Genomic DNA, 287,655 nt, shown 5'->3' with positions numbered 1-287,655 from the left:
GTAGTTTTTCTAGCTCCTTGAGATGCATTGATAGCTCATTTATTTGGTGCCTTTCCAGTTTCTTGATGTAGGCACCAATTGCTTTGAACTTTCCTCTTAACACTGCTTTAGCTGCATCCCATACATTTTGATAGGTTCTGCTGTCGTCTTCATTTGTTTCCAGAAATTTTTTTTTATTTCTCTCTTGATTTCTTCTTTGATCCACTGTTCATTCAGGAATGTGTTGTTCAGTCTCCATGTGTTTGTATATGTTCTAGAGATTCCTGAGTTCATGATTTTCATTGCATTGTGGTCCAAAAAGATGCATGGTAAGATTTTGTTTTTTGTTTTTTTTTGGTTTTTTTTTTTGAATTTACTGAGATTTGCTTTATGGCCTAGCTGTGGTCCATCCTAGAGAAGGCCCCATGCACCAGTGAGAAGAATGTATATTCTGCAATTGTAGTATGAAAAGTTGTCTAGATATCTGTTAGGTCCATTTGGTCTATAGTGTCAATTAACTCTTTTGTTTCCTTGCTAATTTTCTGTCTGGTTGATCTGTCCATTGCTGAAAATGGGGTATTGCAATCCCCTATTACTATTGTATTGTTTGATAGTATCCCATGGATTCCCAACAGTGTTTTTTTGTTTTTTAACTTCCTCATCTTGTGTTTGGTCTGACTGTATAATGTCCTGTGCTTTGACTTCTGAGTCAGATATTCTTTCTTATGCTTCACCAATTCTGTTGTTAAGGCTCTCCACTGTATTTTTATTTGTTCTATTGAGTTTTTCATTTCCAAGATATCATTTTTATTTCCTTTTAAGATCTCAATTTTGTGGGAGAAATTTTCTTTCATGTCATGTATGGATTTCATTAGTTCCTGCATTTGCTTCTGATTACTTCTAAGTAATCTTATGATCAAGTTTTTCAATTCAATTTCTGGCATTTCTTCAGTCTCATCTTCTTCACAATCTAGCATTGAAATGTCATGTTCCTCTGGGGCTGTCATGTTGCCTTCATTATTCTTGTTTCTTGGATTGGTGCATTTGTTATTCAGCATTTCTTTTTTTTTATCTTTGACAGGCAGAGTGGACAGTGAGAGAGAGAGAAACAGAGCGAAAGGTCTTCCTTTTGCCATTGGTTCACCCTCCAATGGCCACCGCAGCTGGCGTGTTGCAGCCGGCACATCACGCTGATCCAAAGCCAGGAACCAGGTGCTACTCCTGGTCTCCAATGCGGTGCAGGACCCAAGCATTTGGGCCATCCTCCACTGCACTCCTGGGCCACAGCAGAGAGCTGGCCTGGAAGAGGGGCAACTGGGACAGAATCTGGTGCCCCGACTGGGACTAGAACCCGGTGGCCGGTGCCACTAGGCGGAGGATTAGCCTAGTGAGCTGTGGCACCGGCCATTATTCAGCATTTCTGAGGATACTCATTGGTTTCTTCTTTGATTTTTTCACTCTGGTGGCTTTTATCTTTGGACTATGTTGGATTTCAAAAATAGAATCTTAAAGCTGGATTTCATCCAAGAGACAGTGCAATAGTGGTTACCAAAAGCCAGGGAGACTAGGCAGGAAGGGAGGATGGGCAGAGGTTGTTCACTGCGTACAAAGTTTCAGATGGAAGAGAGGAGAAAGTTCTGGCATCTACTGAACCATGCAGTGACTACAGTTAACAGTAATGCTCATTAAAGATTCTGAATGTCCCCAACTCAAAGAAATGATAAATGTGTGATGTGGCACAGTGCTATCTCACATAAATTGTGTCAATTAAAATATGTGTGTCCATGCTTAGCTTTCTTGAGGAAAATCACATTGCTGATAAACACTGTACTAATTTGCTTTCTACCAAAAGTGTGTTAGATTCTCCTTTTCTCTATAACCCGGCCAGTATTTGTTATTTTCAATTTTTGGATAATAGCCATTCTAATTGGAATGAAAAGATACCTCGTTGTGGTTTTTATTATCATTTCCCTGATGGCCAGTGATCCTGAGCACTTTTTCATGTGTCTGTTGGCCATTTGCATTACTCACTTTGAAAAATGTCTCCTCATAAACTTTTTCTTAACAGGATTGTTTATTGAGTTTCTGGAACTCTGTGTATACTGTGAATATTAATTCTTCAACAGATGTATGAGTTTGCAAATATTTTCTCCCATCCTGCCAATTGTCTCTTCACTTTGTGTATTGTTTCTTTGCTGTGCAGAAACTTCTTACATTGATATATTCTCATTTGTCTTTTTTTTTGTTTTGTTGCCTGTGCTTTTGGTGGTCTTACCTAGCTCAACTTCTTACAGTGTCTGCCCTATGTTTTGCTGTAGTAGTTAGATAGTATCATGTGTTAAGTTTGGATCCTTGATGAGTTCTGAGTGATTTTTGTGTAGGGTATATGGCAGGGGTCTTGTTTCAAAATTTTGCATATGGAAATATGATTTTCCCTTTACCATTTGTTGATTACATTGTCTTTTCTATAGTAAGTGTCTTTTCCATGTTTGTCAAAGATTATTTCATTGTAGATGCATGGATTTCTTTCGACTATTTTTACTCTGCTCAATTGGTCTATATATATATATATATATGTATATATATATATATATATATATATATATATATCTGTTGCTGTGGATTTGTTCTGAGAGGAGGAGCCTGGTGGGGGCAAGAGGCACAGAGTCACCACACAGACCCCAGGAGTCAGGTGAAAGTGGGCCAGAGGTGAGCAGCCCACAGACTCATTTATTTCAGTTGGTAGGGCAGCTTATATAGCCAAGGCAGCCAATCTGGTCAAGAGGTGGTTTATGCCCTAACCAATCACAGCCTGTTGCCATGCAGGCTCCATTGCCAGGTGGGTTCTGAAGCCATTCCTGAGTAACTGACACTCGCTTGCCAGCAGCCATCTTGGCATGGCCTTCTCATTCCACCATATTTCCCCCTTTTCATTTATTTTTGAGCAACAGGAGGCATGATTCTTGGCCATACCATTGTTGACCTCATTTCCATGTGGTTTCTGTACACAGCTGTGCCTGTCTTAGGTTGTCCCCCAAGGGATCTTACCTGTCATTGACTAACCAGCCCTGAAAATGGAAGACCACAGGAGTGTTTGCTATGGTGGGGGTAAAAAAGGGGAACAATGGTAATCAGGAATGGCATGACTGCACACAGGCTGTGGGCCATTTGAGTGGCTGACCAGAGCTAGTAGGGTTAAACAGTAGCACACGTGGCTATGGGTAGTTCCTCAGGGCGGGATGATAGGGCAGCAGCTTAACAATAGGTAGCAGGTGCATCCACTAACAAGGCAGACTCTCAGTCTTGTTTAGCTGGTTCTGCTTGGCTGTCAGTTGCAGGCTTGATGTTTCTGGCTGGTACCCAAATGGGCTGTTCCGCATTCTCTGGAAAGACACAAGCATATCCTCAGCCCTTGGTTAGCAGAGGGTGTGGTCCCTTCCATTCTCCTGTAAGGGGGTCTCTTCACCTAACCATAGAGGCCGGGGTCTGGGATGGAAAGGATCCCCAGTGTTTATAAGCTAGGCTGAACACTTGGGAATCAAAAGTAAGAAAATTGATAGTGAAAAGAACCTCAGTCAAAGCAAGCTGTGATTCTGGGGGCATATAATTGTTTTTCTGTCTTTGTAAGAGATCTTTAATTGTCCTATGAGTTCTTTCAATGATTGCCTGTCCCTGTGGGTTGTATGGGATACCTGTGGCAGACTATATGTTCCAGGACCTCAGGAAGGAATTAAATTCCTGTGATGTAAATGCTGGCCCGTTATCTTTATGGTCCAGGAGACACCAAGGACCAGCATGGGTGACTTAACTACCTTTATCACAAAACTAGCCTTTTCTCCAGATTGGGCTGTTGCAAATACAGCCTTTGAATAAGTATCTACCACCACATGGACAATCTTAAGTTTACCAAAGTAGTTAATGCGGGTGATGTCCACTTGCCAGAGCTTATTAGGAGCAAGGCCTTGTGGGTTCACTGCTGCTTGTTCTAGTACGCCTTACGGGGCGAGGGGTGCACAATTCTTGCAAGAGCTCTAGGTGTTTGCATTGGCTCATTGTTAGCTCCAAGAAAAGTGATCTTATGTGGATTTCTGGCATATGAAATTTTTGGTATAGAATACAGGCTTGTTTTAGGTGTTCAATGGAAGCTGTGTTGCAGGAGATAAGGCAATCAACATTTTTAGCCTTGGAAAATAAAGCCAGGTAAACCAGTATGAGATCTTTCATGTGAGATATACCATGGGTATTTTCTATCCTCAGTTAGCTCTTTAAGTGTTGTGAACATCTGGTCAATTCTTATTGGTTGAGTTAAAGACTGCAAAAGGGATCATCTTTGCTACCTGGACTAAGTATTTGCTGTCCAAAAATATATTTACCGGCCCATCCTGGCTAAGGAGTAGAACCTTGACTATTGCCCTTACTTCTCCCAACTATACTGATCCCCCATAGGGTTCTATATGGATCTTATCTTTTTCTGTTGAGGATTTGATCACTATTCCCAACAGTGACTTGTTTGCATCTGTAAACACACACGGTGCCATGGGCATAGGTTGATTAGCAGGGAAAGCATGTTTTGAATAGTCTATTTTTCATGCTTTGTGGGAGTACTGTCCACTGAAATCTTTTTGTGGGGAGCTGGAAATTGGTCTCCCATACTGTAAAGGTGAAGTAGGCCTTATCTTCCTCCACGATGGGAATGGAAAAGAAGCAATCTTTGATATCAATGGTAACTATGTGGAATTCATTAAAAATGGCCCCTGGATGGGGAATGCCAGCCCGGAATGTTCGCATCTTTTTTATGATTTTGCTGATGGCTCTCAAATCCTGTAGGAGCCTATATTTTCCCTGCCTTTTTTTGGTATCACAAAAATGGGTGTGTCGTGAGGGCTAGTGAAGGGCTCTATGTGTCCCTTTTCCAATTGTTCCTGCACCAATTCTCTAAGGATGCCAAGTTCAGGTGGTAATATTGGCCACTGCTCTACCCAGATGTTTCCTGTTTTTTCCCATTCAATGGGGATTGGGCCTGGCTTTTGTATGAGGTGAGCAGCGGCTCCTAGAATTGGGGTGAATCTCACCTGTAGACTCTCTATTAAAGCTATTGGCTTGTGGAGATTTGTGATCCATAGTAAGGACCACTTGCATGTGTGAGAGCTCATCTCTCCCCCATAATATCATGGAAACCTTAGAAATTAGTGGAAAGATTGGTTCCCATATCTGCACTGTCATCTCACCATGTTACAGGCTTGACGACCTGATCAGCTGATTTTAATCCTCTAACACTTTGGAGTTCATGCCTGGGTGCTGTCTTCCAATGTTGCATTTTACTTGTGTCCCTAGCTTTTAAGATAGTGGCATCCACCCCTGTATCAACTAAACCCACAAAGGCAATGTCATCTAAGTGTAGGGTCAATTTTGGCCTCAGATTGAAGATAGGCATTGACCAGTTAATGGTGGTGGGAGTCCCTCTTACTTGCTAAGCTGAGGGCCACCCCACTGGGAGTTTAAGGCTTGGTCTTGGATCTTTTGCCCAATGAAAGTCTTTTTTGCATCTGCGACACAGCCTTTTGGGCTTGCCCCGTCTATCAGCATTTGGGCAGTTTCTCCATAGGTGCCCTGATTCCTGACATCCCCAACAAACTGGAGGATCATTAGATTTCCTTGTGTTCAGTTTGTTAGGGCCTGTATTAGTGTATCAGCAGATATCTCCTTTGTAGCTACTATCAATTTACAAAGGCCTTCATTATGCCTGGGGTGATTGCAGCTTTTGCCTCTTTGGTAGCACCTTCCCAAGCTAATTGTTTGACCAAATTGTCTTCATCAGGGCCCAGCGGAAATCTTTTCACTACTGCCTCCAAGACTCTGTCGAGGAAATTAGAGAACCATTCACCTGGGCCTTGAACTAGGTTTCTAAAGAGCTGACTATAATTAGGAGGACTTATATATTTTAAGGCTTTAAGTGCCAAATCTCTGACTTGATCAAAATGGGCAACTACTCCGATGCAGGCCTGTTTATGAGGATAAATGTAGGTGCCATGACCTGTAAGCATATCAAAGGTCACTGCAATTCCATAGGCAGCATTGTTCCTTGCCACGGTTTCAGCCTCTTCCTCATAGAAAGCTTTCGATGGTAAGAACTGTGGTGTCAATAAACATGCTCAGAGCAGTGTAACCCAGTCAAAATGAGTTTGAAGGTTTGCTGCCATTGTGTGAGCACATGATCACAATAGAGAGTCGGGACCTGACTCTTGAGAAGCCTTTTTCAGCATTGTAAGTTCATTTATAGGCATTGGAATCCAGGGCCTGAATTCTGCATCCGCTCTTACATTAACGGCAAACATGAGGATGGGATGAGGTCTAGCAACTGCCCTGAGAGTCTGGGGTGCCCAGGGACTGATACAAACATGGGGATCCTCACTGTGTGTGAATGGGATGACCTTGCTGGATTTTCACCTCAAGGTCATCTAAATTTATCCCATGGATATTTGGGGGGTGGCTGACTAGGCATTGTTGTGTTGTCTGCTGTCATGTTATTTTCACTGTCAGAGCTCTCTCTCCCTAAGTCATCAACTGTTGCCTGTGAGGCAGTGGCCTGGAGTGACAGGCTCTTATCACTCACAGATTCATATGTTTGGTAATCTGTGTGGGCTTCTGAGAGGGGGGTATCTTTCCCATGTTTGAGCGCTTAAGAGTGGTGTTCCAAACCAACTCTAGCCAAAGGAAGACATGCACAGCACTGCTGCCATAACAAAACAAATTCATAGCACCTCAGTGGCTGATGGCATTCTGCAGGGGGTTCCCTACCTTAAACAAACAGACAGTGGTGTGTCAGATCATACGTATGTCCTTTGCTTAGTGGGGGACTTCCTTGATCCATTAGTTCAAGGCCATATGCCTACATGGTGTCTCCAGAGTGTCACCTCTCTCAAATGAGGGAAGGTGACTTGCTTCTAAATTCTGGGATGATCAGTCACTTACTGAATTCACCAGGTGAACTGAAAGTAAAAGGAGGAGCTTAGAAGTGGTGTTACACTTCTGGGTGGTGTGTGCCTAACCTGGGGTCACTTAGACTATGGACAAGGACAGGAAAGGGACACAGGAGGAGGTTCTGTGCTCACCCTCACAGAACCAAAGAGCACACAAAACACCGAGGAGCCTAGTTGCAAAAATCAAGGGGGCACCTTGCCAAGTCCGAAATGCTGTCTCTCAGTCACACTGGGTGCCAGATGTTGCTGTGGATTCATTTTGAGAAGAGGAGCATGGTGGGGAAAAGAGGCATGGAATCACCACACAGACCCGAGGAGTTGGGTGAAAGCAGGCCAGAGGTAAGCAGCTCTAGGACTCGTTTATTTCAGTTGGTACAGCAGCTTATATAGGTGAGGCAGCCAATCCGGTCTAGGGGTGGTTATTGCCCTCACCTGTGGGGAGCAACTCGGACTAGACTAAGTTACTGGAATTAAGACTTATTCTATGCATCTGCTCTCCCACAATATGGCGCTGGGAGAGGAGAAAACAGCTTCTACACAGCTGCCTCCAGTTCAGCCAATAAACTGTAGGACTTGCTCCTGATTGGAGGAGAGCAGCATACTCGGCGTGTGGGCAGCCGAGTTAGGATTGGCGGAGGAGGACTATAAAGGAGGAGAGAGACGGCATGCACCAGGAACATCTAAGGGGAACATCTAAGGGGAACACCTAAGGGGAACACCTGTGCAGCCCCCGAGAGAGCCGGCCGGCGGTGTGCCGCTCCCCTGCGGAAGTGGGGAAAGTGGCCGGGGGAACCGCCCTTCCACGGAGGTGGAAGGCACAGTAGCCAACCCGGGAAGAACCAGCAGCAAACCCGGGGAGGGCCGAGCAGACGAAAGAACAGCGCAGGGTCCTGTGTCGTTCCTCCACGAAGAGGGGGAGCGACATAATGGTGCCATGACTCGGATATGAAGCCTAGGCAGGGTTTAGTGTCGTTCCTACATGAAGAGGGGGAGCGACATAATGGTGCCGTGACTCGGATATGAAGCCTAGGCAGGGTTTAGTGTCGTTCCTCCATGAAGAGGGGGAGCGACATAATGGTGCCGTGACTCGGATATGAAGCCTAGGCAGGGTTTAGTGTCGTTCCTCCATGAAGAGGGGAAGCGACACTCACCAATCACAGCCTGCTGCCAGGTGAGTTCCGAAGCCATTCCTGAGTAACGGACGCTTGCTAGTGTCAGTTGGCATGGCCTTCTATTTCCACCACAGGTCTATGTATCTATTTTTGGAAATTTGCATCTCAAAAAAGGAAGAATATAATTTTTTTTCATTTGATGTGTTCATTATTTTTTTAACTTTTATTTAATGAATATAATTTTCCAAAGTATGGCTTATGGATTACAATGGCTTCCCCCCCATATCGTCTCTCCCACCCGCATCCCTCCCCTTTCCCACTCCCTCTCCCCTTCCATTCACATGAGGATTCATTTTCGATTCTCTTTATATACAGAAGATCAGTTTAGTATACATTAAGTAAAGATTTCAACAGTTTGCTCCCACACAAACATAAAGTGAAAAATAATAGATGATTTTTTAAATGATGATGAAATCAGATCAGACCTATTGTCATGTTTAATCCCAGTGAGAGTCAAGTTGGGAATTGATAATTTCTTCTTTTTTTTTTACAGAAGATCAGTTTAGTATACATTAAGTAAGGATTTCAACAGTTTGCACCCCCATAGAAACACACAGCGAAATATACTGTTTGAGTACTCATTATAGCATTAAGTCTCAATGTACAGCACATTAAGGACAGAGATCCTACATGAGGAGTAAGTGCACAGTGACTCCTGTTGTTGACTTAACAAATTGACACTCCTGTTTATGGCATCAGTAATCTCCCTATGCACCAGTCATGAGTTTCCAAGGCTATGGAAGCCTTTTGAGTTCACGGACTCTTATCTTGTTTAGACAAGGTCATATTCAAAGTGGAGGTTCTCTCCTCCCTTCAGAGAAAGGTACCTCCTTCTTTGAAGACCTGTTCTTACCACTGGGATCTCACTCACAGAGATCTTTCATTTAGGGTTTTTTTTTTTTTTCCCAGAGTGTCTTGGCTTTCCATGCCTGAAATACTCTCATGGGCTTTTCAGCCAGATCAGAATGCCTTTAGGGCTGATTCTGAGGCCAGAGTGCTGTTTAGGACATCTGCCATTCTATGAGTCTGCTGAGTATCTCGCTTCCCATGTTGGATCACTCTCCCCTTTATTTATTCTATCGGTTAGTATTAGCAGGCACTAGACTTGTTTATGTGCTCCCTTTGACTCTTAGTCCTTTCATTATGATCAATTGTGAACTGAAATTGATCACTTGGACTAGTGAGATGGCATTGGTACATGCCACCTTGATGGGATTGAATTGGAGTCCCCTGGTATGTTTCTAACTCTACCATTTGGGGCAAGTCAGCTTGAGCATGTCCCAAATTGTACATCTCTTCCCTCTCTTATTCCCACTCTTATGTTTAACAGGGATCACAATTCAGTTAAATTTCAACACTTAAGAATAACTGTGTGATAATTACAGAATTAAACCAGTCATATTAAGTAGAACAGACAAAAAAACTACTAAGAGGGATAATGTATTAAGTTGTTCATTAACAGTCAGGGCTATGCTGATCAAGTCACCATTTCCCATAGTGTCCATTTCACTTCAACAGGTTTCCTTTTTGGTGTTCAGTCAGTTGTCACTGATCAGGGAGAACATATGGTATTTGTCCCTTTGGGACTGGCTTATTTCACTCAGCATGATGTGTTCCAGATTCCTCCATTTTGTTGCAAATGACTGGATTTCGTTGTTTCTTACTGTGGTATAGTATTCTAAAGAGTACATATCCCATAATTTCTTTATCCAGTCTACCATTGATGGGCATTTAGGTTGGTTCCAGGTCTTAGCTATTGTGAATTGAGCTGCAATAAACATTAGGGTGCAGACCTCTTTTTTGTTTGCCAATTTAAATTCCTTTGGGTAAATTCCAAGGAGTGGGATGGCTGGGTCGAACGATAGGGTTATCTTCAGGTTTCTGAGGAATCTCCAGACTGACTTCCATAGTGGCTTCACCAGTTTGCATTCCCACCAACAGTGGGTTAGTGTCCCTTTTTCCCCACATCCTCGCCAGCATCTATTGTTGGTAGATTTCTGAATGTGTGCCATTCTGAGTGGGGTGAAGTGAAACCTCATTGTGGTTTTGATTTGCATTTCCCTGAATGCCAGTGATCTTGAACATTTTTTCATGTGCCTGTTGGCCATTTGGATTTCCTCTTTTGAAAAATGTCTATTTAGTTTCTTGGCCCATCTCTTAAGTGGGTTGTTTGTTTTGTTGTTGTGGAGTTTCTTGGTCTCCTTGCGGATTCTGGTTATTGACCCTTTATCTGTTGCATAGTTTGCAAATATTTTTTCCCATTCTGTCGGTTGTCTCTTCACTCTCCTGACTGTTTCTTTTGCAGTACAGAAACTTCTCAATTTGATGCAATCCCAATAGTTGATTTTGGCTTTGACTGCCTGTGCCTCCCAGGTATTTTCCAGAAACTCTTTGCCTGTGTCAATATCTTGAAGGGTTTCTCCAATGTTCTCTAGTAACTTGATGGTGTCAGGTCGTAGATTTAGGTCTTTAATCCATGTTGAGTGGATTTTTGTGTAAGGTGTAAGGTAGGGGTCTTGCTTCATGCTTCTGCACGTGGAAATCCAGTTTTCCCATCACCATTTATTGAATAGTCTGTCCTTGCTCCAGGAATTGGTTTTAGATCTTTCATCAAATATAAGCTGGCTGTAGATGTTTGGGTTGATTTCTGGTGTTTCAATTCTGTTCCATTGGTCTATCCATCTGTTTCTGTACCAGTACCATGCTGTTTTGATTACAACTGCCCTGTAGTATGTCCTGAAATCTGGTATTGTGATGCCTCCGGCTTCATTTTTGTTGTACAAGATTGCTTTAGCTATTCGAGGTCTCTAGTGCCTCCATATAAATTTCAGCACCATTTTTTCTAGATCTGAGAAGAATGTCTTTGGTATCTTGATTGGGCTTGCATTGAATCTATAAATGGCTTTTGGGAGAATGGACATTTTGATGATGTTGATTCTTCCAATCCATGAGCATGGAAGATTTTTCCATTTCTTGGTATCCTCTTCTATTTCTTTCTTTAAGGTTTTGTAATTTTCATCGTAGAGATCTTTAACGTCCTTGGTTAAGTTTATTCCAAGGTTTTTGATAGTTTTTGTAGCTATTGTGAATGGGATTGGTCTTAGAAGTTCTTCCTCAGCCATGGCATTGTCTGTGTATACAAAGGCTGTTGATTTTTGTGCATTGATTTTATACCCTGCTACTTTGCCAAACTCTTCTATGAGTTCCAGTAGTCTCTTAGTAGAGTTCTTTGGGTCCCCTAAATAAAGAATCATGTCATCTGCAAAGAGGGATAGTTTGAGTTCTTCCTTCCCAATTTGTATCCCTTTAATTTCTTTTTCTTGCCTAATAGCTCTGGCTAGAACCTCCAGAATTATATTGAATAGCAGTGGTGAGAGTGGGCATCCCTGTCTGGTATCAGATCTCAGTGGAAATGCTTCCAACTTTTCCCCATTCAATAGGATGTTGGCTGTGGGTTTTTCATAGATTGCTTTGATTGTATTGAGGAATGTTCCTTCCATACCCAGTTTGCTTATAGTTTTCATCATGAACGGGTGTTGTATTTTATCAAATGCTTTCTCGGCATCTATTGAGATAATCATATGGTTTTTCTTCTGCAGTCTGTTAATGTGGTGTATCACATTGATTGTCTTGCGCACATTAAACCATCCCTGCATACCAGGGATAAACCCCACTTGGTCTGGGTGGATGATCTTTCTGATGTGTTGTTGCATTCTATTGGCGAGAATTTTATTGAGGATTTTTGCATCTATGTTCATCAGGGATATTGGTCTGTAATTCTCTTTCAATGCTGCATCTTTTTCCGGCTTAGGAATTAAGGTGATGCTGGCTTCATAGAAAGAATTTGGGAGCATTCCGTCCTTTTCAATTGTTCAAAATAGTTTGAGAAGAATTGGAGTCAGTTCTTCTTTAAACGTCTGGTAGAATTCAGCAGTGAATCCATCTGGTCCTGGGCTTTTCTTTGTTGGGAGGGCCTTTATTACTGTTTCAATTTCTGTCTCAGTTATGGGTCTGTTTAGGTTTTCGATGTCTTCCTGGTTCAATTTAGGTAGGTTGCATGTGTCCAGGAATCTATCCATTTCTGATAGGTTCCCCTGTTTGCTGGCATACAAGTCCTGGTAGTAATTTCTGATGGTTCTTTTTATTTCTGTGGTGTCTGTTGTTACGTTTCCTTTTTCATCTCTGATTTTATTGATTTGGGTCTTTTCTCTTCTTTTTTTAGTTAGTTGGGCCAATGGGGTGTCAATTTTGTTTATTTTTTCAAAAAACCAGCTCCTCGTTTGGCTGATTTTTTGGAATGTGTTCCTTGATTCAATCCTGTTGATTTCTTCTCTGATTTTAATTATTTCTCTTCTCCTACTAGATTTGGGTCTGCTTTGCTGTAGGTTTTCTAGATCCTCGAGGTGAATTGAAAACTCGTCTATTTGGTGCCTTTCCAATTTCTTGATGTAGGCACCTATTGATATAAACTTTCCTCTTAACACTGCTTTTGCTGCATCCCATAAGTTTTGGTATGTTGTGCTGTTATCCTCATTCACTTCCAGAAAATTTTTGATTTCTCTTTTGATTTCTTCTATGACCCATTGTTCATTCAGGAGCATGTTGTTCAATCTCCATGTGTTTGCGTATGCTCTAGGGATTCCCGAGTTGCTAATTTCCAACTTCATTCCTTTATGGTCTGAGAAGCTGCATGGTATGATTCTAATTCTTTTGAATTTGCTGAGACTTGCTTTATGGCCTAGTATGTGGTCAATCCTAGAGAAGGTTCCATGTATTGCTGAGAAGAATGTAAAATCTTTAGCTGTAGGATTGAAAGTTCTGTAGATATCTGTTAGATCCATTTGGGCTATAGTGTCGTTTAAATGTACTGTATCCTTGTTGATCTTCTGTCCTATTGATCTGTCTATTTCTGAGAGTGGAGTATTGAAGTCCCCCAGTACTACTGTATTGGGGTCTAAGTCTCCCTTTAAGTCCGTTAACAAATCTTTTAGATAAACCGGTGCCCTGTAGTTAGGTGCATATACATTGATAATTGTTATATCTTCTTGTTGTATTGATCCCTTAATCATGATATAGTGCCCCTCTTTGTCTCTTAACAGTTTTTGTGGTAAAGTTTATGTTGTCCGATATTAAGATGGCTACACCTGCTCTTTTTTCATTTCTGTTGGCATGATATATCTTTTTCCAGCCTTTCACTTTCAGTCTGTATGGATCTTTGTTGGAAAGATCTGTTTCTTGTAAGCAGCAAATAGATGGGTTTTGTTCCTTAACCCAATCAGCTTATCGGTGTCTTTTAACTGGACAGTTCAGGCCATTCCTGTTCAATGTGACTAATGAAAAGTGGTAACTTTGCCATGCCATTTGCCAAAGATAAGTTCTAATATATGCTTTGAATTCCCTGTGATCTTTTGCTGTGAGGTTTCCTTCCTTTATCTTCTTTCATATTGATGACCATGTTTCTGTGTTTCTGTGTGTAATACATCTTTAAGCATCTGTTGCAGGGCTTTACGAGTGGTGACAAATTCTTTCAATTTCTGTTTGCTATGAAAAGTCTTTATTTCACCTTCATTCACAAATGAGAGCTTTGCAGGATATAATATTCTGGGCTGGCAGTTTTTCTCTCTTAGTACCTGGGCTATATCTTGCCATTCCCTCCTAGATTGTAGAGTTTCTGATGAGAAGTCAGCTGTGAGTCTGATTGGAGATCCTCTGAGAGTAATCTGACATTTCTCTCTTGCACATTTTAGGATCTTTTCTTTATGTTTCACTGTGGAGAGTTTAATTACAACGTGTCGTGGTGAGGATCTCTTTTGGTCGTGTTTATTAGGGGTTCTATGAGCTTCCTGTACTAGGATTTCTCTGTCCTTCTCCACACCTGGGAAATTTTCTGCTAATATCTCACTAAAAAGGCCTTCTAATCCTTTCTCCCTCTCCATGCCTTCAGGAACTCCTAGAACCCGAATGTTGGGTTTTTTAATGGTATCCTGAAGATTCCTGACAATATGTTTTAGATTTCTAATTTCCTCTTCTTTTCTTTGGTCTGACTGTATCCTTTCCTGTTCTCTGTCTTCTAAGTCCAATATTCTCTCTTCTGCTTCACCCATTCTGTTTGTAAGGCTCTCTATTGTGTTTTTCATTTGATCTATTGAATTCTTCACTTCAGTCACTATCACAGTTTCCTGTTGTACTAGTTGTTTTGTTTCATTTTGATTCCTCCTTAATATTTCATTTTCACGAGAGAGATTTTCTATCTTGTCCATGAAGGATTTGTGTAGTTCCAGAATTTGTTTTTGAGAACTTCTTAATGTTCTTATCAATTTTTTGAGATCTGCTTCTTGCATTTCTTCTATCTCATCATCTTCATAATCTTGAATTGGGGTGTCTTTTTCATTTGGGGGCGTCATGGTGACTTCCTTGTTTTTATTACTTCAGTTTTTGCGTTTGTTATTTGGCATATTGGAGATATTTGGTTTCTTCACCGTGGTGCTTTTTCTTGTTATACTATGACTCTAGATTAAGTGGACTGTCTGTTTTTGATGGAGCCTTAGGGCTTGAGATGGGTGTGGCCTGAGAGCTCTGTTTGGTGTGCCAAAGGTGAAACTCCCAGGTTAGGCGTGGTAAATCTCTCTCTCTCTCTCTCTTTCTTTTTTTGATTCAAAAGGGAAGTAGTTCTGCACAGCTGAACGAAGTTGGAGGTAGTTAGCAGGTAAATGATATACCCACAGGAGCCAGAGATTGGAAGCTCTTTCCCAAGGACCACACAGGGAATCTGTTTGGCCCTCAGAGTGGGCTCAAATTCTCCTTCAGTCTCCCACTGGGTTGCCAAAGTTACAGAATTGTAGCGTCTCTGGAGAGTGCTCACGGGAATTCCGTGAGTTCTCTCCCCCACCGTCTCTTTTTTCACAGTCTCAGTTCAGTAGCACCACAAATTTACTAGGTCCTAATCTCCTGTTAATTCGCCCCGCCCAGAGTCAGGTTTTTCTGCTAGGCTCAGGGCCGGTGCAGCCCTGAGGTCACTCTGCTTATGACGTATGTCCAAGATGGCGCCTGCTCTTTGTCTTGCTCGCCCTTGAGAGGTGAGCGGAGAGAGAGAAACCCGTGTCTGTACCAGTCACCTTTTTTTTTTCTCTCTCTCTCTCTCTTCCAGTTAGCCTTGTGAACTTCCCCCCCCGGGGGTCGTTCCCTCTAGTCTCCTCTCTCCGCTTGCCTACCGGTGTCTTGGGCTATTGAGGTTCGGCTCACCTCATGTTCCAGCGCTGGTGTGTTGAGTCTGCCGCTGGTGTCCCGAACTGTGGGCTCCCACGCTCTCCATGCAGGTCCACTGTGAATCACGCGTTCTGGAAGAGTTTCTTCTGCTGTTTCCTCCCCTACTCTTCCTTGAATCTGCAGTATCTCCAGTTTTATTAAACTATCTCTCCCCGGACTGTCAGTGTGCTCCCTTCCTATTCCACCATCTTGCCTCCTCCCTGGAAGAATATAATTTTAAAAAGGATTTATTTATTTATTGAGAGACAGAGTTATAGAAAGAGAAAGGCAGAGGCACAGACACAGAGAGAGAGCTTCTATCCACTGGTTCACTACCAACACAGCAGCAATGGCTGGAGCTGGGCCAATCTGAAGCCTTTAGCCAGGAACTTCTTCCAGGTCCCTCACATGAAAGCAGGGGCCCAAGCACCTGGGCCATCTTCCACTGCCTTCCCAGAGCATTAGCAGGGACCTGGATTGGAAGTGGAGCAGCCAGGACTCAAACCAATACCCATGTGGGATGCCAGAATCACAGGTAGATGCTTAACCTACAACGCTACAGTGCCAGACCTTGAATACAATATTTTTCTGAGGTATTTTGGTGCACCAATCTGAAGCCAGGAGCCAGGTGCCTCCTCCTGGTCTTTCATGCGAGTGCAGGGGCCCAAGTACGTGGGCCATCCTCCACTGCCCTCCCGGACCACAGCAGAGAGTTGGACTGGAAGAGGAGCAACTGGGACTAGAAACCAGTGCTCATATGAGAAGCCAGCACCGCAGGCAGAGGATTAACCAAGTGACCCACCATGCCAGCTGCTATATTGAGAAACTTAACAAAAAATCTTAATTTGTGATATAAATTCTAAGTGTTAAGAAGTGAGGTGATCTTGGGTCTACATTGGAGAAGTAATTTTCCCTTTTGAAAAAATTTTGTGTATGATGAACAAATTTTATGTATTTTATATATAGAGTTTAATGCATAATACCTCCCCTCCCTCCCTCCTACCTACACTCCTACCCTCCGCCTTCATTTCTTATTTCTCTTTTAATTTTTTACAATGCCATACTTTCAGTTTATTTCATAATCACAAGCTTAACCCACCACTAAATAAAAAAATTCAACATGTTATAAATAGAAACCAAATATCAATTTTGCTCATATATTGTAGATGTGGATTCATTCTGAGAAGAGGAGCATGGTGGGCGCAAGAGGCATGGTCACCACACAGACCCTGGGAGTCGGGTGAAAGTGGGCCAGAGGCGAGCAGCCTGCAGACTCCCTTATTTCAGATGGTACAGCAGCTTATATAGCTGAGGCAGACAATCTGGTCCAGGGGTGGTTTATGCCCTAACCAATCACAGCTTGTTGCCAGGCAGGCTCCTTTGCCATGTGGTTTCCGAAGCCATCCAATCACAGCCTATTTCCAGGCAGGCTCCATTGCCAGTGGCCATCTTGGCAAGGCTTACTCATTCCACCACAATATATAATACATATTTTGCATGCTGTATATTAGTTAAGCAAAATCAAGGAAAATATATATTTGTCTTTTGGGGACTGGCTTATTTCACTAAGCATAGTGGTTTCCAGTTGCATCCATTTCATTGAAAAAACAAGATTTCATTTTTTTAACTTTTATTTAATGAATATAAATTTCCAAAGTACGGCTTATGGATTACAGTGGCTTCCCCCCATAACGTCCCTCCCACCCACAACCCTCCCCTTTCCCACTCCCTCTCCCCTTCCATTCACATCAAGATTCATTTTCAATTCTCTTTATATACAGAAGATCAGTTTAGCATACATTAAGTAAAGATTTCAACAGTTTGCTCCCACACAGAAACATAAAGTGAAAAATAATAGATGATTTTTTTGGCATTGTTGTTAAGACATTTATTTTTTTTTAACTTTTATTTAATGAATATAAATTTCCAAAGTACAGCTTATGGATTACAATGGCTTCCCCCCCATATCGTCTCTCCCACCCACATCCCTCCCCTTTCCCACTCCCTCTCCCCTTCCATTCACATGAGGATTCATTTTCGATTCTCTTTATATACAGAAGATCAGTTTAGCATACTTTAAGTAAAGATTTCAACAGTTTGCTCCCACACAAACATAAAGTGAAAAATAATAGATGATTTTTTAAATGATGATGAAATCAGATCAGACCTATTGTCATGTTTAATCTCAACGAATGTCAAGTTGGGAATTGCTAATTTCTTCTTCTTTTTTTTTTTTTTTACAGAAGATCAGTTTAGTATACATTAAGTAAAGATTTCAACAGTTTGCAGAGTCAGGTTTTTCTGCTAGGCTCAGGGCCAGTGCAGCCCTGAGGTCACTCTGCTTATGACATATGTCCAAGATGGCACCTGCTCTTTGTCTTGCTCGCCCTTGAGAGGTGAGCGGAGAGAGAGAAACCCGTGTCCGTACCAGTAACCTTTTTTTTTTCTCTCTCTCTCTCTTCCAGTTAGCCTGGTGAACTTTTCCCCACCCGGGGGTCGTTCCCTCTAGTCTCCTCTCTCCGCTTGCCTACCGGTGTCTCGGGCTATTGAGGTTCGGCTCACCTCATGTTCCAGCGCTGGTGTGTTGAGTCTGCCGCTGGTGTCCCGAACTGTGGGCTCCCACGCTCTCCATGCAGGTCCGCTGTGAATCACGTGTTCCGGAAGAGTTTCTTCTGCTGTTTCCTCCCCTACTCTTCCTTGAACCTGCAGTATCTCCACTGTTATTAAACTGTCTCTCCCCAGACTATCAGTGTGCTCCCTTCCTATTCCACCATCTTGCCTCCTCCTGTTTTTTTTTTTTTTTTTTTTTTGCCAGAGTGTCTTGGCTTTCCATGCATGAAATACTCTCATGGGCTTTTCAGCCAGATCCGAATGCCTTTAGGGCTGATTCTGAGGCCAGAGTGCTGTTTAGGACATCTGCCATTCTATGAGTCTGCTGAGTATCTCGCTTCCCATGTTGGATCACTCTCCCCTTTATTTATTCTATAGGTTAGTATTAGCAGGTACTAGACTTGTTTATGCACTCCCTTTGACTCTTAGTCCTTTCATTATGATCAATTGTGAACTGAAATTGATCACTTGGACTAGTGAGATGGCATTGGTACATGCCACCTTGATGGGATTGAATTGGAGTCCCCTGGTATGTTTCTAACTCTACCATTTGGGGCAAGTCAGCTTGAGCATGTCCCAAATTGTACATCTCCTCCCTCTCTTATTCCCACTCTTATATTTAACAGGGATCACATTTCAGTTAAATTTTAACACTTAAAAATAACTGTGTGATAATTACAGAATTAAACCAGTCATATTAAGTAGAACAGACAAAAAAAACTACTAAGAGGGATAATGTATTAAGTTGTTCATTAACAGTCAGGGCTATGCTGATCAAGTCACCGTTTCCCATAGTGTCCATTTCACTTCAACAGGTTTCCTTTTTGGTGTTCAGTCAGTTGTCACCGATCAGGGAGAACATATGGTATTTGTCCCTTTGGGACTGGCTTATTTCACTCAGCATGATGTGTTCCAGATTCCTCCATTTTGTTGCAAATGACTGGATTTCGTTGTTTCTTACTGCGGTATAGTATTCTAAAGAGTACATATCCCATAATTTCTTTATCCAGTCTACCATTGATGGGCATTTAGGTTGGTTCCAGGTCTTAGCTATTGTGAATTGTGCTGCAATAAACATTAGGGTGCAGACTGCTTTTTTGTTTGCCAATTTAAATTCCTTTGTGTAAATTCCAGGGAGTGGGATGGTTGGGTCGAACGATAGGGTTATCTTCAGGTTTCTGAGGGATCTCCAGACTGACTTCCATAGTGGCTTCACCAGTTTGCATTCCCACTAACTGTGGGTTAGTGTCCCTTTTTCCCCACATCGTCGCCAGCATCTGTTGTTGGTAGATTTCTGTATGTGAGGCATTCTAGCTGGGGTTTCCTGAGTTGCTAATTTCCAGCTTCATTCCGCTGTGGTCTGAGAAGCTTCTTGGTATGATTCTAATTCTTTTGAATTTGCTGAGACTTGCTTTATGGCCTAGTATGTGATCAATCCTAGAGAAGGTTCCATGCACTGCTGAGAAGAATGTGAAGTCTTTAGATGTAGGATTGAAAGTTCTGTAGATATCTGTTAGATCCATTTGGACAATAGTGTCAATTAAATATGCTCTTTCCTTGTTGATCTTCTGTCCGGATGATCTGTATATTTCTGAAAGTGGAGTATTGAAGTGCCCCAGTACTATTGTATTGGAATCTAAGGCTCCCTTTAAGTCCCTTAACATATCTTTTAAATAGACCGGTGCCCTGTAATTAGGTGATATACATTTATAATAGTTACATCTTCCTGTTGAATTGAACCGTTAATCATTATATAGTGCCCCTCTTTGTCTCTCTTAACAGTTTTTGTATTAAAGTTTATTTGTCTGATATTAAAATGGTTACACCTGCTTTTTTTTTGGTTTCTGTTGGCATGGAATATCTTTTTCCAACCTTTCGCTTTCAGTCTGCTTGCATCTTTGTTAGAGAGATGTGTTTCTTGTAGGCAACAAATAGTTGGGTGTTGTTCCTTAAGCCAATCAGCCAATCTGTGTCTTTTAACTGAAGAGTTAAATCCATTAATGTTTAATGTGACTATTGATACCTAGTGACTTTGTCCTGCCATTTTCCCAGAGATATTTTCTAGTATATGCTTTGAGCTTCCCATGCTCTTTTACTGGTAGGTGTTCTTCCTTTTTCTTCTTTCATACTGATGCCCGTGTTTCTGTGTTTCTGAGTGTAGCACATCTTTAATTATCTTTTGCAGGGCCGGACGAGTGGCCACAAAGTCTTTCAATTTCTGTTTGCTATGAAAGGTCTTTATTTCACCTTCATTCACAAATGAGAGCTTAGCGGGATATAATATTCTGGGCTGGCAATTTTTCTCTCTTAGCACCTGTGCTATGTCTCGCCATTCCCTCCTAGCTTGTAGGGTTTCTGATGAGAAGTCAGCTGTGAGTCTGATTGGAGATCCTCTGGGAGTAATCTGGCGTTTCTCTCTTGCACATTTTAGGATCTTTTCTTTATGTTTCACTGTGGAGAGTTTAATTACAACGTGTTGTGGTGAGGATCTCTTTTGGTCATGTTTACTGGGGGTTCTATGAGCTTACTGTACTAGGATGTCTCTGTCCTTCTCCAAACCTGGAAAGTTCTCTGCTAGTATCTCACTAAAAAGGCCTTCTAATCCTTTCTCTCTCTCCATGCCTTCAGGAACTCCTAGAACTCGAATGTTGGGTTTTTTTAATAGTATCCTGTAGATTCCCAACAATATGTTTTAGATTTCTAATTTCCTTTTCTTTTCTTTGGTTTGAGTGTATGTTTACCTGTGCTCTGTCTTCTAAGTCCGATATTCTCTCTTCTGTTTCACTGACTCTGTTGTTTAGACTTTCTAATGTGTTTGCCATTTTGATCCATTGAGCTCTTCATTTCATTTTGATTTCTCTTCACTATCACACTTTCCTGTTCTGCTAGTTTATGCATTTCATTTTGATTCTTCCTTAAAATTTTATTTTCACGAGAGAGATTTTCTATCCTGTCCAATAGGATTTCTGTAGTTCAAGGATTTGCTTTTGAAAACTTCTAAATGTTCTTATCATAAATTTTTTGAAATCCGTATCTTGCATTTCTTCTATCTCATCATCTTCATAATCTTGGCTTGGGGTGTTTTGTTTATTTGGAGGCATCATAGTGTCATCGTTGATCTTGTTTCTTCGATTTTTGTTTTTGTTGCTTGGCTATGTTAATTCTTCTTCCCTCACTGTGAGTTTTTTTTTTTATACTATGTCTGTGTTAAGTGGACTGTCTGCTGTTGGAGGAGCCTTGGAGGCTTGAGATGGGTGTGGCCTGAGAGCTCTGCTTGGTTCTTCTGGGTTAGGGGTGTGCAAAGGTGACACCCTGAGATTATGCGTGGTAAATCTCTATTTATTTATTTATTTTATTTTTTTATTCAGGAGGTAGGTAATACTGCACGGCTGAGCAGAATTGATGGTATTTAGCTTCCGATCTCTGGCTTCTACCCAAAGAGTCTGTGCAGGCTCTGTTTCTCCTGTGGACTCCCACTGGGTTGCCTAGGCTACTGAATTGTAGTGCCTCAGTTCCTTAGCTCTCCCCTTTTGTTATGTATATCCAGAGTGGGGCCTGCTCTTTGTCTCTTGCTTGCCTTTGTAAGGTTGGCGGACAGAGAAACTCATCTGTACCAGCACCCCCCCACCTTTTTTTTTTTCCTTCTCTCCTGTAGTCAGTCTGGTGAACTTTCCCACCTCAAGCCTGCTTCCCTCTAGATTCTGTCTGCCGTTTCCCCGACAATGTCTCCGGTTACTGAGCTCACCTCCCCTTCCAGCACCAATGTGTGGACTCAGAGCCCTGGGTGTCCCTGCTCTCCCCGCTGGTCATCTGTGTCACATCCACTCCCCTTCCAGCACTGGCGTGCAGACCCTGTGGCTCCCGCGGCTCGGCTTCTGTGCAGTGGGCAACCTTGCTCTCCCCGTAGGTCCTCCAAGTCACAGCCACTAGATCTGGAAGAGTTTCCTCTGCAATGTTTCCCTGATCCTTTTTCTGAGGCTACCGTAACTCCACTTTTATTAAACTAAATTTTCCCAGACTATCCGTGTGTGCCCTCACTATTCCGCCATCTTGGCTCTGCTATTTTCTAAAATCTAGTGTAGGAAATTAAAGCCACTGCCAGGCAACACCGCACAGAGTAACATATCTCTTTTGCCTATGGTCGTGCAAGGCTTTTAAGCATGACTGGTAACTGGTAAGATTTTGCAGTATCCTTGCATAGCTATTTGGGTAAGGACGTAAGTCACCATGTTCAGGAAGCAGAGTAACTCAGCCCAGCTAAATATTCATCAGAAACATGCCTATGACTATAGCCTTCTAGTCTAGGCAATGAAAATTAGAGGTGGGGCTGAGCACTCCCTTGACTTTCATTCTCTGGTCTGATTTAGCAAGAACCAAGAGGAAAAGAAAGATGGACATCAGAAGCAATGTAAAGATGGGTGGCAGGCCTATTACAGGCAGCTCTGTACAGTGATCTGCCTTCAGAGAGACCCAATGGGCCAGTCCACTGCAGTGGCTTCATCAGAAGGTAAATCTGGCTTCAGCAGAAGTTAGCCTATAAAGAGCCCTGGCAGCTCTGCCAGCCAAGGGTCGGATCACTAAAAATGGACCTGCCCTGGAGTCGAAGGACTTCAGGCCAGAGCTACAGATCTTATTGGCTCTAAGCTGAAAAGCCCTTCACTTAGCCCAGCCTCCAAAGTGACAGCCAAGTAGGGTCAGTAACATTGCAGACAGAGCTATAAATTTCCTGTTGGAGATACCACCTACCTTTACCTGGCCAGCTCTCCTCCCAGGCCAGGTAAGTAATAAAAGTCATCAGAGTGCCTTCCCCAAGGAGGTTCATACCTCCCTTAAAATGTACCCTATGTATAAAGATAGATAGGTCTAGGTCCCTTAAATTACAAGGCCTAAAGCCCACCAGGTTATTATCAAGCCCCTTCTATCAGGTTCTCTTTGCCTCTCAACCAGAAAACTTATTTGTAACTTGAACAAAACCTTTCTTGACTCCTCTAATAGCAACTCTGTCCTTTGTTCTGGACCCTGTCTGGCCCACTCCTGAGCCTCATTCCTTTGTAATTTTACTGCTTATTAAAGTCAGTGCTATACAGACATTCTGTACATATCCTGTGGGGGCAGCAGTAGTATCTCTTAAACAGTACTACCATAAGTAATGTACTTCAAAATGTAAATTACCTTGTTTAAAACTATGACCTTAACATCTGTATAATTAGTGTATATGGTATCTACTCTCCATTATCAAGATAATTCATTATTAGGTAAATAAGGCTAGTAGGGAGTACAGTTCTGTGAGCAGTGTTTCCTATTAAATATCAACTACTGTCTCAGTTACTCGTAGAGGCAGCAGTTCCGCCTTGTTCAAAAAAGTATATTTGACAAGTTGGTAAAAATGCAAAAAGTTAAAAGGTTAAAGACATACTGCAAATAACTAGTCATTATTCTGTGTATAAAAGCAGAGCAGAAATTAAATGCTGAGGATTTCTGTAAATTCTTTATTCTCTGTAGTAAATTGCTGTTTATACTCCCAACATGTGTTTGCTAATAATCCTCTCCCACACTGAGTGGCTTTTCTCCTGGTCTGGGATCTGCTTTATTCTCACCCTGTCTCTATACTATAGTGTCTGCTTAAGTGTTTACAGCTGGTAATGGAGCGAACCACGGCCTTTGGCAATCGGTCAGTCAACCAAATGCTACTACAGGAGTGTCCTTGGCTCCCCACCCAGGAGACAGCAGCTTAAGACATCACCCCATGCCAGCGAAGAGTGCCTCATTGCCCTACATTAGCAGGGGGTGGCTCTGAAGACAGATTGTCATCCCTCTGCCCCACCTGGACTTTTGGGACTGATGTGGTGGCTGTGCACCACTCTGGAAAAGAATGCTGCTTTTACGCCAAGCACTCAGCCCTAATAAAAGATAACATGGCTAAAGTCAGGGAGGGGCTGGCAAAATGGAAAAGAATGGGAAGCCTCTCAGGGGTGGTTCGAGTCTTGGTTTAATTCATCTCCATGGCTACCACCCTACTAACAGGACTCATAGGGCCCCTTGTTCTCCTAATTCTAATCTTAACCTTTGGCCCTTACATTATCAACAGACTTGTGCAGTTCATGAAACAGAAATTGGGTACCATTCAGTTAATGGTCCAACGGTCCCAATATAAGCCTTTAAATACTACTGAAACTTATGAAGTGTCAGTCCACAACCCATGATTGGGTCATTAAATATGCACAAAGACAAGGGGGGAATGAAGGGCTGGAGTAACTGTTTCAAAAAAGTGCCTCCATTGAGAGAGGCAGGCCCGACTTCCGCAAAAGCAGTGTCACTCTGGGGAGACCGAAAGTTACAGCAGAACAGCTTGCTAGTGTTCACCATATAAGGAAATTTCCTGGGTCTGACCCAATCAGGAACAGCTGTGTTCGATCAGGAAGTACCAGAGGTGACCACAGCCAATCCACTGTTACCCCACACCCCTCGATGATGTAACCTGGCTTTAAAAGAGGCTCCCAGGCATGGCTCAGGGCCTTCCTCTGCCCTCAGCTGTGCAGCTGAGTAGACGGGGTCCCTGCTGCAGCTTGTACTTCCGAAATAAACCTTGCTCTTGCATTTCAGTGTGTTCAAGTCTCTGGCAGTGTTTGGGGATCCGACAATCTGGACACAACAATCTCTTCCCTCAACACACGCAAACCCACTCAGGAACTTTGGAGGAAATGGAATTAGGAGTTAAATCTACTTTGAGGCAATCACAGTTGAAATCTGTGCATTGAGAGTCCTTCCAAAAGCTCTATGAGGAATGCGTAGCCTGGGGCTGGGCATGTGGTGCAGCCATTCAGATGCTGGTTGAGAACCCGCATCCTACAGGAGAGTCCCTGGGTGTGCATCCAGGCTCTGAGGCCAATCCAGCTCCCTGCAGTTGTACACCCTGGGAGGCAGCAGATGAGGGACCAAGTGCTTGTGTTGCTGCCACACATGGGGGACACAGATGGAGCTCCAGTCTGCTGCCTGGCTCAGAACCTGCTGACACAGGCACTGGGGAAGTGACCAGTGGATGGAAGATTCTCTCTTTGTCTCTGTCCCTCTGTCCTTCAAAAAAACAGGAAAGGAGGTGAATATAAGGAAAAACCTTTTTTTAAAAATGCACAGTTTGAAAACTAGGCCTGGATGCCAAGGCTTTCTGCACCAAAATGCAGCCATCTTTTAATTCAATTTTTCCATGGACATCTTGAGGTGCCCTCCCATTGAGCTCAGGTCCAGTTTCTCTGAAATCTGATCTCACTGCTGAATACACATACACACATGCGTATACACATATACACACATGTACACACATACATACCCACCCACACATGCGATCCACATAAGTGCACACACATACACACGTGAACAAGCACACACAGGCACACACACACACACACACACCACATGCCGTGGCCTCTTGGGGCTGATCCAGTGTTCTTCTCACCCCAGTCACAACGTCAGAAAACAACATGTACCAGGCACACCACACTGTCAAATGTTCTTTCTCCAAGAGGGTGTACAAACAGTATCCTAAATTCCAGCCTGTGATTCTCCCCAACCTGTGTGCCCTTGGGCCATAATCTGCGTGTGTTTGCATAAATTAAAAATAAATGCTCCCTGAGCCAAAAGTGAGGGATTCAGTGGCCCCCAGTGGGGAAAGCACTAACAAGCTCAGGTAGCTCCTGAGAGACTCTGAGGAAGAACAAGCTCCTGGCCCTGGCACCCTTCCAACTCCCAGGATGGCCTCAGAGACCAGCAGCAGCCAGCAGAGGACACAAACACCCTCTAAGGAAAGAAGGAAGACGTCCTTCGGGTGCTGAGACTCCTCTGTGTGTGTGGGGAAACAACAAGAATCAACTAAACACTCACACAGGAAACCCACAGAGAGCAACACATCAGGACATTGTTACAGAAAATATTGGGGTTGTTTTCTCTACACTTATTCAATATTGATTGGACCAACTTTTCTAAGTTTTATTTTTCCATTTTTTACATCCTTGAGATAACACCTTTTCACTTATCCCTTATAGTCAAAGGCTAACTGACCCCATAAATGAAGACTTCAGCGGGTCTGCAGGAATGTAAGAAAGAGCTAAAACAATCAAATGAAAGATGTCAACTTCACTGTACACAGCAAATGCACATAGATGATGTACACATTTATGGGTAGAATGTGGTCTTGATACAGGATAACATTGTTTTTATGATGAGAATATTCAAAATACCCTTTTCTAGCAACATTGAAGTTCAAAATTCGTTGTCATTATGGTAACCCTAGACATCCTACAGGTCTTGAAATAGAGCATCACCCTGCCTGCCTAACTGCAAATCTGTCCCCAGTGACCAAGGCTTTCAGTCTCTGCTCCACCCCTCCTATGGCCTGGTGGCAGAGATAGAGGGAGAGAAATATCATCCCTCACCTGGTTCAATCCTCAAATGACCTCAAAGGCTGGATCCAGGCCAGGCTGAATCCAGGAGCCCAGAACTCCATCTGGGTCTCCCACATGAGTGGCAGGAGTCCAAGTACTTGGGCCATCATCTGCTCCTTCCCATGGCCAGTTAGCAGGAAATTGGATTAGAAGTGGAGTAGCAAGACTCAAACTGGCACTCCAGTGTGGGATGCTGGTGTTACAAGCAGTAGCTTAATCTGCTGTGTCTCAACACTGGCCCCTCATGCAACTTATGCTGACCCATTAAACTTCATGGAAAGCATTGTTCAGTAAGAACAGGTGCTTAACCTCCTTGGAGATACATTTGTAAGGATGTTGTTAATAGGAATTCCAGAAATACTGCAGATTCTTAGACATCTGATATGTCTTGGCATAGTACTCTCAATCATGACTTCAGTCATTGAATTACCACATTTCACAGCATCAACAAACTCTCATGAGGTCTTTCAGTGGGTTAAATGAGACATTCTCCTATATCATAAAGAAATAGTTAAGGAGACAGGCAAAAATTAGATGCTGGTAGAACAGTTTTTCCACAGTGTGAGCCCAGCCAGGCAAGGACACCACATCAGAACCTCCAGTCTGGTAACTTTTGCCTATTAGAAGGGGCATTGAAGGAGGATTTTCTTCCGTGTTGCTAGAAATGACCACACTGAGTATGCCTTACTGATCCCTGGGCTACCAAAATGTATCTTCTTGGATTCGTGTTTAGATTATTTCTTTTGGAATTAAAAATAGCCAGAGATAAGGCCAGTGCTGTGGCACAGTAGGCTAAGCCTCTGCCTGCTGTGCCAGCATCCCATATGGGAGCTGGTTTGAGTCCTGGCTGCTCTACTTCCAATCCAGCTCTCTACTATGGCCTGGGAAAGCAGTGGAAGATGGCCCAAGTGCTTGGGCTCCTACACCTGTGTAGGAGACCTGGAAGAAGCTCCTGGACCCTGGCTTTGGATCAGTGCAGCTCTGGCCATTGTGGTCAGATGGAGGACTCTCTCTCTCTCCCTCCCCCTCTCCCTCTCCCTCTCCCTCCTCTCCTTCTCCCTTTCTCCCTTAAATGATATTCCAATAGATTTGAATAAACCATGTAGACATTATCTACCAGTTTTCAACATCTCTCAGAGGGAACCACCCTAATTGACTAACCAATCTGAATGTGCTTGCAATTCAGAATTCTGCCCAGTTACTAAGCCACCTCCTAAAGCAACTACTGTGAAATCCCATAAACAACTTCTGCATTTGCCTTATTGGACACTGGTGAGGGTTGCTTTGATTTCAGTGTGCCCAATTCACAATTCTTGTTTTACCAAATAAGTGTTGTTTCACCTTTTCATCAACTTTATTTTTTTTGACAATTTATTGTTAATAACATCTGTCTAAAGGTAGGCTTATAATCTCACATCATAATCAGCAAAGAGGAATCTGAGATTCAGGGAGATTAAATTTTTAATAATTACACAATCAAAAAGTTCAACTCACTGAGAAATGTTTGGAATTACATACAAATGGAAACATGTAGTTGAACTTTTAAAGATTTAATTTTTGAAAGGCAGAATGTCAGAGAGGAGACATACACACACACACACACACACACACACACACACATATATATATATATATATATATAGAGAGAGAGAGAGAGAGAGAGAGAGACTGCCTCATTCCCCAAATGGCTGCAATGGCCAGGTCTGGGCCAAGCTGAAGCCTAGGAGCCAGGAATTCTACTCTGATCTCCCACGTGGGTCTGGTGTGTCAGCAGCCCAAGAACTTGGGCCATAGTCTGCTGCTTCCAAGGTGCATTGGCAGGAAACTGGATGGGAAGCAGAGCATCTGGGACAAGAGCCAGAACTCTGATATGGGATGCAGGCATTGCAAGCAGAAGATTAACTGGCTCCACAACACTGCCAACCCTCGTGGTCTGAATTTTTGCTTTGATCTTGAATTCAGCCAGTTATACAGTCTAAGATGCTGTAGATTATTCTCTGCAATTATTGTTCAATAAATGGGTCAAATGGAAACAAACCTAACACCACACAAGCCAGAGTAGGATACAGCACACAGAAGATTGGTCACACACAATAAGGGTGCAACTTATGTTTTCAAATTGGGAAGAAGACAGAATGTGATACATGGAGATAGGAGCAGTGAAATTAACATGAGGTAGTACACACTGATCAATTCATTACCTCCCCTCCTCCATAAACTCAAAGACTAACCTACATGTAGAAATAAAAGAAACTTATCATAAGTGGGTTCAGACATGAAGAGCACGAGGATTTTCAACAATATCCCAGAGGAGGCTTAGAAATACAATGTAGATGAAGGATCTCTGTGATGAGAGTCTAGCAGAAAGAAGGGGCCATCAAAGAAGGATCTAGTTTTTCTGAAGGGAGGAGAGAACTTCCACTTTGCTTGTGGCCCTGTCTAAATACTGAAAGAATTTGTGGACTCAAAAGGCTTCCATAGCCTTGGCAGCTCTTGACAAGAGCCTTGGGTGATCACTGACTTCTTAAATAAAAGTGTTAATTGTTAAATCAACAACAGGAATCACTGTGCACTTACTCCCCATGTAGGACCTCTGTCCTTAATGAGTTGTACTATGAGAATTAACTGTAAAACCAGTTCTCAAACAGTTTTTGTGTGTGTATGTGTGTGCAAATTGTTGAAGTCTTTACTTAGTATAGAATTAGTTTTTTGGGGGCCGGCACTGTGGTGCAGTGGGTTAATGCCCTGGCCTGAAGCGTCGGCATCCCATAAGGGTGTGGGTTCCAGACCTGGCTGTCCACTTCTGATCCAGATCTCTGCTATGGCATGGGAAGGAAGTAGAAGATGGCCCAAGTCGTTGGGCCCCTGCACCCATGTGAGAGACTGGGAAGAAGCTCCTGTCTCCTGGCTTCAGATTGCCACAGCTCTGCCCCTTTTGGCCAATTGGAAAGTGAACCAGTGAATGGAAGACCTCTCTCTCTCCCTCCCTCCCTCCCTCCTTCCGTCTCCTCTCCCCTCTTTGTGTAACTCTGACTTTCAAATGAATGAATAGATCTTTAAAAAAAGGAATTGGTCTTTTGTGTACAAAGTTAATTGAAAATGAATATTTTTTAACTTTTATTTAATAAATATAAATGTCCAAAGTACAAATTTGGATTACAGTGGCTTTTGCCCCCCCATAACTTCCCTCCCACCCACAACCCTCCCAACTCCTGCTCCCTCTCCCATTCCATTCACATCAAGATTCATTTTCAATTATCTTTATATACAGAAGATCAATTTAGTATATATTAAGTAAAGATTTCAACAGTCTGCATCCACATAAGAAACACAAAGTATAAAGTACTGTTTGAGTACTAGTTATAGCATTAATTTACATTGGACAACACATTAAGGATAGAGATTCTACATGGGGAGTAAGTGCATGGTGACTCCTTTTGTTGACTTAACAATTGACACTCTTGTTTATGGCATCAGTAATCACCCTAGGCTCTTGCCATGAGTTGCCAAGGCTATGGAAGCCTTTTGAGTTTGCCGACTCTGATCTTATTTAGACAAGGTCATAGTCAAAGTGGAGGTTCTCTCCTCCCTTCAGAGAAAGGTACCTCCTTCTTTGATGGCCCGTTCTTTCTGCTGTGATCTCACTCACATAGATCTTTCAGTTAGGTTTTTTTGAGAGCCTTAAAACAGAATCAGTGAAGCAGAAGAGAGAATATTGGACTTAGAAGACAGGGAGCAAACTGTTGAAATCTTTACTTAATGTATGCTAAACTGATCTTCTGTATATAAAGAGAATAGAAAATGAATCTTGATGTGAATGGAAGGGGAGAGGGAGTGGATAAGGGGAGGGTTGCGGGTTGGAGGGATGTTATCAGGGGGAAGCCATTGTAATCCATATTCTGTACTTTGGAAATTTATATTCATTAAATAAAAGTTAAAAAAAAGAATACAGAGCACAGGAAAGTATACAGTCAAACCAAAGAAAACAAGAGGAAATTAGAAATCTAAAACATATTGTTGGGAATCTACAGGATACTATTTAAAAAAAAAAACCAACATTTGGGTTCTAGGAGTTCCTGAAGGCATGGAGAGGGAGAAAGGATTGGAAGGCCTTTTTAGTGAGACACTAGCAGAAAACTTCTCAGGTTTGGAGAAGGACACAGACATCCAAGTACAGGAAGCTCATAGAACCCCTAATAGACATGACGAAAAGAGATCCTCACCACGACACATTGTAATCAAACTCACCACAGTGAAACATAAAGAAAAGATTCTAAAATGTGCAAGAGAGAAGCATCACATTATTCTCAGAGGATCTCCAATTAGACTCACAGCAGACTTCTCATCAGAAACCCTACAGGCTAGGAGGGAATGTCGAGATATAGCCCAGGTACTAAGAGAGAAAAACTGCCAGCCCAGAATATTATATCCTGCAAAGCTCTCATTTGTGAATGAAGGTGAAAATGAATCTTAATGGAGGATGGGACTTGTGCAGGGAGAGGGACAAGGGGGAGGGGTGGGAGGGCAGGATTTTAGGAAGAATAACTATATTCTTAAAGTTATACTTATGAAATTTGTATTCCTTAAAAATAAATTTAAAAACATAAATTTTAAAAATTTTTTAAAAAGAAATGTAGTGTAGAGATCACGGCTGAATGTAGACTGTGAAGAGACCAGCAGAGCTCCTGCACTTCTGTTGGGGGATGGCAGCATTGCACCAGATCATTGGACTTTAGGATGGATTCAAGCACAGGGACAGTCAACTGATGCAATAATAGAAGGGAAACAAGCTGCAGGGACTTGTACTGATTTGCTGCTTCTAGTTTATGCTCTATGTCATGACAGCATTTGAATTCCTCTGCGGGGTTTGTCAGTTTCCTTCCAGATACACAACAGATGAATTTTTGTGCAGGAAAATTCTTTTATCTTGAATCACACCACTGAGCTGGAGTTCAAGCTCCCTTGGAAGTCATCACAGGATCACAAATATAGAAGTGATCTCTTAGGGCTGGTGCTATGGTGTTGCTGGTGAAAGCCCCATATGCATCCCATATGGGCACTGGTTCAAGTCCCAGATTCTCCACTTCCAATCCAGCTCTCTGCTATGGCCTAGGAAAGTAGTGGAATATGGCCCAAGTGCTTGGACTCCTGAACCCACATGGGAGACCTAGCATAAGCTCCTGGCTCCTGGCTTTTGATCAGCTCAGCTGCAACCATTGTAGCCATTTGGGGAGTGAACCAGCAGATAGAAGACATCTCTCTCTCTCTCTCTCTCTTCTATTCTCTCTCTATCTCTCTCTCCCTCTCTGCCTCTGCCTCTATCTGTAACTCTTTCAAATAAATAAAATAAATATTTTTTAAAAAGTGATCCCTGAATTTAAAGGAGGTACATGGTCAAAAGGGGAAACATTGCCCCCTATCATAAAGAGTAGAAAAGCACAAACCTGGTCATTTGTAACAAGATGGAAGAATCTGGAAAACATTATGCTGAGTGAATTAAGCCAGTCCCAAAGGGACAAATATCATATGTTCTCCCTGATCGGTGACAACTAACTGAACACCAAAGGGGAAACCTGTTGAAGTGAAATGGACACTATGAGAAACAGTGACTTGAATAGCTCTTGTCCTGACTGTTGATGTACAATGTACTTTACCCATTTTAGTATTTTTTTGTTTTAGTACTATTGGTTAAACTCTGTAATTAACACACAATAATTCTGAGGTGTTTAAATTTTAACTGAAAAGTGATCCCTGTTAAATATAAGAGTGGGAATAAGAGAGGGAGGAGATGTACAATTTGGGACATGCTCAATCGGACTTGCCCCAAATGGTGGAGTTAGAAAGATGCCAGGGGATTCCAATACAATCCCATCAAGGTGGCATGTACCAATGCCATCTCACTAGTCCCAGTCATCAACTTCAGTTCACAATTGATCACACTGATAGGTCTAAGAGTCAAAGGGATCACACAAACAAGACTAGTGTTTGCTAATACTAGCTGATAGAATAAAAAAGGGAGAGAACGATCCAACATGGGAAGCGGGATACACAGCAGACTCAGAATGGCAGATGTCCTAAATAGCACTCTGGCCTCAGAATCAGCCCTTAAGGCATTCGGATATGGCTGAAGAGCCCATGAGAGTATTTTAGGCATGGAAAGACAAGACACTCTGGGAAAAAAAAAGAAGACCTAAATGAAAGATCTCTGCAAGTGAGATCCCAGTGGAAAGAACAGGGCCATCAAAGAAGGAGGTACCTTTCTCTGAAGGGAGGAGAGAACTTCCACTTTGACTATGACCCTGTCGGAATAAGATCGAAGTCGGCGAACTCAACAGGCTTCCATAGCCTTGGCAACTCATGATTAGAGCCTAGGGTGATTACTGACGCCATAAACAAGAGTGTCAAATTGTTAAGCCAACAACAGGAGTCACTGTGTACTTACTTCTCATGTGGGATCTGTCCTTAATGTGTTGTCCAATGAAGTAATGCTATAACTAGTACTGAAAAAGTATTTTTACACTTTGTGTTTCTGTGTGGGTGCAAACTGATGAAATCTTTACTTAATATATACTGAATCGATCTTCTGTATATAAAGATAATTGAAAATGAGTCTTGATGTGAATGGAATAGGAGAGGGAGTGGGAGATGGGAGGGGTGCGAGTGGGAGGGAAATTATGGGGGGAGGAAGCCAATGTAATCCATAAACTGTACTTTGGAAATTTATATTTACTAAATAAAAAATCAAAAAAAAGAGTAGAAAAGTAATAAAATGAATTAAATTTGAGACATTGTTGTCAAAGTAATGGACATTGCAGGAAATAAACAGAAGCATTGAGTTACATTTCTGTCTAATCTGATTAGTGAGGAACAATTTCTGGCTACCTTGATTTGACCCCTGCAATCTCGAGCATATCTATGGACATGGGTCGACTGACACATCTCCGGATTTCCTCCTGAAGAACCTCTTCAAAGCCCTCTTAATATCTTTATTCCTCAGACTGTAGATGAAGGGGTTCAGCATGGGGGTGATCACAGTGTACATCAGTGAGGCTGTTGCGGTTGAATGTGGATTTTGGGTAACAGCAGAACTGAGGTACACACCCAGGAGTGTGCCATAGAATAAGGAGACGACAGTGAGGTGAGAGACACAGGTGGAGAATGCTTTATACTTCCCCTGAGCTGACGAGATGGCACGGATGGAGGAGATGATCTTAGAGTAGGAGTACAGGATCCCAACTAAAGGACCTGCACCCAGCAGCACGGATGCAAAATAGATGAGGATGTCATTGAGAAAGGTGTCAGAGCAGGCAGTGTGGACGACCTGATCCAGCTCACAGAAGAAGTGGGGGATTTCCAGGTGTGCGCAGAATGACAGCCGCAGCACCATTAGGCTGTGCAAAAATGAATTCAGAGCGCTGATGACCCAGGACAGCAGAACCAGCTGCACACAGAGCTGGGGGCTCATGATGACTGTGTAGTGCAGGGGGTGACAGATGGCCACAAACCTGTCATAAGCCATCACTGTCAGGAGAACATCATCTAACCCTGCAAAAAGCAATAAAAAGAACATCTGGGTGATGCAGCCTGTGTAGCTGATGGCTTGGCTCTGCGTCTGGATGTTCACCAGCATCTTGGGGACGGTGGTGGAGGTGAAGCAGACGTCCACCAAGGACAGGTTGGAGAGGAAGAAGTACATGGGCGTGTGGAGGTGGGGGTCTGAGAGGATGGCCAGGACGATGAGCAGGTTCCCAGCCACAGTGACCAGGTATGTGGAGAGGAAGAGCTCAAATATGAGGGGCTGCAGTGCTGGGTCCTCTGAGAATCCCAGGAGAAGGAATTCTGAAAGTTGAGTTTCATTGCCTGGTTCCATGCATTTGATGTGACTGCAAAACACCAGGAAAGAAAAGCATGGCATGAGCATGCATTTGTCACCTGTTGTAAATTCTGCTGTTTATATTCTACAGTCAAAAACTCAAGTTTCCTGTTTTGCATCAGACTCCAATAGGGCACCCTGCATCATCTCTGATTAGACATTCCTGTCCTGCTCTCACATTTTATCCAAGATGTCAGGTGTTTGTAATTTTCATGAGAAATCATTTCAGGTGTTGTGGATGATGAATCAGATGCAGACCTTACTCTACCGTCTAGACAACAGGCAAATCATGCAGAAAAATTCATGTCTCTATCATAAAATGAAGCAGAGAGCACAACAAGCAACCTTCAAAAGATTCCTGGAATATCAATCAAAATATAACTTTAAGTCCGGGACAAAGGAAATTGAGATTCATGCACATTATTTTTTAAATAAAATACATTTCATGAACTTTCTGATATGTGAATTTCAAAATGTATTTTTTTCCAGGATGAATTTATCTTTTGGTTCCTCTTCCCATGGATTCTTGGAATTGTCTTAGTGCTATGTCAGTTGGGGAAAGTGATAAGCAGAAAATAGAAATGTGATAAAAATGAGACAGTGCACAAAGACTGTAGCTCTTTTTTTAATAAAGATCTTTTTTTATTTACTTGGAAGGTAGAGTTACAGTCAGTGAGAGGGAGAGACAGAGAGAGGTCTTCCATTCACTGCTTCACTCCCCAAATGGCCTCAACTGCTGGAGCTGGGTCAATCTGAAGCCAGGAGTCAGGAACTTCTTCTGCTACTCCCACATGGGTGCAGGGGCCTAAGGACTTGGGCCATCTTCTACTGCTTTCTCAGGCCATTAGCAGGAATCTGGATCAGAATTTGAGCACCTGGGACTTGAAATGGCACCCATATGGGATATCGGAGCCACAGGCAGAGGCTTAGCACACCATGTCACAGTGCTGGCCCTCAATCTTGTATTTCTTGAGGCCTCCATTCAAATGCCACCTCTTCCACAGGCCTTCTTTGAACATCTATAGAAAACTGCAGCACTTGGGGGCAGTGCTGTGGCGCTGTGGGCTAAGCATCCGCCTGTGGCCCTGATATCCCATATGGGTGTCAGTTCATGCCCTGGCTGTTCCTCTTCCAATCCCGGTCCCTGCTAATGCATCTGAGAAAGCAGTAGAAGATGGCCCAAGTCTTTGGGCCCCTGCACCCATGTGGGAGATCCAGTAGAAGCTCCTGGCTCCTGGATTCAGATTGGCCCTGCTCCGGCCTTTGTGTCTATTTGGGGTGTGAACCAGTAGATGCAAGCGCTCTCTCTCTCTCTCTCTCTCTATCTGTAACCCTGCCTACCAAATAAATAAATATTTTTTAAAAATGAAGGTGTCTCCACTGATGCTCAAGCTTCAGCACACAGGCACCCTCAGGGCTGCTGTTGTGTCTGCACCTTGCACTGAGTTTCATTGGCTGCAGCAACAACTCTTGAGAAGAGATTGGACCCCTCCTCATATTCACCCGTGACCTTGAGTTCTGGCCTCTGCATTAGGAGCCACCTTTGGAATATACTGAGCCCAGGTGCCCTATTTGTACACCTGCTCCTGCCTCTTGGACACACACACAGAGCAGCATAGTGAGGACCCTGGCTTGTGCTAACACCATGCTCTTCTCACAGCAAGCACACTGTCAGAGAGGAGTGGATCCTTGGGACCCTGTTGGCATCACCTTACATTTTTTATTTTTAAAATGTTTTTGTTGCTATAATGGGAAGAAGTTTTACGTATTCCACATATACAGCTTTAAGAGCACAATGATACTTTCTACCCTCCCTCGCTCCCTCACTCCCATCCTTGCTCCTCCTTCCTTTCTTATTTTTCTTTTAATTTTTATAATGGCATAATTTCAATTTACTTCATAATCACAAGCTTAACCCCCCACTAAATAAAGAATTCCACATGGCCTGGTGCTGCCCCTTAAGAAACATTTAGGAAACAGGTGACAATGCTGATCACCTGTGCAGTAAGCACCAAAGGTAGATAAAAGAGTCTCAAAGGAGAAAAAAAATATCTAAGAAACTCGGGTGAATCTTGAGGGAACAGGAGAAAAAGCCTTCTGGGCCACAGCTGGGTTAGAACTCCATTATGTCTCCCTGACACCTAGCAAAACTAACAATAGACACAAATTAATTTATCCCAAAGGAAAAAGCACTAACATCTTTTTGGTGTCAAGACATTCACAGGTTGAAAACACTCCAATACCAAAAAAGAAAAAAGCAAAGGGAACAGCAACAGTTTTAAAAGAAAATGGACCAAGAAACACCAAATGTAGGCATTTTCAGACAAAACAGAAGAATTACTTGTGTGTGTGTGTGTGTGTGTGTGTGTTTCCTATTTATTTGACCTCTTGGCTTTATACGGTCTGATTACGGATGAGGCAGTGCCCTTTTATTACTTTTCTTCTGTGGCATCTTTTGTTTGTTATTCTTTGCTTTTGAATTTTAATCTCGGTTGTGACGGATCCCATGGGTACACAGGACCAGGCTGGTTCTGGCCACTTTCCAGCATTGGAGAGCCTTCCCTGATATCCCTGCACAAAATCCTGCAGTCGCCATGGCAATTCTACATGTTTACAGTGAAAAAAGACCTCACGGAATAAATCCCTGAGGCACTTACTTACTTCATCATCTGTGGTCCTCAGTGTTAGAACTCAAGACCCGAATCACAGCACTTGCTGTGAGACCTGGGCATTGTCGCAAAGCGAGAAGAATCCATGTGCATTAGAGATGAAAAATCATACAGCCAATGAGGACACGTGAGTCAAATGGAGTGGCAGGGGCATCAATCCAGGAGAAAGGGTGAGTATTCAAAATAACAGTGAAGGGATGGGCGCTGTGGTGCAACGGTTAACACCCTGGCCTGCAGCACCGGCATCCCACATGGGCGCTGGTTCGAGACCCAGCTGCCCCACTTCCGATCCAGCTCTCTGCTATGGCATGGGGAAGCAGTAGGAGGAGGCCCACATGGGAGACCCAGAAGAAGCTCCTGGCTCCTGGCTTCAGATCAGCCGAGCTCTGCTGGTTGTGGCCAATTGGGGAGTGAACCATCAGATGGAAGACCTCTCTCTCTCTCTCTCTCTCTGCCTCTCCTCTCTAACTCCAACTTTCAAATAAATAAGTAAATCTTTAAAAATATAACAGTGTACCAAAATCAAAAGGGTCATTATTAGTGAACTAATATGGTTATAATCTAGTGATTTGTTAGGATTAATCATCAAAATTTCAGAAAACTAGATATAAAAGACTGTATAATATATAATAATAATAATAAAAGAATATAATATATATTAATCAGGCAACTAGCTACAAAAGAAGATCCTATATAATTGAGTTATATATAATATAATATATAACTGAGTTACAGATATCTAAGTTTCTTATTTCCTCTTCTATAAGAATCTGCAGGTCCAATATGAAGGCAACCTTCGTCAAAGGACTTTGAAAAATGCCCTCCACCTGGTAGTCAGAGGCAATCAGGCTTGCAAAATAGGATGATCAATCAAAAGCACAAGAAAGAATAACAGAGATATGAAAGCCACGTGGAAATAGGTAGAAAAGGCAACTTATCAGCTGGAATGCTGCAGGAGAATTTTGAATATGTTAAAAGCAATGAGGGCACCACAGTTGAACTCAGACTTGTCCACACAAAATTTACAGATTTTCATACCACTCCAAAATGTAACTAGACATAGAGAAAAGAACTGACCAAGATACAACAAAGGTGATAAACACTCCAGGTGTCACAGTTGAACGAATGCAACCCAGGAATAAAGAACAGGGGAGAAAGCAAGTGACCATACCAACCACAAATGCATCCAGATGCACCAGTAAGGAAACAATTGCATGTACACTCGTGTATACCTGGTTTTACTTATCAAATCGTATGTTTCCTCTGGATACCTATCATTGAGAGAAGATGGCTACAGAATATGCACCTCACACACTGCTGTTGGAAGGCAGGGTTAGCAAAAAACCCGTTAGTCTGATTTTTTCTTTCTGGTGTGGAAGTATATGCAAATACACCCCATCTTAAAAACAAAGAGACAAGTAGCCTCACTTGGCTGTACACACACACACACACACACACGCACATCACACAATGTATTGTAGCTCTACAGAGATTACCTGATCCCATGCTACCTGTCATTGTTAGGTTTCCATTGTCACCACTTGGTGTCAACCACCTCTCCCTGCCTTACTGAATTCCATGGATGCCCCTCTTCTCAGAACCATCAATAACCACAACAGTTCATGAATCAGTCCAGCAGGCAAATACAAAACCCAGTGATTGCTCAGATCCAGGCTGAGTTGGGCTGGCTCTTGAGTGAGCCCTGGGTGAGCTTTGTCAGCTTTCCTTGTCCCTGAACCTCCCCTGCAGGACCTGCTGAGTTCTTGGGCTCACCTGGACAAGACCTCTCTCTCTCTCTGCGACAGGAATGTCTTTTTGGATGGTTGCTGCTGGAGAAGGTGAGGCTGTGGCCCCAGACAAGACAGCAGGAAGGGGTGAAGCCTCACTCCACATGCCTCAGTTGGGCCTCCAACATTTTATCAAACACATCTTCTCAAGCTTGTGGTAGCATCTTCTGAAGGGCTGTAGCAGAGGAGATGTGTACAGCTCCCTGGGTCTTCTCCCTGCTGTACAGCTCCTTCCCTCTTGTTTCCTCAACCCCCAAGCTCATCAGGTCCCTGTGGAACTTTGCCTTGTGTACAGATTAATTTTTCCTGCTCCCAGGAGCTAAGGTTTAAAAGCAGGTGAATCCAATCTTTATTGCTACTTCTCAATGAAGTCTCTTTGTTTCCAGAGGTCTTTTCTCAACCCTGAGTTAAGGTTTTCCCCAAAGACTAAGATAAATGATCATACCCATGCCCCCAGGGACATCACAGCACTGTTTGCTAATGGAGACTCACCCTTGCTAGCTTGTCTCCTAAAAACAAGAAGGAGAGCCAATTCCCCTGATAGGAAGCCACAAGTGCAATATTCCCTGACAGGAAGCCACAGATGCCACAGTCTGTGGCTTCGTGGTGCTTTTATCAAAAACAACAACAGCAAAATAATGAGGGGCTGGCACTGTGACCTATAGGATAAAGCCACCGTCTGCAGTGCCGGCATCCCATATGTGTGCTGATTCGAATCCCAGTTGCTCCTCTTCCCATTCAGCTCTCGGATATGGCCCGAGAAAGCAGTGAAAGATGGCCAAAGCGCTTGGGCTCCTGCACCCACATGAGAAACCTTGAAGAAGCTCCTGACCCCTGGCTTTGGATTGGCACAGCTCTGGCTGTTGTGGTCATTTGGGGAGTGAACCAGTGGATGGAAAAGCTCGCTCGCTCTCTCTCTCTCTTGCTCTCTCTCTCTCCTTCCCCTCTAGCTCTCATAACTCTACCTTTCAAATAAGTCAGTAAATAAAATCTTTTTAAAATGAACAGCTTAATGCTTGTAACATGAATTAGCATCTGACATCCAGGTCTTTCTCTTCATACACACAATGCTTGGCAATGAGTGGAGATGTATTTAGCTGTCACAAAATGTTTATCCTCAGTGGAGCAATTATAAGGATTCTCTCATGTAATTTCTATAAAGGTCCACTCTGTGTGTTCAGCGCTATGTGGACTCTGATGATGTATTTGCAGTGAAGCAGTTCTGAAGTGCTAAGAGACCTGCCCTGAGTTGCAGACCAAGCAGTGGGTGGGTTCCTATTGGGCTCCATCAAGATATCTCCTGCTCTGAGGTCACAGGCCTGTGCTGTTTTGACCAGGAGTGAGTTTTCTGTGCCAGTACATTGGCAAATATCCAGAGGAATTTGGCCATCATATCTACAGAGGTCCTCCTAGCACCTAGTGGGTGCCAGGACTTGGGGGAACAACCCTTGTTTGAGGAGTTTCTGTAGAACCCCCAAAACTGAGCCAGCGCTGCGGCTCACTAGGCTAATCCTCCGCCTTGCGGCCCCGGCACACCGGGTTCTAGTCCTGGTTGGGGCACCGGATTCTGTCCCGGTTGCCCCTCTTCCAGGCCAGCTCTCTGCTGTGGCCAGGGAGTGCAGTGGAAGATGGCCCAAGTACTTGGGCCCTGCACCCCACGGGAGACCAGGATAAGTACCTGGCTCCTGCCATCGGATCAGCGCGGTGCGCCGGCTGCAGCATGCCGGCCGCGGCGGCCATTGGAGGGTGAACCAATGGCAAAAGGAAGACCTTTCTCTATGTCTCTCTCTCTCACTGTCCACTCTGCCTGTCAAAAAAATTAAAAAATAAAAAATAATAAAAAAAGAACCCCCAAAACTGGCCTGTGGGAGACTGGCATTGTGGTATAGAAGGTTAAGTCTCCCCCTGTCATGCCAGCATCCCATATGGGTTCCTGTTCAAGTCCCAGCTGTGTCACTTCCCATCCAGTACCCTGTTAATATGCCTGAGAAAAGCAATAGAAGATGATCCAAGTGCTTTGGCCCCCGCACCCATGTGGAAGACCAAGAAGAAGTTCCAGGCTTCTGGCTTCAGATCAGCCCAGCTCTGATTGTTGTGGCCACTTGAGGAGTGCACAAGTGGATGGAAGACCGTTTTTGTCTCTCCCTCTCTCTGTAACTCTGCCTCTCAAATAATTGAATATGATCTTTAAAAAATGGGATCTGCTTGCCAAATATGCACAAAGTCAATCACTTCTACCACTTTAGGGCGGTAGAAGAAAGGTAACATTTATTGTCATTGGCAGAGCAAGGAGCTACTAAGCTATTGTTTAGTTCCAGGGCTCCCTGAGTTGTTGGGGTGAAGTTGAGGCCATTTGGTTTGTGTTCAAATTGCCGATTGGCCAGCGGTACGTGTGGCTTCCCATTGGTTGATCAACAAGATGGTGTTCATTAGGGAATTTTTATGGTGGCCAGAAGGCTTTAGTTAGCTTGGGGACTATGACAGAGTGTTAATTCCTTTCTTCTCTGGACATGGAATTTCCAGAAAAAAGAAACTCCCAGGACAATACCAACTGGCAAGTTGTTATTTATTGGAGAAACATGACTTCTTGAGTGTGGTTATGTGAGTCAAGTTTAGCAAGTGGTTGATTTGCCATCCAATGGCTTGGCAAGGGCATGTTAAGATGTGGGCAGGAGGCCAGGAGACTGGGACCTGATGATGTGCAGCATCTGCCCTCAAGGCTTTGAACAGGGGGCTTGGTTTCACCACTCCCAAAGGGTTTATCCAGCACAAATGCCAGCAGTGGAGAGGGGACAAACCTTACTCTATGTCAACTTACCCAACTTCAGTAAAGTCTGCATCTCTTGCGGATCTTGTTCAAATGCAAGCTCTGATTTGATAGAAGGAGGATGGGCTCAGGGAGTCTTCAGGGGTAACCAGCTTCCCGTAGTACAGGATAAGGGGGGTGAGGTTATGGGTGGAATGCTCTTACAAAGAAACCTTTGTTTTGGTTTCTAACCCTTTAGTTTTTACAGCAATGTTTGGTCCACAGCAGCACTGGGAGAAATGTTGACAAACAGTGCTTGCTCCCATGCATGGCTAGCTTCTCCCAGTTCCCACATGCCCACTTGAGTGGTGTGTTTCTACAGTTGAGCCTGTCTTGATGCATTGCTATGATCAAAGGCCACTATGATCGGAGCACGTGCATTCTGTGGGCTTAGATGAATACATAGAGATACATGCACACCGTTGAGGTATCCTAAGAAGACTTCCACCCACTAACAGACCCTGGGCTGCTATGTCCACTCCTCTTGCCCATTAACTCCAGGAAACCACTGTTGTTTTCTGCATCCACAGTTTTGCCTTTTTCAAGAAATTCAAGTAGAGTTCTAGGGGTCTTCACTCCTAGGGGTTCTCATCAAAATGTGTATTACAAAAAACCTATGCATGGATTTCAATTTTTTTCAGTGTAATACACTTATATTTTAGTTCCATTTTTGTCTACACCCTGTTTGAATTACCCACATGCTTTCATATGTACTTCTTTTTCCAGAAATTCACATGTGTGCAACTTGCCCTCATGTCTTTTTTTCAGATGTTTTCATTTTTAATGGTTCTGGGCCTTTTAGTCTTTAATGTATTTTTAAATGGTGCTGTTTTATTGTTTTTATTTATTACTATCTGCTTGAAAATTAGAGAGAGAGAATCAATCTTCCATCTGCTGGTTCACTCGCCAAATGTCTGCAACCTCTGGGGCTAGGCCACACTAAAGTCAGGAGCCTGGAAGTCCATCTGGGTTTCCCACATGGGTGGCAGAGAGCCAAGTCATTGGGTCGTCATCTGCTGAGTTCATCAGCAGGAAGCTGGGTCAGTAATGGAGTAGCTAGGTTTGAACCAGGGCTCCAATATGGGATGCTGTGTGCCAAATGACAGCTTAACCTTTGGGGTCACATTGTCTGATCTGTGGCCTTTCTATCTGCTAGGATATTCTCCTCACCCTTATGTTAACATCAGCCTTCTTAACATTTTTTATGTTTTTATTCTGATTTTTTTGTTTCATATGTATCCATCTGGGTAGGTTATATGGTTTAATGACCCTGCCCTTTTCATCTAACCCGTTGGATATGTCGCCATCATGTCCAGAGGGGTGCATTGCTGCTTTGATATCTGTAGGACTGGTAGTGATGTCTCCTCCCTTGTCTCAGCTGTGCCTCAGATTTCCATGCATAACCTCTCACGGCCCATTCTTGGAGCCAGACTTGGATTTATGTAGTGATTACTCTACTGCAGCAGTTTTTAAAGAAAATCTTTTGTTTATGTAGATTTTAAAGAAAATCTTTTGTTTATGTAGATTTTAAAGAAAAGCTTTTGTTTATGTAGATTTTCTTTATTGACACTCTCATGTTAGTAACTATAGCTGAATATTTATTGAGTTCAAGAAATTATGCAAGAACACAAAATATCCTCTAACATATTTTAGTGTAACAATCACATATTGTATGGGTATAGCATAGTATTTCTTTTTTCCCCAAAGAAACCATTTATTTAATGAGTACAAATTTAGTAAGTACAACTTTAGGAATATAGCAATCCTTCCCATCATACTTGCCTTCCCACCCTCACTTCCACCCCACTTCTTCCTCCCTTTCCCATTCCCAGTCCCACTCTCCATTAAGAAAATAAAAACTGTTCCTCAACATTAAAGACCAGGGCTGTTCAAGTCTCATAGTCTCAATTTCACTTATAACTATTTCGTTTATAGCATAGTATTTCAACCCATACATATAGCTGCACTGATCACATCAGGATAGTTAGCATTTCCACTTCCTTATTGTTTCCTTATGCTTGGAGACCTTGAGATCCTCACTTCCAGTGCTCAAAAAAAGTTGATAATATAATATAATATATTACTGTGACCTACATCTACCCTATTAGAACTTACTCTAACTGTTGAAAGTTAACTTTCAAATGTACTGTATAAAATATTCTGAGAGCACCATTTATTTCCTTTTTTTTGCATCACATACAGTGATGCAAAATCTTCTTTTGTGCACAATTGCTCTACTTTTCCTGTTCACATGCAAATCAGTGTTTTGAATTCTAATGGTGTGGATTACTTTTCTGTCTTTTTAAGCTTCAAATAACTGAATCGTACAATGTGTATCTTTTCTGGATACCTTATTTAACCCAACTGTATGTTTATGAGTTTGTATTATTATTTTTTAAATTTTATTTAAGTTATACAAATTTTATGTATTTCATATATACTGATTTAGGAACATAGTGATACTTCCAATCCTATCCTGCCTCCCATCCATGCTTCAACCCTTCTTCCTCCTCCCTCTCCTATTCCTACTCTTAATTTTTACAAAGATGTACTTTCAATTCACAATAGCTAATATATGGGGTTAACCCAAATGTCCATCACCTGTTGACTGGATAAAGAAATTATGGTATATATACATTATGGAGTACTACTCAGCTGTAAAAAAAATGAAATCCGGTCTTTTTGCAACAAAATGTCCCCAAAAGACAGACATCATATGTTTTCCCTGATCCAAGTCATAGAGTTTGTATTATTTTAAATAAAATAATCCATGTTTCCAAGAAATGCCCCCAACAGATTCAGCATACACCTCCTTTGCAAACATTGAGTCCCATGCTATGGTTTTCAGAAAATAATGGCTTCTCACATATTTCTCTATAGGAAAAATTATTCCTAAGATATCCTTACTGTCCCATGAGACAAATGGGAATTTCCAAAAATTTCTGATTCCATGTTAGGATTCGCTTTTGAAAGTAGGAAAACATCGAAGGGAAAAGCTGTGGATACTGAAGACAACAGAAAGCTTAGTAAGTAAGTTGCTGAAACCGTATTGAGGCATTCATACCACAAAATGGAAGCTCTAGTAAATAAACATAGGAAAAAATTTTGTTTTCACAATCATATCCAAGATTAAGAATTTTGAGCTGTGAGGTTTCATCCTTGCAATCCTTGGCACTTCTTTGGCCCAAGACAATTGACCCTTTTATGGTTTCCAATCAAAAGTACTTTTCAGAGCCCTCTTTATGTATTCATTTCTCAGACTGTAGATGAAGGGGTTCAGCATGGGGGTGACCATGGTGTACATCACAGAGGCCATTGCAGTTGAATGTGGGTTTTGGATAACAGCAGAGCTAAGAAGCACAACTAGTCCTGTGCAATAAAATAAGGAGACAGTGGAGAGGTGAGAGGCACAGGTGGAAAATGCTTTAATGCCTCTCCTGAGCTGTTGACATGACACAGATGGAGGACACAGTTTTAGAGTAGGAGTAAGAATCCCAGTCAGGGGACCCACACCAGGCAGCACAGATAAAAATTATATAAACAGATCATTAAGAAATGCTTCAAAGAAGACACTATGGACCACATGATTCAGTTCACAGAAATAGTGGTGTACTTCCAGATCTGCACAGGACAATTTCAGCACCATTAAGCTGTGTAACAAGGCATACAGGACACTGATGATCCAGCACATGAGAACAAGATGCAGGGCAGGGGGGGGGGTTCATCATGACCATGTATTACAGGCAGCATAGGCCATCACAACTGGAAAGAAGGTGTCCATTCCTACAAAAAGAAAGTAGGAGAATGTTTTAGTGATGCGTCCATCATAGATGATGATTTTGCTCTGTGTCTGGATGTTCACCAGCATCTTGGGGATGGTGGTGGAGGTGAAGCAGATGTCAACCAAGGACAGGTTGGAGAGGAAGAAGTACATGGGTGTGTGGAGGTGGGGATCTGAGAGGATGGCCAGGATGATGAGCAGGTTCCCAGCCACAGTGACCAGGTACATGGAGAGGAAGAGCCCAAATATGAGGGGCTGTAGTGCTGGGTCCTCTGAGAGTCCCAGAAGGAATTCTGAAAGTCCTATATCATTTCTTAGTTCCATTTTCTTGAGCTGACTACTTGGAAAGAGATAAAAACATGACTACATTTCCTAGAAAGTCATGGCTCACATAGTTGAAATGCTACAATTTCTATTTTATAGGCTGAAAATTGATCTCTACAGTGTATGTACGGATCTGGTCCCAAATAGGGGACTCTTGTACTGTCATATCTGAGTAAGCTTTCCTTTCTGCTTAGCATTTCACTGATGTTCATGTACATGTTAGACTCTTTTAATAAGGAATTTTTCTTGCCCTTGAGCAGTAGAAATTGATTTCTGAGCATGTTCTTAGCACTGTGCAGTCAACAATCTCTCATGCTGAAAAGCAAAGTTCCCTACATCCCAATGATGCAGAAAGAATATCAACAAACAAGTGAATGCTATGAATGAAAAGAACTTAGGCATAACACATCATCAGTGAAGGGTGTTATTTCTAGCAGGTGCCTGGGTAAGACCAGAACAGGATGCCATGGATCATAAATGAAGGGACACAGGTGATATTTGGAAATGAAGGACTAGTAGGGGGTCAACCTGTGCACAGGCCCTGGGATAGGTGTTCTTACCTGGTATCAAGGCTCCGAAGAAGCAAGTGAGGCGATGACAATGAGAAGGAGAGAGAATGGTGGGGGATGTGTTCAAAGGATGTTGAGGAAAGAGGTCCCCTCATTGCTGCTTCTGAAGTATCCACATAGAGTCCACTGTCTGCATGATGAGCCTCCTGCACCTTGTTGAGTTTTCACTATGCCGTGTGAGTATGGCTTGTTTCAACTTTCTAACATTTTAAATGTTGAAAACTTTTAATCAGATGCATCAAAATTGCACAGATTTTTTTTTTTACAGGCAGAGTGGACAGTGAGAGAGAGAGAGAGAGACAGAGAGAAAGGTCTTCCTTTGCCGTTGGTTCACTCTCTAATGGCCGCCGCGGCCGGCGCGCTGCGGCCGGCGCACCGCGCTGATCCGATGGCAGGAGCCAGGAGCCAGGTGCTTTTCCTGGTGTCCCATGGGGTGCAGGGCCCAAGCACCTGGGCCATCCTCCACTGCACTCCCGGGCCACAGCAGAGAGCTGGCCTGGAAGAGGGGCAACCGGGAAAGAATCCGGTGCCCTGACCGGGACTAGAACCCGGTGTGCCGGCGCCGATAGGCGGAGGATTAGCCTAGTGAGCCACGGCGCCGGGCGAAATTGCACAGATTTGTGGGGCAACTATGTGATATGTCAGTATCTGTCAATGTGTAATATCCAGTGGTGGTAACCATATTTATGTCCTCAAATTTGGTGCATTTATTCATGGTTAAAACATCCAAAATTAGTCTTCCAGTATTTCACAACATTAAACAAACATTAAATACAGGCACACTACTATGTAATAGAACCTCAGAACTTCTTCATTCTCTCTAACTATAATTTATCATCTATGATTCCAGCTTTCCCCCATCCCTTCACCCTTGTTCCCAGCCTAGACTATGATAAACACCATTATAATTACTAATTTTAAAAGGAATCCAATAATGTGACATGAATAACTTCTTTTTCAAAAAATATTTATTTATTTATTTGCTTGAAAGACATAGTTACAGAGAGGCAGAGGTGCAGAGGGACAGAGAGAGATCTTCCATCCACTGGTTCAGTCCTCAAATAGTCGCAATGACCAGAGCTGCACTGAACTGAAGCCAGTAGCTAGGAGCCCCAACATGAATAAACTCTAAATTTCATCCATTGATTGAGTTCTGGTCACCTTGAAATATTTGAACTTTGGAATGTGAAGCCCTGGTACCCCAACTGTGAACACTGCTCTCATATCACAAAGCAGGTGCACAAACAAGCAGATGAATTTTCAGAAGCCATGACCTTGTGGGCCTCGTTGGTGCCATGGTCTTTTCACCCCTGACCCCAGGGATTGGGCTACAAGTGGATATGACACATTCTGACATTCTGGTTAAATCGGTTTTCCTTGGCATGAAGTGTGAATGTCACTTAGAAGTGCCAGTTTGAAAGCCTCCATGAACAAATAAAAGGAGCCCAATTCAGGTACAATCATTTTCTCCCTTTTATTGATTAATTGATTTTTCTTCATTTATCTGGAAGGGAGAGAGAGAGAGAGAGAAAGATAAATATAGAAAGATAATAGATAGATATATAGAGATAAATCATAGATCGTAGACACACAGATATAGGACAGATAGAGATTTACCCTCCACTGGTTTGTTCAGCAAATGCCCACACCATCAAGTCCTTGCCCAGGCTGAAGCCAGGAGACTCAGAAGTTGAATTAAGTCTCCCATGTGAGTGGCAGCAACCCAAGTACTTGAACCTTCACAGTAGCTGGAGGTAGCAGGGGAGTCGAGAACTGAGCCCTGGTGCTCTCTGATATACAATGCAGGCATCCTAAAAGTCCAGTGTCCTGCAGGGGAATCAGGTGATTGGAGACTTGGGCACCAACAGGGAGATGTGCCTAATGAGCCAAGAAAGGGAATTACAGATTCACTCTTTGCTGTGCAACACTGGGCTGGATGGAACATGGTGGATGCTACCTCAGGGCTGAAATCAGAACTATAGCATCGTTATATTCATCTGCATTTTAATACATGCATATGTATGTGTGCCTTGTGTTATATTTACATGTGTGTTTACGTGATTGGTGCCATATTTGGTATGGCATGGTAGATTATTGAATTGGAATTAAGTGAATACCCATATATTGAACAAGAACCAACCAAAATGCTTTTCCAGGGTCACATGATTTTGAAAACTTTTTAGCAAGCAAGTCCAGTTTGATGCTTTTGGTTTAATCCTAAACAGTATTGTGTTCTATCAAAACACTTGTATATTTAACTTTTGGGCTCTTGTGTAAGTGATAGTCTCACAATCGCCTTCTGTTAATATAGTTAACAGGTAAATAACATGAGATGATTTATAACTAGAATTATTCAATACTTCATAAAATTTCCACGGGCAATTCAAACATAATTGTTAAATTAGGTGAATGAAAGTGGGATAAACATTATTAAATGCCTCTTCAACACTGTAAAATTATTTTTATTGCCTGAAATATTAAGGTTAGAATACTTTCAATAAAATGTTAGCTATTCATCATAGTCTATGTCACTTCTAAAGAAGATATACTACTAAACATGAATTATGAAGCAATGAGTTTAAGTTGATATACTTTGAAATATTTTTGTTTATGGTATAAACTAAATATATTTGGCTTGCTCATAAGAATTGTTATGAGAAAAATATATAATTTCTAGAGATTGTGAAGTGCTATTGGACTACAGAATGCATCTTGCTAAGGATTAAAATACTAAATAACATCACCAACGAGAAACAGGAAATGAAATTATTCTATATGTTAGAAATTGAATGTGTTCTGTAAAGGATTTTACCAAATATGAGGGTGAATATTTTTGAGGGAAAAAGAATGGTTTTCTCCTAAGATATTTTGAATGTTTGTTCCAATATAGGAGAAAAAATAGTAGAACATATGAGAAAAGATTATGGAAAATTGTGGAAGATTTATAGATCATGAACTTAATGGAACTGTGTGTTTTTCAGGTGTTAAGGTGATTTAAATACAGGATATATTATGATAGCGCAAAATTATGTGGGTCAAAGTAGAAAGTAGAAATGAAAAAGATTCTAGGACTTGTGCACTCAAAAAAATGTATTTTTCACACATATTAGAACTTTTCTATGATTCTAAATTAAACTCCTATTGGAGATAGTTGTACATGAACTTGCACATGTAAGAAATAGACATGGTGATCATGCACCCTTAACACAGGTTCCCAAATGATGACATCTTACAAAATGTGAATTATCACACTCAGGTTATTAGCATTGAGAACAACCAAAATACAAAGCAGGTGCATCAACATAAACTCCGTGAGTAGCCCTTTTACAGCCACAACTGCTATTTTCCTGGTCCAATACCTGACCCCTTCAACTACTCATTTCTGCACCATTTATGTTGTGATAGTATTTCAAAATATCCTATAAACAATTCTACCAGAAATGAAGTAGATACTGCTGGGGTCATGTTTTACAGTGACAATGGTGGACACTGGATGTGGAACTTAAGTGGGAACTGTATCTTTAGATGGGGATAAAACCCAATGAGAAATTATATAGCACACTTAAAGAGGCCAACACTGTAGGGTAGCAGGCTAAACCTCTGCCTGCAGTGCAAGCATCCCATATGGGCATGGGTTTGAGTCCTGGCTACTCCTCTTCTTATCCAGGTCTCTGCAGATGGCCTGGGAAAGCAGCAGAAGGTAGCCCAAGTGCTTGGGCCCCACATGGGAGACCCAGAAGAAGCTCCTGGCTTCTGCCTTCAGATTTGCCCAGCTCCGGCTGTTGTGACCACCTGGGGAGTGAACCAACAAATGGAAAACCTCTCTCTCTGTCTCTCCCTTTCAATATTTGTAATTGTACCTCTCAAATAAATAAATCTTTAAGAAAGCACACTTAACTATTTAATTCCACATTATCAGAAAGAGAAGTTAAATTAGTGATGGAGGCAGGAATGATAAGTGTAAAAAAGAAAAACTGTATTTTCATATTTTGCTGTGCTACAGATTATGGAAATGAGCATAGTTACCACACGTAGTCTGTAGACTACATGAGTATTTTTCAGTAAAAAAAAAGTACCTAGCAAGAACTTATTTGGAAGACATTTTACTGTATTGTGATATATAAGGGAATTTCCAAATATTTTTGATCCCGGGTCGGGGATATTTTTGGGAAAGAAGGAAGATCTTGAAGGGAAAAACTACAGTATCCTAGGAAAAGCAAAAAAGATTACTGAATAATTCAGTTGTACAGAGAGGTTGAAGTCAGTGTAATAAGAACTACAGTAAAGAAACAGAAGGAGAAAATTATATTTTCACAATCAGACCCAAGAGTAAGAGTTTCTGATGCTGAGAATTTGGTCCCTGCAGTGCCTGGCAGTTCTTCAGTCCCAGGGCAATTGGCCCATTTAGGATCTTCTTCCCAATGATCTTTTCAGAGCCCTCTTCATGTCTGTGTTCCTTAGGCTGTAGATGAAGGGGTTCAGCATGGGGGTGACTACGGTGTACATCACCGAGGCCATAGCAGTTGAGTGTGGGTTTTGAGAAATGGCAGAACTAAGATACACACCTATCCCTGTGCAATAAAATAAGGAGACGACGGAGAGGTGGGAGGCACAAGTGGAAAAGGCTTTATTCTTCCCCTGAGCTGACGAGATTGCACGGATGGCAGATATAATCTTAGAATAGGAGAAAAGGATCCCAGCCAAGGGACCACCTCCCAGAAGCACAGATGTGAAATAGATCATGAGATCATTGATAAAGATGTCAGAGCAGGCACTGCGGAGCACCTGACTCAGTTCACAAAAAAAGTGAGGGATTTCCAAATATATGCAAAATGATAGTTGCAGCACCATTGAGCTGTGTAACATGGCCTGCAGGACACTGAGGATCCAGGAAGCCAGGACCAGCTGCACACAGAGCTGGGGGTTCATGGTGACCATGTAGTGCAGAGGGTGACAGATGGCCACAAACCTGTCATAGGCCATCACAGCCAGAAGAAAGTCATCCAACCCAACAAACAGGATGAAGAAGAACATCTGGGTGATGCAGCCTGCATAGCTGATGGCTTGGCTCTGCATCTGGATGTTCACCAGCATCTTGGGGACGGTGGTGGAGGTGAAGCAGATGTCCACCAAGGACAGGTTGGAGAGGAAGAAGTACATGGGCGTGTGGAGTTGGGGGTTTGAGAGGATGGCCAGGATGATGAGTAGGTTCCCAACCACGGTGACCAGGTACATGAAGAGGAAGAGCCCAAATATGAGGGGCTGCAGTTCTGGGTCCTCTGAGAGTCCCAGGAGAAGGAATTCTGAAATTTGTGTTTTATTGTCTACATTCATATATGTGATGTTCCTAGAAAACACAGAAACAGAACATGACACAAGGAATAATTATCATCTTCTGAAATGCTATTATTTATATTTACAGCCAAGAATTCAATCTATTTTGTGTCTAACTCCAGTCTCCCATACTGGATCCCTGTGCCAATTCTGATTAGGAGCTCCTGTCCCATACACACCCTTTCTCCTTGAGGACTGCAGATGGAATGTTGACCTTGTTCTGGGAACTGTCTAGAAATGAGCAGATAATGCAAGATAACAAATGTGCCTACAGTAACAGGAGGGGGAAATGATGATGACCTATCAATAGTTTTTCTTAGAATAATGATCAAAATATGTTTCATATGAAGGCAAAAAAATGAAATTCTTGTATAGCTGTTTCATAATAGGCATTTCTCATGAAACTTCTGTTGATCCTTCATATATGTGGATTTCAATGTGTTCACACTGAAATAAAGTTGTATATTGGGAAGCTGGCATTGTGGCATAGCAGGTAAAGCAGCAGCCTGCAGTGCCAGCATCCCATATGGGCACCATTTTGGATCCCAGCTGTTCCACTTCTGACCCAGATCCCTACTAATATCCTGGGAAGGACAGCAGGAGATGGTCCACGCATTTGGGTCCCTGGATCCACGTGGGAAACCCAGATGATGCTCCTTTGTGGCTGTCTGGGGACTGAACCAGTAGATGGTATGATGGAAGATCTTTCACCCTCTCTCTCTCTGTCTGTAACTTTGACTTCCCTAAAGAAATGAATCTTGAAAAGCTTATCATTTGGGAGAGAACGATCCAACATGGGAAGCAGGATACACAGCAGACTCATAGAATGGCAGATGTCCTAAACAGCACTCTGGCCTCAGAATCAGCTCTTAAGGCATTCGGATATGGCTGAAGAGCCCATGAGAGTATTACAGGCATGGAAAGCCAAAACACTCTGGAAAAAAAAGAGGACCTAAATGAAAGATCTCTGCAACTAAGATCCCAGTAGAAAGAACAGGGCCATCAAAGAAGGAGGTACCTTTCTCTGAAGGGAGGAGAGAACTTCCACTTTGATTATGACCTTATCTAAATAAGATCAAAGTTAGCGAACTCAAGAGGCTTCCATAGCCTTGGAAATTCATGACTAGAGCCTAGGGAGATTTCTGACGCCATAAACAAGAGTGTCAAATTGTTAAGTCAACAACAGGAGTCACTGTGTACTTACTCCTCATGTGGGATCTCTGTTCTTAATGTGTTGTCCAATGTGAAGTAATGCTATAACTAATAATCAAACAGTATTTTACACTTTATGTTCTGTGTGGTGCAAACTGATGAAATCTTTACTTAATATATACTAAATCAATCTTCTGTATATAAAGATAATTGAAAATGAATCTTGATGTGAATGGAAGGGGAGAGGGAGCGGGAGATGGGAGGGGTGCGGGTGGGAGGAAAGTTATGGGGGGCAAAAAGCCATTGTAATCCATAAACTGTACTTTGGAAAATTATATTTACTAAATAAAAGTGTTTATAAAAAAAGAAAAGCTTATCATTTGACTCCATCGTACACAGAGTATTTGAATTACCTTAGCGTACTCTCATCAGGGAAAAAATATGAAATGCAGAAAAAGAAACGAGCTACAAAGGTGAAAGCACAGGTTTTCAGGGAAAGCCTGCAGAAGGGGCAGAATTCCCTCTTCCCACACCACACACATTTTTAGAGAGGAATGGATCCCAGGCAAAATGTCGGCCTCAGTGGTGTGATCGTGTTCTGCCTTCTGTCTAAAAGCATGTTAAGAATAAAAACATTAAACACCTACCCAGTGAACAAGAAAATAAAACAGGCTCAATGGAGAAAAAAATCTAATTATATCAGTTGAATCCTGAGCAACACATAGAAAGACATTCACAGATTGGAAACAGTCCAATAGGAAAAACATGAGTGGGGCCAGCACTGTAGGGTAGTAGGCTAAGCTGCCACCTGCAGTGCCAGCGTCCCATATGAACAACTGTTCGAGTCTGGCTGCTCCACTTCCGATCCAGCTCTCTGCTAATGCACTTGAGAAAGCAGTGGAAGATGGCCCAAGTGCCATCATGGGAGACCCAGGAGAAGCTTCAGGCTTTGGATCAGTGCAGCTCTGGCCATTGTAGCCATTTGTAGAGTGAACCAGTGGATGGAAGATCTTTCTCTGTCTCTCCCTCTCTCCATCTGCAATTCTACCTCTCAAATAAATAAATAATTTTTAAAAATATGAGCAAAGAGAGTACTGACAATTCAAAAAAGAAAATAGACCAAACCCTCCAAACACACACACAAAATTGAGTCATTTTTAGACAGAACAGTAGAAAAGTTGTTTGTGCCTGTTCTTTATATATTGGGCCTGTTGGGTTTTGTTTGGTCATGTGGATGACACGGTCCCCTTTATCAAAATCTGCAGAAAATGGAACTTACTGACTCAAGTAGTGCAAAAGCATTTTGAACATTTTAAAAGCAGTGAGGATAACACAACTGGGTAAATAGACTTGACCACACAGATGTATATACACTCAGACAATTCCCCCAGATAAATCTATGCATAGAGAAAATAACTGAATCACAGACAGCAAAGGTGGCACAATTTCCAAGTCTTACATTTTAAAGCATATGGTACATAAAGCAGGAGTAAAAAAGCCACTATGACTGCATGATGCAAAAACAAAGAACTTGAACCAACACTAGAGAAAGTAAATTATTAACAAAATCACCAATATATTCAGACTCACCCATAAGGCAATAAGTGCAAATGAAGCTCATTATTGTAGACCCTTTTTACATGTTCAATAATGTGTTTTTTCTGAATATCTGGCATGAAGGAAGATTAATACAGACTATGCACCTCATGCACTTCCATTGCAAGGCAGTGTTAGCAAGCAACCTTTGGTCAGATTCCTTCTTTTCAATGTGGAAGTGTACTCAGATATGCTCCATCTTAAAAATATTATCTATATATCTGTGTACAGAAAATACCTGATTTCTGTATTCTCTATCATTGCAAATATTCTTGTATTTGCATTCTACACATCACACCTTCCGTTCTCTGCTCTAACTGGGTTTCCACTACCATCACTTCAAAGTCAACACTCACCCTGTCTTTGCTGAGTTCTATGGCTGCTTTTCTTCCTAGCATCATAAATAAACACATCAATGAATCAGTCAATCCAGAGATCTTTCATTTCTGGGCTGGCATGGATTGTCCCTCAGGTGACCCTCAGATGAGCTTTCTCAGTTCTCCCTGCCCCTGAGCCTTTCCTTCAGCACCTGCTGACTTCCTGGGCTCACCTGGATGAGATATGAACCATTCTTGGATGGTTGACAGTGGAGAGTGAGGCTCTGGCCCCAGACAAGACAGCGGGAAGGAGTGAAGCATGTCTCACCACATCTCCCTTAGGTCTCCACAGTTTAATAAATCATATCTCCCCAGACTCGTGGTAGCACATGCTGAAGAACAGGAGCAGAGGAGAAGTTTGTAACCCCCTGGGTCTCCTCCCTTGGGCGTAGTTCTTTCCCTCTTGCTTCTCAAACCCCTGAGATCACCATTTCCCTGTGGGGCTTTGCTTTGTGTACAGGGAAATTTTTTTCCAACAGATTCTCTGCTCCTAGTACACCAGGTATAAAATCAGGTAATTCTAGTCTTTATTTCTCCTTCTCAAAGAACTGTTACTTTCCAAAGGGATAACTTCCTGATGACTTCTCCCAACCCTGAATTAAAGTCTTCTTAAAATTTAAGATTGTGTCATAACTACATAGTTTATGATATCAAGTCACTATAATGGAAACACAGCTCCTGTTAGCCTGACAAAATTACTATTCCCCTATTTGACAAGGGGAAGAACCATATTCCCTTGAGAGGAAACCATAGGTGCTACATTATTTGGCTTCACGGTGCAATTTCTAAAATAAAAAATATCTGAATGCTGCTTAAAACACTAAGTAAGGGCTTCCATCTCAGTTTCCATTACAAGGGAATGGGGAATGGACCAGGCTGATGAATGGAGCCCAGAACTCAGTCTGGATGTTGTACATTTGTGGTAGCCACAAAAGTAGCAAATGCATCACCTGCTGTCTCCTAGGAAGTGCATTAGAAGGGAGCTAAAAGAGATGCACAGCAGGGACTTGAACACTGGCAGCCCACTATGGATGGTGAGCATCCCAAGTGGCATCTGTGTCAAAGCATGGTCCTTTTTTTAAACTTTTATTTAATGAATGTAGATTTCCAAAGTACAGCTTATGGATTACATTGGCTTCCCCCCCCCAATGACTTCCCTCCCACCCGCAACCCTCCCCTTTCCTGCTCTCTCTCCCCTTCCATTCATATCAAGATTCATTTTCAATTTTCTATATATACAGAAGATCAGTGTAGTATACATTAAGTAAAGATTTCAATAGCTTGCACCCACATAGAAACACAAAGTGAAATATACTGTTTGAGTACTCGTTATAGCATTAAATCTCAATGTACAGCACATTAAGGACAGAGATCCTACATGAGGAGTAAGTGCACAGTGACTACTGTTGTTGACTTTACAAATTGACACTCCTGTTTATGGCATCAGTAATCTCCCTATGCTCCAGTCATGAGTTTCCAAGGCTATGGAAGCCTTTTGAGTTCTCCAACTCTTATCTTTTTTTTTATCTTTTATTTAATGAATATAAATTTCCAAAGTACGACTCATGGGTTACAATGGCAAGGCCATAGTCAAAGTGGAAGTTCTCTCCTCCCTTCAGAGAAAGGTACCTCCTTCTTTGATGACCTGTTCTTTCTACTGGGATCTCAGTCACAGAGATCTTTCATTTAGGTCTTTTTTTTGCCAGAGTGTCTTGGCTTTCCATGCCTGTGATACTCTCATGGGCTTTTCAGCCAGATCCAAATGCCTTTAGGGCTGATTCTGAGGCCAGAGTGCTTTTTAGGACATCTGCCATTCTATGAGTCTGCTGTGTATCTCACTTCCCATGTTGGATCGTACTCCCCTTTATTTATTCTATCAGTTAGTATTAGCAGGCACTAGACTTGTTTATGTGATCCCTTTGACTCTTAGTCCTTTCATTATGATCAATTGTGAACTGAAATTGATCACTTGAAGTAGTGAGATGGCATTGGCACATGCCACCTTGATGGGATTGAATTGGAATCCCCTGATATGTTTCTAACTCTACCATTTGGGGCAAGTCAGCTTGAGCATGTCCCAAATTGTACATCTCTTCCCTCTCTTATCCCCACTCTTATGTTTAACAGGGATCACATTTCAATTAAATTTCAACACTTAAGAATAACTGTGTATTAATTACAGAATTAAACCAGTAGTATTAAGCAGAACAGACAAAAAAAAATACTAAGAGGGGTAATGTATTAAGTTGTTAATTAACAGTCAGGGCTATGCTGATCAAGTCACCATTTCTCATAGTGTCCATTTCACTTCAACAGGTTTCCTTTTTGGTGTTCAGTCAGTTGTCACTGATCAGGGAGAACATATGGTATTTGTCCCTTTGGGACTGGCTTATTTCACTCAGCATGATGTGTTCCAGATTCCTCCATTTTGTTGCAAATGACTGGATTTCGTTGTTTCTTACTGCAGTATAGTATTCTAAAGAGTACATATCCCATAATTTCTTTATCCAGTCTACCGTTGATGGGCATTTAGGTTGGTTCCAGGTCTTGGCTATTGTGAATTGTGCTGCAATAAACATTAGGGTGCAGACTGCTTTTTTGTTTGCCAATTTAAATTCCTTTGGGTAGATTCCAAGGAGTGGGATGACTGGGCTGAACGGTAGGGTTATCTTCAGGTTTCTGAGGAATCTCCAGACTGACTTCCATAGTAAAGCCTGGTCCTTGATATCTATATAATCCTCTGTGTTTCTCCTAATTGTCAAGCCCAAATTCCTGAGAAAAATTTGTGTTCTTCCTTTTTTAGAGACAGATTTCCAAAAATAAATATATAGACTGATGAAGCAGAGTAGAAAACCCCATAAAAATCCATGCATCTACAATGGGCCAATCTTTGACAAGCACACAAAAGACACATACTGAATAAAGGACAGTGTCATTAGCAAACGGTATTGGGAAAATTGGATTTTTGTGTATAGAAGTTTTAAACAAGACCCCTTCCATATACCCTACACATAAACCACACAGATTGCATCAAGAATCTAATTTTAAGATCTGATAGTATCAAACTACTAGAACAAAACATATGGCAAACACTGCAAGACATTAAGATAGGTAAGACTACCAAAAGCACAGGCAATAAAAAGACAAATGAGATTATATCAAACTGAGCAACCTCTGCACAGCAAATGAAGCAATTAACAAAGTAAAAAGACAATTGGCAGAATGGGATAAAACATTTACAAACCATGGATCTGTTAAAAGATTAATGGGCAGAGTATATACAGAGTACAAGACACACAATGAAACAATCAAGTTAAGAAATGGGCAAAGGACTTGAACAGGCATTTTGCAAGACAGAAAATGCAAATGGGCAACAGACAATTGAAAAAATGCTCAGGATCACTAGCCATCAGGGAAAAGCAAATCAAAACCACAGTGAGGGTTCATATCACCCCAGTTAGAATGGCTCTCATGCAGAAACAAACATTAAGTGCTGGTGAGGATGTGGGGAAACAGGTACCCTAATCCACTGTTGGTAGAAATGTAAACTGGTGCAGCCACTGTGGAAGACAGTATGGAGATACTTCAAAAAGCTGAAAATAGACCTGCCATATGACCCAGCCAACCCACTCCTTGGGGATTTACCCAAAGGAAATTAAATCAGCATACACAAGAGATTCTTGCACTCCCATGTCTATAGCTCATTTCAGAGTGCAAAGACATGCAATCAACCTAGATTTCCATCAACCAATGACTAGTAATGTGGTATATACACAATTGGATATAATATAATATATGATATATATCTCCATTGGATATTATATATATTATATATATATCCATGAAAAAGAATGAGAGGCCAGCACTGTGGTGTAGTGGGTGAAGCCGCTGTCTTCAGAGCCAGCATCCCATATAGGAGCTGGTTCAAGTCCCGGCTGCTCCACTTCCAATCCAGCTCTCTGCTATGGCCTGGGAAAGCAGTAGAAGATGGCCCAAGTCCTTGTGTCCCTGCACCCATGTGGGAAACCTGATGGCCCAAGTCCTTGTGTCCCTGCACCCATGTGGTAAACCTGGAAGAAGCTTCTGGCTCCCAGTTTCAGACTGGCTCAGCTTCAGCTGTTGCAACAATTTAGGGAGTGAGCCAGTGAGTAGAAGATCTCTCTCTCACTCTCTCTCATTCTCCTTTCTCTCTCCATCTGCCTCTGTCTCTGCCATTCTGTAACTCTGCACCTGAGTGGGATACCTGAAGAGGCTCCTGGCTTCAGATCTGCCCAGCTCTAGCCATTGCAGCCATTTGGGGAGTGAATCAGTGGATGGAAGACCTTTCTCTCTCAGTCTGTAGCTCTGCCTCTCAAATAAATAAAAATATTTTTAAAAAGTTAATATGCTTTGAAATATAATTTGCCTGTCATATAGAAACTAAATAGGTTTGGCTTGATTATAGCCATTGCTTTATAAGTAGTGTATGTATTTTTGGAGGTAGTTAAATGCTATTGGTCTACAGAATGATGGTTCATGCTTGTTAAAGAACAAAATTCTAATTAATATGTGGTCATCAGTGAGGAGCAAGGAAAATCATTATGTGTGTAAGGAAAGGAAGGCAAGTTTTATAATGATGGTTATAAAATGTGGGTCAATGTTCTTTAAGAAACAGAGAATGTACTTGTCCTAAGGTTTCTGTCTTGTTATTCCCACATGAAAGAGAAGAAAATGTAGGACTTGTGAGTAAATAGTGTGGAAAACTGTGGCAGATTTGTGGAGAATGAACTTGGTAGAAAAATACAATTTGAGGTCCACCTAGACTGGCTGAGTCAGGTGTTCTGGGCATGAGGCCAGTGTTGTGTGTTTTTCCAAAGACCCCAAAACCAGAATTTGGAGGTACACAAAGGTGAGGACTGATGCTCTACTGCCTGCCTCAGCCCTAAGCAGTCATCCCCTCCCCAGTGCCCTTGACTTGTCCTTATTCAATGCTTGTGAGAAGGGGAAATTCCTTAACTCAAGGCAGATCTCACAATGGACTATCAGCAGTCAGATATACAGGGAAACTCCCCACTCCCTGCCATAGCTTCCATTTCGATTTCCTTCAAGTGGTGTTGCTTTTGGATAATTTGTGGTGTAGTCTCCATGGGGGTTTTGACCTAACAGTCATCCTACAGATAGAATAAGATCAACACCCTGTCAATTTTTAACCCAGAGGGGAACAGCTCAAGACTGTTTGTACAGAGACCTGCAAATGATTGATCTACTGTGTGTAACTCACCCTCAGGAATTCCTATACCACAAGTAGAGTCACCTTGAAAAACCAAATCAACATCAGAAGATGACATGGTTTATAACCAGAGCAAACTTGTTGTGCCAATTAGGATTACCATCATTAAAAATGAGGAAAGTGTTGTGTAACATACAAAATGAAAGAAAGCCCTCTGATGTCATAAAAGAATACAACTCGGGATCTCGGGTAGTTTTTATTTTATTTTTTTTAATTTTTTTTAATTTTTTTATTTTTTTGACAGGCAGAGTGGACAGTGAGAGAGAGAGACAGAGAGAAAGGTCTTCCTTTGCCGTTGGTTCACTCTCCAATGGCCGGGTAGTTTAATAGAAGGTATGAAGGAGATAATTTCCAAAGAGCTGAGACATAAATATGAAGTAGCACCTTGACAGTAGGGACTCCATTTTGGAGCACTTGAGACTCCATTCTGGGAAAGCACCCCCCCCCCCGACCATGAGACTCTGGTCTGAAACTATGATCTCAAATAGTCGGACAATAGCAGTACACTACATCACCCTTGGCAGAGCACAGAAACCCCCTAGCATGATTGCTCAAGCTTGAAAGTGGAAAGGTTGCACCTGGGTTAATGATAAAGATGTGATTTGTCTATGTCTTACCTATAATTTGGATTAATGTCAAGATCATAATTGATAATTGTAAGATTGTAACTGGTATTGTCAAGATTATAATGGATATTAATTTCACTTAGGACTTGGGTTATGTTGATCCCAGTAACTATGTACTCTTTTGATTTTAGCAACCGTGTATCCCCCCTCCCGATTTTGCGGTTTTTGCCTGTATAAACCCTATGCTGTAGTTCCTCGGGGCTCATCTGTTCTTGCATATTCAGAGAGCCCCAGCATGCTGGATCAATAAACCCTTAACCCTTTGCTGATTGCATGAGAGAGAGTCTCTTGGAGTCGTTCTTGAGGGCGGCGGACTTTTTTTAAAACTCTAACAAAGAGGGAGTGGATGGTTATCAGATGATGAGAGAAAGCAGAAGATGTTTGTTTATTGCAGAGGTCACATTTCTACCTTGTATTTTTTTAAAATATTTTTTATTTTTATTTATTTATTTGAGAGGCAGAGCCCTAAATGGCAACAATGGCAAGGAGCTGGGTTGGGTCCAAAGCCAGGAGCCAGGAGCTTCTTCTGGGTCTTTAATATGGGTGCAGGTGCCCAAACACTTGGACCATCTTCTAATGCTTTCCCAGGTGCATCTTCAGGGACCTGGATCAGAAGTGGAGCAGCTGGGACTCGAACCAGTGCCCATATGGGATGCCAGTGATGCAGGTAGAGTTTCAGCCCACTATGCCACAGCACCAGCCCATCTACCTTGAGTTTTTGTCTGCTCAACTATTTCCTTTATTGACTCCCATGCATTCCCAGTACTAACAATGGAGTATCAGATGACAGCGTCTTCTAGTTGTTCAATTCTCTTTACTTCCTTACCGAAACTTTTAACAGGGATCTGCAATGCAAAGGTTTACCATCCCACAGGACAAATGGGAATTTCCAAATATTTCTGAGCCAGTGCTTGGGGAAAGAGGAAAGCAACAAAGAAAAAAAAAAACCTTATGTATACTCAAGAGAGCAGAAGGCTTAAGAAATGATTTCCTTAAATTATACAGAAATGTTGACACCAAAGGAATGAAAATGACAAGAAAGAAACACAAGGAGCAGATTTTATATTTGAAATTTGATCAAGGAATCAAAATTTCAAGCTTTGGGGAACTGAGCCCTACAATTATGGGTGCTTGCTTTGTTCCCGACCAATGGACCAGCTTACAGTTTCCCTCCAAAGAGTCTTGTCAGAGCCCTCTTTACATCTGTGTTCCTCAGGCTATAGATGAAGGGGTTCAGCATGGGGGTGACAACAGTGTACATCACTGAGGCCCTTGCACTTGAATGCGAGTTGTGGGTGGCAGAAGAGCTAATATACACACCTAGCCCTGTACAATAAAATAAGGAGACAACAGAGAGGTGAGAAGCACAGGTAGAGAATGCTTTATACTTCCCCTGAGCTGAGGAGATGGCACGGATGGAGGAGACGATCTTAGAGTAGGAGTACAGGATCCCAGCCAGGGGACCTCCACCCAGCAAGATAACAAAAAAATACATGACCACATCATTTAGAAAGCTGCTGGAGCAGGCAAGTCTGGCCACATGGTTCAGTTCACAGAAGAAGTGAGGGATTTCCAGGTGTGTGCAGAAGGACAGCCGCAGCACCATTAGGCTTTGCAACAAGGCATGCAGGATACTGATAACCCAGCACACCAGGACCAGATGCACACAGAGCCGGGGGTTCATGATGACCGTGTAGTGCAGAGGGTGACAGATGGCCACAAACCTGTCATAGGCCATCACGGCTAGGAGAAAGTTCTCCATCTCTACAAAAAGCAAGAAGAAGTACATCTGTGTGATGCAGCCTGCATAGCTGATGGCTTTGCTCTGCGTCTGGATGTTCACCAGCATCTTGGGGACAATGGTGGATGTGAGACAGATATCATAGGAGGACAGGTTGGAGAGGAAGAAGTACATGGGTGTGTGGAGGTGGTTGTCTGAGAGGATGGCCAGAATGATGAGTAGGTTCCCAGCCACAGTGACCAGGTACATGGAGAGGAAGAGCCCAAATATGAGGGGCTGCAGTGCTGGGTCCTCTGAGAATCCCAGGAGGAGAAATTCTGAAGGTTGGGTTTCATTGCCTGGTTCCATGTAGTTGAGATGACCACTAGAAAAGAGACAAAAATCATAATTACTTTTCATATAGAGTTACAGCTCACAGAGGTGAAATGCTATCATTGATATTTGGCAGGCAGAAAATTGACTTTTGTACAATATGCATGGATTTAGTCCTAGTTAGATGACTTCATATTGGCATCTCTGAGTAGGGCTCGCTTAGCGATTGCCCGAAGATTCATGTTAGTTTTAATAAGAAATTATCTTGAACTTGAACAGCATAAACTTACTTCTGAATGTGTTCCAAGCTCTGTTCCATCAATAAATCTACCATGCTTATAAACCAAATTCCCTATTTCCAGTGATGGAGACAATCTATGTGAACAAGCAAATGCTATGAATGAAAAGAAAGTAGATGTAAGGAGCTTGGATGAAGGGTGTTCTAGCTGTTGCCCAGATTAGACCAGAAACAGGCTGCAGTGGCTCAGAAAGTGAGAGCCACAGATTTGCAGAAGCAGGTACTTGCAAGGTGCCAACCATTGTAAAGGCCCACAGGTGGCAAGACGCCACAAGAGAGAAGTGTGATGATGGGCATGAGCAGGGAGGGGTGTGGTGGGGATGGGGTGAGAGGATGTGGAGGTTGAGGTGCCCTTCCCAGTGCTTCTGAAACATGCACACAGAGTTCACTGTGTACGCTGTAAACCTCCTGCACCTCATTAATGTTTACTATGCTCTGTGTGTATTGTTAGCTTGAAAATGTTTTAACATGTTTAAACATTCTAAACTTCTGTGTAAAAATTGCACATTTTTGTGTGGGTGCTATGAGATATGTCCACACCTGTATCTATTGTGTGTCCAATCTGGGTGACTTTATCTATGTCTCAAACATGATACATTTCTCCATGGTGAGAATATCCACAATCCTATCTTGTATTTTTTTAAATAGAGAAATGTGCACTGCATGAGCATTATCTAGAGTCACTGTACTGTGTAATAGGGCACCAGAACCTTTTGTTCCTCTCTAACCTTAACATATCATACATTATGAAACCTTTCTCCATTCCTCTGCCATGGCTCTCTCTGCAGATTCTAATAACCATCATTACTCTTAGTACTTTTTCTGCAAGGGACCCAGTGATTTAAAGTGAATTCCTTCCAAATATTGTTGGAGTTCTGGTCCCAGTGTTGAAAGGGTCACCTTGGAGTCTATGAGACTTGGAATGTATCTGCTCCCCAAGCTGTGAACATTGCTTGTATCACAAAGCAGATGCACACGGGCATGTGGAAACACAGAGGCAAACAGGCAGAAACTGTGACCTTCTAGGCCTGGTGGCTCCCATGCCCTTGTCACCCTGGGATCATGAATAGGACTACAAGCAAGCAGATAGGACACAAACTGGATACATCAGATTTCTTTGCTATAAATTAAGTGTAAATGCCACCCAGAAGTTTCAGTTTCAGAGCCTTCCTCAAACAAATAAAAGTCTAGGTTGATTCAGGTATAACCAATTTTCTCTTTTATTGATTGATTTATTAATTATTTCATTTATTTGAAAAGTAGAGAGGGGACAGAGAGGGGACAAAGAGTTAAAGATAGAGATGATAGCTATCTATAAATAGTTATGTGACTGATGATAGAATAGATAAATAGATAGAATAGACAGATTGATAGATGGATAGATATATAGATAAAATAGAACTGACAGGATAGGCAGAGAGAATAGACAGATGGATAGATATATAAATAGAATAGATAGAAAGACATAGAATAGATAGATAGAACCAACACATAGAATAGGATGGATAGATACATAGATAGATTGCTAGATAGATAGGATAGGTAGATAGATAGACAGACAAATAGACTGATGGAGAGATGATAGGTAGAAAGGACAAAATACATAGACTAGATAGATGGATAGAATAGATAGATATATGACAGATAGAACAGACAGAATAGATATATAAAGAGATAGATGATTGATAGATAGATAGATAGGCAGATAGATAAAAACAGACAGAGCTTGCCTATCCACTGGCTCACTCACAAAATGCCCACAACATCCAGGACTGGGCAAGAGTGAAGCCAGGAACCCCAAAAGTCAACCCAGGTCACCCATGTGCGTGGCAGGAACCCAAGTACCTGACCCATCACAGCTGATTCTCAGGAGTTACATTAGCAAGAAACTGGAATCAGGAGCAGAGCCACAACTGAATCTGGGCTCTCTGATAAGCAGCGCAGGCATCCCAAGTATCCCAACTTCTATACCAAGTGTCCGCCTTCAGAGGAGAGTTTTTAACAACTACAAATATATGCAGCAAAGACAACATGGAGAATGTAATTAGGTCAAGTATAGTGGCTGAAACAACTGTACAAAATAAAATAGAATGCAATTGTAAATCTAATTTTTATTTTTAAAAAGGGAAGCATTGAAAAAATCCATGCAAGATGAATTCTCAGCAGAAAGCATTGTCAATGTGCACCATTTTGAGACTAAAATATGGAGCTGGGATTATCGGTACTATATTCTGGATGCTGCTTGAGATGCCTGCACCCCAGCTCAGAAGGCTTGGGTTTGATTCCTGGTTCTGCTCCCAATTCCAGCTTTCTGCTAATGCACTCTCTGGGAAGTCACAGTCACTGCTGGGGGAGTTGGGTTTCCTGCCTCCCATATGGGAAACCTACACTGAAGTCTTTGGTTTTGGCCCAATGATAGTGTTTGCTGACACTCAGAAAGCTAATTACTTGGGGACAGATATCTCTGTGTCTGTACGTCTTTATCTACCTCTCTTTGCATCCCTGTATTCCAAATGAAAGGAAACCACACCAATTTAAAAATAAACTAATAAATGCCCTCACTTACCTGCAGGTCCCTCCGCAACCACTACCCCCACCCCAGTCTCTCCTCCCCTTAACCCCAATGATGCTTGGATCCACTTTCTGCTGCTCAGTCTCTGCCCTGATTGAGGTTCCACGTCAGTCATTCCATTGCCACCAATCAGTTGCTATTTTAATAGTTAGTTCTGTTTTTCTGTATAGTTGCAAATGAGTACAGTAGCCAGTGAATCAAGTAAGCAAACTAACAATGTGATCTCTTTATCTGAAATAGACTGGTTTGGCTGTTGGGTGACCACCGCTACATTCTCTCAGCTTTTATTCTAATGAGAATTTCCTACAGTGCCCATTGGACTCTTGGACTCACCTGCGTGGGTTCTGCAGGAGGAGGGTCTCCATGAGGGAAGTGTGGACTCCTCCCTGGGTAGCTGATGATGGAGGCTGGAGCTCGGTCACACACAAGACAGTAGGAAGGAGCAAAGAATCGGTTGCCAAGTCAGATCAAGACTCCAAAAGCAACCACAATGTCCTGAGCAGACCATGGATGCACAGTTGAGGGACAACAGCAGAGGGTGAATTTACAGCTCCCTGTCTCTTCTCATTAGGCTCAACTCCCTCTTGGTGTCCCAACCTCTAAGCACCTGATTTCCCTGCAGGGATGCTGGTCTGGGAAGAAGGAAATTTTCCTGCTGATTCTCTGTTCCCAAGAGAGCAGGTAAGAAGCCAGGTGAACCCAGCTCTGATTATTCCTCCCCTGAATTCTTCTGCCTCCCAGAGGACAAAGCTCTAAAGGAACTGACCTTTCTTGGTGAAAGTTTTCTCTAGAGTTGAAGATGGACGAACCTATCTTGAAGGCGTACCTAGCAATCTTCAACTCCAGACTTATGTTGGAGATATGACTCTTGACATCTCCAGAAAATTTCTGTATCCCTTTTCAAGTAGATGAAATTGTTTCTTTGGTGTAAAACCAGGGGCTCTTCACTTCCTAAGAATTAGAAATTGTATCACAAGTTAATAGCCATCTTTTAGCTTCTCATTATAAAATGTTTGCTAGTTAAAAGAGCTGTATTGCATTCTGGTCTCAGATTCAGCCCTAAAGGCATTCAGACGTAGCTGAAAAGCCCATAAGAGTGTTTCAGGCATGGAAAGCCGACGCTCTGGCAAAAAATGACCTAAATGAAAGATCTCCGCGAGTGAGATCCCAGTGGAAAGAACGGGCCATCAAAGAAGGAGGTACCTTTCTCTGAAGGGAGGAGAGAACTTCCACTTTGATTAGGGCCCTGTCTATGTAATAATGGAGTCTGTGGACTCAAAAGGCTTCCAAAGCCTTGGCAGCTCATGACAAGAGCCTTGGGTGGTCACTGACATCATAAGTAAGAGGGTCAATTGTTAAATCAACAACAGGAGTCACTGTGCACTTGCGCCCCATGTAGGACCTCTATCCTCAATGTGTTGTACTATGAAAATTAATGGTAAAACTTGTCTTCAAACAGTACTTTATACTTTGTATGTCTGTGTGTGTGCAAAGTATTGAAATCTTTACTTAGTATAGAGTTGATCTTCTGTATATGAAGATAATTTAAAATGAATCTTAATAAAGAATGGGATGGGAGAGGGAGTAGAAGGTGGGACAGGAGTGGAGATGGGAGGGCAGGTATGGGAGTTAGAACTGCTATATTCCAAAAGCTGTACCTATGAAATTTATATTTATTAAATAAAAGCCTTCTAAATAAATAAATGAATGAATGAATAAAATAGACTAAAATTTTAAAAAGAGCTGTAGTTATTCATAGTTTGGTATCTTTTTATCAATGCATAATTGGTGGGGGAACATGTTATGTTTGGATGCATGTATACATTGTGTTGTAAATAAGTTATCATATCACCTAAACATTTATCATTTCTTAGAGTTATCAACATGCAGAATCTTCTCTTCTGATTTTTGTTTTAATAACGAATGTTAGTGAAATAGTGGGTAGAAGCTACAATAGTACACTCACTTTTGAAATGAAAATCATACAACCATCATGAATGACAGTAGGGAGTTTCTTCAAAAAACTAAAAGTAAGTTTATAATATGACCCAACTTATCCCACTCCTGAAAATAAACTCAAAGAAAATAAAATCAGCATTTGAAAGAGTTATCCACACTCCTATGTTTACTGCTCCTCAGTATGGAATCAACCTAGATAGCCATCAACTGATGACTGGGTAAACAAAACATGCTATATAAACTTGATAGGCTGTTACCCCCCCCCATAAGAAACAATGGATCCCAACACTGGCAGCAAAATGATGGAACTAGAGATCCTTATGCTAAGTGACATAAGGCAGACCCACAACAACCGATATCATGTGTTCCCTCCTATTTATGTGAGGTAATACATACAGATTGCCGGCACCATGGCTCACTAGGCTAATCCTCCTCCTTGGGGCGTTGGCACACCAGGTTCTAGTCCCGGTTGGGGCGCCGGGGATTCTGTCCCGATTGCCCCTCTTCCAGGCCAGCTCTCTGCTGTGGCCCGGGAGTGCAGTGGAGGATGGCCCAGGTACTTGGGCCCTGCACCCCATGGGAGACCAGGATAATTACCTGGCTCCTGCCATCGGATCAGCGCGGTGCGCCGGCTGTAGCGTCCCAGCCGCAGCGGCCATTGGAGGGTGAACCAACGGCAAAGGAAGACCTTTCTCTCTGTCTCTCTCTCTCACTGTCCACTCTGCCTGCCAAAAAGAAATAAATACAGATTATAAATATCATGTGGATGCCATAGTATTCAGTGCAGTTATGAGTATTGCTTCATTTAGTCATTCCACATAAATGACATAAAACTTTCTTTTGTCCACATTATTATCACTGTTAGAAATACATCTTTATTATATTAATATCTCCATCTTATTTTTTAATTAAATGTTCCTTTTTAGATTTATTTATTTATTTGAGAGGCAGTGTTGCAGAGAGAGAGATCTTCCATCTGCTAGTTCACTCCCCAAATGGCTGCAGTGGCTGGAGCTGGGCCGATCTGAAGCCAGGAGCTTCTTCCAGGTCTTCCATGTGGGTGCAGGGGGCACTTGGGCCATCTTCTACTGCTTTCTCAGGCCATCACAGAGAGCTGGAACAGAAGTGGAGCAGCCAGGACTTGAACTGGAACCCATATGGGATGCTGGTGCTGCAGGCAATGGCTTTAGTCCACTATACCACTGCTCCAACTCCTAAAATAGGTCTAATTTCAAGCAAGAATAGCATGCATACGTGTGTTTATAATGTCTCTATTTAAAGTGAATGTAAAAGATGTCACATTTTATAGCTGAAAGAATAATAACAAAAGAGGCTGAAAAAAATGAATGGGTGTGCTGTGCATTGTACTTGTTGAAGCTTTCCTTCTGTAGAGTAGCAGAAGTGGGGCCCTCGGGTAGTCTGGGTGGTCAGGAGGAAGGAGACAGTGATTTCCCAGGAAGCATCATCTGAGCACCGGGCTTTCAGCTCACAGCTTTCTGCCTTAGTCTCTGTGACCCATTCATGGGGGCAATAACGTAGCATCAATGCCCGCCTTGCTCATGTGTCCCCCTCTGCTTCTTTCATTTCCCGCATTTGTACACTGACCGGAAGTGAAAACTGCATCTCACACTGCTGTACATGAACAGGCGCCACCAGGTCCAGGACACGAAGACACAGCACACTGTAGGAATGAGAGATCTCCGTTTTTTTCTGTTTCGTTATGAAAGAGTGTCCCATGGTGGGTTTATTTTATTGATTTTGCTAAATAATTTTTGAAATTTTTTTTGAATTTTCTTTTTTTTTTGCTTTCAAACTTTTATTTAATGAATATAAATTTCCAAAGTACAGCTTATGGATTACAATGGCTTCCCACCCATAATAGATTGTGTGTGTTTCATAGATATGAATCTAAGAAGACAACTGTATGTCCTTCCCTTTCTTCCTCCGTCAAGCCCCTCCTTCCTTCCTGTTTGTTCCTCAATTTTTGCAAACACATAATTTAAATTTACTTTGCAATCACAGGCTTAATGGACCACTAGCCATTAATATTCAACAGGTAAAAAGTAGAAAGACCAGACAAAAGCTAAAAGCAATGATCAAATCATGAGGTGTCTGTTTCAATCTGATACATGTTTTGTTTTCTGTGTTAACTACCACGTATCAGAGAAAAAATATGGTATTTGTCTTTTGGGGATGACTTATTTCACTAAGCATTTAACAGAGTAACTATACTTCATAGATACAATTCTAAGAATATAATAATAGTTCCTTCGTCCCTCTCTTTCTCCCCTCCCCCAACCCTCCCTCTTTCTTTCTTTCTCTCTCCCTCTCTCTTTCACCCATATACAGTAAATTTCAAAGTGATCTCAGATCATTAAAGCTGTAGTAGTCTAACCTTCTAATCATATATTTGTCAAATTTCTGCAAATGCAATTTCCATGGTGTTAGTTTCACCTGGGAATAAGCATGTATTCATAAAAAAATTAACACAAATTTTTTCAAACTTCACAAGATCTGGAAAAGTTTTTAATAAACTAGACTAGTTTGAGAGTTTCAGTTTAATGAAAAGCAGTAATATCTGACAAACAGCAAAATGTGTTTCAGTTTTGGGTTTATATACATGCATGTGTAACTTTCACATGTTGTTAGCATTATGAATGGGGAAACAACATGAGATGATATCTAGGTGAATTTGTTCAGTGCCTCTTAAAATTTCAACTAGAAATCCAAACACAACTATTAAGAACAATTAGGTGGGGCCAGTGCTGTGGCACAGAGCATTAAAGCCCTGGCCTGCTGTGCTGGCATCCTATATGTGTGCCAGTTCAAGTCCCAGCTGCTCCACTTCCAATCCAGCTCTCTGGTATGGCCTAGGAAAGCAGTAGAAGATAGCCCAAGTGCTTGGACCCCTGCACCCATGTGGGAGCCCTAGAGGAAGTTCCCTGCTCCTGACTTCAGATCAGCTGAGCTCTGCCCATTGTGGTCGTTTGGGGAGTGAAGCAGCAGATGGAAGACCTCTCTTTGTCTCTCTCTGGCTCTACGTCTTTCTGTAATTATGTATTTCAAGGAAATAAAATAAATCTTTAAAAAAAATTGGATGAATGTACCTGGGATGAGAATGAATAAGTAGACTCTTGATCACTTCAGAAGCTTTTTACTACCTGAAATATTAGGGTCATATAGTGTTTAATAAAGTTATGGATACTCATCAGATGTCAGGATCATCTCTAAACAAGAATGCCACCGCATGGGTTTAAATTCAATATATATTGAAATAGCCTTTGTGGTACAAAGAAACAAAATAAGTTTGACATTTGGTAGAACTTGTGAGAAATATGTGTGATTTCTAGAGACGATGAAGTGCTGTCAGTGCAGAAACTGCTGGGCCATGCTTTCTAAGGATGTCAGTTCATTTTTTTAGTTTAAAGATTTATTTATTTATTTGAAGGCAGAGTTACAGAGAGGCAGAGAGAGAGAGAGAGAGAGAGAGAGAGAGAGAGAGAAATCTATCCACTGGTTCACTCCCAAATTGGCTGCAATGGCCGGAGCTGTGCCAATCAGAAGCCAGGAGCCAGGAGCTTCTTCCAAGTCTCCCACGCTAGTGCAGAAGCCCAAGAACTTGGACCATCCCCCATTGCTTTCCCAGGCCATAGCAGAGAGCTAGATAGGAAATGGAGCAACTGGGACCTGAACCGGTGCCCATATGGGATGCCAGCACTGCAGGGGGCAGCTTTACCTGCCATGCCAGTGCCGACCCCAGGATGTCAGTTCTAATGAATACATGTTCCCTAAAATGAGCAATTATAAGGAGTTGATTCTGCATTTGAGGAAAAGGCATGTTTTGTGAAGGAGATGATGAAGTAGGGGGTTAGTGTCTCTGGGAAAAAAAAAATTGTTTTGTCCTAAGCTTACTGCCTGGTAGTTCCAATGTGAGAAAGAAAATACGGGAAGCAGAAGTAAAGATTGTAGAGAACCAATGGAATATTTGTGGAGGAGGAGCTTGGTGGAAATGCTTGACTTCCAGCCGGCCTGAACTGACTCAGTCAGCTCATCGGGTCAGAGGGCCCACACCCTGTGCTTTCCCAAGTCCCCCAGCCCAGGACTCTGCTGCTTCTCTGAGTGCCTGCGTCACTGCGAAGCAGTCCCTCCTCCCCCAGCACCCCTGACAAACGCTCTCGTCCTTTCTACTCATTGTGTGTGAAAAGGGGAAATTCACTAACTCAAGGCAGATCTCTCGACGGCCTGACTGCCATCAGATCCCCGGAGGAACACCCCTGTCACCTGCCAAATCTTCCATTCTCATTTCCTTAAGGTGGTGATGCTTTTGGATGGCTTATGACATGGGCTCTGTGGGGATATTGCCATCACAGGGTCAACTGGGTAAAGAAATAGGACAACCCCCGTCCAGTTTTCAGTCCACAGGGGAACAGCTCAAGGCTACCAGCCCGTCCTGGCACAGGTGTCAGAGTCACTTCAAACTGAAATTATACTCTCCCTCAGGAATTCCCACAATCACACTTAAAGTTATCTTGAAATATCAGAAAATGACTCGTTAGGTATTCAGAGCAAAAATGAGGTACTGATTGGGTGGGTCACGTTGCTAAAAAGTCACAGAAATGGTGTGATGTATACATTGAAAAAATCTCTATGTTGCTATAAAAGAATACAGTGGAGGACCTGAATCAGTTCTGATGGAAGAGGAGAAGTAAATAACTCCCAGGAAGCATCACCTGGGCTGGGACATGAGGCAGGTGTGGATGGCCAGCAGCATGAAGGGAGGAGGTGGATGCTACTTGGCTATTGGAGAGGTCATATTGTGTGTCTATTTTCCACCTGCACAACCCTCTGCTTTAGCACAGTCACAATAAGGGGGTGTCAGATACCAACATTTATTAGCTATCTATTTCATTACACCACTTCTTTACATTGATGCAAATCACAAGCTTTATCAACAGATCTTGAACATGAGGAGATCGCACCATGAACTAGAACAGAAAGATGCAGTGCATTATAAGAAAGAGAAGGCTCACATGGAATCAACCCAGATGTCCATCAGCTGAAGACAGGATAAAGAAATTATGGTTGCACACTCTGGAATAATACACAGTGGCAAAAAAATAAAATGAAATCCTGTCATTTGCAACAAAATGGATGCAACTGGAAACCATTATACTTAGTGAAATAAGCCAGTCCCAAAAAGACAAATACCACATGTTGTCTCTGATCTGTGGTAACCAATAGAGAACCTAAAAGACAATCAATAGGAGTGAAATTGACATTTTGCAACGTGATGATTTTGAACAGCCCTTTTCTTGACTGTTGAGGAACAATTTTTTTTTTGCTTATTTGTTGGTTTTTGTTTTTATTCATACTATTTGTTGAGCTCTCTACTTAGTGTAGGGTTAATCTTATGAATATAAAGTTAACTGAAAATACATCTTTGTAAAAAAAATAAGAATGAGAATGGGAGAAAGAGGAGGAATAAGGGTGAGAGTGCAGGCTGGAGGGAGGTAGAGTGGGGAGAATCATTGTGTCCCTAAATTTGTCTATATGAAATGCATGAGGTTTGTATGCCTTAAATAAAAGTTTTAAAAAGAAGGTTCAATTTTTATTTGCTTTTTACATTACTTGAAAGTGCATAGAGTTGAATTTCATCACATAGCACACAGTTATGTGGGGAGCAGTAGAAAGGAGAATTAGAGAAGATCGGAATTCATGCACTTCAACACTTTTTCACGTATGATTGATGTTTTTCTTGATATTTTCACCTTAAACTTGTATTTGTGGATTATGAAGGTTCACATACCTTTTCACAGAAATAAGCAGTTAAATCCCGCACACTTGACTCAAAGTCCCTATGGACATCTCTTTAGAAACTAGAATAAAACAATCACTTCCAGGATATTAACATGAGAACTACTGAAGTATGAAACAGGGGCATGAACCCAAGATCCCTGCAGGTCCCTGTTACAGCCACACCTGTGAAGGGGATGGCTCGATGTCCCCTGGCAACCACTCATTCCATTAACCATTTGTGTATTGATAGAATTTCAAAATGTGGTAGAGCGTGCCAATATCTCCCTAAGAAAGATGGTGGAGTAGAGACCTCTGGGGCCTGTTGTGCAGTGAACATAGGGGAAATGGAGCTGCAATAGAAACTGGATCCTGAACATGAGAATAAAATCCAAAGTTATGAAACACACAAATACATTAAATTCCACATCAACAGGAGGAACAACTGAAGTAGGTTATACACATTAGCAACGTCCATAAAAGAGGAAATGTTTGCCTTGGGTTCTCTGAGCTAGAAAAGCTGTAAATGAATTTAGTTACCATGTGGAGTTTATCTGTACTAGGAAAAAATGTAAATATGCTTCTGGTAAAACAACAGAAATAGGCTTTTTGTTTTTGACTGGTTAAATGTCTTATGTGGTGAAGTATTAAGCCTTTGTACTGTAATGTAAATTTAAAATGTTATCTCAAAAACTAAAAAAATAAAGGAAAGGTAGGAAGAAAGAAGACAGGAATGAGGGAATGGGAGAGGGAAGGAGGAAGAGAGGAATATCATTATGTTCTAGGAAGTGTGTGTATAAATCATACCAATTATTTTAAAATTAATTAAAATTAAATTAAAAACAAGAGAAATATGACCCAATGCAGTGCATGTCATAGAAAATAATTATTCCCAATATAACTTTATATGATACGAGAAAGTAGCAATTTCCAGATATTCTCATCCAATGTTTAGAAAGACTTTGGCGGCCGGCGCCGCGGCTCACTAGGCTAATCTGCCTTGCAGTGCCGGCACACAGGGTTCTAGTCCCGGTCGGGGTGCCGGATTCTGTCCTGGTCGCCCCTCTTCCAGGCCAGCTCTCTGCTGTGGCCAGGGAGTGCAGTGGAGGATGGCCCAAGTCCTTCAGCCCTGCACCCCATGGGAGACCAGGATAAGTACCTGGCTCCTGCCATCGGATCAGTGCGGTGCGCCAGCCACAGTGCGCTGGCTGTGGCGGCCATTGGAGGGTGAACCAACGGCAAAGGAAGACCTTTCTCTCTGTCTCTCTCTCTCACTGTCCACTCTGCCTGTCAAAAAAAAAAAAAAAAAGAAAGAAAAAGAAAGACTTTGGGAAAGTAGGAAAAGGAAGGTATTTGGGTACTGGAGAGGGTAGAAGGTTTAATAAGTGAGTTGCTTCAATGCTATAGAGAGGTTGAGATGAAGCAAAGCAAACTCCAGGACACAAATAGATGGCCTGGGTTCTATGCTCGTAATGTTATCGAGGAATCCAAATTCCAAACTCTGGGGTACTGAGCTTTACAATGACGAGCACTTACTCTGCTCCAAAGCTATGGAGCTCATTTATGGGTTCACTCTGAAGAGTGTTTTCAGAGCCCTCTTTACATCTGTGTTCCTCAGACTGTAGATGAAGGGGTTCAGCATAGGGGTGACCACTGTGTACATCACTGAGGCTGTTGCAGTTGAACGTGAGTCATGGGTTGCAGCAGAACTAAGGTAAACTCCTAGACCTGTGCAATAAAATAAGGAGACGACAGAGAGGTGAGAAGCACAGGTGGAGAATGCTTTATACTTCCCTTGAGCTGAGGGGATGGCACGGATGGAGGAGACGATCTTAGAGTAGGAGTACAGGATCCCAGCCAGGGGACCAATAGCTAGCAGTATAATTGCAATATACATGACCATGTCATTAAGGAAAGTATCAGAACAGGCAAGTTGGGCCACCTGGTTCAGCTCACAGAAGAAATGAGGAATTTCCAGGTGTGTGCAGAAGGACAGCCGCAGCACCATTAGGCTTTGCAACAAGGCATGCAGGACACTGATGACCCAGCACACCAGGACCATATGCACACAGAGCCGGGGGTTCATGATGACCGTGTAGTGCAGAGGGTGACAGATGGCCACAAACCTGTCATAGGCCATCACGGCCAGGAGAAAGTTGTCCAACTCCACAAAAAGCAAGAAGAAGTACATCTGTGTGATGCAGCCTGCATAGCTGATGGCTTTGCTCTGCATCTGGATGTTCACCAGCATCTTGGGGACAGTGGTGGAGGTGAAGCAGACGTCCACCAAGGACAGGTTGGAGAGGAAGAAGTACATGGGTGTGTGGAGGTGGGGGTCTGAGAGGATGGCCAGGACAATGAGCAGGTTCCCAGCCACAGTGACCAGGTACATGGAGAGGAAGAGCCCAAATATGAGGGGCTGCAGTGCTGGGTCCTCTGAGAATCCCAGGAGAAGGAATCTTGACAGTCGTGTCTCATTTCCTGGTTCCATTTCTTTGAGTTGACCACCAGCTAAGAGAAAAATAACAAGACAGTGTGTCATACACAGAGTCCTTCCTCACAAGTTTAAAAATGCTGATTTATATTTTGCAGCCAGACAACTGATTAATGTTTATTGTTCATGGATCTGATCCCCTGTAGGAACTTCCCTACTGGTGTCTCTGAGTAGGGGTGCTGACTGGGCTCTTGCCTTGGTGCCCATCCCAGCCCCATTCCCATTTCTTAAGAGGAGGCAGCAGCTGACGTTTCAGTAAGTTGGATTCCTACAAGCCATGTGGAAGACCGAGATGAAAGTCTGGGATTCTTCTTTGACCTGGCCCTACCTTGAGTTTTGTAGGCACATGGGTTGTGATCTAGCAATTGTGATATTTCTCTCTATGCCTTCTGGCTTTTTCTCTTGGTGTGTGTTCCTCTCTTTCCAATAGAATGACTATAAATAAATTTAAAACAACAACAGACATGTCCTCACCCTATTTTTTTTCCTCAAAGCAAAAGGTGATTCGACCCATGGTCTACTTTTACTGAAACCGCTTGCTGCTGCTTTTTTTTTTTTTTTTTTTTTTTTTTTTGGACAGGCAGAGTTAGACAGTGAGAGAGAGGGGCAGAGAGAAAGATCTTCCTTCTGTTGGGGCACCCGCAAAATGGCTGCTATGGTCGGCACACTGCGCTGATCCAAAGCCGGGAGCCAGGTGCTTCCTCCTAGTCTCCCATGTAGGTGCAGTGCCCAAGCACTTGAGCCATCTTTCACTGCCTTCCCGGGCCACATCAGAGAGCTGGACTGGAAGACAAGCAACCGGGACAGAACCAGCACCCCAACTGGGACTAGAATCCGGGGTGCCAGCGCCACAGGCAGAGGATTAGCCTAGTGAGCCTTGGCGCCAGCCTGCTTGCTGCTTCTTAATCACAGCTCTGATAGGGCTTCCATTTCAATCATTGCCTGGTTTCAATGGACACTTCTGTTTCTCAACATCACAAGTAAATACAATAACTGAATATCAAGCAAGCAAAGGGGAAATGTGATCTTGTTATTGGAAAGAGACAGGCCTGACCATCAGGTGACCCTGAAGCTGAGGTTCTCAGCTTCCCTTCTCTGAGCATTTCCTGTGGTACCTGCTGGGTTCTCAGACTGACCTGCAAGGATTCTCTATTTGAAGTGTGAGTCCTCCCTGGGTGGCTGATGGTGGAGACTGAAGTAGAAAGAAGCAAATCATCCGTCCCAGAGTCAGATGATGACTCCAAAAGTGAACACACTCAGTGGAGAACAGCGGACAATATCACAGCTCTGTGTTTCTGCTCATTAGGCACATCTCCCTCTTGTTACCCCAATCTTACAGTCTCTAATTTCCCATGGGGATGCTGGGCTTGACAGGAAAGAATTTTCCTGCTGGCTGTCTACTCCCAAGAGACCAGGTTAGCAGTCAGGTGAACCCAGATCTCATGGTTTTTCTCTGTGAGCTCCTCTCATTTTAGAAGTCAAATCTCTCAGGAACTTAATTTTCTTGACATAAGGGTTTCAGGGCCAGCACCATGGCATAGCCAATACAGCTACTGCCTGCAGGGCAAGCATCCCATATGGGCACTGGTTTGAGTCCCGGCTACTCCACTTCTGACCCAGGTCCCTGCTAATGCTTCTGGGAAAGCAGTGGAGTATGGCCCAAGTGCCTGGGCCCCTGCACCCACATGGGAGACCTGGAAGAAGCTCCTGGCTCCTGGCTTCGGATCAGCTCAGCTCCACCCATTGTAACCATTTGGGGAGTGAACCAGCAGATGGAAGGCTCGCTTTCTTTCTCTCTCTGGCTCTCTCCCTCCCTCCCTCCCCCCGTAATTCTACCTTTCAAATAAGTAAATAAACCTTTATAAAAAATATTTTTCCAGAGTCAAGACCAAAGAACTTTTCTCAATGAGGTTCCTAGCATCTTTGAACCAAAGTTGTGTTGGAGACCCTGCTCCTGAAATCTCCAGAAAATTGTTATATTCCCTCCTCAAGAGGAGGAGAAGTCATTGGCTGATGTAAAATCAGAGACTTTTCACTTGTTAAAATTTGATAGCTTATTGCACGATAAGAGCTGTCATTTAGTTCTTCATTACAGAATGCTTGTTGATCTGAAGGGATATGCTTGTTTACAGCTGTATCTTATTTTAGTTGAAACAGTTTATGTGAGAAGTTGTAATGTGTTGGTGCATGTTAGACATTTTCCATTTCTTTGAGTTGGGAACATCCATAATCCTCTTTCCTAGCTGTTTGGAAATACAGACAGCGTTATTATTAGCTATAGTCCCCCTCCTGTGCAGTAGGCACCAGGACTTCCTCCTCTCATCCAGCTGAGATGGTGGAACCATCCTCCCATCCCACCCAGTCTCCTTGGCCTTTGGCAAACTCTATTCTACTGCCCACTTTATGAGCTCGGACTAAGATTCTGGTTATGAGTGATATCATGCAGTGTTTGTCCTTGCTTGCCTGGCTTACCTGTCCTCCAGGTTCCCCTGTATTGTCCAAAATGAAAGCATTTCACTTTTTACATGGCAAAATCGTTTTCTATTGTGTCATGTTAAAAATGTATTTATGTTCATTTAAATGCTGAGAGAGGCAGAGACTGAGCAAGACAGATTTCCATCCATTGGTTACTCTCCCAAATGCCTACATCAACAGGGTCTGGGGCAGGCTGAAGCCAGGAGCCCAGGACTCAATCCGAGCAGTAGGAATCCAAGTACTTTAGCCATCACCTGATGCCTTCTGGAATGATCAGTAGCAGGACAATTACTCAGAAATAAAGAAGGAACTTGAACCCAGAAAGTCTATATGGACCATGGCCATCCCAAGAGGTATCTTAAGGTTAACCTGTCTGCCAAAATGCCAGCCCCTGGACATCCACTTACATAGCCCTCTGTAATTTCCCTAATTGACACCCCCCAAGTCCTAGAGAAAAGCCTGCATTCTTCCTGTTTGAGATGCAAGTTTCCTACACTGTCTTCTTTAAAGGGCTGTGACCATGTAAATCAGATCAAAACTGACTCCTTCCACTTGCAAAGACATAGTTCACCTCCAGGTATGCTTGTCTCCCACACGTGTGGTGTGCTTGAGCCATCAACTGATGCCTCCCTGGGAGCAGGAAGCTGGACTGGCAATGGAGATGGGACCGTAACCCATGTCCACTCACATGGGGCATACTCATTGCAGCAGCGGATTAAGTGATAATTCCAAATACCCACATTTACAAGTTTTCTTGTGGATTGTTGCAATTTAATGTGCACTTGTAAGAAATACTTAGGGAGACTTTAACTCAGTTCCCTCCATGCTGGCATTTTGCAAAAGACAGTATAATATCACACAGGGGACACTAATGCTAAGAACAACCAAAATACAAAGCATGAACATAAAATGCTATGCATCAGAACCCCTCAGTGTGGCTCATTCACATCCATAACCACATAATGTCGAACCTGTCTCCACCATTCATGTGCTGGTCTCATTTAGATGGTAAACATATGTATGTTAAAGATGGGTGAAGTAGATCACCTGGGGCCCTGTCCTGCAGACTCTGTAGTAGACACTGTGGGCATGGAGCAGGTGTAGAAACAAGAACTAGGGGCCAGCGCTGTGGTGTAGGGGGTGAAGCCAAAGCCTGCAGCACCAGAATCCTACATGGACACTGGTTCGAGTCCCATCTGCTCCACTTCCAACCCAGCTCTCTTCTGTGGCCTGGGAAAGCAGCAGAAGATGGTCCAAGTGCATGGGTCCCTGAACCCATGAGGGAGACCCGCAAGAAGCTCCTGGCTCTTGGCTTCAGATCAGCCTGGCTCTGGCCATTGCAGGTATTTGGGGAGTGAACCAGCAGATGAAGGCCTCTCTCTCTCTCTCTCCCTATGCCTCTCCATAACTCTGCCTTTCAAATAAATGAATAAATAAATCTTTTTTTAAAAAAGAAGCAGGATTATATATGAGAATAAAACCCAATAATAAGCAATAAAACACACGAATGTATTAAACGACACATTATCTGAAAGAGATATTAAAGTAGCTATAAACATAGAAATGATTCAGGCATGGAAAACCAAGGAACTATGGCAAAAAAAATAACCAACATGAAAGATCTCTGTGAGTGAGATCCCAGTGTAAGAACGGGCCATCAAAGAATGAGGTACTTTTCTCTAAAGGAAGGAGAGAACTTCCACTTTGATTATGGCCTTGTCTAAATAATGTCAGAGTTTGTGAACTCAAGAAGTTTCCATAGCCTTGGCAGCTCATGACAAGAGCCTTGGGTGATTACAGATGTCATAAATAAGAGTGTCAATTGTTAAATCAACAACAGGAGTCACTGTGCACTTGCGCCCCATGTAGGACCTCTGTCTTAATGTGTTGTACTGCAAGAATTCTGATCCAGCTCTCTGCTATGGCTTGAAAAAGCAATGAAAGGTGGCCTAAGTCCTTGAGCCCCTGCACCCACATGGGAGACCCAGAGGAAGCTCCTGGCTCCTGGCTTCAGATCGGCACAGCTCCGGCTGTTGTGGCCATCTAGGGCAGTGAACCAGTGGATAGAAGACCGCTCTCTATGTCTCTCGACCTATCTCTATAATTCTGTCTTTCAAATAAATAAAATAAATCTTAAAAAAAAACTGCTTGGAGGCTGGCACCATGGCTCAATAGGCTAATCCTCTGCCTGGGGTGCCAGCACACTGGGTTCTAGTCCCAGTCAGGGCACCGGATTCTGTCCCGGTTGCCCCTCTTCCAGTCCAGATTTTAATCCTTTATCAGTTGCATAGTTTGAAAATATTTTCTTCCATTCTGTCAGTTGCTTCTTCACTTTGCTGAGTGTTTCTTTGCAGTGCAGAAACTTCTCAGCTTGATGTAATCCCATTTGTCATTGTTGGCTTTGCTTGTCTATGCTTCTGGGGTATATCCCAAGAAGTCTTTGCCTATGCCAATGTCCTCCAGAGTTTCTCCAGTGTTCTCTAGTAATTTGATGGTATCGTGTCATAGATTTAGGTCTTTGATCCATTTTCAGTGGATTTTTGTGTGAGGTGTAAGTTAGGGGTCTTGCTTTCTACTTCTGCAGGTGGAAATCCAGTTTTCCCAGCACCATTCATACAAGAGACTGACCTTGCTCCAGGGATTGCTTTTAGCTTCTTTTTCAAAGATAAGTTGGTTGTAGATGCGTAGATTGATTTCTGGAGTTTCTATTCTATTCCATTGATCTACACATCTATTTTTTTGCCAGTATCAGACTGTTTTGATTGTAACTGCCCTGTGGTATGTCTAGAAATTTGGTATTGTGATGCCTCCAGCTTTCTTTTTGTTGTGTAAGATTGCTTTAGCTATTCAGGGCCTCAGGTTTCCATATAAATTTCAGCATCATTTTTTCTATACCTGAGAAGAATGTCCTTGGTGTTTTGATTGGGATCGCATTGAATCTGTAAATTGCTTTCTGTAGAATGGACATTTTGATGATATTGATTTTTCCAATCCATGAACTTGGAAGATTTTTCCATTTTATGTGTGTGTGTCTCCTTTTTCTTTATTTAAAGATTATTTTTGATCATGGAGATCTTTGACCTTCTTGGTAAAATTTATTCCAAGAGATTTAATTTTTTTAGCTGTTGTGAATAGGATTGATCTTAGAAGTTCTTTCTCACTCATGGCATTGCCTGTGTTTACAAAAGTTATTAATTTTTGTGTGTTAATACACAATGGGATACTGTTCAGCTATTGGAAGAAGGACATTCTGTCATTCTAGACAACATGAATGCCCTTGGAGGACATCATGATAAGTGCAATAAGCCAGGCACAGAAGGACAAATACCACATGACTCACTGATAAGCAGCATCTTGCAGAGTTGGTCTCATAGAAATAGACAAAGAAGGTTGTTAGTAAATGCCAGGGAGTGTAGGGGAAGAGGAGACTGGGGCATGGCTGGTCAACTGGTACAAGATGTTGGTGGACAAGAGGAATAAATTCTGTTGTCTACTGCACAGTAGGATGACTACAGTTAACAATAAGACTCAGTATATCCCAAAATATCTACAAGAGAGGATTCTGAATGTTCCCATCTCAAAGAAATGCATCTTGTTTGAGGTGATTGATATGCTAATTACCCTGATTTGATCATAACATAGTGTATACATATACCCAATGTTCAGTGTCCCCCATACATTGTGTCAAATAAAATAAAATACAAATTTCACTCTTTTAACTCACAGATATATGGAAAACTAAGTGACAGTTCCTAACTTGCAGTGTAATTTCTAATTCATGGTGTTAGGGCGGGTATGGTGGGAAGAACCACTATATTCTTAAAGTTGTATTTATAAAAAATAAATTGTTATAGAAAATTTCTAACTCATTACAAGTGAGGAGCTCCTGTTTTACATAGAAAAACAGTTTTTCCCTTCTTAAAGAGGGAAATACCATTGTCCCTGACATGCCTGCAGCTGCGTCCCCAATCAAACTGTTGGATTGGAGAATTCTAAGGACTTCTTGAAGATGAGTTCTTCCATCTTGCATTCTGGAGAAAGTGTTGAATCAAATAGGGTCAGTGGCTAAAAGCGTAGCCCTCTGGGAGGCAGGAGAATCCACAGAGAAGGAATAATCAACTCTGAGCACACATGACTTCAGCTTGGTCTCTTGGGAACAGAGGATTGGCCAGAAAGTATCTGCCCAGACGAAGGTCCCTACTGGGAAATCAGGTGCTCATAGGTCAGAGCCCCAGGAGGAAGATGTGCCTACTGTGCAGAGATGGGGAGCTGTAAATTCACCACAATCTTCATCTGGCTCAGGGACTGATGTTTGACTCATTCCTGCTGTCTGTGTGGGACAGAGCTTTGGTGTCCATCATCATCCATCCCTGGAGGAGTCACACCTCTATCCAGAGACCTTCCTCCCAGAGAACACATGCAGGTGAGTCTGAGAGCCCAGCAGGCCCTGCAGGAAAGGCCTAGAGTGGAAGCTGAGAATGCTTACCCAAGGTCACCTGATAGCCAATCCAGTCTATTTCAGATAGAGAGATTGGGGTGTTCATTTACTCTCATGCTTAATTATTGTAATTATTCATGGTGTCAAAATACAGGAGTGCCCACTGAAACCAGCAACACAGGATTCCTTGTTGACAATTAGATGGTCCTAGTGGAATCTCTATAGAGCGGGAATTCAGAAGCACAAAGAAGTTCTGTAAAAGTAGAACAGGGATCCAAGAATCTTGACAATTAAGGGGTGTAAAGAAAGAGGATGGGGACTGACATTGTGGTGTAGTGGGCTAAGTCTCTGCAGTGCCAGCACCCCAAATGGTTGCTGGTTCTAGTCCCATTTGCTCCTCTTCCAATCAAGCACCTGGGAAAGCTTCAGAAGATGGCCCAAGTCCTTGGGCCTTGCACCCATGTGGAAGACCCAAAAGAAGCTCCTGGATCCTGGCTTTGGATTGGCCAAGCTCCAGCCATTGTAGCCATTTTTAGAGTGAACTAGCAGATATCAGATCTGTGTGTGTGTGTGTGTGTGTGTGTGTTTCTAATTCTGCCTCTCAAATAAATAAATAAAATCTTAAAAAAAGAAATAAATATAGTGGCAGCCCTGGAGGAAAAGACAGGCAATTTAGGACATTTTATTTAACATTTATTTATCTTTATTTAACTTGAATGGGGGAGAAACAAAAAGAAATAGACAAAGACATACAAACAAAAGAGAGAGCCACTCCCCTCTAGTTCATTCTGAAAATGCCTACAATAGCTAAGACTGGGCCAGGCCAAAGAAGTCACATGCCCAGAGCTCAGTGTGGGTCTCCTGTGTGACTGGCAGAAAATCCACACAGCTGAGTCGTCATTGCAACCTCCCAGAAGGTGCATTAGCAGGGTGTTGGAATCAGGAGCAGAGCCACAACTCACACCTGGGCAACCTGATCTGGGATGTGGGTGTTCCAGGCAGCATCTTAAATGCAGCACCAGACATCCACCTCTGCTGTTTTTATTTTTATTTTTTGACAGGCAGAGTGGACAGTGAGAGAGAGAGACAGAGAGAAAGGTCTTCCTTTGCAGTTGGTTCACCCTCCAATAGCTGCCACTGCCAGCACACTGCGGCCGGTGCACCATACTGATCCAATGGCAGGAGCTGGGTGCTTCTCCTGGTCTCCCATGGGGTGCAGGTCCCAAGCACGTGGGCCATCATCCACTGCACTCCCGGGCCACAGCAGAGAGCTGGCCTGGAAGAGGGGCAACCAAGACAGAATCCGGCGCCCCGACCGGGACTAGAACCCGGTGTGCCAGCGCCTCAAGGCGGAGGATTAGTGCCGCTGTTTTTAATTTTTGAAATGGTGCAGATTGATATTTTCTGGTGATGAGACAGATTCAAAACAAGAGATTGTCTTTCAAATTGAAAACATTGCTGCCTGCCATTTCATATGTTTGTGTGTGTATCTTTGTGTGTGTGGGGTGTGAGTGTGTTCATTTCTATGTTGGTGTGCACATGTGTATGGGTGTGCATGTGTGGTGGGTATGTGAGTGTATGTGTGTGGGTGTGTACGTGTGTGCACATGTGTGTGCATGTGTGAATTGTGCATGTGTGAGTGTGCACATGTATATGAGTATGCAAATGAGTGCATGTGTGCACATGTGTGTGTGCTTTGTGAGTGTGTGCACGTGTGTGTGAATGTTTGAGGGATAGTCAAGCGTGTTACCAAGTCCATAAGACTGTCTTACTGCCCCTCCCCTGCCTTTGCTTTGTCGATGCAGAATGTTCTTTACCTCTTCCAAGCTGACAAATCATCTTGTGTATATGTATATCCATTTCTCTTCCTGTTATTTCCTACAGTGTCTCTGGGCTTGTCTAGTTATATCTGTTTCTGAAGGTTGCATTGCCTTCACCATCATTTGGCAACAATTCTTCTTTATTCTTCACTAAGCATCAGCTTTTCCACTCAGAGTCATATTAGGATCTTCACATAAGTGCAGTGATAACATTAGATTCATTTCCTGCTCGCATTTTTAAAAGACTTATTTATTTATCTGAAAGGCAGAGTTATAGAAAGAGATAGAGGCAGACAGAGAGAGACAATCTAAAATCCAGTGGTTCACCCTCCAAAAGGCTGCAACAGCCAGGGTGGGCCATGTTGAAACCAGAGCCAGGAGCTTCTTCCAGGTCTCCCACATGGACACAGGTACCCAAGCACTTGGGCCCTCTTCTGCTCCTTTCCCAGGTGCATTAGGAGGGAGCCAAATTGGAAGTGGAGTAGCCGGGTCTTGAACCAGCACCCATATGGTATGCCAACATTGCAAGCAAGAGCTTAACCCCGCTACACCACAATGCCGGCATCTCTCTCTCTCTTTCAAATAAAAATGACTAAAAATTAAAGGGTGAAAATGACCATACCAGAATAGAGTCCCACGTTTCTTTGTTCATGGGAGGTTTTCAAGCTGGAACTTTGGGTGGAATTTACACTTTTTTGTGGGAAAGAAATTGATTTGGCCCACGTGTGTCATGTCCATGTGTTGCCCTATCCATGCATCCAGGGATGAGAAGGGCACGGTACAAACACAGCTCCAAAGGCCATGGAATCTGTGTCTGTGTTTGTCTCTGGGTGTTTGTGTGCTTGTGTGCACCTGCTGTGAGATGAGAACAGTGTTCAAGCTGAGTTACCTGGAATCATTATTCCAGGGTGACAATGTTACTCAGACAAGAACTCAATGAACATACGGTACTTAGAATGAATCCTGTTCAAATCAATGGTTGCCTTTTCAAACACAATGATAAAGTCTAATGGTGGATGTTAGAGAATGCAAAGAGAAATATGGGCCAGGGGTGGAGAAAGCTTGTTCCGTGTTCGCTAGGTTACAGTTAGGGAGTAGTGAGACATTGCTGGGTTCTGTTGCATGGTAGGGCAACTATAGATCATGGAAATGCATGATGAATTTCTCTGAAACAGAACTAGGATATAGGAGTTTGGATGTTTTAGACCCTGAAGAAATGCCCCATGTTTGAGTAGATAGATGTCTGTATCCATAGACACACACTGATTTGACACAACTCAATGTAGGCAGGTACTCACATATCACATGGGACCTTAAACATTTTTATATCTGTTTAAATTTTTTAATATTTAAAGGATTTTTAATCTTAGAAAATGAAGAAATACATAGAGAGAATAGTAAAAATATGTCATCTCAAAAATGTGAAAAAAAAGAGTGGCGGAGGGAAGGAGGGAGAGAGAAGTAGGAGGAGGAAGAGAGAGGAGAAAGAGAGAAGGAGGAGAGAGAGGAGAAGGGAGGAAGGGATATATCATTCTATTCTTAGGATTGTATCCATGAACTTTGTTAAAGCTGTTCTCTTTAGGTTAGAGTAAATAAAGTTTAAAATGAATGAGATGCAAGAGATTCTTGTGAGGATGATGGAGTCTGTGTTGATGCTTCAGAAGCACCTCAACCTTAGCATCCTGCGTCCCCACCCCACCACTCTCCCTCTGCTCATCAGCACTGTCATCCTCACTTCCTTTGGAATGCTCCTGTTCTGTAATAACAGCCAACAGGGGGCCTTGGCACTCGTCATGTCCTCTTCATATCTAAGTGATCCATACTTCCACAAATCACCTCGTGGCTCTCAGTTTCTGGGCAATGATCCCCAGGCTCTAGTCCTACTTAAACAACTAGAAAAGAAGACCCTGGACCCATTCTCCTTTATAGCTGCTTCCATTTTATTCAGAGCATTTATCTGTTCTCTTATATTTTATCTCCATCACTGGGATGTAGACAATTATGTTCTTCTAAGATATTAGACTTCTGACTGGCCAGTGCTTGAAACATGATTGGAAGTCAATTTATACAGTTCAACTGTAGGAAATCATTACTTATTAAAATAGTAGAATACATACATGCACTTTAGGCAAAATCTAAGTGAGGATGGAACTCTGCTCAGAGATGCTAATAAGAAGTTTCAAATGCACTAAATAAGTCCTGTATGGGACCAGATCCATGCACAGTGTATATAAATCAGTGCTTGCCTGCAACATATACATGGCAGAATTTCCCCTATGTGAGCAATGGCTCCTCAGTAGTCATGTAATTATCTCTTTCCTGGTAGTCGTCTCAACCACTGGCATCAGGGAATGATTCACAAACTTCAAGATTTCTTCTGGGAGTCTCAGAGGACCCTCATATTTGGGCTCTTCCTCTCCATGTACCTGGTCACTGTGGCTGGGAACCTGCTCATCATCTTTGCCATCCTCTCAGAGCCCACCTCCACACACCCATGTACTTCTTCCTCTCCAACCTGTCCTTGGTGGACATCTGCTTCACCTCCACCACTGTCCCCAAGATGCTGGTGAACATCCAGATGCAGAAAAAAGCCATCAGCTATGCAGGCTGCATCACCCAGATGTTCTTCTTCCTGCTTTTTGCGGAGCTGGACAATTTTCTCCTGGCCATGATGGCCTATGACAGGATTGTGTTCATCTGCAACCCCCTGCACTACATGGTCATCATGAACCACCAGATGTGTGTGCAGCTAGTCCTGGTGTGCTGGGTCATCAGTGTCCTGCATGCCTTGTTACAAAGCTTAATGGTGCTGTGGTTGTCCTTCTGTGTACCCCAGGAAATCCATCACTGTTTCTGTGAACTGAATCAGATGGCCCATCTTGCCTGCTCTGACACTTTTCTTAATGACATGGTCGTATACTTCATACCTGTGCTGCTAGCTGTTGGTTCACTGGCTGGGATCCTGTGCTCCCACTATAAGATCGTCTCCTCCATCCGAGCAATCCCCTCAGCTCAGGGGAAGGATAGAACATTCTCCACCTGTGCCTCCCACCTGTCCGTTGTCTCCTTATTTTATTGCACAGGTCTAGGTGTCTACCTCACTTCAGCTGTTACCCACCACTCACACTCACCTGCCATGGCCTCGGTGATGTACACTGTGGTCACCCCCATGCTGAACGCCTTCATCTACAGTCTGAGGAATAAAGACATAAAGAAGGCTCTGGAAACTACACAAGGGTCTTAGCTCTGGAGCTAAGGAAGCAGTGATAATCATAGGACTCAAATGCCTGGGCCAGCAATCCTGGTTTCATGACCAGATTGTGAAAGTAGAATTTTCTCCTTCATTTTGGTTCCTGGAGTTGGTGTTACTCTGATTTCCACCTGTCTAACTTAAGCAACTTGCTCATTAAGACTTCTTCTCTTTTCGGTATCTAAACATCTTTTTTTTCTTACTTTCCTGCTCTCCCAAAGACTTTCCAAACACAGAAGCAGTTGGAATTCACCATTGTCTCATGGGACGGTAGAATAAGTTCTCTACACACGATGTGTTCATACTGAGTAGCTTTTTGTTTTACTGAAAAACATGTTATGTGTTTTGCTACTCTTATAATCAGATTATAGCTGGCAACTGAGGTCATTTACTGAGTGTAGGTTAGGAAAATCTGAGGCCACTGTCTTTCTCCTTTATCTCCATCATTCCTGGTGTATCACGAATGGCTCTTCCTGATAGCGGAATTTAATACATCTGTGTGTTTTCTAACTGGTCATTGGCTTTGATGCTCTCCTTTAGGGTCCTGTTTCTGTTTCAGATCCAAGTGCCTCCCTCAATCAGTGCACAACAGGTGCCTTCTGGAATCTACTCCATCATGTTCTTTAGTAAATGTGTTTACTTTCATCTACCAATTATGAAAACCATATCAATATCTAATGATGAACAGAGGACTGTTTTTTAAAGATTTATTTATTTATTTGAAAGGCAGAAAGGGGGGGGGGGGAGACAGAGAGACTTCCATCTGCTGGTTCACTCCCCAAAGAGTGAAATGGCCAGAGCTGTGCCGATCCAAAGCCAGGAGCCAGGAGCTTCTTCCAGGTCACCTACATGGGTGCAGGAGTCCAAGCACTTGGGCCATCTTCTGCTGCTTTCCCAGGCCACAGCAGAGAGCTGGATCGGAAGTGGAGCAGCTGGGAATTGAACCAGTGCCCATATGGAATGCTGGCACCATAGCCAGAGGCTTAGCCCACTCAGTCACAGCACTGGCCCCCGAGCTGGTTCTGACGTCACACCTCTGTGCCTGCCCTGTGCTGTCCCCAATGCATTGGTGGTGCGGTTGTGCACAGATGTTGGCGCGTACGCGTCTCTGGACCCCACTGCAACTGTGTGCAGCACCCAGAACTGTGACCCCAAAACAGCTGTTTGGTAGAGAAGGTCTTTTCCTTGCATCCCTGAGACCGGGGATGAACACAGCCAATGCAGAAGCCAGGTCCTCCCCCAGCTGCAAGTACAAGGCAGGAAGACAGGCTGAGGATGGAAAGATGGCAAATCCAAAATGCCCTGAAAGACGCCATGACGTCACCGCGTTTCCTGCTCTTCCTAAAGCTGGACCTTCCTACACCCAACTTCCTGCTCCCGTCACGGTGGCCTGAGGGTTCTTTCAGATGAAGCCAGATCGGGGCGGCGGCGGGAGGGGGGTCTCCTCGGGTCGGGCCTGCCGGGCCTCCCTGGCGGTGCTGGGGGCCGCGCCCCTCAGGTGGGGTCAGCCACGCAGGCCGACGCCTGCTTCAGGTCGCCCACGGCCTCCTCCATGGCGCCACCATGAGCAGAGGGGACCCTGCCGGAGCCCCGCGCCCAGCCCCGCCTCCGATTTTTACCCCCAGCGCGACCCGTCGCGCCGCGCGCCCTCTGACCCGGAAGTGCTCGGCGGTGGGGCCGCTCCAGCGCGGCGCCCCCCCCCCCCCCGACAAGAGCGGGGCCGCCTTGAGCAAGAAACACGAGACAGGGTGGCACATCTCGGCGAGGGTGAGGCGGCGGCGCTTTTTAACGCGCCCGGGGACATTAGGAGCGCGGGTCCCGGCACGGGGCGGGTGAGGAGTGGTCCCCGGTAGTGGGCGGGGCTCGGGGGCTGAGGCGGGGGTCCTGAGCAAGGGCCTGAGGGGGTTCTGAGGAGACGGGCGGGGTCCCGGGTACAGCAGGCCAGGTGAGTCCCCGGAGAGTGGGCGGGGCCCGGGGCTTTGGTTGGGGGCGGGCCCGAGCACAGGTGCGGAGGTGACTCCTGGAGTGGTGGGCGGAGTACCGGGTGCGGGACTTACTGGGTCCCAGGATAGTGGATGAAGGGGGTCCAGGCTGGATGTGGTCGGTGCCAGGGATGTAGGGTTTAGAGGGTGCTGGGGTAGTGGGCGGGGTCCAGGGGCTGGGGATGGTTCCAGGGCAGGAACCTGAGGGAGTTCTGGGGAGATGGGTGGGGTCCCTTGGACGGAAGCTGAGGCGTGTCCCTGGATGGTGGGCAGGGTCCCAGGTGTGGGGCTTAGAGGGTCTGGGATGGTGGGCGGGGCCCCGGCACGCGGGTTGGAGAGGAGGCTGTCCCAGCATTCAGTGTGGAATTCCAGACACAGGAGCTGAGAGGGATCCAAGGACGGTGGATGGGACTCAGGAACTGAGGGGATATCAGGGGTGGTGGGAGGAGCCAGAAACTGAGGGGGCTCCAGGGGGCATGGTGGGCGGGGACCAGGGGTTTGTGGGAGGGGGTGACCCAGGGACTTCTGCAGACGTGGGCGGGGCGGGGGGCCAGGCACAGAGGTGGGCTGGGGCTGGGACCACACACTTGGTCCCTGGAAGTTCCCTGGGTCTGGGAACAGAAGGGGTCCTTGTTCTGGGTGAGGATTCCTGGCCCAGTCCTGGGGGGAATAAAAAGTGGAAAATGTGCTGGCCTTGCTGGGAACTTGGGAGATATCTTTTTTCTTTTTTCTCTCTCTCTCTCTTTTTTTTTTGGGGGGGGGGATTGGTTTATTTTATTTCAAAGACAGAGTTACCGAGGTAGATGTTGTATCTGCTGGTTCACTCCCAAAATAGCCACAACAGCCAGGGCTGGGGAAGGCTGAAGCCAGGAGCCAGGAGCTTCATCCGGGCCTCCCATGTGGGTGGCAGGGACACAAGCACTTGGGCCCTTGGGCCATCTTCTGCTGCTGGCCCAGGCCATAGCAGAGAGCAGGATCTGAAGTGGAGCAGCCAGGACTAGAACCAGTGCCCACATGGGATGCCGGCACTGCACCTGCTGCACCACAGCTCCAGCCCCGGGAGATGTCTTATGACTCTGCCTCTCTCCCTCCCCGTGGTCCTGCAGCAGCTGTACCGTGTCAGCAGCAGGCAGGGCAGCATCCAGAGGAGGGCCTTGGGAGGTGACGCCCCTGGGGCCCAGTCTTGCTCTCAGCGAGGATGAGAGGCCTGGAGGGGACTTGGAGCTCATGGCTTGATGGTAAAGAAAGGAGGAAGTGACAGGGAAGAATGCCAGAAGCCAGTGGGGGGGGTATGGGTGGGGCTCTGCTTGCTGCCCAGGATGGGAGACCAATGACCCTGCTCCTGGGAAGAAAGTGGAGGTGGAGGCAGCCCCGGACTGGCTAGGGAGAGCCTGCTAGATACATCCTGGCCAGGTGTCCAGCTTCTCTGAGGTTCCCTGACAAGCGCCAGAGCCTGTCCTTGGGAAGCAGGGGGGTTGGCCGGGCTCCCCCTACTTCCTAGGGGGAAGGAGGAGAATTAGCACGCCCTTTCCCAGGGCCCACGCCAGGGGTAACCTGGACCTGAGCTTCCCACCTTCAGCTGACCTAGACCAAGAGCAGGCAGGGCCTGGCCAGTGACTGCTTGTGGTTATTGAAAGTTTTCCTTTTTTGTCTGAACCCAGGAAAAGTGATTTCTGTGCTTTTGAAGACCAGTGAAAAGTGGATGCCACAGATGCCATCCACATGTGGCTGGTCCAGCCTGGGATTTTTTTTTTAATCTGCCCTGAACGATGACAGTGTCAGGATAGTGGCAAGGCTCATAAGGGGACACCAACAGCAAGAAAGTAACAGCTAGCCCCTGTCAGGGAAGGGGGCTCTGAAGGCCCAGATGGTGGCTCTGCTGTCACTGCAGAGGAACCCCGAGCTGGGAAGAAGGAAGTCTGGGGCTGCTTGTGTCTTGAGCGCCATCTGCGGGGTCCCACCTGGGTTCAATCCTTACCCAAAGGCCCTGGCCTTTTAGAACCTGGTGTTTGTCATCGTACACAGGATTTGCTGTGACTCAGGCACCTGTGTGTGCTTAATGGCAAAGGCCGTCCCCTCCTAGTGACCCACAGCATCCAGTGGGAAACAGGAGTCTGGGCAGAAGGCTGTGGGACAAAGCAGGCGGGAGCCCGTGCTGGAAGCAGGCGTCTAGACAAGCAGGGGCCTGTGGGTTGTGCTGGCACTTTGAAGGAAGGTTCTGGAATGCTCAGCACACACACACTCCTCATTGCCACCCCGAGTCGCTGATCATTTGCACTCCAGATATTTCTCCTTGGGTTTGGCTCTCAGGGATTTATGCCTGGAGGGGGGACCTGGCCCGCCCCTCCCCCACTTGCATGAGTTCTCTCCAGAGTGCACAGGCAGCACACTGGGTGGGCCTGTCAGGCACAAGAACAGTAGGCGCTGGAAATGCACTGACAAGTGGCGGCTCCATCTCGTGCTTCTTTTTAAGGGAATGTGGGACTGACAGTGTCGGTGCCCCCTTCCCACCCAGCTGAGTTTTGTGGGGGCCAAGGCTGGGTCTTGGTGGAGCCTGGTGTCCCCAGTACTGATATAGGGCTGTGAAGCAGCAAACGGTAAATATGGACCAAGAGCTTTCTATTCAATTTTCAGTTTTCTGTTCAATTTTCAGTTTTCACTTGTTTTTCTCTTAATTGTCAGCTGACAACAGGAGTGCGCCTATTTGACAGCTTCAGGAACATTTCCTCCAGCAACTCCTGACGTACCCATGGCTGTCTCCAAGGAGCCCACGCTGGGGGACATGGGAGGTGCCATCTTTCTTTTCTGAGGGGGCTGCCCCGCCCACTCCCCTGTGAGCTGTGGAGCAGACACCTTCTCCCTTCCTGGCCGTGGGTAGACAGACATCGTGGACCATGGGAGACAGGGCTCAAAGGCGTGGAGCAGAGCAGGAGGGCTTCAGACCCCTCCGTTCCATCCACCCAGACACAGGAAGGCCACGGGGAGTGTCAGGGATGCCGTGGACGTGTGTGAAGGCCGGAGCCACAGCACGCTTGGTGGACCTTCTGCTGTAGCCAAGATACCTGTCCCTCTCTTAAAGGTATGTATTTTAGAGTTCTTAAAAAATTTGTAAAGGTTTATTCATTTGAAAGGCAAGTGACAGACAGCACTCCAGATGGCCACAATGGCCAGTCCTGGGTCAGCCGGGAGCCAGGAGCTTCATCTGGGTCTCCCATATGGGTGCAGGGCTCCAAACACTTGGGCCATCTTCCACTGCTTTCCCAAGTGCATTGGCAGAGAGTTGGAATGGAAGTGGAGCAGCCAGGACTTGAACAACTTCCCGTATGGGATGCCAGCAATGCAGGCAGTAGCCAAACCTGCTGCATTGCAATGTCATCCTGGTTTTTTATTTCTAGGAAACAAACTTTGATCAATGGTATTAAGTGTTTGTATTTTAAGGATGTCTGTGTCATTCAGAAATGTAGGTTTGAGGCCTGCATTGTGGTGCAGTGGGTAAAGCCGCCTTCTGCAATGCCAGCTTCTCATATGGGCACTGACTGATGTCCCAGGTGTTCCACTTCCAATCCAGCTCCCTGCTAATGCATGTGGGGAAGGAGCAGAGGATGGACCAAGTTCTTGGGCCCTTGCTACCCACAGGAAAGACCCAGATGAAGCTCCTGGCTCCCGGCTGACCCAGCACTGGCCATTGTGGCCATCTGGAGGGTGAACCTGCAGATGGAAGATATTCTCTCTCTCTCCTTCTGTCTTTGTAACTCTGACTTTCAAAATACATTTGAAGAAAGAAGGAAATCTGTTTCAGGTTCATCTGTTCAGTAGAGATTGCTTTTCCTGAGATGGATGTGAGTGCTCCTGGATGTTCAATGATAATCAGACCCCGGATGGACCGTGAGACACAGAGACGAGACCCTGCCTGCGTATAAGTCAGCCACAGCATTCAAGGTGAACGGACTTTGTCTTCTGGGATGATTGTTGGAGTTCTGTGTGTCTGTATCCAGGACACTTGCTTCCTCTTACCCTTTCATCCGGGTCTCCCACGTGGGTGCAGGGGCCCAAGCACGTGGGCCAGCCTCCACTGCCTTCCCAAGCCATTAGCAGAGGACTGGATTGGAAGAGGAGGAGCTGGAACTCGAACCTGTGCTCATATGAGATACCAGCACTGCAGGTGGAGGCTTTACCTACTATGCCACAGCACCAGCCCCGTTAAAAATATTTTAATTTTTATTTATTTGAAAGATAGAAACAGAGAATCAGAGACAGAGATCTCCCCATCTGCTGGTTCATGCCCCAGATGGCCGCAACAGCTGGAGCTGGGCTGATCCAAAGCCAGGAGCCACAAGCTTCTTTGAGGTCTCCCACACGGGAGCAGGGACCCAAACACTTGGGCCATCTTCTACTGCTTCCTCAGGCCATAGCAGAGAGCTGGATCAGGAGTGGAGCAGCCGGGACTAGAACCGGTGCCCATATGGGATGCGAGAGCTATAGATGGCGGCTCTACCAACTACACCACAGCGCCAGCCCCTGAACTCTCTCTGTCTCTTGGTACTGGCTGGGAGTGTTTGAAATTGCTTACCTGGGGGATGAAGCAAATGGATTATACCGTCGGCATTGGTGTTTAGGAAAAGGCATGGGGTTTTTTCTGGTCTGCAGTAACTTTGGGTAATCTTGACGTTTCCTGCCCTTGTTTCCTGGAGTCGCTTCCCACAGGGTCTGCGGTGCTGGGTGAGACACTGGCACATTGAGCCTGGCAGACTCAATGGAGACTGAGGGGAAAAGGGACCTCCTCCAGGGGAGGAGGGCAGGTCTCCTGGTGAGCCACGCCCCATAATCCTCCCAGGGTCCCTGTTGGGAGCCCAGGGAGTGGAGGGGAACCAGCGGCCGGGTGTGGAAGTCACCAGTGAGCTGCACCCACCCTGTTGGGACCCCTGGTAAAGGCCTGTAGGGAGTCTGGGAGGAATCAGTGGCCCATTATGGAAGTCATCGGTGAGCTGCACCCACCCCTTGGGAACCCCTGGTAAGGGCATGTTGGGGCCTGTGACAGCTGTGGTCCTGTGCCTCATCCCCTCTCTGGCAGTAACGACCCAGTACCAGTGCTGGGATTTGGGACTGGTGACACATTTTTTTTTCCCCCAAGATTGATTGATTTGAGAGGGAGAGTTACAGATAGAGAGAAGCAGAGACACACACACAGAGGTCTCCCATCTGCTGGTTCACTCCCCAGATGGCCACAATGGCTGGAGCTGGGCTGATCCGAAGCCAGGAGCCTCTTCTAGGTCTCCCACGCAAGTGTAGAGACCCAAGCACTTGGGCCATCTTCCACTGGTTTCCCAAGCTATAGCAGAAAGCTGGGTCGGAACTGGAACAGCCAGGTCTCAAACTGGCACCCATATGGGATGCCGGCACCACAGGCAGTGGCTTTATCTGCTATACCACAATACCAGCCCCCTCTCAATTCTTAAAACTTGCTATTTTTTTTTTTTTTTTAGGTTCGGAGAGCCAAATTTGTTTTGCAAATGGTTCCTGCATTTCCCTTCCGGTCTCTTTTTGACAAGGATCTGGAACTCTGCCGTTTGTGGGGCGTTGCGGCCTGGGTTGCTTCCTGTTCTGTTCTTTCCAGGGAGACCCGTGGTAACACAGCAATGCACAGCAGCCAAGACGATTCTGCCGGCAGCTTTATGGTAGGGAGCGAGTGGAGGACCCACTGATGGCGGCCCAGTGAGTTCTAGTCTGTGATGGGTGCGTGGTGGGTAGCGAGCGGAGGACCCGCTGATGGCGGCCCGGTGAGTTCTAGTCTGCGATGGGTGCGTGTCAGCAGAAACTGGAAGAACAGCGAATGAGGGGCGTGCTCCACCCAAGGTCACTATTATGGGGCTGACCCCTCTGCTCTGGGGTACGCACCCCTGGCTGGCCACTTCCCTTTCTGTGGCTGCTCGTGGCCCATCTCACCTCGGCTCGGCAGAAAGTTCCAGACCCGTTGATCTGCAGCCCAGGTGTCAGTCTCCCTGTGGGTTTGTTTGCAAGGCAGCCTCACTGAAGGCAGATGGCACATCCTCATCCTGCGTGGTGGCCCCAACTGTGCCAGGGACCAGGGCTGCCCAGGTCACATGTGGGCGGGGCGCAGCACCTGCCATGCATCTGGGCTGCTCCCCTCCTCCATCCCTGAGCTGTTGCCAGCTGTGAGGCCAGGGGAGGCCTCAGCCGTCCCATCCCAACCCCGCTGTCTCTGCGGCCTGGCTGTGAAGGAGAGGTAGACCCTGCTCTGGGCCTTCTGATTGCAGGAGTGGCGGCTTGCTGTGTCGTCATGAAGGACGTGGGTTTGTCTCAGCAGGTAGTGATGGGGCCGCTGCTGGGGAACCTGCTCCTGAGGCTGTGCACATCCCAGTAGAAACCAGCGAACGGTTGAGCCTCAGCCTCCCATGGTGCACACCTGATGGCACATTTGCTCTGCTGAGGCCCCTACTTCACGCACTGCTCAAGGGATCTGGGCTGGGACGCCTTGCTTCCCAACGGAGACCTCAGTCCTTTTTCTAAGCTAAGTATTCGTCAGCCCATCTCCTCTCTTCCAGAGGACACTGCGGATCCGCCCCAGCTAACAGCTAAGGAAATCGGTTTATCTGCTGTGTACGGTACCTGTGAACATTTTTCAACCATGTGGGCCCGCTGTTTTGTAAAAGACACACCTCTGGGCCATTTCTTGAGGGGGGAACGCAGAGGTTTAACAGTATTTCATAAAGGCCACAACAATGCCAGTACTGGGGAGCAGAGCAAGCGTCCACGCCCTCTTCCCAGGCCTCCCGTGGTGAAATGGCCAGACAGGCCTTTCTTTCCAGAGCACGTGTGAGTGCCTGCGAGAAGTGAACACACTAACTCAGGATGAGGGGGATGCTCTGTGATGTCAGCACCAGCAGCGGCTTTTCAGGAGGACGATGCCAAGGCCTCTGCTGCCCCAAGGAAGCCTGGACCCAGGTCTGCCCATGTCCTGGCCCCACAGGTGGCTGCCCAGGGCCTCTGCCTTTCCCCACAGGTGGAGAGGCATGTCCAGGAAGCAGGAAGATTCTCACACTGCCACGGGGCAGGGGGGTTCAGACATCCAAATGCATGACACCTGCTCTGTGTCCCCGACAGTGGATGGAGCTCAGAACGGTATGAGAACCACACAGCCAGCCAGCCCTGCTGGGGCACCCTTGCCCCCCACATCAGCATCTGGCTCGGCGACACCAGTGATGCTGTAGGGAAGGCTCCCATCCCAGGGCTTCTTCCAGCAGCCCAGGTGGAAGGTAGCAGCACCGAGTGTCAGCTTCCGGGGGCCCTGTGATCCCGCAGAAGCACAGATGAAGGAAGTCCGACAAGACCCAACTGGCCAGGAAGGTCGCGTTTGTGCCCCCTGCTGAAGAGGCCCCCTTTGCAGTCCCTGGAACCTATGGCAGGTGAAGCAATGGTGTAGGCTCCTCCCTGCCTCTTGCCAAAGCATTGCACACCTTTAAATAAAGTGCGTGAGCCTGAACAAGATGCAATGAGCTGAGACGGCCGGCCAACGAGCAGGGCACCAGCACTGAGCAGCCCAAGGCTGTTTCTCCATCAAAACCCCATGCAGCCAATGCCAGATCCCACCTCCACTCCCCCAGGGAAGAAGATGGGGGACGCGTGTCATGCGGGGTGCTGGGCATGAGCGTGAGGGGGACACCTGCCTGCACATGGGAGTGAGCACTGCAGGCTCTACGGTTTTCCTTCTAGACCGAGTGTGTGTGTGCACACAGGTTTGTGCATGTGTCTGTGCATGCGTGTGTGTGCCCAGAATGTGAATGCACAGTCATATTCTGCACAGCTCCACCTGCTGCAAGGGCCTCACCAGGTGCCCAGATCCTGGCTGCCCACGAGGGCACCAGGGCTCCGTGGGGAAGTGGCCGACTGCAGGGCTGAGGCATGCGGCCCAGGCCCCCACGCCCTGCTGCACAACGCAGCCCACAGACCCCTGTGACAGTTCCCCATGGGCAGACTGGGCAGGCGACACTACCCCAAGCCTGCTCTGTGACCCCATGCATCCAAAATGCTTTGCTCAGCCTTCCGTGCACACATAAACTGATGTCCATTCCAAAGACTTCACGTGCAGGACAGAACACGGAATTTGGACCAAGTTTTCACACAGACTGTTTAGATGATGCGATTCGGGGCAGACCAGATCAAATCAAACCTATCAGCTGTACTCACCCACGGGTGATCAATCCACTGACCTGGCCGCCAGTAGCCTGCAGGTGCAGAGGGGGCCAGCACCATTCAGGAAGCCAGTGCCAGTGGGGAGGGCATGAAGGTGAGGGAGCCTTCCTCTAAACACACAGCAGGCGGAGGGACAGGCTCCCACCGGGCACTGCCCTGCTGGTACCTGCCTGATGCTCATGACTGGATCAGGGTCCACAGCCCCTTTCCCGAGAGGACACAGATGCGAGAGTTTGGGGGCTGTGCACCCTCCTGGGGAAGGCCGAGTTGATCCCGCCTCGAGCCTCGTCTGCCACAGGCTCCACCAGTGCCAGCATCTGCTCCGCCCACAGTGCTGTCAGGCAGCAGGCAGTCCCTCCAGGCACAAACTTCAGCAGCTATGAGGTGTGGACACCAGGTCCCCACACAAGCTCCTCCCATTGTAATACAACACTCCTACCACAGGCTCCTCCCACCACACAACACTGTGATCGTAGGCTCCTCCCACTGTAATCACCACTCCCACCAAGGGTTCCTCCCACTGCACACACACCACTCTTAACACAGGCTCCTCCCACCATAATACACCACTCCCACCACAAGCTCCTCCCACCACACAAACCACTCCCACCAAGGCTCATCCCACCACACAAACCATTCCCATCACAGGGCAAGAACGCAGGGGGTGTTGCTGGGCTCCCTGTGACAGAGTTCCCAACCCCAAGGCACAGGGCACAGCACCCAAGGAGGCCCTCTAAAGCAGGTGCACCTCGGGGCCAGCATCGTGGAGCAGTGGGTGAAGCCGCCACCTGTGATGCCGTCATCCCATTTGGGTGTGGGGTTCATATCCCTGCCACTCCCCTTCCAGTCTAGCTCACAAGCTGGCAGCTTGAGGGAAGTGGTGGACAATGGCTCGGGTGTGTATGGCCCCTGCTGTCCACATATGAGACCTGGGGGAAGCCCCTGGCTCTCGGCTCTGGCCTGGCCCAGCCTTGGCTGTTGCGGCCATCTGGGGAGTGAAGGCAGATTGATCTCTCTCTCTCTCTATTCCTCTCTCCCTGTACTCTGATTTCCAAATAAATAAATAAATTTTAAAAAGAAATTAAAAAAAGCATGTGGGCCGTATCAGCAGCTAAGGGACAGCCTCTCCTGGCAGCAAGACTGTGCAGCTGGGGTAAGTACTGCAGCCCCAGTACTGCTATGCGAAGGGCCCAGGGATCTGGGAGCAGGAAGCAAACACACGCTCTGTCTCTCCGTCCAGAGCCCTCAGCACAGGCGAAGGCCAGAATCCTGGCACCAAGGGCCCCCGAACCCAGGCCATGGGACAGCATGACACAGGGGCAGGAAGCACTGGCACACGGGGACTCGCACAAATAAACTTCTAGCTGCTTCCTACAAGGTGGGTGACCCACGGGACCACCCACCAGCAGTGTACACATGACCAAGCCCACCCTTGGTCACCTGCACGCTGAGTCCCACCTACGCGGGTCACATGGAAGAAGCCACCGACTGGACGCTTATTAAAGAAGGACACCAATAAGGGGAGGAATAGGAACCAGAATTCCCTCAAAACTCTTTAAAAAACCAACTGCTGGAGGCCCACACCAGTGCACAGCACACTAAGCCACCTACGACAATGCCAGCATTGCATACTAGTGTGGAGGTTCGAGTCCCAGCTGCTCCACTTCTGATCCAGCTCCCTGCTAATGTGTCTGGGAAGGCAGTGGAAGATAGGCCAAGTGCTTGGGGCCCTGCACCCATGTGGGAGACCGGAGAGAGCTCCAGGCTCCTAGCTTTGGCCTGGCTCAGACTTGGCTCTTGTGGTCATTTGAGGAGGGAACCAGTAGATGGAAAATCTCTCTTTCGCTCCTCTGCCTTTCAATAATAAATTAATGTTTAACAACATCATCAACTGCTAATGACATAAACTGTGATTCAATCTCAATACTCAGCCACCACAGGGAAACACAGGGTGGGGGATTCTGCGTCTGCACAGAGGGGACAGGCTGCTTGAAGGGTCACCAGCTGCTGGCTGTGGGGAGGACACAAAGCCACAGGAGCACCACCCGCAGCCCCTGTTGGTCTCTGCAGCGGCCGTGCCCGTGGCCCCAGGGGTGCCCATTCTCAGCCTAGTGTGTCCACAGCTGCAGGAACAACACAAGTGAGCAGCATCTGCCCTGCAGTGGGCAGGGAGCCCCCACGCGAGGCAGCTGCCCAGAGGGGGCCCAGCTGTCGTCTCCTGTGCTGTGGGACAGGCAGAGCCTCGCTCACCGACAGACACTGTGCACTGGGGCGGGGAGGGGCATCAGAGCACGAGGGGCTACTGAATGCTAACAGCTCAGACAGGAAGGGGCCTGCCCGGGTGGTGGCAGATGAGTGGTGGAGCCAGCCACGTGGGCTGGTCAGGCCACAGCAGGCAGAGTGGTGTGGCAGTGGGTGGGAGGCTGCCTCAGCCCATGCCTCCTCTGTGCACAGCAGCCACAAGGGCTGCAGGGTGGTGTTGCCATGGCGACCAAACCACCCTTGGAATGCCCTACAGGGTCCAGGGTCTTCCGATGGCATCGGGGGTGACTGCTGTGACATCACCTAGGCAACTCGGTCACCTCCCTCTGGAGGAGCAGGGAAGGGACAGCTGGTTCCCTCTGTACTGGGTCCAGCTGAACGCTGCCAGGGCCGCACCTGCTGTCTCCTGACACCTGGGTCCAGGATACGGACCTGGAGCTTCTGAAGAACCAGGCTCCTCCCACCGAGACCAGCAGCTGTGAGGGCGTCTATGCCCATGGGATGCCCGCCCCTGCCCCCGTGTCACCTCATGACCTTCCCTGGCTTTCTGCTCTCCTGGTGGTTTCTACTGGGATGTGCACAGCCTCAGGAGCAGGTTCCCCAGCAGCGGCCCCATCACTGCCTGCTGAGACAAACCCACGTCCCGCATGACGACACAGCGAGCCGCCACTCCTGCAATCAGAAGGCCCAGAGCAGGGTCTATCTCTCCTTCAGAGCCAGGCCGCAGAGACGGCGGGGTGGGATGGGACGGCCGCGGCCTCCCCTGGCCTCATAGCTGGCGACAGATCACTGGCCTCGTGTAGCACACAGAGCACCCCCCACCCCCCGCTGGCTTCTGGCTCTCTTCCCTGTCACTTCCTCCTTTCTTCACCATCAAGCCATGAGCTCCAAGTCCCCTCCAGGCCTCTCATCCTCGCTGAGAGCAAGACTGGGCCCCAGGGGCGTCACCTCCCAAGGCCCTCCTCTGGATGCTGCCCTTCCTGCTGCTGACACGGTACAGCTGCTGCAGGACCACGGGGAGGGAGAGGCAGAGTCACAAGACATCTCCCGGGGCTGGCACTGTGGTGCAGCAGGTGCAGTGCCAGGCATCCCATATGGGCACTGGTTCTAGTCGCAGCTGTTGCAATTCCGATCCAGCTCTCTGCTATGGCCTGGGCCAGCAGCAGAAGATGGCCCAAGTGCTTGTGTCCCTGCCACCCACATGGGAGGCCTGGATGAAGCTCCTGGCTCCTGGCTTCAGCCTGCCCTAGCCCTGGCTGTTCTGGCTATTTTGGGAGTGAACCAGAAGATACAACATCTACCTCGGTAACTGTCTTTGAAATAAAATAAACCAATCCAAAAAAAAAGAGAGAGAGAGAGAGAGAGAGAGAGAGACAGATCCTACAAGTTCCCAGCAAAGCCAGCCTACTTTCCAAATCTTCACCCAGAACAAGGACCCCTTCTGTGCCCCAGACCCACGTGGAACCTTCCAGAGGCCAAGTGTGTGGTCCCAGGCCTACCCCCACCTCTGTGCCCAGGCCCACCTCCCCAGGAGTCCCTGCACCCCTGAACCCCGCCCACCATCCCCCTGGAGTCCCCTCAGTTTCTGGCCCTGCCCACCATCCTTGGACCCCTCTCAGCTCCTGTGTCTGGAATTCCACACAATGCTGGGACAGCCTCCTCTCCAACCCCCATGCTGGGGCCATGTCCACCATCCCAGACCCTCTAAGCCCCACACCTGGACCCTGCCCACCATCCAGGGACACGCCTCAGTTTCTATCCCAGGGACCCCACCCTTCTCCCTAGCACCTCCGCAGGTCCCTGCCCGGGAACCATCCCCAGCCCCTGGGCCCCGCCCACTACGCAAGGACCCTCTAAGCCCCATACTTGTGACCCTGGCCACATCCAGCCATGACCCCATCACCCACTATCCCAGGACCCTGTAATTCCCATGCTCAGAACCCTGCCCACCACCCAGCTAAACCCCTCAACCCCAGGCCCCGCCCACTATCCCAGGACTCTTTAAGCCCCACGCCCTTGACCCTGGCCACATCCACAGCGCCACGGCTCACTAGGCTAATCCTCTGCCTTGCGGCGCCGGCACACCAGGTTCTAGTCCCGGTCAGGGCGCCAGATTCTGTCCCGGTTGCCCCTCTTCCAGGCCAGCTCTCTGCTTGGCCAGGGAGTGCAGTGGAGGATGGCCCAAGTGCTTGGGCCCTGCTCCCCATGGGAGACCAGGCTAAGTATCACTTCACTTATGTGAAGATTCTAACATGACTCCGAGTGGAAAAGCTGATGATGAGTGAAGGATAAAGAACTGATGCCACATGATGGTGGAGGTGATGCAACCTTCAGAAATAGATACAACTAGAAAAGCCCAGAGACACCATAGGGAATAAAAGGAAGAGAAGATGGATATACATGTACACAAGATGATTTGTCAGCTTGTATGAGGTAAAGAACATTTTGCATCAACAAAGCAAAGGCAGGGGTAGGGCAGTAAGATGGCCTTATGGACTTGGTAACACGCTTGACTATCCCTCAAACACACACACACATGCACACACTGACACAGGCACACACATACAAACATGCATACATTCACATACACAGATGTGGACACACCCACACACATGTGCACACACATGTTCACACCCACCCACACGTACCCACACACATGCACACACATACATTCACATACCCACCACACATGCACACTCACACACATGTGCACACCAACATACAAATGCACACATCATACCCCATATACACAAACACACAAACACATGAAATGACAGGCAGCGATGTTGTCAGTTTGAAAGACAATCTCTTGTTCAGAATCTGCCTCATCACCAGAAAATCTCAATCTGCACCATTTCAAAAATTAAAAACAGCAGGGGGGATGTCTGGTGCTGCATTTAAGATACTGCTTGGGACACACACATACCAGATCAGGTTGCCCAGGTGTGAGTCATGGCTCTGCTCCTGATTCCAGCATCCTGCTAATACACCCTCTGAGAGGTTACAGTGACAACTCAGCTACATATATTCTGCCAGTCACATGGGAGACCCACACTGAGTTCTGGGCATGTGACTTCTTTGACCTGGCCCAGTCTTAGCCAGGCCAAATGTTGTAGGCATTTTCAGAATGAACTAGAGGAGAGTGGCTCTTTCTTTTGTTTGTATGTCTTTGTCTATTTCTTTTTGTTTCTCTCCTATTCAAGTAAAATAAAGATAAATAAATATCAAAACAGAAATGTCCTCATATGCCTGTCTTTCCCTTCAGAGCTGCCATTATTTTTATCTCTTTCTTTTGTTTTCTTTAAGATTTTATTTATTTATTTGAGAGGCAGAGTTATAGACACACACACACACACACACAGATATCTTATATCTTCTAGTACACTCCCAAAATGGCTGCAATGGCTGGAGCATGGCCAATCCAAAGTCAGGAACCAGGAGCTAATTCTGGGTCTTCCACATGGGTACAGGGCCCAAGGACTTGGGCCACCTTCTGCAGCTTTCCCAGGTGCATTAGCATGGAGCTCAATCAGAAGAGGAGCAGCTGGGACTAGAACTAGCACCATTTTGGGATGTCAACACTACAGAGACAACCCAGTATGCCACGGTGTCGGCCCCCCACCATCTTTCTGTATACCCCTTAATTGCCAAGATTCTTGGATCCCTGTTCTACTTTTACAGAACTTCTTTGTGCTTCTGAATTCCTGCTCTGACAGGGCTTCCACTAGGATCATCTAATTGTCAACAAGGAATCCTGTGTTGCTAGTTTCAGAGGGCACTCCTGTATTTTGACACCATGAATAATTACAATACTTAAGCATGAGAGTAAATGAACACCCCAATCTCTCTATCTGAAATAGACAGGATTGGCTATCAGGTGACCTTGGGTAAGCTCTCAACTTCCACTCTGGGCCTTTCCTGCAGGGCCTGCTGGGCTCTCAGACTCACCTGCATGGGTTCTCTGGGAGGAAGGTCTCTGGGCAGAGGTGTGACTCCTCCAGGGATGGATGATGATGGACACTGATGCTCTGTCCCACAGAGACAGCAGGAAGGAGTCAAACATCAGTCCCTGAGCCAGATGAAGATTGCGGTGAATTACAGCTCCCTGTCTCTGCACAGTAGGCACATCTTCCTCCTGGGGCTCTGACCTATGAGCACCTGATTTCCCCATGGGGACTTTGGTCTGGGCAGAAACTTTCTGGCCAATCCTCTGTTCCCACGAGACCTGATTGAAGTCATGTGTGCTCAGAGTTGATTATTCTTTCTCTGTGGATTCTCCTGCCTCCTAGAGGGCAATGCTTTCAGCCACTGACCCTATTTGATTCAACACTTTCTCCAGAATGCAAGATGGAAAAACTCATCTTCAAGAAATCCCTAGTGTTCTCTAATCCAAAAGTATGGTTGGGGATGCAGCTGCAGACATATCAGGAACAATGGTATTTCCCTCTTCAAGAAGGGAAAAACTGTTTCTCTATGTAAAACAAGGGCTCTTCACTTATAATGAGTTAAAAATTTTAATAACAATTTTTTATAAATATGACTTTAAGAATATAGTGGTTCTTCCCACCATGAATGAGAAATTAGATTGCATTTATTTACTGTCACTTAGTTTTTCACATGTCTGTGAGTTAAAAGAGTGATATTTGTATTTTATTTTATTTGACACAATGTATGGGGGACACTGAACATTGGGTACATGTATGCACTATGTTATGATCAAATCAGGGTAATTAGCATATCAATCACCTCAAACAAGGAGCATATCTTTGAGAAGGAAACATTCAGAATCCTCTCTTGTAGATATTTTGGGATATACTGAGTCTTATTGTTAACTGTAGTCATCCTACTGTGCAGTAGACTACAGAATTTATTCCTCTTGTCCATCAAAATCTTGTACCACTTGACCAGCCACTCCCCAGTCTCCTCTTCCACCTACACTCCCTGGCATTTGCTAACCACTCTTTCCTTGTCTATTTCTATGAGACCAACTCTGCAAGATGCTGCTTATCAGTGAGTCATGTGGTATTTGTCCTTCTGTGCCTGGCTTATTGCTCTTATCATGATGTCCTCCAAGGGCATTCATGTTGTCTAGAGTGACAGAATGTCCTTCTTCCAATAGCTGAACAGTATCCCATTGTGTATTAACACACAAAAATCAATACACAGGCAATGCCATGGCTGAGAAAGAACTTCTAAGATCAATCCTATTCACAACAGCTACAAAAGATTAAATCCCTTGAATAAATTTAACCAAGGAGGACAAAGATCTCTATGATCAAAAAAAAATCTTTAAAGAAAGAAAAAGGAGACACACACACATAAAATTGAAAAATCTTCCAAGTTCATGGATTGGAAGAATCAATATCATCAAAATGTCCATACTACAGGAAACAATTTACACATTCAATGTGATCCCAATCAAAATACCAAGGCCATTCTTCTCAGGTATAGAGAAAATGATGCTGAAATTCATATGGAATCTTGAGGCCCTGAATAGCTAAAGCAATCTTACACAACAAAACGAAAGCTGGAGGCATCACAATACCAAATTTCAAGACATACCACAGGGCAGTTACAATCAAAACAGTCTGATACTGGCAAAAAAATAGATGTGTAGATCAATGGAATAGAATAGAAACTCCAGGAATCAATCTACACATCTAGAACTAACTTATCTTTGACAAAGGAGCTAAAAGCAATCCCTGGAGCAAGGACAGTCTCTTCTATGAATCGTGCTGGGAAAACTGTATTTCCACCTGCAGAAGTAGAAAGCAAGACCCCTACCTTACACCTTACACAGAAAACCCACTCAAAATGGATCAAACACCTAAATCTATGACATGATACCATCAAAATACTAGAGAACATTGGAGAAACTCTGGAGGAGATTGGCATAGGCAAAAACTTCTTGGAATATACCCCAGAAGCTAGATAATCAAAGCCAAAATTGACAAATGGGATTACATCAAGCTGAGAAGTTTCTGCACTGCAAAAGGAACACTCAGCAAAGTGAAGAGGCATCTGACAGAATGAGAGACAATATTTTCAAACTATCCAACTGATAAAGGATTAGTAACCAGAATCTACCAAGAGCTCAAGAAACTCAACAACAACAAAACAATCCAGTTAAGGAATGGGCAAAGGGCTTGGACAGGCATTTTTAAGAGAGGAAATTCAAAAATCCAACAACACTTGAGAAAATGCTCAGGATCACTAGCCATCACACAAATGCATATCAACTTGTGTAAGCATGGGGACTAATTTATGTGTGTGCAATTCTTTCCAAGTCAACCTGGTACCATGTGAACTACAGCCAATCATGTGTGTGAACATAAACATACATGTGGACATACACACATTGCAAATTCACCTGAATGCATGAAAACACCCAGAACATCTTGGGGCTGGCAATGTTGTGTAGCAGATTAAGCTGCTGTGTGGCACCAACATCCTATATGAGCACCATTCAAGTCATGGCTGCTAAACTTCAGAACAAGCTCCCTAATAATGCACCAGGGAAAGCAACAGAAGTTGGCCCAAGTGCTTAGGCCCCTGCACCCATGTGTGAGACCTAGACGAAGCCCTGGAATTCTGGCTTTGGCTCTGCCCAGCAGTGTTTATTGCAGCCCTTTGGGGGAGTAAACCAGCAGACAGAAGATCTCTCTCCATCTGTCTCTCTCTGTCTCTCTCTCTCTCTCTCAATCTCTCAACCTTTCTGTAAATCTGTATTTCAAATAAACAAATAAATTTTTGAAAAAAAAATACACATATTACCCCAAAGTTTGATAGCTGTGATTTTCTCTGTGCAGCAGGTCTGGAACATAAATTTCCCTGGTTTGACAGTTCCATCAAAACCATGCCTTTGCAAGTGGAAGGAATCAAAGCTACTTTGATAGACAGAGTTACAACCCTTTACCAAGGACAGATTAGGAAATTTATATAAAATGGAGGAAGGAAGTAAATTTTTCTCAAGGATCTTGGGTATTTTTTAATGGGAAACACAGATGATGATATAAATAGATGTCAAGGGGTGTGTATTCTCCCAGCAGTGGAGATACTCCTCAAGAGGCCCACATTCCATTTCATACTATATGGCGTTTGATCCCCACTATGCTTCAGATTCAACTTCCTGCTAATGCACATCTTAGGAGCAGCAGGTGGTGGCCCATGTTTCTGGGTCTCCACTGCCCACATGGGACACCTGGTTGAGTTTTGGGCTCTTGGTTTTATCATGGCCCAGACTCACTTGTGATAATTTTGATGTAAACCAATGAATAGGAGATCTGGATCTGTCTTTGCTGTCTCTCATTGTCTCACTACCTTTCAAATACACATCAACAGATAATCTTTTCAATATGACACATCAGCACAATGAATGGTATTCAGTCTAAAAGCAGAATGGAGCGCTCTCATTTTGGGAAACCACGGATGAACCCAGAGATCATTAGAATAAGTGAATTAGCCAGGCACAGAGGAGAATTACCACATGATGGCACTTGTGAGCAGAATCTTATCAAGTTGATTTCATGGAAGTGGACAGTGGAATAGTGGTTAGCAAAGATCAGGGTGAGCAGGTGGCAGCGTGTGATGGCAGAGGTTGGTTAGTGCATTCAACGTTTCAGTTGGATAAGAAGAAAACCTTCTGGTGTCTACCACCCAGTAGGGTGACCACAGTTAACAATAGTGCTCTCTGTGTTCCAAATAGCTAGAAGAGAGGATTCTGAATGTTCCCAACTCAAGGAAGTGACCAGCGTTTAAGGTGATAGGTTTGCTTTGATCACGGCACAATGTATACGTGCATCTAGACACTGCACTGCCCCCTTCATTATGTCAACTAAAAGCAAAATAAACCATATATCAGCTCATCTCCTCTAATTGACAAACATTTGTTAATGAGAACTAAAAGGTGGTTCTTCTTTTAAGGTTTATTTATTTATTTGAAAGTTGGAGTTACAGAGAGGTAGAGGCAGAGAGAGAGAGAGTGAGAGCAAGTGAGCGAGCGAGAGAGAGATGTCTTCAATATGCTGGTTCACTCCCCAGATGACTGCAAAGTCTGGAGCTGTGTAAAAGGCAGTTCTTAAAGTGTGCTGTAATTTTCCATTTTTCTGGCAAAAGTGTGATGAATCTAAAAAATACCATGATGTTTTACATCAGAGAAATAGTTTCTCCTTTTTTTCTTTTGAAAAGGGTTTTGAAATGTTTGCTAATATGGAATGGTCAATGATATTTCATTACGAAAGGTTGAGAACAAGAGAGAGGGAGATCTTCCATCTCCTGGTGTGATCCCCAATAGCTCATGACAGTCAAGAGTGTGGAAAGCTGATCAGGACCCACTATCTGGTTTTCCCATGTGAGTACCAAGGACCCAACCACATGAGCCATCACCTGCTGTCTCCCACAGTGAACATCAGTAGAATCTGGATTGAAAGCACAGCCTAGACTTGAAAAATGGACCCCTTATATGAGTCTTGGGCATCCCAACGGCATCTTAATGGCTACAACAAATGTCTGCCATAGTTTTCCCTTCTTGAAGAGGGAAGGGAATATGAAGTTTTGAAGATATCAGGAGCTGGCATTCCCAAGAGATGTTTGAAAGCTGTAGGCAACTAACAAGATAAGTTCTTTGACCCCAGAGAACATTTTAACTCAAGAAAAATAAATTGGTGGGAGATTTGACCTATAGGAGGCAGAGGAGTTCACAGAGAAAGAATAATAACAGCTAAGTACACACCTGACTTCTTACCTGTTCTCTTGGGAATAGAGAATCAGCAGGGGAAAAAATGGTTTTTTTTTCTGCCCAGACCAGTGTCCCTGCAGGGAAATCAGGAGTGCAGAGGCTGGAACACCAAGAGGGAGCTGTGCCTAATGAACAGAGACAGGGAGCTGTAAATACAGTCCTCTTCTGTGGTCCATCAAGAGTACAACCTCGACCTGGACAAAACACAGTGGTTGCTTTTGGAGTCTTGATCTGACTCTGAAACCACTGCTGTACTCCTTCCTGCTGTCTTGTCACTTCTAAAGCTTCTGTCTCCATCATCAATGATCCAGGGAGGAATAACTTGTCCATATGGGGGTTCTCTTCTGAGAGAACCCATCTAGGTGAGCCTGAGAGCCCACTCACTACTGCAGGAATGGCTCCGAGAGAGTGGAAGCTGAGAATGTTTCTGTGAAGTCACCTGATGTCCAAGCAAGTCTAATTCAGATAAACAGGTTGTATTCTTACTCTTCTTTCTTGATAATTATTCACTGTATTTATCTGCAATGCTGGAAAACAGAAGTGTTCATTGAAACCAGCCATCCAGAACTCATAGTTGGCAACAAAATGATGGTACTGGAAGAACAGATAGAGCAGAGATTGAGAAGTGGCTCCAGGAAAAGTATAACAATGATCCAAGGGAAGAGAAAAACAGGATGGTGACTCTGGAAGGATATAAACAATGTAAGTGCATTTTCTTACATTTTTACCTATATTTGTTTTCATTTGTTGGAGAAGCAGACAATCACAGAGGGAAAGAGACATAGAGTAATACAGTGTACTCTGGATCACTCCACATATGCCTACAACAGTTAGTGCTCTGCCCGGAGAAAGCCAGGAGCTGGAAACTCCATCTGGGTCTCTGATGTCAGTGGCAAGAACACAACTAAATAACATGACACTTACTGCCAACCAGGATAGATTAGGAAGCAGAGTAAGAGTTCAAACCTAAGCAAGAACCAAATAGAAACCCTACTTGGGTATGCCAACAGGGATTCTCCAAAATGGAACCAGATAGACCCATGCATAAATACATAAATCACTACTCCAACAAGTAATTACTATTCATGCATTTCATTCTGTGGGCAATGACTGTATGCAAAAAGTAGACATGCTGTTTTTGTCCTTCCTGGTCATCATCTCAGCCAAATGGAACCAGGCAATGAAACACGACTGTCAACATTTCTTCTTTTGGGATTCTCAGAGGACCCAGCACTGCAACCCCTCATATGTGGGCTCTTCCTCTCCATGTACCTGGTCACTGTGGGTGGGAACCTGCTCATCGTCCTGGCCATCCTCTCAGACAACCACCTCCACACACCCATGTACTTCTTCCTCTCCAACCTGTCCTTGGTGGACGTCTGCTTCACCTCCACCACCGTCCCCAAAATGCTGGTGAACATCCAGACGCAGAGCAAAGCCATCAGCTATGCAGGCTGCATCACCCAGATGTACTTCTACTTGCTTTTTGGAGGTTTAGACAACTTCCTCCTGGCTGTGATGGCCTATGACAGGTTTGTGGCCATCTGTCACCCCCTGCACTACATGGTCATCATGAACCCCCAGCTCTGTGTGCAGCTGGTCCTGGTGTGCTGGGTCATCAGTGTCCTGCATGCCTTGTTACACAGCCTACTGGTGCTACAGCTGTCCTGCACACACCTAGAAGTTCCCCAGTTTTTTTGTGAACTGAATCAGATGATCCACAGTGCCTGCTCTGACACCTTTCTGAATGATGTGGTCATCTATTTTACAGTCGTGCTCCTGGGAGGAGGCCCTATGGCTGGGATCCTTTACTCCTACTCTAAGATTGTCTCCTCCATCCGTGCCATCTCCTCAGCTCAGGGGAAGTATAAAGCATTCTCCACCTGTGCCTCTCACCTTTCCATCGTCTCCTTATTTTATTGCACAGGGCTAGGTGTGTACATTACTTCTCCCATTACCCAAGACTCACACTCAACTGCAACAGCCTCGGTGATGTACACCGTGGTCACCCCCATGCTGAACCCCTTCATCTACAGTCTGAGGAATAAAGAGATAAAGAGGGCTCTGCAAAGATTTTTGGGCAGGAAAACATGATGGGCAATTGCCTTAGGGCTGAAGGAGTGCCAAGAATAGCAGGACGCAAAGTCTCAGGAATTCTCACTCTTAAATCTGATTGTGAGGGCAGAATTTTCTCCCATTGCTTACTTACTGGGGTTTCGATTGTTGAAATCAACTACTCTATACAAGTTAAGTAACTCACTTATTATGCTCTGCTCTCTTCAGTATCCTTCGTTTTCCCCTTTGATGTTTTCCTTCTTTCCCAAAGTTATTCCTAAAATTGAAACAGAAATAGGTAGAAATTTCTATTTGCCTCATGAGACAGTAGGAATATCTTATCAATATTCCTAGTTGACATATATTGTACTGAGTAGTATCTTAATGGAGGGTTAATCTAACAGGTATAAAGTTAACTGAGATCTTTGTAAAATATAGGAATGGGGATAGGAGAGGGAGGAGGAAGAAGAATAGGAGTGTGGGCGGGAGGGAGGTAGGAAGGGAAGAATCACTGTGTTCCTGAATCTGTGTGCAGGAAATACATGAGATTTGTATACCTTAAATAAAATTATATTTTAAAAGTCATGCGTTTTACTTCTATGGTTACAATACTTGTGCAAACTAAAGTCATGTATGAAATCTGTAGTACGCAATTCTGAAACTGTATTTTTTCTCTTTTATAAAGTGAATCATTTCTGTTTATCACTACTTTAATATCTCTTCCAGATAATGTGCCATTTAATACATTCTTGTGTCTTATTATTTATCATTGAGTTTTAGTCTCATATATAGGATCCTGCTTCTTTTTCTTTTAAAGATTTATTGCTATAACTAGTACTCAAACAGTATTTTTCACTTTATGTTTCTGTGTGGGAGCAAACTGTTGAAATCTTGACTTAATGTATGCTAATCTGATCTTCTGTATATAAAGAGAATCGAAAATGAATTTTGACATGAATGGAAGGGGAGAGGGAGTGGATAAGGGGAGGGTTGCGGGTTGGAGGGACGTTATGGGGGGGAAGTCATTGTAATCAATATTCTGCACTTTGGAAATTTATATTCATTAAATTTTAGTTAAAAAAGATTTATTAATTTATTTGAAAGGCAGAGTTATGGAGGAGCAAAGGAGGGGAGAGAGAGAGAGAGAGAGAAAGTCTTCCATCTGCTGGTTCACTCCCCTAGTGGCTGTAATGGCCAGAGCTGGGCCAATCTGAAGCCAGGAGCCAGAAGATTCTAATGGATCTCCCACGTGGATGCAAAGACCCAAGGACTTGGGCCATCTTCCACTGTTTTCCCAGGCCACAGCACAGATCCGGGTCAAAAGTGGAGCAGCCGGGACTTGAACCAGCACCCATATGGGATGCCAGCACTTCAGGTGGTGGCTTAACCCCTTATGCCACAGTGCTGGCCCCTAGGTCTTGTTTTTACACCAGCCCCATGTCCATAGTTTCCACTACAGAGTCTGCAGGACAGGGCCCCAGGGGGGATCTACTTCATCTCTCTTTATAACACAGATGTTTATCATCTAAACAGCATCTTGAAATGATTCCAACACATGAATGGTGGAGAGAGGTTGGACATTATGTGGTTATGGATGTGAATGAGCCACACTGGGGGCTTCTGATGCATAGCGTTTTATGTGCATGCTGTGTATTTTGGTTGTTCTTAGCGTTAGTGGCCCATGTATGATTTTTTAAGATTATTTATTTATTTATTTGAGAGGTAGAGTTACAGACAGTGAGAGGGAGAGACAGAGAAAGGTCTTTTGTCTGCTGGTTCACTCCCCAAATGGCTGCAATGGCCAGAGCTGCGTCGATCCGAAGCCAGGAGCCAGGAGCTTCTTCTGGGTCTCCCGTGCGGGTGTAGGGGCCCAAAGTCTTGGGCCATCTTCTACTGCTTTCTCAGGCCATAGCACAGAGCTGGATGGGAAGTGGAGCAACTGGGATCGAATCGGTACCCACATGGGATGCTGGGCTTCAGGCCAGGGCGTTAACCGTCTGTGCCACAGCACCAACTCCTAGGTAACCTTGTCTTTCCACTCTCCGGATAAAACTAGAAACTTAGAAGGGTGAGACTGGTATTTGGACCTGCTAAACGCAGCTTCTCGGGGGAGAAGCAGGCATCTAGTCCACTCATAAAGGAACTTCCCTTTTTTCCATTCTAACGGGAAACTGGCCTGACTTGTGTCTTGGGTTGTGCACACTGTGAGCCCATCTGACTGATACCACAGGAGATAAAAGGCACCATTGCAGAGCCTGTCCCCCCAGTTCGTTCACATTTCTCAGTGGTGCTTTGGGCCTTGCCATCCCTGTAGCTCTTGAAAAATTATCCAGTCGCCCTTGCAGAGGGGGACCCACAGAATTGCCCTGGGTGCTCCTGTGGGCCCTCACCGCAGGGCCTGAGCTCTGGATCCGCATCCATAAACTGCTCTAAGTCCTCCTCGTGACAGGCCAGGACTTGCCAGAGACTCAGGGTGGTCGCAGGGGCCAGGCTAAGGCTTTGTGGGACTCCTAGGATTGGGTACACCTGCTGGTGACTCCTGGTGACATATGCAGGCTGGAGCATCTAGAATGGCCCAGATCACTGAGGGGAGCTCTGGCACTGTAGGCAGAGATAGAATGCGAATGGAGCCTGCAGAGGGTGGGGCTTGGCTGGGGGTTTCGTTTGGCCTGGTTGGGAGCCACCTCGGGGACCTCAGTTGCACTTGGGAGCCGGTCAGTTAGGTCTGCCGCCTCGGGGGTCCCTCCCGCACCTGCGCTGGGTAGGGCAGAGCCCTAGCTCCTGCCCTGCCACCACCTCCCTGTCTCTGCCCTGCCCCACCCCTTATGCATCTCCCTCTTGCCTCGCCCATCCCACTCATCCTTTTCCTGATCATCTCTGGCCTCACGCAATCGCCATTGGTACCGCCCCTTTGGTCCTCATACACCAGCAAGTGGAATCTTCCTCCACCTTGGGGCCACCCGTCCTCTCGTTGGCTCAGTCCTACAAGATCCCGTCCATTCCTCTCCTCTGAGCTTTGCCCACCTTGCTCCAAGCCCCGCCCCTCTCTGACTCAGCCCCGCCTCTGTCTCCCCTCAGTTCTCAGGGCTGTGCCTGGAGCTCCCGCCCTCCGTGCACCTGCTCACCCTGGCCCGCTGGGGCCCACAGACGCTGCTGCTGCGCTTGGAGCACCAGTTCGCCAGTGGGGAGGACTCGGGCCGCAACTTGAGCTCTCTTGTGACCTTGGATTTACAGGTAGGAGAGCAGAGGTGGGAAACTGACTGGAAATGAGCGTGAGTGAGAGACAAAGTGGAGGGTGGGGTGGGGGAGCCACTTTGGCTCCCACTGATCAGGTCCTGTCCACTGTTCCCACAGAACCTGTTCTCCACCTTCAGTATCACCCGCCTGCAGGAGACCACGCTGGTGGCCAACCAGCCCCGGGCCAGCGCCTCCAGGCTCCAGTGGACACCGGACACCGGTGGGCACCTACTGTAGGAGAGGTGGGCTCCTGCCTGGAGCTGGCAGCTGGGGGCGGTGTATGAGGCATGGGAATGTGGTCCAGGATCCAGTGTAGAACCTGAGGACCCTGGGCAGATCCAGGCTCAGGGCTTCAAGGTCCAAAGTGGGTTCAGCAAGTGAGCAATAGGTCATGTGGGTTGAGCATTGGGGTCCGGGAACAAGTTTCAAGGGTCTCTGTGGTTGTCTAGTTCTGGGGTTGCTTTGAGGGTGTGAGGGCGAGGGCCAGGCATTGCAGAGGAATGCGGGGTAGGGGGGTGTCTAGCAATGGTATTTAGGCATGCAGAAATAGTTTAATGTCCAGGATGAGCCCTGGGGGGACATCTGGAGACCCACAGGTATTCAGGCCCAGGGGAGGGAGTGAAGGAGGGCGGGGAATTCTCACTCTTGGGTCTCCCCTGCCCAGGCCCCATACCAAACCCCTCGGTGCCCGCTCTGGACCTGGCCACCATCACGCTGCAGCCCAGGGAGATCCGCATGTTTGTGGCCTCAGTCCAGTGGAAAGAGGTCGGCAGGACCTGCGGGGAAGTCGCCTTGCAAGCCTGAGCTCTCTGCTCCTGGGGCGAGTCCGACTCTTCCCCTCTGCCCCCGTGCTGCCACCCAAAATGTCATTAAAATAGTGATGACACTCAGGTCACTGAAGGACTCTTTGTGGCATCTTTTAGAGGGAGGTAGAATGTATGACCTAGAGGCTGGCGCTGTGGCATAGTGGGTAAAGCCACCGCAAGCAGTGCCAGCATCCCATATGGACCCCGATTCGAGTCCCAGCTGCCTCACTTCTGATCCAGCTCTCTGCTAATGTGCCTGGGAAAGCAACGGAAGATGGCCCAAGTCCTTGGGCTCCTGCACCTGCATGGGAGACCCAGATGGAGCTCCTGGCTTCAGCCCAGCTCTGGCCATTGCAGTCTTTTGGGGAGTAAAACAGTATATGGAAGATTTATCTCTGTCACTCTGCCTTTCAAATAAATAAATAAATTTTATATAAAAAATTCACTGGCACTGGCACTGTGATGTAGAAGGTAAAGCTGCCACCTGCAGTGCCGGCATCCTATATGGAGCCTGCTCAAGTCTTGGCTGCATCACTTCTGATCCAGCTCTCTGCTATGGCCTGGGAAAGCAGTGGAAGATGGCCCAAGTCCTTGGGCCCTTGTGCCTGCATGGGAGATCTGGAAGAAGTTCCTGGCTCTTGGCTTCAGATTGGCACAGTCGTTGTGGCCATCTGGGAAGTGAACTCGTGGATGGAAGACCTCTCTCTCTCTCTCTCACTGTCTCTGCCTCTCCTCTCTCTGTGTAACTCTGACTTTCAAATAAATAAATAAATATTTTAAAAAATTCACTTACTTATTTGAAAGGCAGAGTGATGGAGACAGAGACAGAGATAGAGATAGATCTCCCATCTGCTGGTTTTCTCCCCAAAAGGCCTCTAAAGTTGTGCTGGTGGTGACCAAAGTCAGGATCCTAGAACTTCATCCAGGTCACTCACATGGATGACAGGGACCCAAGTACTTAGGCCACCAATTTTTGCCTTCCTAGTCACATTAACAGGTAGTGGAACCACAAAAGGATCCTCAAGGATTGGAATTGTTGCTGCTATATGAGACGTTGGATTGGCAAACAGCAGCCTAACCCACTGGGCCACACTGCTTGTCCCCTCCCCCTTACCTCAGTTGACTTTTCTTTTTAAAAAAAACTATGTATTTATTTGAAAGGCACAGTTACAGAGAGGTAGAGGCAGAGAGAGAGAGAGAGAGAGAGAGAGAGAGAGAGAGAGAGGTCTTCCATCCACTGGTTCACTCGCCAAATCACCACAATGGCCAGAGCTGTGCTGATCTGAATCCATGAGCCAGGAGCTTCCTCCAGGTCTCTCACGTGGATGCAGGGGCCCAAGGACTTGGGCCATCCTCTACTACTTTCCCAGGCCATAGCAGAGAGCTGGATCGGAAGCGGAGCAGCTGAGACTGGAACTGGTGTCCATATGCGATGTTGAATCTGCTTAAGGCAGCTTTACCCACTACACCACAGTGCCAGTCCCAAGATATGTTTCCATTCACTGGTTCATTCCTCAAATTACCAGAACAGTCATGGCTGAGCCAGAGTGAAACCGGGAAGCAGGAATGACATCTGGGTCTCCCACATGAGTGACAGGGGCCCAAGTTCTTGATCCATCTTCTGCTGCCTTCCCAGGTACCTTAGCAGGGAGCTGGATCAGAAGTGGAGTCACTGGGATTCAAGCCTGTGCCTCATTATGGGATGCTGGCCTTACAAGCAGTGGTTTCACCTGCTATGCCACAATACCAGCTCCAAGGTTGTGCCAGTTTTTCTAACCCCCCCCCCATTAAGGGAGACTGGACCTGGCCAGCGAGGGAGGCTCGGGTATGGTGACCAGGGTGCCCACAGCTCCTGATGGGCCTGGGTTATCTTAGGCTCTTATCTGAAAAGGTTCCTGAGTCCCAAACTGCAGTCAAAGAAAGAGGCCAACAGGGGGAGCCCCAGGGCCAGCTGCCACCCTGTTTGGGGCCCTGATGCTGGGCTATGGGCCAAGACCTCTTTGTAAGTGGGGGTGGCCAAGTGGGAGGAAGGAAGCCCCCAGGCTGGGTAGGGAAGCCTGAGGAGGGTGCCCTGGTCCTGCTTTTACTCAGGCCTGGAGCATGGTTGCTGGATGGCCCTTTCCCCGATTTTCCCAAGTCACTGCTTTGATTGGAATGTTGGTGAATCCACAACATGAGAGGACACAGCTGCTGTGGATTGAATGGGATTTGGCTCCTGAGCTCATGCAGATTTTTTTTAAGATTTATTTTATTTGAAAGACAGAGTTACAGCGAGAAGTAGAGAAAGAGGTCTTCCATCTGCTGGTTCACTCCCCCAAATGGTCACAATGGCTGTAGCTGAGCTGATCTGAAGCCAGGAACCAGGAGCTTCTTCCAGGTCTCCCATGTGGGTGCAGGAGTCCAAGGACTTGGGCCATCTTCTGCTGCTTTCCCAGGCCATAGCAGAGAGCAGGATCAGAAGTGGAGCAGCTGGGACTTACAGGCAACACTGGCCCCTTGTCTAGCTTTTCTAACCCTAAGTCATAGACTTAGGGTACTGAGTGGGGGGAACTTCATTTAGTTATGGTGTTTAGGAAGTGCACCTTGGGGTTGAAGACTGAACTCCTCCACCCAACATGCACCTCCCTGCTAATGCCCCTGGCAAAGCAGTGGCAAGATGGCCCAAGTGCTTAGACCCCTGCTGCCTATGTGGGAAACTCAGCTAGAGTTCCAAGCTTTTGGCTTCCACAGTGCCCCATCCTGGTGGTGAGAGGCTCTTTGGAGTTTCAACCGACAAACGATTCTCTCTCACTCTCGCTCTTGCTCTCTCTCTCCACATCACTCTGCATTTTGAAGATTATATATATATATATATATATATATGAACCTTTAGAAAAAAAACAACAACCGGGAGTGGCAGACCCTTAGGTCACTGGGGAGCTCTCCTTGCAATGCTGTTCTTATGAGCGTGTTGGTTCTGGAGGTCTGAGTGGGGCCCAGCAGCTGTCCCTGCTTCCTGGTTGAACGTGGGCCCCTATCTCTGCCCGTGCCTCACCCATCCTGTCCTCTGGCCTCAGCTTACAGCTTAATCGATGGAACTCATCGTATATGAATGGGGAACATCCCAAGCCATGGACCCAAGCGAGTGTCCTTTTGTCCGGAGTGGCTGTGGCGGGTTCCTTGGCTAGTGCCAGGCTGATTCACACGGAAGGTAAAAGGCGGCACCCTAGGGGGTGCCCCACCCAAGTTGTATTCCTAGGCTGGCAGGGATGGTTCCTTAGATCCGGTCAACCACAAATCTCTTTCTCTTTAAAAAAAGATTTGTCTTTAATTGAAAGGATGAATTACAGAGAGGCAGAGGCAGAGTGAAAGAGAGAGAGAGAGAGAGAGAGGGAGAGGGAGAGGGAGAGGGAGAGAGAGAGAGAGAAATATCTCCCAACCACTAAGCAATCTGGGATTTGGTTTTCTTACTACAAAGATGAGGCTCTGGCTGCCCTGGTGGGAGCTGAGGCTCTGCGAAAGAACTTTGTTTCCCCAGCGGGCAGAACCGCATCTCATCAAGCCCAGTTCGGTCCCTCCAGGGTCCAACCTTGATGGGACACCCCAGAATCTCCCCCCACCCCCCGCATACCCTGTACCCTCTAGGAAAATCCAGAAGCTACAGGAAAACAGCCCCTACCCTCAACGGGGCAGAGTCATTCCCGTGCCCCACGGAGTGGCGAGCGGCTAAGGGCGCCCCTGGGCATCCAGCGCCCCGAGGGCAGCACCTGTCCCGCGCTTGGCTGGGTTCAGGGACAGCTAGGACTACTCAGCGGCAGCTGAGTGCAAGTTGGCCCCGCCCCTCTGGCGCCGATTGGCCAGGCTGCGTTCTGGGGGCGGAGCCTTCGCGCCAACCCCCCACCCACTCCCTGGCCAAACCCGGGAACCCTCCTGAGGCAGCGCCGGCGGCTGAGGCGGCGGCGGCGGGGACAGTGGAGCCATGACCGCCCTCGGTCGTGCTTCGGGGGTCCGTGTCGGCGGCTGGGGGGACGCGGGGCGCGCCGTGCGGGGACCGCCCCCGCCTCTGCCCGTCCTCTTTGTGGTGTTGGTGGCGGCGCCCGGCACTCACGCCGCGGGATACGAGGTGAGCGAGCCCGCGGGTGGGAGCAGGAGGCGGCCGGGGGAAGCCCTGGGGAGGGTTCGCGGGTGTGGACGGGTCCGATCCGGGGTGCCTCGAGGGGCGGCGGGTCCCACACCGGATCCGAATGCGTGCGGGCTGCCATGGATGAGGTCCCCGCCTCCCCGGGTCCCCGGGCCGCCGGCCTGAGTGTGCGAGCCCCGTGAGGGCGGTGTGGGGGCGTGGGGGGGAGCGCTCAGAGAGAACCGGGGCTGTGGACGCCGCCTCCCTGAAGTCCACCCTGGCTCCTCCACTTCCTGCGGCCCCCTTGCCCAGGTCACTGCCCTCTGTGTGCCCCAGGACGCCCGCAGGTCAGCTGTGTGCGGGGCTGAACGCACCTAAGCCAGGGCTCTGATGATTTTCCCAGGGGGAGAGGGAGAGCCGCGCTGGGGGGCTGTGCGGGGTGGGAGCTGTGCGTGTGAGCACCGCGATGCGTGTGTCCTGCCTGGGAGGGCCTGGCCTCCTCTGCACACATCAGGCTCAGGACGGGAACTCCAAGTACCCCACCCCAGTGTCAATCGTGCTGTCCACTGAGCTGGGCCTCTCCCTGACTCCACTTCTTTGCCCTGGGGTACTGACACGGGTGTGTGTGTGTGTGTGTTGGGTCTCCATGCAGACATGCCCCACGGTGCAGCCAGACACTGAACGTTCACCTGCTGCCCCACACACATGATGACGTGGGCTGGATCAAGACAGTGGACCAGTACTACTATGGGGGTAAGCACTCGGTGGGCGTGGCCCCAGACACCCATCCTGGGCTTCCAACCCCTTCTAATTCCTGGACAGCAGGGTGGAGGCAATGCCTGGCCTGGGCTCCTGTGTGGAGGAGGGTTCCCCTCTCCTGCTCCCTGAGTGCCTGACCCCTGTGTCCACAGTTCGGAATGAGCTCCACCACGGGGCCGTGAAGAACATCCTGGACTCGGTCATTTCCGCCCTGGGGGCAGAGCCCAGCCGCAGGTTCGTCTACGTGGAGATGGCCTTCTTCTCCCGTTGGTGGCACCAGCAGACGAACGCAACCCAGCAAGCCGTGCGGGAGCTGGTGCACCAGGGTGAGCCTGCCCCAAGGACGGGGAAATGGAAGCCCGGCTCAGCTTCCTCCTGTAACCCTGGCTTCTGAGACGGGGAGTGAACGCCTTTCTCCTCTCATCCCAGCACCACTCTCCCTGGACCAGGTCCCTGCCCTTGACCCCGCCCCTGCCCCTTCCCGCGCAGGGCGCCTGGAGTTTGCCAACGGTGGCTGGGTGATGAACGACGAGGCGGCCACCCACTATGGCGCCATCGTGGACCAGATGACGCTGGGGGCGACGACGGGCGCCCCCGTGTGGCCTGGCACATCGACCCCTTTGGGCACTCTCGGGAACAGGCTTCGCTCTTTGCGCAGGTGCTGTGTGGTTCTCTCTTAGGTCCACCCCTTCACTCGCTCTCCCTCCTTCCTTGGTCATTTAAGCCCCGCCTTTTCCCTGCCATCTCCCTTGGGCCGGTCTTGGCTTAATGAAACTCCGCCCCTTGGGCTATTTGTGAGTCCTGGCAATTCTCAACCTAAGTCTGACCGGGATTCAGTGGCTCCACCCCCAATACCTCACCCCCTTTTTTCACATCTCTGGCTTCTCCCCACGATGAGTGACAGGTGGAGGCCTTGGCTGCTTTCAAACCAGCTCCATTCCCAGTGTTCTGACGTCAGCCACCCTGACTGTGGGAGGGGGAGCCTTTCTTGTGGCATTGATATTGCTGGGCAGGTGGAGATGGATTCTGACATTGATCCCGCCTCCTCCCTGAGGTCACGTGGTGTGCTTTGACTCTTCCCAAAGCTTTTATTTATTTTTATTTTAAAATAATTTTGAGAACTTTTTTTTTTTTGACAGGCAGAGTGGACAGTGAGAGAGAGAGAGACAGAGAGAAAGGTCTTCCTTTGCCGTTGGTTCACCCTCCAATGGCCGCCGCAGCCGGCGCGCTGCAGCTGGCGCACCGCGCTGATCCGATGGCAGGAGCCAGGAGCCAGGTGCTTTTCCTGGTCTCCCATGGGGTGCAGGGCCCAAGCACCTGGGCCATCCTCCACTGCACTTCCCTGGCCACAGCAGAGGGCTGGCCTGGAAGAGTGGCAACCGGGACAGAATCCGGTGCCCCGACCGGGACTAGAACTCGGTGTGCCGGCGCCACTAGGCGGAGGATTAGCCTAGTGAGCCGCGGCGCCAGCCAATTTTTAGAACTTTTTAAATCTGGAAACCTTATATTTAAGACAGAGAAACTCATGCATTTCATACATACAAATTTAGGAACATGGTGATTCTTCCCACCCTATCCTCCCTTCTACCTGCACTCCCACCCTTCTTCTTCCTCCCTCTTCTATTCCCATCTTTGTTTTTCACTATAATCTATTTTCAATTATCTTTATATGCATAAGACTAACCCTACACTAAGTAAAGAGTTCAACAAATAATATATATATATATATATATATTAAAAACTGTGTTTTCAACAGTCAAGAAAAGGGCTGTTCAAAGTCATCGCATCTCAACGTATCAATTTCATTTCACTTCTATAGATTACCTTTTAGGTACTCTGCAAGTTACCATAGATTAGGGAGAACATATGGTATTTGTCTTTTTGTGACTGGCTTATTTCACTAAGTATAATAGTTTTTAATTAAATCCATTTGTTGCAAGTGACAAGATTTCATTTTTTCCCACTATGCAGTATTTCATAGTGGACATACATCATAGTTTCTTTTTAAAGATTTTTTATGTGAAAGGGTTACAGAGAGAGACAGTGAGAGAGAGAGAGAGAGAGAGAGAGAGAGAGAGAGGCCTTCCATCTGCTAGTTCACTCTCCAAATGACTGTAGTGGATGGAGCTGAGCTGATCTGAATCCAGAAGCTGGAGTCTCCTCTGGGTCTCCCATGTGGGTGCAGGGGCCCAAGGACTTAGGCCATCCTCCACTGCTTTCCCAGGTGCATTAGCAGGAGGCTGGATCATAAGTGGAGCAGTTGGGACTTCAGCAGGCATCCATATGGGATGCCAGCACTGAGGGCCAGAGCTTTAACATCCGTCACTACAGTGCCAGCCCCCAATATAACATAATTTCTTTATCCAGTCTTCAGTTGATGGACATCTGGGTTGATTCCATATATTAGTTATTATGAATTGAGCTGCAATAAACATAGGGTACAGATAATTCTTTCATATGTTGATTTCATTTCCTTTGGGTAAATTCCCAGGAGTGTGATGGCTGGGTCATGTGGTGGGTCTATTTTCACATCTCTGAAGAAATTCCATACTGTCTTCCATAATGGTTGTACTAGTTCACACTCCCACCACAGTAAATTAGGTTATGCTTTTCCTCACATCCATACCAGCATTTATTGTTTTTTGATTTTTGGATGGTGGTTTTGACTTGCATTTCCCTGATGGCCAGTGATCCTGAGCAGTTTCTTCATGTGTGTTGGCCATTTGATTTTCCTCTCTTGAAAAATGCCTTTTCAAGTCCTTTGCCCATTTCTTAACTGGATTGTTTATTTTATTGTTGTTGAGTTTCTTGAACTCTTAATATATTCTGGATATTAATGTTTTATCAGTTGCATTGTTTGCAAATATTTTCTCCCACTCTGTTGGTTGCCTCTTCACTTTGCAGACTGTTTCTTTTGCAGTACAGAAACTTCTCAGCTTGATGTAATCCCATTTGTCAATTTTGACTTTGATTGCCTGTGCCTCTGGGGTCTTTTCCAGGAAGAATTTGCCTATGCCAATGTCTTGCAGGGTTTCCCCAATGTTCTTTAACGATTTGATGATATTGGATCATATATTTAAGTCTTTGATCTGTTTTAAGCGAAATTTTTTTTTATTTGGCAGTTATAGTTAGACAGTGAGAGAGAGAAACAGAGAGAAAGGTCTTCCTTTCATTGGTTGACCTCCTAAATGGCTGCTACGGCCAGCGCACTGCGCCAATCCGAAGCCAGGAGCCAGGTGCTTCCTCCTGGTCTCCCATGCAGGTGCAGGGCCCAAGTACTTGGGCCATCCTCCACTGCCTTCCCAGGCCACAGCAGAGAGCTGGACAGGAAGAGGAGCAACCAGGACAGAATCTGGTGCCCCAACCTGGACTAGAACCCAGGGTGCCTGTGCTACAGGTGGAGGATTATCCTAGTGAACCATGGCACCAGCTTTGAGTGAATTTTTGTGAAAGATGTAAGGTAGGGGTCTTGCTTCATACTTCTGCATGCAGAGATCCAGTTTTCCCAGCACCATTTGTTGAAGAGACTGTCCTTGCTCCAGGGACTGGTTTTAGCTCCTTTGTGAATGATAAGTTGGTTGTAGATGCGTGGATTGAGTTCTGGAGTTTCTATTCTGTTCCATTGGTCTATCCCTCAGTATCTGTGCCAGTACCAGGCTGTTTTGATTATAACTGCCCTGCAATATGTCTTGAAATCTGACACTTGTGATGTCTCTGGCTTTGTGTTTGTTGTGTAAGATTGCTTTAGCTATTTGGGGTCTCCTATGCTTCTGTATGAATTTCAACATTGTTGTTTCTAGATCTGAGAACAATGTCATTGGTATTTTAATTGGTATCACATTGAATCTGTAAATTGAATTTGGTAGTATGGACGTTTTGATGATATTGATTCTTCCAATCCATGATTGAATCTGTAAATTGAATTTGGTAGTATGGACGTTTTGATGATATTGATTCTTCCAATCCATGAACATGGAAAAATTTTCCATTTTTTGTGCGTCTTCTTCTATTTCTTTCTTCAATGTTTTTTTCCAAAGCTTTTAAAGAAACTTGATTTTAGCCCCACTGTCTACCTGTGCTCTGCCTGCCTCTCCCTAGCCAAGAGGCTCTTGATGGTGGAGGACTGGGCATTCATTCCTGGTGCCCCCTCCTCCCCACCTCCAGATGGGCTCTGATGGCATCTTCTTGGGGTGTGTGGATTATCAAAATGAAAAGATGCATAAGAAGAAACAGGAGATGGAGGTGGTGTGGCAGGTCAGTGCCTGCCTGCAGCACCCAACCGCCGACCTCTTCACAGGTGAGGCTGTGGGGTGAACTGAGCCATCACCCAGGGCTCCAGACTCACACAGGCCCTGGGCTTAATGTAGTGCTCCGCTGTCAGTGTCTTAAAGAATCTCATTCCATTGTGAACAAGAGTCTAGAGCTTTCTTTTGCGCTGGGCTCTGCACATTCCAACACTTGCCCTGTGTCAGGCATGGCCAGTTTTGACCCTCGGGCCCTTCCACCCACATGGGGGGCCTAGATGAACCTCCTGGCTCCTGGCTTCAGCCTGGCACAGACTTGGCTGTTGTAGCTATTTTGGGAGTGAACCAGTGAATGGAAGAGAAGTCAGTCTCTCTCTCTCTCTCTCTCTCTCTGCCTCCCATTCTCTCTGTAACTCTTTTAAGTACACAAATAAACCTTTAAGAAAAAAAGATTTGTTTCATGTATTTGAAAGAGTGGGGAAAAAAGGGAGAGACCATGATCATGCTGTCCCACTCCACAAATTGCTGAAGACTGACCTCTGGAACTTCATCCAGGTCTCACATGGTGGCCCCTTGAACTTAGGTCATCTTCATCTGCTTTCCCAGGCATGCAAGCATGGGATTTAATACATGTGCCAGGCCACAAAGCTGGCCCCCAGAATATTTTTAAAAGATTTTTATTTATTTATTTATTTAAAGGCAGAGTGGCAAAGTGAGAATGAGAGAGAGAGAGGTGTTTCATATGTTAGTTTATTTCACAAATGCCTGCCAACAGTCAGGGCTGGGTCAGACTGAAGCTAGGAACCCAGAACTCCACCGGGATCTCCCACATAAGGGCAGCAACCCAGGTACTTGAGCCTGACCTGATGTCTCCCGGACTACTCATTAGCAGGAAGCTGGAATGAGGAGTGGAGCTGGGACATGAACAAGGCACTTTGATATGAGATGTGGCATCCCAGGAGGCATCTTTTAATTTTAATGACTGATTGATTTATTTGAAAGATAGAGAGGGAGACCGAGAGAAAAGTCTTCCATCTGCTGTTTCACAACTGGTGGCTGCAGCAGCATCTGGAAGCCAGGAGCCAGGCGTTTCCTCTGGGTCTCCGTTGGGGGTGGCAGGAGCCCAATCACTTGACCCGTCTGCTGCTGCCATTCTCAGGCCAATAGCATGGAGCCAGATTGGAAGTGGAGAAGCCAGGGCTTGAACCTGCGACCATATGGGATGACATTCTTCATTAAGATTCAATTTTAATTAACTTTATATACAGAAGACCGACTCTATACTAAGCAAATATTTCAACAATTTGCACCCCTACAAAGTATAAAGTATTGTTTGAAAACAAGTTTTACAGTTAATTCTTATAGTACAACTCATTAAGGACAGAGGTCCAACAAGGAGAGTAAGTGCACAGTGACTCCTGCTGTTGATTTAACAATTAACATTCTTATTTATGATGTCAGTGATCATCTGAGGCTCTTGACATGAGCTGTCAAGGCGATGAAGCCTCTGGAGTCCACAAACTCTGTCAGTATTTAGACAAGGCCATAAGCAAAGTGGAAGTTCTCTCCTCCCTTCAGAGAAAAGTACATCCTTCTTTGATGGCCACTTCTTTGCACTGGGGTGTCACTCACAGAGATTTTTCATGTAGATCATTTTTTTTCTACAGTGTCTTGGCTTTCCATGTCTGAAATACTCACATGGGCTTTTTAGCCAGATCCCAATGTCTTAATGGCTGATTTTGAGATCAGAGTGCTCTTTAGGGCGTTTGTCATTCTGAGTCTGCTGTGTGGACTGCTTCCATGTTGGAAGTCTCTCCATTTTAATTCTATCTATTGTTATTACCAGACACTTGGTCTTATTTATGTTATCCCTTTGACACTTAATTCTATCTATATGATCAATTGCACACTTAATATGATCAGTTTAGCATTAAGATGGCATGAGTATCACCCAGCTTAATGGGATTTGGAGTCCCATGGCAAGTTTTTAGCTTTACCCTGAGGAGTAAGTCTGTGGGAACGTATGCCAAGCTGTACAGCTCCTCCCTCTCTTATTCCCACTTATTTTTTTATTTTTTTTTGACAGGCAGAGTTAGACAGTGAGAGAGAGACCCACTTATTTTTTACTGGGATCTATTTTCAATTGACTTTATACACACATAGGTGAGTCTTTGAAAAGGTCATGAAACTGCATTATGAAAAAAATATGCATGGATTCAATACTGTTTTGCACCAAAACCAATTATCTTTTAATTCAATTTTCCATGAATTTTTGGGACACATTTGTATAGACCAAGACACTGCCAGGCACAAGAGTAGCCAGAGACAGGTTGGCCTGAGAACTGCCTTTGCCCTGCAGCGCAGACACTACCACACCAACCACACCGTGTTGACCATGGGTGGTGACTTCCAGTGTGAGAATGCCCACAAGTGGTTCAAGAACCTTGACAAGCTCATCCACCTGGTCAATGCACAGGGCCCAGTATGTGGGACAGGGCGTTTACATGCTCCTTGTGGTATCAACATCCTACATTGCTGGGTGGGTTCAAGTCCCGGCTGTTCTGCCTCTGAACCAGATTTCTTCTAGCATTCCAAGGAGAGCCGCAGAATATGGCTCAAGTATTTGACCACCTGCCATCCATGTGAGAGACCCAGAAGGAGTTCTGGGCTCATGGCTTCAGCCTGGCCTATGCCTGGCCATTATACTCATTTGGGAAATGAACTGGTGGATGAAATATGTCTTTCTCAAAAAAAAGAAATATGTCTTTCTGTCACTCTGCCAATAAATAAAAAATAAAAATCTTTTAAAAATTATTTACATAATTCCAAAAGTAGAGAGACACAGGGAGTGACAGATAGAAAGAGCTCTCCATTCCACTGGTTCCCTGAGAGAGCCCTGTAGACAGATTTCTTCCATCTGCTGGTTCACGCCCCAGATGTCTCAAAGACCTAGAGCTGGGCCAGGTGCAAGCTGAGAGCTGGTAGCTCAACCTGGTCCCCTGTGGGGGTGGCAGGGCTGTCACTGTCACTGCCTGTCTCTCGGGGTCTGCACCAACAGAGGCAGGAAGCAGGAGCACAGCTGGGACTCAGGCCCGGGCACTGTGATACAGGTGGTGGCGTCCCAGCTGGCGTCTTAGTTTAGATGAGGCTCACGAGCTTGCTGTCCCATTGGGTACAGTGACGTGTGGGGAAAGGTAGTGATAAGTCGCTTCAACACGCCGCTGGACACCAAGGGCTACTTCTACATGGACAGCAATGGCTGGGAGATCCTGAAGAGGAGGTGACAGGGGACACAGGGCACCCGCGGGGCAGTGATGTGTGGGACCCAGGGGCGGGGGTGCTGGCTGATGGTGTGAATGTGGGAGGGACAGGAAGAAGGGAGAGAACAGAGTGGGGGAGCCGGTGTCCCAGCCTGACCAGATGACCTTCTGTCCCCCAGGAGAATTATCGGCCCACCTGGAAGTTGACCCAGATGGAGCCAGTGGCAGGGAACTACTATCCAGTCAACACTCAAATTTACATCACGGTACCCTCCCCCACCCCCTGCCTCTCCAGGTACAGAATGGGGAGCGCCCCTCACTGGCAGCATCTCCCAGGTGCCTGGGGCTGGGGTTGGCTCCCCACCCCACCCTCACACTCACCCTGCCCCAACTCTCACCCAGGACAGGAAGAAGCAGCTGACGGTGCTGACAGACTGCTCACAGGGGGGCAGCAGCCTGCGGGACGGCTCCCTGGAGCTCATGGTGAGTGGGCGTAGGGGAGCTCCAGCCACGGTAGAGTCCTCCCACCAAGTCCCTCGGGACTTTGGACAAGGATACTGCAGGACTCTCACCCTCTGCTGGCCACTCCCCCCAGGTGCACCAAACGCTGCTGAAAGATGACAGACGTGGCCTGGGGGAGCCGCGGCTAGAGGAGAAGTCGGGGTCGTGGGGGCGGGGGTGCCACCTCCTGCTGCTGGACGCGGTGGGCATGGTGGCCGCAGGGCACCGGCAGCTGGCGGAGAAGGAGGTCCTGGCACCACAGGTGGTGCTGGCGCTGGGGGGTGGTGCCCGGTACAATCCTAGAGCCGCCGTATGCACACAGGTGAGGGCCAGTGAGATGAGCAGGTTGCTTGGGTGCCACCCTATTGGACCTTAAAAGCTAGGTACAGCCCGAGGTCGGGCCCCTTCACCTCCTGCTCCTCTTGGTCCGGCCCCATCTCTCTTCACCCAGATCCCGTTGCCCGCCCAGTTCCACCCTTGTTTTCCTCATCTGCTCCACCCCTTCAACCCTGTGGTTTCGGCCTCTGGGCTGTTCACTTCCGGGCTTGCACCTGTACTGCCCAATTTGGATCATCCCATTCCCCTCCTTGGCTCAGTTATTCTGGATTCTTCCCACTCTTTTCAGCTGTGCCCTGCCCCTCCTCCACAAGCCCCTTCCCTCTCTGACTCAGCCCCGCCTCCGTCTCCCTGCAGTTCTCAGGGCTGCGCCAGGAGCTCCTGCCCTCCGTGCACCTGCTCACCCTGGCCCGCTGGGGCCCACAGACGCTGCTGCTGCGCTTGGAGCACCAGTTCGCCAGTGGGGAGGACTCACAACTTGAGCTCCCCCGTGACCCTGGATTTACTGGTTAGGAGAGCAGAGGTGGGAAACTGACCGGAAATGAGCGTGAGCGAGAGACAAAGTGGAGGGTGGGGTGGGGGAGCCACCTTGGCTCTCACTGATCAGGTCCCGTCCACAGTTCCCACAGAACCTGTTCTCCACCTTCACCATCACCTGCCTGCAGGAGACCACGCTGGTGGCCAACCAGCCCCGGGCCAGCGCCTCCAGGCTCCAGTGGACCCCAGACACCGGTGGGCACCTATCATGGGAGGGATGGGCTCCTGTCTGGGGCTGGCAGCTGGGGGCAGTGTATGAGGCATGGGAATGTGGGCCAGGATCTAGTATAGAACTTGAAGACCCTGGGCAGATCCAGGCTCGGGGCTTCAAGGTCCAAAGTGGGTTTAGGAAGCTGGCAATAGAACATGAGGGGTCGGCCTTTGGTCCTGGGAGCAAGATTTGAGGATCTCCGTGAGTGTCTAGTTCTCTGAGGGTGTCCATCTGCTTTGGGGTTGCTTTGAAGGTGTGAGGGCAAGGGCCAGGCATTGGAGAGGACTTGGGGGGATCCAGGGTAGAATTTTACACCCCATAGGTGGCTTAAAGGTCTGGGAGTTAGCCCTGGGGACACATTGGAAGTGCATGATGTGTTCAGGCCCAAGGGAGGGAGTGAAGGTGGGGAGAACTCTGCACCCCTCACTCTTGGTCCTCCCCTGTCCCCTTCCCAGGCCCTGTACCGAACCCCACAGTGCCCAAACTGGACGCAGCTGCCATCACGCTGCAGCCCATGGAGACCCGCACATTTGTGGCCTCGGTCCTGTGGAAAGAGGATGCCTGGACCCAGGGGGAGACCACTTCCAAACTTGAACTCTCTGATCCAGGGTGGTTCAGACTCTCCTCTTCTCCCCCTGCTGCTGCTGCCACCACCACCCATGAAAACCATTAAAATGGTGCTGCTAAGGCTCAGGTTGCCAAGGGACTGGTTCTGGTATCTTTTGGAGGGAGATAGAGTGCATGGTCTAGAAAGATCACCTAAGCCTAGCTTAGATGTATTTTTAAAGATTTGTTAATTCATTTGAAAGGCAGAGTGACAGAGAATGAGAGAGAGAGAGAGAGAGAGAGAGAGAGAGAGAGGTCATCCATCTGCTGGTTCATTCTTGAAATGGCCTCAACAGTTGGGCTGCTCAAGGCCAAAGCCAGGATCCCAGGATTCCATCCGGGATTCTCATGTGGGTGTCAGGGACCCAAGACTTGGGCCATCAAATGTTAGCTTCCTAGTCACAGTAGCAGGGAGTGGGATCAGGAGAGGATCAGCCAGGACTGGAACCCTTACTCCAGTATGAGATGCTGGCCTGGCAATTGGTGGCTTAACCCACTGTCCTGCAACCCTGGTCCCAGCTCCGCCTCCTGGAGGGTGGTCCCTTGCTGGCCAGTGCTCATCTCTGTCCCTCTGTGTACAGCCCCCCAGCTGCACCCCTGTCTCTTTTCCTACCTCTTGCTTTGCTTCTCTATCCACTCAGGTCCTGGCATGGCTGCCTCAAGCAGCCTCCCAAGGGAGGGGCCTGTGCTGGACCTGGGCTCAGGGAACCCCAGCCCTTCCTGACCTGGAGTTGGGAGAGCCAGGTGGTGAGGAGGCTGGAATCTGGGAGGTCCTGGTGGAGGAGGAAGAACCAGAGGCAGGTCCCAGTGGGAGGCCACAGCAGGTGGACTGGAGCTGGAGGCCTGCAGGGAGCTCTGTAGCCTGGTGTGCCTCTGCCTTTTGTCATGTCAGGAAGGAAGGAGATGCTGAGATTCAACCTGAAATTTACAATCTAGAGGAACAAATGTCTCCTCCTGTCAACACAGCCTTGTGTGAGACCCCCGATGGCCTATGGATGAGAGTGGACATCCCAGGCCTACCTACAGTCCACGGGAAGACCAGTGCATGGATATGGTATAGAGTCAGCTTTGGGGAGCAGGACCACAGGGACACATGGGGCCGGGGACAAGGGGGTTCCCAGCCCTGATCCCATGCAGTTCCCCTTATAGGGTGAATTTTCCAAGTCTCCCTGCACACGGAGTCACTCACTGGGGCCTGTCCTGCCTGGTGACCAGTCTTTGGATGCTCCAAATGTTCCTTCATCCCGTCTGTCCCAGGAGCTGTCCCTAGGTGGTTAGGTAAGCCAGGGGAAAGGGATGGGAATTTGTGGCTCTGTAGTGTTTCCCAGTTGTACCTGTCCAACTGGCCTGTGTGGCATGGGCCAGCGAGCGAGGCTCACCATGAAGGATGAGGTACCCTGCTCCTGCTCGGTCCTACTGGGCCTTGGTGCTTCTCTGTTATCTCACTGTCTCTCTTGAGGGAGGCACAGGCTCAGCCATGAGTGAGGCCCTAGGAGAGCTCCCCACACCCATCTGCCATGTTAGGCCTGCTGTCAGGGGTCTCCCTGAGAACATTGCTACATCCCAGTCCAGGGGTAGGGTGATACACTGAGCTCCAACAAGACCCTGTTTCTTTTTTTTTCTTTTAAGCATTTTATAATGATTTTAAGTTTTACAATTCCTTTCATAATTTTCTCGCTACTGAATTCTCCCTTGTTCTTAAGTTGTTTTCCTGTCATGTCCATGTTTATCGTTAGTTTTTTAAAAAGATTTATTTATTATAAACTCTACCATGTGCTCAAAATCTGTAGCTTGCTGGACGATCTTGACATGCACACCCAGAGAGGAGTGTGGGTGTTAGTGCCACCTTCGCCCCAGAAGGAACTTTATGGCTTTACCTTCCCAGGAAATGGCTCACAGCATATTTCTGGAGGATTTGATTATATAGGGAATCACAGCTGATTGAGGACAGCTGGCATGGTTCAATTCTGTTGTGACAGAAGATACTGGGTGTGATTTCATAGCTGCCATGAAGGCGTCTTCCCTTCCATTTCCATATTTTAACTGATCTTGCTGGTTACCTGTGGCTCGTCTTGGGAGGGGTGGTATCTGCCTGAGTTTCAGGAGCCTACTGAGAGGAGAGGGCTTGGTGTGGCAGATGTCACTCTCAGCTAAGGAGAAAGTGTGCAGCCTTCAACTCTGGACAGCTGAACTCCGTCAGGAAGCCTCCACCTGGTTGACCCCCTGGGTCTCTCGGATGCCCCATCACCTCAACAGAGCCCAAAGATCTCACTGGCTTTCTAACCCCTACCTGTAGCTACTCTGTCCCTTTAAAACCTTTTCTGGGGCCGGCGCCACAGCTCAACAGGCTAATCCTCCGCCTAGCGGCGCCGGCACACCGGGTTCTAGTCCCGGTCAGGGCGCTGGATTCTGTCCCGGTTGCCCCTCTTCCAGGCCAGCTCTCTGCTGTGGCCCAGGAGTGCAGTGGAGGATGGCCCAAGTGCTTGGGCCCTGCACCCCATGGAAGACCAGGAGAAGCACCTGGCTCCTGCCTTCGGATCAGCACAGTGAGCCGGCCGCAGCGGCCATTGGAGGGTGAACCAACGGCAAAGGAAGACCTTTCTCTCTGTCTCTCTCTCTCTCACTGTCCACTCTGCCTGTCAAAAAAAAAAACCTTTCTGGGTCTGGCACTGTGGTGTAGATGGTTAAGCCACTGCCAGTAGCAGTGGTATCCTTTATGGGTGCCGGTTTGAGTCCTGGCTGCTCCACTTCTGATCTGGCGCCCTGCTATTGCACTTGGGATAGCAGTAGAAGATGGCCCAAACCCTTGGGCCCCTGCCACCCACGTGGGAAACCCAGAAGAAGCTCTTGGCTTTGGCCTAGCCCAGCCCTAGCCCTTGCAGCCATTTGGAGAGTAAATCAGCAGATGGAAGGTCTCTGTAAATTTCTGCCTTTCAAAGAAATAACTCTTAAAAGTGGGCACCATTCTCTCCCATGTCTCCACGTAGCCATCCCTCTGTGCATGTGTCCTTGTCCTACTCTCCTCTGGTTGTAGGGACACCCGAATGACCCCATTGAATCTCCCAGTACAGTCACCTTCTAAGATGGGGGGATCAGGATGTCAGTATAGCATTCAGGGGAACACACTTCAGCTCACTGCATGGACTCAAATACAATGTTAAGGTCATGTGTACGGAACCAGCGCTGGGACCTAGTAGGTTAAGCCTCCACCTGCAGTGCCAGCTTCCCATATGTGCACTGGTTTGAGTCCCAGCTGCTCCACTTCCGATTCAGCTCCCTGCTAATGCACCTGGGAAACCAGTGCAAGATGGCCCAAGTGCTTGGGCCCCTGCACCCACGTGGGAAGCCTGGAAGAAGCTCCTGGCTTCAGATTAGCTCAGCTCCAGCCATTGAGGCCAGTTAGGGACTGAACCAGTGGATGGAAGATATCTCTCTCTCTCTCTCTCTCTCTCTCTATATATATATATATATATATATACATCCCTAGTCTTCTTCCTCTCTCTGTCTGTAACTGTACCTCTCAAGTAAATAAATAATTTTATTAGGGGCTAAATTAATTCTTTGATTTCCGTAGATACTTTGTGATCTTTCTGAACTAAAACAAAGATCTGAGGATTCTGTGCATGTGTGTGTGTGTGTGTGTGTGTGTTCTGTGTTTTCTGTGACAAAATGGAAATGGGCCTTCTTGTAGGATTCAGTAGTTTTCTGTGGGGAAGGTTTAATTGGGGAGCCTCTAATAAGTAACATCTTTTTAAAATATTTATTTATTTATTCGTTTGAATGTCAGAGTTACACAGAGAGAGAGAGAGAGAGAGAGAGAGAGAGAGAGAGAGAGGAGAGAGAAAGAGAGGTCCTTCATCCACTGGTTCACTCTCCAATTGGCCACAAAGGCTGGAGCTGCACTGATCCAAAGCCAGGAGCTTCTTTTGGGTCTCCCACGTGGGTGCATGGACCTATGGGCTTGGGCCATCTTCTACTGCCTCCCCAGGCCACAGCACAGAACTGGATTGGAAATGGAGCAACTGGGACTCGAACTGGCGCCCATATGGAGTGCCAGCACTGCAGGGGTGGCTTTACCCACTACACCATAGCGCTGACCCCTAAGAAGTAACATCTTCACACCTCAGGTCTTAGTTTTAGTTCAGAAAGATCGTAGGCTATCTATGGAAATCAAAGAAGAATTAATTTAGCCCCTAAAAAATAAATGAATATGTGATCCAGGAAAAAAAAAAAGAAGTAGAACTGGGAAACCGAGGAAAGCACTTCCTGAGAACAGGATGGTGCCCAAGCAGAAACCCAAAGGCATGACCTCACTCTGGGGCACCCAGGCCCTCGTTTGCTTCCCCACTAAGGGGCCCAGGTCCTCAGTGACGCCAGTGACCTGATGTCAGCACCTTGTGGCCCCCAGGCCTGCCTGCTCCCCCACATGGTGCCTAGCTCACCTCTGAGGTCAGTGAGGCTTGTGGGTCGCACCCCCAGGATGGGCCTGGGGGCACCTCGGCTGTGTCCCGGAGCCCTCCTGTGCCCCGCTGCTCTGTGGTCTTGGGCAGGGTGTTTGCTGGCAAGGGTCTTCACTGCTGTGCAGAGGGTCATGCTGTGGGTGTGTGCTCTGGGCTGGCAGCCCTCCCTCTCTGTTGCTATTTGGGACAGGTATTCCAAGATGGGGTCCCTGCTGATGACAATTGAATTCCAGCAATGGACTTTTGTTCCATGCCTACGAGAGAGGTAGAGACAGAGAGAGGGAGGGAGGGAGAGACAGGTCTTTCATCTTCTGGTTCACTCCCCAAATGGCCACAATGACCGGAACTGGGCCGATCTGAAGCTGGGAGCCAGGAGCTTCTTCTAGGTCTCCCACATGGGTGCAGGAAATCAAACAGTTGGGCCATCTCCTACTGCTTTCCCAGGCTGTAACAGAGAGATCAGAAGTGCAGCAGCCGGGACTTGAAGTGGTGCACCTGTGGGATGGCCGGTGCTACTATGCCACAGCACCGCCGAACCCGCCCCCACATGACTTAACTTTTCTTTTAAACAATTAACTCCTGGGGGCTCGTGTCGTGGTGCAGTGAGTCTAAACCACAGCTTCCTACACCAACATCCCCCAACAGAGTGGCTGTCTGAGTCCCGGCTGCTCCGCTTCCCACCCAGCTCCCTGCTGATGTGTCTGGGAAGGCAGCAGCTCCAGTGGCCACAGCAGGTGTCTCTGCTTCCCTGCAGGCCCTGCTGCCGCTGCTCCAGGTGCCTCCAGCGTGGGCACCTGCGGTTTGCTCTTGGCTCACCGTTGTACTCGTCTGGGTGTGTCTGCCGCTTCTCGGATTTCTCCGTTTATAGTTTTCTTCAGGTTTGGAAGACGTTCAGCCAGGATTTCCTCAAATAGCATTTTCCCATTACCACCTCTTTCCTCCTTTTCTCTGGGAGTTGTCCGAGCAAGAGACATCTCTGATGTGACGTCACACGTGGCTGGGTGCTGTTGGTCTTTGTCCTGGGTGCTCACTCACTCTCTCTCTCTCTCCCCCCTCCCCCCTTCCTCCCTCCCTCTCCACATGGGCCAGTCTGAACTTAGCCGTGACATGTGTGCACCACACTCTGGGCAGATTAATTAGGAAAAGGAAACGTACACACATCTTATCAACACTGTGGGTTACACTGTAGAACAGAAGTTGTTTTCAGTGTATTAGATTAAGTGAATGATGTTGCAATTGGCTGTGTGCATTAAGAGGAATTTCTGGGGGCTGTCGCTGTGGCATAGTGGGTAAAGCCTCCACCAGCAGCGTCAGCTTCCCATGTGGACACCGGTTCTTGTCCTGGCTGCTCCTCTTCCAATCCAGCTCCCTGATATGGCCTGGGAAAGCAGCAGAAGATGGCTCAAGTGCTTGGACCTCTGCACCCACCTGGGAGACCCGAAAGAAGCTTTTGGCTCCATTGGAGAGTGAAGCAATGGATGGAAGATTCTGTGTGTGTGTTTGTGTGTGTATTTCCCTCTCTGTTACTCTGCCTTTCAAATAAATAAAATCTTTGAAGGACAAAGTACTTTGTGTGTGGCTGTACTGTGTTTCTGTTGAACAGGGCTGGTCTGGGATCCATCATCCTATCACATTCATGATGGTCACATCGGCAGAGAATGAGAGTTCTGGAAGCCGAGTGGCCCTTGACACCTGCTGTTGAGCCTTGTCGGGGTGAGTGGGCAGCCTTGGTTTTAGGACTAAGGAGCAATCCTTCTGGGGGTCTCCTGGATGGCCCGAGTTCCCCATGTGGCCCAGTAGGATTTGGCTGCGTCTCTCCCCACGGGAGCTCTGAGGGTGTTTCCACGTGTGTTCCCACAGGGTCTCTTGGCCTGGCTGTGTGGCACAGCCTATGGGTCTCTGCCTGCACAGCACTGCCCCCAACAGCCTCGGGTCTTGGCTCCCTGCTCTTGTTCCACACTGCTGTCTAAAGGCCCCCCCAGGTGGGGACAGTTCCTCAGCAGCGGTGCAGAATAGGTGTTTGTGCGGTGGTCACAATGACATGCAGAGGGGAGGTGACTCCACTGTGGCCCTGGGGTGGGCCGCTGCTGTCAGTTTACTCTCTGCCTTCTGCTATAGTTTATTTAAATTTATTTATTATTTAAAGACTTGTTTGTTTGAAAGTGTTACAGAGAGGGAGGGAGAGACAGAGAGACAGATCTTCCATCCTCTGGTTTTCTTCCCAGGTGGCCACAATAGCCAGGGCTGGGCCAGGCTGAAGCCAGGAGCCAGGAGCTCCATCCAGGTCTCCCACATGGGCCATCTTCTGCTGCTTTCCCAGGCCATTCTCAGGGAGCTGGATGGGAAGTGGAGCAGCTGGGATGTGAACCAGTGCCCATATGGGATGCCAGCACTGCAGACAGAGGCTTGGCCACTACACCACACTGGCCTCATTGGTCACATTTCTGAACGTGAACTTAGGATAGAGTTAAATGATGTCAAGTTTAATACAGGGGCTGGCTCCGTGGCACAGTAGGTTAATCCTCCACCTACAGTGCTGACATCCTGTATGTACGCTGTTCTAGTCTAAGCTCTTCCAATCCAGCTCTCTGCTTGGCTTGGGAAAGCAATAGAAGATGGCCCAAGTCCTTGGACCCCTGCACCCACATGGGAGACTGGGAAAAGATCCTGGCTCTTGGCTTCGGATTGGTGCAGCTCTGGCTGTTACAGTCATTTGGGCAGTGAACCAGCAGATGGAAGACCTTTCTGTCTTTCTCTCTCAATGTCTGTAACTCTATCTCTCAAATAAATAAATAAAAATCTTAAAAAAGTTTAATACAACATTAACTAATACTCAATGCTAAAATCTGTAACATTAAACAAAGCTTATATGAAAAAAACAGACATTGAAATAATAGCGATATTTCTATTTAAAAGTAGGGTGTGGGGCTGGCATTGTGGTATAGTGGGTACTGCCGCCTACTACGGGTGCTAGTTCAAACATGGCTGCTCCACTTTTGATCCTGCTCCCTGCTAATGTATCTGGGAAAACAGTGGAAGATGGCCCAAGTCCCTGGGCCCCTGCACCCGCGTGGGAGATGCAGAAGAAACCCCTTGTGCCTGGCTTCTGCCTGGCTCAGCTCAGCCGTTGTGGCCATCTGGGGAGTGAACTAGCAGATGGAAAATATCTCTCTCTCTCTCTCTCTCTCTCTCTCTCTCTCTCTTTCTCTCTCTCTCCCTCTCCCTCTGCCTCTCTGTAACTCTGCTTTTCAAATGAATAAATAAGTCTTTTTTTTAAAAAAATCTATAACCATCATAAATAATACACAGATATATCATTCTGAACAGAGACCCCAGACCCACAAGGGCACGCCCTGCTTTTAAACACCCCCACAAAGCTGGGGCATCTACAGGTCTTGCTACTGCCTGAGCCCACGGCTGCAGCTGAGCCAAAGACACGCAGCCCTGCGCACCTATGGCAGGTTCTGGGAGGGGTCCAATTCACTTGTTCCCACACACACTGGCTCCTCAGAGGACTTGAGCTGAACTCGGGTGCCTGTTGCCCATTTGCCCCAGGTTAAAATCCCCAGGCCCGAATGCTTCCCTGAGCTGTCTATGGGATCCGGCTTTGACTTCTGACTGCAGACACAGCACTGGTGCTGGCACCCTCTCTCTAACTCCATCCCTATGTCGCCCGGGCACCACCACCTGGAGGAGAGAACTCTGGCTGTGGGGCCAGCAGGTTGTGCTGGCCATGGTCAGACCCTCACCTTGACCCTGAGTAGCACCCCGCTAGTGTGTGTATGTGCGTGTGTGTATGTGTGTGTGTGTCCCTCTGCATGAGATCGCCTTGCACACGCTGGTTTCTGGTGTGCATGTCTTTGCAGAGGAGGACAGGATGTCTGCGTGAACCCTGCAGGTGACGTGCAGGTGAGTGTTGTGAGCCTGTGAGGGAAGCCTGATGGGGGACTGTTGGGGGCAGATGCGTTCCGCCTTTGGGACGGACGAGCTGAGAAACACTGCCTGTGTCATTTGATGGAGAAGCCGATCAGATTTCTTATAGATAAGGTGAACTAGTAGTGTACACTCACACACACACACACACACACATACACCACAGTCTTCCAAGTCTCCCAACAGGAATTTCAGAGCAGTGACCCTCCTCCTTCCCCCCAGTGGGTGCCTGTGCTCAGGCAGGGGTGACAGGGAGCAGGGCTGACCCAGGCCAGGGCAGTGTGCAGGCCCAGGCTGCAAGGTGGTATCAGCAGGTGCGGTTTTCAGTCCTGGGGCCCCTGGGAACTTTGGGAGACCTCACCCTGTTGCATGACCTAAAGGCGGAGCACTGAGCCAGGGGTCACCTTGGGTGGCTGTGGGCTTGCCTGGCTGGGGACACCACTCACCAGAGAGAGAGAGGAGGCCTGGGGCTGGGGGCTCTGCCTCACACCTCTGTGAATTCTGTCACATGACACTGCACTCGGTCACCTCCCTGAGATGTTAAGAGGCGGTGGTTGGTCTGTGCAGAGTTTGTGTGCTTGGACCCCCAGCTCCCTTGGCCACAGCAATGAGCCAGGTGTGGTCCCCTTGTCCCTTGACAAGGGCTGGACCCAGCCTGGCAAATAAATCATCAGGTCTTCCTTTTTTTTTGTTTTGTTTTTCAGCAGCCGGTGTTGAGGGCACCTCCTCTGCCTCTTGCTCACCCGGTGTTCACAGAAGCTTCATGCGTGTCTGTCTCATTTGTCCACAGATTGGTGGGGGGGCACTCTGGGCTTCCCCTCCGGGAGATCCTGTACCCCAAGGTCATCTCCCTGCTGGGTCCTGCAGGTGAGTTGCAGGAGGCACTTTCCCTGGCCTGCCCCTGCGATGCTGGTATGTCCCCGATAGAAATGGCGTGGGTTCCCCATGTCCCAGGTGCCACCCTAGTAAATCAACAGCTCATGGGAAGGAACTGGGTCCAGGGCCAGCCTATCAGAAACACCTGGTAAAACCATCTGGGGACAGTGCCAGGTGTGGGAATGGGGCCTCATTTGGGTCACGCATTTCCAGGCAGGCTGGAACCACCCTCTGTTGAACCTGCAGGTGGTTTAGCTGCGTCTGCATTGTGTCTTGGGTGCACCTGTATAGTGGAGGGGGTCTGTGGGCCCTGCTGGCTGTGTGGCCGGGTCAGTGCCCACTTTCTCAGGGGGATTCGCTGCCAGGGCGACCATTAGGAAAGGTCTCCTCATTCCGGATCCCCCATGAGCAGCCATCTCCGATTCCCGTGAGCTAGGGTTTTGCAGTGTCTCCTCCGTTCTGTTGCTGCCCGGGGACACGAGGCAATGCCTGCAGTGAGTTTCGGTTGTCACGTTGGGTGGTGGTTCTAGATTCCCTGCCCCCCCATCCTGCTGTGCTGAGGCTGAGAAATCCTCACCCCCACCCAAACCCCCGCTACCCAGCACCTTCACACAGGTTTGATGAAGCTTTGCATTTGTTAGTCCATTTTATTTGAAAGGCAAAGATCTGCCATCCACTGGTGCATTCCCCAGATGGCTGCAACAGCCAGGGATGGACCAGGGCGAAGCCGCGAGCCAGGAGCTCAGTCTGTCTCCTCTGTGTAGGCAGGGGCCCAAGCGTTTGAACCTCCCAGGTGCGCATTAGCAGGAATCCGGATCAGAAGCAGAGGAGCTGGGACTCAGACCAGGCACTCCCATATGGGAGGCGGCAACTAACCATTGCCAAACACTGCCTGCCTATTTTATTTTATTTTTTTTTTATTTTTTGACAGGCAGAGTGGACAGTGAGAGAGAGAGAGACAGAGAGAAAGGTCTTCCTTTTGCCATTGGTTCACCCTCCAATGGCCACTACTGCTGGCGTGCTGCGGCTGGCACACCGCGCCAATCCGATGGCAGGAGCCAGGTACTTATCCTGATCTCCCATGGGGTGCAGGGCCCAAGAACTTGGGCCGTCCTCCACTGCACTACCGGGCCACAGCAGAGAGCTGGCCTGGAAGAGGGGCAACCGGGACAGAATCCGGCGCCCCTACGGGACTAGAACCCAGTGTGCCGGCGCCACAAGGCGGAGGATTAGCCTAGTGAGCCGTGGCACCGGCGCCTGCCTATTTTTAAAAAGCAAAAGATTAGGGGCCAGTGCTGTGGTGTAGCAGGCTAAACATCCCACATGGGCGCTGATTTGAGTCCTGGCTTCTGCACTTCCCATCCAGTTCTCTGCTATGGCCTGGGAAAGCAGTGGAAGATGGCCCAAGTCCTGGGGCCCCTGCACCCATGTGGGAGACCTGGAAAGCTCCTGGCACCTGGCTTTGGATTGGTGCCCCTCTGGCTGCTGTGGACATTCGGGGAGTGACCCAGTGGATGGAAAATATTCCTCTCTCACTCCCTCTCTAACTCTGTCTCTCAAATAAGTTAAAAATAAATAAAAGAGTGAGGCTTGCTTTGCCATCTCATGCTGTCTTCCCTTTGGTTGGGGTGTTTCTAGGCCATTTGTATTGGTGACCTCTGTGTCATCTTTCCCTTGGCCTCCTTTTCTCAGCCGTGTGGATGGAGATCCCCACAGCTGCCCCCTTCCCCAGGGCTCAGCAGTTTGCTAAGGAGGACTCCTGGCTCAGGTATGTCACAGTGAGAGGTGCCAAGCAGGATGGGCAGGGAGGGAAGTGCACGGGTTGACTCGAGGACAACAGGCCCCAGTGTGCAGGGACATCCCCTCCCCTCCCAAAGGGTCACAGTTCCTCCCCATCCCAAGCTGTGACCCCCACGAGTGAAACATCAGCCAGGGACCCTTGTGGGAGCTGTGGTGTCCAGGGCTTCTCCCGAGGGCTGGGCATGCACAAATCCAAACTCCAGGAGGAAAGCCGGGCTTCGGTGTGGTGCAGCCAAAGTGCAGGGAGCCCCTCATTGACCATGCTGGACTTTCCCAAGACTCCAGCCCCCAACGTGCCCCAGGGCCTGCAGCCTCAGGCTGGGGTGGGAACACTTGGGTGTAGGGGCTCAAGCACTTGGGCCATCTTCTACTGCTTTCCCAGGCCAGAGCGCTGAGAGATGAATTGGAAGTGGAGCAGCTGAGACTGGAACTGGCGCCCATAAGGGATGCAGGCACTGCAGGCGGAGGGTTTACCTGCTAAGCCACAGCACCAGCCCCAAGACAGAGGGATTTTTTTTTTCTTTTTGCCACACAGAGTTAGAAAGTGAGAGAGAGACATAGAGAAAGGTCTTCCTTTTTTTTTTTTGTTTGTTTGTTTTTTACAGGCAGAGTGGACAATGAGAAAGAGAGAGACAGAGAGAAAGGTCTTCCTTACATTGGTTCAATCCCCTAATGGCCGCTACGGCCAGCACTGCGCCGATCCAAAGCCAGGAGCCGGGTACTTCCTCCCAGTCTCCCATGCGGTGCAGGGACCCAAGCACTTGGGCCATCCTATGCTGCCCTCAGCCACAGCAGAGAGCTGGACTGGAAGAGGAGCAACTGGGACTAGAACCCAGGGTGCCAGCACTGCAGGTGGAGGATTAGCCAAGTGAGCCACAGTGCCGGCCCAAGACAGGGATTTTTATAAAAGCTCTCATCGAATAGGGAAAGCCTGGGCTCTTAGGTCTTCAGCAGTTGGCACCACCCTTTTCCTGGCCTCTGATTCCGCTTGCGCGTGTGAGCCCTGCGCCTCCCAAAGTCCCCTCCTCTGTTGGCTGTGGCCTTGTCACTCTGCACTGTTGGGGGTCTTTGGCTTTTGGGAACATGTGGAGCAAGGCTCCATGCTCACCTCTTCACTGGGTTTCCACCCCCTGCTTCTCTGCAGGCCGGAACCTCACACAGGGGTCTGCATCCTGGGCACTGGACTGGGCGCCCACCCATTCAAGGCATCGAAGCCCCTTTTCCTGAGGACTGCTGGGTGACTTGGAATCCCTGTGACCCCTTACTGGGCTTTGTCTGGCTACACCCAGAGCCCTCCCTGCTGTCGGGCACAGGCAGAGCCTGAGGGCCTGGCCAGATGCCCCTCGGGGATGGGACGTGGGTCATGAGCCAAGTATGAGCTCCTGGCTTGTCATAGCCAGCTTGTGCCTTCTCACAGGCTGGGGACAGGCTGGAGGGGTTTGACTGAGACACGGGAGGGAGTGCAGTTCCTGGCTTTCTTTTCTGCCTCTCTGCTGGGTCCTCTTTGTGGTCTTGGCCATGGCCGGAACCTGCCCCAGGCCTGTGTTGGGCATTTTCTTGTTGCTTATGACTGGAGGTCCATGCAAGTCTGGTCCCTTGTTTTGCAGCCGAAGCTCACCATGCTGTGAAGGCATCAGGTCTGACTGTGGAGCGTGGCTTGTGCAAAGGGCTCTGGGTGTTTGCCACCCTTGCCCTGGAGGCCTCCCTTACCCCTCTGCCCACTCCCACTCTGTCACCCAGGCCTCCAAGCTCGGATACTTTTCATCCAACACAGCTCACAGAGCACTTGGCATCCTGAGCCTAGAGGCCCCAGGGCTGACCAGCTCCTGTCCCACAGGGAAAAGGGTGAAGAGGGAGCTACCCCTTGATAACAGAGGCCCCTGCAGGCTGAGTGCGGGGTCTCCTGGTCCTCACTGTCAGCACTGCAGTGCCCCTCTCGTAAACCCTGATGTCCAGGTGGTGCTGTTGGGAGACGCCTGTGCCCTGGGCAGGCAGGGCTGTGTGCTGGGGGTGGGGGGGTGGGCCCAGCACTGGAGGGCACCTGGCTGGGAGGCCTCAGCCGCAGTGCGGGGCACCAGGCACACCCACTGCTCCTTCCACGTGCTTACCTGTGAGCCCTACTGTAGGTGTGGATTCTTCTTCAGGCAGAGTTCGCAAGCCCCATGCTTTTGATTGCATTATCCTTGGGAGCACGTTGTTTTAACCAACCAGGCAGGGCATGGGGGCAATGGGGGGCAGGTTCTGGGTAGCTGGGAATGAGAGAGCACCCCAGAAGTGCCAGGGAGCCATTGAGAGGACACCCCGCTCCCTGGGGTGGGGGTGGGGGGCTGGGCAGTAGGCAGCGCCCTGGCTGCAGTGCTGGACTGGATAAGGGCCCTCGGAGAGGTTCCCAATGGATGCCAGTAGAGAGGGCAGCAAAACTGTTCAGCCTGTGAAGGAAGGATCACGAAGCAGCTATGGCAACGGGGAGCCAAAGAGGAGTTTGTTACAGGGGCTGGGGAAGGGGCCCTCACCCCCGGGGGTAAGGGGTTGCAGGGAGCTGCAGCCGCAGTCCTGGCCCCTGACACTGCCACCTGCTCGCTCCCATGGCTGGTCCCCAGGCTTCCTCCAGACCAGCACCCCAGCTACTGGGAAGGCTGGACAGTGGGGCATGGCCTGCAGTCCCATAGGACTCAGAAGGTAAGACAGAAGTGCCCTTCCCAGAGCCTGCCTGTGACACGGCCGTGAGTCCTGGGCACTCAGCACACAGGTGCTGGGTACCCTGTGCACAGCCTGGCAGGACAGAGCCAGGCCTGAGCCCAGATCCTCCTGGCTGCCTCGGGCTCCACCTTGGGGCCCCATCAGGTGTGGTCAGATGGGTCATGGGTGGTCCAGACAGCAGAAGGTGGCAACTGTTGGCTTCGTCTCCCTTGGAGATGCTGTGACTTGGTAAACCCTACTCCAGGGCCTGGGAGTATAGTGGCCACGTGGGGTATTTGACGGCCCTGGCCAGACTGTGCCCATCCCCCCAGCCCACCCTACTGCTCAGGATGGAAGCAAAGATCTTATCAGACCCAATGCCTGCCTTTTCAGTTTCACACGGCATAAAATCAACCATTGACTATTTTTTTTTTAATTTTATTTATTTGAAAGGCAGAGTTACAGAGAGTCAGAGAGAGAGGGAGACAGGCAGAGATAAGTCTTCCATCCTCTGGTTCACTCCCCAAATGGCTGTAATGAAAGGAGCTGCACCAATCTGAAGCTAGGAGTCAGGAGCTTCTTCCAAGTCTCCCATGTGATTACAGAGGCTCAAGGACTGGGCCATCTTCCACTGCTTTCCCAGGCCATAGCAGAGAGGTGGATCGGAAGTGGAGCAGTGGGGACTCAAACCGGCACCTATATGGGATGCCAGCGTTGCGTGTGGTGGCTCCACCCACTAAGCCATAGTGCTGGCCCCTGATCACTATTTTACATCCATTGCCATTTGGTGCCGTCACAGTGCTGTGCAGACACCACCTCTTTCAAGTTCCAGAACGTTCTGCTCTAAAAGGAAGCCCCAAGCCCATTGGCATTCATACCCCGACCCTCACCCCTGCAACCCTTGTGAGTTCCTGGCACTCATCAGACCCGTCCTCTACCTGTGGATTTGCCGCCCTAGGCACTGGGCATCAGTGGGCTCATGCAACAGGTGCCCTTCTGTGTTTCACATATGAGCATGTGTTCGAGGTTCATCCGTGTGGACGCCATGTACCCTGTGTGGCTAAGGCCACTGCTCAGAGTGCTGGCAGCAATAAGGAAGGCCTGGGCTTAGGCCGGTGCCACAGGTCCCCCTACAGGGGCCCAAACCTACGGGGGGGGGGCTGGCACTGTGGCGTAGTGGGTAAAGCCGCTGCCTGCAGTGCCGGCCTCCCATATGGGCGCCAGTTCGAGTCCTGGCTGCTTTTCTTCCGATCCAGCTCTCTGCTGTGGCCTGGCAAAGCAGTAGAAGATGGCCCAGGTCCTTGGGTCCCTGCACCCACGTGGGAGATCCAGAAGAAGCCCCTGGCTCCTGGCTTTAGATTTATTTAACTATATAAATATTTCTTTAAAAACCTACAAGAGACTCTGGCTGGTTGAATGAATGGTCGACCAGGCTGGCTCAGGGGTCGTGGGAGAGGCCCTCCTGGGCCGTGCTGCTCATGAAGTGCCAGGGAACCAGTGAGCCCCTGCACCCCTGAGCTGCCCGGCCAGTGGTGTGCCCCTTCCCCAGCCCTTGTAACAAAATCCTCTTCTGCTCCCCATGGCCATAGCTGCTCCGTGATCCTTCCTTCACAGGCTGAACAGTTTTGTGCCCTTTCTACTGGCATCCATTGGGAACCCCTTTGAGGGCCTTTATCCAGTCCAGCACTGCAGCCAGGGCACTGCGCACTGCCCACTGCCCAGCCCCCACCCCCACCCCAGCGTTTGGGGTGTCATCCTTCCACACCCTCGGGGGAGACATCAGCGAGTTAGAGCATCATCGGGATCTCGGGCCGGGGTGCGTGTGTGTGTGTGTGTGTGTGTGTGTGTGTGTTTGGAGCTGAACTGAGCAGGTGCTCAGAAGCTTCAGACGCCCCCTGGAGGACGGCACGGAGCAGTGCCACACGGCTGCCCGAACCTGCAGGAGTTGACCCCTGATGTGGGCGACAGCGCTGCTCATTTTAAAGCTGCTTCTCCTGCTTCCTGCTGGGCCAGGGTCCCCGCCTGCTGGCCGTCTTCCTCGTGGCTGTGTCCTGGCATTTACGTGGTGAGCAGGTCCTGAACCATCTCCAGGAAGTACAGATGTCCCTAAGGGAGACGATTTCCTGAAGGTGTGAACAGCCAGCGTCTGCTCTGCCACCACCTGTGCACTTGGGACGCTCTGGTGCGGCCCCCACCCCTGCACCCCTGGGCTGCCCGGCCACTGGCCCTCTTGTCCCCTGGATGCCCAGTGGCTTGGTCATGGGTTCCAGCAAACCCTTTTAACAGCCCTGCTGCTTGTCTGCAATGGGCCTGTTTGGGGGTCAGGGGCATCTTGGGCCTGCACAGGGTGGGCTCCGGCCCAGTGCCCTGCCTCAGGCTGATGGTGCCTGGGACCCTTGGCTCATCTGCTGTAGGAGCCCTGGGCAGCCTGAGCTGCTGGCTCTGCAGGGAAGGGGCCTCCCTGGCTGGCTGTGATCTGAGTGCCCTGGTAGGGAGGGGGCGGTGCTGTCCAGAACCGGGTGCTTGCACCTTCCACTGCTTCTGTGTGTGCTGCCCCCTCCCCCAGGTCCCCTTGAGCCTGCTGTGGAGCTGAGCTTGGCCCTCTGACACCTGGCCCTCTCCCTGGTCACCAAAGGTGGCTTCTGTCATGGCAGCAATGAGACATCGAGGCCAGAAGGGGCCACCAGTACACAGAGCCTCATCTCAGACTGCACAGGGAGCAGGGAGGGAGCAGGTGCCAGCCCTGGCCTGGCTGGACCTGGATCCCTGGGGCTGGGCAAGGCTGGGGCAGGGGGCAGCAGTCATGGGGCCCAAGGTTGGGTGGCAGGCAGGACACGAGGCTGACAGCTGTGCCTGCCGGGGGACCTAGACCACCACCCATTGGCCTTTATGTCACAGATGAGAAAACAGGCAGGTGCCTGAGACAGGGTCCATAACCCCCTCCCCCAACACCCCATCCACCTCCCGGTCTGCAGGTCGCCAGTGATTCGCTGCAGGTGGGGAGATACTGTGTGTCCTCCATTGCCGGCTTCTGCCCCCGGCTTTGGCTGTGCCAGGGTCCTCAGGTGGCTGCTAATCTCATCGATCCAGGGCCCTCACCGAGCCACAGACAGTTCTGCCAGGCTCCAAGCCTTGTTGGGGTTCACCCTGGTCCATGCTGTGTGTGGCGGATAGGGTTGTGTGTGCAAGAACATGTACAGGGTCAAGGAGATTTGTGTGTGTTCAGCAGTTGTGCCCATGTCTGAACGGTGTGCACCCGGAGGTGTGTAGCAGTATGCAGTGTGCAGACGGGCACGGGCAGATGTGTGTGTACAGCTGCATGCAGGCTTTTCAGAGTCACTGGCCTGGTGGACAGCAGCCCGCAGCACATGTGGATACACATGTAGATATGTGTAGGTGTGTCTGCTGTGTGGTGTATACGTGTGGCATCTGGTGTGTGGTGAATGTAGTGTGTGTGGTGTGTGCATAGTGTATGGTGTGTATGTGTGTGGTATGTGTATGGCATATGGTGTGTGTTATATGTGTATGGTGTATGGTGTGTCTGGTGTGTGGTGTATGATGTGTGTGGTGTGTGTGTAGCATGCATGTGATGTGTATGATGTGTGATGTTTGTAGTGTGTGTGTCGTGTATGGTGTGTAGTGTATGCATGGTATATGGTGTGTGTAGTGTGTATGGTGTGTGATGTTTGCAGTGTGTGTCGTGTACGGTGTGTAGTGTATGTGTGGTATATGGTGTGTATGGTGTGTGTGGAGTGTGTATGGTGTGATGTGTGTAGTATGTGTGTGGTGTATGGTGTGTTGTGTATGCGTGGTATATGGTGTGTATGATGTGTGATGTTTGTACTGTGTGTGTGGTGTATGGTGTGTAGTGTATGTGTGATATATAGTGTGTATGGTGTGTGTAATGTTTATGGTGTGTGATGTGTATGGTGTGTGTGTGGTGTGTATGTGTGTGTGTGTGTGTATGGTGTGTATAGTGTGTATGGTGTGTATAGTGTGTGTGGTATGTGGTGTGTATGGTGTGTGTGTGGTGTGTAGGTTGTGTTTGTGTAGTGTGTATCGTGTGTGTGGTGTTGGTGTGTATAGTTTGGTGTGTGTGTATGCTGTGTGTTGTGTATGGTGTGTAATATATGGCATGTGTGTGGTGTGTATGGTGTGTGTGTGTAGTGTGTATGGTGTGTGGTGTGGCGGGGACCTCAGGTGGCTGCTGATTTCATCAATCCAGGATCCTCACCTGAACCACAGACAGCTCTGCCAGGCTCCAAGCCTTGTTGGGGTTCGCCCTGGTCCATGCTGTGGTGTAGTGGATGGGGATGGGGAGTCTTGTGTGTGTTTGGCAGTTGTGCCCATGTGTGAGTGATGTGCACCCGGAGGTGTGTAGCAGTGTGCAGTGTGCAGTGTGCAGACGGGCACGGGCAGCTGTGACGTGTGTATAGCTGCATGCAGGCTTCTCAGAGTCACCAGCCTGGTGGACAGCAGACCACAGCCACCATGGGCCCTGGGCAGCAGAGCTGGACACAGACACATCACCTGGCTGCAGGCAGCTTCAGAGGGGCACTACTGAGAGACCTACAAACGGGAACCAGATCTTTTAAAATAGATAGGTTTATATGAGAGCAGCAAGAGAGACAGAGACATCCCATCTGCCAGTTCACTTCACAGATGTCTGATAGCCAGGACAGGGCCAGGCTGAAGCCAGGAGCTGGCAATGCAATCCAGGTCCCTGATGGGGGTGGCCCAGACCACCTGTCACTTAGGGGATCTGCAGTACCAGGAGGCTGGAATCAAAAGTGGAGCCCGGACTCAAACCAAGCACTCCACCGTCCAGCATGGGATGCCAGGACATAGGAAGCTCTGGCCCTGAACGCCCACCCTTGGGAAACTTCTAGAACTACAGATCAGAGGCCCTGGGAAGGAGTGGAGGAGAGAGCATGCTGAGAGTGTGTCTGTGGTCCATTCGTGTTTTCTATCAAAACCCAGGGCTGGGGCTGGCGCTGTGGTGCAGTGGGTTAATGTCCTGGCCTGAAGCGCTGGCATCCCATATGGATGCCGGTTTGAGACCCAGTTGCTCCACTCCCATCCAGCTCTAACTCTGTTATGGTCTGGGAAAGCAGTAGAAGATGGCCCAAGGCCTTGGGCCCTGCACCCATGTGGGAGACCTGGAAGAAACTCCTGGCTCCTGGCTTCGGATCAGCACAGCTCCAGCCAATGTGGCCAATTGGGGAGTGAACCAGCGGATGGAAGACCTCTGTCTATGTCTCTCTCTCTCTCCCTTTCTCTCTGCCTCCCCTCTCTCTGTGTGACTCTGAATTTCAAAATAAATAAATCTTAAAAAAAAACACTCAGGGCTGTGAACCAGATTCAGGAGTGACTTGGGATATCTACCCCACAGGCCTTCCCCACCACCACCCAGCCAGGTCAGAGCCACCCCCCTCCCATCATGGGGGCATTGCCATGGTTGCGGGGTCATGGGCTCTGTGAGGCGCCTGTGTTCCATGTGATCTCACAGGTCCCCTCCTCACTTCTCAAGTCAGCCTTCGCTGAGCAAGAAGCCTTTGGTTGGACATCGCCATCCAGATCGATTGCAATTGCAGTGAGTTAGCGATTCTGGTACCCTGGGGAGTGGGGAGCCTGCAGGGAGCTCATGCTGAGCTGAAGAACTGTTTCTTGTGGAGGGTGGAAGATGGGAGGGCAGGGCTGCCCCAGGCGGCAGGGTGGGGGTGACGAGAGAGGCCGAGGGGTAGACAGGCACCACCAGCACGCCTCCGGATGGGAGGCCCATGATGTGATCCTTAGGGTGCCCATCCTGATCTGTGTACAAGGGCAGTGGACAGTGAGGGAGGAGGCTGTCAATGCAGCAGGTAGGAATGGATAGCAGGTGGCTGAGGCCCATCCCACGAATGGGTAGAGGCCAGGATGCATTTGGTGGGTCCAGGCAGGGCCCCTCACACCTAAGCAGCAGGTATATACCTGTGAGAGTAGCTGGCATGGTGCTGGCCCCTCCCACTGAGACAGGACAGAATCCCCCATCCCCCACCTGGGAAGATGAAAACCAGGGTCCAAAATGGGGCACAGATGTGACCGGGAGACACTGGGCCTCAACCCCATAGCGACCGGTCTCTGAGACGGCCCTAGAATCCCAGAATTGGGATTCCAAGAGGTTCATGGCAAGCACTTGTCAGGATGAGCCCACTGGGGCCCGTGGGGTGCCAGGGTGGCGTCCAGGGCTGAGGCCAAGTGCCAGAGAGCCTGCCAGAGGTGGCCCTTGGCCAGGCAGGGGGAGGGGCTGGCGGCCCCCAGCCCAGGATGCAGTGTGACGTCAATAAGAGGGGTTCTGAGTCTGAAAGAACTATGCAGTTCTCGTGTGTGTGTGTGTGCGTGTGTGTGCTGTGACGGTGAGTAGTGTGCATGTGTATATGTATGTGTCTGCTGTGTGTATATGGGGTGTGGTGTGTTTATAATGGGGGAATGGTATGTGTGTGGTGGAGGTGTGGGTGTATGTGGTGGTTCTGTGTGTAGTGAACCTGTTGGATGTGTGATATGTTTGTGTGTGATGTGTCTGGTACATGGGTTTATTGTGTGGATAGTGTGTGTGTATGAGATATGTTTAGGTGTGTCTGTTTTGTGTGGTGTGTATGTGTATTGCGGTGGTGCATGGTGTGTCTTGTGGTTGTGTCTGGTGGGCATGTGTGGTATGTATTGTGTCTGGTGTGTGGTGTGCACATGGTTTATGGTGTGTATGTGTGTGGTGTGTGTATGGTATATGGTGTATGATGTGTGTGATGTGTGTATGGTGTGTGTGTGTGTGTGAGGTGTCATGTGTGGTGTATGTATGGTGTGCCTGTGTGTGTGTGTGGTGTGTTTATGGTGTGTGGTGTGTATGTGTATGGTATATGGTGTATGGTGTGTATGATATGTCTATGGTGTGTGTATGTGTGTGGTGTTGTTTGTAATGTGTGTGTGGTGTGTATGTGTGTGTGTGTGGTGTGTGTATGGTGTGTAATGTGTATGTGTGTGGTGTATATATGGTATACGTGTGTGTGGTGTGTATTGTTTCTGGTGTGTGGCATGTGTAGTGTCTGTAGTGTGTGCATGGTATATGGTATATGGTGTATGTGATGTGTGTCTGGTGTCTGGTGTTTGTATGGTGTGTGTGTGTTGTGTATGATGTATGCTGTGTAGTGTGTGGTGTATGATGTGTATGAAGTGTGTGTAGTGTGTATGGTGTGTGTGTGGTGTGTGTATAATATATGGTGTGCATTGTGTGTGATGTTTGGTGTGTGTGGTGTGTATTGTGTCTGGTGTGTGGTGTGTGTGTAGTGTGTGCATGGTATATGGTGTATGGTGTATGTATGTGTGTGTAGTGTCTGGTGTTTGTATGGTATACATGTTGTGTATGATGTATGCTGTGTAGTGTGAGGTGTATGATGTGTGTAGTGTGTATGGTGTGTGTGTGGTGTGTGTATGCTGTGTGGTGTGTATGATCTGTGATGTATGGTGTGTGTGGTATATAGTGTATGTAGTGTGTGTGTATATGCTGTGTGGTGTGACGTGTAATGTATGATGTGTGTGTGGTGTGTATGGTGTGTTGATCACTTCCTGGATGTGGCCGCTGACCAGGCAACTGGGTGTCCAGAACCGGTGAGACCGTCACTGTCTTCCACTACAGTTAGCTCCTCGTGGTCCACCGTGGCTCCCAGGCTCCAGCCGTTCCATCTGCATTTGAACCAGTGGGAGAGGGAAAGGGGGAGAGATCGCTGCTCACCCCACCCTGATGTCTTTCCCTGAGACAGGCTGTGGTCCCCCAGCCATGACAGCCTCAGGGAAGTTGGGACAATGTAGTTTTTGCAGAGGGCCACGTGCGAGGCTAGAACTCAGCTCTGAGGAGGGGAGGGGAGGTTAGGTGGGCAGCCAGCATATGGGCCCCACTCAAGACTTCTGGGCAGGGGCTGAGGGGGAAGTGTGGACTTCACATCCAGGCAGGTCCTGGTAATGGCTGGGATTCCTGTGCAGTTTTGGCTGGACGCTGATGGAAGCTTCTGGAGGGTTCACAGCAGGGGGCATTTGCACACCTCCCCTCTGCCCAAGGCTGGGCTGAGCCCCGCCCTCTGCCCTGTGTGTCCTCAGACGCCCTTGGTGCAGGAGGTGCACCAGAACTTCTCAGCCTGGTGTTCCCAGGTGGTTCACCTGTACCGCGGACAGCGCCACCTGGAGCTGGAGTGGACGGTGGGGCCCATCCCTGTGGGGTGAGTGCCTGGGCTGGGGCTGGGCGCATTGCAGAGTGGGGTTGATTAATATTTTAAAATATGAAAGCAAGAAAGATAGGAGAGGGGCCCAGTGTGTGGGACAGGGGGTTTAGATGTCCTTGTGATACCAACATCCTACATTGGTGGGTGGGTTCAAGTCCCGGCTGTTCTGCCTCTGAACCAGATTTCTTCTAACATTTCTAGGAAAGCAGCAGAATATGGCTCAAGTATTTGACCACCTGCCATCCATGAGACACCCGGAAGGAGTTCTGGGCTCCTGGCTTAGCCTGGCCTATGCCTGACCATTATACTCATTTGGGAAATGAACTGGTGGATAAAAGATACCTTTCTCTCTGTCACTCTGCCAATAAATAAAAAATAAAAATCTTTAAAACTTACTTATGTAATTCCAAATGGAGAGAGACAGAGAGAGTGACAGAAAGAGCTCTCCATTCCACTGGTTCCCTGAGAGCCTATAGGCAGATTTCTTCCATCTGCTTTTTCACTCCCCAGATGCTTGGCCAGGTGCAAATTGGGAGCTAGGAATTCAACCTGGTCCCCCGTGGGGGTGGCAGGGCTGTCACTGTCACTTCCTGTCTCTCAGGGTCTGCATCAACAGAGGCAGGAAGCAGGAGCACAGCTGGGACTCAGGCCCGGGCACTGTGATACGGGTGGTGGTGTCCCAACTGGTGTCTTAGCCACTGCCCCCAACACCACTGCCCAGAGTGAGTTTAGATGAGGCTCACGAGCTTGCTGTCCCATTGGGTACAGTGACAAGTGGGGGAAGGAAGTGATCAGTCACTTCAACACACTGCTTGACACCAAGGGCTACTTCTGCACAGTCAGTAATTGCCGGGAGATCCTGAAGAGGAGGTGACAGGATGCAGGACACCTGCGGGGCCGGGGTGATGTTGGGGCTTGGGGTGGGGGCACTGGCTGATGGTGTGAATATGGAGTGCCCCTCACTGGCGGCATCTCTGCGGTGCCTGGGACTGGGGTTGGCTCCCCACCCCACCCTCACACTCACCCTGCCCCAACCCCCACCCAGGATGGGAAGAAGCAGCTGATGGTGCTGACAGACTGCTCACAGGGGGGCAGCAGCCTGCGGGACGGCTCCCTGGAGCTCATGGTGAGTGGGCGTAGGGGAGTTCCAGCCACGGTAGAGTCCTCCCACCAAGTCCCTCAGGACTTTGGACAAGGATACTGCTGGACTCTCACCCTCTGCTGGCCACTCCCCCCAGGTGCACCGAAGGCTGCTGAAAGATGACAGACGTGGCCTGAGGGAGCCGCGGCTAGAGGAGAAGTCAGGGTCGTGGGTGCGGAGGCGCCACCTCCTGCTGCTGGACGTGGTGGGCACAGTGGCAGCGGGGCACCGGCTGCTGGTGGAGAAGGAGGTCCTGGCACCACAGGTGGTGCTGGCGCTGGGGGGTGGTGCCCGGTACAATCCTAGAGCTGCCTTGTGCACACAGGTGAGGGCCAGTGAGATAAGCAGGTTTCTTGGGTGCCACCCCACTGAACCTTAAAAGCTAGGTGCAGCCCCAGGTCCCGCCCCTTCACTTCCTGCTCCTCTTGGTCCGGCCCCATCTCTCTTCACCCAGATCCTGTTGCCCGCACAGCTCCACCTTATTTTACTCATCTGGCCCCACCCCTTCACCCCTGTGGTTTCGGCCTCTGGCCTGTTCACTTCCAGGCTGGCACCTGTACTGCCCAATTTTGGGTCATCCTATTCTTCTCCTTGGCTCAGTCATTCTGGATTCTTCCCACTCTTTTCAGCTGTGCCCCGCCCCTCCTCCAAAAGCCCTGCCCCTCTCTGACTCAGCCCCGCCTCCGTCTCCCTGCAGTTCTCAGGGCTGCGCCAGGAGCTCCTGCCCTCCGTGCACCTGCTCACCCTGGCCCCCTGGGGCCCACAGACACTGCTGCGCTTGGAGCACCAGTTTGCCAGTGGGGAGAACTCGGGCTGGAACTTGAGTTCCCCCGTGACCTTGGATTTACAGGTAAGGAGAGCAGAGGTGGGAAACAGACGGGAAATGGGTGCGAGGGAGACGAAACAGGGTTGGGGGAGCCAGCTTGGCTCCCACTGATTGGATCCCGTCCACTGTTCCCACAGAACCTGTTCTCCACCTGCATTATCACCTGCCTGCAGGAGACCATGCCGGCCACCAACCAGCCCCAGGCCAGTGTCTCCAGGCTCAAGTGGACACTAAACACCAGTGGGCACCAAGCGTGGGAGGGGTGGGCTCCTGCCTGGGGCTGGCGGCTGGGGGCAGTGTATGAGGAATGGGAATATGGGCCAGGATCCAGTATAGAACTTGAAGAACCTGGGCAGATCCAGGCTCGCGGCTTCAGATTCCCAAGTGGGTTCAGCCCATGAGCAGTAGGTGGGTTGAGCATTCAGGCCTGGGAAAAAGTTATAAACTCTATCATGTGCTCAAAATCTGTAGCTTGCTGGACGATCTCGAGACATGCACACCCAAAGAGGAGTGTGGGTGTTAGTGCCACCTTCGCCCAGTTTAATTCTGCTGTGACAGAAGATACTGGGTGAGATTTCGTAGCCACCATGAAGGCATCTTCCCTTCCGTTTCCATATTTTAACTGATCTTGTGGGTGACCTGTGGCTTGTCTTGGGAGGGGTGGTATCTGCCTGAGTTTCAGGAGCCTACTGAGAGGAGAGGGCTTGGTGTGGCAGATGCCACTTCCCAGCTAAGGAGAAAGTGTGCAGCCATCATCTCTGGACAGCTGAACTCCATCGTCAGGAAGCCTCCACCTGGTTGACCCCCTGGGTCTCTCGCATGGACCATGGCCTCAACAGAGTCTGAGGATCTGCTTGATTGTCAACTGACTGAACTCATTGGTTTTTTCTTAACCTCCAGCTGCAGCTACTCCGTCCCTTGAAAACCCTTTCTGGGTCTGGCACTGTGGTGTAGAAGGTTAAGCACTGCCAGCAGCAGTGGTATCCTGTATGGGTGCCGGTTTGAGTCCTGGCTGCTCCACTTCTGATCTGGCACCCTGCTGTTGCACTTGGGATAGCAGCGGAAGATGGCCCAAATCCTTGAGCCCCTGCCACCCACGTGGGAAACCCAGAAGAAGCTCTTGGTTTTAGCCTAGCCCAGCCCCAGCTGTTGCAACCATTTGGAGAGTAAATCAGCAGATGGAAGATTTCTGTCTGTATCTCTGCCTTTCAGATAACTGTTAAAAAACCTTTTTGCTGGATTGGTGTGTGTGGGGGGGGGCACGTTTTGGATCCAGAGATCACTTCCCAAGCCTGCTGGCTTCTTGAAATAAACTCTTTTCTCTTACTGACGCTCATCTCTGGTGAATTGGCTGTCCAGTGGTGAGCAGCAAGGGCCTGGTGATTTTGACGGGTAGCAATTTCAGTATTGAAAAGTTATAAATATATTTTTCTGTCCTCTCACACAATCTATTCTGAGTAATTTTCCAGTGCTGTTGATAAGATTGGTTATTCCGCAGCTGCCTAGATGGAATGTTATGTAGGTCTCTACACATCCATTTAGGGCATAATTTGCTTTTTTTTATTTAAAGATTTTATTTATTTATCTGAGAGGCAGAGTTCTTCCATACTCTGGTTTCTCTTCAGATCTTATAGATCTTTCACTTCTTACTAAAGAGAGTTCTTCCATCCGCTAGTTTACTCCCCAGATGACTGCAATGGCTGGAGCTGGGCCAATCTGAAGCCAGGAACCAGGAGCTCCCTCTGGGTCTCCCATGTGGTGCAGGGGTCAAGGATTTGGGCCATCTTCTACTGCTTTCCCAGGCCATAGCAGAGAGCTGGATCAGAAGTGGAGCAGCTGGGCTTGAACCAGCGCCTTTATGGGATGCCAGCACTGCAGGTGGAGGCTTAGCCCACTACCCCACAGCGCCGGCCCCTGTTTTTTTTTTTGTTTTTGTTTTTGTTTTTTTTTTTTTTTTTTTGCCTGGGTGATGTGTCCATTGCTGCACGGGAGGTGTGAAAGGCCCTACTTTCATTGTTAGACTCTAGCTCTTTTTTTTAATTTCCATTCATATTGGCTTTATACATTTGGCCCTCCAACGCTGGATTATTTCCTCTTGCTGAGAAGGGCGCCCTCCTTCTGCAAGGTCACGGGGAGCCTGGGATGCCCTGGTCACCCTTGTGATGATTCCAGTTCCAGGAGGAGGAGGCAGGAAGGGGTCACTGGGCGCAGGAAGGGGCCACTGGGCACAGGAAGAAGCCGCTGTGCGATCTGGAAGGCCTTTTCTGCTCCGCTCCGCCACGTAGAGGACCGCTTCCCTGTCAGTCAAGCCTCAGCGGGGGCGGGTCCTGACTCGCCGACCAATTAGGGACGGGAGGGCGGGGCTGTGCGCCACGTAGGGCAGCCGGCTCCCTGCCGGGGCGCGCGCCTGGCTGGCGGTTTCTCAGAGCCGCGTGCTGCTCCCGCCTTCCGTGCCGGGTCAACGGCCGCCGCTGCGGGGACTTCGAGGCCTGACCCGCGGGGGGCCGCCGGGAGGCTGGGAAGGGTGAGTTTCCGAGGGCAGGGGCTCTGCGAGGGTGAACGCGGGGCTGTGGGGCCGCGGGCCCCAGCCTGGCCCTCAGGGCCTTCCTCCCTGGGAGGGTGGGCTGGGCCCCAGCGGAGACCCTCGGGCGTCGTTTTCTGTCGCTGCGTGCGGAGACTTCAGCCTGGCCCCGCCCCAGGCCCTGAGACCCACCTCCTCCTCGGGTTGTATGGCGACGCGGGCAGGGTCGTGGAGGGAGGGCTCTGCGGGGCGGCCGGGGGGCAGTGGCTCCAACGCGGCACGCTGACCTCAGCATCACCCTTCTAGTGTGCCGTGGCCATTTTTTTTAATTTAATGTTTGCTAATAGCAGACACCATCCAGGGATCTCCATCCAGGTCTCTCACTTGGGTGCAGGGGCCCAAGCACTTGGGACATCATCCACTGCTTGCCCAGGTGTGTTAGCAAGGAGCTGGACTGGAACTGGAGCAGCCAGGATTTAAACCAGTGGTCCAGGTGGTGGCTTTACCCACTATGCCATGGGGCTGACCCCAAGTGTAGACATCAGAATGTCTTTTTTTTTTAATTTTGTTATTTTTTTTAAAGATTTCTTTTTTTTTTAACTTTTATATAATGAATATAAATTTCCAAAGTACAGCTTATGGATTACAATGGCTTCCCCCCAAAACCGTCCCTCCCACCCACAACCCTCCCCTTTCCCACTCCCTCTCCCCTTCCATTCACATCAAGATTCATTTTCGATTATCTTAATATACAGAAGATCAGCTTAGTATACATTAAGTAAGGATTTCAACAGTTTGCTCCCACACAGAAACATAAAGTGAAAAATAATAGATGATTTTTTTTAAATGATGATGAAATCAGACCAGACCTATTGTCATGTTTAATCCCAGTGAGAGTCAAGTTGGGAGTTGATAATTTCTTTTTCTTTTTTTTTTTTTTTTTTTTTTTTTTTTTTTTTACAGAGGATCAGTTTAGTATACATTAAGTAAAGATTTCAACAGTTTGCACCCCCATAGAAACACAAAGTGAAATATACTGTTTGAGTACTCGTTATAGCATTAAATCTCAATGCACAGCACATTAAGGACAGAGATCCTACATGAGGAGTAAGTGCACAGTGACTCCTGTTGTTGACTTTACAAATTGACACTCCAGTCTGGCATCAGTAATCTCCCTATGCTCCAGTCATGAGTTTCCAAGGCTATGGAAGCCCTCTGAGTTCTCCGACTTTTATCTTGTTTAGACAAGGTCATAGTCAAAGTGGAGGTTCTCTCCTCCCTTCAGAGAAAGGTACCTCCTTCTTTGAAGACCTGTTCTGTCCACTGGGAGCTCACAGAGATCTTTTGCCAGAGTGTCTTGGCTTTCCATGCCTGAAATACTCTCATGGGCTTTTCAGCCAGATCCGAATGCCTTTAGGGCTGATTCTGAGGCCAGAGTGCTGTTTAGGACATCTGCCATTCTATGAGTCTGCTGAGTATCTCACTTCCCATGTTGGATCACTCTCCCCTTTATTTATTCTATCGGTTAGTGTTAGCAGGTACTAGACTTGTTTATGTGCTCCCTTTGACTCTTAGTCCTTTCATTATGATCAATTGTGAACTGAAATTGATCACTTGGAATAGTGAGATGGCATTGGTACATGCCACCTTGATGGGATTGAATTGATTCCAATTCAGAATGTCTTTAATTGCGATTCCCCTTTGGCCACCTTATGTGGCTCCATGACTTGTTCCTAGCCCTCTGTCATTTCCAGTTTCACAACTGTCTGGGGGGTTGACCCAAGATGCCCTCAGCTGTCTTGGCTGTGTGTAGTCAGTGTCAGCACCTTGTCACTCCTTCCAAGGTCAGGCTGAGGGATGAGGATGGGGCTGATCACACAGGCAACTGGATGCCCTGACCCTGAGTGAAGTCTCCTGCTGTAACCTCATCTCAAGACCTAACTCCTTAGAACATTGTTTTTTTTTTTTGTTTTGTTTTGTTTTTTCTGGGTAACCAAGGTGTCCATTCCTGGGAGACATTTTGGTGGCCAGTGTCTTGGATGTTGGCAAAGAGGGAAAAAGGCAAGTGATTTCTACAGTCTGAGTTCCCCCCGACTTGTGAAGGAGAAAAAGGATCTCAGAGGACCTGGAAAACCAGAGCTTGGTTGGGAGAACCTGAAAAGAGATGCGCTTTAACTCCTACTGGGGCAACACCCAGGGTCTCAGCACACAGTGGACAGGGGACTTTGGTGCAGAATGGGGGGCGGGGACATCCTACAGGTGTGAACACCTTGACACTGTGTCACTGGTTCATGCCAGTCCTTCCCCTTCCCTGAATTTTTCCCTTTCCATGCTGTTCTGGGCACATTTGCAGGGAGCTGGATCAGAAGTGGAGCAGCTGGGACTTGAACTGGCACCCGTATGGGATGCTGGTGCTGCAGATGGTGGCTTAACCAACTGTGCACACAGTACTGGCCCCAAGCACTCAGTCTTTATAAGGATATTGAGGATAAGAATATCAGAGAAATAGGGAGAAGTCACTTTTTGTTGTGGCTGCAGAACAACGAATGGTGTTGTGTGGCAGAGAGCTGGCACATTACAGAGATGACACAAAATGTCATTCCTTCCCCATTCCAGGCAGAGGATCTGTGACAGTGAAGAGCTGTGTTGACTTTTCTGCCCCCTGTTTTTAAGAATCTGCAGTCAGGAGCGCCATTTGTCATGGTGCTTGTATTGTATTTCCATGAGAAAAGTGGGCTGAGTAACACGTGGTGGAACTTTAGACTTTCTAAGATGGAAAGAAGCTCTTGGAAGGAAAGTAAGTGATGGCAGGAGGTGATCTGGATGTCTGCGGTACTTCTCTGTGGAGGTCAGGGGTACCTGTTAGAGATGACATCATCCTTGAGCCATTACACTTACACATCTCATCCGTCTTCACAGATTCAGCAATGGCTCAGGAGTGGATGTGGGTGGTGAGGAGCCTTTTAGACGTTCTCGCCCTCTTGTGATTGGCAGTCAGGATTCTACGTAAAGAGAAAGATACAGGTAAGGGCCGTCTTCCTGTTTGGAAAGGCTTCACGTTTTAGTGCGTGTCATATGTGATCTTGGCTTTGAACGTTGGTGTCTGGGAATTGGGAATTCTCAGTCCTTTGAGTCACAAGCATTTGCTGAGGTTCTGCTTCGGCTTCATGTTGTTTGAAAGGATTTGAAGCTGCCTCTGACATTTGGTGTTACCATTTTGCTGCTGCACGCACAATGACAGAATTTGAACCTCAGTAAGACATGGAGGTCCTTCTAGTTTGAGGAGGGGTTATGGTCATCTGCATAGTGCTAGCCATCGTGGGTTCTGCTGTGGGTAAAGTGATGTCTGTGGAAGTCTATGACTACCCCTGGAGAGGCCAAAAATGACCTTGGGATGTTCAAGTTCAGAGCACCAAGGGATAGTGGAGGTAAACACCACACAGAGCTTGTCATTTTGAGTAGTATTCTAATTTATTGGAAATGTATGTATATTTAACATCTTAGGACTTGGAATTTTCTTTAAAAAGATTGATTTATTTGAAAGGCAGAGTTTCAGAGAGAGAGAATTGTGTGTGTGTGTGTGTGTGTGAGAGAGAGAGAGAGAGAGAGAGAGAGATCTTCAACTGTTGGTTCACTCTTGAAATAGCCTCGATAGCCAGGGCTAGTGCAGATGTAAGCCAGGAGCCAGGAGCTTCTTCAGGTGTCCCATGTGGGTGCAGGGACCCAAGGACGAGGGCCATCTTCTGCTGGCTTTCCCAGGTGTATTAGCAGGGAGCTGGATTGGAAGTGGAGCAGCTGGGACATGAACTGGCACCCATATGGGATGCTGACATTCCAGGTGGCTTTATATGGTGTGCCACAGGAAATTTTTTTAAGACTGGGAAATTTTAATGTCTTCTTGTAAGAAGAATAGCTTGGGGTCGGTGCTGTGGTGTAGCGAGTAAAGCCACCACCTGCAGTGCTGCCATCGCATATGGGCACCAATTTGTGTGCTGGCTGCTCCACTTCCCATCCAGCTCTCTGCTGTGGCCTGGGAAAGCAGTAGACGATGGCCCAACATCAAAGAAGGAGGTATCTTTCTCTGAAGGGAGGAGAGAACTTCCACTTTGATTATGGCCCTGTCTAAATAATATTGGAGTTTGTGTCATTTGATCATTGGGATGGTGGCATATTTTTATTCCTTTTACTTGCTTTAAAAAGCAGAACTAGGTTTTTGAAAATTAAAAAAATTCAGTATTAAATTCTATCTTCTTCTTTTCTCAGAAAGTGGGCCAAAGATGTAATATTGAAAGAATTTTGGTTGTTAGCTTCTCTTTAGAAAAGCATAAGGGGCCGGCACCATGGCTCAACAGGCTAATCCTCCACCTTGCGGCGCCGGCACACCAGGTTCTAGTCCCAGTCAGGGTGCCGGATTCTGTCCCAGTTGCCCCTCTTCCAGGCCGGCTCTCTGCTGTGGCCCAGGAGTACAGTGGAGGATGGCCCAAGTGCTTAGGCCCTGCACCCCACGGGAGACCAGGAGAAGCGCCTGGCTCCTGCCTTCGGATCAGCGCGGTGCGCCGGCCACGGCGGCCATTGGAGGGTAAACCAAAGGCAAAGGAAGACCTTTCTCTCTGTCTCTCTCTCTCTCACTGTCCATTCTGCCTGTCCAAAAAAAAAAGAAAGAAAGAAAAGCATAAGGACAGTTGAATCTCGAGAGTTTAAACAGCTGATAAGTGACGCCTCTATCACAACAAGACAGCATTGTGACAGAGAAGCAGGGGGAGGATTCCAGAGACTATAGTCACAGAGAGGAATTTTCTAGGACATGCACTTGATTCCATTTCATAAAATATTACCGTTTGGAAGGCCATTGAGAGTCTGTCTCTCTCTCTCTCTCTCTCTCTCTCTCTCTTTCCTTCTCTGCCCATTTCATTTTTAATAAATATTTATTTATTTATTTGAGGGGCAGAGTTGCAGAGAGGGAGAGAGGTCTTCTATCCGCTGTTTCACTCCTGAAATGGCCACAATGGCCAGAGCTGAGCAGATCTGAAGCCAGGATTCAGGAGCTTCTTCTGGGTCTCCCATGTGGGTGCAGGGGCCCAAGGACTTGGGCCATCTTCTGCTTTCCCAGGCCATGGCAGAGAGCGGGATCAGAAGTGGAGCAGCCAAGACTCAAACTGGCACTCATATGGGATGCTGGCACTGGAGGTGGTGGCTTTACCCACTATGCTACAGCGCCCCAAGAGAGAATGTTTTTACAGCTGGTGAATCCAAGGTTTTATTTTCGGCTCATAAATCTCCAAACCACCCTGGGAAGACTTTGACAGGCGCCTTCAGGGCTGGTGTGTTTTGCATTTCTCTGAAGGCTGATGAACAGGGACACTTCCTGGTGTGACTCCTGCAAGAGGGATGGACATCTGAAGCTGGGGGAGGGGGCAGGGCTGTGGCCACACCTGAGTCTCCTATCAGAGTGCTGGTTAGAATCCTGCTTACTCCATACTGCCTTCATAGTGGCTGCACCAGTTTGCATTCCCACCAAGAGTGGATTAGGGTACCTTTCCCCCTACATCCTCACCAGCATTTATTATTTTTTTATTTCTGTCTGAAACCCATTCTAACTGGGGTGAGGTGAAACCTCATTGTGGTTTTGATTTGCATTTCCCTGTCAGGTAGTGATCCTGAGCATTTTTTCATGTGTCTGTTGGCCATTTGAATTTCTTCTCTTGAAAAAATGCCTGTTCAAGATCTTGGCCCATCTAGCCATCCCACTCCTGGGAATTTACCCAAGCCAAAAGAAATCAGCAGTGCCGGCATCCCATATGGGTGCCAGTTCGAGTCCTGGCTGCTCCACTCCCGACCCAGCTTTCTGCTATGGCCTAGGAAAGCAGTAGAAGATGGCCCAAGTCCTTGGGCCCCTGCACCCACGTTGGAGACTGGAGGAAGCGCCTGGCTCCTGGTTTCTGATCAGCGCAGCTCCAGCTGTTGTGGCCAATTGGGGAGTGAACCAGAGGATGGAAGACCTCTCTCTCTTTCTCTGCCTCTCCTTCTCTCTCTGTGTAACTGACTTTCAAATAAATAAATAAATCTTTAAAAAAAGAAAGAGTTATCTGTACGTCCATGTTCCTTGCAGCTCAATTCACAATAGCTAAGATATGGAATCAACTCAGATGTCCATCAACTGATGACTGCATAAAGAAATCATGTTGGAGTGAGTACTAATCAGCTGTAAAAAAAAATGAAAGCCTGTCTTTTGCAACAAAGTGGATACCACTGGAAACCATTATACTTAGTGAAATGACCCAGTTCCAAAAGTCAGATATCATGTTTTTCCTGATCCAAGGTAACTAATACAGTACCTAAATGTAATGTATTAGAGTGAAATGGATGTTTTGAGATTCGATGATCGACTGTTGAGAAACAAGTGTTTTTTTCCTTCATACTATTTGTTGAACTCTTACTTATGATCATTAAGCAAACTGAAAACAAATCTTTGTAAATATTAAGAGAGGGAGAAGGAGGAAGGGTTAGAGCATGGGTGGGAGGGAGGGTGAGGGGAAGTATCACTGTGTCCCTAAGTCTGTATTAAATGAAATACATGAAAATTGTGTATCTTAAGTAAAATAATAATTTAAAAAATCCTGGTTATTCTGCCTCTGATCCAGCTCCCTGCTAATGCACCTGGGAGGCAGCAAATGCTGGCTTAGCTATTTGGGCTCCTGCCACCCACATGGGAGACCTGTATGGAGTTCCAGGCTCCTACCTTTGGCCTGGCCCAGCCCTGGCTATTATGGGCATTTGGGGAGTGAACCTGCAGGTGGAAGATCGATCTCTCTCTTTCTAAGATTTTTAAAATTTATTTATTTTAAACATTCCATGTTTTAAAAAGATTTATATATTTATTTGAAAGTCAGAGTTAGAGAGAGAGAGAGAGAGAGGTAGAGAGAGGTCTTCCACCCACTGGTTCACTCCGGAATGGCTGCAACAACTAGAGCTGGGCTGATGTGAAGCCAGGAGCTGGGGAGCTTCTTCCGGGTCTCCCACACAGGTGCGGGGGCCCAAGAACTTGGGCCATCTTCTACTGATTTCCCAGGCCATAGCAGAGAGCTGGATCAGAAGTGGAGCACCTGGGATTTGAACTGGCACCCATATGGGATGCTGGCACCACAGGCAGAAGCCCTGCTTACTATGTCACAGTGCCAACCCACTCTTTAACTACCTTTCAAATAAATAAATAAATAAATCATTTAAAAAAGGTTGGTGGAGGGGTCAGCACTGTGGCGTAGTGGGTACAGCTGCCGCCTGCAGTGTCAGCCTCCCATATGGGTGCTGGTTCCTTCCAATCCAGCTCTCTGCTATGGCCTGGGAAAGCAGTAGAAAATAGCCCAAGTCCTTGGGTCACTGCACCCTTGTGGGAGACCTGGAAGAAGCTGCTGGCTTAAGATCTGCTCAGCTCTGGCCGTTGCAGCCATTTGGGGAGTGGATGGAAGCAGTGGATGGAAGATCTGTCTATCTGTCTGTCTGTACCTCTGCCTTCCAAAAAAAAATAGTGATGCTGCATGAAAAAGGCAAGTGGTGGGCGTGGCCCGCAGAGACCTCCCAGGGCACATGCACAGTCAGCCAGGACACTCGCCCTACGGTTGTGTGGTTGGGACTAGACGTGGGCTCATTCCGTCTTCCCACGGATGCTGGTGTCACCCTGCTCTGCAACAGAGCCCCTGGGGAGACACTGAGTGGGAGAGTTTGCTTAGGAAATGTGCAGTGTCTGTTCCATCCCTCCTCCCAGCCTCCCCTCACCAGGCATCTGTCCAAAGGCCAATCTAGCTTGCCTTAAATTTCTTTTCTTTTTTTTTGAGGCCAGCACCGTGGCTCACTTGGTTAATCCTCTGCCTGTGGAGACAGAATATAAGAAGTACAGATGTCAATAAGAGAGGTGCCTTTTAGGGAAACTTACTGTAGCAATTACTGATACTTGCATCCCAGTGTATAGGAGATAAATAGAAGCACAATGTTAGAAAATAAACTCAAAATTTTTTCTTAAAATCAGAAGAGTAGAAGTTCAGGAAGACCTCTGGGAGAAATACTACATATAGGAAAACTCAGAGAACTCTTGTGTATAAAATATCAGATGTCAGGCCATACATAAGATTCTATATGGTAAATGCACATCAAGTATTAGCATTTTTAAAAACAGGTCTCAAATAAGCTTACTTAGGAAAATAGATAATAGGACATATAAAGATAATATAAATATAATAAATGTAGCGGGTTTAGGAGGAATAATAATACCAATATATGAAATTAACCTTGATTTTAAATTATAATCATGATCTAATATTATGTATAGTGTTTACCTCTGAGCCAGTAGAAAATATTCTGGGGATGGACATAACTCCAAAATTGTTCAAGGAGTTGATTCCATTATAAATGTTAAAGGAAGTAAATGAAAGACTAGCATCAATCGAAATAACTCCTACAAAATTGCCATAGCCATTAAAGATTACATTTACTCAACAAAGTCCCTTGAAGGGAGGACACAGAAAATAACTTAAAAATATTTGAGTTACAAAAAGACAGCATAATTGAAAAAAGAAGGAGACACCTACACAATCATCCAGTAAGGCCAATTGTCAAGCCAAGTGGACAATATAGATTGACTGCAGACCATAAAAGTTTAAATCAAGTCAGCCCAAAACTGCCTGGAGCCTTGCCAGAGGTGGAGGAGGTTGTTCATAAAATTACTAGTAGTAGTAGTAAATTTTTCACAATGATTCAAATGTCAGTTATGTTCTTTGCCATGCCTTTAAATAAAGAATACATGACATTTACATGGGAATGTGTGCAATTCCATTTTAACAGACTGCCCCAAAGTTATTTAAAAGTAAACACTCATGTTATGGCTCATTTAATATTGGGTTCTCATGGATGATTTAAAATATAGATCAACCATCATTTCATCTACAGATGATAGAATAATGCATGGACTAAGGAGCAACAGACTGCTTTTGAGCAACAAAAGGATTCTATAATAACTTTTCTTTTTTTAACTTTTATTTAATGAATATAAATTTCCAAAGTACAGCTTATGGATTACAATGGCTTCCCCCCCATACCGTCCCTCCCACCCACAACCCTCCCCTTTCCCACTCCCTCTCCCCTTCCATTCACATCAAGATTCATTTTCGATTATCTTAATATACAGAAGATCAGCTTAGTATACATTAAGTAAGGATTTCAACAGTTTGCTCCCACACAGAAACATAAAGTGAAAAATAATAGATGATTTTTTTTAAATGATGATGAAATCAGACCAGACCTATTGTCATGTTTAATCCCAGTGAGAGTCAAGTTGGGAATTGATAATTTCTTTTCCTTTTTTTTTTTTTACAGAGGATCAGTTTAGTATGCATTAAGTAAAGATTTCAACAGTTTGCACCCCCATAGAAACACAAAGTGAAATATACTGTTTGAGTACTCGTTATAGCATTAAATCTCAATGTACAGCACATTAAGGACAGAGATCCTACATGAGGAGTAAGTGCACAGTGACTCCTGTTGTTGACTTTACCAATTGACACTCCTGTTTATGGCATCAGTAATCTCCCTATGCTCCAGTCATGAGATTCCAAGGCAATGGAAGCCTTTTGAGTTCTCCGACTCTTATCTTGTTTAGACAAGGTCATAGTCAAAGTGGAGGTTCTCTCCTCCCTTCAGAGAAAGGTACCTCCTTCTTGAAGACCTGTTCTTTCCACTGGGAGCTCACTCACAGAGATCTTTCATTTAGGTCTTTTTTTTTTTTTTGCCAGAGTGTCTTGGCTTTCCATGCCTGAAATACTCTCATGGGCTTTTCAGCCAGATCCGAATGCCTTTAGGGCTGATTCTGAGGCCAGAGTGCTGTTTAGGACATCTGCCATTCTATGAGTCTGCTGAGTATCTCGCTTCCCATGTTGGATCACTCTCCCCTTTATTTATTCTATCGGTTAGTATTAGCAGGTACTAGACTTGTTTATGTGCTCCCTTTGACTCTTAGTCCTTTCATTATGATCAATTGTGAACTGAAATTGATCACTTGGACTAGTGAGATGGCATTGGTACATGCCACCTTGATGGGATTGAATTGGAGTCCCCTGGTATGTTTCTAACTCTACCATTTGGGGCAAGTCAGCTTGAGCATGTCCCAAATTGTACATCTCTTCCCTCTCTTATTCCCACTCTTATATCTAACAGGGATCACATTTCAGTTAAATTTCAACACTTAAGGATAACTGTGTATTAATTACAGAATTAAACCAGTCATATTAAGTAGAACAGACAAAAAACTGCTAAGAGGGATGTATTAAGTTGTTCATTAACAGTCAGGGCTATGCTGATCAAGTCACCGTTTCTCATAGTGTCCATTTCACTTCAACAGGTTTCCTTTTTTTTGGTGTTCAGTCAGTTGTCACCAATCAGGGAGAACATATGGTATTTGTCCCTTTGGGACTGCCTTATTTCACTCAGCATGATGTGTTCCAGATTCCTCCATTTTGTTGCAAATGACTGGATTTCATTGTTTCTTACTGCGGTATAGTATTCTAAAGAGTACATATCCCATAATTTCTTTATCCAGTCTACCGTTGATGGGCATGTAGGTTGGTTCCAGGTCTTGGCTATTGTGAATTGTGCTGCAATAAACATTAGGCTGCAGACTGCTTTTTTGTTTGCCAATTTAAATTCCTTTGGGTAAATTCAAAGGAGTGAGATGGCTGGGTCGAACGGTAGGGTTACATTCAGGTCTCTGAGGAATCTCCAGACTGACTTCCATAGTGGCTTGACCAGTTTGCATTCCCACCAACAGTGGGTTAGTATCCCTTTTTCCACACATCCTCGCCAGCATCTGTTGTTGGTAGATTTGTGTATGTGAGCCATTCTAACCGGGGTGAGGTGAAACCTCATGGTGGTTTTGATTTGCATTTCCCTGATTGCTAGTGGTCTTGAACATTTTTTCATGTGCCTGTTGGCCATTTGGATTTCCTCTTTTGAGAAATGTCTATTGAGGTCCTTGGCCCATCTCTTAAGTGGGTTGTTTGTTTTGTTTTTGTGGAGTTTCTTGATTTCTTTGTAGATTCTGGTTATAAACCCTTTATCTGTTGCATAGTTTGCAAATATTTTTTCCCATTCTGTCAGTTGTCTCTTCACTCTCCTGACTGTTTCCTTTGGAGTACAGAAACTTCTCAATTTGATGCAATCCCAATAGTTGATTTTGGCTTTGACTGTCTGTGCCTCCCGGGTCTTTTCCAGAAACTCTTTGCCTGTGCCAATATCTTGAAGGGTTTCTCCAATGTTCTCTAATAACTTGATGGTGTCAGGTCGTAGATTTAGGTCTTTAATCCACGTTGAGTGGATTTTTGTGTAAGGTGTAAGGTAGGGGTCTTGCTTCATGCTTCTGCACGTGGAAATCCAGTTTTCCCAGCACCATTTACTGAATAGACTATCCTTGCTCCAGGGATTGGTTTTGGATCCTTGATCAAATATAATTTGGCTGTAGATGTTTGGGTTGATTTCTGGTGTTTCAGTTCTGTTCCATTGGTCTATCCATCTGTTTCTGTACCAGTACCATGCTGTTTTGATTACAACTGCCCTGTAGTATGTCCTGAAATCTGGTATTGTGATGCCTCCGGCTTTGTTTTTGTTGTACAAGATTGCTTTAGCTATTCGAGGCCTCTTTTGCCTCCATATGAATTTCAGCATCATTTTTTCTAGATCTGAGAAGAATGTCTTTGGTATCCTGATTGGAATTACATTGAATCTATAAATTGCTTTTGGGAGAATGGACATTTTGATGATGTTGATTCTTCCAATCCTTGAGCATGGAAGATTTTTCCATTTTTTGGTATCCTCTTCTGTTTCTTTCTTTAAGATTTTGTAATTCTCATCGTAGAGATCTTTAACATCCTTGGTTAAGTTTATTCCAAGGTATTTGATTGTTTTTGTAGCTATTGTGAATGGGATTGATCTTAGAAGTTCTTTCTCAGCTGTGGCATTGCTTGTGTATACAAAGGCTGTTGATTTTTGTGCATTGATTTTATATTCTGCCACTTTCCCAAACTCCTCTATGAGTTCCAATAGTCTTTTAGTAGAGTTCTTTGGATTCTCTAAGTAAAGAATCATATTGTCTGCAAAGAGGGATAGTTTGACTTCTTCCTTCCCAATTCATATCCCTTTAATTTCTTTTTCTTGCCTAATAGCTCTGGCTAAAACTTGCAGAACTATGTTAAATAGCAGTGGTGAGAGTGGGCATCCCTGTCTGGTGCCAGATCTCAGTGGAAATGCTTCCAGCTTTTCCACATTCAATAGGATACTGGCCGTGGATTTTTCATAAATTGCTTTGATTATATTAAGGAATGTTCCTTCTATACCCAATTTGCTTAGAGTTTTCATCATGAAAGGGTGTTGTATTTTATCAAATGGTTTCTCTGCATCAATTGAGATAATCATATGGTTTTTCTTTTGCAGTCTGTTAATGTGGTGAATCACATTGATTGATTTGCGAATGTTGAACCATCCCTGCATACCAGATATGAATCCCACTTGGTCTGGGTGGATGATTTTCCTGATGTGTTGTTGTATTCTATTGGCGAGAATTTTATTGAGGAGTTTTGCGTCTATGTTCATCAGGGATATTGATCTATAATTTTCTTTCAGTGCTGCATCTTTTTCTGGCTTAGGGATTAAGGTGATACTGCTTCATAAAAAGAATTTGGGAGGATTCCCTCTTTTTCGATTGTTCTGAATAGTTTGAGAAGAAATGGGATTAGTTCTTCTTTAAATGTCTGGTAGAATTCAGCAGTGAATCCATCTGGTCCTGGGCTTTTCTTTGTTGGGAGGGCCTTTATTACTGTTTCAATTTCTGTTTCAGTTATGGGTCTATTTAGGTTTTCTATGTCTTCCTGGTTCAATTTTGCTAGATTGGATGTGTCCAGGAATCTATCCATTTCTGGTAGATTTCCTTGTTTGCTGGCATACAAGTCCTTGTAGTAATTTCTGATGATTCTTTTTATTTCTGTGGTGTCTGTTGTTACGTTTCCTTTTTCATCTCTGATTTTATTGATTTTGGTCTTTTCTCTTCTTTTTTTAGTTAGTTGGGCCAATGGGATGTCAATTTTGTTTATTTTTTCAAAAAACCAGCTTCTCGCTTGGCTGATTTTTTGTAATGTTTTCTTGGGTTCAATCCTGTTCATTTCTTCTCTGATTTTAATTATTTCTCTTCTCCTACTAGATTTGGGTTTGGTTTGCTGTAGTTTTTCTAGGTCCTTGAGATGCGCTGAAAGCTCATTTATTTGGTACCTTTCCAATTTCTTGATGTAGGCACCTATTGCTATAAATTTGCCTCTCAGTACTGCTTTTGCTGTATCCCATAAGTTTTGATATGTTGTGTTGTTATCCTCATTTACTTCCAGAAAGTTTTTGATTTCTCTTTTGATTTCTTGAATGACCCAGTGTTCATTCAGGAGCATGTTGTTCAGTCTCCATGTGTTTGCATACTTTCTGGGGTTTCCTGAGTTGCTAATTTCCAGCTTCATTCTGTTGTGGTCTGAGAAGCTGCATGGTATGATTCTAATTCTTTTAAATTTGCTGAGACTTGCTTTATGGCCTAGTATGTGCTCAATCCTAGAGAAGGTTCCATGCACTGCTGAGAAGAATGTGAAGTCTGTAGATGTAGGATTCAAAGTTCTGTAGATATCTGTTAGATCCATTTGGGCAATAGTGTCGATTAAATCTGCTGTTTCCTTGTTGATCTTCTGTCCGGATGATCTGTCTATTTCTGAGAGTGGAGTATTGAAGTCCCCCAGTACTATTGTATTGGAATCTAAATCTCCCTTTAAGTCCCTTAACATATCTTTTAAATAGACCGGTGCCCTGTAATTAGGTGCATATACATTTATAATAGTTACATCTTCCTGTTGAATTGATCCCTTAATCATTATATAGTGCCCCTCTTTGTCTCTCTTAACAGTTTTTGTATTAAAGTTTATTTTGTCTGATATTAATATGGCTACACCTGCTTTTTTTGGTTTCTGTTGGCATGGAATATCTTTTTCCAACCTTTCACTTTTAGTCTGCATGCATATTTGTCAGAGAGATGTGTTTCTTGTAGGCAACAAATAGTTGGGTTGTGTCCCTTGAGCCAATCAGTCAATCGGTGTCTTTTAACTGAACAGTTCAGGCCATTAACGTTCAGTGTGACTATTGATAAGTGGTAACTTTGCCCTGCCATTTTCCCAGAGATATTTTCTAGTATATGCTTTGAGCTTCCCATGCTCTTTTACTGGTGGTTTTTCTTCCTTTACCTTCTTTCATATTGATGGCCATGTTTCTGTGTTTCTGAGTGTAGCACATCTTTAATTATCTTTTGCAGGGCCGGACAAGTGGCCACAAAGTCTTTCAATTTCTGTTTGCTATGAAAGGTCTTGATTTCACCTTCATTCACAAATGAGAGCTTGGCAGGATATAATATTCTGGGCTGGCAATTTTTCTCTCTTAGCACCTGTGCTATGTCTCACCATTCCCTCCTAGCCTGTAGTGTTTCTGATGAGAAGTCTGCTGTGAGTCTGATTGGAGATCCTCTGAGAGTAATCTGACGTTTCTCTCTTGCACATTTTAGGATCTTTTCTTTATGTTTCACTGTGGTGAGTTTAATTACCACGTGTCGTGGTGAGGATCTCTTTTGGTCATGTTTATTGGGGGTTCTATGAGCTTACTGTACTAGGATGTCTCTATCCTTCTCCAAGCCTGGAGAGTTCTCTGCTAGTATCTCACTCAAAAGGCCTTCTAATCCTTTCTCTCTCTCCATGCCTTCAGGAACTCCTAGAACTCGAATGTTGGTTTTTTTAATAGTATCCTGTAGATTCCCAACAATATTTTTTAGATTTCTAATTTCCTCTTCTTTTCTTTGGTTTGACTGTATGCTTTCCTGTGCTCTGTCTTCTAAGTCTGATATTCTCTCTTCTGCTTCACCCATTCTGTTTTTAAGGCTCTCTAATGTGTTTGTCATTTGATCTATTGAGCTCTTCATTTCATTTTGATTTCTCTTCACTATCACACTTTCCTGTTCTACTAGTTTCTGCGTTTCATTTTGATTCTTCCTTAAAATTTCATTTTCACGAGAGGGATTTTCAATCCTGTCCAGTAAGGATTTCTGTAGTTCAAGGATTTGCTTTTGAAAACTTCTAAATGTTCTTATCATAAATTTTTTGAAATCCGTATCTTGCATTTCTTCTATCTCATCATCTTCATAATCTTGGCTTGGGGTGTTTTGTTTATTTGGAGGCATCATAGTGTCATCGTTGATCTTGTTCCCTCAATTTCTGTGTTTGTTGCTTGGCAGAGTTAATTCTTCTTTCGTCACTGTGCGTTAGTTTTTTTTTATTTTTTTTTATTTTATACTATTTCTGTGTTAAGTGGACGGCCTGCTGTTGGAGGAGCCTTGGAGGCTTGATATGGGTGTGGCTTGAGAGCTCTGCTTGGTTCTTCCGGGTTACGGGTGTGCAAAGGTGACACCCTCAGGTTATGCGTGGTAAATCTCTCTCTCTCTCTTTATTTATTTATTTATTTATTTTATTCAGGAGGTAAGTAATACCGCACGGCTGAGCAGAATTGATGGTATTTAGCTTCCGATCTCTGGCTTCTACCCAAAGAGTCTGTGCAGGCTCTGTTTCTCCTGCAGACTCCCACTGGGTTGCCTAGGCTACTGAATTGTAGTGACTCAGTTCCTTAGCTCTCCCCTGTTGTTATGTAAATCCAGAGTGGGGGCCTACTCTTTGTCTCTTGCAAACCTTGCAAACTCTTGCAAACTCTTGCAAACCTTGCAACCTTGCAACCTTTGCAAGGTTGGCAGAGAGAGAAACCCCCCACCTTTTTTCCTTCTCTCCTGTAGTCAGTCTGGTGAACTTTCCCGCTCCCCTCTAGATTCTGACCACCGTTTCCCCGCCAATGTCTCGGGTTACTGAGCTCACCTCCCCTTCCAGCGCCAATGTGTGGACTCAGAGCCCTGGGTGTCCCTGCTCTCCCCGCTGGTGTCTGTGTAACATCCACTCCCCTTCCTGCACTGGCGCGCAGACCCTGCGGCTCCCGCGGCTCAGCTTCCATGCAGTGGGCGACCTTGTTCTCCCAGTAGGTCCTCTGAGTCACAGCCACTAGATCCAGGAGAGTTTCCTCTGCAGTTTTTTCCTGATTCTTTTTCTGAGGCTACCGTAACTCCACTTTTATTAAACTAAATTTTCCCAGACTATCGGTGCGCACCCTCACTTTCCGCCATCTTGGCTCCGCCCCTCTATAATAACTTTTCAAAAATTAAATTATCCAGCTAAGGGAGATGATTTGAGACTAGACCTAGTACAATCTGGTGATACTGTCACATAGGCATTACATTATGACTAAGAAACAGAGTGACAAATTATTTAAGGCTTGTGATTTCTGGATCAAAAATTCCCATTACTTCTGTTAAAGACATAAACTTTGAAGAAGGAACATGATTTATATATGATGCATTGATAATTACCAGAATCTCTTACTGGGAACACCAAAATAGCTGTCAAAACTGCTGTGCCTCTTCTACATCAGACCACAGTAACACCAGAAGGAGTGGTGGGGATCTCAATGGACCAACGGTTGTTGACCTGTGAGTGGTATATCTCAGAAGGGATATGGCCATCAGGGACAACCTGGGTTCCTCACAGAGGAAACCCATAAGGCAGAGGCTTGCCAAAAAACATTCCAAGGGAGGAGCAAATCCATACCCCTAAAAGGAAATGGGGCTCAGCCTGGTCTCTAGTCTTGCAGAATTGTTGGTTTTCAGATGGGTCGGCCACAATTGCTATAGGTGCTACGGAATGGACAGCACTAGCTGTAGGGACATCAGTCTGTCATCCTGAGAGAGCGGGTAAGACTGAATTGGCACAATACGCAGAACTGATAGCTGCAGTGTTGGCAGTGAGACATTCTGTAAAAAAAATGATAGACAGTTGGATTATTTACTGATGCACGAGCATTGTGCCAGTGTAATCAGACCACGAAAATGGAGAAAGATTATGAAATTAATGGTAAAGGTATTTGGTCCAATGATTACTGGCTAGACCTAGACTTGCTGAGAGTTCTTATAAGAGTGTATGTTACCCATGTCTTAGCACACCAAAATGGCAGTACTCTAGAGGAGATTACAATAAGTGGACAAACATATTAATTCAAGTTAAGTCATACAGTGTTCCCTCAGTTATAGGCAGACCAAAAAAAGGAAAGAGACTGTCTTCTACATTTATTTATTTATTTTTTAAGGATATGTTTTATTTTTATTTGAAAGAGTTACAGAGAGAGGGGGGGGGGGTCTTCCACAATAGCCAAAACTGCGCTGATCTGAAGCCAGGAGCCAGGAGCTTCTTCTGGGTCTCCCAAGAGGGTGCAGGGGTTCAAGGACTTGGGCCATCTTCTGTTGCTTTCCCAGGTCATAGCAGAGAGCTGGATTGTAAGTGGAGCAGCTGGGTCTCTAACCTGCACCCATAAGGGATGGTGATGCTCAGGCTAGGGCGTTAACCCACTGTGCCACAGCACCGGCCCCTGTCTTCTACATTTAAAGACTATAAGGTTTATACAGGTAAAGTTGGACTCATTCCAAAATTACGTATTAAGAAAATGTTAGGGCTGGTGTCGCAGCTCAGTAGGCTAATCTTCCTCCTGCAGCGCTGGCACACCAGGTTCTAGTCCCAATTGGGGCGCTGGATTCTGTCCCGGTTGCCCCTCTTCCAGTCCAGCTCTCTGCTGTGGCCTGGGAGTGAAGTGGAGGATGGACCATGTGCTTGGGTCCTGCACCGGCATGGGAGACCAGAAGGAAGCACCTGGCTCCTGGCTTCGGATCAGCATGGTACGCCAGCTGCAGTGTGCCGGCCACAGCAGCCATTGGAGGGTGAACCAACGGCAAAAGGAAGACCTTTCCCTCTGTCTCTCTTTCACTGTCCACTCTGCCTGTCAAAAAAAAGAAAAGAAAATGTTAGATTCCTATGAATGAACTGATAAGTGATGGAAGTGCATCATCTCACAGGATGTGCAGGTGTACAAAGCCGTTATCAATGCTTTCAAAAGCAGAATCAAAAAATGTTCTGATTTTATGGCAGAGAATACTGTTGAGATCTTGTGAAAAATGTGAACATTTTACAGATAAATTTAGATTTGGAGAAGCAAATGCTATTTAGACACCTGACATGTCTGACAGATTTAATTTTATGTGTCAGATTGATTTTATTGGCCCTAGGGACTTATTTTTTATTTTTATTGTTTTATTTAGTAAATATAAATTTCCAAAGTACAGTTTATGGATTACAATGGCTTCCCCCCCATAATTTCCCTCCCATTCCCACCCCTCCCATCTCCCACTCCCTCTCCCATTCCATTCACATCAAGATTCATTTTCAATTATCCTTATATACAGAAGATCGATTTAGTATATATTAAGTAAAGATTTCATCAATTTGCACCCACACAGAAACACAAAGTGTAAAATACTGTTTCAGTACTAGTTACAGCATTACTTCACATTGGACAACACACTAAGGACAGATCCCACATGAGAAGTAAGTACACAGTGACTCCTGTTGTTGATTTAGCAATTTGACACTCTTGTTTATGGCGTCAGTAATCTCCCTAGGCTCTAGTCATGAGTTGCCAAGGCTATGGAAGACTTTTGAGTTCACCGACTTCGATCTTATTCCGACAGGGTCATAGTCAAAGTGGAAGTTCTCTCCTCTCTTCAGAGAAAGGTACTTCCTTCTTTCATGGCCCCATTCTTTCCACTGGGATCTCACTCGCAGAGATCTTTCATTTAGGTCTTCCTTTTTTTTCCCAGAGTGTCTTGGCTTTCCATGCCTAAAATACTCTCATGGGCTCTTCAGCCAGATCCGAATGCCTTAAGGGCTGATTCAGAGGCCAGAGTATTATTTAGGCCATTCTATGAGTCTGCTGTGTATCCCGCTTTCCATGATGGATTGTTCTCTCCCTTTTTGGTTCTATCAGTTGTATTAGCAGACACTAGTCTTGTTTGTGTGATCCCTTTAACTCTTAGACCTATCCGTGTGATCAATTGTGAACTGAAATTGATCACTTGGACTAGTGAGATGGCATTGGTACATGCCACCTTGATGGGATTGTATTGGAATCCCCTGGCACATTTCTAACTCCACCATTTGGGGCAAGTCCGACTGAGCATGGACTTATACAAAATATGACTGTCCCATGGTGGATATCTATTCAGGGATAGAAATGACTGTGTCCTCCAAATATCCAGCTGCGTTAAGCATGTGAAACGCCATGTAACCTTGGTGTAGCCATCATGGATCACCAAAAATTGTTTTAAGTGTCCAGGAGTCACACTGAACTGCTAAAAGAATTCAATATATAATTGATCTTTTTTTTTGACAGTGAGAGTGGACAATGAGAGAGAGAGCAACAGAAATGTCTTCCTTTTGCTGTTGGTTCACCCTCCAATGGCCGCCATGTCCTGTGCGCTGCAGCTGGCGCATTGCGCTGATCCAAAGGCAGGAGCCAGGTGCTTCTTCTGGTCTCCCATGTGGGTGCAGGGCCCAAGCACTTGGGCCATCCTCCACTGCACTCCCAGGCCACAGCAGAGAGCTGGCCTGGAAGGGGGCAACTGGGACAGAATCCGGCGCCCCACCCGTTGACTAGAACCCGGTGTGCTGGCGCTGCAGGTGGAGGATTAGCCTAGTCAGCCGCACAGCTGGCCTATAATTGATCTTTTTGATATCCAATGGAGTTTTCATTTGACCTATAATCCAACTTCATCAGGTTTTATTGAAGGATTAAATGAGTAAAAGGAGAACTGCAGTTGATAGATATACAGCCTGGTCTGCAGCAAGCTTTAGACTTAGCCTATTTAACTTAAAGAGAAAGATTCCATAAACAATCACCTCATAGCTATTTAAACACTGCACTGAATATTGACGATTCTCCAAATACCACCAGAATCCCTAAATTACCTTATAAGGGGATAGCAAAAGATCACACAAGTAATCTGTCTTCCCAGGGGTTCTTAGGAGATGGACACGGGAACATTTATTGGACAGTTAAGAGGCATAGGAAAGCGCAGTTAGCCAAAATGACCCATCTCTAATTTTATTTTTCTTTTCTCTAAAATTGTTATGTTATTAGTTATGATTCTTATAACTAACTGTGCACCCTACCCTTTAAGAACATTTCTCTTCTGTCTTACCAGAGAGAACACTTTTACATTTAGACACCCACTTTAGCTGAAGATCTATAAGGCACTACAAGATTTACTTTTAGTGCTAGAAAATTATAACCTAAAAATACTCCACCAGTCAGATCCACTTAAACCTAAGTTTAACGATCACTTAAAACTAAGTTGGAGCAAGTTTTATACTTTTGGAAGCATAGCATGAGCTCAAGACGACTTAGTGCACTTGGCCTGCTCGGTGTGCTTGGTGGAACACACAGTGTTGTGCAGTGCCAGGATACTTGGGTGGCTCTCCTAAGAAAGACTGGGTGATGGCTTTCTTATCTGTGGTAGGCAATACACTTAACAAGATAACAATTTTACAACTTAGGTTTATAGAACATATCTCAATCCCTTAAGCAAAAAGAAACAAGTGTCTCACTAAAATATGGCAATATCAGCCTGATTTAAACCTTCACAACAATATTACAAGTGGGAAATGTGAAAAAGCAATAGTAACAGAGCCAGACTGAATAGCCAGCTATCATCCTAGTGCTACTGAACAGATTTATAGTGAAGAATCCACCTACCATGGTAAGTAATATGTACATCGAGGGAAATGTAGCCAGAGCTTCTGTGTCAGATTGGCTTGTTCCCTTTCTGTCCTTTCCTTTGTAGACTCTGAGCCCCTTCAGGTATTACTTTCTGTACCCACAACTCTGATATCGATATTGATCCTGATATATGTCATGCTGATCTTAATGGGTAATAATTACAGCTTTTGTCCAGACAGAAACTATAAACAAAATGTCAACGTCACGATCTCACATGCTTGTAGAATAATTAACAATTATACTTTGTGCCTGATGGAAACCTTCCTCTGGAACGACTGTATGGGAGTAGAACATTTGAGTGCTGGACCTGATTTCCTGAGACCAGCCACTGGACATCTTCCACAGGAAGCAGTGGAACAAATCCTTCCACGTAGTCATTACTTTGCACCAAACCTTAATCACAATATTTGTGCGAGTCTTGCTAAGATACTCTACTGTGAATTTGCATGTTTGACAAATTTTGTATATAAAAGACACAGAACTCACAATACATGTACAACATTGCCTGAGATATACTTATCTTTCCCACATCCTTCTGTGTTTCCATTGCTTTCTGAGATATTATAGTGTATAATCTACTTCTTCTGATTCTTCTTTCTTGCTTTCCTTACTACTATTGCCACCAAGCCACTTATAATTCATAAGGCAATCCCTAGAGCAAATCTTGAGTAGGGGAAAATGATAAAGGAAATAAAGATGCACTTCTGTGTCCTCCTGAAAATCCTCATGTACCATATGACATAAATGCTCCAACTTCCTCTCCAACAGACATTCAAATTCCAGAACTGGCAGAGCATATTCCAGAATATATATAATATATATGTAATATTTATATCTATATTTCTCATATATATTATATATTACATATATACACACACACACATTACACTATGCTGTGAACTTTGGCAGGTCTTATTGCTTATGTTCAAAATGACTGTCCTCGTTACAGGGACAAGCTCTGGACCTGAAGCAACTGATAATTGAGCCCTGCAGGAAGAGCCAGAAGCCCTTAACTGGTGCTGTGATGTGTAATAGGCAGTTTTACTATCTGAAACTGTTGAGAATCGGTGGCAATTCACCAGACACAAAAGAGTTTCTATAGATTATGTTGCCTGAAGATGTTATTCCATTGAAACTCTTATGCTGCCTATGTAACTATCTTCAGGTTTTTTTTCTAAATGCATCATCATTTTCCCCTGAAGAATTTTTGATGGTGTCCTGTGTTTCAGCAGCTGTGACTTGGGAGCAACACATCATGACAGCTCATCTTGGGCAGGTGGTGTCATGGAAAACAAGGTATTCACAGAGGCATGAGGCTGATGGATTGAGCATTGGAACTCATCCAACCAGCTTTGCCATCCCAGATCAAGAGCCACTGTGAGACAGGGAAAGAATTCCTGAAGACAAAATCTACTGTGCAAGACATTGAACAGCTACTCACTGTTTGTGGGATGGACATGGACAATTTCATGGTCTCATGGAACTGCCTAGAATGGGTGGCAGATTGCCAGATGCATATGGCTCAATTATAAGACTATGTAGACTGTGGCATTGCTCATCATGACGAGTTGATGACTCCTTTTAACAAGATAGGCAGAGACATTGTGTCATGCCAAATTTGCACATTGGTGCTTAGAATTGGTGGCAGATTGCCAGATGCATATGTCTTGTTAATAACAGACTATGTCGACTGCTTTTGTGTCACCACAATGAGTTGGAGACTCCTTTGGGCAAGACAGGCCTAGAGACATTATGTCATGCCAAATTAGGCACATTGGTGTCTATACCTCAGCTGGCAGTTTTGCAGTGGTGTGACTGGTGTCTTGACCAGAACATGGTAATGATAATCAGTGCTTCAACTGTTGATATCATTGTGATAACCAAGCTGAAATCATGGAACTCAATGATATTCTAAGATAATATATCTTTTTTTAAAGATTTATTTATTTGAAATTCATAGTTACACAGAGAGAGGAGAGGCTGAGAGAGAAAGAGAGGTCTTCCATCCGATGGTTCACTCCCCGATTTGCTGCAATGGCTGGAGCTGTGCCGATCCGAACCCAGGAGCCAGGAGCTTCTTTCCAGTCTCCCATGTGGGTGCAGGGGCCCAAGGACTTGGGCCATCTCCTACTGCTTTCCCAGGCTAGGACAGAGAGCTGGATTGGAAGAGGAGCAGCTGGGACTAGAACTGGCACCCATATGGGATGCTGGTGCTTCAGGCCAGGGTGTTAACCCACTGTGCCACAGCTCCGGTCCCTAAGATAATATATCTTGCAGTTTGGCCCAGCACTTTATAGAAGGGAGCCACATATTCCTTGTCATGCCTGGACAGTATACTACTCCTCATGAGAGTATCATGGCTGCCCTCAGACTCCTTGTGAAGCCTAAGATTGACAAAAAGAGGACCAACAAGCTCATCCTGCACCATCAGACTAATAAGGAGCTAGAGGTGTTGCTGATACACAACAGATCTTACCGTGTGAGATTGCTCACTGTTTCCTCCATGAACCACCAAGCCATCATGGAAAGAGCAGCCCAGCTGGCCATCAGTCACCAATCCCAATGCCAGTCGGAACAGTGAAGAAAATGGATAGCTCCTGTGCACATTTCATTTGTGTTTAAATAAAACCATTAAAACTGCAAAAAAAAAAACCTGCTGAAAGTAGCTGTTTGGTCCAGAAAGCTGAAAATTACAAATGACTAGTCCTTCATCAGTAACCAGCTGAATATGAAACAGTCTGTGGCTAAGTCTATGAACTACTTGGGTGCAGATAGAAACAGGAAGATTTCAAGGTTCTACAAGGTGCTGTGTGCATCTCCTTCCAAAAATCAGGGAGGAAAAAAAACTAAGAGGAAGTCCATGAATTTTTAAAGGTTATTTGTTTGAAGGGCAGAGTGACAGAGAAAAGATGCATTTTCACATGCAGCAAGAGAAACACCATATAAAAATGCAAAGCCTCTTGTTATCAGCAGCTGTGACCTCTTCAGAACCAACCAGTTCATTGTGTGACAAAGAGACATTGTTGGTGAAGTTTCTCCTGGTGTAGAAGACGGCAGGTGCATCTGGGTGTGAGCAGTGACTCCACTGACCTGGCCACACTTCTTCATGCTGTAGACGTCCTTTCCCAGCTGCTGCTTGCCAGTGTGGTCCTGCCATTCCTTACAGTATTTGGTGAAGGCCTTCCGAGCTTCTTGCCCATTCTTAACAGAAGCACCTTTTTTACTCATAGTGAATATGCTCAGTGAAGATGGTCTTGAAGATCCCGAGGCCTTGAGGGGTTTCCACATAGCCCCCAATGCCTCCAGACACCACTGGTGGTGTGTCCACAGTGACCCCAGCACCCACAACTTCCTTCTTGTGCACCTTGGATTCTGGATGAAAGTCCATGTGAATGTGGGCACTGCAGGCAAGACACTCAGTAAACTGAGAGGACAAACAAGAGCTTAACTCCCAGGAAATTCTGGTTGTAGGCTAGAGATGCAGGATGTGAGCCACCTGTCCCTGCACTGCCTGTATCAACTGAGTTTTCTCTGCAGAACAGCCCTTGGGACTCACAGGGCAGCTCTTGCACCACAGCTGAAGAGAGTGAAGAAACACACTTTCATGCAAAATCTCTATTTGCCACGTGTCACTGGGCAGCCCAGCCCTCCTGAAATGGTAGAGGTATTTACACTGTACAGAGACCTACAGGAGCTCCTTGAAGACATTCATCCATGCTGCGCTGGTGTCTCAGCTACCACCTGACTCTGCTGGGTTTCATGGACTTGTCTTCTCCAAATCTTAGAAGCTTGGTGTCTTCTGCTTTTGAAATGCTTCAACTTATCTTCCACCACAGACCTGAGTGTGAAGGATCAAATTGCAGCTGAGCCAGGTAAGGATTCCTTCATTGATTTTGTAATCTATAGGTTATTGCTTTCCTCCGGCTGGGCTATATACAGCTTTCCTTTCTAATCTCTAGCATATGCTTCTCATTTGAACTTACTTCGTTTATATCCTCCCAGAGTCACCATCCTGTTTTTCTCTTCCCTCGGATCATTGTTATACTTTTCTGGAGCCACTTCTCAATCTCTGCTCTATCTGTTCTTCCAGTACCATCATTTTGTTGCCAACTATGAGTTCTGGATGGCTGGTTTCAATGAACACTTCTGTTTTCCAGCATCGCAGATAAATACAGTGAATAATTATCAAGCAAGCAGAGTAAGAATACAACCTGTTTATCTGACATAGACTTGCTTGGACATCAGGTGACTTCACGGAAACATTCTCAGCTTCCACTCTCTCAGAGCCTTTCCTGTAGTAGTGAGTGGGCTCTCAGGCTCACCTAGATGGGTTCTCTCAGAAGAGCACCCCCACATGGACAAATGATTCCTCCCTGGATCTCTGATGATGGAGAGGGAAGCTTTAGAAGTCACACGACAGCAGGAAGGAGTACAGCAGTGGTTCCAGAGTCAGATCAAGACTCCAAAAGCAACCACTGTGTTTTGTCCAGGTCAGGGTTGTACACTTGATGGTCCACAGCAGAGGGTGGTATTTACAGCTCCCTGTCTCTGTTCATTAGTCACAGCTCCCTCTTGGTGTTCCAGCATCTGCACTCCTGATTTCCCTGAAGGGACACTGCTCTGGGCAGAAAAAAAATTTTATTCCCTGCTGATTCTCTATCCCCAAAAGACCAGGTAAGAAGTCAGGTGTGTACTTACCTGTCATTATTCTTTCTCTGTGAACTCCTCTGCCTCCTAGAGGTCAAATCTCCCACCAATTTATTTTCTAGAGTTAATGTTTTCTCTAGGGTGGAAGAACTTACCTTGTTAGTTGCCTGCAGCTTTCAAACATCTCTTGGGAACGCAGCTCCTGACATCTACAAAACTTCACATTTCCTTCCCTCTTCAAGAAGGGAAAACTATGGCAGACATTTGTTGTAGCCATTAAGATGCTGAGTGGATGCCCAAGACTCATACAAGGGGTCTGTTTTTTCAAGGCTAGGCTGCACTTTCAATCCAAGTTCTACTGATGCTCTCTGTGGGATGCAGGTGATAGCTCACATAGCTGGGTCGCTGGCACTCACATGGGAAAACCAGATAGTGGGTCCTGATCCACTTTCCCACTCCTGGCTGTCATGGGCCATTGGGGATCGAACCAGGGGATGGGAGATCTCCCTCTCTCTTGTTCTTAATGTTTGATAACAAATTAGCATTGACCAGTCCATATTAGCAAACATTTAAAAACCCTTTTCAAAAAAAAAAACTATTTCTCTGATGTAAAACATCATGGTATTTCTTAGCTTCATCACACTTTTGCCAGAAAATGGAATATTACAGCACACTTTAAGAACTGCCATTTATGCAGCTCCAGCCTTTGCAACCATCTGGGGAGTGAACCAGCAGATTGAAGACCTCTCTCTCTCTCTCTCTCCCTCTTCCTCTGCCTTTCTGTAACTCTGCCTTTCAAATAAATAAATAACCTTTTTCTTTAAGGGAAAGGGTTTATTGGGGAGAACCCAGCAGGCTGGAGAGAAGGGGTGAAGAAGGAAAAAAGAGAGAAGGACAGTGTAAAAGAGAGAGAGGAGAGGAGCTAGGGAGGCGAGAAGAGAGAGAGCTAAGAGAAGAGAGACGAGAGGGGAAGAGGAGAGGAGAGCAGAGAGCACAGAAGAGAGCGAGAGAGAAGCCAAGAGTGAGCAGAGAGACAGTGAGAGAGAGTGAGAAATAAATAAAGAACTACCTTAGCAAATGTTTGTCAATTAGAAGAGATGGGCTAATATATGTTTTTTGTTTGTTTTTAGTTGACACATAGTGTAGGGAGCCATTCACTGTCTAGATGCGCATATACATTGTGCTGTGTTCAAAGCAAACCCATCACCTTTGAGTCATTTCTTTGAGTTGGGAACATTCAGAATCCTCTCTTCTAGCTATTTGGAACACAGGGAGCACCATTGTTAACTGTGGTCACCCTACTGGGTGGTAGATGTCAGAGGTTCTCTTCTCATCCAACTGAAACGTTGAACGCACTAACCAACCTCTGCCATCACACCCTGCCACCTGCTCACCCTGATATTTGAGAACCACTATTCCACTGTCCACTTCTATGAAATCAACTTTCTGCTCACAAGTGTCATCACGTGGTAATTCTCCTCTGAGCTTGGCTTATTCACTTATTCTAATGATCTCTGGGTTCATCCGTGTTTTTCCAAAATGAGAGCACTGCATTCTGCTTTTTGGCTGAATACCATTCATTGTGCTGATGTGTCACATTTAAAAGCTTATCTGTTGATGTTTATTTGAAAGGCAGTGAGACAAAGAGAGACAGCAAAAGACAGATCTTCCATTCATTGGTTTACACCAAAATTACCACACAGGTGAGTGTGGGCCAGGATAAAGCCAGGAGCCCAGAACTCAAGCCAGGTGTCCCATGTGGACAGTGGAGACCCACAAAACCATGGGCCACAATCTGCTGCTCCTAAGATGTGCATTAGCAGGAAGTTGAATCTGAAGCACAGTGGGGATCAAACCCCATACTGTATGAAATGAAATGTGGGCCTCCTAGGAACTATCTCCACTGCTGGGACAATACACACCCCTTGGCATCCATCTTTGTCATCATCTGTGTTTCCCATTAAAAAAAGCACCCAAAATCTTTGAGAACAATTTACTTCCTTCCCCCATTTGATATAAATTTCCTACTCTGTCCTCTGTAGAGGGCTGTAACTGTCAATCAGAGCAGCTTTGGTTTCTTCCCCTTGTAAAGGTATGGTTTTGATGGAATTGTCAAATAAGGGAAGATTATGTTCCAGACCTGCTGCATGGAGAAAATCAAAGTTACCAAACTTTGTGGTCATGTGTGTATTTTTTTTCAAAGACTTATGTGTTTAGTTGAAATACAGATTTACAGAAAGGTTGAGATGAGAGAGAGAGAGAGAGAGAGAGACCTTCTGTCTGATGGTTTACTCCCCCAAAGGGCTGCAATAAACACTGCTGTGCAGAGCCAAAGCCAAAGCCAGAATTTCAGGGCTCCATCTAGGTCTCCCACATGGGTGCAAGGACCTAAGCACTAGGGCCAACTTCTGTTGCTCTCCCTGGTGCATTATTAGGGAGCTTGTTCTGAAGTTTAGCAGCCATGACTTGAATGGTGCTCATACAGGACGTTGGTGCCACACAGCTGCTTAATCTGCTACACAACATTGCCAGCCCCTAGATGTTCTGAGTGTTTCATGCTTTCAGATGAACTTACAATGTGTGTTATGTTCACATGTATGTTTATGTGAATACACATGATTAGCTGTAGTTTACATGGCACCAGGAAAGAATTGCACACACATAAATTAATCTCCATGCTTACAAAATTGATATACATTTGTGTGATGGCTAGTGATCCTGAGTGTTTTCTCGTGTGTTTTACTTTTGAATTTCCTCTCTTGAAAAACACCTGTTCAAGTCCTTTGCCCATTCCTTAATTGGATTGTTGTTTTGTTGTTGTTGAGTTTCTTGAGCAATTGGTAGATTCTGGTTATTAATCCTTTATCAGTTGCATAGTTTGCAAATATTTTCTTCCATTCTGTCAGATACCTCTTCACTTTGCTGAGTGTTTCTTTTGCAGTGCAGAAACATCTCAGCTTGATGTAATCCCATTTGTCAATTTTGGCTTTGATTGTCTATGCTTCTGGGGTATATTCCAAGAAGTCTTTGCCTATGCCAATGTCCTCCAGAGTTTCTCCAATGTTCTCTAGTAATTTGATGACATCATGTCATAGATTTAGGTCTTTGATCCATTTTGAGTGGATTTTTGTGTAAGGTGTAAGGTAGGGGTCTTGCTTTCAACTTCTGCAGGTGGAAATCCAGTTTTCCCAGCACGATTCATAGAAGAGACTGTCCTTGCTCAAGGGATTCCTTTTAGCTCCTTTGTCAAAGATAAGTTGGTTCTAGATATGTAGGTTGATTTCTGGTGTTTCTAATGTATTCCATTGATCTACACATCTTTTTTTGCTAGTATCAGGTTGTTTTGGTTATAACTGCCCTGTGGTATGTCTTGAAATTTGGTATTGTGATACCTCCAGCTTTGTTTTTGTTGTGTAATATTGCTTTAGCTACTCAAGGTCTCAAGTTTCCATATGAATTGCAGCATAATTTTTTCTATGCCTGAGAAGAATATCCTTGGTATTTTGATTGGCATCACATTCAATGTATAAATTGCTTTCTGTAGTATGGACATTTTGATGCTATTGATTCTTCCAATCCATGAACTTGGAAGATTTTTCCATTTTTGTGTGTGTGTGTGTCTTCTTTTTCTTTCTTTAAAGATTGTTTTTGATCATGGAGATCTTTAACCTTCTTGGTAAAATTTATTCCAAGGGATTTAATTTTTTTGTAGCTGTTGCGAATAGGATTGATCCTAGAAGTTCTTTCTCAGTCATGGCATGAATGCCCTTGGAGGACATCATGATAAGAGCAATAAGCCAGGCACAGAAGGACAAATACCACATGATTCACTGGTAAGTAGAAACTTGCAAAGTTGGTCTCATAGAAATAGATAAGGAAAGAGTGGTTAGCTAATGCCAGGGAGTGTAGGAGAAGAGGAACCTGGGGGTGGCTGGTCAATTAGTACAAGATTCTGATGGACGAGAGGAATATATTCTGGTGTATACTGCACAGTAGGATGACTACAGTTAACAATAAGGCTCAGTATATCCCAAAATAGCTACAGGAGAGGATTCTGAATGTTCCCATCTCAAATTCTCATTTGAGGTGATCGATAGGTTAATTACACTGATTTAATCATAACACTGTGTATACATGTGCCCAATATTCAGTGTCCCCCATAAATTGTGTTAAATGAAATAAAGTACAAATACTTCTCTTTTAACTCACAGACATATGGAAAACTAAGTGACAGCTGCCGAAATGCAATATAACTTCCTTTTTTATCTTTATATACAGAAGATCGATTTAGTATATATTAAGTAAAGATTTCGTCAGTTTGCACCCACACAGAAACACCAAGTGTAAATAGTGTTTCAGTACTAGTTATAGCATTACTTCACATTGGACAACACATTAAGGACAGATCCCACATGAGAAGTAAGTACACAGTGACTCCTGTTATTGACTTAACAATTTGACACTCTTGTTTATGGCGTCAGTAATCTCCATAGGCTCTAGTCATGAGTTGCCAAGGCTATGGAAGCCTTTTGAGTTCAACGACTTCGATCTTATTCCAACAGGGTCATAGACAAAGTGGAAGTTCTGTCCTCCCTTCAGAGAAAGGTACCTTCTTCTTTCATGGCCCCGTTCTTTCCACTGGGATCTCACTCACAGAGATCTTTCATTTAGGTCTTCTTTATTTTTTGCCAGAGTGTCTTGGCTTTCCATGCCTAAAATACTCTCATGGGCTCTTCAGCCAGATCCGAATGCCTCAAGGGCTGATTCAGAGGCCAGAGTATTATTTAGGACATCTGCCATTCTATGAGTCTGCTGTGTATCCCACTTCCCATGATGGATCGTTCTCTCCCTTTTTGGGTATTAGCAGACACTATTCTTGTTTGTGTGATGCCTTTGACTCTTAGACCTATCCGTGTGATCAATTGTGAACTGAAAATGATCACTTGGACTAGTGAGATGGCATTGGTACATGCCACCTTGATGGGATTGTATTGGAATCCCTGGCACGTTTCTAACTCCACCATTTGGGGCAAGTCCGATTGAGCATGTCCCAAATTGTACATCTCCTCCCTCTCTTATTCCTACTGTTATATTTAATAGGTCTCACTTTTCAGTTGAAATTTAAACACCTAAGAATAATTGTGTGTTAATTACAGAGTTCAACCAATAGTACTAGAACAAAACAAAGAAAAAATATTAAAATTGATAAAGTATTACATTGTACATCAACAGTCAGGACAAGAGCTGATCAAGTCACTGTTTCTCATAGTGTCCATTTCACTTCAACAGGTTTCCCCTTTCGTGCTCAGTTAGTTGTCGCCAATCAGGGAGAACATATGGTATTTGTCCCTTTGGGACTGGCTTAATTCACTCAGCGTAATGTTTCCCAGATTCCTCCATCTTGTTGCAAATGACCGGATTTCATTGTTTTTGACTGCTGTATAGTATTCCATAGAGTACATGTCCCATAATTTCTTTATCCAGTCTACTGTTGATGGGCATTTGGGTTGGTTCCAGGTCTTAGCTATTGTGAATTGAGCTGCAAGAAACATTAAGGTGCAGACAGCTTTTTTGTTTGCCACTTTCATTTCCTTTGGGTAAATTCCAAGGAGTGGGATGGCTGGGTTGAATGGTAGGGTTATATTCAGGTTTCTGAGGAATCTCCAGACTGACTTCCATAGTGGCTTAACCGGTTTGCATTCCCACCAACAGTGGGTTAGTGTCCCTTTTTCCCCACATCCTCTCCAGCATCTATTGTTGGTAGATTTCTGAATGTGAGCCATTCTAACCGGGGTGAGGTGAAACCTCATTGTGGTTTTGATTTGCATTTCCCTGATTGCTAGTGATCTTGAACATTTTTTCATGTGCCTGTTGGCCATTTGGATTTCCTCTTTTGAGAAATGTCTATTGAGGTCCTTGGCCCATCTCTTAAGTGGGTTGTTTGTTTTGTTTTTGTGGAGTTCCTTGATCTCTTTGCAGATTCTGTTTATCAACCCTTTATCTGTTGCATAGTTTGCAAATATATTTTCCCATTCTGTCGGTTGCCTCTTCACTTTCCTTTCTGTTTCTTTTGAAGTACAGAAACTTCTCAATTTGATGCAATCCCAAATGTTAATTTTGGCTTTGACTGCCTGTGCTTCTGGGGTATTTTCAAAGAATTATTTGCCACCACATATATCTTGCAGGGTTTTTCCAATGCTCTCTAATAATTTGATGGTGTCGGGTCGTAGATTTGTCTTTAATCCATGTTGAGTGGATTTTTGTGTAAGGTGTAAGGTAGGGGTCTTGCTTCATGCTTCTGCACGTGGAAATCCAGTTTTCCCAGCACCATTTATTGAATAGACTATCCTTACTCCAGGGGTTGGTTTTGGATCCTTGATTAAATATGAGTTGGCTGTAGATGTTTGGATTGATTTCTGGTGGTTCGATTCTGTTTCATTGGTCTATGCATCTGGTCTGTATCAGTACCATGCTGTTTTGATAACAACTGCCCTGTAGTATGTCCTGAAGTCTGGTATTGTGATGCCTCCGGCTTTGTTTTTGTTGTACAAGATTGCTTTAGCTATTCAAGGTCTCCTGTGTCTCCACATGAATTTCAGCATCATTTTTTCCAAATCTGAGAAGAAAGTCTTCGGTATTTTTATTGGTATTGCACTAAATCCGTAAATTGCTTTTGGGAGAATGGACATTTTGATGATATTGATTCTTCCAATCCAAGAGCATGGAAGATTTTTCCATTTTTGGTATCCTCTTCTATTTCTTTCTTTAAGATTTTGTAATTCTCATTGTAGAGATCCTTAACGTTCTTGGTTAAGTGTATTCCAAGGTATTTGATTGTTTTTGTAGCTATTGTGAATGGGATTGATCTTAGAAGTTCTTCCTCAGCCATGGCATTGCCTATGTATACAAAGGCTGTTGATTTTTGTGCATTGATTTTATATGCTGCTACCTTCCCAAACTCTTCTATGAGTTCCAATAGTCTCTTAGTAGAGTTCTTTGGATCCCCTAAATAAAGAATCATATCATCTGCAAAGAGGGATAGTTTGACTTCTTCCTTCCCAATTCATATCCCTTTAATTTCTTTTTCTTGCCTAATAGCTCTGGCTAAAACTTCCAGGACTATATTGAATAGCAGTGGTGAGAGTGGGCATCCCTGTCTGCTACAGATCTCATTGGAAATGCTTCTAATTTTTCCCCATTCAATAGGATGTTGGCTGTGGGTTTTTCATAAATTGCTTTGATTGTATTGAGGAATGTTCCTTCCATACACAGTTTGCTTAGAGTATTCATCATGAAAGTGTGTTGTGTTTTATCAAGTGCTTTCTCTGCATCTATTGAGATAATCATATGATTTTTCTTCTGCACTCTGTTCATGTGGTGTATCACGTTGATTGTTTTGCGCACATTGAACCATCCCTGCATGCCAGGGATAAATCCACTTGGTCTGGGTGGATGATCTTTCTGATGTGTTGTTGCATTCCATTGGCCAGAATTTTATTGAGGGTTTTTGCATCCATGTTCATCAGGGATATTGGTCTGTAATTCTCTTTCAATGCTGCATCTTTTTCCGGCTTAGGAATTAAGGTGATACTGCTTCATAAAAAGAATTTGGGAGGATTCCCTCTTTTTCGATTGTTCTGAATAGTTTGAGAAGAAATGGGATTAGTTCTTCTTTAAATGTCTGGTAGAATTCAGCAGTGAATCCATCTGGTCCTGGGCTTTTCTTTGTTGGGAGGGCCTTTATTACTGTTTCAATTTCTGTCTCAGTTATGGGTCTATTTAGGTTTTCTATGTCTTCCTGGTTCAATTTTGCTAGATTGGATGTGTCCAGGAATCTATCCATTTCTGGTAGATTTCCTTGTTTGCTGGCATACAAGTCCTTGTAGTAATTTCTGATGATTCTTTTTATTTCTGTGGTGTCTGTTGTTACATTTCCTTTTTCATCTCTGACTTTATTGATTTGTGTCTTTTCTCTTCCTTTTTTAGTTAGTTGGGCCAATGGGGTGTCAATTTTGTTTATTTTTTCAAAAAACCAGCTCCTCATTTGGCTGATTTTTTTGTAATTTTTTTTTATTCAATCCTGTTGATTTCTTCTCTGATTTCAATTATTTCTCTTCTCCTGCTAGATTTGGGTCTGGTTTGCTGAAGATTTTCTAAATCCTTGAGATGAATTGAAAGCTCATCTATTTGGTGCCTTTCCAATTTCTTGATGTAGGCACCTACTGATATAAACTTTCCTCTTAACACTGCTTTTGCTGCATCCCATAAGTTTTGGTATGTTGTGCTGTTATCCTCATTTACTTCCAGAAAATTTTTGATTTCTCTTTTAGTCTCTTCTATGACCTATTGTTCATTCAGGAGCATGGTGTTCAATCTCCATAAGTTTGCGTATGCTCTAGGGATTCCTGAGTTGCTAATTTCCAACTTCATTCCGTTGTGGTCTGAGAAGCTGCATGGTATGATTCTAATTCTTTTGAATTTACTGAGACTTGCTTTATGGCCTAGTAGGTGGTCAACACTAGAGAAGGTTCCATGTACTGCTGAGAAGAATGTAAATTCTTTATGTGTAGGATGAAAAGTTCTGTAGATATCTGTTAGATCCATTTGGGCTATATTGTCATTTACATCTACTGTCTCCTTGTTGATCTTCTGTCTGGATGATCTGTCTATTTCTGAGAGTGGAGTATTGAAGTCCCCCAGCACTATTGCATTGGAGTTTAAGTCTCCCTTTAAGTCCCTTAACAAATCTTTTAATAAACCGGTGCCCTGTAATTAGGTGCATATACATTGATAATCGTTATATCTTCCTGTTGAATTGATCCCTTAATCATTATATAGTGCCCCTAATTTTTCTCTCTTAACAGTTTTTGTGTTAAAGTTTATGTTGTCTTAAATTAAGATGGCTACGCCCGCTCTTTTTTCATTTCTGTTGGCATGGTATATCTTTTTCCAGCCTTTCACTTTCAGTCTGCATGCATCTTTGTTGGAAAGATGTGTTTCTTGGAAGCAGAAAATAGATGGGTTTTCTTCCTTAACCCAATCAGCCAATCGGTGTCTTTTAACTGAACAGTTCAGGCCATTAATGTTCAGTGTGACTATTGATAAGTGGTAACTTTGCCCTGCCATTTGCCAAAGATATTTTCTAATAGATGCTTTGAATTCCCTGTGATCTTTTGCTGTGAGGTTTCCTTCCTTTACCTTCTTTCATATTGATGACCGTGTTTCTGTGTTTCTGTGTGCAACACATCTTTAAGCATCTTTTGCAGGGCTGGACGAGTGGACAAATTCTTTCAATTTCTGTTTGCTGTGAAAGGTCTTTATTTCACCTTCATTCACAAATGAGAGCTTAGCAGGATATCATATTCTGGGCTGGCAGTTTTTCTCTTAGTACCTGTGCTATGTCTCGCCATTCCCTCCTAGCTTGTAGGGTTTCTGATGAGAAGTCTGCTGTGAGTCTAATTGGAGATCCTCTGAGAGTAATCTGGCATTTCTCTCTTGCACATTTTAGGATCTTTTCTTTATGTTTCACTGTGGTGAGTTTAATTACCGTGTTTCATGGTGAGGATCTCTTTTGGTCATGTTTATTGGGGGTTCTATGAGCTTCCTGTACTAGTATTTCTCTGTCCTTCTCCAAACCTGGGAAATTTTCTGCTAGTATCTCACTAAAAAAGGCCTTCTAATCCTTTCTCCCTCTCCATGCCTTCAAGAACTCCTAGAACCCAAATGTTGGGTTTTTAAATAGTATCCTGTAGATTCCCTACAATATTTTTGAGATTTCTAATTTCATCTTCTTTGGTTTGACTGTATACTTTCCTGTGCTCTGTCTTCTAAGTCTGATATTCTCTCTTCTGCTTCACATATTCTGTTTTTAAGGCTCTCTAATGTGTTTGTCATTTGATCTATTGAATTCTTCATTTCATTATGGTTTCTCGTCACTATCACAGTTTCATGTACTACTAGTTGTTGCATTTCATTTTGAGTCATCCTTAATATTTCATTTTCATGAGAAAGATTTTCTATCTTGTCCATTAAGGATTTCTGTAGTTCAAGAATTTGTTTTTGAGAACTTCTTAATGTTCTTATCAATTATTTGAGATCCGCTTCTTGCATTTCTTCTATCTCATCATCTTCATAATCTTGAATTGGGGTGTCTATTTCATTTGGGGGTGTCATGGTATCTTCCTTGTTCTTGTTACCTCAGTTTTTGTGTTTGTTGTTTGGCATATTGGAGATATTCTTTGGTTTCTTCACTGTCGTGTTTTTTGTTGTTATACTATGACTCCAGATTAAATGGACTGTCTGCTTTTGATGGAGCCTTAGAGGCTTGAGATGGGTGTGGCCTGAGAGCTCTGTTTGGTTCCTCAGTGTTAAGGGTGTGCCAAAGGTGACACTCCCAGGTAGGCTTGGTAAATCTTTCTCTCTTTCTTTCTTTTTTTGATTCAAAAGGGAAGTAATTCCACACAGTTCACTTTCCAGTGCTGGTGTGTTGAGTCTGCCGCTGGTGTTCCGAACTGTGGGCTCCCATGCTCTCCAAGCAGGTCCACTGTGAATCACTAGTTCCAGAAGAGTTTCCTCTGCTGTTTCTTCCCCTACTCTTCCTTGAAACTGCAGTATCTCCACTTTTCTTAAACTGTCTCTCCCCGGACTATCAGTGTGCTCCCTTTCTATTCCACCATCTTGCTGCCTCTCCGCAATATAACTTCTTTTTTTTGTTGTTGTTTTTAAAAAGAGTTATTTATTTATTTTTTATTTTTTATCTTTTATTTAATGAATATTAATTTCCAAAGTACGACTCATGGGTTACAATGGCTTCCCCCCCCATACCGTCCCTCCCACCCACAACCCTCCCCTTTCCCACTCCCTCTCCCCTTCCATTCACATCAAGATTCATTTTTGATTATCTTAATATACAGAAGATCAGCTTAGTATACCTTAAGTAAGGATTTCAACAGTTTGCTCCCACACAGAAACATAAAGTGAAAAATAATAGATGATTTTTTTTAAATGATGATGAAATCAGATCAGACCTATTGTCATGTTTAATCCCAGTGAGAGTCAAGTTGGGAATTGATAATTTTTTTTTTTTACATAAGATCAGTTTAGTGTACATTAAGTAAAGATTTCAATCGTTTGCACCCCCATAGAAACACAAAGTGAAATATACTGTTTGAGTACTCGTTATAGCATTAAGCCTCAGTGTACAGCACATTAAGGACAGAGATCCTACATGAGGAGTAAGTGCACAGTGACTCCTGTTGTTGACTTTACCAATTGACACTCCTGTCTATGGCATCAGTAATCTCCCTATGCACCAGTCATGAGTTTCCAAGGCTATGGAAGCCCCTTGAGGTCTCCGATTCTTATCTTGTTTAGACACGGTCATAGTCAAAGTGGAGGTTCTCTCCTCCCTTCAGAGAAAGGCACCTCCCTCTTTGAAGACCTGTTCTTTCCACTGGGATCTCACTCACAGAGATCTTTTTGCCAGAGTGTCTTGGCTTTCCATGCCTGAAATACTCTCATGGGCTTTTCAGCCAGATCCGAGTGCCTTTAGGGCTGATTCTGAGGCCAGAGTGCTATTTAGGACATCTGCCATTCTATGAGTCTGCTGAGTATCTCACTTCCCATGTTGGATCACTCTCCCCTTTATTTATTCTATCGGTTAGTGTTAGCAGATACTAGACTTGTTTATGTGCTCCCTTTGACTCTTTGTCCTTTCATTATGATCAATTGTGAACTGAAATTGATCACTTGGAATAGTGAGATGGCATTGGCACATGCCACCTTGATGGGATTGAACTGGAATCCCCTGGTATGTTTCCAACTCTACCGATTGGGGCAAGTCAGCCCGAGCATGCCCCAAATTATACATCTCTTCCCTCTCTTATTCCCACTCTTATGTTTAACAGGGATCACATTTCAGTTAATTTTCAACACTTAAGAATAACTGTGTGATAATTACAGAATTAAACCAGTCATATTAAGTAGAACAGACAAAAAAAAATATACTATGAGGGATAATGTATTAAGTTGTCCATTAGCAGTCAGGGCTATGCTGATCAAGTCACCATTTCTCATAGTGTCCATTTCACTTCAGGAGGTTTCCTTTTTGGTGTTCAGTCAGTTGTCACCGATCAGGGAGAACATATGGTATTTGTCCCTTTGGGACTGGCTTACTTCACTCAGCATGATGTGTTCCAGATTCCTCCATTTTGTTGCAAATGACTGGATTTCGTTGTTTCTTACTGCGGTATAGTATTCTAAAGAGTACATATCCCATAATTTCTTTATCCAGTCTACCATTGATGGGCATTTAGGTTGGTTCCAGGTCTTAGCTATTGTGAATTGAGCTGCAATAAACATTAGGGTGCAGACCGCTTTTTTCTTTATCAATTTAAACACCTTTGGGTAAATTCCAAGGAGTGGGATGGCTGGGTCGAACGGTAGGGTTATATTCAGGTTTCTGAGGAATCTCCAGACTGACTTCCATAGTGGCTTGACCAGTTTGCATTCCCACCAACAGTGGGTTAGTGTCCCTTTTTCCCCACATCCTCGCCAGCATCTGTTGTTGGTAGATTTCTGTATGTGAGCCATTCTAACCGGGGTGAGGTGAAACCTCATGGTGGTTTTGATTTACATTTCCCTGATTGCTAGTGACCTTGAACATTTTTTCATGTGCCTGTTGGCCATTTGGATTTCCTCTTTTGAAAAATGTCTATTGAAGTCCTTGGCCCATCTCTTAAGTGGGTTGTTGGTTTTGTTTTTGTGGAGTTTCTTGATCTCTTTGTAGATTCTGGTTATTAACCCTTTATCTGTTGCATAGTTTGCAAATATTTGTTCCCATTCTGTCGGTTGTCTCTTCACTCTCCTGACTGTTTCTTTTGCAGTACAGAAACTTCTCAATTTGATGCAATCCCAATAGTTGATTTTGGCTTTGACTGTCTGTGCCTCCCGGGTCTTTTCCAGAAATTCTTTGCCTGTGCCAATATCTTGAAGGGTTTCTCCAATGTTCTCTAATAACTTAATGGTGTCAGGACGTAGATTTAGGTCTTTAATCCACGTTGAGTGGATTTTTGTGTAAGGTGTAAGGTAGGGGTCTTGCTTCATGCTTCTGCACGTGGAAATCCAGTTTTCCCAGCACCATTTATTGAATAGACTGTCCTTGCTCCAGGAATTAGTTTTAGATCCTTGATCAAATATAAGTTGGCTGTAGATGTTTGGATTGATTTCTGGTGTTTCAATTCTGTTCCATTGGTCTATCCATCTGTTTCTGTACCAGTACCATGCTGTTTTGATTACAACTGCCCTGTAGTATGTCCTGAAGTCTGGTATTGTGATGCCTCCGGCTTTGTTTTTGTTGTACAAGATTGCTTTAGCTATTCGAGGTCTCTTGTGCCTCCATATGAATTTCAGCATCATTTTTTCTAGATCTGAGAAGAATGTCTTTTGTATCTTGATTGGGATTGCATTGAATCTATAAATTTCTTTTGGGAGAATGGACATTTTGATGACGTTGATTCTTCCAATCCATGAGCATGGAAGATTTTTCCATTTCTTGGTATCCTCTTCTATTTCTTTCTTTAAGGTTTTGTAATTTTCATCATAGAGATCTTTAACGTCCTTGGTTAAGTTTATTCCAAGGTATTTGATTGTTTTTGTAGCTATTGTGAATGGGATTGATCTTAGCAGTTCTTTCTCAGTCATGGCATTACTTGTGTATACAAAGGCTGTTGATTTTTGTGCATTGATTTTATATCCTGCCACTTTCCCAAACTCCTCTATGAGTTCCAATAGTCTCTTAGTAGAGTTCTTTGGATCCTCTAAGTACAGAATCATATCGTCTGCAAAGAGGGATAGTTTGACTTCTTCCTTCTTGATTTGTATTCCTTTGATTTCTTTTTCTTGTCTGATGGCTCTGGCTAAAACTTCCAGAACTATGTTAAATAGCAGTGGTGAGAGTGGGCATCCCTGCCTGGTGCCAGATTTCAGTGGAAATGCTTCCAACTTTTCCCCATTCAATAGGATGCTGGCTGTGGGTTTTTTATAAATTGCTTTGATTATATTGAGGAATGTGTCTTCTATACCCAATTTGCTTAGAGTTTTCATCATGAAAGGGTGTTGAATTTTATCAAATGCTTTCTCTGCATCAATTGAGATAACCATATGGTTTTTCTTCTGCAGTCTGTTAATGTGGTGAATCACATTGATTGATTTGCGAATGTTGAACCATCCCTGCATACCAGGGATGAATCCCTCTTGGTCTGGGTGGATGATTTTCCTGATGTGTTGTTGCATTCCATTGGCCAGAATTTTATTGAGGATTTTTGCATCTATGTTCATCAGGGATATTGGTCTGTAATTTTCTTTCAGTGCTGCATCTTTCTCTGGCTTAGGGATTAAGGTGATGCTGGCTTCATAGAAAGAATTTGGGAGGATTCCCTCTTTTTCGATTGTTCTGAATAGTTTGAGAAGAAATGGGATTAGTTCTTTAAATGTCTGGTAGAATTCAGCAGTGAATCCATCTGGTCCTGGGCTTTTCTTTGTTGGGAGGGCCTTTATTACTGTTTCAATTTCTGTTTCAGTTATGGGTCTATTTAGGTTTTTGATGTCTTCATGGTTCAATTTTGGTAGATTGCATGTGTCCAGGAATCTATCCATTTCTGATAGGTTTTCCTGTTTGCTGGCATACAAGTCCTTGTAGTAATTTCTGATGATTCTTTTTATTTCTGTGGTGTCTGTTGTTACGTTTCCTTTTTCATCTCTGATTTTATTGATTTGGGTCTTTTCTCTTCTTTTTTTAGTTAGTTGGGCCAATGGGGTGTCAATTTTGTTTATTTTTTCAAAAAACCAGCTTCTCGCTTGGCTGATTTTTTGTAATTTTTTTTGGATTCAATCCTGTTAATTTCTTCTCTGGTTTTAATTATTTCTCTTCTCCTACTAGATTTGGGTTTGGTTTGCTGCAGTTTTTCTAGGTCCTTGAGGTGCGCTGAAAGCTCATTTATTTGGTACCTTTCCAATTTCTTGATATAGGCACCTATTGCTATAAATTTGCCTCTCAATACTGCTTTTGCTGTATCCCATAAGTTTTGATATGTTGTGTTGTTGTCTTCATTTACTTCCAGAAAGTTTTTGATTTCTCTTTTGATTTCTTGAATGGCCCAGTGTTCATTCAGGAGCATGTTGTTCAGTCTCCATGTGTTTGCATACTTTCTGGGGTTTCCTGAGTTGCTAATTTCCAGCTTCATTCCGTTGTGGTCTGAGAAGCTGCATGGTATGATTCTAATTCTTTTAAATTTGCTGAGACTTGCTTTATGGCCTAGTATGTGATCAATCCTAGAGAAGGTTCCATGCGCTGCTGAGAAGAATGTGAAGTCTGCAGATGTAGGGTTGAAAGTTCTGTAGATATCTGTTAGATCCATTTGGGCAATAGTGTCAATTAAATCTGCTGTTTCCTTGTTGATCTTCTGTCCGGATGATCTGTCTATTTCTGAGAGTGGAGTATTGAAGTCCCCCAGTACTATTGTATTGGAATCTAAATCTCCCTTTAAGTCCCTTAACATATCTTTTAAATAGACCGGTGCCCTGTAATTAGGTGCATATACATTTATAATAGTTACATCTTCCTGTTGAATTGAACCCTTAATCATTATATAGTGTCCCTCTTTGTCTCTCTTAACAGTTTTTGTATTAAAGTTTATTTTGTCTGATATTAATATGGCTACACCTGCTTTTTCTTTGGTTTCTGTTGGCATGGAATATCTTTTTCCAACCTTTCACTTTCAGTCTGCATGCCTCTTTGTTAGAGAGATGTGTTTCTTGTAGGCAACAAATAGTTGGGTTGTGTTCTGTGAGCCAGTCAGCCAAACGGTGTCTTTTAACTGAAGAATTCAGACCATTAATGTTCAATGTGACTATTGATACGTAGTGACTTTGCCCTGCCATTTTCCCGGAAATATTTTCTAGTATATGCTTTGAGCTTCCCATGCTCTTTTACTGGTAGGTGTTCTTCCTTTCCCTTCTTTCATATTGATGGCCGTGTTTCTGTGTTTCTGAGTGTAGCACATCTTTAAGTATCTTTTGCAGGGCCAGACGAGTGGCCACAAAGTCTTTCAATTTCTGTTTGCTATGAAAGGTCTTTATTTCACCTTCATTCACAAATGAGAGCTTGGCAGGATATAATATTCTGGGCTGGCAATTTTTCTCTCTTAGCACCTGTGCTATGTCTCGCCATTCCCTCCTAGCTTGTAGGGTTTCTGATGAGAAGTCAGCTGTGAGTCTGATTGGAGATCCTCTGAGAGTAATCTGATGTTTCTCTCTTGCACATTTTAGGATCTTTTCTTTATGTTTCACTGTGGTAAGTTTAATTACCACGTGTCGTGGTGAGGATCTCTTTTGGTCGTGTTTATTGGGGGTTCTATGAGCTTCCTGTACTAGGATATCTCTGTCCTTCTCCAAACCCAGAAAGTTCTCTGCTAGTATCTCACTAAAAAGGCCTTCCAATCCTTTCTCTCTCTCCATGCCTTCAGGAACTCCTAGAACTCGAATGTTGGTTTTTTTAATAGTATCCTGTAGATTCCCAACAATATTTTTTAGGTTTCTAATTTCCTCTTCTTTTCTTTGGTTTGACTGTATGTTTTCCTGTGCTCTATCTTCTAAGTCCGATATTCTCTCTTCTGCTTCACCCATTCTGTTTTTAAGGCTTTCTAATGTGTTTGTCATTTGATCTATTGAGCTCTTCATTTCATTTTGATTTCTCTTCACTATAACACTTTCCTGTTCTACTAGTTTCTGAGTTTCATTTTGACTCTTCCTTAAAATTTCATTTTCACGAGAGAGATTTTCAATCTTGTCCATTAAGGATTTCTGTAGTTCAAGGATTTGCTTTTGAAAACTTCTAAATGTTCTTATCATAAATTTTTTGAAATCCGTATCTTGCATTTCTTCTATCTCATCATCTTCATACTCTTGGCTTGGGGTGTTTTGCTTATTTGGAGGCATCATAGTGTCATCGTTGATCTTGCTCCCTCTATTTCTGTGTTTGTTACTCGGCATAGTTAATTCTTCTTGCGTCACTGTGCGTTTTTTTTTTTTTTTATACTGTGTCCGTGTTAAATGGACTGCCTGCTTTTGGAGGAGCCTTGGAGGCTTGAGATGGCTGCGGCCTGAGAGCTCTGCCTGGTTCTTCCTGGTTAAGGGTGTGCAAAGGTGATACCCTCAGGTTATGCGTGGTAAATCTCTCTCTTTTTATTTATTTATTTATTTTATTTATTCAGGGGGTAAGTAACACCGCAAGGAATGGGCTGTGCAGAATTGATGGTATTTAGCTTCCAGTCTTTGGCTCCTCTGGACTCCCACTGGGTTGCCTAGGCTACTGAATTGTAGTGACTCAGTTCCTTAGCTCTCCCCCATTGATATGTAAATCCAGAGAGGAGGCCTGCTCTTTGTCTCTTGGGAATTCTTCAAGCCTTGCAGCCTTGTAACCTTTGCAAGGTTAGGGGGAAGAGAAACCCCGAAGCTTTTTTTTTTCCTTCTTTCTGGTAGTGAGTTTGTTGCACTTTCCGGCCCCCCTCTAGATTCTGACCCCCGTTTCCCCACCAATGTCTCGGGTTATTGAGCTCACCTCCCCTTCCAGCGCCGATGTGTGGACTCGGAGCCCTGAGCGTCCCAAGTCTCCCCGCTGTTGTCTGTGTGGCATGCACTCCCCTTGGAGCACTGTCGCGCAGACCCTGGGGCTTCTGCGGCTCGGTCCCGCGACTTGGCTTCCGCGTGGTGGGCGACCTTGTTCTCCCAGTAGGTCCTCCAATTCACGGCTGCTCCATCGAGAAGGGTTTCCCCTGCAATTTTTTTTTTGGTTCTATTTTCTGCGGCTACCGTAACTCCCCTTTTATTAAACTAAATTTTCCCGGACTATCGGTGCGCGCCCTCACTATTCCGCCATCTTGGCTCCGCCCCCCGCAATATAACTTCTAATTCATGGTGGGAAGAACCACTGTATTCTTAAAGTCATATTTGTAAACAAATAAATTGTTATAGAAAATTCTAACTCATTACAAGTGAGGAGCCCTTGTTTTACATAGAGAAACAATTTTCCCCTTCTTGAAGAGAGAAATACCATTGTTCCTGACGTGCCTGCTGCTGGGTCCCCAACCAAACTGTTGGATTGGAGAACCCTAGGGACTTCTTGGAGATAAGTTCTTCCATTCTGCATTCTGGAGAAAGTGTTGAATCAGATAGGGTCAGTGGCTGAAACCTTTGCCCTCTGGGAGGCAGGAGAATCCACAGAGAAGGAATAATCAACTCTGAGCACACATGACTTCAATCTGGTCTCTTGGGAACAGAGGATCAGCCAGAAAGTTTCTGCCCAAATCAGGGTCCCTACTGGGAAATCAGGTGCTCATAGGTCTGAGCCCCATGAGGAGGATGTGCCTACTGTGCAGAGACGGGGAGCTGTAAATTCACCGCAGTCTTCATCTGGCTCAGGGACTGATGTTTCACTCCTTCCTGCTGTCTGTGTGGGACAGAGCTTCAGTGTCCATCATCATCCGTCCCTGGAGGAGTCACACCTCTGCCCAGAGACCTTCCTCCCAGAGAACCCATGCAGGTGAGTCTGAGAGCCCAGCAGGCCCTGCAGGAAAGGCCCAGAGTGGAAGCTGAGAACGCTTACCCAAGGTCACCTGCTAGCCAATCCAGTCTATTTCAGATAGAGAGATCGATGTATTTGGTTGCTCTCATGCTAAATTATTGCATTTATTCATGGTGTTAAAACACAGGAGCGTCCACTGAAACCAGCAACACGGGATTCCTTGTTGACAATTAGATGGTCCTAGTGGAAGCCTGTTGGGACAGGAATTAAGAAGCACAAAACCATCTGGTAAAATTAGAACAGGGATCCAAGAATCTTGGCAAGTAAGGAGTGTAAAGAAAGAGGGTGGGGGCTGACACTGTGGTGTAGTGGCCTAAGTCTCTGTCTGAAGTACCAGTACCCGAAATGGGTGCTGGTTCTAGTCCCAGCTGCTCCTCTTCTGACTGAGCACCCTGTTAATGCACCTGGGAATGCTTCAGAAGATGGCCTGAGTCCTTGGGCCCTTGCACCCATTTGGGAGACCCAGAAGAAACTCCTGGCTCCTGACTTTGGATTGGCTGAGCTCCAGCCATTGCAGCCATTTTGGGAGTGAACTAGCAGATATAAGATACCTCTCTCTTTCTCCCTTTCCCTCCCTCCCCCCTCCGTTTCTCCCTCCCTCCCTGTGTGTGTGTGTGTGTGTGTGCAACTCTGCCTCTCAAATAAGTAAAATCTTAAAAAAATGAAAAGAAAGATAGATGGTGGCAGCTCTGGAGGGAAATACAGGAAAGTCACTCTCCTCTGGTTCATTCTGAAAATGCCTACAACAGCTAAGACTGGGCCAGGCCCATGAAGTCACATGCCCAGAACTCAGTGTGGGTCTCCTGTATGACTGGCAGAAAATACGCGTAGCTGAGTCATCACTGCAACCTCCCAGAGGGCGCATTAGCAGGATGCTGCAATCAGGAGCAGAGCCATGACTCACAGCGGGGCAACCTGATCTGGGATGTGGGTGTCCCAGGCAGCATCTTAGATGCAGCACCAGACATCCACCTCTGCCATCTTTAATATTTGAAATGGTGCAGATTGATATTTTCTGGTGATGAGATAGATTCTGACCAACAGATTATCTTTTTTTTTTTTTGACAGGCAGAGTGGACAGTGAGAGAGAGACAGAGAGAAGGTCTTCCTTTTTGCCGTTGGTTCACCCTCCAATGGCTGCCGTGGCTGGCACGCTGCATCCGGCACACTGCACTGATCTGATGGCAGGAGCCAGGTGCTTCTCCTGGTCTCCCATGGGGTGCAGGGCCCAAGCACTTGGGCCATCCTCCACTGCACTCCCTGGCCACAGCAGAGAGCTGGCCTGGAGGAGGGGCAACCGGGACAGAATCCGGCGCCCGACCGGAACTAGAACCCCGTGTGCTGGCGCTGCAAGGCAGAGGATTAGCCTAGTGAGCCACGGTGCCAGCCCAGATTATCTTTCAATCTGAGAACATTGCTGTCTGCCATTTCATGTGTTTGTATGTGTTTGTGTTTGTGTGTGAATGTGTGTGCATGTGTATATGTGTGTTTGTGTGTGCACATGTGTGTGCATGTGTGTGTGTGCATGCGTGTGTGTGTTTGAGGGATAGTCAAGTGTGTTACCAGGTCCATAAGACTGTCTTACTGCCCTACCCCTGCCTTTGCTTTGTCAATGCAAAATGTTTTTTACCTCATCCAAGCTGACAAATCAACTTGTGTATATGTACATACATCTTCTCTTCCTGTTATTTCCTACAGTGTCTCTGGGCTTTTCTAGTTATATCTATTTCTGAAAGTTGCATTGCCTCCACCATTATTTGGCATGAATTCTTCTTCTTTTTTTTTATTTGGCAGTTATAGTTAGACAGTGAGAGAGAGAGACAGAGAGAAAGGTCTTCCTTCCATTGGTTCACCCCCCCCAAATGGCCGCTACGGCTGGAGCTACGCAGATGCGAAGCCAGGAGCCAGGTGCTTCCTTCTGGTCTTCCATGCGGGTGCCGGGGCCCAAGCACTTGGGTCATCCTCCACTGCCCTCCGGGGCCACAGCAGAGAACTGAACTGCAAGAGGAGCAACCGGGACTAAAACCCAGCACCCATATGGTATGCTGGCACCGCAGGCTGAGGATTAACCAAGTGAGCCACAGTGCCGGCCCCATCAATTCTTTATTGTTCACTCAGTATCAGCTTTTCCACTCAGAGTCATGTTGGGAACTTCACATAAGTGAAGTGATAACATTAGATTCATTTCCTGCTCGCTTTTAAAAAAAAAACTTATTTATTTATCTGAAAGGCAGAGTTACAGAGAGAGATAAGGAGAGAGAGAGAGAGAGAGAGAGAGAGAGAGAGAGAGAATCTAGCATCCACTGGTTCACTCCCCAAACAGCTGTAAAGGCCAGGGTGGGCCAGGTTGAAACCAGGAGCCAGGAGCTTCTTCCAGATCTCCTACATGGACACAGGTGCCCAAGTACTTGCACCATCTTCTGCTGCTTTCCCAGGCACATGAGGAGGGAGTTGGATACAAAGTGGAGCAGCTGGGTCTTGAACCAGCACCCATATGGGATGTCAACATTGCAGGCCAAGGCTTAACCCCACTACACCGCAATGCCAGGTCCTCTCTTTCCTTCTTTCTCCCTTTCAAATAAAAATGAACAAAATTAAAAGGGTAAAAATGACCATACCAGAATAGAGTCCCATGTTTATTTGTTCATGGGAGGTTTTCATGCTAGAACTTATGGGTGACATTTACACTTTTTTGCAGGTAAGAACTTGATGTGGCCCACGTGTGTCATGTCACGTGTTGCCATATCCCTGCAGCCAGGGATGAGAAGGGCACAGTATCTGTCTGTGTTTGTCTCTATGTGTTTGTGTGCTTGTGTGTACCTGCTGTGAGCTGAGAACAGTGTTCAAGCTGAGTTACCTGGAATCATTATTCCAGGGTGACACTTAATGTTACTCAGACAAGAACGCAATCATTTACGGTACTTAGAAGGAATCCCATTCAAATCACTGGGTGCCTTTTCAAACACAATGATAAAGTCTAATGGTGGATATTAGAGAATGGAGAGGGAAATAGGGGCAGGGGAGGAAGCTTGTTCCGTGTTCACTAGGTTACAGTTAGGGAGAAGTAAGACATTGCTGGGTTCTATTGCATGGTAGGGCAACTAAGATAATGGAAATGCATAACGAATTTCTCTGAAACAGAACTAGAAGGTAGGAATTTGGATGTTTTAGACCCTGAAGAAATGCCCCATTTTTGAGTAGATAGATGACTGTACCCATAGACACACCCTGATTGGACACAACACAATATGGGCAGATACTGACATATCATGTGGGACCTCAAACATTTTTACATCTATTTAAATTTTTTAATATTTAAAGGATTTTTAATCTTAGAAAACTGAAGAAATACATAGAGAGAATAGTAAAAGTATGTCATTTCAAAAATGTGAAAGAGTGTGGGAGGGAAGGAGGGAGAGAGAGGGAGAGAAGAAGGAGGAGGAAGAGAGAGGAGAAAGGGAGAAGGAAGAGGAGGAGGAGGGAGAGGGGAGGGAGGAAGGGAAATATGCTATTCTTAGAATTGTATCCATGAACTGCATTAAATTGGTTCTCTTCATGTTGGAGTAATTAAAGTAAAGTTTAAAAAATGAATGAGGTGCAAGAGACTCCCGAGAGGATGAGGGAGTCTGTGTTGACACAGACATCCTGTGTCCCCTCCCCCACCACTCTCCCTCTTGCTCATCGCCACTGCCATCCTCACTTCCTTTGGAATGCTCCTGTTCTGTAATAACAGCCACAAGGGGGCCCTGGCACTCATCATATCCTCTTCATATCCTTGACGTGATCCATACTTCCACAAATCACCTCGTGGCTGTGGATCTCTAGGCAATGACCCCCAGTTTCTAGTCCTACTTGAACAACTAGAAAATAACACCGTGGACCCATTCTCCTTTATAGCTGCTTTCATTTTATTCAGAGCATTTATCTGTTCTCTTATATTCCATCTCCATCACTGGGATGTAGACAATTTTGTTTTTCTAAGATATTAGACTTCTGACTGGCCAATGCTTGAAACATGATTGGAAGTCCATTTATACAGTTCAACTGTAGGAAATCACTACTTATTAAAATAGTAGAATATATAGATACATTTAGGGAATATGCTAAGTGGGAAGGAAACTCTGATCAGAGATGCTAATAAGAAGTTTCAAATGGCCTGAATGAGTCCTACATGGGACCAGATCCATGCACAGTGTATATAAATCAGTGCTTGCCTGCAACATATAAATGGTAGAATTTCCCCTATGTGAGCAATGGCTTCTCAGTAGTCATGTAATTATCTCTTTCCTGGTAGTTGTCTCAACCAATGGCATCAGGGGACAATTCACAAACTTCAAGATTTCTTCTCCTGGGATCCTCAGAGGACCCAGAGCTGCAGCCCCTCATATTTGGGCTCTTCCTCTCCATGTACTTGGTGACTGTGGCTGGGAACCTGCTCATCATCCTGGCCATCCTCTCAGACCCCCACCTCCACACACCCATGTACTTCTTCCTCTCCAGCCTGTCCTTGGTGGACATCTTCTTCACCTCCACCACCGTCCCCAAAGCAAAGCCATCAGCTGGCTGCATCACCCAGATGTTCTTCTTCCTGCTTTTTGTGGAGCTGGACAATTTTCTCCTGGCCGTGATGGCCTATGACAGGTTTGTGGCCATCTGTCACCCCCTGCACTACACGGTCATCATGAAACCCTGGCTCCGTATGCAGCTTGCCCTGGTGTGCTGGGTCATCAGTGTCCTGTATGCCTTGTTACAAAGCTTAGTGGTGCTGTGGCTGTCCTTCTGCGTGCCCCTGGAAATCCATCACTTTTTCTGTGAACTGAATCAGGTGGCCCATCTTGCCTGCTCTGACACTTTTCTTAATGACATGGTCATATACTTCATACCTGTGCTGCTAGCTGTTGGTTCACTGGCTGGGATCCTGTGCTCCTACTCTAAGATCATCTCCTCCATCCGAGCAATCTTCTCTGCTCAGGGGAAGCATAAAGCATTCTCCACCTGTGCCTCTCACCTGTCCATTGTCTCCTTATTCTGTTGCACATGTCTAGGTGTCTACCTCACTTCAGCTGTTACCCACAACTCACACTCACCTCCCATGGCCTCGGTGATGTACACTGTGGTCACCCCCATGCTGAATGCCTTCATCTACAGTCTGAGGAATAAAGACATAAAGAAGGCTCTGGAAACTACACAAGGGCACATTGCTCTGGAGCTAAGGATGCACTGATAATCACAGGACTCAAATGCCTGGACCAGAAATCCTGATTCCATGACCAGATTGTGAAAGTGTTTTCTCCTTCATTTTGGTCCCTGGAGCTGGTGTTATTCTGATTTCCACCTAATTTAAGCAACTTGCTCTTACGCCTTCTGCTCTCCTTGGTATCTAAACATCTTTCCTTTTCTTACTTTCCTGCTTTCCCAAAGACTTTCCAAACACAGAAACAGTCTCATGGGATGATAGGCTATCTTAAGAATAAGTTCTCTACACATGATGTGTTCATACTGAGTAGATTTTTGTTTGTTTTACTGAAAAACATATATGTGTTTTGCTACTCCCATGGTGAGACTACAGCTGGCAACTGAGGTCATTTACTGAGTTTAGGTTAAGAAAATTGAGGCCGCTGTCTTTCTCCTTTATCTGTTCATTCTTGGGTGTATCACTAATGGCTCTTCCTGATAGCAGAACTCAATACATCTGTGTGTTTTCTAACTGGACTTTGGCTTTGATTCTCTCCTTTAGGCTCCTGTTTCTGTTTTAGATCCAAGTATCTCCCTCAACCAGTGCACAACAGGCACCTTCTGGAATCTACTCCATCATGTTCATTAGCAGATGTGTTTATTCCATCTATCAATTATGAAACCATATCAATATCTAATGAAGAACAGAGGACTAGAGTTATTTTTAAAAGATTCATTTATTTATTTGAAAAGCAGAAATAGAGAAAGAGGTGAAGACCTCTGAAGAGCTGCAATGGCTAGAGCTGCGCCAATCTGAAGCCAGGAGCCAGGAGCTTCTTCCGGGTCTCCCACATGGGTAGAGCGGCCCAAGCACTTGGGCCATCTTTCACTGCTTTCCCAGGCCGTAGGACAGAGCTGGATCGGAAGTGGAGCAGCTGGGACTCAAACGAACACTCATATGAGATGCTGGCACCACAGGCAGAGGGTTAGCCCACTATGTCACGGCACCGGCCCCACCGAGCTGGTTCTGACATCACACCTCCGTGCCTGCCCTGTGTTGGCCCCAAGTGTGTCCATGGTGCGGTTTGTGCAGAGGTCTCTGATCTGAACGCCAGTGCATTTGGCGCGTACGCGTCTCTGGACCCAACTGCAACTGTGTGCAGCACCCAGAACTGTGCCCCAAAACAGCTGTTTGGTAGAGAAGGTCTTTTCCTTGCATACCTGAGACCGGGGGTGAACACAGCCAACGCAAAGGAGCAGGTCTACGCGACCCCGCTGCCTGCTGCCCGGGAGAGGCAGAAGCCAGGTCCTGCCCTGGCTGCAAGTACAAGGCAGGCAGACAGGCTGAGGATGGAAAGACGGCAAATCCAAAATGCCCTGAAAGACGCCGTGACGTCACCGCGTTTCCTGCTCTTCCTAATGCTGGATGTTCCTACACCCAACTTCCTGCTCCTGTCATGGTGGCCAGAGGGTGCCTTAGATGAAGCCAGATCGCGGCGGCTGCGGGAGTTGGGGGGGGGGGGGGTCTCCTCGGGTCAGGCCTGCCGGGCCTCCCTGGCGGTGCTGGGGGCCGCGCCCCTCAGGTGGGGTCAGCCACGCAGGTCGACGCCTGCTTCAGGTCGCCCACAGCCTTCTCCACGGCGCCTCCCCTAGCAAAGGAGACCCCCGCCGGAGCTTCACGCCCAGTGGCTCCACCGCCGCGGACCCCGCCTCCGAATTTGCCTGGAGCACGTCCCCTCACGCTGTGCGCCCTCTGACCCGGAAGCGCTCGGCGGTGTGGGGCCGCTCCTGGCATAGCGGCCCCACCCCACCAGAGCGGGCCGCGATGGGCCAGAAGCACAAGACAGGGTGGCGCTCCTCGGATGAGGGTAACGCGCCCGGGTATGTTAGGAGCGCGGGTCTGGCATGGGGCAGGGTGAGGAGTGGCCCCGGAGTAGTGGGCTGGGCCTGGGGGTTGAGGCGGGGGTCCTGAACACGGGCCTGAGGGGGCTCTGAGGAGATGGGCAGGCCCTGGGCACAGGAGCCAGGGTGAGTCCCAGGTTAATGCGCTTGGCCCGGGGGTGGGAGGGCTGAAGGGAGGGGGTCCACCTGGGTGGTGGGCGGGGCCCCAGGCACCGTTACAGAGATGAGTCCTGGAGTGATGAGCGGGGTTCCGGGCATGGGCTTTACAGAGCCCCGGTTAGTGGGTGAGGGGGGTCCTGGCTGGATGGGGCAGGGGGCTTTAAAGGGTCCCGGTATGGTGGGCGGTGTCTGGGGGCTGAGGGGTCCCAACTGGGTGATGGGAGGGGCCCTGGGCATGGGACTTACATGGTCCCAGGGTAGTGGGTGTGGGGGGTCCTGGCTGGATGTGGCCATGGTCACAGATATGGGGCTTAGAGGGTCCTGTGGTAGTGGGCGGGGCCCAGGGGCTTGGGGTGGTTCCTGGGCAGGGACCTGGGGAGATTCTAGGGAGATGGGCGGGGTCCCAGAGACTGAAGCTGAGGCGTGTCCCTGGATGGTGGGCAGGGTCCCAGGTGTTGGGCTTAGAGGGTCCAGGACAGTGGGCACGGGGGTTGGAGGGGAGGCTGTCCCAGCATTCAGTGTGGAATCCTGGACACAGGAGCTGAGGGGAGTCCAAGGTTGATGGGTGGGGCCCGGGAACTCAGGGGTTCCTGGCTGGCTGGTAGCCAGTGTTCAGAGGCCCAGGGACTCCTGGGGAGGTGAGTGGGGCCTGGACACTTGGTGAGGGTGGGCTTTACAAATAGCAGGACTATATTTTTGCCTTCTATTTAATCCTAAAGTTGATTGGATGTGTGTCCTAACTTTTACTGGAATTGCTTTCGGAGTCTCAATCCCTGCTCTGCACCGGGGCAAATGGCAGGCTTGTGGGGGAGCTCCTGGCCGTTGGCTGTTGGTAGGCTCAGCTCCTGGCCGTTGGCTGGTGGTAGGCTCAGCTCCTGGCCCTTGGCTGGTGGTAGGCTCAGCTCCTGGCCGTTGGCTGCTGGTAGGCTCAGCTCCTGGCCCTTGGCTGGTGGTAGGCTCAGCTCCTGGCCGTTGGCTGCTGGTAGGCTGAACTCCGGAACGTTTGCTGTTTCCGGAGCTAGACTGTTTTCCCTTCTGACAAAACTTTGATACCCACTTTATAATGATCTTATTATGCAACCGTATAGAGAGCATAATCTTTTCCTGTTCCTATTCTCAGTAACTTGGAGTTTTTCACACCCTTTCAGCTACTCTGCATTACCCCATGAAATCTTCAATTCCTTTCTGTTTCTGGGTAGTGGATCCCTCCCCATCTGTCATATAGACCATTAATTACTGGTATTTGAATGTGCCCACACTCAAAAAAATACCATTTATATATTTCCATAGTGATATATTTCATCTGTGCAAACATTCCAAACAGTTTTTCCAATATGATTTTGGAACAATCCATATAGAACAATCCTTTGGCTCTCTACCACTCAGTGTGATTTTCACACCCATTCAATGACTCTCCATTTTCGTTTTCTTTGTGTTTCTGGAACATTCCATTTTCTTTATATTTTGGTGACCTTAGCCAATTCATATATTGTATTTAAAACAGAGCATTTTAAAGGAAACAACATTAGGACTGCTAGGCAGCAAGGATCCAAACTAGCTTTTAGTAAGCCCTCAAGCACTGACTGTAAGCCTGTGGTTCTTCCTCATTATGTACTTGTTAATGCTTTTCCTCACTTGGTTGCAATGGACATGTTTGATTCCACATGCTTTTCCATTTGAGAGAAGCACTGTTGAACACATTATTTGTCTGGAACAACTACTTCGAATTTCTTTCTGTGTCCAGCCCTCTGGTGTGACATTCTTTCTGCCTTTCTTCCTGAGAACACCCATGCAATGTTTTCATGTTCACGTGGAGTTTTCAGAGGGCCAGCTTCACTTCTGGCTCATCTTCTGATGCATCTCCTGATGCAAAACCCTGCCCCCTATAAGGTACCTTGAACACTCATATGGAGTTCCAGGCTTCTGGCTTCAGCCTGGCTTGTCCCTAGTTGTTATATTTGGGGGAGAAAATTGGTAGCTGGAACTCTCTCTCTCTGTCTCTTTCTCTACCTCATTGTCAACTGATGTTTCAAGGAAATGTAAACAAATAGGCATTTAAAAAACTCATTCTGTCCTCTGCAGTCCCTAGTGGCATATATTTTGTGCACTGTTTTACTGAAAATACCTCCTGTCATGACCTTATTTTGTGACTGAGTGTCCCATTCCAACTCTGAACTCACCTGACCCAGCGCCTCAGATTTGACTTTGCCATTGGGCCACTTCCAGATGCCACCAGGACAGGGCTTGGGGGTTGTGTGGCAGAAGCAGGAAGCAGTCACCTGCTGACTGGACCACATGTAGGCCAGTCTGCTGGAAAAGATTTTGGAGGAAGTCAGACATCTCACACTTTGAAACAGATGCCCAGAAGATAAACCGTCTGCTTATCTCACACACAAAATATATATGACTACATAATATCTGTTTATACTCCTGCAGGGCTTGGCCATTGGTTGCTGTTCAGCTCTGTCATGTGGAGAATCATTTTATAAACAAGTGAATGGAGGTTATAAGGATGCTGGGGCCCACACAAGGACATGGAGAGCTATCATGTGAACACCACCATTGCAACCCAGTATACTATTAATTACTCACAAACGATGACATCCCAAGAGAGATGCCAGATGGCCTTCCTTTCTTCAATAGTGGATACAACAGATTATATTGGTACAAGTTATTCCTGGGGAGACTCTTGCTATCAACACTAAAGATGGGAACATTCAGAATATTCAACAGGCTGCCTATGTGCCTCTGATGTCACCAAGTGGTACTCTGCCACCTATATATCTTCCTCCTGGTTACATGTCTCAGGCGGTGTAAGACGGATTCATAAAATTCACATTGAGCCTCAGACAATGTCATGTGTCCACACCACTTTGATGCAAGTACCACAGTTCATACTATAATTCTCTCCTATGTATGCACAGGCCCTGAACTGATGCATTCTTCAAATCAAGGAGAATTTCCTCCACCTTATGTCCCACAGCCTACACCACAGCAGCTGAGGCCACCGCCACCAGCAACATTTATGTACCAACAGAATAATGGTAGGATATGAATTTCCTAAATAGCACATACTTTTAGTTTATTAAAATTAACACATTTGGACAATAATTAAAATGTCAAAGGAGGAAAACAATAACATTTCAAGGAATTTGGAGATTTCATGCAGCTATGTCAGGACTGATGATAATCCTTGGGTCTAAGGTTTCTGTATTGTGCAAAATACAGGACCTCAATAGCAACCAAGTGCTACAGATTGCACAGCATGATACTCCTGTTAGAAGCAAACACTTGATCAAACCCCAGTCTACAGTTGCATGATGTGTGATGACCAGTTGCTTGGATGAGACTCTCAAGTTTTGGGATGCCTGTTCACTAAATGCTATGATGTTGCAACACCCTGAAGAATTTTACTGTACAGATGTGATGTAGTATGACCATGGTAGCAACTGTGGAGACAGGCTGACTATCATAAGAGAATCAACCTTTTGAATTCAGGGGAATTGAGAACTCCACTGAAACATCAGTGTTGACATGTGGCTATTTTTATAAACAAACAACAAGCCAACTGGTTTTGCCCTGGGAAATATTGCATGGAGAGTTGCTATTCATTATATCAATCTTGCAAACCCAGCCAAAGATAACTGCATCTCTAAATGTCATCTATCCAATGGAATCAGCACTTCAGTGCCTCAAATTTGGCACCCTTGCAACTGGGGGACCTGTTTTGTCAATTCTGGGACAAAGTTGCCAGAAGAAAACTAAAAGCTTCAGGACAGCTCAATCACAGAGCAACTTGCGGACTCAATCACAATGGAAACAGCCCTGCCTATCCTTGCAGCTATGACTGGTCCAAGGAACATGCGGTTTTTAATCCCTCAAGGAAAGACTGCATTTTCCTGCATAAGGGAGCAGAAAAGCTATAGCTTAGAGATCAGAGTCATCAGAATTATCCAGAATTGTTCACACCTGTCTGCACACATTTGAGTACCATGATTCGATGGCTATCATCCATGGAAGTGCATAGATGTTCATGGAGTTCATCCTGGGAAATAACGATGTCATTGTTCACCAGCCAATCAGTGACTCCTTCTCTCCATTACACACCTGCAGGGATTTTCTGAAATTCCAAAGAGATGGAAGTTACTATAAAAGTTAGATTTCTGTGGGCAATGCCAGAGACTGTGTCATGCTTATTCAACAATATGTATTTTCAAGATTATTGGAAAAGAGTCTATGGACTCTGTACTTTATTATAAAATATTTGAGGATTAAAAGGAACAACAAAGTTTGAGTACAACCAGATCAAGTCAACTACAATGACCACCCTCCAACTCCAACCTCCCAATTCAGCAACAAACAAAAACCACACAGGTCCCCATCTGCCTACAGTGGAATCCTCATGCCCTGTAGGTGAGTTCTCAGGGCTCCCCATTTCTTCCACTCACTTTAACTCTGCAGATCAACAGAACTTACCCTCCTGGGGAACAGAGGGGATGAATCCCCCTCATTCTTTCCTCCATTATGGTCCTGCATTTTGATCTGCTCTAGCCACGTTGTAAGGTAAAGGCTAATGAAAGCACATTGATCAGGTGGGAGAGGATCTAACTGCCTGTTCAGAGAAAAGATTGTTAAAGCTGCTCTAGTGTATTAAGAGGAACCAAGTGGGGATGAAGGCAAAATACTTTAGTTACATAACCAGGATTTGATAATGGAAAAGGGTCTTGTAATGAACCAAATAGTATTTGGTTGAGGGATGATGTGCCATTGTGCCATATCCCCTGTAGCCACCATTGAGCTTCTGGGAGTCCAGTCTTCACAACTGTGAGCTTCACCAGAACCATCGCAGTGGGAAGGAAACTTCCTTCTGGGATTATATTTGTGAACCAGTAGGTACAGATGGGGTGACTGGATCACAAGTGGGTGGGGGTGTGTTGGAGTATAGAGGACTAGTAAGTAGAGTTGTTAGGAGGAGTTGGGGATAACACAGAGGCAGAATTGTCACAGTGGGAAGGAAACTTCCTTCCAGGATTGTATTTGTGAACCAGTAGGTACGGATGGGGTGACTGGATCACAAGTGGGTGGGGGTGTGTTGGAGTATAGAGGACTAATAAGTAATGTTGTTAGGAGGAGTTGGGGATAACATAGAGGCCAAATAGAAACAGGTAGGATAACACAGGGCAATGAGCAGGTTAAGTATGATAGGAATAGAGTCCTGACATTCTGGGCATGGAGTGAATAAGGTCAGATACTGGGAAGTAGTGTCATTTGTCATGGAAGGAAAAAGGTGACAAAGTGAGGAGAACTGGGAGGAAGGTAGATAAGAGGATTAGAATTTGATGGGCCTGAGGCAGGGCAAGACTGAGGTGAGAGGTCATACTAAGATCAGGTATGTGATCTTAGTATGTGGAAGATCTTCTGTGGAAGATCAGGCTGGTGTGGGAGGCAAGTGGGCAGACAGGACATAGTCACAGAAGGTTAAGGTTGCTATGGAGGAACAAGAGGAAGAGGGAGGGTAGAGGAAGAGAAGGGTGAGGTAGGGACAAGGACCAGAAGGACGGTGGGGAGGGAAGCAAGGATCAGAAGGAAGGTCAGGCTGGGAAGGATGAGCAGAAAGAGGGTGAGGCAAGCATCAAGGTACAGAGCAAAGGCAAGGATGGCCAGGAGGGTGAGAAGGAGGAGCAGCACAAGGCTGAGATGGAGGATAAGGAGGAGGGTGAGGCTGGAATGACAGATCAGAAGGAAGGACAGGCTGGGGGGGGCGGGGACAGCAGGACCTTGAGGCTGGAGTTGAACAGAAAGAGGAGATGGCTGATACAGAGAAAGAAAAGGAGGGTAAGGCTTGGGAGGAGAACAAGGAAGATGATGAGGCTGGATCAGAGGTGCAAAAGGAGGCTAAATTGGAGAGGAAAGACCAGCCAGAGGGTGAAGCTGGAGTAGAGGAAAAGGACAGTGGACGGGAAGGGAGAGGCAAAAGAAGGGTGAGGCTGAGGCTGGGAGAGAGGAGCAGGAGGAGGGTGAGGCTTGGGGGCAGGATCAGGAGGCCGGCGAGGCTGGCACAGAGAAGCAGCAGGATGCTGAGAGCGGGGTGGGGGACTAGGAGGAGGGTGAGGTTGGTGTACAGGTTCAATGAGAGGCTGGCGCCATGTTGACCAGACAGAAGGAAGGTGGCACTGTGGAGAATGACTGGAGGAAAGGCAAGAATGACACAGAGAAGCAGCAGGATGCTGAGAGCGGGGTGGGGGACCAGGTGGAGGGTGAGGTTGGTGTACAGGTGTAATAGGAGGCTGGCGCCTATGTGATGTGAGGGGACAGAAGGAAGGTGGCGCTGTGGAGAAAGACTGGAAGAAAGGCAAAGCTTGTGGAGAGCAGTGACAGGAAGGTGGTGTCTGTGTAAAAGGCTAGGAGAAAGGTGAGGCTTTTGTGCAAGAAGTGCTAGCAGGCATTTCCGGATATCATGGCCATAAGGGAAAGGAAGGAGAGAAACACTCAGAGGAGGCTGAGACTTGTGTTTAGACGCAGGAGGGCGAGGCTTGTGCTTGGGAGCAGGGCTGGGAGGGGCTTATGTTTAGAGACAGAGAAGGGCAAGGTTGGTGTTCAGCATGAGAAGGGGGATGAGATTTGAGTGAGGAATTAGTAGTAGGATGAGACTTTTGGGGAAGCCCAGGAGGGCGAGCTGGAGGTGCAGGAGCAGGGCCAGGCTGGGGTGCAGGATCAGAGGGAGGGTGGGGCCAGTATGGAGGAGCAGGTAGAGGAAAAGGCTCAAATACTGGACAGGGAGGAGGGTCTGGGAGAAGAAAAGGAGAGTCAGATGTGGGGAGGGCACTAGGAGGAGGGTGAGTCCAAGATGCAGGATCCGGGGTTTTTGCCTGGTGTGAAGAGACAGAAGGGACGTAACAATGGTATGGCCGACTCGGATAGTTGGGCTGGAGTGCAGGGCCTGGTGGAGGATGAGGCCAGTATGGAAAAGCAGGATGGTAAGGCTCAAATACAGATCTAATGGGGTCAGGCTGGGGTGGAGGCCCAGACAGGTGGGGCCGGGCTACAGGATCAGGAGGGTCAGGCTGGTGGGAAGATTAGGAATAAGGGGGAAGATGGCATTGGGAGGCAAGAATTATTTGAGGCCTATCTGTCATGTTGTCCGGAGAAGGTCCTAGCAGTCAGAACCAGTGACTGGTAAGGGTCCAGGACTACAGCTGCTTTTATAGGCCAGCCCGTATCACAGTGTCCCTATGACATAAACATGCGCAGCTCACCTGGGCAGTGAGTAGCCCCACCCATCAGGGAAATGTTTCCATGGTATAGGTTCAATAGGAATCAAGGGAAATAGGACAGAGAAGAAATGGCTCTATATGATAGTCCTTTTTCTTGGGGTAACATGTACCTTGGCCTATCAGTAGGCAGAGTGACCAAAGGCCATGGATACCATAAGAATATTGGCACCTAGAACTGAGGTGTGATGTGAAATCAGGAGATGTGGGAAGACATCATTTCCCCAGTTCACCAGTTCAGCTAACTCATTTCCCTTTTTTTTAAAGATTTTATTTATTTGAGAGGTAGAGTAACAGACAGTGAGAGGGAGAGACAGAGAAAGGTCTTCCTTCCATTGGTTCACTCCCCAAATGACTGCAACGGCCAGAGCTATGCTGATCCAAAGCCAGGAGCCATGAGCTTCTTCCAGGTCTCCCACATGGGTGCAGGGGCCCAAGGACTTGGGACATCCTCCGCTGCTTTCCCAGGCCATAGCAGGGAGCTGGCTTGGAAGAGGAGCAGCCGGGACTAGAACTGGCGCCCAAATGGGATTCTGGCACTACAGGCAGAGGATTAACCTACTGCACCACAGCACCAGCCCCAAGCTAACTCATTTTCTAAAGTCCTTTCACATCACTTATATCTCCACATGAATATGAGGTAACAAGAGTTGCTATGTCCCTTTCATTAGTGTGGAGGATGGGAGAAACCAGAGAGGGAATTCTCCTGGGCCGATTGTTGGTGATAAGCAGTGCGATGAGAACTTGGGCCAAAAAAAAGATGTATACGAGTGCTCCCAAAAATCCAATCCAATCCTATTTCCTTCTCAGAATCAGGAGGACAAGGATAGAAAATAAGAGAAATATGGGAATGATAGCAGCATGGGGGGGGGGGTTCTCTCACTTCCTTCTCACTCAGTGTGGGCAGAATGATTAGCATCTAACACATTCTGATTCAGAGCACAACTTAATAAATGTAAATTTCTTAAGTACAACTTTGGATTATGTGGTTCTTCCCCCCAAACCCACATTCCCACCCCCAAAACCATCCCACCTCCACTCCCTCTCCCATCACATATTAGATTCATTAATTATCTTTATATACAGAAGAAAAACTATATACTAAGTAAATATTTCAACAGTTTGCACCCACACAGGCACACAAAGTATAAAGTACTTTTTGAAGACTAGTCCTACAGTTAATTCTCACAGTACAACTCATTAAAGACAGTGGTCCTTCATGGGGAGTAAGTGCACAGTGACTCCTGTTGTTAACAATTGACACTCTTATTTATGAGGCCAGTGATCACCTGAGGCTCTTGTCATGAACTGCCAAGGCTATGGAAGCCTCTTGAGTCCACAAACTCTGACATTATTTAGACCAGGCCATAATCAAAGTGGAAGTTTTCTCCTCCTTTCAGAGAAAGGTACCTTCTCCTTTGATGGCACCTTCTTTCCACTGGGATCTCCCTCACAGAGATCTTTCATGTAGCTAATTTTTTCCACAGTGTCTTGGCTTTCCATGCCTGAAATGCTCAGAGCACAACTTTTATGCAGCGTTGTTTTCAGCCCTTGTGACTCTGTATTTCCTCCTCCTGGGGCCCAGGAACCTAGGAACATAACTGGTAGGAAGGCACACATTAGTTACTAGGCATACTAGGCACACACATCTGAGTGTGTGCACTGTTGAGTCCACTACCTGAGATGGGTGACCCCATGCTGGTTGACCTTTGGTGGTTTTTTCTTGGCAGTGTCTTCTTTACTCCTTGAATTCTCCTCTTCTATACAGAATATTTACAAACTAGGATGGGTGCAGCAACTTTGCCACCAAACAAGAGGCCAGAGAGTGGGAGCACTGCTGAGATGCAGGTTGGCACAGGGAGGGGTTCCTGAGGAGGGCCCAGGGCTGGCGGGGCCCAGGCAGGTCCGTGGCTACCTCAGGCCAGGTTGGTCATGGGGGAACCTGGCGGCTTGGTGGCCAGGAGCAGGTGGATGGCTGTGCTCTCTGATTCAGCCTGCAGCCTCTGATGGTTGTGCCTCTGTCTCTGCACCTCTTCCTCCAGGACAGCCCTGTCAGCCTTCTTCTGTAGGTCCTACAGCTTCCTGAGCATGGACTCCAGGTGCAGCATCTTCTCTCACAGCCTCCCAGGCTCTCACTCAGCGTCAGGCTTTGGGGTTCCCTTGAAATCTCTGCTCTCTGGGATGGGCTGTCCCTCCTGAGACCGTGACTCCACAATGGAGTAGCAAGTAGAGGTGATCCCTGAGACAGACTGCCACTCATCCCCCATGGTCTCTTTGCCTGTCTCCTACATGATCTTGCTGATGGAGCTCCTCAGACAAGGTTTGTGGCATGAAGTAGGGCCTCAGCTTGGGGCTCGTTCACCCTTGTCCTCCTGGCCACCACAGTCTAGCTGTCAGGTGCCAGCAAGGAGACATCCCCCATCCAGGATGAGCCAGGCAGCTCCGGTGGACAGGAGGACAAAGGCATACACATTTCATGCATTTCATAGTCACAAATTTAGAAACATAGTGATTCTTCCCACCTGCACTTCCATCCTTCTTCCTCCTCCCTCTACTATTCCCATTCTTATTGTGTTTTTGATAATAATCATTCCAATTGGAACAGCATGATCTCTCATTGTGGTTTTCTAAAAAAATTATTTAGTTATTTGATATTCTTAAGATGGTGGAATAGGGAAAGGACATACCACTTTAGGCTAGGAAAAAAACAGTAGCAAAAAAGTGGAGGAAGGCATTCACATGAGAAGAGTTGGTGAGAGATCTGCAAGGGAAATTCTACAGCAGGAAGAGGGATGCCGTGGATCCACGTGGAAGGTGTGGATGCATCCAACATATGACCCCTGCAGCTAAGAGCCAGATGAGAGCAGACTGTGGAGATCCAAGATGGTGGAATAGGGAAGGGAGCACACTGATGGTCCGGGAAGGGAAGGTTCAAAGAGGAGTGAGAATTTGTAGTTTCGGGGAAAGGGAAGCTCTTCCGAAACAGGGGAGACAAGGTGGACCTGCGAGGAGGACGTGGATGCCTGAAGAGCAGGACACCAGCAGGAGTGTGTACGCACCAGCGCTGGAAGCTGAGGTGAGACAGGGCGCTCGCCCAGCACTGCTGTAACAGCCACCGCCACCCCTCCCCCAAGCCACCCTGGGACGGACACTAAGACATGCATGACTGAGTGGGGGAGGAAATAGAAAATGGAACAGAGTAGCGCCTGCGGAAACAGTGCGCGATCCAGGGGGTCTAATTGAGGGAGTAAACAATCCAGGAACCCTCCCCCAAATTGGAGCTGCAGCCAGCGGGAACCAGCCATCTTGTTTGTTTACATTCGGGCTTAAAGGAGAACTGCCTCTGCCTCCGCACTAACCTTCGGAGGCGGAGCCCAAAGGTGGAGTGGAGTGCCATGACGCTCCTTGCGCAGGGGTGGGCAGCGAGGGAGGGCAGCTCAAAGCCCTGACACCATTTACTCAAGTTACCAGGAAAAAAAAATGAATAGCACCCGCGGGAAGAGGGCAGGATCCAGGGGGACGAATTGAGGGAAAAAAACGCCAGGATCCTTAGGAACAGCCCAACCCACAATCAGAGCTGCAGCGGGCAGAGTGCAGCCATCTTGTTTGTTTACATTCATGCTTAAAGGAGGCTGGCCTCTGCTCCCAAGGAGGAAGCAGCAGGGACATAGTCCAAAGGTGGTCTGGAGCTACTTGACACTCCTCACGCAGGAGGTGTAGTGAAAAAGAGTGGCTGACCAACGAACACCAGGCACAGACACGTAAGGGCAAACTTAGGAACAAGGAAACCGGCCCCCAAGGGGCGGAGATTGGCACCTCAAAGCCCTGACACCAGCCCATTCAAGTTAATAAATAAATAAGTAAAAATAAACAAACTCTAGAAGGCAGAGCAGCCTGCTTACACAGGATATTGGTACAGACTCACAGCAGCCCATAACAGAGTGAAATCAACCTGAAAAACCATCCAGACAGAATGCCAAAAAACAAAACAAAAACCCACAGTAAGAATATAGAAGAACATATAAACTCGCCAATGGAGCAGGCTGAATCAACCATAACAGAGGCTGAAGAAGAGGAAGAATTTGGAACTATGCCAGAAAAAGAATTCAGAAAATTAACAATCAGATTACTTAGAAATAATGAGAAACAGTGTCAAGAGCTGAATGAAAAACAAGCCCAAGGATTAGAGATCCTAAAGAGAAGCCAGAATGAAATACTGGAAATGAAAAACTCAATTGACCATATACAAAACACCGTGGAATCCCTCGGAAATTGAACAGATGAAATAGAAGAACAAATATCAGAATTTGAAGACAAACTTCCAGAAATAATACAGTCAGTTCAAACGCAGGAAGAAGAAATTAAAAAATTTAAAAAATATGGTCAGAGACCTACAAGATTCAATCAAACGGTGTAATGTTCGGATAATAGGAGTCCCTGAGGGGGTGGAAAGAGAGAATGGATTGGAAGGTGTTTTCAATGAAATAATATCAGAAAACTTCAAACAAAGGCAGCTGGATAACAACAAGCAAATTTAACAGATAGCCAGGACTCCGAACAGGGTAGACCAGATTCACTGCGACACATTGTGGCAACACTCAGCTCAGTGACACACAAAGAACAAATCCTAAAATGTGCCAGAGAAAAATGACAAATCACATTCAGGGGTAAGTCAATGAGACTCACCCCAGACTTCTCATCGCAAACACTACAGGCAAGGAGACAATAGCATGATATAGTTCAAGTTTTAAAAGACAAACAATGCCAACCTAGAATACTATACCCTGCAAAGCTATCATTTATGAATGAAGGGGAAATAAAGATCTTCCAAGACAAACAGAAACTGAAAGAATTTGTATCCATGCATCCAACCCTACAACACTTGCTCAAAGACGTGCTGCACACAGAAATACAAAAACAGGAACTTCACTCCAAAAAAAAGCGAATGTAGAGTAACCTACAAAATTCAAAATACATAAACAGCTCGTTTAGGAAACATGAATGGGAAAAGACAGTACTTAACAATAATCACACTGAATGTGAATGGTCTTAATTCTACTACCAAAAGACATAGACTAGCTGATTGGATCAAGAAAGAGAATCCATCTGTAGCCTGCCTTCAGGAGACACACCTTATCAGCAAAGATGCACGCAGACTGAAAATGAAAAGATGGAAAAAGATACTCCAAGCTAACAGAAATCAAAAAGAGCTGGTCAAGCTGACTTGCCCCAAATGGTAGAGTTAGAAACATACCAGGGGATTCCAATTCAATCCCATCAAGGTGGCATGTACCAATGCCATCTCACTATTCCAAGTGATCAATTTCAGTTCACAACTGATCATAATGAAAGGACTAAGAGTCAAAGGGAGCACATAAACAAGTCTAGTACCTGCTAATACTAACTGATAGAATAAAGGGGAGAGTGATCCAACATGGGAAGTGAGATACTCAGCAGACTCATAGAATGGCAGATGTCCTAAACAGCACTCTGGCCTCAGAATCAGCCCTAAAGGCATTCGGATCTGGCTGAAAAGCCCATGAGAGTATTTCAGGCATGGAAAGCCAAGACACTCTGGCAAAAGATCTCTGTGAGTGAGATCCCAGTGGAAAGAACAGGTCTTCAAAGAAGGAGGTACCTTTCTCTGAAGGGAGGAGAGAACCTCCACTTTGACTATGACCTTGTCTAAACAAGATAAGAATCGGAGAACTCAGAGGGCTTCCATAGCCTTGGAAACTCATGACTGGGGCATGGGGAGATTACTGATGCCATAGACAGGAGTGTCAATTGGTAAAGTCAACAACAGGAGTCACTGTGCACTTACTCCTCATGTAGGATCTCTGTCCTTAATGTGCTGTGCATTGAGATTTAATGCTATAACGAGTACTCAAACAATATATTTCACTTTGTGTTTCTATGGGGGTGCAAACTGTTGAAATCTTTACTTAATGTATACTAAACTGATCCTCTGTAAAAAAAAAAAAAAAAGAAATTATCAGCTCCCAACTTGACACTCACTGGGATTAAACATGACAATAGGTCTGATATGATTTCATCATCATTTAAAAAAAATCATCTATTATTTTTCACTTTATGTTTCTGTGTGGGAACAAACTGTTGAAATCCTTACTTAATGTATACTAAGCTGATCTTCTGTATATTAAGGTAATCGAAAATGAATCTTGATGTGAATGGAAGGGGAGAGGGAGTGGGAAAGGGGAGGGTTGTGGGTGGGAGGGACGGTATGGGGGGGAAGCCATTGTAATCCATAAATCGTACTTTGGAAATTTATATTCATTAAATAAAAGTTAAAAAAAAGAGCTGGTGTGGCCATCCTGATATCAGAGAAAATAGACTTTAACATAAAAACTATTAAAAGAGACAGAGAAGGGCACTATATAATGATTAAAGGATCTATCCAACAGGAAGACATTACTATTATAAATGTATACACACCTAATTACAGGGCGCATGGCTACCTGAAAGAATTACTAGAGGATTTAAAGGGAGATATAGATTCAAATACAATAGTAACAGGGGACTTCAACACCCCACTCTCACCAATGGACAGATCAACCAGACAGAAATCAACAAGGAAACAACAGAGCTAATAGACGCTATAGACCAAATAGACCTAATAGATATCTTCAGAACCTTCCACCCCACAGCCACAGAGTTCACATATTTCTCTCCAGTACATGGAACGTTCTCTAGGATTGACCATATGCTAGGCCATAAAGGGAGCCTCAACAAATTCAAGAAAATTGAAACTATACCATGCAGCTTCTCAGACCATCGCACAGTGAAACTCGAAATCAACAACCCAAGAATCTCTACACCATATGCAAATATATGGAGAATGGACATTCTCCTAAACAAACAGTGTGTCATCGAAGAAATTAAAAGAGAAAACAAAAGATTTATAGAAACAAATGAAAATGATAACACAACCTATCAAAACTGTGGGACGCAGTAAAAGCAGTGCTAAGAGGAAAGTTTATAGCAATTGGTGCCTACATCAGGAAGCTGGAAAGGAACCAAAAAATGAACTCTCCATGCACCTCAAGGATTTAGAAAAACAGCAGAAAATCAAGCCCAAATCCAAAAGGAGGAAAGAAATACTAAAGATCAGAGAAGAAATAAACAGAATTGAAACAAAAAAAAAATACAAAAGATCAACAAAACCAGGAGCTGGTTCTTTGAAAAAATAAACAAAATCGACACACCATTGGCCCAACTAACCAAAAAAAGGAGAGAGAAGACCCAAATCTGTAAAATCAAAGATAGTAATGGAAATGTAACAAGAGACGCAACAGAAATAAAAAGAATCATCAGAAACCACTGCAAAGAGATGTATGCTAACAAATTGGGGAACCTGGAAGAAATGGATAGATTCCTGGCCACATACAACCTTCCTAAACTGAGCCGTGAAGATATAGAAAATCTAAACAGACCCATAACCATGGAAGAAATTGAATCAGTAATAAATGCACTAGCGAAAAAGAAGAGCCCAGGACTGGATGGCTTCACCACCGAATAATACCAGACATTTAGAGAACAACTAACCCCAGTTCTTCTCAAGTTATTCAAAACAATTGGAAGGGAGGGAATCCTCCCAAATTCTTTCTACGAAGCGAATATCACCTTAATTCCTAAGCCCGGAAAAGAAACAACAGAGAAAGAAAACTACAGACCTATCTCCCTGATGAACATAGATGCAAAAATCCTCAACAAAATTCTGGCAAACCAAATCCAACTGCACATCAGAAAGATCATTCACCCAGACCAAGTGGGATTTATCCCTGGTATGCAGGGATGGTTCAATATTCTAAAGTCAGTCAATGTAATACATCACATTAGTAAATTGAGAAACAAAAATCATATGATTATGTCAATAGATGCAGAGAAAGCATTTGACAAAATACAACACGCTTTCCTGATGAAAACCCTAAGCAAATTGGGGTTAGAAGGAACATTCCTCAACACAATTAAGGCAGTCTATGATAAACCAATGGCCAGCATCATATTGAATGGGGAAAAGTTGGAGGCATTTCCATTGAAAACTGGCACCAGACAGGGATGCCCACTCTCACCATTGCTATTCAATATAGTCCTAAAAGTGTTAGCCAGAGCCATCAGGCAAGAAAAAGAAATTAAAGGGATACAAATGGGAAAGGAGGAAGTTAAACTATCCCTATTTGCAGATGACATGATACTATATATAGGGGACCCGATAAACTCCTATAAGAGACTACTGGAACTCGTAGAAGAGTTTGGTAAAGTAGCAGGATATAAAATCAACGCTCAGAAATCAACAGCCTTTGTATACACAGATAATGCCAGGGCTGAGGAAGAACTTCTAAGATCAATCCCATTCATGATAGCCACAAAAACAATAAAGTACCTTGGAATAAATTTAACCAAGGATGTCAAAGACCTCTATGATGAAAATTATAAAACGCTGAAGAAAGAAATAGAAGATGACACACAAAATGGAAAAACCTGCCATGCTCATGGATTGGAAGGATCAATATTATCAAAATGTCCATTCTCCCAAAAGCAATTTACAAGTTTAATGCAATACCAATCAAAATACCAAAGTCATTCTTCAAAGACCTAGAAAAAATGATGCTGAAATTCATATGGAGAAACAGGAGACCCAGAATAGCTAAAGCAATCCTTTACAATAAAAACAAGGCCGGAGGCATCACAATTCCAGACTTCAAGACATACTACAGGGCAGTTATAATCAAAACAGCCTGGTACGGTACAGAAACAGATGGATAGACCAATGGAACAGAATAGAAACACCGGAGATCAATCCAAACATCTATAACCAACTCATATTCGACAAAGGACCTAAAACCAACCCCTGGACAAGGACAGCCTCTTCAACAAATGGTGCTGGGAAAACTAGATGTCCACATGTCAAAGTATGAAGCAAGACCCCTACCTTACACCTTATACAAAAATCCACTCAATATGGATCAAAGAACTAGAGATGCACCACGACACCATGAAACTAATTGAGAGCATAGGGGAAACCCTTCAAGATATTGGAAAAGGCAAAGAATTCCTGGAGAAGACCCCAGAGGCATGGGTAATCAAAGATAAAATAAACAAATGGGATTACCTCAAATTGAAGAGTTTCTTTACAGCAAAGGAAACAGGAAATTGAAGAGGCAACCAACAGAATGGGAGATGTTATTCACAAACTACAAATCAGATAAAGGATTAACAACTAGAATCTATAAGATGACAGAATCAAAACAAACAACCCAATAAAAAATGGGCCAAGGACCTCAATAGACATTTTTCAAAAGAGGAAATCCAAACTACCAACAGACACATGAGCAAATGCTCAGGATCACTAGCCACCAGGGACATGCAAATCAAAACCACAATGATTTCACCTCATCCCGGTTAGAATGGCTCACATACAGAAATCAACTAACAACAGATGCTGGTGTGAAGAGATGGGAAAATGGCACACTAATCCACTGTTGGTGGGAATGCAAACTAGTAAAGCCACTGTGGAAGATAGTCTCGAGATTCCTCAGAAAGTTGAATATAGCCCTACTATACAACTCAGCCATCCCACTCCTTGGAATTTACCCAGAGGAAATTAAATTGGCAAACAAAAAAGCTCTCTGCACCTCAAAGTTTATTGCAGCTCAATTCACAATAACTAGGACATGGAATCAACTTAAATTCCCATCAACAGAAGACTGGATAAAGAAATAATGGGATATGTACTCTATAAAATACTACACAGTGGTAAAAAAAAATGAAATCCAGTCATTTGCAACATAATGGAGGAATCTGGAAAACATCATTCTGAATGAAATAAGCCAGTCCCCAGTCCCAAAAGGACAAATATATGTTCTCCCTGATCTGTGACAGCTAACAGCACCTAAAAGGAAACTTATAGAAGTGAAACTGACACTATGAGAAACAATGACTTGATCAGCCCTTGTCCTGACTGATGAGAAAGAGCTTACTATTTTATTCTTTTTAGTATTTTTTTGTTCTACTTAATATCATTGGTTGAACTTTTTAATTAACACACATTTAATCTTAGGTGTTTAACTTTAACTGAAAATTGATCCCTGTTAAATATAAGAGAGGGAGGAGACGTACAGTTTGGCACATGCTCACTTGGACTTACCCCTAATGGTAGAACTAGAAACATACCATGGGACTCCAAATCCCATTAAGTTGGCATGTACCAATGCCATCTTACTAGTTAAAGTGATCAGTTTAAGTTCATAATTGTTCATAAAGATAGGATTAAGTGTCAAAGGATCACATAAACAAGACCAATGTCTGCTAATAATAATTGATATAATTAAAAAGGAGAGAACAACACAACATGGAAAGCAGGATACACAGCAGACTCGTAGAATGGCAGATGCCCTAAACAGCACTCTGGCCTCAGAATCAGCCCTTAAGGCATTTGGATCTGGCTAAAAATCCCATGAGAGTTTCTCAGGCATGGAAACCAAAACACTGTGGCAAAGAATGACCTAAATGAAAGATCTCTGTGAGATGCCAGTGGAAAAAACGGCCATCAGAGAAGGAAGTACCTTTCTTTGAAGGAAGGAGAGAACTTCCACTTTGTTTATAGCCTGGTCTAAATAAGGTCAGAGTTTGTGAACTCAAGAGGCTTCCATAGCCTTGGCAGCTCATGACAAGAGCCTTGGGTGATTACTGACATCATAAATAAGAGTGTCAATTGTTAACAACATGAGTCACCATGCACTTACTCCCCATGTAGGATCTCTGTCCTTAATGAGTTGTACTATGTGAATTAATGGTAAAACTTGTCTTCAAACAGTACTTTACACTTTGTTTCTGTGTGGGTGCAATCTGTTGAAATCTTTACTTAGCATATACCAAGTTGAACTTCTGTATATAAAGATAATTTAAAAAGAATCTTTTTATTTGTTGGACATTGTTGCTAGTGGTGTCTTAAGCCTATGATTACAAGGTGGACTTAAATTATGCCTTTGCAAAATTGAAGGACAAGAAAAAAAGAAAGGAAGGAAGGAGATGGATCAAGGGAGGGAAAGAGAGGGGGAAGGCAAGTGTGGTTGTCTGGTCACAGTCCAGGAAATACAAGAAACCTCTTCTCTTTATATTAATAAAATCTAAAGCAGTGAAAAATCTAAAACATAAGTAAAACTCAGGGGAGCTGCCCAGAGCACACACACCACCCCACCTGCAGTGAGGGTCCCATCCTGGCCCTCCTCCCACCCCCTGCCTCCCTCACCACAGGTGCACACAGCACGGCTCACTGCAGCCCTCGGCTCATCCCCCAGAACCTGCATGGGATGCCGCAGTCTTAGCCACACCTCTTTGTCTTCAGTCTGCTCCTCTCTCTCTCTCTAACTCACACATACACACACACACACACACACAAACACACACACACCCATGTTCAAACATTCCATTGTAGAGAGAAACTTGTAAAAGGGGCAGGCAGGTGAGGGCTTACCTTGGAGTACAAGGAGTTTTCTGAGCCAGTGTTTGAAGTGGAGCTCCAACTGGTGGGCAGCTCCCTAGATGTGACCCTGCTGGGGGTTGGGAGGGGGGAGGGAACACCCATTGGCCTACCTTCTCTGCATCCCTTCCCATGGAGCCACCCACACCACACAGAGCTGAGGACATAATTCCCAGTGTGCATGTCAAGCCAGAGAGACATGCAGTACAAGCCCACAGCCCCATGCTGGAGTGCCTGGGGGTTTGGGTTCCCACTCTGCTTCCTGCATAGCCCTGGGAGGCAGGAGTGCACAGGTGGCTCAAACCCATGAGTCCCTGCCACTCACGAGGGAGACTCAGATTGGGTTTCTGGCTCCAGGCTGCAGACTGGTGGAGGCCCAGGTTTGTTGTGGGAATTTGAGGAGTGAAACCATAACTGGAATCTGCTTGTTCTCTAATAAGTAAAACTCCTGGGGCCAGCGCTGTGGCATAACAGGTAAAGCTGCTGCCTGCAGTGCTGGCATTCCATATGGGTGCTGGTTCATGTCCTGGCTGCTCCAGTTCTGATCCAGCTTTCTGCTGTGGCCTGGGAAAGCAGTAGAATATGGCCCAAGTGCTTGGGCCCCTGCACTCGTGTGGGAGACCTGGAAGAAGCTCTTGGCTCCTGGCTTTGGATCAGCTCAGCTCTGACCGATGTGGCCAATTGAGGAGTGAACCATTGGGTGAAGATCTCTCTCTGCCTCTCCTTCTCTCTCTATGTAACTCTGACTTCCAAATAAGTCTTTAAAAAAAACTCCTAAAAATGTGCATAGCATGATTATACTTTTATAAAACAAATATATATATATATATATATATAGGTAAATAGATATTTAGATCATGCACAAAACTATTCAAAGGATTTTTTTTTTTTGGTTTGTTGTGTTTTCTGTCACCCAACTGTTTGAGAATGACCCCTCCTAGATGGGCTGCTTTCCAAAGTCTTTGAATCAGGCAGGAGAGCCCATCCCAGGGGTTACAACTCACCTGGATAGAAGAGCCCATCCCAGGGGTTACAACTCACCCAGATAGAAGAGCCCATCCCAGGGGTTACAACTCACCCGGATAGAAGAGCCCATCCCAGGGGTTACAACACACTAGAAAACGAGTGCCTCCAGTGGTCACCTTTGTCCTACAGGGGGTCAATGAGAATGGAGTCCCTGACATTGGTGCTTTCTTTGTCACATGAAATGCCAAGTGGGTTAGGGTCGGTTCTGAGCTAAGGGTCCCCCAGGGCTCAGGGCCCCACAGGTGAGCTCTCACTGGGGCATGGCATGCTCTCCTCTTTTTCTGTGTGAGATCCCGAGGGCAGCTCTGTGGTGTTTACCCCGAGAGCGGCAAGCGTGGTTGCCAGGATCCACCTGTGTAGGTGTCTCCCCCGAGAAGTCCTCCTGTGGAGCACACACCACACACATCACACATCATACACACTACACATACACCATACACCACATACATACCATACATTATGTACCATACACATCACACAGCATACACACACATCATACACACTATACACACCATATACCACACACACACCATACACACCACACGCCATACACACCACACACACACCATACACATCACACACCATACATGCTACACACACACTATACACACCATACACCACATATACACCATACATCACACACCAGACAGCATACACACACACCATACACACTGAACACACCATATACCACACACACCACACACACACCATACACATCACACACCATACACACTACACACACACCATACACACTGTACACACCATACATCACATATACACCATATATCACACACCATACACACCACACACCATATACACACCACACACACACACACCATATGCATCACATACCATACACACTATACATACACACAGTACACACAATACACCCCATACACCACACACACACACTGTACATACCACACACACACACCATACACACCATATACTATACACAACACCATACACACCACACACACACCATACACACATACACTACACACCATATACCACACACACACTACACACATCACACACCGTACACACTACACACAACACCATACACACCATACATGGCACACACACTGCAAACATCACACACCATACATACTACACATACATCATACACCACACATACACTACAAACCATATACCATACACCACACACCAGACACCACACACACCACACACACACCATACACATATCACACACCATATACCATATACACACCACACACATACAAACCATACACCATGCACACACCACACATACACACTACACACCACACATACCACACACCAGATTCCACACACATACACCACACAGCAGACACATCTACACCAATCTACATGTGTATGTATCCCATACACACACACCATACACACACACACCCAGGTACCAGACACATCTATCACACACACACAACACATTCACTACACACAGAGCTACCACATATACCCATACCTCCATCACACACATACCACTTCCCCATTATACACACACCACACCCCATAAACACACAGCACACACATACACATACACACTACACACCATCACAGTACACAAGCACACATGTGTGCACTGCATGGTTCTTCAGGCCTCAGAACCCCTCTTGCTGATGTCACACTGCATCCTGGCTGGGGGCCTCCAGCCCCTCCCTCCCCCTGCCTGGCCAGAGGCCACCTCTGGCAGGCTCTCCGGCTGCCTGGCCTCCACCCTGGATGCCGCCCTGGCTCACAGCATGCTCGCTCCTCTACAGCCTTCTCAGGGCCTCTGATCTGTAGTTCTAGAAGTTTCCCAAGGGTGGGCGTTCGGGTCCAGAGATTATGATGCCCAGGCATCCCATGCTGGATGGTGGAGTGCTTGGTTGAAGTCCAGGCTCCACTTTTGATTCCAGCTTCCTGGTAGTGCAGATCCCCTAAGTGACAGGTGGTCTGGGCCACCCCCATCAGGGACCTGGATTGCATTGCCAGCTCCTGGCTTCAGCCTGGCCCTGTCCTGGATGGCACAGACATCTGTGAAGTGAACTGGCAGATGGGACGTCTCTGTCTCTTGCTGCTCTCATATAAACCTATTTTAAAAGATCTGGTTCCCGTTTGTGGGTCTCTCAGTAGTGCCCCCCCCCGAAGCTGCCTGCAGCCAGGCGATGTGCTGTGTCCAGCTCTGCTGCCCAGGGCCCGCAGTGGCTGGGGTCTGCTGTCCACTGGGCCTGTGACTCTGAGAAGCCTGCATGCAGCTGTACACATCCACACCTGCCCGTGCCCGTCTGCACACTGCACACTGCTACACACCTCTGGGTGCACACCATTCACACACAGGCACAACTGCCAAACACACACAAGACTCCCCATCCTGTACGCGTGCCTGTGCACACACCCCCATCTGCCAAACCACAGCATGGACCAGGGTGAACCCTGACAAGGCTTGGAGCTTGGCAGAGCCGTCTGTGGCTTGGGTGAAGGCCCCAGATCAATGAGATTAGCAGCCACCTGAGGACCCTGGCACTGCCAAAGCCGGGGGCAGAAGCCGGCAATGGAGGACACGCAGTATCTCCCCATCTGCAGCGAATCACTGGGGACCTGCAGACCGGGAGGTGGATGGGGTGTTGGGGGAGGGGGGTTATGGACCCTGTCTCAGGCACCTGCCTGTTTCCTCATCTGTGACATAAGGGCCAATGGGTGGTGATCTAGTCCCCCGGGAGGCACAGCTGTCAGCTTCGTGTCCTGCCTACCACCCGACCTTGGGCCCCATGACTGCTGCCCCCTGCCCCAGCCTTGCCCCAGCCCCAGGGATCCAGGTCCAGCCAGGGCTGGCACCTGCTCCCTCCCTGCTCCCTGTGCAGTCTGAGATGAGGCTCTGTGTACTGGTGGCCCCTTCTGGCCTCGATATCTCATTGCTGCCATGACAAAAGCCACCTTTGGTGACCAGGGAGAGGGCCAGGTGTCAGAGGGCTGAGCTCAGCTCCACAGCAGGCTCAAGGGGACCTGGGGGAGGGGGCAGCACACACAGAAGCAGTGGAAGGTGCAAGCACCCGGTTCTGGACAGCACCGCCCCCTCCCTACCAGGGCACTCAGATCACAGCCAGCCAGGGAGGCTCCTTCCCTAGAGAGCCTGCAGCTCAGGCTTCCCAGGGCTCCTACAGCAGATGAGCCAAGGGTCCCAGGCACCATCAGCCTGAGGCAGGGCACTGGGCCAGAGCCCACCCTGTGCAGGCCCAAGATGCCCCCGACCCCCAAACAGGCCCATTGCAGACAAGCAGCAGGGCTGTTAAAAGGGTTTGCTGCAACCCATGACCAAGCCACTAGGCATCTGGGGGACAAGAGGGCCAGTGGCCGGGCAGCCCAGGGGTGCAGGGGTGGGAGCCGCACCAGAGCACCCCAAGTGCACAGGTGGTGGCAGAGCAGACGCTGGCTGTTCTCGCCTTCAGGAAATCGTCTCCCTTAGGGACATCTCTACTTCCTGGAGATGGTTCAGGACCTGCTCACCATGTAAATGTCAGGACACAGCCACGAGGAAGACGGCCAGCAGGCGGGGACCCTGGCCCAGCAGGAAGCAGGAGCAGCAGCTTTAAAATGAGCAGTGCTGTCGCCCACATCAGGGGTCAACCCACACAGGTTCGGGCAGCCGTGTGGCACTGCTCCGTGCCGTCCTCCAGGGGGCATCTGAAGCTTCTGAGCACCTGCTCAGTTCAGCTCCACACACACACACACACACACACACACGCACCCCGGCCCGAGATCCCGATGATGCTCTAACTCGCTGATGTCTCCACCGAAGGTGTGGAAGGCTGACACCCCAAATGCTGGGGTGGGGGGCTGGGCTGTGGGCAGCGCCCTGGCTGCAGCGCTGGACTGGATAAGGGCCCTTGGAGAGGTTCCCAATGGATGCCAGTAGAAAGGGCACAAAACTGTTCAGCCTGTGAAGGAAGGATCACGGAGCAGCTATGGCCATGGGGAGCAGAAGAGGAGTTTGTTACAAGGGCTGGGGAAGGGGCACACCACTGGCCGGGCAGCTCAGGGGTGCAGGGGCTCACTGGTTCCCTGGCACTTCATGAGCAGCACGGCCCAGGAGGGCCTCTCCCACGACCCCTGAGCCAGCCTGGCCAACCATTCATTCAACCAGCCAGAGTCTCTTGTAGGTTTTTTTTTTAAATATTTATTTAGTTATTTGAAAGTCAGAGTTACACATAGAGAAGGAGAGACAGAGAGAAAGAGAGAGAAAGAGAGAGAGAGAGAGAGAGAGAGAGAGAGAGAGAGAGAGAGAGAGAACTATTCCATCTGTTGGTTCACTCCCCAATTGGCTGCAATGGCCACAGTTGCACTGATACGAAGCCAGGAGCCAGGAGCTTCTTCGGAGTCTCCCACATGGGTGCAGGGGCCCAAGGACTTGGGCCATCTTCTACTCCTTTCTGAGGCCACAGCAGAGCTGGATTGGAAGAGGAGCTGCCAGGACTTGAACCAGTACCCATATGGGATGCCGGCACTGCAGGTGACAGCTTTACCCACTATGCCACAGTGCTGGCCCCCTTGTAGGTCTGGGCTGGGGGACCTGTGGCACTGGCCAGAGCCCAGGCCTTCCTTTTTGCTGCCAGCACTCTGAGCAGTGGCCTTGGCCACACAGGGTATGTGGCATCCACACATTTGAACCTCAAACATGTGCTCAGCAGTGAAACAAGAAGGGCACCTGTTCCGTGAGCCCACTGGTGCACAGTGCCCAAGGCAGCAAGTCCACAGGTAGAGGACGGGGCTGATGAGTGCCAGGAATTCACAAGGGTTGCAGGGGTGGGACTAGGGGGATGAATGCCAATGGGCTTGGGGCTTCCTTTTAGAGAAGAAAGTTCTGGAACTTGAAAGAGGTGGTGGCTGCACCGGCGCTGTGGCTCACTAGGCTAATCCTCCGCCTTGTGGCGGGTTCTAGTCACAGTTGGGGTGCCGGATTCTGTCTCGGTTGCCCCATTTCCAGGCCAGCTCTCTGCTGTGGCCAGGGAGTACAGTGGAGGATGGCCCAAGTACTTGGGCCCTGCACCCCATGGGAGACCAGGAGAAGTACCTGGCTCCTGCCATCAGATCAGCGCAGTGTGTTGGCCGCAGTGCGCCGGCCACGGCGGCCACTGGAGGGTGAACCAATGGCAAAGGAAGACGTTTCTCTCTCTCACTGTCCACTCTGCCTGTCCAAAAAAAAAAAAGGTGGTGGCTGCACAGCACTGTGAAGGCACCAAATGGCAATGGATGTAAAAGAGTGATCAGGGGCCGGCACTATGGCTTAGTGGGTGGAGCCACCACAGGCAACGCTGACATCCCATATGGGCGCTGGTTGAGTCCCCACTGCTCCACTTCCGACCCACCTCTCTGCTATGGCCTGGGAAAACAGTGGAAGATGACCCAATCCTTGAGCCTCTGTAATCACATGGGAGACTCAGAAGAAGCTCCTGGCTCCTAGCTTCAGATCGGTGCAGCTCCTGCCATTGCAGCCATTTGGGGAGTAAACCAGTGGATAGAGATCTCTCTCTCTCTGTAACTCTGCCTTTAAATAAATAAAATTAAAAAAAAAATCAAAGGTTGATTTTATGCCATGTGAAACTATCAAAATGGTCTTTTTTTTTTTTTAAGAAAAGGCACGCACTGTGTCTGATGAGCTCTTTGCTTCCACCTTGAGCAGCAGGGTGGGTTGGGGGGGATGGGCATAGTCTGTTCAGGGCCATCAAACGCCCCATGTGGCCACTGTACTGCCAGGCCCTGGAGTAGGGTTCTCCAAGTCACAGCATCTCCAAGGGAGACCAGGCCCACGGTCGCCACCTTCTGCTGTCTGGACCACCCATGACCCATCTGACCACACCTGATGGTGTCCTAAGGTGGAGCCTGAGGCAGCCAGGAGGATCTGGGCTCGGGCCTTGTTCCATGCTGCTAGGCTGTGCACAGAGTACCCGGCGCCCACGTGCTGAGTGCCCAGAACTCATGGCCGTGTCACAGGCAGGCTTTGGGGAGGGCACTTCTGTCCTGCCTTCTGAGCCCCGTGGGACTGCAGGCCAGGCCCCACTGTCCGGCCTTCCCAGTAGCTGGGCTGCTGGCCTGGGAGAAGCCTGGGGACCAGCCATGGGAGTGAGCAGGTGGCAGCATCGGGGGCCAGGACTGTGGCTACAGCTCCCCACAACCCCTTAGCCCCCGGGGGTGTGGGCCCCTTCCCCAGCCCCTGTAACAAACTCCTCTTTGGCTCCCCTTGGCCATAGCTTCTCCATGATCCTTCCTTCACAGGCTGAAAAGTTTTGTGCCCTTTCTACTGGCATCCATTGGGAACCTCTCCGAGGGCCCTTATCCAGTCCAGCACTGCAGCCAGGGCGCTGCCTACTGCTCAGCCCCCCACTCCCAGCCCAGGGAGCGGGATGTCCTCTCACTGGTTCCCTGGCACTTCTAGGGTGCTCTCTCATCTTCAGCCACCCAGAACCTGCCCCGCATCGCTCCCATGCCCTGCTTGGTTGGTTAAAACAACATGGCCCCAAGGATAATGCAATTGAAAGCATGGGGCTTGCGAACTCTGCCTGAAGAAGGATCCACACCTACAGTAGGGCACACAGGTGAGCACGTGGAAGGAGCAGTGGGCGTGCCTGGTGCCCCACACTGTGGCTGAGGCCTCCCAGCCAGGCACCCTCCAGTGCTGGGCCCACCCCTCCCCAGCACACAGCCCTGCCTGCCCAGGGAACAAGCATCTCCCAACAACACCACCTGGACATCAGGGTTTACGAGAGGGTCACCGCAGTGCTGACAGTGAGGACCAGGAGACCCCGCACTCAGCCTGCAGGGGGCCTCTGCTATCAAGGGGTAGCTCCCTCTTCACCCTTTTCCCTGTGGGATAGGAGCTGGTCAGCCCTGGGGCCTCTGGGCTCAGGATGCCAAGTGCTCTGTGAGCTGCGTTGGATGAAAAGTATCCGAGCTTGGAGGCCTGGGTGACAGAGTGGGAGTGGGCACGGGGGTAAGGGAGGCCTCCAGGGCAGGGGCAGCAAACACCCAGAGCCCTTTGCACAAGCCACACCCCACAGTCAGACCTGACGCATTTACACTGTGGAGAGTTTCGGCTGCAGAACCAGGGAGCAGACTGGTGTGGACCTCCCCTCATAAGCAACAAGAAAATGCCCAGCACAGGCCTGTGGCAGGTTCCGGCCATGGCCAAGGCCACAAAGGGAACCCAGCAGAGAGGCAGAAAAGAAAGCCAGGAACTGCACTCACTCCTCTGTCTCAGTCAAACCCCTCCAGCCTGTCCCCAGCCTGTGAGAAGGCACAAGCTGGCTATGACAAGCCAGGAGCTCACACTTGGCTCATGACTCACGTCCCATCCCTGAGGGGCATCTGGCCAGGCCCTCAGGCTCTGCCTGTGCCCGACAGCAAGGAGGGACCTCAGAACCCATCCCTATTCGATGAGAGCTATTTATTTATTTATTTTATATTTTTTGACAGGCAGAGTGGACAGTGAGAGAGAGACAGAGAGAAAGGTCTTTCTTTGCCATTGGTTCACCTTCCAATGGCCACTGTGGATGGCACGCTGCGGCCGGCACACCACGCTGATTCAAAGGCAGGATCCAGGTGCTTATCCTGGTCTCCCATGGGGTACAGGGCCCAAGCACTTGGGCCATCCTCCACTGCACTCCCTGGCCACAGCAGAGAGCTGGCCTGGAAACTTTAATAAAAATCCCTGTCTTGGGTCAGCACCATGGCTCACTTGGCTAATCCTCCACCTGTGGCACCAGCACCCTTGGTTCTAGTCCCAGTTGGGGCGACGGGTACTAGTCCCGGTTGCTCCTCTTTCAGTCCAGCTCTCTGATGTGGCCTGGGAGGGCAGCAGAGGATGGCCCAAGTGCTTGAGTCACTGCACCGCAAGGGAGACTGGGAGAAAGTACCCGGATCCTGGCTTCAGATCGGTGCAGTGCAGGCCATAGTGGCCATTAGGGGAGCGAACCAACAGAAGGAAGACCTTTCTCTCTGTCTCTCTCTCACTGTCTATCTCTCTCTCTCTCTCTCTCTCTCTCACTGTCTAACTGTCTGGCAAAAAAAAAAAAATCCTTCTGTCTTGGGGCTGGCGCCGTGGCATAGCAGGCAAAGCCTCCACCTGCAGTGCCTGCATCCCTTATGGGTGCCGGTTCCAGTCTCAGCTGCTCCACTTCTGATCCAGCTCTCTGCTATGACCTGGGAAAGCAGTAGAAGATGGCCCAAGTGCTTGAGCCCCTACACCCAAGTGTTCCCACCCCAGCCTGAGGCTGCAGGTCCCGGGGCACGTTGGGGGCTGGGGTCTTGGGAAAGTCCAGCATGGTCAATGAGGGGCTCCCTGCACTTTGGCTGCACCACACTGAAGCCCGGCTTTCCTCCTGGAGTTTGGATTTGTGCATGCCCAGCCCTCGGGAGAAGCCCTGGACACCACAGCTCCCACAAGGGTCCCTGGCTGATGTTTCACTCGTGGGGGTCACAGCTTGGGATGGGGAGCACCTGTGACCCTTTGGGAGGAGAGGGGATGCCCCTGGACAATGGGGCCTGTTGTCCTCGAGTCAACCCGTGCACTTCCCTCCCTGCCCATCCTGTTTGGCTCCTCCCACTGTGATACACCTTAGCCAGGAGTCCTCCTTAGCAAACCACTGAGCCTGGGAGAAAGGGGCGGCTGCAGGGATCTCCATCCACACGGCTGAGAAAAGGAAGCCAAGGGAAAGATGACACTGTGGTGATTGCACCAATAGAAACAGCCTGGAAACACCCCCAACCAAAGGGAAGACAGCATGACATGGCAAAGCAAGCCTCACTCTTTTATTTATTTATTTATTTTAACTTATTTGAGAGGTAGAGTTATATATATAGAGAGAGAAACGAGTATCTTCCAACCGTTGGTTCGCTCCCCAAATGTCTGCAGTGGCTGGAGCTGCGCTAATCCAAAACCAGGAGCCAGGAGCTTCTTCCAGGTCTCCCACGTGGGTGCAGGGGTCCAAGCCCTTGGGCAGTCTTCTACTGCTCTCCCAGGCCATAACAGAGAGCTGGATTGGTAGTGGAGAAGCCAGGACTTGAATCAGCACCCATGTGGGATGCTTAGCCTGCTACACCACAGCACCGGCCCCTAATCTTTTGCTTTTTAAAAATAGCCTCACAGGCAGGCAGTGTTTGGCAATGGTTGAGTTGCCGCCTCCCATATGGGAGTGCCTGGTCTGAGTCCCAGCTCCTCAACTTCTGATCCTACTTCCTGCTAATGCGCACCCTGGAAGGCTCAAATGCTAGGGCCCCTGCCTACACAGAGGAGACTCAGACTGAGCTGCTGGCTCCTGGCTTTGCCCTGGCTGTTGCAGCCATCTGGGGAATGCACCAGTGGACGGCAGATCTCTGCCTTTCAAATAAAATGGACTAACAACGAAAAGCTTCACCAAACCTGCGTGAAGGTGCTGGGTGGCAGGAGGTGGGGTGGGGGTGAGGATTTCTCAGCCTCAGCACAGCAGGACATGGGGCAGGGTATCTAGAACCACCACCCTCGTGACAACCGAAACTCACTGCAGTCATTGCCTCGTGTCCCCGGGCAGCAACAGGACGGAGGAGACACTGCAAAACCCTAGCTCACGGGAATCGGAGATGGCTGCTAGGCATCAGAGCAGCACACGGGGGATCTGGAAGGAGGAGACCTTTCCCAACGGTCGCCCTGGCAGCGACTCCCCCTGGGCAAGTGGGCACTGACCCAGCCACACAGCCAGCAGGGCCCACAAGCCCCCTCCCCCCACTGTACAGGTGCACCCCAAGTCACAGTGCAGACACAGCTAAGCCACCTGCAGGCTCAATAGAGGGTTGTTCCGGCCTGCCTGGAAATGCGTGACCCAAGAGGGGCCCTGTTCCCACACCTGGCACTGCCCCCAGGTGGTTTTACCAGGTGCTTCTGATGGACTGGCCCTGGATGCAGTTCCTTCCCACATGCCATTGATTTATTAGTGTGGCTCCTGGGACATGGGAACCCACGCCATTTCTATCTGGGGGCACCCAGCACCACAGGTGCAGGGCAGGGAAAGTGCCTCGTGTGACTCACCTGGAGCACCCAGCAGCGAGATGACCTCGGGGTACAGGGTCTCCTGGAGGGGAAGCCCAGAGCACCCCCCCAATCTGTGGACAAATGAGACAGACACGCGTGAAGCTTCTGTGAACACCAGGTGAGAAAGAGGCAGAAGAGGTGCCCTCAATACCGGCTGCAAAACCCCTGATGATTTATTTGCCAGGGTGAGTCCAGACCTTGTCAAGGGACAAGGGGACCACACCTGGCTCACTGCTGTGGCCAAAGGAGCCCAGGGATCCAAGCACACAAACTCTGCACAGACCAGCCACCCCCTCTTAACATCTCAGGGAGGTGACCCAGTGCAGTGTCATGTGACAGAATTCACAGAGGTGTGAGGCAGAAACCCCAGCCCCAGGCCCCCCCCTCTGGTAAGTGGTGTTCCCAGCCAGGTGAGCCCACAGCCACCCAAGGTACCCTCTGGCTCAGTGCTCCACCTTTGGGTCATGCCATGGGGTGAGGTCTCCCAAAGTCCCCAGGGGCCCCAGGACTGAAAACCACACCTGCTGATACCACCTTGCAGCCTGGGGCCTGCACACTGCCCTGGCCTGGGACAGCCCTGCTCCCTGTCGCCCCTGCCTAAGCACAGGCACCCACTGGGGGAAAGGAGGAGGGTCACTGCTGTGGAATTTCTGTTGGGAGATTTGGAAGACTGTGTCATGTGTGTGTGTGTGTGTGTGTGCATGCAAGCACGCGCGTGTGTGTGTGAACTACTAGTTCACCTCATCTATAAGAAATCTGATCAGCTCCTCCATCAAATGATGCAGGCAGTGTTTCTCGGCTCATCCGTCCCAAAGGCAGAACCCATCTGCCCCCAACAATCCTCCCATCAGGCAACAGGACCTGGGTGAAGAGAGATGGGGCTGAACCAAGAGGAGCAGGAGGTGAAGGGGCCCGACCTCGGGCTGTACCTAGCTTTTCAGTTCCAATAGGGTGGCACCCAAGCAACCTGCTCATCTCACTGGCCCTCACCTGTGTGCGCAGGACAACTCTAGGACTGTACCAGGCACCACCCCCCAGCGCCAGCACCACCTGTGGTGCTAGGGCCTCCTTCTCCACCACCAGCCAGTGCCCCGCAGCTGCCGTGCCCACCGCGTCCAGCAGCAGGAGGTGGCGCCCCCGCCCCCACGACCCCGACTTCTCCTCTAGCCGCGGCTCCCCCAGGCCACGTCTGTCATCTTTCAGCAGCCTTCGGTGCACCTGGGAGAGAGTGGCCAGCGGAGGGTGAGAGTCCAGCAGTATCCTTGTCCAAAGTCCCGAAGGACTTGGTGTGAGGACTCTACCGTGGCTGGAGCTCCCCTACTCCCACTCACCATGAGCTCCAGGGAGCCGTCCCACAGGCTGCTGCCCCCCTGTGAGCAGTCTGTCAGCACCATCAGCTGCTTCTTCCTGTCCTGGGTGAGGGTTGGGGCAGAGTGAGCATGAGGGCAGGGTGGAGAGCCAGCCACAGTCCCAGGCACCACAGAGATGCTGCCAGTGAGGGGCGCTCCCCATTCTGTACCCAGGGAGGCACGGGGTGAGGAAGGGTACCGTGATGTAAATTCGAGTGTTGACTGGTCAGGCTGGGAGACCGGCTCCCTCACTCTGCTCTCTCCCTTCTTCCTCTCCCTCCCACATTCACACCATCAGCCAGTGCCCCCATCCCTGGGCCCCACCAATCACCACTGCCCTGCGGGTGCCCTGCATCCCCGTCACCTCCTCTTCAGGATCTCCCGGCCATTGTTGTCCGTGTAGAAGTAGCCCTTGGTGTCCAGTGGCGTGTCGAAGTGACTGATCGCTTCCTTTTCCCACTTGTCACTGTACCCAACGGGACAAAAAGGTCGTGAGCCTCATCTAAACTCACTCTGGGCAGTGGTGTTGGGGGCAGCGGCTAAGACGCCAGTTGGGACGCCACCACCCGTATCACAGTGCCCAGGCCTGAGTCGCAGCTGTGCTCCTGCTTCCTGCCTCTGTTGATGCAGACCCCGAGAGACAGGAAGTGACAGTGACAGCCCTGCCACCCCCACGGGGGACCAGGTTGAATTCCTAGCTCCCAACTTGCACCCAGCCTAGCTCTATTTCTTTGAGACATCTGGGGAAGGGTTCTCTGGGATGAAGGTCTCCGTGTGGAGGTGTGACAACTCCCGGGATGGCTGATGATGGAGACAGACTCTCTGTCATGCACCAGACAGCAGAAAGGTGTAAAATATCACTCCTGGAATCAGACCAACATTCCCATGAAGTTATAGCTCCCTGTTCTGCTCCTTAGGTGCAGTTCCCATTTCCCTCCAGGTGCTCTGACCTGTAAGCACCCAGTTTCCCTGTGGGAGCACTGTCTCGGGCAGCAAGAAATTTCCCAGTTGATTATCTGTTCCTAAGAGGCCACCAGGTTTGAAGTCAAGTGCACTTAGTCTGATTATTCTTTCTCTGTGAATTTTCCTTCCTCCCAGAGGTCAAAGCACTCAGCAATTATCTGAGTCAATGTTTTCTCCAGAATACAACAGGACTGTCTTGAAGTGGTCCCTAGAGTCTTCAGACCAAGAGCTTAGCTGAGGATACGGCTGTAGATGTCTCCAGAAAATTGGCTTTTCCTGCTTCAAGAAGAGGAAAACTGTTTCTCTGCTGTAAATCTAGGGGCTCCTCACTTGTTATGAATTAGAAATTTTATTACAAGTTAAGAGTTGTCGGGCCGGCGCAGTGACTCACTTGGTTAATCCTCCACCTGCGGTGCCGGTGTCTCATATGGACGCCGGGTTCTAGGCCTGGTTGCTCCTCTTCCAGTCCAGCTCTCTGCTGTGACCTGGGAAGGCCATGGAGGATGGCCCAAATGCTTGGGCCCCTGCACCCGCAAGGGAGACCAGGAGGAAGCACCTGGCTCCTGGATTCAAATCGGTGTAGTTCCAGCCATAGTGGCCATTTGGGGAGTGAACCAACGGAAAGATCTTTCTCTCTCTCTCACTGTCTAACTCTATCTGTCAAATAAAATAAAAAAAGAGTTGCCATTTCATTTTCAGTATGTTTGCTAATTAAGAGGTACATGTATTAATATTATTTTAACTGGCAATTTATATATATATATTTATTTGTTTAAGATTTTATTTTATTTATTTGAAAAAGTTAGAGAGAGGTAGAGCCAGAGAGAGAGAGAGGTCTTTCATCCACCGGTTCAATCCCCAAATGGCCACAATGGCCAGAGCTGAGCTGATCTGAAGGCAGAAGCCAGGAGCCAGGAGCCAGGAGGTTCTTCCAGATCTCCCACAAAGGTGCAAGGTCACAAGGACTTGGGCCATCTTCTACTGCTTTCCCAGGCCACAGAAAAGAGCTCCATCGAATACAGAGCAGCCAGAACTTGAACTGGCACCCATATGGGATGCCAGCGCTGCAGGCTGGGTCTTTAACCAATTGCACCACTGTGCTGGCCCCCTTAATTCACAATTTTTGGAGGATTCAGTAACATTTAGGTGCATTTACATATTGCATTATGATCAAATCAGGGTAATTAGCATGCCAATCACCTTAAACACTGATCATTTCTTTGAGTTGGTACCATTCAGAATCTTTGCTTCTATTTTGAGATATCCAGTACATTTTTGTTAACCATGGTCACCTTACTGTATGGTCAGAACCAGAGCTTATTCATTTTGTCCATCAAAAACCTTGTACCCACTGACCAACCACTGTCTGCTCTTCCCTTCCGCTAACCATTGTCCCCTTGTTGACTTCTATGAAATCAACTTTGTAAGATTCTATGAGTGAGTCCTAGTATTTTCCTTCTGTGCATGGCTTATTGCATTTACAACAATGTCCTCCAAGTGCATCCATGAAGTCTGAAATAACAATGTCATTCTTTTTGTGTGAATAGTATTCCATTGTGTGTGTATGTATATCACTTAAAATTTTTATTTATTTATATTTATCTGAAAAGCAGAGAGATACATGCAGAAAAAAGAGGCTTAGTTCCTAAATGCACACTATAGCTGGGCTTGACCTGCCTAAAGCTGGGAGTCCAGAACCCAATCTCTGTCTTCCTTATGGGAAGAAGGACCCCATGCATTCAAGCTTATTCCCTGGTTGTGCATGACCAGTAAGAGAATTGGGAGCAGAGCTGAACATTACACCCAAACTCTGATAATTGACACAGGCATCTCAAGGGGCATGTTAGCCAGTGCACCAAATGCCTGCCTCCTTACATCCCCTCACGTATTCCTCTGTGTTTCCCCTAATCAACATATCCCCAATTCCTTGAGAAAAATTTCTTTCTTCCTCTTGGAGATGTGAATATCCTATAAATTTTTCTCTAAAGGTTCATCATCATATCAGCCATACCAATCTGACTCCTTCTACTTGCAAAGGCACAGCTCAGATCCCACTGTCATCTCAGACTGGTAGACTATATAGTGTTCCAGTGACATGTGGTTCAAGTCACAGTTATCAAGTCTTCGTGCTTGTCCATATTTTTTATGTGTATGGGTGTATGTGTGTCATGTTCACATGTATGTTTAGGTCCCTATGTGTGTTCACATGGTGCCAGATTGATTGGAATAAGTGCACACCCCAAAGTTAAATAGCATCTACCCTCAGACTTTTCACAGTTCCTATGATTTGGGAAAATTTTTAGTGAACAAGACTTGTTTGATACATTCTGTTTAATGATAGAGAGGGGTGTCTTGGATTAGCAGAACATGCATATATTTAACTTTAGGCTTCTTTCATAAATGACGACCTCACATACACATGCTGTTAACATGGTCAACAGGAAAAGAATGTGAGGGGATTTCTAGCTAAGGTTCTTCAAATCTCATACAATTTCCATGAGAAATTCACACACAGTTGTTAAGAACAAATAAACTGTGAGTTTAAGTGGGTGGAAAGCATTAATACATGGAGTCTTCATCTTTTTTTAAGATTTATTTATTTATTTGAAAGGCAGCATCACAGAAAGTCAGAGAGAGAGAGAGAGAGAGTCTTTCATCCGCTGGTTCACTCCCCAGATGGCCACAGAGGCCAGGGCTTTGCCAGCCTGAAACCAGGTGCCAGGAGCTTCTCCCAGGTCTCCCAAAGGGGTGGCAGGGGCTCAAGCACTTGCTGCTTTCCTAGGCAATAATCAAGGGGCGGGATTTGAAGTGGAGCAACCAGGACTTGAACCTATGCCCATATGGGATGCTGGCACTGCAGATGGTGGCTTTGCCTGCAACAGCATAACGTTGGCCCCATGATTTTCTATTCTTAAATAAAATCTTGTTAATATCTTTTTGACTTTTTTCATTTATACTTTATTTTGTATATTTATTTTCATTTTATTGAAAGGCAGCAAGACACACAGAGGAACATAAAGATAGCTTACATCTCAAATACCCATACTAGCCAGGGCTGTGTCAGCCAAAACCAGAAGGTTTGGACTCAGACTGGATCTCAGACATGGGCATCAGGGACCCAAGTCCTCGAGCCATCATCAGCTGACTTCCTGCATGTTTCAGCAGGAAGCAGGCCTGGAACTGGAACTGGAATTTAAACCTGCGTACTCTGACTTGTTGTGTTGTCATCTGAAGCAGTTGGTTAAGTACCACACCAAACGTCAATCCCAACTTACACATTTAAATGAAACATTTGTTTGTACATAGTTGTAGGTTAACAGGCATTTGTAAGAATGAGTGAGGGAGATGATGCACCCTTCAATTCAGTGTCCTCAATGGTAACAGCTTGAAAAACGCAGTGAAGCATCACACACAGGACATTAACACTAGGACCAACCAAAATACAAAGCATGCACATAAGATGCCATGCATAAGACCCCCAGTGTAGCCTTTGTGCAGCCACAACCACCCTTCTCCTCACCCAGCATCTGCCTCTTAAGAACCACTCATCTGTTCACCATTCGTATACTGATATCATTTCAAAATGATCTATAGACAGTAAACCTGTCTTCCTAAGAAAACCGTGCAGCAGATACCTTAAGGGATTGGTTTCCACATCTGTGGTGGTCACAATGGGCATGAAGCTGAAATAGAACAGGATCTTAAAGGGTGAGTTAAACCTCACTGACAAGTTATAAATCAAATGAACAAGGTAAATTCCACATTATCAGGGAGAGCCTTAAAAGGAGTGGATACACAATAATGATGGGGTAAAAGAGAAAAGCTGTGGCATCAGCTTTTCATGATCTATAAACTAGGTAGGTGAGCTGAGTTGCCATGTGTAGGCTCTCAGTAGGAGTAACACACATGAATTTTTTCCCATAAAACCAAAGAAATGCTACTCAGTACAATGTATATCAGGTAGGAAAAAATTACTCCTAAGACATCCTTACTATTCCATGAGACAAATGGGAATATGAAAATACTTCTAATGCAATGTTCGAGGATAAGAAAACACCTAAGGGAAAACCTGTGGGATACTGAGGACCCCTGATGACTTTCTATGTGAGTTGTTTAAAATGCACAGAGAGGTTGAAATCAATATGATAGAGAGTCCAGCACATAAACAGAGGAGGAAATTCTACTTTCACAATCAGATCCAACAGCAGGAATTTCCAACGCTGAGGCTTTGATCCCTGAAATCCTTGGCTCTTGTTCAGCCCCAAGACAATTGCACATTTATGATTTCTCTCCTAGAGACTTCTTCAGGGCCCTCTTTATGTCTTCATTCCTCAGGCTGTAGATGAAGGGGTTCAGCATGGGGGTGACCACTGTGTACATCACTGAAGCCCTTGCATTTGACTGTGGGTTTTGGGTAATAGGATAACTAAAGTACACAGCGAGTCCTGTGCAATAAAATAAGCAGATAGCAGAGAGGTGAGAGGCACAGGTGGAAAATGCTTTATTCTTCCCCTGAGCAGAAGAAATTGTACAGATGGAGGAGACGATCTTAGAGTAGGAGTAAAGGATCCCTGCCAGTGGACCCCCACCCAACAGCGTAACTGTAAAATACATGACCACATCATTAATAAAGGTGTCAGAGCAGGCACTGTGGATCACCTGATTCAGTTCACAGAAGAAATGGGGGATTTCCAGGTGTGCACAGAAGGACAGCTGCAGCACCAGTAGGCTGTGCAACAAGGCATGCAGGACACTGATGACCCAACACACCAAAACCAGCTGCACACAGAGCTGGGGATTCATGATGACCATGTAGTACAGAGGGTGACAGATGGCCACAAACCTGTCATAGGCCATCACAGCCAGGATAAAGTTGTCCATCTCTGCAAATAGCATGAAGAAGAACATCTGGGTGATGCAGCCTGCATGGGTGATGGCTTTGCTCTGCGTCTGGATGTTCACCAGCATCTTGGGGACGGTGGTGGAGGTGAAGCAGATGTCCACCAAGGACAGGTTGGAGAGGAAGAAGTACATGGGCGTGTGGAGGTGGGGGTCTGAGAGGATGGCCAGGATGATGAGCAGGTTCCCAGCCACAGTGACCAGGTACATGGAGAGGAAGAGCCCACATATGAAGGGCTGCAGTGCTGGGTCCTCTGAGAATCCCAGGAGAAGGAATTCTGACAGCTGTGTTCCATTGCTTTGTTTCATTTGGTTATGATGACCACCAGCTTAGCAAAAAATAGCAAGACAACATTTAATACACAGAATCCTTCCTCTTACAAATGTATGCTACAGTCTATATTTAGCAGCCGGAGAATAGATTTCTGTGTTTTGTGCAAGGTTCTGGGTCTGTTTAGAAGACTGCCTCTTAGCATCTGTGAGTAGGGTTTCTACTTGGTTCTGCCATGGTTCCTGTCCCACCTCTTCCCTGAGAGGCAGCAGGTAGTTATCCAATTAATTGGGTTCCATGCACTTGAAACATGAACCAGCACGTGGGAGATGTCTCTCCTTATGTCTTTCTGTATCTGCCTCTCCGTAAACAGAATGGAAATGAACAATAATAAACAATAAATATCCCCCCTTGTCTGTGGATCTCTCCTCCATTACCACTGTATTTTTCTCCTCCTATTAATTGGATCCATGTTCTACTTTTAGTGAAACCACTTTCTGCCTCTCAATCCCTGCTCAGGTTTCCACTGCAATCATTTAATTGAAAGCAATGAGTCCTGTGTTGGTTTAAATGTACAATTCTGTTCATTTTCACATCACAGATAAATACAAAAACTAATTAATCAAAAAGGAAACTAACAACGTGATTGTTTTATCTGAAATAGCCTGGGGTAGCCATCAGGTGGCCTCAGGTAAATGTTCTCAGCTTCCATGTTCCCTGATCCTTCTCTGCAGTACTCACCTGGTTGGGTTTTCTGAGGTGAGGGTCTCCACGTGGAGTTGTGATTCCTCCCTGGATGGCTGATGATGGAGACTGAAGCTCAGTCACACACAGACAGCAGAAATAAGTGAATCATTAGTCCCTGAGTCTGATGAAGACTTCAAAAAAATCAGCCTGTCCCTTGCAGCCCAGTATTGCACACTGTGAGGGATGGCAGCAGAGGGTGAACTTACAGCTCCCTGTCTCTGCTCATTAGGCACAACTCCCCCTTGGGGTTCCAACCTCTAAGCACCTGATCTCCCTGTGGAGATGCTGGTCTGAGAAGAATGAAATTGTCCTGCTGTTTCTGTGTCCCCAGGAGGCCAGGTCAGTGGTCAGGTGAACCCAGCTCTCCTGATTCCTTCTCTGTGAACTTTGCTACCTCCCAGCAGCTTCCCTTTGTCAGGTTGAAGTTTGCCCTGGAATCCAAGACAGAACTTACCTTGATGATGCCCCTATAGCTGCTGACATCTCCAGAAAGTTTTTGTTGCCCTCTTTAAAAATAGGGAGAACTGGTCCTTTCTCTTATCTTAAACATTATTAGTTACATCGCATCGTAAGAGCTGTCCTTAGTTAGTCATTATAGAATGTTTGTTAACTAGAAGAGAAACACTTATCTTATTTTAATGGACACACAGGTTAAAGAGTTCAGTGTGACGTTTGGATGCATGTGTACATTGGGCCATGATCAAATAAGGGTAATTTAGAGTATCCATCTCTTTCAACACTTACACTTTCTTTGAGCTGGGAACAAGCAAAATTCCTCTATCTTGGAAATATCCAGTACATTATTATTGTTAACTGTAGTTACATACTGTGCTGTAGATGCCAGAATGCAGTCCTCTCATGTGTTGGAGAGTTTGTACCCACTGACCAACCTCTGCCCATCTTCCCCTCCCACTTGTACTCCCTGGCTTTTGCTAACCACTATTCCACTATCCCACTTCTGTGAGATCAACTTTGTAAGAGATTACTTATGCCTGACATCATGTAGTATTTTTCTTTCTGTGCTTGGCTAATTTAAATTATTGTAATGTCCACAGGGCTAACCCACGTTGTTCTAAGTGACTGAATTTCATTGTTTTTTGTGGCTGAAAAGGAATTTGTATATGTTCCACATGTAAAGATTATTTATTTGTATTAATTTAAAGGCAGAGACAGAGATGCAGGAAGAGAGAGAGAGAAAGAGAGAGAGAGAGAGAGAGAGAGAGAGAGAGGTTTCCACCCATTACTCTTTCAAATGCCCACAGAAGCTAGGCCTGAGCTAGGCTAAAGACAGAAACTAGAACCCAATCTTGGTCTCCCGTATGGGCAGTAAGGACCGAAGTACTTTAGCCATCAGTTAACGTCTGCTGGAATGTTAGGTAGCAGGAAACGCAGATGCATATCTCAGTCTTGCACTGTAAAGTCTGGACTGTGAGCATCGCAGGAGGCATCCTAGCCTCTGCACCTTGACATCCATTTGTACCATCTGCTATGCTTTCCCCTAATTAGCACTCCCCACCAAGTCCTTGAGAAAATTTTAAATTCTTCTCCCCTTTGAGATGCAATTTTCCTTACATCTGCGTTCTCTAAGGTGCTGTGACCATATCAACCACATCAAATTTGACTCCTTCTACTTGCAAAGTGTCAGCTTGGATCCAACTGTGCTTTCAGACTAGAGAACTGGGTAGTGTCCCACCTGCTGCCTGACTAAAATCACAGCAATAACACCTCTGCATTTGCATTTGTCTGTGTTTTTCTAAAATTCCTCCCAAAGCATGATCCTGGGTGTTGGTAGTTGTTTCCTCCCTCCCTCCCTCCCTCCCTCCCTCCCTCCCTTCCTTTCTTCCTTCCTTCCTCTCTCTCTCATTCTTTCTTTTTTTAAAAAAAAAACATTTTATTTATTTATTTGAGAGGTAGAGTTACAGACAGTGAGAGGGAGAGTCAGAGACAGAGGTCTTCCACCCGCTGGTTCACTTCCCAAATCATCACAGTGGCTGAAGCTGTGCTGATGTGAAGGCAGGAGCTAGGAGCTTCTTCTAGGTCTCCCACATGGGCGCAGGGGCCCAAGCACTTGGGCCATCTTCTACTGCTTTCCTAGGACATAGCAGAGAGCTGGATGGGAAGTGGGACAGCTGGGCAAGAACCAGTGCCCATGTGGGATGCCAGCACTGCAGGTGGCGGCTTTACCCACTACATTGTAGCACCAGTCCAATGTTTTTGTTTTAATTATAAGCAGTGATGTCTCTGGTCATCAGCACACCCATGGACTTTAGGGTTCTTGCATAGATAATGGCCTCACATTCTCACACTGTTAAAATGATTAGCATGGAAGTATTGTGAGATGGTTTCTAGTCGGGATTTTTTAATGTCTTATAGAATTTCCTTGGGAAATTCAAATATAATTGTTAGGGAGTACACTAGGTGAATGTAAGTGCTTTGAACATTAAAAGTGGACTGTTCATCAACTCAAAACTTTTTCATTACCTAAATATTAAGGTTCTGTGATGTTAAGTACAATATAATGTATTATGAAATAGGAGGGTAATTGTTTTTGAGGAAAAATTAATGATTTCATTCTAAGATATCATGGCTGTTTGTTCCAACATGAGAGAGAAGGAAACTTGGACCATATGAATAAAACTTTGGAAAACTGTGGAAGATTTGTGGAGGATGAACTGGTGAAATGTGTGTGTTCAGGTGTCAAGGAGAGTTGGACCACAGGATATAGTATGATAGCACAAAATTATGCAGGTGAAAGTAGAAAGTGGGAATAGTGAAGGTGCCAGGGCTACTGAACTCAAGGAAATATGTTTTTCATGTTCATAAAATCCCCCATATGCTTGTATACATAGAGAAAAGAACTAAATGATAGCAAAGGTAGTTAAAATTCTAGTTCTTACCTTTTTAGCATGCAATCCATAAAGCAAGAATCAAAATACTATGACTGCATGGTGCAAAAACAGAATTTGACCCAACAGTGGGTAAAGCAAATTATTAATAAAACCACAAATGTATTTATTCAATTATTTCCACAAAGAAATAATTGCAAGGAAAACTTATTAGCATATGCCCTTTTTACCTATTTTTATTTAAAGATTTTATTTATTTGAGAGACAGAGTTACACAGAGAGCGAGAGAGAGAGAGAGGTCTTCCATACCCTGGTTCATTCCCCAGATGGCCACAATGTCTGGAGCTGGGCCGATTTGAAGCCATAAGCCAGGATTTTTTTCTGGGTCTCCCACATGTTTGCAGGGGCCCAAGGACTCAGGCCATCTTCCACTGCTTTCCCAAGCCACAAGCAGAGAGCTGGATTGGAAGAGGAGCAACTGGGATTTGAACCAGTACCCATATGGGATGCTGGTGCCACTTTACCCAGTATACCACAGCACCAGCCTCTTAAATATTTTTGTGGCTATTGTAAATGGGACTGATCTCACAAGTTCTTTCTCAGCCATGACATTATTTGTGTATACAAAAGGTACCTATTTTTTGTATTGATTTTATCCTGCAACTTTACCAAACTCTCTTATGGTTTCCAATATTCTCTTAGTGGAGTCTTTTGGTTCTCTTATATATAGAATCATGTCACCTGCAAACAGGCATAATTTGACTTCATTCTTTCCCATTTGTATTATTTTTATTTCGTCTTGTCTAATGGCTCTTGATAAAACTTCCAGAACTATATTGAGTAGTAATGGTGAGAGTGGGCATCCTTGTCTGGTTCTGGATCATGTATGAAAGGTCTAAGATGGTCTCAGTCTTTGCAAGAGGAGACAGGGGTGAGAGTGTGGAAATAGAATCCCCAGAGATTGGACCCCAAAGAGACCTTGAACAACTACACAGACCTGAAAATACAAGAATAAGAAAACTGGGCAAGAAATCAAAGTGTCCAGTAAGAGAACAATAGTAATAATGACAATAGTAGTAGACTCAATGCTGAGAAGAGTATGCACAGTTTTTATTAATTTTTAAAGTAGTTATTATCTGAAAGGAAAGAATGAGAGAGAGAGAGAGAGAGAGAGAGAGAGAGAGAGAGAGAGATTGATTTTGACTGTTCCTTTCCACTGGCTCACTCCACAGTTGTCAAAAATGGCCGGGGATGTAGCAGCTAAAGACAGGAGCCAAGAACTGAATCCAGTTCTCCCATGTGGGTGGAATGGAGCCCATCTCTAGAACCATATCTGCTGCCTTAAAGAGTGCACAGAGTGAGGAATCTGGACTGGAACTAGAGGTGGAACTCAGACCCACTTACATGGGATGCAGGTATCCCAAAGTGTTTTCTAACTGCTGTGCCAAGCACCTGTCCTCAGTTGTGTGTTTAAATCAAACTTGAATTTGAGGATGAGCATGCATTTGTAAGAAACCTTGGCTCAGTTTTGCCACTGGTAACATACATCAAAATAGCAGTAAAATAACACACCCAAGATATTAGCAGTCAGAATAACCAAAGTACCAAATAGGTGTATGAACACACTGTCTACCATGTAGCCCATTTCTAGCCATAGCCACCTCTCTTTGGGCCCAATATCTGCTCTCTGGAAACCGTTCAGTTCTTCACCATTCATATTTCAAATATTATATACATAAAAAAATCTACCTAAGAAAAATATTGGAGTAGATATCTCTGGAGCCCTGTTCTGCTGTGTTTGGGGTCAACACAGTGGTCTTGGAGCTGAAATACATGTAGGGCCTTAGATGCAGAGATAAAATCCAATGAGACATGAAGCACTCAAGTGTGTTAAACTGCATTATCCAGCAAAGACATTAAAGTAGTATATTTTAATGTAATATACACAGCAATTTTGGGCATAAAAGAGAAAAACAGATGTATCAGTTTTTCCTGTACTATGAGTTATGTAAATAATCTTAGTTACCATGTGTCATCTACCTGTAAGAGCAGTAAAACATGAAACTTATTTTTTTTCCAGAGAAACAGCACTCTGCACAATAGATGGCAGGTAAGAAAAAACCCATTCTTAAAATGTCCTTACCGTCCCATGAGAAACATACAAATTCTCAAATATTTCTGATCCAGTGTTAGGATGAACTTTGGGAAAGCATGAAAATATCAAAGGGGAACAAGTGGGATTCAGACAACAAAAGGCTTAGTAATTGAGTTACTGAAACTGTGTGGGAGGTTGAAATCTACAAAATGTAAACTCTAGCAAATAAACAAGAAAGTTCTATTTTCTTAATCAGAATCTAGAGTAAGAATTTCTGGCTCTGAGTGGTGAGCCCTGCAATTCTTGGCACTTCTTATGCCCCAAGGCAATTGGCTCATTTATAGTTTCCCTCCAAAAATACTTTTCAGGGCACTCTTAATGTCATCATTCCTTAGACTGTAGATGAAGGGGTTCAGCATGGGGGTGACCACAGTGTACATCACCGAGGCTGCTGCAGTTGAGTGTGATTTTGGGGTAGCAGCAGAGCTAAGGTAAACTCCTAGCCCAGTGCAATAGAATAAGGAGACGACAGAGAGGTGAGAGGCACAGGTGGAGAATGCTTTATACTTCCCCTGGGCTGAGGAGATGGCACGGATGGAGGAGACAATCTTAGAGTAGGAAAAAAGGATCCCAGCCAGAGGACCTCCTCCCAGGAGCACAGATACAAAGTACAGAAACAGATCATTAAGAAAGGTGTCAGAGCAGGCGCTGTGGATCACCTGATTCAGTTCACAGAAGAAGTGGGGGATTTCCAGGTGTGTGCAGAAGGACAGCCGCAGCACCAGTAGGCTGTGTGACAAAGAATGGAGGACACTGATGACCCAGCATACCAAAACCAGCTGCACACAGAGCCTGGGATTCATGATGACCGTATAGTGCAGGGGGCGACAGATGGCCACAAACCTGTCATAAGCCATCACAACCAGAAGGAAGTTGTCCAACCCTACAAAAAGAAAGTAGAAGAACATCTGGGTGATGCAGCCTGCAGAGGTGATGACTTTGCTCTGCGTCTGGATGTTCACCAGCATCTTGGGGACGGTGGTGGAGGTGAAGCAGACGTCCACCAAGGACAGGTTGGAGAGGAAGAAGTACATGGGCGTGTGGAGGTGGGGGTCTGAGAGGATGGCCAGGACGATGAGCAGGTTCCCAGCCACAGTGACCAGGTACATGGAGAGGAAGAGCCCAAATATGAGGGGCTGCAGTGCTGGGTCCTCTGAGAATCCCAGAAGGAAGAATTCTGAAAGTCCTGTATCATTCCGTTGTTCCATTCGCTTGAGGTAACCACTTGGTAAGAGATCAACAACAAGGCTGTTTTTCAAGAATCAGTCATTGGTCACATAGGTGAAATGTTGGGATTCTTACTTTGCAGGCAGTAAGTTGATTTCTGCCTTGCATGTATGCATCTGGGAACTGTCATCTCTGAGTAAGGCTTCCTTCCCGCCTAGCATTTTCACTAAAGTTCATGCACATATTCTTCTAAGTAGACTTTTTTTTTGCAGTTAAGCTATAGAAATTGATTTCTGATCCAGTTCTTAGCACTGTGCAGTCAACAGGTCTTCCATGCTGAAAAGCAGAATTCCCTACATCCCAATGATGAAGGAGTGTCTCCAAACAAACAAACACTATGAATGAAAAGAAAGTGGACACAATGGAGCATGCGTGAAGGGTGTGACTTCAGGCAGGTGCCCAGCGAGACTAGAAACAGGATTCCACGGCTCAGAGATGAGACACAAGTGATCTCCAGAAGTGAGTGGCTTGCAGTGGGTCAGCCAGTGCAAAGGCTGTGGGGTAGGTGCTCTTACCTAACATCAGGACTCCAAAGGAGACAGGTGAGGTGCTGGCAGAGAGCTAGGGGGAGAATGGCAGGAGAAGCACCCAGAGGAAGCTGAGACTGAGGTGCCCTCCCCACTACTTCTGAAGCATTGAAACACAGTGTCCATTGTCCACATTATGAGCCTCCTGCATCTTAATCATCTTTATTACTACACTTGCGTGTGTATTACTAGCTTCCTTTTGCTAACTTTCTTTTAAATTGTGAAAAGTTTTAATCAGACATATAATAGTTGCAGGTATTTGTGGGGCAACTGTGTGATATGTCAGTAGCTGTGTCTGTTCTGTGGTTTCCAATTAGGGTAACTATGTCTTTTAATAGAGGATTTTCTGGTACACAGATATTAAATAGAGATATTTTTAAAATATAGAATTTTCCAGTATGCAAACATTAACTACAGCCATGTCACACTACTATGTAATAGAACCCCAGACTTCTTCTCTAACTATAATTTATCATCCATGATTCAACCTCTCCTATCCATCTGCCATCACCCTTTTCCTTGTCTGTGATAACTACCATTATGCTTATGATTTTTAATGGATTCTGTGATGTGACATAAATTCTTTCTAAATGCCATCTATTGATGGAGTTCTGATCTCTGTATTCTGAGGGTCACCTGGAATATATGAACATTGCCATGTAGAGCCCTGGTACCCAGTCTGTTAGTATTGCTGTCATGCCACAAAGCAGAGGCATGTGTGCACATGTACACACATGCAGAAGAACATGCAGAAACTATGGCCTTCTGGGCCTTGTTTCTACCATGATCTTCTCATTCCTGGCCTCCTGGATTGGGCTGCAAGTGGGTATGACACATGCTGGTCAAATCAGGTTTCCTTGCTGTGGAGTAGGTGGAAATACCATCCAGAAATGCCAGTTTGAAACCCTCAATGAACAAATAAAAAGAGTTCAATTCAGGCACAACCATTTTCTCCCTTTTATTGTTTGGTTTATTTTTTCTTTTTTTTTCATTTATTGGAAAGAGAAGATAGGGTTAGAGACAGATATAGATAGATCAATAGATATATGGATAGGTAGGACAGGTAGAGATCTCCCATTCACTGGTTTGTTCAACAAATGCCCACAGTAGCCATGCCTGGGCTATCTTGATGCCAGGAACCTCAGAAGTTAAGCCAGGTCTCCCAGGTGGGGGCCAGGAACCCAAGCACATGAGCCATCAAGATGATTGCTAAGGCGTGCCTCAGCAACAATCTGGAATCAGGATTGGAGCAAAGGACTGAACCCCGGCACTCTGAAATGAAGTGCAGGCATCCTGAATGTCCCAACTGCTATAAAAAATGCCCGCCCCCGAGAGAACAACTCTCATGAACTACAAATGTATCCAACAAAGAATAAACTTGGGAATTAAATATCGTAGTTGAAAACAACCGTGTGAAACAAAATTGAATGCAATTATAAAGCTAATTTTTATTTTTAAAGGAAAAAATTTGAACACATCTATATGAATGAAGAATTCAAGGTGAATTCACAGAGATTTGGAAACAAAATGACATAACTAAAAATCTTTTAAAATATGAGCAAGAGGGGCTAGCAGTGTGCTGCAGTGGGTTAAAACCATGCCGTGCAGCATCGGCATCCCATTTGGGCTCAGGTTCTAGTCCTGGCTCCTCCACTTTCAATTCAGCTCTCTGCTAATGCACCGGGGAAAGCAGCAGAGAATGGCTCAAATCCTTGGGCCCTGCACCCATGTGGAAGACTCAGGAGAAGCTCCTGGCTCTTGACTTCAGCCTGGCCCCAACCGGGATCATTGCAGCCATTTGGGGAGTGAACCAGCAGATGGAAGATCTCTATCTTTCTCTCCTTCTCTCTCTGTTACTCTGCCTTTCAAATAAACAAATAAATCTTTTTTTAATTTAATTTTTTTAAATTTGACAGGCAGAATTAGACAGTGAGAGAGAGCGAGAGAGAGAGAAAGGTCTTTCTTCCATTGGTTCACTCCCCAAATGGCCGCCACAGCTGGAGGTACGCCAATCCGAAGCCAGGAGCCAGGTGCTAACTCCTGGTCTCCCATGCAGTTGCAGGGGCCCAAGGACCTGGGCCATCCTCCACTACACTCCCGGGCCACAGCAGAGAGCTGGACTGGAAGATGAGCAACTGGGACTAGAACTCAGTGCCCATATGGGATGCCGGCACCACAGGCAGAGGATTATCCAAGTGATCCACGGTGCTGACCCCATGATAAATCTTAAAAAAAAATTAGTAGGAGGGACCAGCGTTTTTGGGCAGCACCACCTGTCACACCAGCACCCCACCTGGGCTCTGAGTAGAGTTCCAGCTGTTCCACTTCTGATAAAGCTCCCTGCTAATGCACTTGGGAAGACAGTAGAAGAAGGCTCAAGTACTTGGATCCCTGTCACACCATGTGGAAGAGCCAAGTCCAGGCTCCTGGTTTCTGCCTGGCCCAGCTCCAGATGTTGCAGACATTTGGGGGAGTGAACCAGAGAAGGAAACCAAATTTTTTTAAAAAGTGAACAGGAAATAGAGTTTAATGCTGCCACTTCACTTACTGGAATTGTTGGATGGTAATGTGGCCCTGAGTGGAAATGGTGATGTTGGGTCGAAGGGTCAAGAAGAATGAATTCCAAACAATGGTGAAGGGGATGCAGCCTGTAGCTACTGATCTGGTCAGAGGAGAGGAAAGGCACAATGGAGGACAACAGAAACATGGAAAGAAAGTCGAAACACATGTACAAGAACATTCTGCATTGACAAAGAAATGTGGAGGGCGCAACAAGACAGCAATAAGATAGACAGTAAGATAGATCTGGTGATGCAATATATTTAGACTTTAACCATCACTCAAATACACGCACACACACACACACACACACACACGAAGAAATGAATGGCAAGCAACACACACAAGACCTCATGTTTGAAATAATGCAATCAAAGCAGAGATAAACCCTACCTGATGCCAATATTCAAACGCAAAGTGCTAGATAAAGTAAATGGGATGACATACATAAGTGCATTTAGCCTGATTAGTAAAGAAATAATTACAAAGTAAACTATTTAGCATAGTCCATTTTTTTAAAATATTTTTTCAAAAGTCAGAGTTACACACAGAGAGGCATAGAGGCTTAGAGGCATAGAGGCATAGAGGCAGAGGGAGAGAGAGAGAGAGAGAGAGAGAGAGGGCTTCCATCTACTGGTTCACTACCCAATTGGCTGCAACAGCTGGAGCTGGGTCAATCAGAAGCCAGGAGCCAAGAGCTTCCTCCAGGTCTCGCATGTGGGTGCAGGGGCCCAAGCACTTGGGCCATCCTCTATTGCTTTCCCAGGCCATTGCAGAGAGCCGGATAAGAAGTGGAGCAGCTGGGACTTGAACCAGTGCCATATGGGATGCTGGCACTGCAGGCGGTGGCTTCACCCACTGCACCACAGCACTGGCCCCAGCATACTCCTTTTTAAATGTTATGTGCATTGTTTTTTCCATGGGAAAGCCTATGCTGAAAGAAAATACTGCAAAAGTTCTATTTTTATAAAAGATTTATTTATTTATTTGAAAGGCAGAGTTAGAGTGAAAGGGAGACACACAGACCCCACACCCACCCACAGACACAGACTCACACACAGACACACACACACACACACACACACAGAGAGAGAGGAATCTTTCATCTGCTGGTTCAGTCTCCAGATGGCTACAATGGCCAGAGCTGGGCCAATCTGAAGCCAGGAGCCAGGATCCAGGAGCTTCCTCCAGGTCTCTCACATAGGCGCAGGAGCCCAAGCACATGGGCCATCCTCCGCTGCTTTCCTAGTCACATTGGCAGGGAGCTGGATTGGAAGTGGAACAGCCAGGACTCGATCTGGCACACAAATGGGAATGCTGGCCCTGCAGGCAGTGGCTTTACCTGCTCTGCCACAGTGCCATCCCCATAAAATGTTCTCTCTTATGACAGGCCATTGCAGGTAATGTTTGCAAGCAATATCATAGTCTGAGTCCAGCTCATCAGCAGAAAACATTGTCAATGCACCACTTCAAAAAAATACCTGGGTATTTTGTACTGCATTTTAGATGCTACTTGGGATGCTTGCTAATGGACCCTCTGGGAGGCTGCTTCAGTGGTTCAAGTAGTTGGGTTTCCTGTCTCCCTCAGAGAACTAGACTGAAGTCTAGGTCCCTGAGTTCTTTTCCTTGGCCCCGTCTTAGCATTTGCACACATTTGGGATGTGAATCACTGGATGATTCTCGCTCTCTCTCTTGCTCTCTCTTTCCCCCTCTCCCTCTCTGTCCTCCCCCCCTCCCTCTTCCCTTCTCCCTCCCTACTCCCTCACTCTCTCTCCCTCCCTTCTGTTTGTATGTTTTTGTCTCTCTCTTTATACCCCTGCCTTCCAAATGAAATTAGGCTACATACGTTTTTTTTTTAATACAAAAAAGAAATGCCTTCACTTCCCTGTGTGTCCCTCCACAACTACCCCTCCCCCCAATTTTTCTCCTTCCCTCAATCCCATAGATGTTTAGGTCCATATTCTGCTTCCAGTAGAACCACTTTATGCTTCAACATCCCTGTTATGAGGGCGGTATCCACTGCCACAATTTATTTTCAACAGTCAGTTGTGTGTCAGAGGCTTCAATGGATACCTCTGTTGGTCTTAAGCATAGCAAATAAATACAATATCTAATTAATTAAGAAAGCAAATGAACACTACAGACCAATTGAAATGAACTGGCTTAGCCAGCAGTTGACCTCAGGTGAACATTTTCAACTTCCATGGCCTCTGAGCCTTTCCTGCAGGACCTTTGGGGCTATGAGACTTACCTAGATTGGTTCTGTGCAAGCAGGGTCTCCATGTGGAAATGTGATTGCTCCTTGGAATGGCTGATGATGGAGAGAGAAATCCAGAGATCACAAGCGAGGCGGCAGGAAGGAGTGAAGCCCCTGAGTCAAATCAAAACTCTGAGAGCGACTACCATGTCGTATGCAAGGCCACTGTGAGGGAAAATAGCAAAGGGATGAATCTATAGCTCCCTGACTCTGCTCATTAGGCACACCCGCCTCTTGTGGTCCTGGCCACTGAGCACCTGCTCTCCCTATGGGGATGCTGGTCTGGGCAAAAAGACATTTTCCTGCTGATTCTCTGTTCCCAGGAGACCTGGTGAGAAGTCAGGTGAGCCCAGCTCTGATGATCTCCTCTGTGAATTCTGCATCCCAGAGGCCAAAGCTCACAGCCATTTGTCCTTGATTTAAAGTTTCCTCCAGAGTCCACGACTGAAGAACTCTTGAAGATGTCCCCATTGTCTCCAAAGCAAAAGTTACCTTGGGGATACAGCTCACGATGTCGCCAGAAAATTGATTTTTTTTCCTCTTCAAGAAGGGGAGACTGTTTCTCTGATGTAAATCCAGGGGCCCTTCGCTTCCCAAGAAGTAGAAATTATATCACACATTAAAGAGCTGTCATTTAGCTCCCTGATAAAATGTTTGTTAATTGGAAGGGATGTATTAACTCATAGTTTTGTTTTAATTGACACATAATTGGTGGGCAAAAGTGTGATGTATGGATGTAAGCATACATGGTGTTATGGACAATTGTGGTGATTAGCATATCTGCCACCTAAACCTTGATCTTATCTTGAGTTAGCAATACTCAAAATCCTTTCTTCTTTTTTATGGCATATATGGTGCATTATTATTAACTTGTAGCCACTCTACTGTTCAATAGACCCCAGAACTCATTCCTCTCTTCCAACTGAGATTTTGTACCCTTTGGCCAACCACTGCCCATCCTCCCCTGCCACCTACTGTCTCTGGCCTTTCCACTGTTCTACTATCTGTGTCTATGAGATCAACTTCATAAGATTCTACTTAGGGCTGAGAGCATGCAGGGTTTGCCCTTCTATGCTAGGCTTGTTTCAGTTGTCATAACGTCCAGGTTCATCCATACTGTCCAAAAGGAAGTCTTTTCATTTTTCTGTATGACTGAGTAGTATTTTATTGTGTATTTGTACTATTGTTCAAAAAATTTATTTATTTATACTAATTTAAAGACAGAGAGACAGAGAAAGCTACAAAGAGAAAAAGGTAAGTTTCCACCATTGGTTACTCTTTCCAAATGCCCCTGGGCCAGGCTAAATCCAGGATCCTAGAACTCCATCTGGGTCTCCCAAGTGAGCAGCAGGACACAGATACTTTAGCTCTCAACTGATGTCTTCTGGAATGTTCTGTAGCAGGAAGCTTAACGAGAACTCAAGCAGGGACTAGAACCCAGAAAGTGTCTGTGGACTGTGGACATCCAAAGAGGCATGTTAATTTCTGCACCAGATGCCAACCCCTTGACAGCCATTTGCTTGCTCACGAGGATTGTGTTGGGAAAAAATTACATATGTATTTCTAGAGATGACGCAGTGTTGTTAGCTGCATGGTAACTGATAAACATTGTGATAAACAGGGGAGAATTAAGTTTGTGAAGAGTTTATGAAATACGATATATTCTGAGAAAAAAGAGCATGGTTTTCTTCCAAGATATTGTGACTGCTCCAGCATGAGAGAGAAGAAAATGTATTAGTAAATATTGTAAAGAATCTTGGGAGATTTGTGGAGACTGAATTTGTGGAAATGTACATTTTCGGGTGTTTTGGTGATTTTAAACACAGGATGCATTACGAGTCTTTGTGGTTGTAAGCAGAATGTGAACGATGACGCTGGGTCCTGTGCATTTAAAGAAATATTTTTCTTGTACTTGTTACCTTTTTCACTTACACTTCTAAATTAAACTTTTATTCAGGGTATTTGTATGTGGTCATGCATTTGTAAGAAATAACACATGAAATCTTGCATCCATGGCTCAGTTTCCCCAACTGTAACATCTTGTGAAGTGACAGTGAACAGGATATTAGCCCTGAGAACAGCCAAACACAGAACAGGTGCATCACCACAAGACCACTTGTGTAGCCCTCTTACAGCCATGACCACCGTTTCCTGGTCCAATACCCAAACCTCACAACTACTCATTTGTCTGCCACTTGGATATCACTGCCATTTCAAAACGTCATATAGAGTATAAATGCATCTATCTCCCCCCCCAAAAAAAACATGAAAAAGCAGTCGAAGATGGCCCGAGTTTTTGGGCCCCTGCACCAACGTGGGAGACCTGGATGAAGCTCCTGGCTTCTGGCTTCTGCCTGGCCCAGCCCCGGCCATTGTGGCTATTTGGGGAATGAATCAGCACACGGAAGATATTCTCTCTCTCTCTCTCTCTCTCTCTCTGTCGCTCAGACTTCCAAATAAACAAAATAAATCTTAAAAAAGAATTTCTGAGTCTGGGGCTTTGATTTTGGTAATGCTTGGCAGTTCTTTAGCTCCAAGACAATTGGCAAACCTATGGTTTCCCTTCAAAAGATCTCTTCAGAGCCCTCATTATGTCTTCATTCCTCAGACTGTAGATGAAGGGGTTCAGCATGGGGGTCACCACAGTGTACATCACCGAGGCCATGGCACCTGAGTGTCAGTTTTGGGTAACAGCAGAGCTAAAATACACACCTAATCCTGTGCAATAAAATAAGGAGATGACAGAGGGGTGAGAGGCACAGGTGGAAAATGCTTTATACTTCCCCTGAGCTGAGGAGATTGCACAGATGGAGGAAATGATTTTAGAATAGGAGTAAAGGATCCCAGCCAGGGGACCTCCACCCAGCAGCACAGATGCAAAGTACAGAATGAGTTCATTAGGAAAGGTATCAGAGCAGGCAGTGTGGGTCACCTGCTTCAGTTCACAGAAAAAGTGGTGGATTTCCAAGTCTGTGCAGAAGGATAGTTGCAGCTCCATTAGATGTGTAACAAGACATGCAGGACACTGATGACTCAGGACACCAGGACCAGCTGCACACAGAGCTGGGGGTTCAAGATGACCATGTAGTGCAGGGGGTGACAGATGGCCACAAACCGGACATAGGCATTCATGGCCAGGAGAAAGTTGTCCAAACCTGCAAAAACCAAGTAGAAGAACATCTGGGTGATGCAGCCTGCATAGCTGATGGCTTTGCTCTGCGTCTGGATGTTCACCAGCATCTTGGGGATGGTGGTGGAGGTGAAGCAGACGTCCACCAAGGACAGGTTGGAGAGGAAGAAGTACATGGGCGTGTGGAGGTGGGGGTCTGAGAGGATGGCCAGGACGATGAGCAGGTTCCCAGCCACAGTGACCAGGTACATGGAGAGGAAGAGCCCACATATGAGGGGCTGCAGTGCTGGGTCCTCTGAGAATCCCAGAAGGAGGAATTCTGAAAGTTGTGTGTTATTCTGTGGTTCCATTCACTTGAGGTGACCACTTACAAAGAGATGCATATTATGAGACATTTTCAAACATTGCTCATCTGTGTGAAAATTACAATCTATATTTTTTAGGCTAAAAAATCAATTTCTATATTGTGTATGTGGATCTAGTCCAGTTAAGGGACTCTTGTATTGTCATCTTTGAGTGAGGTTTTCTTCCCTCACTTTTTCATGTACATACTATACTCTTTCAATTAGAAAGTTTTCTTCTGCCTTATCAGTATAAGTTAATTCCTGAACATGTCTTCCATGCTGAAAACAAAATTTTCCATATACCAGTGATGGAGTTGTAATATCAGTGAACACATAAATGCTATGAATGAAAAGAAAGTAGGCATGATGGAGCATGGGTGGAGGGTGTTATTTTCTACCAAGTGCCTAGGTAAGAGCCATGGTGCAGAAACAGTGAGCCTTGGAATATGGAGCCCTATTATCCTAGCTGTGAACACTGTTCTCGTATCACAGAGCAGGGGCACACAGTCACGCAAACACAAAACAACTGTGGCATCTAACCTTGTTGCTGCCATGTCCTCTTATCTGTGGGCTCCCTGACAGGGCTACAAGTGGATAACCACACACGCTGGTTAAATCGGGTTCTCTTCACTATGAAGTGGGTGCAAATGCCACCTGAGGGTCAGCATAAAAACTACTATGGGCAAGAAACGGTGGATCTGTGTTCTGGTATAACCATTTTCTCATTTGTTTTATTCATTTATTTATTTTTATTTAACTGATTTGAAAGTCATAGACACTGAAAAAAGAGATGGCATTGGAGATACAGATGATAAATAGATGATAGCTAGCTAGTTAGATAATAGAGTTGGTAGAGAGATGAAAGGTAGTAGGAAAGAAAAAAAGAAGCAAAGAAAGAGTGCTCTTCCATTCACCAGTTCACTCACTGAATTCCTACAACAGCCAGAGCTGGGCCACATTGCAGCCAGTGAGTCTCGAAATCAGCCATCACAGCTGATTTCAAGATATGCAGTAGCAAGAAGCTGGAACAGGGAGTGGAGCGGAGAACTAAATGCAGGCTCTCTGATATGGGATGTAGGCAACCTAAGTGTCCCAAAAGCTATACTAAACACACACCAAAATTTTTAAAAACTATAAATTTATGCAAAAATCCATAACATTGAAAATGTAATTAGGTTAAGTGTAGTGGTTGAAAAGTTCAATGCATTTGCAAAACTGATTTTTACTTTTTAAAAGCAAAAATTTAAAGATATCTACAGGAGCAAACCATTCAAGATGCATTCTCAAGATTTACAAATAAAATGATGTACTAAAAAAAGTCCTTTAGAACATAAACCTGAAATAGCATTGAATATTATCACTTCCCTTATATAGAGATTTTGGATGTGAACATGTCTATGAGCGCAGAAGTTGACACTGAACCAAAGGATAAAGAAGAATAAATTGCAAATGACGATACAGGTGATGCAGCTTCTAGAAACAGATCTAATCAGAAGACAAAAAGCACAAGGGGGATATCAGAGATCAAAAAATGAAAATTTATATTATGGGCCGGCGCCACGGCTCAATAGGCTAATCCTCCACATGCGGCGCCAGCACACCGGGTTCTAGTCCTGGTCGGGGTGCCGGATTCTGTCCCGGTTGCCCCTCTTCCAGGCCAGCTCTCTGCTGTGGCCAGGGAGTGCAGTGGAGGATGGCCCAAGTGCTTGGGCCCTGCACCCCACGGGAGACCAGGAGAAGCACCTGGCTCCTGGCTTCGGATCAGCGGATCAGCGCAGTGCACCGGCCACGGCAGCCATTGGAGGGTGAACCAACAGTAAAAGGAAGACCTTTCTCTCTGTCTCTCTCTCTCTCACTGTCCACTCTGCCTGTCAAAAAATGAAAATTTATATTATGTAAATCAGATATACTAACTCTAATGAGACAAATGAACATTTTTGCATTGGCAAAGCAATGGGAGAAGGCAATAATACAGCATGAGAGATTTGAGGACACATTCATAGATTCTCCCCATCCCACACACACACACACACACACACACAGGAATGAAGTGGAGAACAGCAAAGCTGTAAGTTGGAAAGAGTGCAATTAGTACAGGAAAAAACAAAACTGTAACCCAAAAGTACAGGGCAAAATTCTAGCAAGACAATCTGTATTAGCTAAAGTAAATTGTTACCAACCCACACGTATATTCAGCTTGACAGTTAAAGATATAATTGGAAAGCACACTTGTTTTTTTATTTTTTATATGTTCACCCCACAATGGCCGCCAGGGGTGGCGCGCTACGGCCAGCGCACCGTGCTGATCTGAAGGCAGGAGCCAGGTGCTTCTCCTGGTCTCCCATGGGGTGCAGGGCCCAAGGACTTGGGCCATCCTCCACTGCACTCCCTGGCCACAGCAAAGAGCTGGACTGGAAGAGGGGCAACCGGGACAGAATCTGGCACCCCGACCGGGACTAGAACCCAGTGTGCCAGCGCCGCTAGGTGGAGGATTAGCCTATTGAGCTGCGGCGCTGGCTGGAAAGCACACTTGTTTAGCACAGCCTTTTTCACTCATTCTGTGCACTTTCCTCCTTGGGAATGCCCATAGCTGAGATAAATAGCCACAAAAGACATGTCTTATGACATGCTCCTGCAGGTAGAATTTACAATCTCTTGGTGTGAATCTATCTCATCAGTTGTCAACAATCATCATTTCAAAAATAAAAAAATGGAGATGGACATTTGGTCCTTCGTTTATGGTGCTGCCTGGGACACCTCATCCCTGATCAGGTTGCCTGGATTCGAGTCCTGGGTCTGCTCTGGATTCCATCTTCTTCCTGTGCACCCTCTGGGAGGTCACAGTCATACTGCCACTAACACAGGAGACCTGTTAGGGTTCTGAGTGCCTGATATCTTCGGCCTGGCCCAGCTGCAGCTGTTGAAGGCATTTGGGGAGTGAACCAGCAGAGGATGGGTCTCTTCCTATCTGTGTCTTTGTCTCTTTACATTTCATATAAAATTTAAATAAACAAATATTAAAAATAAGAAAAGAAACACTTTCACTTGCCTGACTATCCCTCTCCTTATTGCAAAGATTTTTTTTTTGGGGGGGGGGTCTATTGTACTGGAACAACTTCGTGCTTCTCATTCCCCACTCTGATAGAATTTCCCCCCTTGGCCATTTCATCAGCAGCAAAGAGCCCTGGGCTCCTGGTTTCAATGGATACTTTTGTTGTTTTTTAACATCGCAAGTAAATACAACGTGTAAATACCAAGCAAGCAAATGCTGCAATTCCTTCACCTGGAAGTAGACAGATTTGACCCTTGGGTAGACCTTCTCAGCTTCCGTTCTCTCTGAGCCTTTCCTGCAGGGCCTACTGGGCTCTCAGACTCACCTGCGTGGGTTCTCTGTGAGGCTGTCTCCAGGTGGAGGTGTGACTCCCCCCAGATGGCTGATGATGGACACTGAAGCTCTGACCCACACAGACAGCAGGGAGGAGTGAAACATCAGTCCCAGCACCAGACCAAGATCCCAGTGAATTCATAGCTCCCTGTCTCTGCTGATTAGACACATCTCCTGCAAGCACCCCATTTCCCTGGGGAGCACACACGTTTGGGCAGAAAGAACTTTTCCTGTTGTTCCCTGTTCCCAAGAGTCCAGGTTGGGAGTCAGGTGCTCTAAGTTCTCATGGTTTCTTCTCTGTGAACTCTCCAGCCTCCCAGAGAGCAAAAGTCTCAGCAACTTATTTGAGTCAACATTTTCTCCAGACTGCAAGATGCAAGAACCCATCTTGAAGACAACCCTAGGATTCTTCAGTCCACAAGTTTGGTTGGGGACACGGCTGCAGACATCTCCAGAACATTGGTGTTTCCTTCTTCAAGAAGAGGAAAACTCTTTCTCTGATGTAAAACCAGGGCTCTTCACTTCTTATGAATTAGCAATCATATCACAAATTAAGAGCTGTTTTGTTAATTTGAAAAGGTGTATTCATTTGCATTTTTCTGTATTTTATTTGACACAATTATGGAGGAAAGTGGGAGGTGTGGGGTGCATTATAGACCTGTTATCATCAAATCAGTGTAATTGGCATATCGGTCACAAACACTGATCATATTGTTGAGTTGGGAACATTCAGAATCCCCTCTTCTAGCTACTTTGAAATATCCACTGCTTGATTGTTAGCTGTAGTTACCCTATACCAGAACTTACTGCTCTGTCCCTGAGACAGGTTCTACCCATTGACCAACTGCTCACCAATCCACCTTCCATTTACATCCCCTGGCCTTTGCTAACCACAGCTCCCTTATCCATTTCTACAAGTCAGTGTGGTAAGATTCTTCTCATGAGTGACTCATGAGGTCTTTGCCCTCCTGTGCCTGGCTTATCACTTATCACAATGTCTCTAGGTTCATCCATGAAGTCTGAAATGACAAAATGCATTCTTTTTTATGGGTGAATAGTATTCCATTGTGTGTATATGTGACATTAAAATTATTTGTTTATCTATAGCTATTTTAAAGGCAGAGAGAGAAAGATACATAGAGAGAGGGAAACAGAAATGTCGCTCCCCCTCTTCGTGGAGGAGCGACACTAAACCCTGCCTAGGTTTCCTATCCGAGTCATGGCACCATTATGTCGCTCCCCCTCTTCGTGGAGGAACGACACAGGACCCTGCGCTGTTCTTTTGTCTGCTCGGCCCTCCCCGGGTTTGCTGCTGGTTCTTCCCGGGTTGGCTACTGTCCCTTCCACCTCCATGGAAGGGCGGTTCCCCCTGCCACTTTCCCCACTTCCGCGGGGGAGCGGCACACCGCCGGCCGGCTCTCTCGGGGGCTGCACAGGTGTTCCTTCAGATAGATGTTCCCCTTAGATGTTCCTGGTGCATGTTGTCTCTCTCCTCCTTTATAGTCCTCTTCCGCCAATCCCAACTCTGCTACCCACACGCCGAGTATGCTGCTCTCCTGCAATCAGGAGCAGGTCCTGCTGTTTATTGGTTGAACTGGAGGCAGCTGTGTAGAAGCTGTTTCCTCCTCTCCCAGCGCCATATTGTGGGAGAGCAGATGCATAGAATAAGTCTTAATTCCAGTAACAGTATAGTCCGAGTTGCTCCCCACACAGAAAGAGATGTTTACTCCCCAAATGCACACCACAGCTGAGCTTGACTTGGCAAAAATCAGGAAACCAGAACTCAATCCCTGTCTTCCACGTGGGTGACAGGAATCCACACTTGAGCCATCACCTGCTGCCTTCCTGGGTGTGCGTGAACAGGAAGCTGGAATTGGGAGGAGAGCGGAACATGGAATGCAAACACCCTGTTTGTGATGCAAGCATCACTTGAGTGGCATCTTAACCACAACACTGAACACCTGGCCCCTCACATCCATTTTATCTTCTGTGTTTCCCCTAATTACACATCCATGGGCTGTATTCCTCTTTGAGGTGTGAAGTTCCCATCCTTCTCTAATGGCTGTAACCATGTCGACCAGACCAACTCTAACTCATTCCACTTACAACTGTCCCTTTAAACCAGGGAACATCGTAGTGCTCCACCTACATTATGGCTAAAATCACAGATTTTACAGTAGTAACGAGGGACTTCAACACCCCACTTTCATCAACAGGCAGACCAACTGGATAGTGAATCAACAAAGAAACAACAGAGCTAATCTACACTATGGACCAAATGGACCAAACTGATATCTACAGAACCTTTCACCCCACTTGAAGAATACACATTTTTTTCATCATGCGTGGAACTTTCTCTAGATTAGACCATATACTAGGCCATAAAGCATGTCTCAACAAATTCAAAAAGATTGAAATTTTATAATGTATCTATTCTGACCACAATGGAATGAAGCTGGGAATTAAGAACTTAAGAATCTTAGAACGTATGTAAACACGTGGAGACTGAACAACATGCTCCTGAATGAACAGTGGGGTCATAGAAGACATCTAATGGAAAATAAAAAAAAAATCACGGAAATGAATGAAGATGCCAACACAGCATATCAAAACTTATGGGATACAGCCAAAGCAGTGTTAAGAGGGAAGTTTATAGCAATCACTAGTACATATTTTAATTATAAAAAAGAATAGTCAGACTGGTTGTTCAAATTTGAGAGAGAAGAGAATGTAGGACATATGAGGCAGATCGTGGGAAATTGTCCCTGGACAGTTTGTGGAGGATGAACTTCACAGGAATGCTGACTCGTGCTCTGGGCGCGGTGCCCAGCCTCTGCTTTCCCAAGTCTCCAGCCCTGGGGCACAGGTGGGGGACTGCTGCGCCAGTGCCTCCGTGCACTCCAATGGAGCCACCTCCGACAGCTGCTCTCGCACTTGCTGTTCAATGTGTGTGAGAAGGGGAAATTCCCCACTACAAGGCAGCTCTGCCAGCAGCCAGACTGCAGTCAGATCCCTGCACCAATTCCCCGTTACCTACCAAATTTCCTGTTCTGATTTCCTAATGGTGGTGTTGCTTTAAGACGGCTTATGGCTTAGGTTTTATGGGTCTATCTATAGAGACAGATAAAGTCCCCTCCAGTGTTCAGGCCAGAGGGGGACAGATGAAGGTTATCATCCCTGCAGGAGGCCTACAACTGAAAACATCCACTGTGTATAACTCACCCCCAGATTTTCTATGACCACATAAATTCATCTTGAAAAAAGAGATCAATACCAGAAAATGACTTTGCTTGCAATCAGAGCAAAAATGATTACCAATTATGTGGATTACTGTCATGAGAAACTACAGCGTCGCTCCCCCTCTTCGTGGAGGAACGACACTAAGCCCTGCCTAGGCTTCATATCCGAGTCACGGCACCATTATGTCGCTCCCCCTCTTCGTGGAGGAGCGACACTGAACCCTGCCTAGGCTTCATATCTGAGTCACGGCACCATTATGTCGCTCCCCCTCTTCGTGGAGGAACGACACAGGACCCTGCGCTGTTCTTTGGTCTGCTCGGCCCTCCCCGGGTTTGCTGCTGGTTCTTCCCGGGTTGGCTACTGTCCCTTCCACCTCCGTGGAAGGGCAGTTCCCCCTGGCCACATTCCCCACTTCCGCGGGGGAGCGGCACACCGCCGGCCGGCTCTCTCGGGGGCTGCACAGGTGTTCCCTTAGATGTTCCCCTTAGATGTTCCTGGTGCATGCCGTCTCTCTCCTCCTTTATAGTCCTCCTCCGCCAATCCCAACTCGGCTGCCCACACGCCGAGTACGCTGCTCTCCTCCAATCAGGAGCAAGTCCTACAGTTTATTGGCTGAACTGGAGGCAGCTGTGTAGAAGCTGTTTTCTTCTCTCCCAGCGCCATATTGTGGGAGAGCAGATGCATAGAATAAGTCTTAATTCCAGTAACTTAGTCTAGTCCAGGTTGCTCACCACACTACAGGGAGGGGCCAGCACTGTGGTGTAGGTTAATCCTCCACCTGCAGTGCCAGAACCCCATATGGGCACCAGTTTGAGTCCCAGCTACTCCACTTCTGATCCAGCTCTCTGCTATGGCCTGGGAAAGCAGAAGAAGATGGCCCAAGTCCTTGGGCCCCTGCCCCATGTGGAAGACCTGGAAGAAGCTCTAGGCCTCTGGCTTTGGATCAGCCCAGCTCCAACCATTGCAGTCATTTAGGGTGTGAACCAGCAGATGGAAGATTCTCCCTCCCTCTCTCTCTCTTTCTCTCTCTCTCTCTCTCCCTCCCTCCCTCCCTCCCTCCATTCCTCTGCTTCTGCTTCTCTGTAATTTTGCATTTCAAATAAATCAATAAATCTTAAAAAAAATCTGTAGGGAATGCTGAGTGACATACAAATGTAATGATAGCTATCTAATGCTATAAAAGAATACAACTGGGGATTTCAATAAGTTTTGATGGAAGTAGAGGATGTAATTTCCAGATAATTATTTGAGCTGAGACATAGTGAAACATGAAGAGTGAGTGGATGGTGAGCAGCATGAAGGGAGGAGGTGCGTGATATTTGTTTATTTTACTTTTTTCAAAGATTCATCCATTCATTTGAAAGGCAGAGTTACAGAGAGGCAGAAGGAGAGAGAGACAGAGGGAGAGAGAGACAGGAGAGAGAGAAGTCTTCCATTTTCTGGTTCACTCCCCAAATGGCTGCAATGGGTGCACATGTGCTGAACTGAAGCCAGGAGCCAGGAGCTTCTTCTGGGGCTCCCACATTGGTGCAGGTGCCCAAGAATTTGGGCCATCATCCAATATTTTCCCAGGCCATAGCAGAGAGCTGGATCAGAACTGGAGCAACCGGGACAGGAACTGGTGCCCATATGGGATACCGGCACTGCAGGCAGAGGCTTTACCCACTACACCACAGTACTGGCCCTGATATTTCTTTATCACAGAGGTCATGTTTCTACATTGAGTTTCATCTATTCTCCTGTCCCTTTATTGTACCCAGTGCATTTTCGGTAGTAAGAATGCAGTGTCAGGTGCCAACATGTTCTAGAATGTCAATTCTCTTTATCTTTTTTCCAACCTTTTAACACTGGTCTGAAAAGCAAGCTTCACCATCACACAAGACAAATGGGAATTTCCAAATTCTTTTTTGACTCAGTGTTTGGAAAGACTTTGGGGAAAAATGAAAAGACACAAATGAAAAAATTGTGGCAACTCAAGGGAGCAAAAATCTTAACAAAGGAACTGCTTGAATTATACACAGAGCTGGAAATCGAATAATGTAACCCCCAGGAAACAAATAGAAGGACAAGTTCTATGCTTGAAATCTGATCAAGGAGTCACAAGTTCAGGCTCATGGCCATTGAGGTCTACACGTATGGGTACTTGCTTAGCTTCCTCTCACAGCATCTCACAGGATCCAGAGTCTTTCCAGAGCCCTCTTTATGTCTTTATTCCTTAGAATGTAGAAGGAAAGGCTCAGTGTGCAGTTCCCCTGCTGTTCATTATCAAGGGCATAGCACCAGCAGAACTAATGTGCACACTTAGTCCTGTGAAATAAAATGAGATGATGCAGAGGTGAGAGGCCTGACCCCTAGCAACTGCTACTGGTCCATCATTTGTATATCACTATCGTGTTGAAATGCTGTATACTACATAAACACACCTACCTACAACATGGTGGAGTAGGTACCTCTGGGGGCCTATTTTGTAGTATCTAAGGTAGATGTTTATACGTAGTGGAGCTAAAATAGAAACAGGGTCATCAAAATGGAGATAAAACCCAAATGATAAGTTATAAACCACACTTAAGTGTCTGATTCTATATCATGAAGTAGAACAGTTAGAGTAGAGATAGATACAGGATTGATAAATGAGGAATTCTTTTCATTTTTACTTATTTGGAAGAGTCACAGAGAAAGGGAGAGAGAGACAGAGACAGAGAGAGAGAGTTCTTCCATCCACTGGTTCATTCCTCAAATGGCCAAAGTCAGGAGCCAGGAACTTCCTCCAGGTCTCCCATGTAGATGCAGTGGCCTATGTTCTCGGGCCATATTTTGCTTCTTTCCAGTGCATTAGCAGGGAGCTGGACGAAAGTGGAGCAGCAAGGACTCGAACCAGCATCCATAGGGGATGTTGATATAACAGGCAGTGTCTTAATCCTTTATGCCACAATGCCAAACCAGATCAATAAGGAATTTAAAAGAGAAAAACTGATCTCAGATTTTCCTATACTATAAAGTATGAAAATAATCTTAGCTGCCCCAGGTAACCTATCTGTAATAGTAAACAAAATGGTGTTGTTCTGCATAAAAGAAATACTACTCAGTACAGTATATTTCATTAAAGACAAATTATTAAGTATACTATTGTCCTGTCAGACAAATGGGAATTTCCAAATATTTCCAACCCAATGTTAGGAACACCTGGGAAAGGTATGGGAAAGTTATGGGAAACAGAAGAAAGCAGAAGGCTTGGTAAGTGAGTGGCTTAAACTGGATACAGAAGTTGAAGTCAAGGTCATGGAAACTCCAGTAAATGAACAGAGGAGAAAATTTTACTTTCACCACTAGGTGGACAGTAAGAATCTCCGCTTCTGAGGGATTGATTCCTACAATACGTCACACTTCTTCAGTCCCAAGATCGTTGTCCATTCGTGGTTTCCCTTCCAAAGATCTTTTCAGGGCTCTCTTTATGTCCTCATTCCTTAGACTGTAGATGAAGGGGTTCAGCATGGGGGTGACCATGGTGTACATCACCGAGGCCACTGCAGTTGCTTGTGGGTTTTGGGTAACAGAAGAGCTAATGTACACTCCTATTCCTGTGGAATAAAATAAGGAGACGACGGAGAGGTGAGAGGCACAGGTGGAGAATGCTTTATGCTTCCCCTGAGATGAGGAGATGGCACGGATGGAGGAGACGATCCTAGAGTAGGAGTACAGGATCCCAGCCAAGGGAACTCCATCCAGCAGCACAGATGCAAAATAGACCACCAGATCATTGAGAAAGGTGTCAGAGCAGGCAATCTGGATCACCTGGTTCAGCTCACAGAAGAAGTGGGGGATTTCCGGGTGTGCACAGAAGGACAGCCACAGCACCAGTAGGCTGTGCAACAAGGCATGCAGGACACTGATGACCCAGCACAGCAAAACCAGCTGCACACATAGTCTAGGGTGCATGATGGCCATGTGGTGCAGGGGGTGACAGATGGCTACAAACCTGTCATAGGCCATCACAGCTAAAAGGAAGTCGTCCAACACTCCAAAGAGTAAGAAAAAGAACATCTGGGTGATGCAGCCTGCATAGCTGATGGCTTGGCTCTGCGTCTGGATGTTCACCAGCATCTTGGGGACGGTGGTGGACGTTAAGCAGATGTCCACCAAGGACAGGTTGGAGAGGAAGAAGTACATGGGTGTGTGGAGGTGGGGGTCTGAGAGGATGGCCAGGACGATGAGCAGGTTCCCAGCCACAGTGACCAGGTACATGGAGAGGAAGAGCCCAAATATGAGGGGCTGCAGTGCTGGGTCCTCTGAGAATCCCAGAAGGAGGAATTCTGAAAGTTGAGTGTCATTCTCTGGTTCCATGTGGTTGAAATGACTACCTGGAGGAGAAAAATAAAATGAGATACGTAATTTTTACACACAAAGCATTGCTCACATTGGTGAACTATATATGAATCATGTTTAGCAGTCGAAATTGAGATTTTTGTTCCTTGTGCATAGATTTTGTCTTACTTCCTGGGCTCCTTTTTGGCATTTCTGGGCAGAATTTCTACCCAGCTGCTGCTTGGATCAGAGTCTGCCTCTGCTCCACATTGGTAGGCAGTGGGTGATGGATCCCGTAGTTGAGTCTCTGCCGCCCATGTGTGAGACCCAGCTGTGTTTCTACTTTCAGAACTGGTCTGGTGCAACACTGACTCTTGAAGGCACCTGTGGCGTGAACCACCAGTTGCTAGATTGCTTTCTGTTTGTCTCCCTTTCTCTCTGTGTATTCCTCTCATATCAAGTAAATGAAAATAAATGTTTTCACAACCTAAAATAAATGCCTTCACATTCTTTATTAAAAAAATCTCTCCACAAACAGGTCATCAAAGAAGGAGGTACCTTTCTCTGAAGGGAGGAGAGAACTTCCACTTTGTCTATGACCTTGTCTAAATATGAGCAGAGTCGACGTACTCAAAAGGCTTCCTTAGCCTTGGCAACTCATGACAAGAGCCTAGGGTGATTACTGACGCCATAAAGAAGAGTGTCAATTTGTTAAGTCAACAACAGGAGTCACTGTGCACTTACTTCTCATATAGGAGTAAGCCCTTAATGTGCTGTACATTGTGATTTAATGCTATAACGAGTACTCAAACAGTATTTTTCACTTTGTGTTTCTGTGTGGGTGAAAACTGTTGAAATCTTTACTTAATATATACTAAACTGATCTTCTGTATATAAAGAGAATTGAAAATGAATTTTGATGTGAATGGAAGGGGAGAGGGAGAGGGAAAGGGGAGGGTTGTGGGAGGGAGGGAAGTTATGGGGGGGAAGCCATTGTAATTCATAAGCTGTACTTTGGAAATTTATATTCATTAAATAAAAGCTAAAAAAAAGGCTTGGAAAAAATAAAAGAATAAAAAAATAAAATATCTCTCCACAGCTACCACCCTATTTTTCTCTTCTCTTCAATCCCAAAGACCTTTCAATCCATGTTCTTCTTTAAAAGATGATCTGGGAAAGCAGTAGAAGATGACCCAAGTATTTGGTCCCCTGCACCCACACGGGAGACCCGAATGAAGCTCCTGGCTCTTGGCTTCAGCTTAGAACAGCTCCGGCCATTGCAGCCAATTGGGGAGTGAGCCAGCGGATGGAAGACACCTCTCTCTCTCTCTCTCTCTCTCTCTCTCTCTCTCTTTCTCACTATGCCTCTCAAATAAATAAATGTTAAAAAGAAAAGAGTCTACTCTCTGCTTGTCAATCCCTGCTGTGCCTTGGATTCCATTACCATCATTTCATAGCCAACAATGAGTCTCTTGTTGATGGTTTCAATGGACACTTTTGCTTTTTAAACATCACAGATAGAAATAAATAATTAAGTGTGCAAGCAAACAGTAAAATCTCTATGTGAAACCTACTGATTTGGCCATCGGTGACTTCAATTTAACATTCTCAGCTTCCACTCTTGCTGAATCTTTCCTGCAGTCTCCACTCCGTTTTTGGTCTCACCTGAATGGGTTCTGTAGATTCAGGATCTCCATGTGGGAGCGCGACTCCTCCCTGAATGGCTGATGATGGACACTGAAGCTCTGTCTCCCCAAACACAAGACAGCAGGTAGGAGTAAAGCACCGGTCCCTGAGCCAGACCAAAGTCCGAAAGCAAATCAGCATATGCTGTCCAGGCCAAGTTTGCCCAACAATGACAGCGTGGTATTTACAGTTCCCTTCCTCTGCTCACATCTTCCTGATGCTCCTGTCTCTAAGCACCTGATTCCCCTCTGCAGACACTGGTCTGGGCAGAAAAAAAATTCTGCTGATTCTCTGTTCCCAAGGGACCAGTTAGAAGCTGAGTGAACTAAGTTCTGAGGATTCCTTCTCTGAATTCTCCTGCCCCCAGAGGTCAAATCTCTTAGCAATTAATCTTTGTTGAGTTAAATATTTCTCCAAAGTCTGAGACAGAAGAACTTACCTTGTTGAGTTCCTTAGGGTTTTCAAACCTGTGTTGGGGATGCAGCCACTGCTACTTACAAAGACTGGTAGTTCCCTCTTCAAGAAGGGGGACATTCTGGTGGGTATTTGGTGTAGCCATTAAGATGCTGTTGGGATGCCTGCAACCCATATCAGAGTCCCTTTGTTTAAGTCTAGGCTCTGCTTTCAATTCAGGTTCTGTTGATGCACATCGTGGGAGGCAGCAAATGATGGCTAAAGAAGCTGGGTCCAGGCCAGCACCATGGCTCACTAGGCTACTCCTCCACCTGCAGTGCTGGTACTCTGGGTTCTAGTCCTGGTTGGAGCGCCGGTTCTGTCCCAGTTGCTCCTCTCCCAGTCCAGCTCTCTGCTGTGGCCCGGGAAGGCAGTGGAGGATGGTCCAAGTGCTTGGGCCCTTCACCCGCATGGGAGACCAGGAGGAAGCACCTGGCTCCTGGCATCAGATCAGTGCAGTGCACCAGCCGTAGTGGCCATCTAGGGGGTGAACCAACGGAAGGAAGACCTTTCTCTCTGTCTCTCTCTCTCACTGTCTAACTTTGCCTGCCAAAAAAAAAAAAGCTGGATCCATGCCACTTACCTGGTAGACTCAGGTTGGGTTAGTGGCTCCTGGTCAACCTTATGCACTACTGGCTCTTGTGGGCACTTGGGGACTGCACCAGAGGATGGAAGGATCTCTCCCTCCCTCTTCTCAGCCTTTCACAAAAAAAAGTCAAGTTGACCATTCCATATTTAAAATGCTTTAAAATCCCTTTAAAAAGAAAGTAAGAGGGAAATGTTTTTTCTCTCATAAAATGAAGGGTTCTCCATTTTTAGCTTCAAGACACCTTTTCCAGAAAATAAAAAAAAATATATAGGGGCTGGTAATGTGGTACAGCAAGTTAAAACGTCACCTGCAATAATGGCATCCCATATGGGCATCTGTTTGAGTCCTGGTTGCTCCGCTTCTGATCCAGCTCCTTGTTAGTGCACCTGGGAAAGCAGTGGAAGATGGCCCAAATGTTGCCTTTTCATCCTGTTGTTTCCATTGCTGTGCAAAAGTTTGTATATTTGATACAGTCTCTTTTGTGTGTTTTTGCTTTTGTTGAATCTGTGTTTGGGGTCATAACAGAAGTAATTGATAAATCCAGCATCATAAAGCTTTTCTTCCTTGTTTTTTTTTCTCCCCCTAGGAGTATTATAGTTTTGAGTGTTAGTTTCAGTCTTTAATCCATTTTGAGTTAATTTTTGTGTATAGTGTAAGGGAAGTGTTTAGCTTCATTCTTTCTCATGTGGATAGATGCAGTTTTCGCAGACCCATTTAGTGAAGACACTGTATTTTCCCCATTCAGTGTTCCTGGCACTCTTGCTGAAGATCACTTGACTGTAAATGCCTGAGTTTATTTCTGGGCTGTGTATGCTACTCCACTGGTCCTTCTGTCAAAATCCGACAATATGAGGCCTTCAGTTTTGTTCTTATTTGGGTTTGTCTTAGCTATTTAGGGTCTCTTCAGATTCCATACGACTTTCCCAATTGACTTTTTTTAAAGGTTTCTACTAAAAATGTCATTGCAGTTTTGATAGGGATTACATTTGTCAATTACCATTGAGTAGTACCCATTGCAGCCAATTGGGCAGTGAACCAGCTGATAGAAGACCCCCTCCCCTCTGTGCCTCTTCTTCTCTCTCTGTGTAACTCTGTCTTTCAAATAAATAAAAATCTTTGTTTAAAAAAATTAACGGACAGTTATGACTGGGAGCAAAATAAGGTCCAATTGTTGTCTACACACGTTTCTATCTTACATTGAATCTGGCAGAATTTTCTTTCATGGTTAGAAGAGGAGGGGAAGTGAGAGCATAGAATAGGACTCCCCAGTGATCAGACCCCAAAGACTCATTAATGTGAACAGTTGCCCATGAGTGAAAATACCTTTACAGGGACTAAAGAAACTTGGCAAGAAATCCCAGCATCCAACAAGAGTGCACTAGTAGTAAAAGACAGTGCTAGGGATAGCATGGACAGTTTTTATTATGATTACTTTAAATTATTTATTTTATTATTTGAGAAGCTGAGATTAAGAGATGGAGAACAAGAGACCTCCCATGCACAGATTCACTTCCCAAAAGTCACAAACAGCCAGGGCTGGGTCAGCCCCAGCCAGGAGCCAGGAATTCTGTCCAGTTCTCTTGGCTGGGGGTGGGGGGAAGAGCCCATTTCTTCAGCTGTTCCTGCTAAGACCCAGGGTGTGCCTTACCAAGCAGCCAGGCTGGAAACAGAGTAGGGCTCAGATGCAGGGAGTCCACTATGGGAGACAGGCATATCAGATGTTTTCTCACCACTGTGCCAAGCCCCTGTCCTTATCTGTACATTTAAATTAAGCCTTAATCTGTGAAGTACTTGTAGATGAGCGTGCATTTGTGGGAAATTTTACAGGGGGACCCATGCAACCTAGACTTTATTATTTATATATTTAGACTCAGTTTTGCCCATGGAAGCATCTGTCAAAATTGCAGTAAGATAACACCCAGGGAATTCACAGTAATAATAACCAAAATACTAAACAAGGATAAACAGGCACATCAATGAACACAAGATAACCATCTGGCTCTCTTCAGAGCCACAGCCACCTCTCTCCTGGCCTAATATCTGACACTCAGGAGTCAGTTGCTTACTATTCATATAGAAATGGTGTGTAGGTTATAAGCATATCTATCGAAGAAAAATGGTGGAGTAGGTATCTCCAGTGTGCTGGTTTGCATTGTCTGTGCTGGCTACTATGGTGTTTGGACTGAAACAGAAACAGGATCCTACTAGTGGAGAGGAAATCCAATGAGAAATTATAAAACAGGTGCTGGTGCTGTGGTGTATTGGGTTAAGCCACCATCTGCAGTGCCGGCACCCCATATGGGCGCTGGTTCAATTCCCAGCTGTTCCACTTTGGATCCAGCTCCCTGATAACACACCTGGGAAAGCAGCAGAAAATTGCCCAAGTGTTTGGACCTGTGCACCCATGTAGGAGACCTGGAAGAAGCTCCTGGTTCCTGGTTTTGGCCTGGCCCAGCTCTGGCCATTGCGGATATTTAGGAAGAAACCAGTGGATGGAAGACCTCCCTCTGTCTCTACCTCTCTCTGTAACTCTGCCTTTCAAATAAAATAAACAATTCTTTGTAAAAGATTTATTTATTTTACTTGAAAGTCAAAGTTACACAGAGAGAGGAGAGGAAGAGAGAGAGAGAGAGAGAGAGGTCTTCCACTTGCTAGTTCACTCCCCAGATGGCCGCAATGGCCGACCTGTGCTAATCCAAAGCCAGGAGCCAAGAGCTTCTTCCAGGTCTCTCAGGGGCCCAAGCAGTTGGTATGGATGCTGCTGTTGTGGCTTCAAGACCATTGCTTGAGGATAGAGTCTGTTCCAATGTATGTGTTGTGAGATCTTCTCTATGGAGAATCCTACCAGCATCTCAAGTGTAGCTTCAGTTGGTTCTAGAGATTTCCACATGTGGATTGAATAAAGCTTTTTTTTTAACTTTTATTTAATGAATGTAAATTTCCAAAGTACGGATTATGGACTACAATGGCTTCCCCCCCATACCGTCCCTCCCACCCACAACCCTCCCCTTTCCCACTCCCTCTCCCCTTCCATTCACATCAAGATTCATTTTCAATTATCTTAATATACAGAAGATCAGCTTAGTATACATTAAGTAAGGATTTCAACAGTTTGCTCCCACACAGAAACATAAAGTGAAAAATAATAGAGGAATTTTTTAAAATGATGATGAAATCAGATCAGACCTATTGTCATGTTTAATCCCAGTGAGAGTCAAGTTGGGAATTGATAATTTCTTTTTTTTCACAGGAGATCAGTTTAGTATGCATTAAGTAAAGATTTCAACAGTTTGCACCCCCATAGAAACACAAAGTGAAATATATTGTTTTACTCATTATAGCATTAAATCTCAATGCACAGCACATTAAGGACAGAGATCCTACATGAGGAGTAAGTGCACAGTGACTCCTGTTGCCGACTTTACCAATTGACACTCCTGTCTATGGCATCAGTAATCTCCCTATGCTCCAGTCATGAGATTCCAAGGCTATGGAAGCCCTCTGAGTTCTCCGACTCTTATCTTGTTTAGACAAGGTCATAGTCAAAGTGGAGGTTCTCTCCTCCCTTCAGAGAAAGGCACCTCCCTCTTTGATGACCTGTTCTTTCCACTGGGATCTCACTCACAGAGATCTTTTGCCAGAGTGTCTTGGCTTTCCATGCCTGAAATACTCTCATGGGCTTTTCAGCCAGATCCGAATGCCTTTAGGGCTGATTCTGAGGCCAGAGTGCTATCTAGGACATCTGCCATTCTATGAGTCTGCTGAGCATCTCACTTCCCATGTTGGATCACTCTCCCGTTTATTTATTCTATCGGTTAGTGTTAGCAGGTACTAGACTTGTTTATGTGCTCCCTTTGACTCCCAGTCCTTTCATTATGATCAATTGTGAACTGAAATTGATCACTTGGACTAGTGAGATGGCATTGGTACATGCCACCTTGATGGGATTGAATTGGAATCCCCTGGTATGTTTCTAACTCCACCATTTGGGGCAAGTCAGCTTGAGCATGTCGCGAATTGCACATCTCTTCCCTCTCTTATTCCCACTCTTATGTTTAACAGGGATCACACTTCAGTTAATTTTCAACACTTAAGAATAACTGTGTATTAATTACAGAATTAAACCAGTCATATTAAGTAGAACAGATAAAAAAAAAACTACTAAGAGGGATAATGTATTAAGTTGTTCATTAACAGTCAGGGCTATGCTGATCAAGTCACCATTTCTCATAGTGTCCATTTCACTTCAACAGGTTTCCTTTTTGGTGTTCAGTCAGTTGTCACTGATCAGGGAGAACATATGGTATTTGTCCCTTTGGGACTGGCTTATTTCACTCAGCATGATGTGTTCCAGATTCCTCCATTTTGTTGCAAATGACTGGATTTCGTTGTTTCTTACTGCGGTATAGTATTCTAAAGAGTATATATCCCATAATTTCTTTATCCAGTCTACCGTTGATGGGCATTTAGGTTGGTTCCAGGTCTTAGCTATTGTGAACTGTGCTGCAATAAACATTAGGGTGCAGACCGCTTTTTTGTTTGCCAATTTAAATTCCTTTGGGTAAATTCCAAGGAGTGGGATGGCTGGGTCGAACGGTAGGGTTATCTTCAGGTTTCTGAGGGATCTCCAGACTGACTTCCATAGTGGCTTGACCAGTTTGCATTCCCACCAACAGTGGGTTAGTGTCCCTTTTTCCCCACATCCTCGCCAGCATCTGTTGTTGGTAGATTTCTGTATGTGAGCCATTCTAACCGGGGTGAGGTGAAACCTCATTGTGCTTTTGATTTGCATTTCCCTGATTGCTAATGACCTTGAACATTTTTTCATGTGCCTGTTGGCCATTTGGATTTCCTCTTTTGAAAAAAGTCTATTGAGGTCCTTGGCCCATCTCTTAAGTGGGTTGTTGGTTTTGTTTTTGTGGAGTTTCTTGATCTCTTTGTAGATTCTGGTTATTAACCATTTATCTGTTGCATAGTTTGCAAATATTTTTCCCATTCTGTCAGTTGTCTCTTCACTCTCCTGATTCTTTCTCTTGCAGCACAGAAACTTCTCAATTTGATGCAATCCCAATAGTTAATTTTGGCTTTGACTGCCTGTGCCTCCCGGGTCTTTTCCAGAAATTCTTTGCCTGTGCCAATATCTTGAAGGGTTTCTCCAATGTTCTCTAGTAACTTGATGGTGTCAGGTCATAGATTTAGGTCTTTAATCCATGTTGAGTGGATTTTTGTGTAAGGTGTAAGGTAGGGGTCTTGCTTCATGATTCTGCACGTGGAAATCCAATTTTCCCAGCACCATTTATTGAATAGACTGTCCTTGCTCCAGGAATTAGTTTTAGATCCTTGATCAAATATAAGTTGGTTGTATATGTTTGGGTTGATTTCTGGTGTTTCAATTCTGTTCCATTGGTCTATCCATCTGTTTCTGTACCAGTACCATGCTGTTTTGATTACAACTGCCCTGTAGTATGTCCTGAAATCTGGTATTGTGATGCCTCCGGTTTTGTTTTTGTTGTACAAGATTGCTTTAGCTATTCGAGGTCTCTTGTGCCTCCATATGAATTTCAGCACCATTTTTTCCAGATCTGAGAAGAAGGTCTTCGGTATCTTGATTGGTATTGCATTGAATCTATAAATTGCTTTTGGGAGAATGGACATTTTGATGATATTGATTCTTCCAATCCATGAGCATGGAAGATTTTTCCATTTCTTGGTATCCTCTTCTATTTCTTTCTTTAAGGTTTTGTAATTCTCATCGTAGAGATCTTTAACGTCCTTGGTTAAGTTTATTCCAAGGTATTTGATTGTTTTTGTAGCTATTGTGAATGGGATTGATCTTAGAAGTTCTTCCTCAGCCATGGCATTGCCTGTGTATACAAAGGCTGTTGATTTTTGTGCATTGATTTTATACCCTGCTACTTTGCCAAACTCTTCTATGAGTTCCAATTGTCTCTTAGTAGAGTTCTTTGGGTCCCCTAAATAAAGAATCATACCATCTGCAAAGAGGGATAGTTTGAGTTCTTCCTTCCCAATTTGTATCCCTTTAATTTCTTTTTCTTGCCTAATAGCTCTGGCTAGAACCTCCAGAACTATATTGAATAGCAGTGGTGAGAGTGGACATCCCTGTCTGGTACCAGATCTCAGTGGAAATGCTTCCAACTTTTCTCCATTCAATAGGATGTTGGCTGTGGGTTTTTCAAAGATTGCTTTGATTGTATTGAGGAATGTTCCTTCCAAACCCAGTTTGCTTAGAGTTTTCATCATGAACGGGTGTTGTATTTTATCAAATGCTTTCTCGGCATCTATTGAGATAATCATGTGGTTTTTCTTCTGCAGTCTGTTAATGTGGTGTATCACGTTGATTGTCTTGCGCACATTAAACCATCCCTGCATACCAGGGATAAATCCCACTTGGTCTGGGTGGATGATCTTTCTGATGTGTTGTTGCATTCTATTGGCGAGAATTTTATTGAGGATTTTTGCATCTATGTTCATCAGGGATATTGGTCTGTAATTCTCTTTCAGTGCTGCATCTTTTTCCAGCTTAGGAATTAAGGTGATGCTGGCTTCATAGAAAGAATTTGGGAGGATTCCCTCTTCTTCGATTGTTCTGAATAGTTTGAGAAGAATTGGAGTTAGTTCTTCTTTAAATGTCTGGTAGAATTCAGCAGTGAATCCATCTGGTCCTGGGCTTTTCTTTGTTGGGAGGGCCTTTATTACTGTTTCAATTTCTGTCTCAGTTATGGGTCTGTTTAGGTTTTCAATGTCTTCATGGTTCAATTTAGGTAGGTTGCATGTGTCCAGGAATCTATCCATTTCTGATAGGTTTCCCTGTTTGCTGGCATACAGGTCCTTGTAGTAATTTCTGATGATTCTTTTTATTTCTGTGGTGTCTGTTGTTACATTTCCTTTTTCATCTCTGATTTTATTGATTTGGGTCTTTTCTTTTTTTAGTTAGTTGGTCCAATGGGGTGTCAATTTTGTTTATTTTTTCAAAAAACCAGCTCCTCGTTTGGCTGATTTTTTGGAATGTTTTTCTTGATTCAATCCTGTTGATTTCTTCTCTGATTTTAATTATTTCTCTTCTCCTACTAGATTTGGGTCTGGTTTGCTGTAGGTTTTCTAGATCCTTGAGGTGAATTGAAAGCTCATCTATTTGGTGCCTTTCCAATTTCTTGATGTAGGCACCTATTGATATAAACTTTCCTCTTAACACTGCTTTTGCTGCGTCCCATAAGTTTTGGTATGTTGTGCTGTTATCCTCATTTACTTCCAGAAAGTTTTTGATTTCTCTTTTAATTTCTTCTATGACCCATTGTTCATTCAGGAGCATGTTGTTCAATCTCCATGTGTTTGCGTATGCTCTAGAGATTCCTGAGTTGCTAATTTCCAACTTCATTCCTTTATGGTCTGAGACGCTGCATGGTATGATTCTAATTCTTTTGAATTTGCTGAGACTTGCTTTATGGCCTAGTATGTGGTCAATCCTAGAGAAGGTTCCATGTACTGCTGAGAAGAATGTAAAATCTTTCGCTGTAGGATTGAAAGTTCTGTAGATATCTGTTAGATCCATTTGGGCTATAGTGTCGTTTAAATCTACTGTCTCCTTGTTGATCTTCTGTCCTATTGATCTGTCTATTTCTGAGAGTGGAGTATTGAAGTCCCCCAGTACTATTGTATTGGTGTCTAAGTCTCCCTTCAAGTCCGTTAATAAATCTTTTAGATAAACCGGTGCCCTGTAGTTAGGTGCATATACATTGATAATTGTTATATCTTCTTGTTGTATTGATCCCTTAATCATGATATAGTGTCCCTCTTTGTCTCTCTTAACAGTTTTTGTGGTAAAGTTTATGTTGTCCGATATTAAGATGGCTACGCCCGCTCTTTTTTCATTTCTGTTTGCATGGTATATCTTTTTCCAGCCTTTCACTTTCAGTCTGTATGGATCTTTGTTGGAAAGATGTGTTTCTTGGAAGCAGCAAATAGATGGGTTTTGTTCCTTAACCCAATCAGCCAATCGGTGTCTTTTAACTGGACAGTTCAGGCCATTAACGTTCAATGTGACTAATGATAAGTGGTAACTTTGCCCTGCCATTTGCCAAAGATAAGTTTTTCTTTTATCTTTTATTTAATGAATATAAATTTCCAAAGTACGACTCATGGGTTACAATGGCTTCCCCCCCATACCGTCCCTCCCACCCACAACCCTCCCCTTTCCCACTCCCTCTCCCCTTCCATTCACATCAAGATTCATTTTCAATTATCTTAATATACAGAAGATCAGCTTAGTATACCTTAAGTAAGGATTTCAACAGTTTGCTCCCACACAGAAACATAAAGTGAAAAATAATAGATAATTTTTTTAATGATGATAAGTTCTAATATATGCTTTGAATTCCCTGTGATCTTTTGCTGTGAGGTTTCCTTCCTTGGTTTCCTTCCTTTACCTTCTTTCATATTGATGACCGTGTTTCTGTGTTTCTGTGTGTAACACATCTTTAAGCATCTTTTGCAGGGCTGGACGAGTGGCAACAAATTCTTTCAATTTCTGTTTGCTATGAAAAGTCTTTATTTCACCTTCATTCACAAATGATAGCTTTGCAGGATATAATATTCTGGGCTGGCAGTTTTTCTCTCTTAGTACCTGGGCTATATCTCGCCATTCCCTCCTAGCTTGTAGAGTTTCTGATGAGAAGTCTGCTGTGAGTCTGATTGGAGATCCTCTGAGAGTAATCTGACGTTTCTCTCTTGCACATTTTAGGATCTTTTCTTTATGTTTCACTGTGGAGAGTTTAATTACAACGTGTCGTGGTGAGGATCTCTTTTGGTCGTGTTTATTAGGGGTTCTGTGAGCTTCCTGTACTAGGATGTCTCTGTCCTTCTCCAAACCTGGGAAATTTTCTGCTAATATCTCACTAAAAAGGCCTTCTAATCCTTTCTCCCTCTCCATGCCTTCAGGAACTCCTAGAACCCGAATGTTGGGTTTTTTAATAGTATCCTGAAGATTCCCGACAATATGTTTTAGATTTCTAATTTCCTCTTCTTTTCTTTGGTCTGACTGTATCCTTTCCTGTTCTCTGTATTCTAAGTCCGATATTCTCTCTTCTGCTTCACCCATTCTGTTTCTAAGGCTCTCTAATGTGTTTTTCATTTGATCTATTGAATTCTTCACTTCAGTCACTATCCCAGTTTCCTGTTGTACTAGTTGTTTCGTTTCATTTTGATTCCTCCTTAATATTTCATTTTCACGAGAGAGATTTTCTATCTTGTCCATTAAGGATTTCTGTAGTTCAAGAATTTGTTTTTGAGAACTTCTTAATGTTCTTATCAATTTTTTGAGATCTGCTTCTTGCATTTCTTCTATGTCATCATCTTCATAATCTTGAATTGGGGTGTCTTTTTCATTTGAGGGCGTCATGGTGACTTCCTTGTTTTTATTACCTCGGTTTTTGCGTTTGTTATTTGGCATATTGGAGATATTTGGTTTCTTCACTGTGGTGCTTTTTCTTGTTATACTATGACTCTAGATTAAGTGGACTATCTGTTTTTGATGGAGCCTTAGGGCTTGAGATGGGTGTGGCCTGAGAGCTCCATTTGGTGTGCCAAAGGTGACACTCCCAGGTTAGGCATGGTAAATCTCTCTCTCTCTTTTTTTTTTTTTGATTCAAAAGGGAAGTAATTCCGCACAGCTGAAGGAAGTTGGAGGTAGTTAGCCGGCAAATGATATACCCACAGGAGCCAGAGATTGGAAGCTCTTTCCCAAGGACCACACAGGGAATCTGTTCGGCCCTCAGAGTGGGCTCAAATTCTCCTTCAGTCTCCCACTGGGTTGCCAAAGTTACGGAACTGTAGCGTCTCTGGAGAGTGCTCACATGAATTCCGTGAGTTCTCTCCCCCACCGTCTCTTTTTTCACAGTCTCAGTTCAGTAGCACCACAAATTTACTAGGTCCTAATCTCCTGTTAATTCGCCCCGCCCAGAGTCAGGTTTTTCTGCTAGGCTCAGGGCTGGTGCAGACCTGAGGTCGCTCTGCTTATGACGTATGTCCAAGATGGCGCCTGTTCTTTGTCTTGCTCGCCCTTGAGAGGTGAGCGGAGAGAGAGAAACCCGTGTCCGTACCAGTCACCTTTTTTTTCTCTCTCTCTCTCTTCCAGTTAGCCTGGTGAACTTCCCCCCCCCAGGGGTCTTTCCCTCTAGTCTCCTCTCTCCGCTTGCCTGCCGGTGTGTCGGGCTATTGAGGTTCTGCTCACCTCGCGTTCCAGCGCTGGTGTGTTGAGTCTGCCGCTGGTGTCCCGAACTGTGGGCCCCCACGCTCTCCACGCAGGTCCGCTGTGAATCACGCGTTCCGGAAGAGTTTCTTCTGCTGTTTCCTCCCCGACTCTTCCTTGAACCTGCAGTATCTCCACTTTTATTAAACTATCTTTCCGGATTATCAGTGTGCTCCCTTCCTATTCTGCCATCTTGCCTCCTCTCTCTGAATAAAGCTTTTAAAAATTGTGTTAGGGATCCCAACACAATTCCATCAAGATTGCATGTACCAATGCCATCTCACTAGTCCAAGTGATCAATTTCAGTTCACAATTGATCACACTGATAGGTCTAAGAGTCAAAGGGATCACACAAACAAGACTAGTGTCACTAATACTGATAGAATCAAAAAGGGAGAGAACGATCCAACATGGGAAGGGGGATACACAGCAGACTCATAGAATGGCAGATGTCCTAAATAGCACTCTGGCCTCAGAATCAGCCCTTAAGGCATTCGGATCTGGCTGAAGAGCCAATGAGAGTATTTTAGGCATGGAAAGCCAAGACACTCTGGGAAAAAAAAAAAGAGGACCTAAATGAAAGATCTCTGCGAGTGAGATCTAAGTAGAAAGAATGGGTCATCAAAGAAGGAGATACCTTTCTCTGAAGGGAGGAGAGAACTTCAACTTTGACTATGACCTTGTCTAAATAAGATCGAAGTCAGCGAACTCAAGTGGCTTCCATAGCCTTGGCAACTCATGACTAGAGCCTAGGGAGATTTCTGACGCCATAAAGAAGAGTGTCAAATTGTTAAGTCAACAACAGGAGTCACTGTGTACTTACTTCTCATGTGGGATCTCTGTCCTTAATGTGTTGTCCAATGTGAAGTAATGCTATAACTAGTACTGAAACAGTATTTTACACTTTATGTTCTGTGTGGGTGCAAACTGATGAAATCTCTACTTAATATATACTAAATCGATCTTCTGTATATAAAGATAATTGAAAATGAATCTTGATGTGAATGGAATGGGAGAGGGTTTGGGAGATGGGTGGGTTGCAGGTGAGAGGGAAGTTATGGGGGGGAAGCCATTTTAATCCATAAACTGTACTTTGGAAAATTATATTTACTAAATAAAAGTTTAAAAAAAAAAACAAAAGTAGAGCTACAGAGGGGGCAGAGGGGGCTGAGAGAGAATGAGAATATATGAATCTTCCATCCACTGGTTCACTCCCCAAATGGCCACAATGGCCAGTGCTGGGCCAGGCTAAAGCCAGGAGCCAGGAGCTTCATCCAGGTCTCCCACATGGGTGGTAGGGGCCAAGCACTTGGGCCATCCTCTGCTGCTTTCTCGGGCATATTATTGGGAGCTGGATAGGAAGTGGAGCAGCCATGAGATAAACCAGTGCTCATTTGAGATGCTGGCATTGCAGGCAGTAGCTTAACGTGCTGCACCACAATGAAAGCCAACTTTGGGTTTAATTGAGGAACTGTCAGGCTCATATCCAAACTGACTGTGCCATTTTCCATTTGTGTCAGCAGTATATGAGGGATCTGATTTCTCTGCATTCTTGCCAACAACATTCTTATTATTTTCAGATATTTCTATTCCAAGCATCCTAGTGGATCTGAAGAGGTTTCTGTTTGTGGCTATGATGTGCATTTCCCTGATGACTAATGATACTGAGTAGTTTTTCATGTGATTATTAACTATTTATATATCTTCCTTGGAGAAATATCTAGTGATTCTTGGTACATTTTTTGGAAGAATTGTTTATATGTTCTAGAAACAAATCCCTTATGAAATGATATGCAACTATTTTTTTTTTTTTTTGCAGGCGTACACCTTCCAGATAGGTTAACGCCAACGAGACCTCGGAGACACCAGACGCGTTTATCGGCTTTTCAGCTTCCACTTTATTTTTCAGCAGACTCGCGTTACATGTCGCGAACACCCGCCGTCTTTGCCTCCTCCAACCCTCTTACATATCCCGCCCTGTTACCGGCATTCATTCACAACTCCTTCATTCACCACTCCCGCTTATTACTGGCGTTCATTCACAGCTCCCGCCTGTTACCGGCGTTCATTCACAACTCCGCCTTTTACCAGCGTTCATTCATAACTCCGCCTTTTACCAGCGTTCATTCATAACTCCCGCCCACCGTCCACCTATTTATATATGATTCACGGAAAACATGTTACCAACTCAGCAAGAGTAAGTGTGGGAAACATGCAATAACAGGATGCTTAAAGTCAAAACAGGATCTTGCAATTAGCAACGGGCAGGGTGGAAAAAGCCCAGCACTAAACTTCTTGTCGGGAGGGGCACAGCTGGCCAGGCTGTCCCGTTCCCCGACACTTTTTTTAACTTTTATTTATTTATTTATTTATTTTAACTTTTATTTAATGAATATAAATTTCCAAAGTACAGCTTATGGATTACAATGGCTTCCCCCACATAACTTCTCTCCCACCCGCAACCCTCCCCGTTCCCTCTCCCTCTCCCCTTCCATTCACATCAAGAATCATTTTCAATTCTCTTTATATAGAGAAGATCAGTTTAGCATATATTAAGTAAAGATTTCAACAGTTTGCACCCAAGTAGAAACATAAAGTGAAAAATACTGTTTGAGTACTAGCCATAGCATTAAATCACAGTGTACAGCACATTAAGGAAAGAGATCCTACATGAGGAGTAAGTGCACAGTGACTCCTGTTGTTGACTTAACAAATTGACACTCTTGTTTATGGCATCAGTAATCACCCTAGGCTCTTGTCATGAGTTGCCAAGGCTATGGAAGCCTTTTAAGTTCACCGACTCTGATCATATTTAGACAAGGTTGTAGTCAAAGTGGAAGTTCTCTCCTCCCTTCAGAGAAAGGTACCTCCTTCTTTGATGACCTGTTCTTTCCACTGGGATCTCACTCGCAGAGATCTTTCATTTAGTTGTTGTTGGTTTTTTTTTTTTTTTTTTTGCCAGAGTGTCTTGGCTTTCCATGCCTAAAATACTCTCATGGGCTTTTCAGCTGGATCCCCATGCCTTAAGGGCTGATTCTGAGGCCAGAGTGCTATTTAGGACATCTGCCATTCTATGGGTCTGCTGTGTATCTCGCTTCCCATGATGGATCGTTCTCTCCCCTTTTTTATTCTATCAGCTAGTATTTGCAGACACTAGTCTTGTTTATGTGCTCCCTTTGGCTCTTAGCCCTATCATTATGATCAATTGTGAACAGAAATTGATCG

At 46.0% G+C, this 287,655-nt stretch overlaps 11 protein-coding genes, 1 long non-coding RNA gene and 4 pseudogenes across 19 annotated transcripts; 7 read left to right on the top strand and 9 right to left on the bottom strand.

Moving 5' to 3' along the window:
• Nucleotides 1-33,337: 33,337 nt before the first annotated feature.
• Nucleotides 33,338-34,294, bottom strand: LOC100345895 (olfactory receptor 7A10-like). Its single transcript, XM_008249337.3, has one exon. It carries the CDS (start codon nt 34,292-34,294, stop codon nt 33,338-33,340), a length of 957 nt encoding a protein of 318 aa, XP_008247559.3.
• Nucleotides 34,295-44,761: 10,467 nt separating this feature from the next.
• LOC138845757 (olfactory receptor 7A17-like) lies at nt 44,762-45,664 on the bottom strand (annotated as a pseudogene).
• A 4,973-nt stretch (nt 45,665-50,637) lies between these two features.
• Nucleotides 50,638-51,567, bottom strand: LOC100345637 (olfactory receptor 7A10-like). The gene has a single exon (XM_008249313.2). It carries the CDS (start codon nt 51,565-51,567, stop codon nt 50,638-50,640), a length of 930 nt encoding a protein of 309 aa, XP_008247535.2.
• A 10,179-nt stretch (nt 51,568-61,746) lies between these two features.
• Nucleotides 61,747-62,684, bottom strand: LOC100345381 (olfactory receptor 7A5-like). The gene has a single exon (XM_008249312.3). It carries the CDS (start codon nt 62,674-62,676, stop codon nt 61,747-61,749), a length of 930 nt encoding a protein of 309 aa, XP_008247534.1. The 5' UTR covers nt 62,677-62,684.
• Nucleotides 62,685-74,823: 12,139 nt separating this feature from the next.
• On the bottom strand, nt 74,824-75,754 carry LOC100345126 (olfactory receptor 7A17-like). Its single transcript, XM_002722095.2, has one exon. The coding sequence runs from the start codon at nt 75,751-75,753 to the stop codon at nt 74,824-74,826; it is 930 nt and encodes a 309-aa protein (XP_002722141.2). The 5' UTR covers nt 75,754.
• Nucleotides 75,755-86,123: 10,369 nt separating this feature from the next.
• LOC100344871 (olfactory receptor 7A17-like) lies at nt 86,124-89,306 on the top strand (annotated as a pseudogene).
• Nucleotides 89,307-89,414: 108 nt separating this feature from the next.
• Nucleotides 89,415-101,045, top strand: LOC138845835 (uncharacterized). Of its 3 annotated transcripts, XR_011383018.1 has the most exons (5): nt 89,415-89,506; nt 92,404-92,800; nt 93,521-93,660; nt 95,205-95,396; nt 96,047-101,045. It is a non-coding gene; the product is annotated as an uncharacterized lncRNA (long non-coding RNA). The 3 variants fall into 3 exon arrangements; XR_011383016.1 differs by having other exon boundaries at nt 95,205-101,039; XR_011383017.1 differs by having other exon boundaries at nt 89,437-89,571; nt 95,205-101,040.
• Nucleotides 101,046-106,863: 5,818 nt separating this feature from the next.
• LOC100341902 (olfactory receptor 7A10-like) lies at nt 106,864-111,533 on the top strand. The gene has a single exon (XM_051835788.2). It carries the CDS (start codon nt 110,099-110,101, stop codon nt 111,023-111,025), a length of 927 nt encoding a protein of 308 aa, XP_051691748.2. The 5' UTR covers nt 106,864-110,098; the 3' UTR covers nt 111,026-111,533.
• Nucleotides 111,534-114,037: 2,504 nt separating this feature from the next.
• Nucleotides 114,038-115,146, top strand: LOC127488110 (lysosomal alpha-mannosidase-like; the record flags this gene model as incomplete). The annotated part of the gene is made up of 3 exons (XM_070059324.1): nt 114,038-114,220; nt 114,341-114,443; nt 114,888-115,146. Coding segments are annotated over 3 exons (426 nt in total), but the record flags the coding sequence as incomplete, so codon positions are not given.
• A 4,628-nt stretch (nt 115,147-119,774) lies between these two features.
• On the top strand, nt 119,775-120,946 carry LOC138845756 (lysosomal alpha-mannosidase-like; annotated as a pseudogene).
• Nucleotides 120,947-124,051: 3,105 nt separating this feature from the next.
• On the top strand, nt 124,052-129,664 carry LOC138845755 (lysosomal alpha-mannosidase-like). Its single transcript, XM_070059322.1, is given in 9 exon segments — nt 124,052-124,184; nt 126,423-126,613; nt 127,326-127,411; nt 127,604-127,874; nt 127,987-128,214; nt 128,586-128,701; nt 128,703-128,736; nt 128,858-128,960; nt 129,432-129,664. Coding segments are annotated over 9 exon segments (1,380 nt in total). The 3' UTR covers nt 129,650-129,664.
• A 19,168-nt stretch (nt 129,665-148,832) lies between these two features.
• LOC127488107 (olfactory receptor 7A17-like) lies at nt 148,833-218,783 on the top strand. Of its 6 annotated transcripts, none has more exons than XM_070059517.1 (9): nt 148,833-148,923; nt 151,458-151,576; nt 152,625-152,705; nt 152,818-153,045; nt 153,418-153,570; nt 153,684-156,070; nt 158,987-159,091; nt 177,825-180,747; nt 205,900-218,783. In XM_070059517.1, the coding sequence occupies exons 3-6, from the start codon at nt 152,643-152,645 to the stop codon at nt 153,945-153,947; spliced, it is 708 nt and encodes a 235-aa protein (XP_069915618.1). In that variant the 5' UTR covers nt 148,833-148,923; nt 151,458-151,576; nt 152,625-152,642; the 3' UTR covers nt 153,948-156,070; nt 158,987-159,091; nt 177,825-180,747; nt 205,900-218,783. The 6 variants fall into 6 exon arrangements, with proteins under 6 accessions (XP_069915618.1, XP_069915619.1, XP_069915617.1 ...); XM_070059518.1 differs by lacking the exon at nt 205,900-218,783 and adding an exon at nt 185,235-192,208; XM_070059516.1 differs by lacking the exons at nt 148,833-148,923; nt 151,458-151,576; nt 152,625-152,705; ... (1 more) ...; nt 153,418-153,570; nt 205,900-218,783 and adding an exon at nt 200,000-205,893 and having other exon boundaries at nt 153,960-156,070; nt 178,108-180,747.
• Nucleotides 218,784-243,827: 25,044 nt separating this feature from the next.
• Nucleotides 243,828-244,771, bottom strand: LOC100340553 (olfactory receptor 7A10-like). Its single transcript, XM_070059294.1, has one exon. The coding sequence runs from the start codon at nt 244,755-244,757 to the stop codon at nt 243,828-243,830; it is 930 nt and encodes a 309-aa protein (XP_069915395.1). The 5' UTR covers nt 244,758-244,771.
• Nucleotides 244,772-250,745: 5,974 nt separating this feature from the next.
• Nucleotides 250,746-251,789, bottom strand: LOC100339041 (olfactory receptor 7A17-like). Its single transcript, XM_008252375.3, has one exon. The coding sequence runs from the start codon at nt 251,673-251,675 to the stop codon at nt 250,746-250,748; it is 930 nt and encodes a 309-aa protein (XP_008250597.2). The 5' UTR covers nt 251,676-251,789.
• A 7,799-nt stretch (nt 251,790-259,588) lies between these two features.
• LOC100340299 (olfactory receptor 7A17-like) lies at nt 259,589-260,517 on the bottom strand (annotated as a pseudogene).
• A 9,963-nt stretch (nt 260,518-270,480) lies between these two features.
• LOC100340042 (olfactory receptor 7A17-like) lies at nt 270,481-271,480 on the bottom strand. The gene has a single exon (XM_002723713.3). It carries the CDS (start codon nt 271,475-271,477, stop codon nt 270,515-270,517), a length of 963 nt encoding a protein of 320 aa, XP_002723759.2. The 5' UTR covers nt 271,478-271,480; the 3' UTR covers nt 270,481-270,514.
• Between the last annotated feature and the right edge of the window lie 16,175 nt (nt 271,481-287,655).

Source organism: Oryctolagus cuniculus, chromosome 16 (assembly GCF_964237555.1).
Source record: "Oryctolagus cuniculus chromosome 16, mOryCun1.1, whole genome shotgun sequence".
NCBI lineage: Eukaryota > Metazoa > Chordata > Mammalia > Lagomorpha > Leporidae > Oryctolagus > Oryctolagus cuniculus.
The sequence above is the reverse complement of the archived record's forward strand: the minus strand, read 5'-3'. Positions and strand labels throughout refer to the sequence as shown.

Coding starts and splice junctions, on each gene's coding strand:
- LOC100345895 (XM_008249337.3), bottom strand. CDS start 34,294: ATGGAACCAGGCAATGAAACTCAACTTTCAGAATTCCTTCTCCTGGGA.
- LOC100345637 (XM_008249313.2), bottom strand. CDS start 51,567: ATGAATGTAGACAATAAAACACAAATTTCAGAATTCCTTCTCCTGGGA.
- LOC100345381 (XM_008249312.3), bottom strand. CDS start 62,676: ATGGAACCAGGCAATGAAACCCAACCTTCAGAATTTCTCCTCCTGGGA.
- LOC100345126 (XM_002722095.2), bottom strand. CDS start 75,753: ATGGAACCAGGAAATGAGACACGACTGTCAAGATTCCTTCTCCTGGGA.
- LOC100341902 (XM_051835788.2), top strand. CDS start 110,099: ATGGAACCAGGCAATGAAACACGACTGTCAACATTTCTTCTTTTGGGA.
- LOC127488107 (XM_070059515.1), top strand. CDS start 204,469: ATGGCATCAGGGGACAATTCACAAACTTCAAGATTTCTTCTCCTGGGA.
- LOC100340553 (XM_070059294.1), bottom strand. CDS start 244,757: ATGAAACAAAGCAATGGAACACAGCTGTCAGAATTCCTTCTCCTGGGA.
- LOC100339041 (XM_008252375.3), bottom strand. CDS start 251,675: ATGGAACAACGGAATGATACAGGACTTTCAGAATTCTTCCTTCTGGGA.
- LOC100340042 (XM_002723713.3), bottom strand. CDS start 271,477: ATGGAACCAGAGAATGACACTCAACTTTCAGAATTCCTCCTTCTGGGA.